The sequence below is a fragment of the Schistocerca nitens genome, chromosome 6 (genome assembly GCF_023898315.1).
Source record: "Schistocerca nitens isolate TAMUIC-IGC-003100 chromosome 6, iqSchNite1.1, whole genome shotgun sequence".
NCBI lineage: Eukaryota > Metazoa > Arthropoda > Insecta > Orthoptera > Acrididae > Schistocerca > Schistocerca nitens.
In genome coordinates this window covers 172,274,889-172,563,246 of record NC_064619.1, presented here as the reverse complement: position 1 = coordinate 172,563,246, position 288,358 = coordinate 172,274,889, and the positions used below count along the sequence as shown (strand labels likewise).

Below are 288,358 nucleotides of genomic sequence, written 5' to 3'. Positions count from 1 at the left end.
GCGCTGCTGCTACGGTCGCAGGTTCGAATCCTGCCTCGGGCATGTATGAGTGTGATGTTCTTAGGTTAGTTAGGTTTACGTAGTTCTAAGTCTAGGGGACTGATGACCTCAGATGTTAAGTCCCATAGTGCTTAGAGCCATTTGAACCATATGAACAAATTTCCAGCGGAATTACAAATTTCTGGATATAACTACTGTGGACATGGAACAAAACTTCAAGAAAGCTTGGCACAAGGTGATAATGGGATTAATCTGCTTGACGAAGAGTGTATGGAACACTGTATTGCATATGCCTCAAATAAAGATCTCTCAAGTCGTCGTATTGCAGACAAGATTTTCGCTGACAAGGCTAAGGAGATATGCAGAAGGAAGTATATTGGTATAGAACAACGTATTGCAGCAATCGCAGTTGGTAAAACCATGCATGGAAAAATGAAGTTGGGTTTAGGAGAGATGAATTTCAAGTGAGTTATGAAGGCTGCACGTTGCGCACTAAGGAAGAAGCAGCAGAAGATGGGTGGGAAGCAAAGCCGTTTGAAGAACAGTATCCTGACAACGATGTATGTAGCTAAAAACGCTATGAAGCAGAAGGGTGCAGGAAGATGAAGAGGATTGGTTAAAGCACCTCGAGTTCTTCCACTACCCAAGACGTTTCCATTCCTCATCCCAACCTTCTCCGCTCTCTCAGCTGTAGGTGTCTCACTGGTGGAGCCGCAACTATTGCTCGAACATTCAAGAACGCGCAAATCTCACAAGTGGAGTTAGAAGAAGAAAGAAGGCATAACCACATGATGGAAGCTGCAGCCATCAGAAAAGAACTATTCCTGAAACCGCACAGGAAATGACTTGGTCTAATCATTTTAAAAAAATCGTTAGCAGTCCTACCAGATCGGCCGCTCACAAATACTGATCCTCTTAAGTTTGCTAGCAAAAAATTCTAGATTCTACAATTCTGTGGTGTGTTTATGAGGGATACATTACCGAAGACTATGTGAAAAACTGATGAATGTGGTGTTGTGAATTTAGATGTTGCTGGAGGTCCAGGCACCCACTAGCTGTCACATGAAAAATGCAAATACCGGCTACTGTTTCGACCCATTTGGTGACCTGCTAGCGCCAGAAGAATTACAACGATACTTCACTTGCAGAAGACGACGCTTCTACAATTTTTGGCGCTTTCAGGACTTTAATAATCACCTTTTCGGACATCTATGCGTCATATTTCTCTTGACATTAACGAAGAAGAAGAAGAAGAAGAAGAAGAATATGTAACGAAGAGCTTTAAACATTCCTTCATCAGTTGAGGTTCAGGTTGTGAGCGTACAAGCTGTGGTGGGAGTTTAGAGCGGCAGTTTCCCGCCGCAGAACACGTGGCCGGCGGTTGTTATGGGGCCGTGGCAAGTGGCTAGCGTTTACACGGCCTTGGAAAAATCCCAGCGGACGCTTGGCAGGAGCGCACATGACCGTGTTAGTGCGCTTGGAGAAATTTATATGCCAGAGAAAATTGATAAAAACCGAACTAAGTGTGACACGGGGGTGCGAGTTGGCAAACATGGACAGAAAAATATGTGAAATTAAATTATCTAGACATGCCACAAAAATAGTTAATAGTTTAAAAGTTATTGTCGTCTTAAAAATTGTAAATTTATGAAAGTTCAAAATCTAATATCTCGCCAATGCTTTGGCCAATTAATATAAACAAAGTGTCCACGGATGCGGCTAGTGGAACTGCATCGAGCAATCATAGACGATTTAGCAAAACATCTACCATTTTTGAACAGAAGGTCGGAATATGGGATTCGACTGAGAGAAACGGATTTTTGGTAATAAATAAATTTAAAGAGACGAAACTAGCGGCGGCATTCTAAAGTTTAAAGAGGTAGATGAGTAGTTAAGTATGTGTTTTTATTTGTTTTTTATGTTTAGTATCAAAAATCAGGGAAAAGGAATATCACGCCACAAGAGCATTATTTGTGAAAAAACCGTGGCAGATACAGGAAACTGAACCTTAATTTGTTATTGCCCGGGAAGTTTCCATATTTTTCAATGTATCGTATGTGTTTTTGTGTTGTTTTAGAATACTAGTAATTTTTGTAAAACATTGTTTTGAGTTATGCAGTCGCTTCGAGGGTGGATAGGGTGGCCATCTTTGAGGGCAGTTGGTTTTGAGCGACGCTAAGAACCGGATGTGCCACCCACCTGAGTGTAGTAGTGGGTTGGTAGCCACATTCAGGGACAAGTATATATGTAGCGACGTTCGAAAGCGGAGAGCAATACAGCGGTTTAGGACAGCAGACAAGAGTCTATTTTGTGAATTGTGAACAGACTGTCAAGTTCCATGATGGCGATATGTGATTTTTATAGTGAAGTGGTGTAGCGTCACTTATTAACGGCCGCCCTTACGTAAAAGCCCCTCAGACTGAATTTTAAGTGTTTACTCAATATATTCAAGAAAAATAAACTACTTGTTCAAATTATAAATCAACGTGAGTGACTCAATATTTTAAATTTCACCACAATTCACGTCTGCAATATTTTGATATATTTTATTTCAGCTTAATATGCCGCGCAGGGTAGCCGTGCTGTCTAGGGTGAGTTGCCACGGTTCACGCTGCTCCCCCTGTCGGAGGTTCGAGTCCTCCCTAGAGCATGGGTGTGTGTGTTGTCCTTGGCGTACGTTAGTTGAAGCTAGATTAAGAACTGTGTAAGCCTAGGGACCGATGACCTCAGCAGTTTGGTCCCATAGAACTTACCACAAATTCCAATTTTTTTTCAGCTTAAAAATTGAGCATACGGCAGTTGTGAGCTGGCACCCTATGACGAAAAACGAAGCCAAACATTGAGACCAGCCACATCTCAGGGCAACTCAATTAAGCTGAGTGTAACAATTATATATTTTTTCGTACCATAGCTCGTGAGGGCTCGAGTCGAACTATTCAAACTTCAGTGTGTAGTGCCCAGTACAGTTGTAAGATGCAATGTCGTCAACTTTGACTTTAAAAGAACTGTTATCTGTATTACAAACAAATTATTTCCAACGAATTGATTTGAGCATTGGTGAATGGAGTATTGCACTGATTGGACTGCAGACGTACAACATCCCAAATATCACCGAGGCTAACATCAAACTGCATCTCTATATTAATGGTGATAAAAACATTGTGGGACTAGAACGTAATGCATACGACATCGAAGACTTCAACGAAGTCTTTAAACAGTTCGGAAAAGGTATTGAGCTACGTGCAAACATCAGTACACTTAAATCTGAACTCAGGACTGTGAATGCAACAACTGACTTTAACCAGAAAGGTTCAATAGGGCGCCTATTGGGTTTAACAAATGGATAGATTTTGAAAAAGGATGATAGTAAATTATACAAGTCAGATCAGACTATGGACATACTGACTGTTAGCACAATCCGAGTCGAGTATAACGTTGCAACGAACTCATATCTCAACGAAAGTCAGATTCATACTATTTAATGATTCTCCCCCTCAGTTGCAATGGGGTGTAAGATTGTTGAGATCCCACCAATGCAATATATCTTCCAGTGACAGTTCGGACAATGGAGTATTCAGAGTTGTGTACTGTGGAAAAGAATAATCAACTTGTTGAGTTTCGTGGCTAGGAAACCACTGTACGGTTACATATAAGACAGAATGGACGTACTGTGTAAAACCAGTGCGTGCAATCCATACCACGTCACTTTGCTTCCAAACCGCAAAGTGGTAACACGAGCGAACTACAAGTTTCTTAAACCAGTTGCGTCGGGTCGGGGTTTAATTTCTCGTCTCTATTCGTCGTTGTCACTGTGCAGGCTGCAAATTAAAATTCACCTACCTCAGAACGGCGTCTGTTCAATGTCCCTTCAATCGACAATGCAGATACTTACAAGATGATGTAAAAGCAGCATTGATAAAAACACCACGTAATGTCTACATTTACTGAGGCCACGCAACTCTAGTTATGAAAAAAAGTTCTGTAGAAATACTGTCATCCAATTTTATCGGGCAGTAAAAAAATGGATTCGCTTCTGGAAAATACTGTCCGAGATTTCCACACAGTAATGTTTATTTTGTCCTTGATAACCAAAGAAAAGATACTATCAGTCCACATTTAAACTATTGACTATTTCCTTCCAGTTCACGATTCATACACACATTTCACATGCACAGCAGCCAGAAATCTGTCCAAATCCGACTCAAATTAAACAACGTTTTCACCGTCATTAATTTCACCACTGATATGAGTTATTGCATTCGGTCCTTCTTATGGATTTCTAAAAAAGAAACTGCTCACCAAAATTGCTCAGTAGTCGAATACTGAAACGTACCACGTGGATACTATGGAGGAAAATATTTCACATGCAAATATCTGTCCAAAAGATTTAGTCAAAACCTCTGAAATTTTGCCAAGCAGTCCTCAACAAAAATCGATTTGGCTCACCAATAACTCAAACACTAAGTAATTCTTCATCTTACACATTATTTTTACTGGCACCAGTAACATGACCATTCCCGTTCAAAGCTAGCGAGCGACTCCCTTCTTCAAGACTCCCAGTATAACTATCAGGTAACGAGCGGGAACTGTCTCAATTCTGATTGGGTGATCATACTGACGGCCAATCAGAATACTCGCTCATGATCATACTCGCGCCAAAACTGGCCAGCACCAATCCTTATTCAAAGTCGCATTTGCGTCAATCTGACATACATATATTAAAGTAATGTTTAATAAACGAAAACGAAAAGACAATAATTCTGGAAATATTTTTTAGATACAGATTTTACTCCAGCTGACTTTCTGGCTGCTCCGTTACAATAGCAATCACACCTAGACATACGTCATTAGTAGAAGTGGGTAAATCCCCTAGGATCATTTTTCAACGACAGGCTTGTGTAACTTTTGCAGGTTACTTAAGACGGTATATAATACAATATTGAAATTTGACGAATGTCCCACATACACACTCACATTTCCTTACAGACTCACATAACACATAATAAATAAATACTGATTTTTATTAGTTATTTCTGAAGTTATTCTAGATTTTATACTATGAAATTTGTAAGGTATTTGAAATTTTTTAAATTAAATTTCAGTTAAATAACTCTATACCCTGATACTTCAGGTGAGTATTTCAATTGACAACTAAAAACAATTCATAAATGTTCCCAGGTGAATTTCCTTTCTTAAGTGTAGTTTTTCTAACTTTAAAGTAAATTTTTCTATCTCCGAAAATATGCCTGCTAGAAAGCTGAGATTTCCACATCACCTTTCCATTAATAACGGCAGGCAGTGACAGATGCATGTGTGTCTCCCGGGTAGGCCGCTAGATGTCAGCCCCCGAAGTTACATACAGCAAGCTATGATAAACCAATTATATGTCAGGAATACTTCTCACATAAACCTCATGCTTCAACCACAGTTAACAAGAATGATGAAATTAGGATTGTCGTTCAGCACCAAGAAGCTCTGACAGTTCCACGCTAGAATTTCATACATTTGGAGGTGTCATTCAGGAAAGCCGACGGCAACGCTACAGTGGGATCAAAGCTTACAGGTAAGGCTTAAGCATTCTTGTTCCAAGAGATACGCTATGAACTCAATGGCTGTGTGGTCGACCGCACCCGCGATATCTGCATAGCATCAACCCTTAAAACATACGTCTCTCCATCACACACGGATTTGAATGGTTTAGAAAATGCGGGATGGTTCAGAGCGATCCGGTGGATAGAACAGTTGCAGACTACAAACGATTTACTGCATGCATACCTCTAAAAATGCATAAGGGCTACTTTGAAGACATGAAGCAGATTATTACGAATGCTAAATAGGAACTCATTCTGGTATGGTGTGCGACAGATAACAATTCATAATCCAAGGAGCTCAAGAGGAAAATACGAACACAGTCAGTAAGATAATATGGAAAATGCCTCACATCAGTGTATCAGACGAGGACCAATTGAAACTTTGAAAATTTCTGCTTTCCGGTACATATCTACCACTAATTTTCCGCTTTTGAGAGGTTTTCGAGTGCCCAATGCTACCGACTGCAAACAGACAAAGCCCTTTTCACAGCTAGAGACGCCTAGATTCATCCTATTTGCGTTTCAGACTGATATAAGAGGGAATCTAGCAAATTATCCCATTGTATTCGAAAATTGCAGGTCAACTAATGCTAGAATGTACCTGAATCCATAATTCTAACCATATGACGATTTACACCTGCAGTAGGATGAAAATGTGTACAGTCTAGCAAATGACATGTATTTGAGGTTTCGTACATCTTACTATGAAAGAGCTGAAGAAGAATGAGGTTGTCTACTCAGTCCACGGAAATTAGAGAAGCTATTACCGATCATCATAATAGACTGCTCAAAACTGAACGAGGTAATTAAGCCTTGAACTTGAATCTTCAGCAAATTCCCAGAACACACTGCAGCATATGGTCTAGTTCTACATGACCGTGTGATTAACCACTGCCCGCTCAACGGCGTTGTGCAAAGAGCTGTGTAAATGAACAGCTGCTGCGTCATACCCAGAGAATTCCACAATGGCATCTCAAGGTATGAATGTCATTGAAGACGCTCAGGGTTTCTATGATCATGCGCATAGACAGTTCATACTTAATAAAGACATTCTCAGCGAAAATCGCATCACCGAGATCGTTCAAGGATGTAAAGTGGGATAAAACACGGAAGAGTGAAAAATCGTTAACACATTCCTACCACGGAATTCGCTGGGACTATCCTGGCATACCCTGTAAAGATATCTTTCTCACTGTTTCTTTGATTACAGTGGGATAATACTGCCTTCAAGTAACACGCTGTTTGCGTGAAGCAATCTAAAGAAAACGACCACAATTGTGGCAAATCCACTCGTTGAAAGTGTATCACGTTAATGCTCCCACTCGCACCTCAATACTTGTTCGTTATCTTTTTTTGCAAAAAACAAAACCGTCTCCTTTGCCTCAGCCACAGTGTTCGCCGAACATGGCCCCCTGCGACTTCTTTCTATTCCTGAGGCTGATGATAACCATATAAGGTCGTCGTTTCGCCACCACTGATGAGATAAAAACAGAATTGCTAACAGGGCTGAACACCATAACGAAAAATTAGTTCCAGAAATGCTTCCAAGATTGCAATACGCGTTGGCATAAGTATGTTCTATCTGAGGGGTATTACTCTGAAGGGGCAAAGCTTATGTTGGAGAATAAATAAAGATACTTAAATAAAAACAAAAATACCCGTTACTTTTTTATCATATCTCATACGGTGTGCATAAATAGGCAGAATGGACCATGATTGTCTGATCATACACTCCTGGAAATGGAAAAAAGAACACATTGACACCGGTGTGTCAGACCCACCATACTTGCTCCGGACACTGCGAGAGAGCTGTACAAGCAATGATCACACGCACGGCACAGCGGACACACCAGGAACCGCGGTGTTGGCCGTCGAATGGCGCTAGCTGCGCAGCATTTGTGCACCGCCGCCGTCAGTGTCAGCCAGTTTGCCGTGGCATACGGAGCTCCATCGCAGTCTTTAACACTGGTAGCATGCCGCGACAGCGTGGACGTGAACCGTATGTGCAGTTGACGGACTTTGAGCGAGGGCGTATAGTGGGCATGCGGGAGGCCGGGTGGACGTACCGCCGAATTGCTCAACACGTGGGGCGTGAGGTCTCCACAGTACATCGATGTTGTCGCCAGTGGTCGGCGGAAGGTGCACGTGCCCGTCGACCTGGGACCGGACCGCAGCGACGCACGGATGCACGCCAAGACCGTAGGATCCTACGCAGTGCCGTAGGGGACCGCACCGCCACTTCCCAGCAAATTAGGGACACTGTTGCTCCTGGGGTATCGGCGAGGACCATTCGCAACCGTCTCCATGAAGCTGGGCTACGGTCCCGCACACCGTTAGGCCGTCTTCCGCTCACGCCCCAACATCGTGCAGCCCGCCTCCAGTGGTGTCGCGACAGGCGTGAATGGAGGGACGAATGGAGACGTGTCGTCTTCAGCGATGAGAGTCGCTTCTGCCTTGGTGCCAATGATGGTCGTATGCGTGTTTGGCGCCGTGCAGGTGAGCGCCACAATCAGGACTGCATACGACCGAGGCACACAGGGCCAACACCCGGCATCACGGTGTGGGGAGCGATCTCCTACACTGGCCGTACACCACTGGTGATCGTAGAGGGGACACTGAATAGTGCACGGTACATCCAAACCGTCATCGAACCCATCGTTCTACCATTCCTAGACCGGCAAGGGAACTTGCTGTTCCAACAGGACAATGCACGTCCGCATGTATCCCGTGCCACCCAACGTGCTCTAGAAGGTGTAAGTCAACTACCCTGGCCAGCAAGATCCCCGGATCTGTCCCCCATTGAGCATGTTTGGGACTGGATGAAGCGTCGTCTCACGCGGTCTGCACGTCCAGCACGAACGCTGGTCCAACTGAGGCGCCAGGTGGAAATGGCATGGCAAGCCGTTCCACAGGACTACATCCAGCATCTCTACGATCGTCTCCATGGGAGAATAGCAGCCTGCATTGCTGCGAAAGGTGGATATACACTGTATTAGTGCCGACATTGTGCATGCTCTGTTGCCTGTGTCTATGTGCCTGTGGTTCTGTCAGTGTGATCATGTGATGTATCTGACCCCAGGAATGTGTCAATAAAGTTTCCCCTTCCTGGGACAATGAATTCACGGTGTTCTTATTTCAATTTCCAGGAGTGTAATTGTCGAAAAGTCACTGGAAGCAGTCATATCCATTAAATATATGGGACTTATGTTGGGTCCACCACATAAAACCAATGGTAGGACAAACAGATGACAGACAGACTGTGATTTATCGGAAGAATCCTCAGGAAATGCAGTTGGAAATGGGTTAACTTAAGAATCCTCATTCGACTGGTACTTGAGTATAGGTCGTCTGGCTGTGACACTTAACAGGTTGGACTATACGTGAAACAAGAAAGATCGCCAGAAGCTGTAACGTTACGAGTATGTAGGCGAGATAAACGGCCGCCTAAAGCTGGTATGGGGTCTTGTGGAGTTGTGCGGCAGAACGCTAGCGGGTCCAGGTCTGAGGGCGCGCCACGGCAGTTCCGGCTTCCGCCTAGGTGACCGCCCAGGTGGGCTCAGGTGCAGAGCCAATGAGCGAGACGCTGCGAACAGGTAAATCCCAGAGCTCGGACTTTGGACGCCTGATGCTCGCATTGCCGTTGTGCAGAATATGCTCCAGGAAATGGCGTGTCAGACACCCTTAAAGATGACCGAGTTACAGTTATTTGAGACTCGATAATAACTCACATCAAATATTACTGCAAACCTGAATACATGTGCGATCTCAGAAAAATGAGGCGCAGCCAGTGCCATAACAACATTCCAGTATCTGTAAAACTATAGAAGTTTGTCACAGCGAAGAAACATTTTCACACTGACCCTCTCTGAATTAACAGCTTTTAATCACTTCATCCGATTTTCAACAAACATAATCTCAGAAGATTGTATTGCACTATAGCTATCACGCCTGAAAGCTACATATCTATATCTATTTTATTTATTGATTCACGACGTCTTTTATATTTTTTTCATTGTGCAAATGTTTGTCAGAACATTATACTCTCCAGATTTAAACAGCTAATGAATACAGCATCAGTACCTCGTTGTCATGCTTTTGTTTTATGTAATGAGTAGTTTACTGTTTTGTCAGTAACTTTATTTAAATGTTGATTGCAAGTGCTATTAAAAAACTGTTCTATTTTAAAAGTGGTCAATCGGTTGTCTTAGCTGACATCAGTATTGTAAAGAGTGGCAAACGACGCTTCTGTCAAGCAGGCATAAATAATTGTTTAAACAATACTTAAAGATAATCTGTTATCGTTTATCGTGAGCACACCTGCGCAAGAATGCTGGCTTATTTATTTATGAACCAACTATTACTTATATTTATTGTAAATGATCTGAGGCTGACATTTCGTTACTTAAAAATTGTCATAATACATGAGTTTATTCCGGGAAGTGGTCATCTTGAATCAAATCATGTCTGTAGGGCTTAAGAACGATGTATTTTTTGAGGGGACAGCCTTCAGCCAATTGAGAACGGAGGTGGCGGAACACTGCTGGACTCAAGTGAAAGCTGGAAATTTTCAAGTGAAGAGCTCTAGGGAGCTATTCTGGACACTTCATGTCGACTTCTTGAAGAAGGTAGACCTGCCTGATATAACGTGCATGATTCGGTCGCATAGGTGTTTGATTCTGTACGTGGACGGCCGCTGTCGTACTCTAACTTCTGAAGAGACTTTATATTTCGAGAGATCTGAATGTGCCCCAGTGTAGGAGTCTACCTTTTTCTGCTTGAACTGAGGACAGACGGAGTATGGATGACTATTCTTTGTAACGTGTATACCAATTTGCAAATAACCTTGTTGAATTCTGAACTCTGAACTTCGAACAGGTGAATATTTCGTGTATTGTGATTACGAAATGGACTTAGTTTTCAAGTATCTTCGATGAATTTTTGGTTTGAGGGTTTTGTTTCCATTCTCCTAACACTCTAATCTTAACTTAACTGCATTTGGTAAGGGTATTTTCTGCCTGTATTTTAACTGAATATCGAAAGACCAATTCCCGTTTATTTGAGGTGTCCTTTCTTGAATAAACATTATTCAAAATTATTGTCTGTCGACATCTTCAATTACAGACATTAGAACAGAACCGTTTTTATTGAACTATTCGTCTATCTTTTATTTTATATTTTTGTGTATTTTATTAACTAGCAATTCTTGCCAATGCATAGACTGTTTGACTGAGGGATCACAGCTACTGGTTATTATTTGCAGCGAATTTGCTGTGGGATATGAAAGCAGAAGTGTACGGTCGACCTCATGACTGCATCGATCTATTCTCTTTAAGCATAGCCGTGCCTAGTCGCAGTGCTTAAGTAATAGTTGGTTCATAAATAAATAAGCCAGCATTCTTGCGCAAGTGTGCTCACGATAAACGAAAACAGATTATCTTTAAGTATTGTTTAAACAATTATTTTTGCCTGCTTGACAGAAGCGTCGTTTGCCACTCTTTACAATACTGATGTCAGTTAAGACAACCGATTGACCATTTTTAAAATAGAACAGTTTTTTAATAGCACTTGCAATCAAGGAGGGGAAGAAATGCAGTGTGCACTCCGTGTGCATTCCGGGTGGAGTCATTCCTGATGTGGAAAGGGTCCTTCCAGATGCCATGAAGAGCACAGGGTGCAGCCAGCTGCAGGTGGTGGCACATGTCGGCACTAATGACGTGTGTCGCTTTGGATCTGAGGAAATCCTCTCTGGATTCCAGCGGCTATCTGATTTGGTGAAGGTTGCCGGTCTTGCTTACGAGATGAAGGCAGAGCTCACCATCTGCAGCATCGTTGACAGAACCGACTGCGGACCTTTGGTGCAGAGCCGGGTGGAGGGTCTGAATCAGAGGCTCAGACGGTTTTGCGACCGTGTTGGCTGCAGATTCCTTGACTTGCGCCATAGGGTGGTGGGGTTTCGGGTTCCTCTGAATAGGTCAGGAGTTCACTACACTCAGCTGGCGGCTACACGGGTAGCGGAGGCTGTGTGGCGTTGACTGGGCGGTTTTTTAGGTTAGAAGGCCTCGGGAAAGTACGGGATGGGCTGCAATCTCAAAGGGTGCATGGCAAATACAGGACGTGCTTGGATCAAGGAACAGTCGGAATTGTAATTGTAAATTGTTGTAGTTGTGCTGGGAAAGTCCCTGAGCTTCAAGCGCTAATAGAAAGCACAGAAGCTGAAATCGTTATAGGTACAGAAAGCTGGCTAAAGCCTGAAATAAGTTCTACAGAAATTTTTACGAAGTCTCAGACGGTGTTCAGGAAAGATAGATTAGGCAGAATTGGTGGTGGAGTGTTTGTGTCTGTCAGTAGTGGTTTATCTTGTAGTGAAGTCGAAGTAGATACTCCGAGCGAATTGGTATGGGTGGAGGTTATACTTAACAGCCGAACTAAGTTAATAATTGGCTCCTTCTACCAACCCCCAGACTCCGATGATATAGTTGCTGAACAGTTCAGAGAAAATTTGAGTCTCGTAACAAATAAATACCCCACTCATACGGTTATAGTTGGTGGGGACTTCAACCTTCCCTCGATATGTTGGCAAAAATACTTGTTCAAAACCGGTGGTAGGCAGAAAACATTTTCCAAGATTGTCCTAAATGTTTTCTCCGAAAATTATTTCGAGCAGTTAGTACACGAACCCACGCGAATTGTAAATGGTTGCGAAAACACACTTGACCTCTTAGCCACAAACAATCCAGGGCTGATAGAGAGCATCATGACTGATACAGGGATTAGTGATCACAAGGTCGTTGTAGCTAGGCTCAATACCGTTTCTTCCAAATCCACCAGAAACAAAGGCAAAATAATTTTATTTAAAAAAGCGGATAAAGTGTCACTAGAAGCCTTCCTAAGAGACAATCTCCATTCCTTCCGAACTGACTATGCAAATGTAGACGAGATGTGGCCCAAATTCAAAGATATAGTAGCAACAGCAATTGAGAGATTCATACCTCATAAATTGGTAAGAGATGGAACTGATCCCCCATGTTACACAAAACAGGTCCGAACGCTGTTGCAGAGGCAACGGAAAAAGCATGCGAAGTTCAGAAGAACGCGAAATCCCGAAGACTGGCTAAAATTTACAGACGCGCGAAATTTGGCACGGACTTCAATGCGAGATACCTTTAATAGGTTCCACAACGAAACATTGTCTCGAAATTTGGTAGAAAATCCGAAAAAATTCTGGTCGTATGTAAAGTACACAAGCGGCAAGACGCAGTCAATACCTTCGCTGCGCAGTGCTGATGGTACTATTACCGACGACTGTGCCGCTAAAGCGGAGTTATTGAACGCAGTTTTCCGAAATTCCTTCACCAGGGAAGACGAATGGAATATTCCAGAATTTGAAACACGAACAGCTGCTAGCATGAGTTTCTTAGAAGTAGATACCTTAGGGGTTGCGAAGCAACTCAAATCGCTTGATACGGGCAAGTCTTCAGGTCCAGATTGTATACCAATTAGGTTCCTTTCAGAATACGCTGATACAATAGCTCCCTACTTAGCAATCATATACAACCGCTCGCTCACCGATAGATCTGTGCCTAAAGAGTGGAAAATTCCGCAGGTCGCACCAGTGTTTAAGAAGGGTAGTAGGAGTAATCCATCGAACTACAGACCTATATCATTGACGTCGGTTTGCAGTAGGGTTTTGGAGGATATACTGTATTCAAACATTATGAATCACCTCGAAAGGAACGATCTACTGATACGTAATCAGCATGGTTTCAGAAAACATCGTTCTTGTGCAACGCAGCTAGCTCTTTATTCGCACGAAGTAATGGCCGCTATCGACAGGTTGATTCCGTATTTCTGGATTTCCGGAAAGCTTTTGACACCGTTCCTCACAAGCGACTTCTAATCAAACTGCGGGCCTGTAGGGTATCGTCTCAGTTGTGCGACTGGATTCCTGATTTCCTGTCAGGAAGGTCGCAGTTCGTAGTAATAGACGGCAAATCATCGAGTAAAACTCAAGTGATATCAGGTGTTCCCCAGGGAAGCGTCCTGGGACCTCTGCTGTTCCTGATCTATATAAATGACCTGGGTGACAATCTGAGCAGTTCTCTTAGGTTGTTCGCAGATGATGCTGTAATTTACCGTCTAGTAAGGTCATCCGAAGACCAGTATCAGTTGCAAATCGATTTAGAAAAGATTGCTGTATGGTGCGGCAGGTGTCAGTTGACGCTAAATAACGAAAAGTGTGAGGTGATCCACATGAGTTCCAAAAGAATTCCGCTGGAATTCGATTACTCGATAAATAGTACAATTCTCAAGGTTGTCAATTCAACTAAGTACCTGGGTGTTAAAATTACGAACAACTTCAGTTGGAAAGACCACATAGATAATATTGTGGGGAAGGCGAGCCAAAGGTTGCGTTTCATTGGCAGGACACTTAGAAGATGCAACAAGTCCACTAAAGAGACAGCTTACACTACACTCGTTCGTCCTCTGTTAGAATATTGCTGCGCGGTGTGGGATCCTTACCAGGTGGGATTGACGGAGGACATCGAAAGGGTGCAAAAAAGGGCAGCTCGTTTTGTATTATCACGTAATAGGGGATAGAGTGTGGCAGATATGATACGCGAGTTGGGATGGAAGTCATTAAAGCAAAGACGTTTTTCGTCGCGGCGAGATCTACGAGGGCAGTTCAATAAGTAATGCAACACATTTTTTTTCTGAAACAGGGGTTGTTTTATTCAGCATTGAAATACACCAGGTTATTCCCCAATCTTTTAGCTACACAACACTATTTTTCAATGTAATCTCCATTCAATGCTACGGCCTTACGCCACCTTGAAATGAGGGCCTGTATGCCTGCACGGTACCATTCCACTGGTCGATGTCGGAGCCACCGTCGTACTGCATCAATAACTTCTTCATCATCCGCGTAGTGCGTCCCACGGATTGCGTCCTTCATTGGGCCAAACATATGGAAATCCGACGGTGCGAGATCGGGGCTGTAGGGTGCATGAGGAAGAACAGTCCACTGAAGTTTTGTGAGCTCCTCTCGGGTGCGAAGACTTGTGTGAGGTCTTGCGTTGTCATGAAGAAGGAGAAGTTCGTTCTGATTTTTGTGCCTACGAACACGCTGAAGTCGTTTCTTCAATTTCTGAAGAGTAGCACAATACACTTCAGAGTTGATCGTTTGACCATGGGGAAGGACATCGAACAGAATAACCCCTTCAGCGTCCCAGAAGACTGTAACCATGACTTTACCGGCTGAGGGTATGGCTTTAAACTTTTTCTTGGTAGGGGAGTGGGTGTGGCGCCACTCCATTGATTGCCGTTTTGTTTCAGGTTCGAAGTGATGAACCCATGTTTCATCGCCTGTAACAATCTTTGACAAGAAATTGTCACCCTCAGCCACATGACGAGCAAGCAATTCCGCACAGATGGTTCTCCTTTGCTCTTTATGGTGTTCGGTTAGACAACGAGGGACCCAGCGGGAACAAATCTTTGAATATCCCAACTGGTGAACAATTGTGACAGCACTACCAACAGAGATGTCAAGTTGAGCACTGTTTGATGGTGATCCGTCGATCATCTCGAACGAGTGCGTTCGCACGCTCCGACATTGCAGGAGTCACAGCTGTGCATGGCCGGCCCGCACGCGGGAGATCAGACAGTCTTGCTTGACCTTGCGGCGATGATGACACACTCTTTGCCCAACGACTCACCGTGCTTTTGTCCACTGCCAGGTCACCGTAGACATTCTGCAAGCGCCTATGAATATCTGAGATGCCCTGGTTTTCCGCCAAAAGAAACTCGATCACTGCCCGTTGTTTGCAACGCACATCCGTTACAGACGCCATTTTAACAGCTCCGTACAGCGCTGCTACCTGTCGGAAGTCAATGAAACTATACGAGACGAAGCGGGAATGTTTGAAAATATTCCACAAGAAATTTCCGGTTTTTTCAACCAAAATTGGCCGAGAAAAAAAATGTGTTGCATTACTTATTGAACTGCCCTCGTATTTACGAAATTTCAGTCACCAACTTTCTTTTCCGAATGCGAAAATATTTTGTTGAGCCCAACCTACATAGGTAGGAATGATCATCAAAATAAAATAAGAGAAATCAGAGATTGAACAGAAAGGTTTAGGTGTTCGTTTTTCCCGCGCGCTGTTCGGGAGTGGAATGGTAGAGAGATAGTATGATTGTGGTTCGATGAACCCTCTGCCAAGCACTTAAATGTGAATTGCAGAGTAGTCATGTAGATGTAGAGTAACCGCAGGTAAAGACGCAACTGATTTGCTAGCATGGCCCGCTGTTTGGAAGAGCACCTGCATACAGCAGTGACCGTTGGGTACACTCGCAAAGCGCTGTGCATTTTGTTTACTAAACGCGGAAACGTCACGGTGATGCTCAGCCAACTTCACTGTCAGACGCTGTAAAAGAGGCGGTCTACATCACGCTGTGGTTTACTGTTAAAATTCAGAGAGCGTACTTTCCTACAGGAATCAACCACTATATTGTTGCCTCCTACATGTACCCCAAGAAAAAGCCACACAAGTAAAATCAGACATTCGTTCTCACCCGAGATCTTTCTTTCTCCACACCATTTGCGACTGGACAGGAAAGAAGTGAAATGGCAGTAGCAGACAAAATATTCTCTGTTACACACCATAAATTGGCTCTTGGCGTTCTTATATAGGTATAGACGTAGATATAGTAAATGAACTACTTAGAAGTGAACTTCATGAGAAGTGTAAAATCTTCAGATGTGAATCATAAGATGGATGGAGCACTGTAGTACAAGTCGTCAATTAAATTCAAGCTGTTACAAATTGTGGAAGCTAGTCCTAATAATTAGTACTGAAGTCTTCAAAATGTTTAGCTATATGTACTTCCACAACATTATTTTGTACAAAATAGAACTATGATGAAGTTCATCAAATGCAAAGAATAAAGCATGTATAATGCACAAAGCGAACAACCAAACAAGTTCCAAATTTTAAACATGAATACTGCACATGTATAGAATATTAGTTTCATAAACGTGAAACTTTTCGTATACAGAAAATTATTAAAGATTTTCTTACAATATGACGCACCTTGAGTGAGACTCTAGAAAGTTAAAGGCCTGGGTGGACATTGATGGAGCCTGGTAGGGCACTAAAAGCATGAGGTATTTTTATTGTTCTTAGCTCGTAGAAACGTCATGTTGGGAGTTGAAAGCAATTGGCGGCGAGCCCATCCCTTAGCAAATCTTGCCAGACAGATCCACAGCTGTACAGGGCAGACAGGGCAGCCCCTCGTCGAGAAAGGTCTCCAGCAGAACAATGCCGAGCTACCTGCCATGGCGCCAGCAGAGGCCTGAGCTGGGGGTGGCAGTCTCAAGGAACGCATCTACGGAGTGAAGTCGTAAACTGGACATTGTGTGCAGAGCCACGTGTAATAAAAATTCACCTGTTTTCATGTTCGCTGATACTGCAAATAGGCCAGTGAACCACTTCCATCGGCCGCCTCGGTTGTATAAGAAACCTCTAGCATCTGAGAAACGTTTGGAGATAGAATCTTAACTACACATAGCTAGGACTAACAAGCTCCAAATCACAGGCGATTTAGACAAAGATCTTTAAGACTGTATCTGTTCACTTGTTGCCATGGGAAGTGACATGACTTCAGAAAAATCTTCTTCTTCTTCTTCTGTGAAAACTTAAAAAAAAGCCAGTAATTGGCGGTTTCTTGTTTTTCAGAGATGTAGGTTTCATAACTCTTGCCCTTGTTCGACATGAGTTTGTGCCGTTGTGTGTGAGAGGAGATTTAGCGCCTCTAGAGCCCTGTGATTGGCTCAAGATGGCGTGAAGGCAGTGTCGTTCGTACACTTTGCAGGAAAATGGAATTTTTTTTTCTGGAGAGGTGCGAAGCACTCGGGTGTGGGACTTTGGTCTGGTAAGCACTTCTGGTCAAAGCTCTGGCATGTACGGTTGTTACTTGGGACCTGTCCTGGGACTGACTTCGCTTGCCCATAGTTAAGACTGGGGAGCCTGTGGTGAAGTTCTTACTGCACCGACAGTGTGACTTCAAACGTCTCAGACCACTCGTTTGCCGAGGACACACATATTTGTTTTTGGTTTCCCAGACTTGACGTTTGATATCCTTGTGCACACTGTCGTATAAGTGAGCCAAACTGGTCCTTGGTACGACCAGCGAACGGGTGTGTCACACACTGAAATATACAGTGATTTCAGGGCTCTGAAAGAGAGTAAATTGCGATCCGTCTGCCTGACCGCTAGACCGTGAGAGTTTTGCATTTCTTTCGAGGCCGCGATCGATTCACAGGTGCAACCTCACGTCTCACCTCCACTGCACACATGTCGCCAGCTGCAAGTTACATCGCCACTCGAAGCAGAGAAACTACAGTAGATTCGACCAATCAAAGTCTGCTCAGCGTCAGATCAGTTCCGATTGCGTTATCCACATTTTTATGGCCAGAGCACTTGACTCACTCTGCTAGTCATACTGTCCGTTTCACCCACTGTCCTTCTCCAGTATAGTCATGGATCACCTGTTAGTTGTTTACGGTATTCAAGCAATAAAAACCTTACAAGGTGCATCAACATAATATTGGAAACTTAGAGGAATACAACACAGGGCTAGGTGCTATGAGAAAAGTCTAGCATATCTAGGGTTAAGCCTATAGAGTTGTCTTCCAAATGTCTTCATCCAGCTATAAAACTTCAGTACTTTGAAGAAGAATATTAAATAAATACTGCAGAAAATTTCATTTTATTCGTTGTTGTTGTTCTGATCTTCAGTGCGAAAATTGGTCTGATGCAGCTCGTTGATTCAAGACCGTTTGTTTTCTTCTTGGGTCTACTTCCTTACATTTGCAGACTTCTTTCTTTCCTGAAATCTGTCTTTCGTGTTGCTTTCCTAAAAAGTATTCTATTATATCCTGTGTACATCCTCATTCCAGTTTTTCACACCTTCGTCAATTTCAGTGAACCATGTGGTTTTGGATTTGTAGCTGTTTAAGAAGATCGGCCTGATTAATGTGTTACTATCTATTAGATATGTGTGTCCTTGAAATTGTAATCATATTTTGCTCGTTACATCAGTCAGTTTTTCCATTTTCAAATAGAGCCCTCCGTTTAAACTTAATTTGTACTGAGCATTACTATTGCTTTTAGATCCCAGTATTTTCCTTAGAACCCATCTTTTATCTTTTTGCAGTTTTTTTTACATCCCAAAATCTTGTTAGATCAAATATTTCTGCTCCATACCGTGTAAAAATTACAGTCGATGGTGATTTTATTTAGGTTCTTCATAGTTGAACACCTTTAATATTGATGGATTTCCTCCATGCCCCACTACCTTCACTAAAGCGCAGTTGTAGAGATGACAAACCATCTCTTTTTGTCTTACTCCTGACTTTATTTCAAATAGGTTTGGTAGTACGCTCTACATTTTACCTTCTATGTTGTGCTCGTTTAAGTTCCTTTAGTTATTTCTGTTGTTTTATTACCTAGTCCATTTAGTGCATTTTTATCAATTGAGTCGTAGACCTTTTTAAAATCTAGAAAAGTTATATATTTAGAGTTTCTGATTTTCCTCACTTCCATTACGTTCTTTAGATTTAATATTTGCTGTGCACAAGACCTTCCCTTTTCAACTCCTGCTTGATATTCTTCTAGTTGTGGGTCGCGTATTCCTTCAGCCCTCTTCAAAAGTGCTGTGGGTAGCTTTTATACGTCACCAACAAGAGGGAGATTCCACCATATTTGTTAGGATCTCTTTCCTTTCTTTTTTATGTAGTGGATGTATTAATGTCGATATCCATTCTGATGGTAAGAAGTTTGCTGTCCAGATTTCATTAATGATTCTTTTAGACATGGAATAAAGTTATCACTAGTTCGTTTCCATAAAGCAAAAACTGTATTGTCTTCTCCAGATACCTTTGTTATTTCTAAGTTGTTTTATGATTTCTTTGGTTTCCTCTATTGTTGGTGGCTTTGAGTCTGGTCGTATTTCGATTATGTTATCAAAATTATATTCTTCTTTTGGCTGATCGCAGTTGTCTAGTTCTTTGAAGCAGTCCGCAAGCATTACTTCTTTAAATTATTATTGTGTTGTTCTGCTTAAAATATGACCCAACTGGCGTTAGTTGATCTTCCGTATGTTCTACTCTGATCTTTTTGAGACCTTCTGATGCAAGTTTCCTGGCATATGTAAAATCGTCCCCGCTCTTGTCATTTTTATTTGCGTTCCAGATACTCCAAACTCGTTGTCTCTTTATCGTTAACCCATCACATTCATCACACTGGTGTTATAATGTAGGACCCATGATATATACTAAAAAAGTCACCTATCTATAACGCCGCATTTTATTGTTCATACACTAATTAACTTTTAAAGTACTCTAAATAGACCAAAAATGAAACTCCAAATATTGCCGCGATGGAGAGTGTTATTGATGTATGGTTTTCACGGAATGAATTGCTACTCAGGGGCTCGTATTGATAGCCAATCAACAGATTGTAATAATACTAAGAAAGTGTACTTTTTTGTGCAAACATACACTTTTTAAATGGAACAGTGTGGTTTGTTGCAGGATTCTAGTGCGCCCGTTTACGAGATATACACTCCTGGAAATGGAAAAAAGAACACATTGACACCGGTGTGTCAGACCCACCATACTTGCTCCGGACACTGCGAGAGGGCTGTACAAGCAATGATCACACGCACGGCACAGCGGACACATCAGGAACCGCGGTGTTGGCCGTCGAATGGCGCTAGCTGCGCAGCATTTGTGCACCGCCGCCGTCAGTGTCAGCCAGTTTGCCGTGGCATACGGAGCTCCATCGCAGTCTTTAACACTGGTAGCATGCCGCGACAGCGTGGACGTGAACCGTATGTGCAGTTGACGGACTCTGAGCGAGGGCGTATAGTGGGCATGCGGGAGGCCGGGTGGACGTACCGCCGAATTGCTCAACACGTGGGGCGTGAGGTCTCCACAGTACATCGATGTTGTCGCCAGTGGTCGGCGGAAGGTGCACGTGCCCGTCGACCTGGGACCGGACCGCAGCGACGCACGGATGCACGCCAAGACCGTAGGATCCTACGCAGTGCCGTAGGGGACCGCACCGCCACTTCCCAGCAAATTAGGGACACTGTTGCTCCTGGGGTATCGGCGAGGACCATTCGCAACCGTCTCCATGAAGCTGGGCTACGGTCCCGCACACCGTTAGGCCGTCTTCCGCTCACGCCCCAACATCGTGCAGCCCGCCTCCAGTGGTGTCGCGACAGGCGTGAATGGAGGGACGAATGGAGACGTGTCGTCTTCAGCGATGAGAGTCGCTTCTGCCTTGGTGCCAATGATGGTCGTATGCGTGTTTGGCGCCGTGCAGGTGAGCGCCACAATCAGGATTGCATACGACCGAGGCACACAGGGCCAACACCCGGCATCATGGTGTGGGGAGCGATCTCCTACACTGGCCGTACACCACTGGTGATCGTCGAGGGGACACTGAATAGTGCACGGTACATCCAAACCGTCATCGAACCCATCGTTCTACCATTCCTAGACCGGCAAGGGAACTTGCTGTTCCAACAGGACAATGCACGTCCGCATGTATCCCGTGCCACCCAACGTGCTCTAGAAGGTGGAAGTCAACTACCCTGGCCAGCAAGATCTCCGGATCTGTCCCCCATTGAGCATGTTTGGGACTGGATGAAGCGTCGTCTCACGCGGTCTGCACGTCCAGCACGCACGCTGGTCCAACTGAGGCGCCAGGTGGAAATGGCATGGCAAGCCGTTCCACAGGACTACATCCAGCATCTCTACGATCGTCTCCATGGGAGAATAGCAGCCTGCATTGCTGCGAAAGGTGGATATACACTGTACTAGTGCCGACATTGTGCATGCTCTGTTGCCTGTGTCTATGTGCCTGTGGTTCTGTCAGTGTGATCATGTGATGTATCTGACCCCAGGAATGTGTCAATAAAGTTTCCCCTTCCTGGGACAATGAATTCACGGTGTTCTTATTTCAATTTCCAGGAGTGTATTTTGAAAACTTCCCGCTTCGACACTTGTTTGTGCCATTTCCCCTTCTTCGTTGTGAGGTATGATTTTGTTACGTTTGCTTATTGTGTGCTTGTGTGTTCCTTGAGAACACTGTGACTTGCTAGCCAGTTAGTGTGTGACATTCCAAGCAGTAGGTCGTTAGTGGACGATAGGATTTACGGGTGCGGAAAAAAGTGGTCATGCTCATGGTGCATGGGAGAGTCTAGGAAGAATTCATTTAGTTCTTGTATGGTGTATGCGGCAAGATATCCCAATAGATATCAACCATCTCGGCATTTATGTATCGACCTCTTCAACCAGCTAAACGGAAGTGGTAGCATAACACCTAGACAATGTAACAGGTGGAAAAAAGTGACGAATGAAGAAGTGAAAATTAATGTACGTGCTGATGTTGCAGGTGATCCGTGCATTAGCTCCCTCACAATCGCACGAGGAAGGGGCATGAGATGGGCAAGTGTCTTCTTCTGTACTTCTGTACACGATCATTGAGACAGTATACTCGAGATGTATCATGTATCTTCTTTAGTGATGAAGTCACATTTACCAATGATAGCCAGGTAAACCGCCAGAACATGCACTATTGGTCTGTAGACAATTCCTATTGGCTTCTTCAGTTGGGACGTCAGCGTCCGTGGAGTGTAAACATGCAATGTGGCGTAGTGAACCATCAACTCACAGGCCAGTTTTTCATAGACGGGAAAATGAACGCAAGTATCGCAGGCTTCTAACAGACCATTTTCAACGGACTCTAGACGACGTCCCTCTGCAGATTAGGAGGAATGTAGGGTACCAACATGACGGCCGTCCAGCCCATAGTGCACGGAGTACTACAGCATGTCTTCACGAATTGTTTCCAAATCGTTGGATTCCACACAGAAGACCTATACCTTCATTACCCTGTTGCCTGGACGTGATGTCTGAGACTTTTTTATTTGGGGAAAGCTGAAAGAAGTTGTCTATAAGGATAATTAACTACACCCGATGATATTCAACGCCGCATTACTATAGCCTGCTCAGACATCTCCGTTGAAATGCTAGCACTTATGCAGTAGTCATTCCATACCAGATTGGAAGCATGTACTGCCGCAGCCGGTGATAATTTTGAATACCACCTGTGATGCTCAATTATCTCGTTACCGGTCAGAATCCACGTACCTAGTGTAAGTGATGTGTTGTTGTTGTTGTTGTTCTTTAGTGTATGGTACCACAGATACTGTAAATGTGTAAGTGATCGAACTTTTCAAAGTGCGGTATCTCGTAATTGACTCGCATTGGAATCCTGCAACACACGCCAATGACATTCTAAATCACCCTGCTTCTAGTCTGTTCCATTTAAAAAAGTGTATATTTGTACAAAAATACACTTTCTAAGCAATTTTACAACATGTTGATTGGCTAACAATGCAAGCCCCTGACTACCAATCTCTTCAGTGAAAATCGAACGTTGGTAGCACTTTCCATTCGCGCAATGTTTGCGGTGCAAGTTTTAGATTGGGTGTTCCAGGCTTACACCGACAACCGACAAAATTCGGCTGGATCTAGAAGCTGTGTTGAGGAACAAAATGAGGATAGGAACCTGTGTCCAGAAACGTTATCCTACTACGTTGTAGAGCGTCTCCGTCATAGACGCCCGATCTTATATACGTATGTAGCATCAGCCAGAACGCCTACCTACTATCGTTATAAACCCGTCCAGGCGGCAGCAGCGTCATCTGGCGGGGAATGACTGTTAATCACTCACACACACACACACACACACACACACACACACACACACACAGCTAGTGCGCTGTCCGTGTGTAGAATGGGAAAGGCGCGCGATCCGTCTGAGTTCGACCGAAAGCAGATTGTGATGGCCCGGAGGTCTGGCACGAGCATTTTGGTAACTGTACGACTTGTCAGGAGATCGAGAGTGCTGTGGTGAGCGTCTTCAAAAATGGTTCAAATGGTTCTGAGCACTATGGGACTTAACATCTGAGGTCATCAGTCCCCTAGAACTTAGAACTACTTAAACCTAACTAACCTAAGGACATCACACACATCCATGCCCGAGGCAGGATTCGAACCTGCGACCGTAGCAGTCACGCGGTTCCGGAGTGAAGCGCCCTAACCGCACGGCCACCGCGGCCGGCGAGCGTCTTCAACATGGGGCGTGTGAAACCACGGCCTGACGTAGTGGGGTTGGGCTGCCACCCCTCATTACAGATGTTAAACGTCGTAGGGTTGACAGACCGGTAAAACAGGACAGGTGGCGACCTGTAGAGGAAGTAACATGAGACTTTAATGCTGGGCAGAGTACAAGTGTGTCCGAACATACAGTGCACCGAACGCCACTAACGACGACCTCCACAGCTGACGACTCATGAATGTGCCAGTGTTAACACCACGACATCGGCAACTACGACTGAAGTGGGCACGTGACCGTCGGCGCTGGACGTTGGCGCAATGTCAGGGCATTTCATGGTCTGATGGGTCCCCTGATGGAAGGCCACGAATCCGTCGTCTTCCAAGGGAACAGCTCCTTGACACAAGTACTGCGGGAGGGAGAGAAGCTGGCGGCGGCCCCGTTATACGGCGTCACTGACGCAGGTACAGATGGGCATGTGGTCAATGGTGGTGGTTAGTGTTTAACGTCCCGTCGACAACGAGGTCATTAGAGACGGAGTGCAAGCTCGGGTTAGGGAAGGATTGGGAAGGAAATCGGCCGTGCCCTTTCAAAGGAACCATCCCGGCATTTGCCTGAAACGATATAGGGAAATCACGGAAAACCTAAATCAGGATGGCTGGAGACGGGATTGAACCGTCGTCCTCCCGAATGCGAGTTCAGTGTGCTAACCACTGCACCACCTCGCTCGGTGCATGTGGTCAATACACCACTCTTCCGGACGTTGTCACTTTTCTTGAACGGTGTCGCAAATTCTCAGTCAGGTAGCTCCTTAATTGGCCTCACATGGGCTGAGTGCACCCAGCTTGGCGACAGCACGCGGCAGACCCGGACGGTCACCCATCCAAGTGCTAGCCAAGCCCGACGGTGCTTAACTTTCATGATCTGGTGGGAACCTGTGTAACCACTGCGGCAAGGCCGTTTCCCGCTCCATTATGCTCTGAAGAACAGCCACGTAAGCATCCATGGGTCCAGTGGAGCTCGTGCAAGGCAACATGACGACCAAGGAGTATCATACACTGGTTGCAGATCACGTACAGCAGTTCATGACGATCATGTCTCCCGACGGCAGTGATATTTTTCGACAAGATAATTCGCCATGTCACAAGACCATGAATATGGTAGAGTGGTTCGAGGAACACAGTGATGAATTCCAATTCATGTGCTGGTCCCCGACTTGCGAGATCTAAACCCGATGGAACACATCTGCAATGTTATTTAACGTGGCCTCAGAGCTCATCGCGCCCCTCCCTGGAATTTCAGGGAATTCGGTGGCTTGTGGGTGCAGATTTAGTGCAAACTCATTCCAGCCTCACTGCTTCCATGTCGCCACGCTTCGCCATTATTATCCAAGCCACCGGCTATTAGGTAGGTGCTTATAATGTTCTGGTTGATCAGTGTATACATATGGGGTGATTGTGTGATGATATTACAAACTTTCAAGGATGATGGAGAATGATAAATGTATAAATTTAGGCTAAGAGACCCTGGACGGGAAATGAAAGAGTCGAAAAATATAATTAAAAATCGTTCTGATACCTCTGACAGCGGAATACATGTAGCGATACTCCTGTTGCTCAGATTGTAGGGTACGCATCTTTCAGAGACCGAACCAAAAAAAAAAAAAAATCCCATAAACATGGGCTCAAAATGCGTGCCTGAAGACCTATCAGCAGTTGCTCATCTTCGCTATTGTGAAACACATCTCTTTACTGAAAAAGTGCTCGTAGATCTTAGATATCCATTTTAGAGCTCACTATCACTGGACTTTTTTTTTATTTGGTTCATATTACCACCTCGAAAGTCGCCTACACTACAATCTGAGCAACAACAGTACCGGTACATGTATTGCATCGTCAAATATATCAGACCGATTTTCGCTTATAAATTTCGACTCATTTGTTTCCGGACCATGGTCTCTTACCTCAAATTGATATATTTATCCTTCTCCATCACCCCTCAAAGTTTGTTACGCCATCACGGAATCCCCCTTGTATATACACCCGGACACCGGTTCCTATCCTCATTGTGTTCCTTAAGACACCTTCTACATCCCCTCAAAGTTTGTCACCGTAATTTTGAAACAGCCTATATATAGCATACGTGCTAGCATTTCACCGGAGATGACCGAACTCGCTGCAGCAATGTGACGTTACATATCATCGGATGTAGTTAGTACGTTCTTGTAGACAACGCCTTTCACCTTTCCGCAAAGAAAAAAAACCTACAGCCGTCAGATCCAGGGAATGGGCCAGCCAAGGTACAGGTTCGCTATTTCGAATCCAAAAATTTGGAAACAATTCGTGGAGACTTGCTGCAGCACTCAGTTCACTATAGGCTAGACAGCCGTCATGTTGGTATCACAGGTTCCCACAAGTCTGCCGAGAAAAGTCTTGTACCAGCCGTGGATATGGCCTGCTGCAAGACTTGTGCGCGTTCAGTGTTCCGTCTGTGATTCATTTAACCTTAAAACTTAATCTGTACGTGTGTGTGTGTGTGTTTGTGTGTGTGTGTGTGTGTGTGTGTGTGTGTGTGTGTGTGTGTTTGTGCGTACGTGCGTACGTGGGCATAGAATTACATGAATTTGCTACTGAATAAGTAAGCAAATAAAATCAGTGACGAAATGCACGCAAATTTCCTTTCGTTCCACTAACAGTTGTTCAATGCTAACCGGTTTTCGTTTTATTAGTCCATCTTCAGGTGACAATTTCCTTGTGCCCACAAAGACTATACTGCGAATTCTAAAGAAATTTACAACTGCATCGAACCCTTGCTCTCGACATTAGCAGGAAATACCATATCAAGTATTCACAACTCTTGTAACGTGCCAAATATGCTACAACGATTTGGTGGGGTTTACTTACAACATTGTGGTACAAAGGAAGAGTGAGTTAACTCTGACGCACAGGTCTCCCGAGAACTCTCTAGTTAAACAGGAAGAGCTTCTGCATGCCAGGAAAATTGATCCTAGGATTACGCTATTGTGAACGCGAGTGGAAGGGTTATTTCTCTTTGGCGCAACATGGGCTACTGAGGGCTATCATGATAGAGTAGAACTGTAAGACATCAGCATCAAAGAAAACGGTGCTCACTGTTCCAGATAGATGAGGTGGCACATGATTGTGCCCAGTGAGGCGGGAGGAGGGGAGCAAGAACAAAAAATCTTCCCAAAACTAAACTCGCATCTTGCTGCGCCACACAGACATACATATCAATTCAACAGTAGACCGAAGAAAGATGGAACATATAATAAGTGTTGAGTAGTTGCAAGTGTGCCCAGAATAACTTGTCGTGAAATCTCAGAACTATTTCGCGATGCACCGCACCACGAAACTAAATCAGATGCTCCCCCACCCCTCCCCCTCCTCCTCCTCCATGCTAGTAATCTGAATACACTCTTGCACCAACGGATTTCATACTTTCCGTCCGTCTCTTCGGTGAAAACAGCGGTTCCAATTACAATCACGCCATCCTGGTATATATGCGACGTGGTGTCCTTAAACTGCTGAAAGGAAATGCCGGGACGGTTGCTTTGAAAAGGGTGAGGACGAATTCATCTTTATCCATCCCCAGTTCTCAGCTTGCGCTGCGCCTGTAATGATCTCGTTGATGTTGAGGAAGTTAAACTCTCATCTTTCCTCCACCCTTGTTTTTTGAAAATTCTATGTCAAAAATTTTTCTTCATCAAGGATAACGGAAAACTTTTTATGTATGTGTTCTATAGGATGAAAATCAAATAATATTGCCCATTCGTAGAATGCATACACAACCGCAAAGTGTAATGCACTCTAAGACGAAAAAACGACTCCTCTTTTTACCTACAATTCGCAATTAATCAGCGTGAAATCAGCGATTTCTCAGTGCATATGAGCGCTTAATGGACAGACGAAAGAGGCTACCTGAGTTAAAAAGCTTCAACCAAATATTCATACTTTTGGTGATTTTTCTTTTGTTTCTAGCATCCTTTCATAATTCGGTCAAAGTGATGGAAGCAAAAAAGGAAAATCTGCTGATTTACGTAACACAATCAGCAAATCGGAAGAGTCGTTGGTTAGTCAAATGCGCGTTTGTTCTTCTGCTGCGTCTAATGCTGCCAGTGTTGTCAACCAAAAAATCACTACAAAGTCACCATCGAGAGCTATAAATACAAAGCAGCGTTAAAATTATCAGAAACCTCCCCAATCACTAAAGTATCTGCTGATGAGGCATTGTCCGACGATGTCGTTGAAGGAAAGTTATCTAAATGTAAGTACATTTTATTAGAAATTTGATGAGAAAATACAATGCTCTTATCTATACCACTTCAGAAAAAACAGTAGAAGCTGAAGTCAGTGTAGAAGCTGAAGTCAGTGTACAAGCACTCTCAAATCAGACATCAGAGAGAATTTTACATGTTCAAAAGGCTTGTATTAAAACGTTATCTCCAGAAACTTTAAAAAACGCGAGTTTTAAATTAAAATGGGGATTCGATGGTACTTTGGGGCGCGGCGAGTGCAAGAAAAAGTTTACTAATGGAAGTGATTTGGATCTAATATGTCTTTCATTGGTTCCATTGCAACTAGTATCCCAGAAGAATCTGTTACAAAAAGAAGTAATAATATGGGAAAACCCTGCACCTTCCTCACCTCGGTTTTGTTTACCTGTAAGGCTATAATTTTTACATGACACTGTAGGGTCTACATTAATGAAAAAAATATCTTGACGATCAAACTACGTCTCTACTTCCTTATAATACATTATCAAATGGTTTTCACATTGATTCATGGAAAGGTCTACCGCATCACCTACGCACTGATACTTGTGCGGAGCAACGTTAAAACATTTTAAGAATCTCGATTTTGTGAAAATATAATGATTCATGTTTACGGTTTACGTTAGGCATTATCATCTTTAGACGAGTTGATTCATTACTTTAAGTAGTTACTTCACCTTGGAAATGAACTTGAAAGTAAAAAATGGCAGTCGCGACCGGCGGAAGACAAAAAGCGTTTTGAGATTCGGAAAAATAAATCGGAAGGTATTTCAAACGCAGCTAGGGCTTCTTGTCGACCACCCAGAAGTTGGATGCGAGAAGTCTAATGATGGCAATACCACTCCCCCCCCCCCCCCCCACCCCGGCTTTTTTTTTTTTTCGAGGAAATAGCGTCTGCTCAGATCCTGAGGCTGGACGAAGATTTCATTCATCGATTTCACGTTATTTGGAAGGTTATGTCATGTGACAATAACAATGAAAAATTTCAAAAATAATGTTATGATACTACAGAAGCGTGCGTAGACATGTTTCCTTGGTATTACAAGTCTACGATAGTTCATAAATCCATAATGCAGAACGGTCAGATAGTGGAATCAGCTATATTGGCAACAGGTCAATTACCTGACGATGCCGAGGAAGCCAAAAATAAATATATCAAAAAATATCAAGAAGGGATTTCCAGGACAAAGGTAACGTATACAGGTACAATGAAAGATGTTTCATTGGCTCCTGGTATCTCCGTATCCACTTATTTCGAGCCTGAGGAAAATCATAACCAGAAAACGTAAAAATTTATCAACTGAGGCCGCAGAGTTTTCACTTTTTCCTGATGCTGAGTCTGAAAACCTTCTAGAAATTTCTGAGAAGCATGATGCTGCTGACTTTGATTTCGAAGATGATAATGATCCCCACAGTGAAAACTAGTGATTTTTATGATGTTTTCTTATTGCATGTTTTTAAGTGGTACTTCAACAAGTTTCGGAATAAAAGTCAAAGAAAAACAAACTTTTCTTTAATTTCGCGGTTTTATTATTATAATCATTTGCCATTTTGAATTTTGAAATTATAATATGAAATTCGTAATCAACAACTCTAAAACATTTATATACCAATTTACTTTTAGATCTAAACCTTTCTCTATTTTTTAGCCAATTTTTCTCAGATCCTGACCTGTGCGCAACGGTTTAAATCTCCGTCCAGCCGTCCTGATATCTGTGATTTTCCTAAATCATCCTAGGTAAATGCTGGAATGGTTTCTTTGAAATGGGCACAGTCGATTTCCTTTCCCATCCTTCCCTAATCTGATCTTTTGCTTCGTCTCTAATGACCTCGTTGTCAACAGGACGTTGAACTCTTTCCTTTCTAGGTAGTATATGGAAGTTCGGTTCAGTGTTCGTGAAAATAAATCCTAACGAAATAGTCAAGTAATTTATAAACACCCTGTTCTTCCGCTTCCTCTCAACTTCGCCAGTCAGACAGAAGTATGAGGGGAGTAGAATAATTTTTAATACAAATCTCTTTATCACAAGAACTGTCGCTGTTCGGAACAAAAATTGTTTGTCTTTACCACTTCTTAGAAACTCTCTGATTATTACTTCATTCCCGGAAAATATTTACAATATCTGTCGCGGAATAACTGCACTGACTTAAGATCACTCTGAAAAACATATATTTCACCAGCTCAGGACAATTTCTGGATTGGAAACTGGTAAATCACGCACAGATTTGAGCCTCTCTCCCTTCCTGTGCTCCAAGTCCTCGACACTTCGCTCTAAGTTAACAGAAACCGAATAAGCCGACTTGTTTGCGCGTTGACTCTTACATTAACGTCATAATTAAGGTCGGCTGTTTTCGGCAGGAGATCCGCTGCTGAGGCAGATTTACGAGAGCGACGACCCGCGTAAAGTTCGCAGATGCTAATTCCACTGATACCAGAAGTTATTTCTGCAGCGCTCTTTCAAAGCTCAAATGAGCAAAATATTTCCTCCTAAGACATAGAGGGGATCCTGTTTGTCTGAACATCCTAACGTTACCTGTAACACTCGAACGAAGTTTTCTCACCATCTAGATTCTTTTCTTTAAAAAAAAAAAAATCAGAGAAATATTGCACTTTGCTGTTAGCAAGGAAAGCTGTAAACCAGGATTTTGATTTGATTTTTCCCATTATTGTTATTTGGTTCCCGTCACTACGAGGATGGGCTGACAGCAGTATGCAGGGTGATTCAAAAAGAATACCACAACTTTAAAAATGTGTATTTAATGAAAGAAACATAATATAACCTTCTGTTATACCTCATTACAAAGAGTATTTAAAACGATTTTTTTTTCACTCAAAAACAAGTTCAGAGATGTTCAATATGGCCCCCTCCAAACACGAGCAATATCAACCCGATACTCCAACTCGTTCCATATTCTCTGTAGCATATCAGGCGTAACAGTTTGGATAGCTGCTGTTATTTCTCGTTTCAAATCATCAATGGTGGCTGGGAGAGGTGGCCGAAACACCATATCCTTAACATACCCCCATAAGAAAAAATCGCAGGGGGTAAGATCAGGGCTTCTTGGAGGCCAGTGATGAAGTGCTCTGTCACGGGCTGAATGGCGGCCGATCCATCGCCTCGGGTAGCTGACGTTCAGGTAGTTACGGACAGATGCCAATGTGGTGGCGCTCCATCCTGCTGAAATATGAATTGTTGTGCTTCTTGTTCGAGCTGAGGGAACAGCCAATTCTCTAACATCTCCAGATACTGTAGTCCAGTTACAGTAGCACCTTCGAAGAAAAAGGGACCAAAAACTTTATTGGCTGAAATGGCACACAAAACGTTCACCTTAGGCGAGTCACGTTCATACTGAGTTGTTTCCCGCGGATTCTCAGTGCCCCATATACAGACATTGTGACGATTGACTTTCCCATTAGTGTGGAAAGTTGCTTCATCACTAAACACAATCTTTGAAACGAAAGATTCATCTGTTTCCATTTGAGCAAGGATAAAATCACAGAAATCGATTCTTTTAATCTTATCAGCTGCAGACAGAGCTTGAACCAATTTCAGACGATAAGGTTTCATAACTAACCTTTTTCGTAGGACTCTCCATACAGTTGATTGTGGAATTTGCAGCTCTCTGCTAGCTCTGCGAGTCGATTTTCCTGGGCTGCGAACAAATGCTTGCTGGATGCGAGCTACATTTTCATCACTCGTTCTCGGCCGTCCAGAACTTTTCCCTTTGCACAAACACCCACTCTCTGTAAACTGTTTGTACCAACGTTTAATACACCACCTATCAGGAGGTTTAACACCATACTTCGTTCGAAATGCACGCTGAACAACTGTCGTCGATTCACTTCTGCCGTACTCAATAACACAAAAAGCTTTCTGTTGAGCGGTCGCCATCTTAGCATCAACTGACGCTGACGCCTAGTCAACAGCGCCTCAAGCGAACAAATGTACAACTAAATGAAACTTTATAGCTCCCTTAATTCGCCGACAGATAGTGCTTAGCTCTGCCTTTTGTCGTTGCAGAGTTTTAAATTCCTAAAGTTGTGGTATTCATTTTGAATCACCCTGTATTTTCGCTCTTTGGTCGAAAGCAGTAATAAAATATAAAACACAGTTCATTAAAAATATATGTACATACTTTAATATTTCCCCCCATGAACCATGGACCTTGCCGTTGGTGGGGCGGCTTGCGTGCCTCAACGATACAGATAGCCGTACCGTAGGTGCAACCACAACGGAGGGGTATCTGTTGAGAGGCCAGACACACGTGTGATTCCTGAAGAGGGGCAGCAGCCTTTTCAGCAGTTGCAAGGGCAACAGTCTGGATGATTGACTGATCTGGCCTTGTAACACTAACCAAAACGGCCTTGCTGTGCTGGTACTGCGAACGGCTGAAAGCAATGGGAAACTACGGCCGTAATTTTTCCCAAGGGCATGCAACTTTACTGTGTGGTTAAATGATGATGGTGTCCCCTTGGGTAATATATTCCGGAGATAAGATAGTCCCTCATTCGGATCTCTGGGCGGGGACTACTCAGGAGGATGTCGTTATCAGGAGAAAGAAAACTGGCGTTCTACGGATCGGAGCGTGGAATGTCAGATCCCTTAATCGGGCAGGTAGGTTAGAAAATTTAAAAAGGGAAATGGTTAGGTTAAAGTTAGATATAGTGGGAATTAGAGAAGTTCGGTGGAAGGAGAAACAAGACTTCTGGTTAGGTGACTACAGGGTTATAAACACAAAATCAAATAGGGGTAATGCAGGAGTAGGTTTAATAATGAATAGGAAAATAGGAATGCGGGTAGGCTACTACAAACAGCGTAGTGAACGCATTATTGTGGCCAAGATAGATACGGAGCCCACGGCTACTACAGTAGTACAAGTTTATATGCCAACTAGCTTTGCAGATGATGAAGAAATTGAAGAAATGTATGATGAAATAAAAGAAATTATTCAGATTGTGAAGCGAGACGAAAATTTAATAGTCATTGGTGACTGGAATTCAGCAGTAGGAAAAGGGAGAGCAGGAAACGTAGTAGGTGAATATGGATTGGGAGTAAGAAATGAAAGAGGAAGCCGCCTGGTAGAATTTTGCACAGACCATAACTTAATCATAGCTAACACTTGGTTCAAGAATCATAAAAGTTGTATACATGGAAGAAGCCTGGAGATACTAGAAGGTATAATGGTAAGACAGAGATTTAGGAACCAGGTTTTTAATTGTAAGACATTTCCAGGGGCAGATGTGGATTCTGACCACAAACTATAGGTTATGAACTGTAGATTAATACTGAAGAAACTTCAAAAAGGTGGGAATTTGGGATGGGACCTGGATAAACTGACTAAACCAGAGGTTGTACGGAGTTCCAGGGAGAGCATAAGGGAACAATTGACAGGAATGGGGGAAAGAAATACAGTAGAAGAAGAATGGGTAGCGTTGAGGGATGAAGTAGTGAAGGCAGCAGAGGATCAAGTAGGTAAAATGACGGGGGCTCGTAGAAATCCTTGGGTAACAGAAGATACATTGAGTTTAATTGATTAAAGGAGATAATATAAAAATGCAGTAAATGAAACAGGCAAAAAGGAATACAAACGTCTCAAAAATGAGATCGACACGAAGTGCAAAATGGCTAAGCATGGATGGCTAGAGGACAAATGTAAAGATGTAGAGGCTTGTCTCACTAGGGGTAAGATAGATACTGCCTACAGGAAAATTAAAGAGACCTTCAGAGAAAAGAGAACCACTTGTATGAATATCAAAAGCTCAGATGGAAACCCAGTTCTAAGCAAAGAAGGGAAAGCAGAAAGGTGGAAGGAGTATATATGGGACATATAATACTGCGTGAAGAGTTTGACAGAGCACTGAAAGACCTGAGTCGAAACAAGGCCCCGGGAGTAGACAACATTCCATTAGAACTACTGACAGTCTTGGGAGAGCCAGCCCTGACAAAACTCTACCATCTGGTCAGCAAGATGTGTGAAACAGGCGAAATACCCTCAGACTTCATGAATAATATAATAATTCCAATCCCAAAGAAAGCAGGTGTTGACAAATGTGAAAATTACCGAACTATCAGTTTAATAAGTCACGGCTGCAAAATACTAACGCGGATTCTTTACAGACGAATGGAAAAACTAGTAGAAGCGGACCTCGGGGAAGATCAGTTTGGGTTCCGTAGAAATGGAACACGTGAGGCAATACTGACCCTACGACTTATCTTAGAAGCTAGATTAAGGAAAGGCAAACCTACGTTTCTAGCATTTGTACACTTAGAGAAAGCTTTTGACAATGTTGACTGGAATATCCTCTTTCAAATTCTGAAGGAGCAGGGGTAAAATACAGGGAGCGAAAGGCTATTTACAATTTGTACAGAAACCAGATGGCAGTTATAAGAGTCGAGGGACATGAAAGGGAAGCAGCGGCTGGGAAAGGAGTGAGACAGGGTTGTAGCCTCTCCTCGATGTTATTCAATCTGTATATTGAGCAAGCAATGAAGGAAACAAAAGAAAAATTCGGAGTAGGTATTAAAATCCATGGAGAAGAAATAAAAACTTTGAGGTTCGCCGATGACATTGTAATTCTGTCAGAAACAGCAAAGGACTTGGAAGAGCAGTTGAACGGAATGAACAGTGTCTTGAAAGGAGGGTATAAGATGAACATCAACAAAAACAAAACGAGGATAATGGAATGTAGTCGAATTAAGTCGGGTAATGCTGAGGGAATTAGATTAGAAAATGAGACACTTAAAGTAGTAAAGGAGTTTTACTATTTGGGGAGCAAAATAACTGATGATGGTCGAAGTAGAGAGGATATAAAATGTAGACTGGCAATGGCAAGGAAAGCGTTTCTGAAGAAGAGAAATTTGTTAACATCGAGTATAGATTTAAGTGTCAGGAAGTCATTTCTGAAAGTATTTGTATGGAGTGTAGCCATGTATGGAAGTGAAACATGGACAATAAATATTTTGGACAAAAAGAGAATAGAAGCTTTTGAAATGTCGTGCTACAGAAGAATACTAAAGATTAGATGGGTAGATCACATAACTAATGAGGAAGTATTGAATAGGATTGGGGAGAAGATAAGTTTGTGGCACAACTTGACTAGAAGAAGGAATCGGTTGGTAGGACATGTGTTGAGGCATCAAGGGATCACCAATTTAGTATTGGAGGGCAGCGTGGAGGGTAAAAATCGTAGAGGGAGACCAATACATGAATACATTAAGCAGATTCAGAAGGATATAGGTTGCAGTAGGTACTGGGAGATGAAGAAGCTTGCACAGGATAGAGTAGCATGGAGAGCTGCATCAAACCAGTCTCAGGACTGAAGACCACAACAACAACAACTTTAAAATTAATATAACAGGTGATTGTACATTGAGATTCTAAAATAAAATATTGTTGTATTTTACTACATTCAACCGACAATAGTCTAAATAAGAGCACAGTATATCTCTTTAGTGAACTGACTTACTGTAAAAGAGCAGTAGTTGAGTAGGGTCGTGGAGGGTTAGTGTTTTGGAAAAATATGTAGGACAGAAGAGTTTGGGAGGAGGGCCCTGAACCAAGCATTTGGAAGAGGACGGAGGAACGTGGAAGGGGGATGGCTACGATAGTTAGATGTTGTTGTGGTCTTCAGTCCAAAGACTTTTTCTTCTGTAGTGGCCAATCCAAGAATTTGTTTGCAACAGCTACAATGGCAGCTTGTCTCCATTCTGTGCGTCTTTCAGCTTTTCTCTTCATTTCTTTATAGGTGTTACATCCCACATCTTTCACGATTTGATCCATGTACCTCAGTCGTTGGTCTTCCTCTTGGTCTTTTTCCCTCTATGATTGTGTTCAGGAGTCCTTTATGTCTTAATAGATGGCCTGTAAATTGCACTCTTCTTTTAACAATGAAACTCCAGAAGCTTCTCTTCTCACCTGCTCTTTCCAGAACCACTTCGTTTGTGATCTTGTCGATACATTTTATTTTGAGCATGCGTCTATAGCACCACATTTCAAAAGAATTTAGCTTCTGGTCTTCCTCTGTCCCGAGAGTTCATGTTTCACACCCATAGCATGCCACACTCCACACATATTATTTCAAAAATCTTTTCCTGAGTTCAAGGCTGATGCTCTTAGATGTTAATATGTTTTTCTTCTTCTTAAAAGCAGCCTTTGCTTGAGCTATTCTACTTCTCACTTCTGCCTTGCTCCTTCCATCCCTGGTAATATTACTGCCCAGATAAGTAAATTTATCAAGTTGTTCAAGCAGTTCATTGCTTACATGAACTTGGACTTTCACTTGATCTTCTTTGTCGCATGCCATTACTTTTGTTTTGCTTTATTAATCCTCATATTATATTCTTCACCCATAACTTTATCCATTCTATTCAGTAGGACTACAAAATCTTCTTCACTTTCAGCTATATCATCGGCATATCTTATCATATCTATTCGTTGGCCATGAATTACTACACCTGTCTGTGAATTTTCCCTTACTTTTTTCAGCGCCTCTTCAATGTATACGTTAAAGATAACAGGGGATAGTGCGCAACCTTGTCGGACACCTTTCCGTATCTGCACCTCTTCTTGTTTTGTTTTGTCCGTCCACGGATAACTGCTGTCTCGTTTTTGTACAGGTTCCATATCATTTTTCTAATTTTATGGTCTATTCCTACTTTTTTGAGTACCTCAAACATCTTATCCCATTTAACATTATCAAAGGCTTTCTCTGCATCTACGAAAGCTATGTATGTTTTCAGGTTCTTATCTAGTCGCTTCTCTATTATTAGTTTTAGAGCAAATATTGCTTCTCTGGTTCCTCTATCTTTCCGGAATCCAAACTGGTCTTCGGAAAGTGTAGCTTCGACTTTTTGTTCTATGCGTTTTAGGATAATTGAGGTTAATATTTTGGAGGCGTGCGTAACTAGGCTGAGCGTCCTATAATTTTCACATCTTGTAGCATTTGCCTTCTTTGGAATGGGGATCATAATGTTTTTCTCAAAGCCTGTAGGAATTTTACCCTGCTCGTACATGTTGAAAACAAGATTATACAACTCCTGATTCAGTTTTGCTCCTCCAGATCTCAGAAGTTCGGCTGGGATATTGTCTATACCAGGCGATTTGTTGTTTTTCAATTTTTTCAGAGCTGGTTCAAACTCTTCCTTTAATATAGGTTCACCTATGTTGTGTGCGTCTACTTCTGTTTCTTCTTCCATGATGTTTTCAGGCAGGTCTGGTCCGCTGTACAGTTTTCGTATATATTGTTTCCATCTTCTTGCAACTTCATCATCGTCATCCAACATATTGCCATTTTCATCCATCACAACCCTGCACTTGTTTCTTCTGTCTCCAAAGCAATCTCACTCATTTATGGGCCTTGTCGATATTTCCCTTGCTCATGTTGTCCTCAACTGAAATACAAAGATCATCAAGGTATTTTTCTCTTGCTTCTTTTGCCTCTCTGTTGATTCTGTTTTTCAGACTCTTGTATTTCTCTTGGTCTTCCTTCTTCACAGAATATTTAATTTCCTTCTTTCTTCCATCATATTTAGTAGGTCATTAGTGATCCATTCCTTCCTTTTCTCTGTCCTTTCTTTTCCTATTACTTCTTCTGCTGCTTCTAAAATACCAGTTTTTATTTTTTCCCAGCTGCTTTCGATGTCATTGCAGCCCTGTGTATTTGTTTTCTTGTCTGTTTCTAGTTGATAGTGCTTCAGTGTATTTTCGTTTTTCAGGTTTGTCAAATCCCATTTACATGTACTTCTTTTTTTAATGTTCTTGAATTTTAGTTGAGTCGTCATCATAACGAGTATGTGGTCACTTTCCACATCACAGCCTGGATATGATCTGCTGTCCTTAACTTGGTTTTCAAATCTTTGCTTCACTAATATGAAGTCAATTTGATATCTGTTAATGTCACCAGGCATTTTCGAAGTATATCTTCTACTTGGATGATGATTAAAGAAGGTATTTGTAATGCAAAGTTTATTTCTTTGGCAGAATTCTACAAGTTTATCCCCTCTTTCATTTCTTAATCCTAATCCAAAATTCCCTGCCACATACTCTTCTTTACCTTCCCCAACAACGGCATTCATATCTCCCATGATGACAAGGTTTTCAGCTCCTTTAATTCTGCCAATTACGTCTTCAAGGTGGTCATACATCATGTCGATTTCATCATTCTCGTGCCTCGTAGTTGGCATGTATACTTGGATTATGATTGTGTCTCTTGGTTTAGTTTCCAATCGGACATAAATTATCCTCTCACTATGTTGGACAAATCCTTTTACTCTTAACCCCATCTCTTTACTGAGGATAATTCCCACTCCTGCAATCCCGGGATTGTCTTGTGCTGTTCCAGTGTGTATGATTCTGTAATCCCCTGACCAAAAGTCGCCAGCGTTTGGCCATCTCATTTCTGAGACTCCCAGTACATCAATATCCATTCGTTTCATTTCCATTTGCAAGTTTTCCAGTTTACCCCATTTAAGAAGTGAGTTGACGTTCCATGTTTCTATCCTTCTTACATTAATGTCTTTGGATTTTGGTATCTCTTTAGTTGTCCCCGCCCGGAGATCCGAACGGGGGACTATTTTACCTCCGGAGAATTTAACCAAAGAGCTTTCCATCATAAGCTGTTGATACTTGGGATACCCACCCGGGTCTTTAATGGAGTGGTTTCCCGTTGCCTTCTCCATTCTATGCCGTTGGCCACCTTGTGGCTCCTCCGCCTTTAGGAGCAGTTTCCCACCCCAAGGGCAAGAGAGTGCCCTTCCTTCTAGCCGCTCATCCGCCCTCCTAGAAGGCCGTTGGCAATTGATAGAAGGTAATCTCCTTATCCCGGGAGATATTCGGCTCAGTAGAAGTATAGGTTGGAAATGGAAGACCCCTAGCCCTCGAAACCTAATAGCGTCAGGGTCGGAAAAGAACAAGAGCTGGCCGAGGGTGGCCAGATAGGAAAGATAAAAGTGAGGAGCCTGGCATAAGTAAGTGGAAGCAATGCCAGGACTCAGCTCGGGACCCCGTGGTCGCCAGCCACGTACTCACTAGGTGTGAGTCCCTGGGTTACCAAAGACTTCATCTCCATGTAAGTACTGCAACGTACAGCATTCTGAATCTCCCCGCTTCCCTCCAGTACTAAATTCGTGATCCCCTGATCCCTCAAAAAGTGTGGTACCAACCAAACCCTTCTTCTAGTCAGGTTGTACCACAAATTTCTCTTCTCCCCAATTGAATTCAGAATCTCTTCATTAGTTACATGATCTACCAGTCTAATCTCCAGCATTCTTCTGTAGCAACACATCTCGAAAACACCTGTTCTCTTTTTGTCCAGATTGCTTATTGTCCATGTTTCACTTCCATATATGGCTACACTTTTCAGAAAAAAAACTTCCTGCCTCTTAAATATATACTCGATGTTAACAAATTTCTGTTCTTCAGAAATGCTTTTCTTGCCATTGCCAGTCTACATTTTGCTTCGTCCATTGTCGGTTGTTGTTTCCCAAATAGCCAAACTCATATACTACTTTAAGTGTCTTATTTCCTAATCTAATTTCCTCAGCATCACCCGATTTAATCTGACTACATTCCATTATCCTCGTTTTGCTTACCTCAAAGTTTTTGTTTCCTCTCCATGGATTTTAATTCCTACTCCAAATTTTTCCTTTACTGCTTGCTCAACGTACAGATTGAATAATATCGGGGAAATGCTTCAACCCTGCCTCACTCCCTTCCCAAGCACTGCTTCCCATTCTTGCCCCTCGACTCTTATAACTGCCATCTGGGTTCTGCACAAGCTGTAAATAGCCTTTCGTTAACTGTGTTTTACCACTACCACCTTTAGGATTTGAAAGAAAGTATTTCAGTCAACATTGTAAAAGTCTTTCTCTGAGTTTACAAATGCTAATAAATGTAGGTTTATCTTCTCTTAACAAAGCTTTTATGATAAGTCGTAGGGTCAATATTGCCTTGCGTGTTCCTACGGAATTTCTGCGGAATCCAAACTGCTCTTCTCCCACATCGGCTTCTACCAGCTTTTCCATTCTTCTGTAAAGGATTCGTGCTAGTATTTTGCAACCGCGACTTATTAAGCTGATAGTTCGGCAATTTTCACACCTGTCAACACCTTTTGGAATCGTAATTAGTATATACTTCTTGAAGTCTGTGGGTATTTCACGTATGTCATAAATTTTTCTCACCAGATGGAAGAGTTTTGTCATGGCTGGCTCTCCCAAGGTTATCAGTAGCTCTAACGTAATGTTGTCTACTCCCAGGGCCTTGTTCCGACTTAGTCTTTCAGTGCTTCGTCAAATTCTTCATGCAGTATTACATCTACCTTCTTATCTTCATACATGTCCTCTTCCATTTCCATAACGTCCCCCTGAAGTACATCTAGCTTGTATAGACCCTCTATATACTCTTTCCACCTTTCTGCTTTCCATTCTTTGCTTAGGACTGGCTTTCCATCTGTGCCCTTGATATTCATACAGGTAGTTCTCTTTTTTCCAAAGGTCTACTGTATGCAACACTTATCATATCACTAGTGACATATGCTTCTACATCCTTACATTTGTCCTCTGATGATTCCTACTTAACCATTTCGCACTTTCTCTCAATCTCATTTTTTGGACGTCTTTATTCCCTTTCAGCTACCTCATTAACTGCATTTTTATATTTTCTCCTTTAATCGATTAAATTCAATATCTCTTGTGTTACCCAAGGATTACTACAGTCCCTCGCCTTTTTACCTACTTGATCCTTTGCTGCCTTCACTATTTCATCCCTCAAAGCTACCCGTTTTTCTTCTACCGTATTCCTCTCCCTTGTTGTTGTCAGTCGTCCCCTAATGTTACCTCTGAAACTCTCTACAACCTCCAGTTCTTTCAGTTTATCCAGGTCCCATCGGCGTAAATTCCTGCCTTTTCGCAGTTTCTTCAGTTTTAATCTGTAGTCCATAACCAACAAATTGTGTTCAGAGTCCACATCTGCCTCTGGAAATGTTTTAAAATTTAAAACCTGGTTCCGAAGTCTCTGTTTTCCCACTATACAGTGTGGTCCATTGATAGTGGCCGGGCCAAATATTTCATGAAATAAGCATCAAACGAAAAAACTACAGTGAACGAAACCGTTCTATTTCTTTGCGTACTACACGAATATGTAATAAAAATGGGGGTTCCTATTAAAAAAAACGCAGTTGATATCCGTTTGACCTATGGCAGCGCCATCTTGCGGGCCAACCATAGCGCCATCTGGTTTCCCTCTTCAAGCTATACAAGTTTCGTTCTTTGTAGTTTTTTCGTTTGACGCTTATTTCCTGAGATATTTGGCCTGGTCACGATCAATGGACCACACTGTATAATCAGTGTGAAAGCTTCCGGTGTCTCCAGTCGTCTTCCACATATACAACCTTCTTTCATGATTCTTAAACCAAGTGTTAGCTATGATTAAATTATGCTCTGTGCAAAATTCTACCAGATGTCTTCTTCTTTCGTTCCTTTGCCACAGTCCATATTCACCAACTACTTTTCCCTTTCTTCCTTTTCCCATTATCGAATTCCAATCCCTTAACTATCTGAATAATTTCTTTTATCTCATCACACATTTCTTCAATCTCCTCTTTATCTGTGGAGCTAGTTGTCATATAAACTTCTACTAATGTGGTGAGTGTGGGATTCGCGTCTAACTTGGTTACAATAATGCGTTCACCATGCTGTTCATAGTAGCTTACCCGTGTTTTTTGTATACATACTCAAATTCTCTTTACCATGTTCATATTGTATATTTCTAGTAGAGTGTTTAGAGAAGGTGTAACAAGAAATACTGTAAACATCTGTAGATCAGTTTGCAATTAGAGTTACGTTAGACCTTTATGTGGGTGCTACATACTTTGGCAACAGTTTAAACAGGTTCCACTGTATAGAAAATATGAATGGGATCAAAGACTTAAAATTTACAATCTCTGTGACTGTGGCTGGGAGAGGGCATGCTCCTATGTGGCTACTGAAGGTGTTATTCTGGAGAAATGACTGCAATGACTAATTTGCTTAACAATAAATTCATACCGCAGATTAGTTTACGACACATTGTGCCTCAGCATGGTTGCGTGAGCAGAATAATTATTCAGTCAATGTGTTAAATATTTGACTTCAACCCTGTAAGCGAGAAAAATTTTAGGAAAGATTTGAAATTATGCTTAAAGTTTTTTTGGAAATCGCTAAGCGCTCTCATTATGAAAAGCGGAATGATTACAGCCTGGTTAATTTGCGCTCCTTTTTAAGTGAAAGCTATTTTTCAGGCATCTCAATGTTTATGACGTCATGTCTTATGAACTATGAGTCGTACAGCGATATAATTTTGCAAGTCATTCAGTGATATTATTTTCAAAATATTTTGCGAATAGAATTAGTAGTAAAAAAGTAATAAAACGTGATGCATGATGTCGAAGTTCTCTGCCCGTCATTTTAAGCAAAAGCTTGTTTTTTGCGCATCTAAATGTTTATAACGACGTATTTCCTAACATGGTGTCGCACAATGATATTATTTCTCATATACGTTCATTGCCGTATATGGCTACTGCCATCAAACTTTGTTCGAATAAAGAAGAAATAAATGAGGATGTCATATCTGACGCTGAAGTTCGAATGCATGAACAGCCAGAATATAGTAAGTGATAAGCTTTCTTCGTTTCATTATTTTGTGAGGAATGTCAGCGAGAAAAAGTATCGCAAAGGTTTGAAATTATATGTAAAGTTTGGTGAAACTTGCTAAGTTTTCTCATTCCCAAATATTGTATGAACATAGTCTATATAACTGCGCAGTGCCTGTTACGCTGCCTCAAGCAAACACACGGTTTCTCACTGAAATAACTGACCTACTGTGTTAAACTTCTGACAGAAGATTATAACTTTTAATGAGTAGATTATGGCAGCATTTTAATTTTTTAAATTCGGTCAATATTTACTCAAAATGTTGAAAATTTGATTTTTGTTCCTCCTGGGAGCCGTTATATAGGCAATCTGCAGCTGTAACTGTTTTCCGGGATAACGATTTAGTAATACAGATAGTTGTAGATAACAGGCACCTCTGCTTCCTCGCCGGCCGCGGTGGTCTAGCGGTTCTAGGCGCTCATTCCGGAGCCGCGCGACTGCTACGGTCGCAGGTTCGAATCGTGCCTCGGGCATGGATGTGTGTGATGTCCTTAGGTTAGTTAGGTTTAAGTAGTTCTAAGTTCTAGGGTACTTATGACCTCAGCAGTTGAGTCCCATAGTGCTCAGAGCCATTTGAACCATTTTTCTGCTTCCTCTTGTACGACATTAAGCGGACCACCGAACACAGCAGTGCCTCCGATAGACGATTCACTACCCTCTCTTCATGACTCTGAGGAAGAGTTCGCATTTTCACCTATTTCAGTCCGGTATACAGGAAATCTACACCAACATCTCTCCTACCTCTCCGGCCAAAACTTATTCCACTGTGAGAACTCGAACGGATGGTCACTGAGTCGAGAGCCAGAGCGTCAATACAGTTCGTCGACTTCACAGGTTGCGGATGCCCATATCACAAAACGTAAGTTTCAATGCAGAAACGTCATGCGTATGACAGCAATATTTCAAAACATTTGTATTTTAAGTTTGAATCGTAAAACAGGATCATTAAAGACTACCTTTCATTCCTTCAGCATAAACTTTACTGGTCCTGATCCCAATCACAACTTCCTGACATCCAGCCAAGTATCTGATTTACTTTATACTTGGTGGGGAAGTACAGGTTAGCACACTTGCTATACTTTTCCTTACGAGTAAGATTATTATTGCACCTCACATAAGCCTAAGAGTTAACCTACATTGGTGTGCAAAACTTAGGGACGAAAGTACCTTTTGCATGATGTATCATTTCCAAGTAACAGAGATCGATGAAATTTGGACCATATGTAGGAAGAACTGCTACAATATAGTACAGAAAGTGACTGAAAGAAATACGCAATGAGGCGAAACAAGGCTGGTAAGGAGTTCTTGTGGTAGGGCGTTCCATTACTCCACCAATGCAGTTGAGTACTGCTGGAGGGTCGTTGGTGCATGTGGACATGCGGCATACTTCTCCCCAATGCGTCCCACATGTGCTCGAAAGGATGTAAGTCGGTGGAACTGGCAGGCCAGTTCCATTCGCCGAATATTCTCTCGCTGCAAAAACTCCTCCACTTGCACTGTTCGTGCAGGTGCACACTGTTATCCATGAAAATGAAGTCAGAGTCGAATTCGTCCCTGAAAAGACACGCCTGAGGAAGAAGTACCTTGTCACAATGACGTTGACCCGTGAAAGTGCCATGTTCAAAGATTTAGTCTGTACTCCCATGTAATATTACGCCTACCCACTCTATAACACCTGAACCGAGTGTTCCTGGGTGCGTTACTTGTACCCACCTCTCGCCATTTGAGGCTACATTCAGAATTACTACTCAGCCTGAACCTGCTGTCATCCGGTAAGACCAATTTGTCTGACGCCTCGTTGGCCCAGTGCCTGTGTCTTGGCACCGCCGATGTGCAGGTGTCAATCAAACACAACGTGTTGATCGTCGGCCTATGCAGTTGCCTTACCACTGTGGACTGTGAGATTACATGCCTTGCAGTTCTCTTAAATGTGGCTACAATAGCACCCACTTTTTGAATGAGTCCCTTGTTGTCTGTTCTATGTATGCTCGACCACTTCCTGTCATTAGGCTAGCAGGGCCTGTAGTTCAGAATGCTCTCCACGCGCTTGAAATAATGCTGTGAGTAATACCACCTCCTGGGATATACTTCTCTCGCTTTGTCCTTCTCCCAGTTTGCCAGAGATTCTTCCCTGTGTGAAGTCATCCAAATGTTATCTCTGGGCCATGTAGGAATGACGAACACCACCACAGTGCACCACAACTGCTCGCTGATTGACACACACTGTCTTTACCCATTCCTTCAACTACTCCTTTTTGAATTCAGTAGGGTCCCCTTTGGTTTAGCGACGGTGGAACTGAATTGTGTCTTCTGTTGGACTCTGTCCTGGGGGATATGACATTCAGATTTGTATATAACTATCCGGACGATGTGTTTGTATAGAATACTAGTTTTGATGAGCATTTGGACCATCTAAGCCAAGTTTCGAGGCATCTGAGAGAGGCTGGGCTGATGTTTAAGCCCTCGGAGGTTGCTTTGGCCCCTATTTACAGTTTCCTTTTGGGACACATTGTGTCTGCCAAACTGATTGATCAATTTGGCAGTTTGCTCCGGATAAGAAGGGCATTGCCCGATTTATCGGGATGGTCACTTTCTTTAGGATATTTAACCTTAACTTTGCTCAATTGGCGGCTCCTCGGTACCAGCTAGAGAGCGAAAAATGGAAGGTTTTTTTTTCTTTTTTTTGGTGACTCCCAGCACGCTGCTTTTGATGCTTTAAGGCAAGCACTGAACAATGCTCCCGTATTGGTCATTCCTAACTTTAATTTTACCTTTATTCAGCAGACCCGCTCGTCCAATTCAGGCGTTGTGACGATTCTCCTCCAGGAATGTGATGAAGAGTGGCAGCCTTTGGCTTATGCACGCTGGACATTGTCTCCTGCTCATGACAAAAACTCAATATATGAGTTGGAAGCACAGGCAGTTCTCTTTGCGCTGGAAGATTTAAGTTTTGGTTAGAGACCGACAATCAGGCAGCGAGTTGGGTACTGGCTCGGCCCCATAGAACTAGCCGAATTGCACGCTGGGCGATGGGGACATCGGCTTTCCAGTTCAAAGTGGTTCATATCAGAGGGAAGTCAGAATCAGGTGGCTGATACATTGAGTTCAATGTTTCAGGAGCGTATAGTAGATCGCAGTCAGGACAAGGAAGCTGAGCTTCTGACGGACTCAGCAGTTCTGTCTGGGTTACCATCATTGTATGTGGATCTCAAGGAAAGGCAACAGGAAGGTCCGAAATAGTGTGATATTCAATTTAAGCTGTAACAGGGCCATATACTGGAGGACTTCTCTTTGGAAAGGGGAATCTTGTTTTTTAAATCACACCACGATCACTCACATCTGTCTGTCTGCCAGAGAGTCTGGTGTCTGCTGTTTCTAGTATTTCTAACATTCGTTGTGTGGAGCGCATCTTGATTTCCACAAAATGAAATTTAAGATTAAGGAAAAAATAACGTGGAAAGGAATGGACGCTAGCCTCGTGGCACTTTGTGAGGAATGCAAGTACTAATGACAGTACTAGAACCAAGCAGGGTCTGTTCCAATTGACCAGCAAATGAAGAAGATATTTATTGATTATTTACGCCATTACCATAGACTAAGAGTGGTAATTGTTCTTGTGGTGGTCGACGCATTTACTTCAAAAATGGTTCAAATGGCTCTGAGCACTATGGGACTTAACATCTATGGTCATCAGTCCCCTAGAACTTAGAACTACTTAAACCTAACTAACCTAAGGACATCACACAACACCCAGTCATCACGAGGCAGAGAAAATCCCTGACCCCGCCGGGAATCGAACTCGGGAACCCGGGCGTGGGAAGCGAGAACGCTACCGCACGACTACGAGCTTCGGACGACGCATTTACTAAGTTTTATTTGACTGATACTTAGTGACGGGATGACCACGGCTGCCAGTATTCAGCATCTCCAGGAGATATTTGCTAGTTTCGGTCCCACAAAAACCTTGGAGAGAGTGTTCCCGCCTTTACGTCAAGAGTTTAAGGGATTATGCTTCAATCATGGCATCTCTCATATAACCACTACACTGTACTATCCGCAACTCTCCTTGGCCTTGATAATCTAACACACTGTCATAGATGTTGGGATAAGTCTATGAGTTGGCTTTCATTTATTTTCAGTACTGCCACCCATGGAGTACATAAGACCACGCCAGCGAAACTCATGTTTTTCTTCCAGTTTAATTCTTCCTAGCCCAACGTGTGGCCAATAAACGTTTTATTGCTGGAATGCATTGATCCTGGAGACATTAAGAGGAAGTGGAAAGCTGTGAGGAACAACATCAGTCTTGCACATCAGACAAAAAAAGCGGAGGTACAATCGGGGCAGTAGGGCCGTTTCAATGGCGGTTGGTGTTCGTGTATATGTTAAGAACTTCAGACGGCAAAGTAAAGGGGCGCTGTAATAGGCAAGATTTTGCCCCGATTTCACGGACCATGTGTGCATGTAAAGAAGTTGTCATCCGCCTCGTCAGCCTGCTCCATGACTTAAATATTAGAAGAATGATCAGGGCACATTTGAGTAAAATAAAATGTAGTAACGTTGTAGGTAAAACCGAGCTTATGAAGGAGCAAGGAACTGGGCTTCTTTCCCAGGTTCAGGGGAAAGATATCCGCGGCCAGAGTACGTCTTTACAGGGCGTGGCATTCCTGCTTCAGAAACGGAAGGGCGTCTTTGGCAGTCGAGAGAAGTGAAATTTTGGCACATGCCTGTCAACTAGGAGAGTGCTGTCACAGATGAGGACACAAATGGACGGTTGGTCATGGAAAAACGCTGAGTGCAGTACAGAGTGAGGAATGGAAGAGCTGGTCGCTGTTCTCTGTACTGGCAAGTGAGATAGAGAATCACACGAAGGTGGTCACATACGATCGTTCCTCTTTCTGTGCGATTAAGCTGTGCTGGTGAGGCTGCCTGACTCCTTCGTGTGGCTCATCGACTGGTCGGCTGCATCCGTACAGATGTCAGTTTCAAAAAAGTGAGCCCGCGTGGGATCTTTGAGGATCATTTGTACAGTAATATCCGTTTACTGATTACCTGTGATAATGATCCATCGTACTAAAGGGTACCCGACGTCATTCAGTCCCTGCCTAAAGTTAAAATTGTGTTCAGCAAGGGTTAGTAGGCACCACAGATGAGCCGTTATTCTGGTTTATAAAAGTGGTACCGTTACAACGTCCGCTGATTAGTGCTTGAGGACGTTAGTAAATTTAACTGTGCAGCATCTCTCACCGGTGCACTTAATAAGTCTTCTTTAATTCAAGGTTGTGTTCTATTAAAAGACAAAGTGTTTGCCGTAAGTAAATTTAATTATACAGCAACTATCACCCTTGCACTGCTTAATTACAGGCCACGTTGTTTTAAAGCCAAAGTGTTGTTGGTAATGTGTATTTAGTTGTGTCAAGCACTTTCTCAGTGTTGCCACGAGCTTAAAACTGACATTTCTCTGTTTTAGAGAGACAGTACTTTGCTCTTGTTATGCGCCCTATTTTGTGGCACGACTGGCTGTATATACAATGAACGCCGAGTGGAAGGGTAAGGCGACGGTTGTGGACTACCATCGATGGGCCGGTATATGTCTCGTATTATTTATATGGTTTCGAAATTTGCTTGGATGGATTTATCTTCTTAAGAGGTTCCTTGCTTATGAAATGTTAATTGATTCGGAGACGATGCAGTTGTTTTGGGGATTTTATAATGATTCGTGATTTTTCTTGTATTTTTAAAAGGATTCTTAAAAAATTTTAAAGTTTTAGGGAATTTTTAAAAATTGTATTTGTTAAAATATTTTAAATGGTTTCCGTAATTGACCCTTTTAAATAAATTCTGATTACAGGCTCCATTTAAAAATATTAAAGAAGAATATTGAGTTGTAAAACAGATTGGTTTTTGTTCATTCATTTGAGACATGTACTGTCGATAATATTAATTGTCAAGCGTAATTATCACTGGCATATATGGGATGCATGTTGTGTGAAAGATTAATTTTTTTCTGCAGGGTCTGTAGATATCACACACATTTCACTTACATTGAAACTAGATTATGTTTCCTCTGGTTTAATACCTTTTTCTATGTTGTTTAGTGTTATTTTGTTTATTATTATAAGAGTGTCCGACTTTGCCGTCTTTTTTTTTTTTTTTTTCAAACTTGCTAAAGTCAGTGTTTTTGAAAATGATCATCTTATAATAACTTTTCATTATATTTTCTAAGCTCAAAATGTTAACGGTGTACAACATTATGAAGTAAGTGTTACATGCTTTTAAAACACATTTTTTCTATTTTCTTTTCTTTAATGAAAACAAGTTGGTGGTTCAGTTTCGGCACTTTCCACTAACGATAGCCAGTACTTTGTCCTGCAGGGGAAAGGGGACCTACAGTTTAACGTGATGGTCTAGCGGTGAAGGCAAACTGAAAAACCTGAAAGTCTGACCAAGATTCGAATCATCAATATTTCACTTTCCAGGCGTGTATGTATGTACATTAACGACCGGCCGTACAGCGTGAGCAGCATTCTGCGACTGTTTGCTAATGACACTGTGGCATGTGGGATAGTGTCGTCGTTGAGTGAGGGTAGGAAGATAGAGGACGGCTTCGACAGTCTTTCTTTTTGGTGTGACGAGAAGCAGCTTGCTGTCAATGTGAAAAAAAAAGTCTGTGCGGGTGATTAGGAAAAACAATCCTGAAATGTTCGAATACAGTGTTAGCGGTGTGCTGGCTGACGCAGTCATGTCGATCAAAGATCTAGGTGCAACGCTGCAGAACGACATGAAATGGAACGAGCTTGTGAGATCGGTTGTAGAGGTGTCGAACGGCCGACTTCTGTTCATTGGGAGCATTTGGGAAAGTGTAATTCATCTGAAAATGACAGCGTGTGCAGAGCACATGGGTGGCCCATTCTTGAGTGCTGCTCGAGTGTTTGGGATGTGCGCCAGATCGCATTAAAGGAAGACATCGAAGCAGTTCAGAGGCGCGCTGCAAGATTTGTCACCCGCAGGTTAGATCAACACACGAATACTGCGGAGATGCTTCGTGAACTCAAACGGGAATCCCTGGAAGGGTGACTTTATTCCTCGAAATATTGAAAAGGTTACAGAACTGGCATTTGCGACTGACTGCAGAGGACTCTGCTGCCACCAATTACATCTCGCTGAACGATCCTGAAGACAAGTGAAATAAGGGCTCATACGGAATCATACAGATCGTCGTCTTCTTTTTTTTTTTTTTTTGTTTTTTTTTTTTCCTCTCACCTGTTGCGAGTGGAACAGGAGAAGAAATAACTAGCGGAGATACAAGACATCCTCCGCCATGGTGGCCTGCGGGTTACAGAGATGTGGAAAAGCACCAACCGACCTACCACATATAGTGTCCCTATCCGACAGATGGGCTATCATCAGCTGTGTAAGATGTTCTCACATCTCTTACTTGCATGTTGAATTTGATCTCTTGATTGTGTAATTGCTCTTTATCAGAGAAAAGAGGGTTTGTGGAATCCAGTGCTGTCAGATAGACCGTACCCATCCAAAAGCCCTGATTGGTGTATCTCCACTCACAGTGTCTCAAGCTCCGCACAGTGGATACAGGCTGAGTTTGATATGGCGATTGTGTTGATGTCGAGTGTTAGAAAGAAGAGGGGTGGGGGGAGGTTGAAGTACAGTGGTCCGCAGCTCGTGGTCGTGCGGTAGCGTTCTCGCTTCCCACGCCCGGGTTCCCGGGTTCGATTCCCGGCGGGGTCAGGGATTTTCTCTGCCTCGTGATGACTGGGTGTTGTGTGACGTCCTTAGGTTAGTTAGGTTTAAGTAGTTCTAAGTTCTAGGGGACTGATGACCATAGATGTTAAGTCCCATAGTGCTCAGGGCCCTTTGAACCATTTTTGAAGTACAGTGCCAGTACTAATAAGCCAGCCAAAGTTGCCGTCTACGTCGAACAAATAAATCACCATTAACTCTATTACAACCCGTCACTTTCGTTTCCTCGAACACTGCATCGAAATTTGAAATTTGTGCCAGCATACTGATGCGTTCTGTGGTCATCAGGAACGTTACCATCACCTCTTCTTTGCTTGCTCACTTAATCCTGGCGATGAGAGTTTCTTCTATCAGCAGAATTCGAACTGGCTTCTTCTAGTGCGAGAGTTAGTACAAAAGCTTGTCTCAGCGGCCTTAGCCTCGCACACAGGTGCCCCTGGAGGACAGCCCATCAACAGATCCGTATAGTAGAGAAGGGAAATGTGTGAAGAAGGACGTGACCTAGCAGCGCGACAGAGATTCTATACGACTATGCTGTGAGGTTTTGCAGAAGCACGTTTCCGAGTAATCTTACCTCAAGGTGGTAGATTTCTAAGTGCGCTCTAATCTGTAAAATACCCTCAGACAACTCCGGGAACGGAATTGCCTGTGTTTGTACTCTGGCAGAATCATACTTCAGGCTTACAAATTTCTTGCCATTCTGGTACAAAATCTATTGCTTTACGCTCGCTTTATTCGATGTTGCATGATACAAAAATGCAAACTAAGTACTGAATACAGCATGTACGTCCCAGCCACAATAATACTAGTCAGCGACAGTAGTCAAATAGCTCCATTATGTGAACGTCATTCGTGTTTAGCGGCATATCACTCTGTAGTGATCAGCATCGATTTAGTACGACCACGGTATTAGGCATATCCAGGACGAGCATTATCGTTTATCATAGCCCGGCAGACTAATGTGCTGTTATATACGAGCCCAAGCAGGCCCTGCTGCCGACAACCAGAGCTACGCGAGATGATTTGCTTTCCCATATACTGAATTCGATGGGTACTGAAGGCGTATGTGTGTGTGTTTGAGAGAGAGAGCGAGAGAGAGGGTGAGAGAGAGTGTGTGAGAGAGAGTGTGAGAGCCCATGATGCAAATTTAGGTATCTACAATGCCTTTTCTAGTACTTTCAATTATCTCCGACTTCACTAATTGAGATAAGATTCAAACCGACAGGAGTAACTCATTTAACTACATTGTAATAGTAATACTGAACCAGAATGTTGCTATAATTGATACTGTTTTATTGCTGTAAACTATACAGTAGCAATAGGTCTGTCTCAGCTGTATGGAAATTTTCAGATTTTGCTAACAGTTGCAAAATTATAACTAATAACAACTTTGTTTGACTGTGTGTTGGTACTTATATCCATATTGCATCGTGGCGCTGTCACTATGTTAAAATCCTACCTGTGCCTAACGGTCTTCAATAGCAGCCTAATTTTATTTTGTTAACCATTTAACGTAATTTTCGTTTATTATTATAGTTGTTGGGAAACGTCAGCTTAGCCCTTTTATGGATGGTATATACTGCTGTATTCTTTTACAGTTACGACTGACAGTTAATCCAGCGACGCTGTGTGGTTAAAATTTGATTATTTATTTGTTTACGTACTGTAATTATCTATGGTGTGATAGTATCTTTGTTATGTTTTCGTAGTGCGTATATATTCGTTTTATTTTGTTTCCATTATCCAGAATCGAGCTGTATGACTTCAGTAAAGTTATATACATAATTTTTATGTTCCAGGACCGTTTGTTCATTTAATAATTTATCAGGGGGTCTGTCAGTAAGTGTGTACAAATTTCGTGTAGCGTTTTTGCCTGCAGATAGCCTGAAGATGCCCATAGAGCTAAAACAGGCCTATTGCTACTGTACGGTCTACAGCAATGAAACATCAGTTATCGCAGCATTCTGGTTCAATAACATTATTAAAATATCATTCTAAGAAATTTATTACGCTGTTTCCCGAGAGAAAATAAATTAATTAATTTAAGCTTGTAACGCTACGATACAAAGGAGCTTATGGAAAGTAAATTTTGAGACATTCATCTACGCTTGTTCACTGACTCTTCTAGTATGCGAAACAGGTCCCCCCTTACCTCTTACAAACTAGTTGGCTCTGTATTAGCCTCACCATGATACTTAGTGCTCGTTTATAACACCTATACCGATTATTGTTATTCTAGGGCACGATTTAGTTCGAGAAATCTTTATGGCAAATGCAGGGCGTTAGAGGTATAAGTGCATATATTTTAAATGGCGACTGAGGATAGTGTACTGTACAACATTACATCATCATTTACTTCATTTGCAGACAAATAATTATATTTCTTAGGATAGTATGTTTTTAGGTTGGTTAGTACCTCCAAGTACACGAGGCAAGAGCAAGTACTTAATGCTTATTTTTCCGTGGGCAGCAGGTCGGGTGTTGACGTGTGGACACATGGACCGAAAACGATTAGTGTATACTGATCGTTGTAGTCCACTTACTGGTACAGTTAAGACTATGTGGAAAATGTCAGGTAGTAAATTATGTGACGTGTCTGCGGTAAGACTGTTAGACGCGGAGAAAATGCAACTAAAACTTCAAAGTGGGTCCCAATGATTAAATATCTCCACTTACATCCCTAACTCCCTGTTTAGTCAGTGGCCAGCTCTCGACGAGTCAACATCTAGTTTGATAGACGAGGCAAAGACATCTCTAAAAATGGACTAATTGTGCCTCGGATGTGGATTACAATTAGTTGATGTATTATGTATTTCTTGGGTTGCTCTGAAATTTTCATTCATGAGGCGAAGAAGATATTTTACAGAGCATATTGCATCAAGAGCCATGATAGCGACGTATGAGTTTGTTCTACTGTCGCTGCATCCATCTTCAAACAGAGAAACGCTTAATTTTGTAAACGTCTGCACGGACCTCTATTCGCCGAAGTTTTCAAAAGATAAGTGCATATGATTGACTTTCTTTTACAAACTGTGTTTCTCCTTAAGTCATTCACCTTGATAAGATCCTGCCCCTACAACAAAAATTTTCTCAGTTTTTCTTTAATGAGAAAGTGAAAGTGATTACATGATTAATTAAAGTAATTAAAAGAACTGTGAACTTTGTGGAGTAATAGAATTAGGTTTTACGAATAGTCTTTCCAGTGTAGTACTCCAAGTAGTAGTTAAAGTTCTTAAATTCAGTCTACTGTGAAAGCATTTTCAGTTACAATTTCATTCTGAAGTGAAACTTTTAAAGATACTTACGAATCATTTCTCTGAAAAAAAATGTACTAGAAAACTATCGTGGCAGAAATAGTCTAGGCCATAATAGTTAAAAGGCCTACAACAGTCATGATGGTGCAACAGATTTTGAAACAACGGTTTTGTTGGCATATACTCGTATTCCTCCGTGTATGTTACTATTATTGTTTATTATTGGAAGGGTAATCAGGAATTGTATTATGAGACAGAGCAGTTTCAGGGTCCCACCCCATATTATAGTCAGTCAGTCATCAAGTCACAGTGAAAGTTCACGAAAACTTAATTGATTATTATTGACTACTAGTGCTATTAAAAGTGTTTCTCGGTTTGAAGATGGATGCAGCGGCAGTAGAACAAACTTATACGTCGCTACCATGTCTCTTGATGCAATATGCTCTGTAAAATACCTTCTTCGCCTCATAAATTCAAATTTCAGATCAACCCAAGAAATACATAATACATCAACTAATTGTAATCCACACCCGAGACACAATTATTCCACTTTTCAAGAAGTCTTTGCCTCTTCTATCAAACTGGATGTTGAATCGTCGAGAGCTAGCCAATGATATAAGTGCAGATATTAGGACCTTAATATGTATCCACTTCAATGCGTTGGTTGCATTTTCTCTGCGTCTAACAATCTTACCGCAGACACGTCACATAATTTACTACTTGACATTTTCGTGTGGAATTTCTGGGTAACAAAAGTAGATGAAAAGCTCAGAAAAATGGGCTACCACAAGGCAGCGTGCTTGCGCCACTATTATTCAATATCTATACCAACGATCAACCTATCCCTGAAGGAACTCGCTGATGACTGGGCTATCACTACCCAGGATGACTGTTTTGAGACTGTAAAAGATACTCTATCAATATCTCTGGAAGAATTCATTGCTTACTATCATAGGAATTACTTGAAACCTAATCCTGCCAAGACTCATACCTTCGCTTTCCACCTGAAGAATAAACAGGCAAATAGATTAATAAATACATTCATACAAGGCAAATACATCTTTAAACATATCCTGGGGAGGCATCGTACTCGAACATAATCCTACTCCCAAATATCTTGAAGTAGCTTTGGATTGCGCGCTAACATATAAAAAGCATTCCTAAACACCAAACAAAGTGGCAGCCGGAAATAACATAGCGTGAAAAGTGACAGATACATCATGGGGTGCTAATCCGTGCACTGTGCGCTCAAGCTCGTTTGCTCTATGTTATTCCACTCCTGAATATGCATGTTCGGTATGGTACAAGTCCAGTCATGCCAGGAACGTAGATGTGGCTCTAAATGAGTCTTGTCGGATTATCAAGGGTTGCTTAGACCTACTCCTGTGGACAAACTCCATTGCCTCGCTGGCATAGCTCCTCCTGGAACCAGACGTGAGGTAGCTGCGAGATATGAGAAAAGTAAGGCCACAACGAAGGAAGCCCATCCACCATATTGGTCGTCAGCCCGCACATCCTTCTCTAAAATCAAGAGAAAGCTTCTTGACAACTACTTAGGCTCTCATCGAGAATCTACATGCGGCAATGATCTCGCGGTGGCAGGAGAAATGTCGGTATTTGCGAGAATGGATGGCTCCAAAGGAATAATTTGCCCCTGGTCATTCGGAGAAGTGGTCAATAGATTATGATTAAACACAACTAGATGCAAGACCAGTCTGCGGACTTGGGGTTTCTCTGTGGATTCAATTCTTTGCCAGTGTTGCGTTGAGCAGACTAACAGCCAATTCCTTCAGTGTTCCTCATCACCAACCACATTCACTATGCAAGACCTTATGAAAGCTACACCAAATGCACTTGAAGTGTCCAATTTTTGGTCTTATTTTGTGTAAAATCATGTCAACAGTTATATTTTTTTATATTTCTGTACTTTTGACACGATAAATAAATAACCAGTAAGTGGACTATACCTGTCAGTATACACTAACCGTTTTGAGACCATGTGTCCACACTTCAACACCTGACTGCTGCCCAGGGAAAAATAAGCGTTAAGTACTTGCTCTTGCCTCGTGTACTTGGAGGTACTAACCAGCCTAAAAACATACTACACTTAGAAATATAATTATTAGTCTGCAAATGAAGTAAATGATGATGTAATGTTGTACATTGACTTATCAGATTCAGGCCCCCCTACAAATAACGTAGGTTCTGTGCAATGAAAAAGCATGTACACATTCTATGAAAATAAATAGTGTCTATGTTAGAAGCATAGCTTGACACATATATTTCATTAGTGAAGTTTCACAGGGACCTGTGCTTTTCCCCTGTTGAGTGGTGCATTACAATCAACATTATTCTTAACACGGAAAAGTAAGTAGTAAACGTTAGTGTGAAATAGTTTGCTTCCTGTGCTTAAACAATAGCAGTTTTACGCATGCCTGGTTACTTTTCTAATGTATGTTAGTGTTTTTCTTATCCAATTTACAAACAAATTTTTCGGTGAAGTTTAATACAGTAATTATTTTACTTTGTTTTGTAGACTTTTACTTGAATTACTTTTGCCTAATTAAGCTGGTGACTGTATTTATTTGTATGATCATAGCTATTACTTTTCGAATAATACACTGTAGATTTGATTCCCGCTCGAATAAAGTTGTATCCTTTCAATATATAACTCTTCAGGTGAAAAATTATAGTCCTGCTATTTTAATTTGGCATACACGATTATGGTCAAACTTTAAATCTTCGTAAAGGGGTAGCATTATGTGTTGCACGTCAGTGTTGCATATTTCAGGCACATATACAATGTTTAATTGATCACTCATCACCTTAAATAAGCTTAATTCTGTGTACCTGTAACCCAAGTGTTTACCGCAGGCACATCCATAGATAATTTCATCCGTCTCTTTAGAGTCAATGCTCCGATAAGTAATGTTCGCCTTGGATTTGGAAACACTTCTCTGAAACTATACATGTGGAGAGTAACAATGTATGAAAGTCGAAGAAACTGGAGCCTTTTGAAACGAAATGTTGCAGCTTAAAAATCAGTTGAACATACAAAATACTGAATGAAGATATATTTTACAGCTTGGGCAAGGAGTAAGGCAAGCGGAAAATCCTTACCATTGCAACAGAGATGTTACTTAGAGGAATGCACTACCTTTTGTGCTGCTTAACCTGACACTAAGAAAAAAAAGTGAAATAGAACAACAAATACCAAACTGTAAATACAGAATGGTAATAACGTATGGTGTAGCAAGGGATACACAAATAAAGTAGATAGTACGTGACAGATGATCAAACAAGTGAAAAAGTTAATGCCAGCTAAAAGCTGAAATACCGTATTTTGTGATTAATACATCAAAACAGCACAATGACATTACGTAATTCTTCTCTTCTTGTCATTCGGAAAGGTATGTTCCAACTCTCAAGTTCTAGTAATATTACGTGCCACTGGTACTACCATTTTTGTAAATCGATTCAGTTCATATACAGGGTGAGTCACTAACTATTGCCATCTAGAATAACTCCGAAAATATGATAGTAGCTGAAAGGTTTGTGGGACAAATGTTGCATGGGACAACGGGAGCCATAATATGACGTTGGTTTTTTGTTGTTAGGTGGGGTCGCGTCAGAGATATGAAAGTCGACTTTATTTTATTTTTTTTAATGGGATGCTGTAGTTTGGTACTTATTTTCTGACAGCGGCTATCGAAGCGAATTCAGAAACGTCTGACAGTAAGGTCTTTGAAGGTCAACGGTCAAAAACGTGGCATAAACGTCAATTTACAGTAGGTGTTCGAAGTGATGAGCATTGGTATCTATGCAGTGCTGCAATCTTCTTATCATGGCTTGAGTGGTATTTTTTATCACTTCGGCGCTTATCGAAGCACATGCTCTGGCAGTTCTCTCTCGAGCCGGCCGCTGTGGCCGAGCGGTTCTAGACGCTTCAATCCGGAGCCGCGCTGCTGCTACGGTCGAAAGTTCGAATCCTGCCTCGGGCATGGATGTATGTGATGTCCTTAGTTAGATTTAAGTAGATCTAAGTCTAGGGGACTGATGACCTCTGATGTTAAGTCCCATAGTGCTTAGAGCCATTTGAGCCAGTTGTCTCTCGTATATCGTGCAAATAGTAAATATTCGACGAATACGGCGTATACATCTAACGTGTCATTCACATGTAAACACCATTCGACAGTTTCACAATACAACACTAATAGGAACGGTAAGACTGATATCGTCGAATCAAGCGAATGTTAATGATGTGTTCCTTCGAAGAACAAGTCGATATGCTTCTCATTGATGGAGAATGCCAACGAAATTCAGTGAGAGCTAGAGACTTATTCGCCGAAAGACTTCCTCACCGTACTCTCCCTACACGTCGTACATTTAAATATGTGTATGATAAATTGAGAACAACTGGATCTTTAAAGCACCAGAAATATATCCGGCAAAGGAAAGTTACTAACGAGGAAACGGAAATTGGTACTCTTGCCACTGTGGTTAGAGGTCCTTGTATTAGTTCGCGTCAAATGGCAAGGAAATCTGACAAGAGCCAGAGTAGTGTTTTCCGTGTTCTGCATCGCCATAAATATCATCCTTACCATATCAGTCTCCACCAAGAGTTAACTGGTACGGATTGTGTGCGTCGCATTGAATTCTGCCGTTGGGCTCAGCTTCATATTCAGAGGGATGACACTTTTATTAATTTGATTTTATGTCCTGACGAGGCTATATTCACGAACCATGGAAATGTTAATTTGCATAACATGCTTTATTTGGCAACTGAAAATCCATGTTTGCTGCGGCAAGTTGGGCATTTGGAGCCCAACCATGCATTCACCATGCATTTGGTGGATGTATGGTGTGGGATTATGGAGGACAGAATTATAGGCCCCTATTTCATCGAAGGAAATCTTAATGGTAGGAAGTACACCACATTCCTGAGAGAAACATTAGGTCTGTTATTGGAAGAAATACCATTAGGAAAAAGGAACAGAATATGGTGTCAACACGATGGTGTCCGGCACATTTTTCGCTGATGGCTGGAAATGAGTTGCAGAGACAATTCCCAAATCGTTGGATTGGACGCGGAGGACATGAGTCGTGGCTGGCTCGTTCGCCACACTTGACGCCTCTGGATTTTTTTCTTGAGGGGATTCGTAAAAGACATTGTCTATTATGATGTTCCAACTACACCTGAAGATATACGAGAGAGTATTGGCAGAGCATGTGCTTCGATAAGTGCCGATGTGATAAGGAATACCACTCAATCCACAATAAGAAGACTGCAGCACTGCATTGATACCAATGGTCATCACTTCTAACAGCTTCTGTAAATGGACGCTCATTCCACCTTTGTGACCTTCGTTGACCTTCAAAGACCTTACAGTTGCACATCATTGGATTCGTCTCGATAGACGCTATCAAAAAGTAAATACCAAACTGTAGCATCCCATTTCAAAAGAAAAAAAAAAGTTGACCTTCATATCTCTGAAGCGGTCCCACCCAGAAACAAAAACCCAACGTCATATTATGGCCCCGGTGGCCCCGGTTGTACCATGCAACTTCTGTCCCACAAACTTGTCAGTTCCTACCATACTTTCGGAGTTATTCTTGGTGGCAATAGTTAGTGACTCACCATCCCTTAAGATTTACGCACGTCAATGTGATGATTGGTTTCTCCCTGCGTCGAATAGTCTTCCCATAAACATGTCACATCATTAACCATCTGATATTTTCTGCGTGGTCATAACTACACCACTGAGTGGATTACGCTTGCCAGTATAGACCAACCTTTTTGAGGCCATGGGTTCACACTTCAGCAACTGACCAGGCCCCCGGAGAAAATACGCATTAATGCTACACATACTTGGGGGTACTGTCCAACCTAAAAACGTATGACTTATAATAGTTAAGCCAATGGCCTTGCTGCAGTGGTAACAACGGTTCCCTCCAGATCACCGAAGTCAAGCACTGTCGGGCTGGGCTAGCACTTGGATGCGTGACCATCCGGTCTGCCGAGTGCTGTTGGCAAGCGGGGTGCACTTAGCCCTTGTGGGGCAAACTGAGGAGCTACTTGATTGAGAAGTACCGGCTCCGGTCTCGGAAAATGACATACGGCCGGGAGAGTGGTGTACTGACCACATGCCCCTCCATATCCGCTTCCAGTGACACCTATGAGCCGAGGATGACACGGCGGCCGGTCAGTACCGTTGGACCTTCATGGTCTGTTTTTAGTTAGTATAATAGCTATAATTATTAGTCTGCAAATGACGTAAATGCTGATGTGATGTTGTTCAGTACATCGTCCTCATTCACCAATATAAATATCTGCGCTAATACTCATTAGACGCTGTTCATACACACACACACACACACTGTCCACTCACGTTAATATGACCACCTGACGCAAGCCTCAATAACCACCTTTTGCAGAGTGTACTGCTGTGAGACGTACAGGCAGAGTCAGCATTGTCCTGGAAGATACCGACAGGATGTGGAGTCATGCCGACCCCAATGCCGTGGTGAGCTGCACTAGATTTCTCGGCTGAGGATCCACGGCGCTAACAGCCCGATCGAGGTGTTCCCACAGATTCTCGACTGGGTTTAAATACGGAGAGTTTCGTGGGAAGGGGAGTAGTGTAGACTCATCCTATTGTTCTTCTAAACACGCACATACACTGCGAATAGTATGACACGTTTCATTGTCCTTCATGCCAAGAAACAACAGACTGCATGTAGTGGCCTACACTATCCCATAGGAAAGATGCCTACTTGTGTTGATCCATGGCGTCTTCCAAAATGACGAGATCGCGTAGGGGATGCCACGAATACATTCCCCAGACCATAATGCTCCCTCCTTGTTTGCTTCCAGGCTTACCACGCTTTACACGCCAACGGCCAGTTGTCCAGTGGAGCATAAAACGTGATTCATATGAAAAGATCACATGTCGCCACTCAATGGGCATCCAGTTGCTGTACAGTGCGCAGATTCCACCCTTCGTAGCCGACGAACTGCAGTCAGCATTGGTGCATGTACCAGACAGCTGCTGAGGAGGCCCATATAGGGCTGAACGCTCATTGAGGAGTCATTGCTGGTAGCCCTTGGTTCCTCTAGGTATTCGACTGTTAAACTTCTATTTGCCCATATATATCTCCACAACCTCTACATCTACATCTACATCCATACTCCGCAAGCCACCTGACGGTGTGTGGCGGAGGGTACCTTGAGTACCTCTATCGGTTCTCCCTTCTATTCCAGTCTCGTATTGTTCGCGGAAAGAAGGATTGTCGGTATGCCTCTGTGTGGGGTCTAATCTCTCTGCTTTTATCTTCATGGTCTCTTCGCGAGATATATGTAGGAGGGAGCAATATACTGCTTGACTCCTCGGTGAAGGTATGTTCTCGAATATCCACAAAAGCCTGTACCGAGCTACTGAGCGTCTCTCCTGTAGAGTCTTCCACTGGAGTTTATCTATCATCTCCGTAACGCTTTCGCGATTACTAAATGATCCTGTAACGAAGCGCGCTACTCTCCGTTGGCTCTTCTCTATCTCTTCTCTCAACCCTATCTGGTATGGATCCCACACTGCTGAGCAGTATTCAAGCAGTGGGCGAACAAGCGTACTGTAATCTACTTCCTTTGTTTTCGGACTCCATTTCCTTAGGATTCTTCCAATGAATCTCGGTCTGGCATGTGCTTTCCCGACGATCAACTTTATATGATCACTCCATTTTAAATCACTCCTAATGGGTACTCCCATCGTGCACCCCTCTAATTTATGGCCTATGGTGCACCACAGTTGGCTCGGCGACGGTTGTGGATAGGGCCTGTGCTGGTACTGCGAACGGCTGAAAGCAAGGGGAAATTACAGCCGTAATTTTTCCCGAGGGCATGCAGCTTTACTGTATGGTTAAATGATGATGGCGTCCTCTTGGTTAAAATATTCCGGAGGCTAAATAGTCCCCCATTGGGATATCCGGGGGGGGGGGGGGGGAGACTACTGAGGAGGATGTAGTTATCAGGAGAAGCAAACCTAGCGTTCTACGGGTCGGAGCATGGGATGTCAGGTCCCTTAATCGGGCAGGTAGGTTAGAAAATTTAAAAAGGGAAATGGATAGGTTGAAGTTAGATATAGTGGGAATTAGTGAAGTTCCGTGGCAGAAAGAACAAGAATTCTGGTCAGGTGAATACAGGGTTATAAATAAAAAATCAAATAAGGGTAATGCAGGAGTAGGTTTAATAATGAATAAAACAATTGGAGCGCAGGTAAGCTACTATGAACAGCATAGTGAATGCATTATTGTAGCCAAGATAGACATGAATACCACGCCTACCACGGTAGTACTTGTTTATATGCCAACTAAACTCCGCGGACAACGAAGAGATTGAAGAAATGTATGATGAGATAAAAGAAATTGTTCAGATAGTGAAGGGAGACGAAAATTTAATAGTTATTGGGTACTGGAATTCCATTGTAGGAAAGGGAAGAGAAGGGTTGGGTTTTTGGGGGAGGAGACCAGACATCGCGGTCATCGGTCTCATCGGATTAGGGAAGGACGGGGAAGGAAGTCGGCCGTGCCCTTTCAAAAGAACTATCCCGGGATTTGCCTGGAGCGATTTAGGGAAATTACGGAAAACCTAAACCAGGATGGCCGGACGCAGGATTGAACCGTCGTCCTCGCGAATGCGAGTCCAGTGTGGGAAGAGAAGGAAAAGTAGTAGATGAATAAGGAATGGGGCAAGGAATGAAAGAGGAAACATCCTGGTAGAATTTTGCACAGAGCATAACTTAATCATAGCTAAGATTTGGTTTAAGAACCATAAAAGACAGTTGTATACGTGGAAGAGGCCTGGAGGCACTGGAAGGTTTCAGATAGATTATATAATGGTAAGACAGAGATTTAGGAACCAGATTTTAAATGGTAAGACATTTCCAGTGGCAGATGTGGATGTTGACCACATTCTTTTGGTTATGAACTGTAGATTAAAACTGAAGAAACTGCAAAAAGTTGGGAATTTAAGGAGATGGAACCTGGAAAAACTGAAAGGACCAGAGGTTGTAGAGAGTTTCAAAGAGAGCATTAGGAAATGATTGACAAGAGCAGAGGAAATCAATACAGTAGAAGAAGAATGAGTCGATTTGAGAGATGAAATATTGAAGGCATCAGAGGATCAAGTAGGTAAAAAGACGAAAGCTAGTAGAAATCCTTGGATAACAGAAGAGATATTGAATTTAATTGATGAAAGGAGAAAATATAAAAATGAACTAAATGAAGCAGCAAAAAGGAATACAAACGTCTCAAAAATGAGATCGGCAGGAAGTGCAAAATGTCTAAGCAGGGATGGCTAGAGGACAAATGTAAAGATGTGGAGGCGTACATCACTAGGGAGTAAAATAGGTACTGCATACAGGAAAATTAAAGAGACTTTTGGAGAAAAGGGAACCACTTGTATGAATATAGAACTACTGATAGCCTTGGGAGAGCCAGCCCTGACGAAACTCCACCTTCTCGTGAGCAAGACGTTTGAGACTGGCGAAAAGCCGGCCGTGGTGGCCGAGCGGTACTAGGCGCTACAGTCCGAAACCGCGTGACTGCTACGCTCGCAGGTTCGAATCCTGCCTCGGGCATGGATGTGTGTGATGTCCTTAGGTTAGTTAGGTTTAAGTAGTTGTAAGTTCTAGGGGACTGATGACCTCAGATGTTAAGTCCCATAGTGCTCAGAGCCATTTGAACCATTTTTAGACTGGCGAAATACCCTCAGACTTCAAGAAGAATATGATAATTCAAATCCCAAAGAAAGCAGATGTAGCAGGTGTTTAATAATTCACGGCTGCAAAATACTGACACGAATTCCTTGCAGACGAATGTAAAAACTGGTAGAAGTCGACCTTGGGGAAGATCAGTTTGGATTCCTTAGAAATGTTGGAACACGTGAGGCAATACTGACCCTACAACTTATCTTAGAACATAATGTAATTAAAAGCAAACCTTTGTTTCTAGCATTTGTAGACTTAGAGGAAGCTTTTACAATGTTGACTGGAATGCCCTTTCAAATTCTAGAGGTGGGAAGGGTCAAATACAGGGAGCGAAATGCTATTTACAATTTGTACGGAAACCAGATGGCAGTTATAAAAGTTGAGGGACATGAAAGGGAAGCAGTGGTTGGGAGGCGAGTGAGACAGGGTTGTAGCCTATCCCCGATGTTATTCAATCTGTACGTTGAGCAAGCAGTAAAGCAAAAATTTGGGGTAGAAAAAATTTGGAGTAGGAATTAAAATCCATAGAGAAGAAATAAAAACTTTGACGTTTGCCGGTGACATTGCAATTCTGTCAGAGACAGCAAAGGACCTGGAAGAGCAGTTGAACAGAATGGACTGTGTCTTGAAAGGGGGCTATAAGATGAACATCAACCAAGGCAAAACAAGGCTAATGGAATGTAGTATAACTAAATCAAGTGATGCTGAGGAAATTAGATAAGAAAATGAGACACTTAAAGTAGTAAATGAGTTTGCTATTTGGAGAGCAAAATAACTGATGATGGTCGAAGTAGGGAGAATATAAAATGTAGACTGTCAATGGCAAGAGAAGCGTTTCTAAAGAAGAGAAATTTTTTAACATCAAGTATAGATTTAAGTGTAAGAAAGTCTTTTCTCAAACTATTTGGAGTGTAGCCATGTATGGATGTGAAACGTGGATGACAAATAGTTTAGATAAGAAGAGAATAGAAGCTTTCGAAATGTGGTGCTACAGAGGACTGTTGAAGATTGGATGGGTAGAGGAGGTAGTGAATAGAATTGGAGAGAAGATGAATTTGTGGCACAACTTGTCTAAAAGAAGGGATCGGTTGGTAGGACATGTTCTGAGACATCAAGGGATCACCAATTTACTATTGGAGGGCAGTGTGGAGGGTAAAAATCGTAGAGGGAGACCAAGAGATAAATACACCAAGCAGATTCAGAAGGATGTAGGGTGCAGTAGTTACTTGGACGTGAAGAAGCTTCCACAGGATAGAGTAGCATGGAGAGCTGCATCAAACCAGCCTCTGGACTGAAGATCACAGCAACAACAACATATATAAGTCATCCAAATCATTCTGCCTCTTCTGAGAGTTCTTTTTGCTCTTACACGATTCTCTCATTTTTCCCCAATGGAGCCTTTACCTTCAGTTCACTTTGTCCCTGATTTATTTGGGAATGCATTTTCTGACCTAACAATCCAGCTGTGTACCTTGTCTCTGTATATATACAGAGACAAGGTACACAAGTGGATTGTTAGGTCAGAAAATGCAGTCCCAAATAAATCAGGGACAAAGTGGACTGAAGGTAAAGGCTCTATTGGGGAAAAAAATGAGAGAATCGTGGAAGAGCAAAAAGAACTCTCAGAAGAGGCAGAATGCTTTGGATGACATTACAGATCAAGACGCGCATATATATACATATATGTGTGTGTTTTTAGAATGGCTACTCCGCAGCAGAAATCATTTACTGTTCTCGAGTTTGCGAGGTGCAATTCCGTGATAACAGTGCAAATACGTTGCAGGTTGAGGTACCAAATTGATCCTCCGAATGGGTGGAATATTCGCAGATGGTATCGACAGTTTCTAGATACAGGATGTGTATGTAAAGGAAAGAGTCCTTGCCGCCCTCGTGTTTCTGAAGAAAATGTTGCACGAATTCAAACTGCTTTCCAACGTGATCCTTCAAAATCAACTCGTCGTGCCAGTCTGAAGTTACAACTGTCTACAACAATAATTTGGCGTGTTTTGAGACGTCGTTTGGTTACGAAGCCGTACAAGTTACAGCTGTTACAAGCTCTGCGTCTTGATGACAAATGCAAACGTGCAGCATTTTGTAACGAGATTCTTGGTGCTGTTGACAATGATAACACTTTCGCACAATGCATCGTGTTCAGTGATGAAGCGACTTTCCATGTTAATGGTCAGGTAAACAAACACAATGTTCAAATTTGGGGCCTACAGAACCCACATGCAGCCACTGAACATATATGATATTTGCCCAAAATTGCTGTGTTTCATACGATATCCCAATCATCTGTTTACAGCCCATTCTTCTTTGATGGAAACACGGTTAACGGTCATCAGTATCTCGCTGTGTTACAAAACGGTGTTTCCGAGGCTGCACGAAGACAACTTCATTTTCCAACAAGACGGGGCACCCGCTCACTGGAGTCGCCAAGTGAGTGAATATCTGAATGAAACTCTACCGAACCGTGGGATCGGTCGTCAAGGAGCTGGCAACTTAGCATGTGTCAGCTGGGCTCCATGGTCACCGGATTTGACAGCTTCTGACTTCTTCCTGTGGGGTTTCGTTAAAGACAACGTTTATGTACCACCATCCCCAAGGAACCTGGGAGAGTTGAAGAACCTTATCCGTACTGCCATAACATCGTATACGAAGAACATGCTTCCCCGAGCATGGGAGGAATTTAAGTATCGATGTGACATTGTTCGTGTCGCTGACGGAGGACATATTGAACACCTGTAATCTGCACTTGAGCGGGTCGTAAATATGTGTGTAAAGTTTCATATTCATATGTCTTAACGTTTAATAAATATATGCATTCGAAATACGCATATTCTTTTTGAAACACCCAGTATGTGTGTGTGTGTATGTGTGTGTGTGTGTGTGTGTGTGTGTGTGTGTGTGTGTGAAGAAAATTAGTGGAGGCGTCTAGTCTATTTCTCTCTGATAGCACCGAGAGCCCTGCCGAGCATAATACCTTATCTCCTACTGGGGGATCTTTAGTGTCTTTGGCATTCACCTTATAAAACAGCATAAGCGTCTGAATGTTAAGCAACAACACATCATCGAAACCTCTACTCAAGTTCCTCCATTTTCTCTCACAACCAATTTCCAACGGTGAAAATAGCTTACACTTCTGAGATTCGAATCTTCTACAGTTATGTCCAATTCCACCACTTAACACCGTTTTTGACCAGAGCCGCAGAAACTAAACAAATTACTTAGTTTAATGTTATTCTTAATTATTTATTAATTAATTTTAGTTTATTTTTTATTCTGTAAAGCAACTGTGATATTGTCACAGGATCATACAATATGTCACTACATCAATTGAATAAGTATATTCAGTAGTAATATGTTTCCATAAAACGTTAATTTAAAATTATTATTAAAGTACAGCAAATATTGCAGGTAAGGGTCGTGGACTATAATTTAAAGCTATGTAGGGAGATGTAAATGTAGGCCATTGTCAAAGATAATAAAATTTTTCTGCGTTTGTGACCGCATTGTCAATATGTAAAACTACCGATGTTTCGGTCACTGTTATAAGTGACCTTTTTGTTTTTGTTGTAAATAAGAAGTTTATTTACAACAAAAACTTCCTGAAGAAGATCACCTGTAACAGTGACTGAAACGTAGGTAGTTTTACATATTGATAATACGGTCACAAACCCAGAAGAAATTTATGGGCTCTATAGGGAGGCGCTGAAATGAAACGACTTGAAAAACCATGAGAAACCTAAATTAGGAAGGTTAGACCTGAAATTTTCCAAATTTAATTCATTTTACTAAGTGAAAACAACCACAATCATCTTTGTAGCACGTTTCTCCAAAGGTTCTGTCAATTTGACACTGATTACATTGTTGCGCCAATGGCCTATGAATGATGTACTCCACTCAGTCGTCACAGAAATTCCTACCCCTCACAAAAAAAATATTTTTTTCAGCGGCTGAAGCTGGATTAAATGAGTGTGTCCCATATCTTGTGCAAATGTTGAGCAGTTCGTAACTTTTCAGCTTAAGTTTTTACGTTCTCTCAAGGAAACCTGCGTGATCCGGATGCCATGCTGGAGAAGTAACAAGTAATGACATTCAGCAAATGTAATGTACCACTCTGTATTCAAGAAAACGAAGTTTAGTTGTTCAAGATACAGAAGCAAAGGCGTACGCAAGAATAACTGTCTTCAGGTATAGCATTGCGAAACTTTTCACTATACTTGCAATTTTCTGTGTTCTGAACTAGTAATAAGGTTAAAACTATAACTTTTGATATGGAGTTCAACACAGGTAACATTTCGGATTCTCTAGTAAAAAGTTAATGGCCTAGATTTTTGCAGCTTATCCAAAGGTCGTAATGATTGAAAAGGCCGTTCGACGGTTTCTGTGGGAAAAAGGAACACAAGAAACGTCGAAAACCCAAAAATAGAGATTGTTTGTTTATCCTAATTATATGGAATATCACGTTGTGGATGGAGGAATGACAGATGTTACTGAGTTACCTGATTCGTCAGGGGTGAAGGAGAAGTCACATTTTGTAATAACTAAAAATATTTATTTATATTTTATTTCTTACAATGAATACAAAAATTCCTCCAGTGTTAAACTAAGGAAATAATTTACACATGTAACACTTATATACATGAGCTTAAATTGTGACGTATTTACAGGCTTCGTTACAGAACAGGTACGAATAAGTACAACATAATAAAGGCACAGCGAGTTCTAACAAGTAACTGAGAAAAGAAATACATCATCTTCGAAAAATAACACCGAAATATATCGGATTTCTTGATGAGAGGATCTTTTCAAAAATAGTTAATGTATATCATACAAAAGTACCTCTGGCTTGCAAAAGCACCACCAGTAACACGGCAGCAGTCGGTCATCTTTCATGAAGACGCGTCCTTAAACAGTCTTGAGTACTTGCTCTTCTCCATGCAGCACACAACGCTTTACGTTCCCTTGTAGAATCGTTCAATGACGTCAGCATACTTTTCTGCAACTACATTTCGTTTCACTTTCATGGTTGGTCCTGAAATTGAAAATGAAACCCCTTAGAAAAAAAAGATACACAGTAACAACATAACTTACAAGTATCTGGGGCTTTACATCTACAAGGTGATTCCGTGATGATGATACAGACTTTCAGGGCCGATGGAGAAGAGTAAATGTATCAATTTGAGGTAAGGAGGCCACGGTATAGGAATGACACACTCCCAATGTTCTTCGAAATCAGAAAGGAAAACCCTTAAGTAGGGTTTGTTTATTGCAGTTGCACAGCCTTGTTAGAATGCTATGTTAGGAATGAAGCAACGACTGCAGCAACTCAATTATCTTATTTGTCGTTAAGAAGGGGAAGTTATCTGTACATAAGATAAGAATTCCCCAACGAGTCAAATACTTTTAATACTCTACCGCAGCAAAGTTTTTTAATCATAATGAATTCTATAGCGGTAGTGATGATCTGCGGATTTACGAATTTGAAGCTGAATGAATGTTACCGTTATTGTAACGATATTTTTTATTACTTCCTCAGCTGTCTTCCTCAGGTGTGACGAGTGCAGACGTCAGATGCTCGCTACTGTTGATTTCAATGACATTGTTAACTAGATAGCAAAGACAGCTTAACTGTCGTAAATAATTGGTTACTGAGTACTGAGAACTCACACACCTGTATTAAGCAGTAACCTAGTGGCCAAAACTGCGTACCTTAACTTCACGCTGGAGTGCACTCTGACCGTACTTCAAAGGAAATAGCCGCTTTTTTCCTCACAGTTCCAAATGCTGGATTCCACTATACTTATATCGGTGGTAATAACGGTCGTCGAGATGGGAGTAAGACTACTATAGCATATGGTTCACAAATAATTTCTATCTACACTGAATTAACTCCATAGAGGCAAAAATACTGAATTAATTTGTTGATTGTCATTTTATATTTCTGCACAAATAACTGAAGCGTGAATGCTCCAGAGTTCTCATTTTAGTTCTGCAAGCTGTTGCTCTAGCATTTGGAAAATTTCTGATTAGATGTATTGTTTCACTGTCATACATAACGAGATTGTGACGGCGTAAGCTGTCACTGCACACCTGTCAGCAAAGACGAAACGCGAAGATCGATAAGTAGGTGCAGGATCAAGGGCACCTATCACAAGAGAGGCCAGAGACACACCCGCAAGCGAAAAGCCACCAATGCCATGTCAACAGCAATGTATTTAGGCCGCCGCTGATGGAGGGCTTCCCCCTCCTGGATGATGCCCTCTCTCCCTCCATTTATCCCTCCTATCAACTCTGATCCTCACCTCCCCCTCTCTCCCTCTGCCCTTTCCCAGGCTCCCTCTCCGCCCTTCCATCTTGTTTTTACCCCACCAACCATCTCTTTGACTCCATTCTCTCCCCCCAGTCCTTTTGCTTTCCGCTCCACTGCCTTCCGCACTCCTTCTTGCTTCTGCCCAACCCCCCCCCCCCTTTTCTATGTCCACTCCCTCCAATCGGCTCCCTCCCTGTCTTGCTTTTCCTCTCCTCCCCCCCTTTTTCCCCCTCATCTGTTCGTCCCCCCCCCCCCAAGCCTTTATGTCTACTCCATAGTGCAGTGTTTACGTGAGCATTGTCACTGAGTATTTTAATTGTGTCTGTCTAGTCACTATTCGCGACTTTTCACCATGTTCCAGTTGTAAACAGACACCGTTTTATCACCTGTTTTTATTGTTTTGATATCTCCTCATTATGTTTTTCACTCTACTGTAGCCTGCAGAGTGGCATATTGTGCTGCTGCCAGGCCCCCTCCTCCCCTCTGTGGGGTGGGGTGGGGGGTTTGGTGGGGGGGAGATCGAAATTCAACAAAGAAAAGAAAAGTTAGGCCTAACTGACTCACTCAGGACTATAAGAGGACTAGCAGTGTGAGACTGAAGCTTCTATAGCAAGATTACAGATATTGTCTGGAAGAGGACTATTACTGATGATGAGCTTGTACCACAGAACATGGACTCTATTCCAGTTAAGTAAATGTTCATGTAAATAAAGTACTGTATTGATCCACGTGTGTCCTGGTGTTGTAGAAAGAGGATACCAGCCACCCATAACAACATCCTATCCCTTGCTTCTTTATGGTGCAAAACTCTACAGAGATCATGTAACACTATTTCTCTCAAAAAAAAGTCTGTTTTTTCTTAATTTCTGTTATGAGTACTAGCAGTTTATTAATGACTTTCGTGAGAAAATAACAGAGCCTATCTACTGTCCCATAATTACTCTCATATTCACATTTTGTAGTAGTTTTCTCTCAACAAACGCTTTTGAAAACATTTGCACTGGAATCTAAGACACCAAGGTGTTTCAAAAGCTTCTGTAAGATGTGAATCTTCTCATGGCGTAGTATCTGATAATCGAATTACGGGAATTTAGCCTTAATCAAACCTTGTCTGTGCTAACATTTGGGCTGTAATTCAAGCCATCTTCGGAGCGAGAGAGACAGATTTTGATTTCGGCTAAAAACGAAAACTAAAATCCGTCCGAACGAGCCTTGAAGGCCCAATGGTACCGACCGATCTCCGCGTCGTGATCAGCCCATAGGCGTCACGGGCTGCGGATATGGAGGGGCGGGCATGTGACCAGCACACCATCCTCCCAGCCTTTATCAATTTTCGTGGCGGGAGCAGCTGTCTCTCAGTCAAGTAGCTCCACACTTTTCTTGACAAGGGCTGAGTGCACTTCGGTTGCCAGCAGTGCTCGGGAGACTGGAAGGTCACCCATCCAACAGCTTGCCAAGCCGGACGGCGCTTAACTTCGGTGATTTGACGGGAACCGGTGTTACCACTGTGGCAAGGCCGTTGGCTGATTCCAGCAATTTTATGGATCTTCTGTAAGATGTTCCATAGGGAGAGCGTCTGACGAAACAGGATGACAAGTGTAGGGCACAGAAAATTGTGGATATTTATCCAACTTACTTGGACATTAAAACTGTTGTCACCGTTGATGCATTTTGTTAAATGTAGGAATTTTCGGGGTGTACGCATCCCTCGTTAACGTTATTCACAACCACTAGCGTGACACAGTATTAAGCGCACGACATATATCTCAGTATGTCTATTTCAGATGCAAAGTTCGAGGTGCAAATATTGTTGGTAGTATGCTGGAAAATAATTCAGGATACTTTAAACTTCATACGTATATTTAAGCGAAATGGTGTTCCACGGAGTATTTGCAACTGAAACAATTAAGAAAAAAGCAGTAGAATTTGAACTCATTGCATGATTTACAATATAATATTACTCGATATGTTCAACCACTGGCAACATGTAAAAGAATTTTAAATAACGTCTGTAACACTGTGGTGTACTAGAAAAATGTAATACATGCAGGAATAATTATTTTTCGTTATGAGATATGATATTCAGCCGTCAGTAAACGAAATCTAACAGTTTAATTTCATTTAAAATTTTAATAGAGAACTTACAGCTTTTCTCAAACGGAATATCATGTAGAGGAGTAAATGAATCTGCTACGACGTTGTCTCAATTATTTGTGTGGTATTTCACACAGCTATGAGTTTTGCAGCGTATAAACAGCAGCAGAAATTAAGTTTGAAATTTAGCCTACTGTAACTGGGCCGTATGTTAATTCATACTCACAAAATTAATGCGATAACTTTTTGTTTACTGGTGGCACATTCCTTAACGTTTCCGTACAAAACACATGCGTTTTTGAGTGAACTTCTGTGTGCCACTCATTCAAAACAGTATATTTTCGTACCACATCAGTGCGCACACTAAAGCCATCAAATACGGCACTTTAGTTTCATTGCTATGTAATCCAATATGACGTTTGCTCGATTTTTCTTCTATCAGCCGGTCACAGCTCAGATAACTGACACTTATTAGTAATTGTTAAAATTAATTGCTGTCGATGGATAAATAACTGTAATTTGGATAACTGATGTCGCAAAGTAACCGTTTAGCCCACCTCTACAGTGAAATTTGCATCTAATCTATTCTAATCTAATCTAATCAGCGTTTTATGATAGTGATTGTTTCCAGAGAAAAAATTGCTGTTCCGTTCCAGGTAGATTTCCAACGTGTTGTCTTTTTCACATTAATATGATTTTCGATGACACCTAAGAAAAACGAAGTGCTACATCCCACTCTATACTTACATCAACGTCTTGGTCTCTGTTGGTTAAGTGATCCTGCTTTCTAATCCCAACCGCCGCCTTTATTTTAAGGCCCCTCTTCAGCATCTGCCCCAAAATGCTGCTAACTAAATCAGCGATAACCGGGCATTTCCTCACCCGCGAGTACGAAACAAAGATCGTGGCACAGGCGTCAAACTTCTGGGTAGAGTGAAAAAGGAGACGACTGAGGTTTCACCTTTCGGTTCAGGCGCAAAAAGCAAGCACAGAGACCTGAGGAAGCCAGGTGGGGAAGCTGTTGAAATATGATGAGAAAGTAACATTCATTCTGCTCGAAATCCTGTAAATCTGGAGATTAGGAATTCCGTTGTTCCTTTGAGAATTCTCTCCTTTTTTCCGAAAGATGACACTCCCCTACATCCAGAGGACATACTGCACGCAGGTACTCAGAACACATACATATTTCGTCATGGATATCATATCAACGAACTCGACACGTTGTCAGTTCATGACAGAGCACCACAAACTTGTAGAAATAAGGAATACCAACAACAGTACTTTTCAAAAAATATTTTAACTATGCGACCAGTTTTGACATTGCTTTGATGTCATCTTCAGACCCCTATGCAAACTGAATGATACCCAAGCATCGGTGCATAACGATAGTTGCGAATAATATCCACTGGTCTCATAGATTTCTATTTAGACGATGTGTGGATTCCAGCCATCTAACAACTATCTAGTTGTTGTTATATGGCTGGATTGCACACATACTGTACATAGGTATGCAAGAGACCAGTGGATATACATGGTACCTGTCTTAATGCATCCATGGTTGGATATCAACATTCAGCTTGCATAGGAGCCCGAAGGTGACATTAATACAGTGTCGAAACTGGTCGTATAATTAATATATTTTATAAAACGTACGGCGGTTGGTGTTCCTTATTTCCACAAGTTTATGACCAGCTACAGTCCCATGTTCGATTCAATGATGGATCATCCAGAGTATCGCTAAGTCGGTGCAGACATATTATCAAAGCGGGTACTGTTAGAAGAGTAGGTTTCCAGTTGACAGTTTTCTAGAGACCATTATGACAACAACTATCCTCAAAATATCTAACTGAACTTACCCAGTTCACCTCCTTGTAGCGAGAAGTCTTTCTCCAGAATAGCAAATTTCTGTATCCTTTGTGCATTGGAGATTGCTTTTTCATTTGCCCTGTCTATACCTTTTTGAATTCCTTCCATTACCTGGAAAGAAAAGAAGAAATTAAAGATAAATTTGAAGAATTTTGTCACAAAGTCATACGTTGCTGTATTGTAAACATCCAGTATCTAAAAATGGTTCAAATGGCTCTGAGCACTATAGGACTCAACTTCTCAGGTCATTAGTCCCCTAGAACTTAGAACTAGTTAAACCTAACTAACCTAAGGACATCACAAACATCCATGCCCGAGGCAGGATTCGAACCTGCGACCGTAGCGGTCTTGCGGTTCCAGACTGCAGCGCCTTTAACCGCACGGCTACTTCGGCCGGCCATCCAGTATCTGTGAGGGATAATTTGCTTGTGCAGAGCTCAATATTGCCTTCAATATGGAGGAACGCTAAATCAGTTTGTCTAAGAAGCAAACAGGAAGGATCCATGATGTGATTAAAAACGGGAAGTGGCCACTGTGACGCTCACATAAAATTCAATGCTCAGTCTTCAGTGGCTGAGAGTTTATAATCAGAAGAAAAAGTAAGACAAGTTTGTGTCACAAAATCTGCAAAGCAGGGTTAGGCTACTGATGATTGCCACTGCATTTTTTACAATGGTTCAAATGGCTTTGAGCACTATGGGACTTAACATCTATGGTCATCAGTCCCCTAGAACTTAGAACTACTTAAACCTAACTAACCTAAGGACAACACATAACACCCAGTCACAACGTTTTTACAATGGAACTGCAACGTACACAGATACCAACATTGTTCAGATGATCTGTTCAATAGAATGAACAGCACACTTAGTGCGACACATGACTTACAGATAAATTTAACATGAACGTAACGAAAGGCAGAAAAAGGGGAACAGCAAATTGCTTAGTTAAGAAGGTGAAAACAAAGCAGTAGAAGAGAGAGAATTCTCCTACGGGAAGCAAGATAATACAACACGACTGAACCAAGAAAGTTATTATAAGTAAACCACTGCAGGTGAATCCTAAAAAAAGAATAATACTGATGTCAATTTTTAAATGCAAATTACTCAGAAGTTACTGAAAAAAACGAAATGTGAAACGTGCGCAAATTAAAGATGAAACTGGAGGTATCTGAAATCCGATATTATAGAAAGTTGTAGAGAGAGAAAAGAACAGAAATTAAATATTCCGGATGGAGAAGTAAATCTATAGGATACCTTTAGTGGTATGAAGAGATTTGTTAGTGGCATGCCGCGCGGGATTAGCCGAGCGGTCTAGGACGCTGCAGTCATGGACTGTGCGGCTGATCCCGGCGGAGGTTCGAGTCCTCCCTCGGGCATGGGTGTGTGTGTTTGTCCTTAGGATAATTTAGGTTAAGTAGTGTGTAAGCTTAGGGACTGATGACCTTAGCTAATAGTGCCATAAGATTTCACACGTTTTTTTTTTTTTGTTTTTTTTTTTTTTAGTGGCACATCTGCGACTTATTACATGATAATTTGCCGCTAGAGCAGTAAGGAGGAGAAAAATCTCGGATATCGGTGCAGATAAACATACTAACCGCGTTATTGGGAAAGTGAGCTGCCGTATGTATGTAGCAGTGTGCGATTTGCAGGAGGGGATGGGGGGATTTCCCCCTCTCCGTATCAGACCATCCCCTCCTCTGGTTTTAGTTTATGCATCCCAACCTGGGATGTTTGTTTCCCACGCACTGGAGTAAAACTTTACATATAATTTAAATTTGTGGAGCCGAACACTGAAAGTTTTTAATACAGTCTTACTATTAATATGTTTGCTTATTAATTTTGAAAAAGTGTTATCTAGTAGTTTTTGTTGTTGTCTTCAGTCCAGAGACTGATTTGATGCAGCTATCCATGCATGTAGTAGTTAAGCATTTCAAAACGTTTAGAACTAAATCATCATTAAGATGTTGTCATTGTTGCTTTCGTCTAAGGTGCGTCATCCGTTTACTTGCGAGCTTGTATCATGATGGACGAAAGTATAACGGTTTCCAATAAAACTTGTTTAATAATATATATACGTTTGTCCTTTGAGGGAGTTGCTTGCGATTATTTTTTTGGCATTGTTGAATGAGAAAGTGGGACAGGAGAATGCATTTTCAGCACACTGTTAGCAGCTCTTGAAAAGTATGGCATTACAAATGATGAACTAAAAAACCACCTTGTAGGTGTCGCAACAGATGGTGGCTCAATAATGCTTGCACCTTACAAAGGCGTAGCCGCTCTACTGCGTAGTCATTTACATAAGGATTTAACTGTCGTTCATTGTATGAACCACAAAATGAAATTAGCCGTCCACGATGTTATGAATGATGTAGCAGATGTATACCGTATAAAGGTTTTTTTTTAGATTCCTTACATTCTGTGTTTTTTCAAAGTCCCAAAAATTAGACTACTACAAAGTGTTTCACAAGAATTATCCTCGCAGCTATTAAAACTAGGCCATATTTTTCGCGTACGTTGGGTTGCTTCCTCATTTAATGCTTTTCGAGCTTTTCTTGAAAGTCACAGTTCTCTTGTCCGTCTCTTTAAAAAACTGAGACATGATGGTTCCTGATCAACTCAGGAGAGATCTAAATTTGAAGGTTTACTAAAACATCTCACAAAGTGGCTTTTCTGATAGTGCATACGCTTGAATAGTGAGTTTCGGCATTAACATCTATTTATAAATAACTGTTTATCCATGGGTAACGCCACGGTCCAAGCTAGTAACATATATAATTATACTAACCCCCTAATACATCCCCCCCACCCCACTGGTAAAAGCACAAATTGCACATTGGTATGTAGAGATGAAAAGATTGTCACAAGATAGAAAGAAACGGAGGCCTGGTTAAATCCAGTCAAAGTAGTCATTACTTTTACATACAGACAAAAGGTATGGCGTACTAGTGCTTCCAATAGCCTACCACAGAAACAGATGCATTTACCAAGATCGAGTCTATGACTGGCACATTAAGTGCTCTCTACAACACTACTGTACTTTTGATGTTAATTTAAGCAAAGTTTGATGATAATGGAGAACGAATTTTCCCGCGCTTTAGTGAAAGGAAATTTCAAGACAGGGACCTCTAGTCAACTGCGGAAATCACAGGAAACGTAATTTTGGGTGACCAAATGTGGATTAATATTTTGTTCCTCCCTAACGTAAATCAAGGTTATGGCATTCTCACTCAAAATAGCCTGGTACGGTGGGTGGTGAAGGGCAGACCAGATACAGTGCTGTGATACAGCATTGTGTTACAAAATACAATGCAGGTAAACTAATAGAGAAAATTTAATGCAAATTTGTGCATTCCTGATAAGAGCTATGCGTGAAGCCTACAGTAATTTAAGCAGTCGGGTCTGGGTAAGATCTGTCAGAAAAGCTCTGGCCGTGTATAAAGACAATGAACGAATTCAAACCTTCCATCCAGTCTCTCATCGATCAGTCGCTACTAAAAATTGAAAAAGAAGAGATATAGCTGAAATGGTACATTCAACGTTTAAAAATTCATTCTGACAGCAGACAGATAAGTGAAACATTAAATTCCCAATTTTAAAATGCATGAAAGCACATCATACCATTGTCTGACTGCTGCACATACTCACAAACAGTAATGAAATATGCACTCCCAGTACTAAAAACAGCGAAGATTACTCCAGGTGAAGCAGGCGTCAGTACCTGACGAAGTTACTATTAGATTTTTCATTGAATAAGCTATGGAATTAACCGCTCTCCTCGATCATATTTAAAGAGGCCTCTAGCACAATGCATACCCTCGCGTAACTGGAAAAGAACACAGTTCACTGCTGTTTATAAGAGGACGGATCCACTGAATCAGTGACCGGTAACGCTGCGTCAGTCTGTTGCAGGATCCTAGAGCATACTTCGTGCTCTAAGATTATGACGTTTCAGGGGGAAAAGCTTCTCTGAGGATCAGCAGGTATTCAGGAAAAACCTCTCGTGTGAAACACTAATTGCTTTTGACAAAAGTTTTCTGAGTGTCGTACCGCGGCATTATGTAAAAAACTATACTGGAGAAATGAACATTTCGGCCACGGTTACAGCGGCCATCCTCTGGGTGCAGACACCGTGGCAGCCACTACAACCGTCCGACCAACGGCACGTAGCGATCACAGCGCCGTGCTGCTCGGCGTTCGTGTTAAGTTCGTTTAAGTCACGTTGCTCGAGATGTCACTTGGTATAACAGAGACACACAAACTGGGATTTGCCTTGGTCTATTGGAACTGACAAATCCAGTAACAGGTAAGAAAAACTATGGTCATAGAAATGGCTTCTTCAGAAGGAGAAATTCTCCAATGCTTTATTACTATAGGGGCTGGAATGATCTCCGAAATTATTTAAGAATGGCAAGAAACGTTTTTTTCTGAGCTGCTAAGGTAGTCAAGTCACATTTGACGAAAAATAATAACGGTACTGCGATGAGAAAAGCCGTGAGCTACATTAAGGGTTTTAGCCACTGACAGACCACATCAAGATCTCAAATGCCGGGAGTTGTATGTCCACAGTTACTATATAAAACTACTCCTGAAACCGGCAATGTCATCTATATGTAAAGTCACACAAATGATGTTCGTGTAAACTTTATGTATAAACTTAGCACAAAAGATGTTCCATATAAATGTAAGAAACCCATTTCCAATTAGAAGCAGAAAGGCATGAACGATTGTGGCACACATCATGGTTTACAAATACCGCAATCGACGCGCAAGAAACCAGGCATTTAGACACCGTTATAATTGGAAAAGAAGTTTCAAAAAAAAAATGGCTCTAAGCACTATGGGACTCAACTGCTGAGGTCATTAGTCCCCTAGAACTTAGAACTAGTTAAACCTAACTAACCTAAGGACATCACAAACAGCCATGCCCGAGGCAGGATTCGAACCTGCGACCGTAGCGGTCTTGCGGCTCCAGACTGCAGCGCCTTTAACCGCACGGCCACTTCGGCCGGCAAAGAAGTTTCAGTCACATGCTTTGTTCTTTATAACAGATTACGTGGCATCAGCTGGAATGCTTTTTAAAAGTTGCAGCGACGAAGCCGCCGGGGTGGGCGATCGGTTCTAGGCGCTACAGTCTGGAACCGCGCGACCGCTACGGTCACAGGTTCGAATCCTGCCTCGGGCATGGATGTGTGTGATGTCCTTAGGTTAGTTAGGTTTAACTAGCTCTAAGTTCTATGGGACTGATGACCACAGATGTTAAGTCCCATAGTGCTCAGAGCCATTTGAACCATTTTTTGCAGCGACGAAGCAAGTATATTATATGCATGAAAGTTCCTCTTCTGCCACCATTTCGGCTTTTAGATCTTGTTGTCGATACATACCAGGATTAAATGTAAAAATCGCAGTACAGACAGCTGAAGGAATTTTATTCATAAAATATGTACATTTCACTGTCCCTGTGTGCCAAGAGACTTTTCGAAGAATATGTTCAGAACTACTTCACAAGACTGTCTGTCCGTGCCACAAGCATTGAATCCGTATACGTCACAGTCTTTACTTGGTACCCTAAAGTTGCCTCCACCTAATATTGCATGATTGGAGTACTTCCGCACTACCGGGCGTAAACCATCTTTGAATGACTCTAGAACTTTACAGCGAAAAGGGTGTCCTAAAAAGAATCCAATAATTTACTTGAGTTCACAGAGGCCAGTTAATTGCCTCCAGTTAACTTCACAGTCAGGCTCAATTTCGACCTCAATGGACGTAATGTTTTTGTCGACTGCAATGAGCACCTTCTATGACATCTAACCTGTCTTTTCTACAAATATTCCATGCCTCGTTAAATATTTAGGAGCTTTCTACTTCGTGTTAATATGAGCACAACAGTTTTCTAGGAAGGAGGTGAATTCATGGAGTTTTTACGAATTCTTCTGCAATTTACTGTTAAAATGTTGACATTTAAAATGTCTTTACTTTGTACGCTATCTCATTTCGCTCTCTGCGCATTGGTTGCCGCACATTCTTCAGAGGACCCCAGACTACCACCTAGCCTAAAAAAATGCACTGCTACCCGAGTAGCTGCCTCCTCTGTGTAATACACCCCTGATCCATCAAAGGGAATCCTACAGTTCTCCACCCCATAACGTAGACGCAGAAATCTGCAGCCAGGACAGTCACAGAATCAACGTAGTCTCTGACTGAGATCCTTTACTCGGCTCCAAACCAGAGGACCCCTGGGTAGGATGCCGCAACCTGCGAGCTCTGCGTGTATCTTGTATGCATGGCCAGCAGTATTGACCACGTCCGCTATGCGAACCGAAGACGGTCTCATAGCACAAGGAACAGGCGTCATTGGCCTTGACACGAAGACAAGATTACACTAATTACAGCACTCACAGAGGCTTTTAAACACCCACTCATCTCGCAATCCATATTTGACTGGAATTGGAAAAGCCTTTGACACACCCTGGCAGACATTCCGAGTGCACACTGGGCTTCTTTCCAGCCCTAGACGCTATTTCCCTGAGGGGTTCATAACATTTCTAACATCGGAGCTCCCGATAACTAGCAAACTGTCCCGCCGAGTGACTGCTCGGACCTGGCTCTACGTCCACTCGCAAGGTGAATGGGCGAGGCCAGACGTGCAGTCCCATGCGACACTCCAGTTCCTCACCGCGGCTATACCCCAACGGCAGCAACCTGCAGATACACCGGACCGTAGGTAATGTGTCTTCAACAGCTCGCGAACTGCGGCCAGCAACTCCCGTATTTTGCCCAGAGCAAACACAAAAAAAAATGGTTCAAATGGATCTGAGCACTATGGGACTTAACTGCTGCGGTCATCAGCCCCCTAGAACTTAGAACTACTTAAACCTAACTAAACTAAGGATATCACACACGTCCATGCCCGAGGCAGGATTCGAACCTGCGACCGTAGCGGTCGCGCGGCTCCAGACTGTAGCGCCTAGAACCGCTCGGCCACTCCGGCCGGCAGAGCAAAAACAGTCCCTGTCCATCCCAACACGGAAGTTCGAAAGCAAACAGAAAAAAGAAGCCCTAATGCCTTTTAGACAAGTACTTGCACTCCCAAAAAAATTCTTAGGATTTCAAACGCGAGCGACTAGGAAACAACGAACCTATCACTTCTCCAGAAAGCGCAGGGCAGGTGGCAAGGTGTTGCCCGTCAAGTTTCGTCTGCCTCACACACTATTATTTTGTCCGCATTTTTACAGTATTTATTCCCGCATAGAGTGACAGAAAATGAACTTCTGTCGGACGGTTCGAGCGACTAGTAGAATTGTGTACTGTCTGAACAAGATAAATGATTTAAATTTATCTTTCGCAAGAAGATCACTGTGTATCTTTTCGTGACTATCATTTAAATTCTCAGACATCCAGTCACACTTACGTATTACTGAGGTACAGCTGGAGCAGCACCACTGTCAAAGGTCTCACCATCTACGTTAATTTTGTACTGCAAGCAAGAATACGGCGTGTGGCGTAGAGTATTATTACTACTACTTCAGTAAAGCACTAATATCTCTAAATTTTCTCGTCTTACGTGGTATATATGTACGATGAAACATTTCTGTATGACTCTCGTGTTGACAAATATTATAAACGACTTGCTTCATGGATGAATTATTCTTCCCTAAGATTCCTCCAGAGAATTTAATTCTGGTTCTCCCTTTACTAGCCGGCCGCGGTGGTCTCGCGGTTCTAGGCGCTCAGTCCGGAACCGCGCGACTGCTACGGTCGCAGGTTCGAATCCTGCCACGGGCATGGATGTGTGTGATGTCCTTAGGTTAGTTAGGTTTAATTAGTTCTGAGTTCTAGGGGACTGATGTCCACAGATGTTAAGTCCCATAGTGCTCAGAGCCATTTGAGCCATTCTCCCTTTACCACAAGTATTTTCCAAACATCTTTACGACCACTTCTAGCATATTCATCAATTACACACCTCGGATGAATAATTTAAATTTATGATTCCTTTTTACCTTATGTCACTCTGCACTGATACCTGCCGAAAGTGTGATTCCTTTGCCGCTAACTCTTTATGATGGAGCAATAAAATAATACTAACACTGTGTGCTGCTACAGACTGTGTCGTTGTAACTATTGCACAGAGCAAAACAATGCACCTTTAGTTTCGTACTGTCTCTAAAGGCCTCGACCACGAGACAACAGTGAGCTCTACCTTTTATTTTGTAGCCAAGTCCTGAAACTTCCTGAGACGATGTGAGCAAGTTAGTAGTACCCGATGACCTCCACTTATGTTCTTCGGTGTTCAGGGAAAGAGCTATTGACATTTTTGTTCTGTAATATTCCATTTTTTGATATTTCACTAAAATTATTCTAATAAATCTGACGTGGTCGTGCAAATCTACGTTCCTGTATGTAACAGAATTTTAATTACAAAAATTTTAATCTTTAATGCGAAATTCCCTAAAGGTATTCGCAGATTTGAATAAGAATTATTTAATTAAATGATACCTGAGTTTTGTGATTGTGAATTCCAAGCGTCATACAAATATGATGATGTAAATGTTTTGCAGTTTAGACAATGCAATTATAATGCAACTATTTTCAAAATTGACATGGTGAGTCTGCATCTATGTAAAAATACAGTCCACGGTAAATCTTACAAAAAGCAGTGTTAGACATTATTGTTTTTGGTTTTTACAGATTTGTCTGTTTCTTCGTACAGTCAATTTTCGACAAGTTAGCAGTGAGCTTACTTTGGCAGGTACTGAGAAACAGTTTACGCTCTGAGAAAATTTAACATTAACCCAACTTAACAGTATCTGGTTGCTGGTTTTTTTAATGTAACAATTAACTGTTAGTGCTGGAACTGTATGGTTCAAAGTATGATCCCAGACTCAGTATCACATTGCATACATTTCATGAACATGTTTCTGGATTGTCGAGCTGACTTTTAAGGATTTATTCCTCTCAACATTAACAATTATTTTTATGAAGCAAGCTTTTGGAAACAGTCTGCTGTGTCTGAGGAGATACGCGTGTAACACAAAATAAACGACTTCTATTTTAAGATATTCATTGACCACCGCCTTTGAATTGTACATTTCAGCTGAGTACTGCACCAAGATTATATATTAAGAGATCATAGTAAACAGAAATGTATTGTGAAGCTTGCGAATCTATCAGAAGTGTTTGCCAGGCTATTGTTGTAGTAAGTTGGAGATGGTCTGTTGGCGTTTGTCTGTCTTGATCGTTGCAAACAGATGGTACGCAGTAAAAAAAAAAATAGCGTATGGCTATGATTTTTTTCCCTACCTTTATTTGGGATTTGGTACTTGGAACATTACCTGTCACCCGTGGTACAAATGAAACAATGTTACGATGCTGCTGCACACAATATTGTTTTATGGGTTTGGTTGGCAGCAAACACGTACGGTACGTAACACTACCCTTCTAGTTTTTTCTAATTTTTATCGATCTAGAACAACTGTGGCTAGGCACTTAACTTGCATCAGGATAAAGGCCTGGCACAGTAATTTCAATACTTCTTCCTGAAGCAATATGACGCGTCCTCAGTAAATATTGTTATATTGTTTACGGTGCGTTGATGTGTTTTTCCTTGTATCATTAACTGCTTTGACAGGAAATTTTTTTTAATAAGAAGTTATGTTTTCAGTTACGTTGCGTAACTTTTCCCTTAGCTTATCTCAGACCTTCACAAGCGTGTGATTTTTTGTTTGTTTTATTTAATCTTAGCCCCTCACTATCTTACTTTCCGCCAATTTTGGGTGCTTTCATCATGGACGGTCGCACTGGTTGGGGAAATGAGCGTGTCAGTTTTGTGAAGTGTCATGCCATAAGAACTATATTTAATTGGTGACACAAAAAACATATTATATCGCAGGGAAATTGGTGGTTATTCATTGCATATGAGAATTCCGTGACGAATAGTTCTCTATATTCCATATTGTAGAGGGGAGGAGGCAAGTACCCACTCTTGCCTGTGCCCCCCCCCCCCCTCTTGTGGATAGCTATGAGTGACATCCAGTGATTATACTTATGTACTTGTCTGCTGTTACTAGCTATTCTCATATTTTAAATGGTGCTTGATGTGTACTTGATATTCCTCTGTGCTGTTGCTAGTGGTACCAAAGAGTGTTTTGCGAGCTGTGGCGGAGACTTGCACTCACCTCCATAGCTTCTAAGGTGTGTCCACTCAGTAGTCGTACAGAGCAAGAAAGTTGCAGGAAATTATGGAATTTCTACAGTGGACCAGACTATTTAGCCATTGGTAAGATATAGCCCATGCCCAGCAGCACTCGTCAACATATGTGATACCTTGATGAAGTGAAAACTTGCTCTCACTGGACAGAAAAGGGTGCTTTGCTGTGCTGTGGACTGCACAAAATTTTAAATGTGGTTTTGCAGAAAAAACTGTCTCTCAATCTTGTCATTACAACTTGCACAAATCAACCAGTTGCTGGTAGCCTATAAAATAATGTTCCAAATGAAATCTTTAGCAACTGCTCATCGTTAACATGACTTGAAAAGACACACCTTGCTTGTCATGCATCCCAATGCAGCCATCCCAATTTAAAATATTGTAATCTCAAGTGACTGATTCTGCTTTATTTAATTACAATATCCCCAAACAACTGCACCTGCTCTAGCTGCAAGATCCCTTGCATTCAGTCCTTTCAGTCACTTTTCTGCTGACTATGGTGAGGAAGACACTGTTTCATTCAGATGATACAAAGGAATATTTTGTCTAATTAGAACATACCTGTATTACAATTTGTCTGTGGATAACAGTTGGTATCTCAGTACCAGCTCTGTAGGCTAATCCAGCAACATTATGAACATAAATTAATGAGTAGCTGTTGCATTAGATTTCAATGTGAAGCAGTTCCTCCTTCTGTATTTTTCTTTATAGAATGAAAAAATAACTGACACCAATAATCTGTAGCAAGTTTTTTCCCATACAAAATCGAATTCTCTCTCTCTCTCTCTCTCTCTATCTATCTATCTATCTATCTATCTATCTATCTCTTTGAAAACTGGAGAGTTCCTAGAACCCTCTATATGGATGAATTATGTGCTGTGATTCCTGGGTGTGGTGATTAAGCCCCCCTAATTTTGTTTGGTGTCTTTTATATGTGGTGCTCTGTTCAAAATCTAATTTTTGCGCTGCATATTCTATGCTTACTGTAACTTTTTTATTAATTTTGTCTCTTCATAATTACGAATGAAAATTGTATAGAATTTGTAACATCTGACTCTTCCAAAGAAAAGTGTTTAATAATACAGCTTTACATTTCCATCTGGTTTATTTCTCTGCCCACTTCAAGAGTTATGAGGACCAAAACCAGTGAGATACCAGTATTGACAGTAATGAAAATCAATTGTAAGTTGGTCTAATTATGTAGATGTACTGACATGATTATATTATTATTTCACTTGAACAGTGGCATTCAGGTGAGACAGCACTTTTTAAACTGGAGTATATTGTAGAACAAAAACAAACTTTGTACCAACCTTCTGATCAGGACCCTTCAAAATTTCTGACACAGTCTTGGCAGTGCTTCCATGTGTCTTACACCAGCGCCTGGCAATTGCATCCAGCTCATCTAGTGGTTCTCCAGTCTCTTTTTCAATTTCAGTCTGAAAATAAAAAAAATGTACCATTTGAAGTTATTCCCTCACTTGTGTGTAAAATCTCACAAACTCTCTTATGATTCACAGAGAAAATAGAAAGATAGCTGGTGAAACTGTGGCGGCGGCACCGTCCAACGCACGAAGGGCTGAACTACGGCACTGCCGACACAAGTAGGGGCAGCTGTACCGTTGCGCAGAATTTCGGCAAGGCGGTGCGTCGCACACCGGACCGCACGGGAACAAAGCAGTCGGCCAGTGCGATAGAGATGGGTCGAACTCGTTCATTCCCGTGAAGTACTTCATTCATTTCACTCTTTGCCGTGAAGCGTTCAAATGAAGTAGTTCATTCATGAAGTACGGAAGCCTGGCGAAGTTGCCCAGTTCGCCGTTCAGCCGCGGCTACGCTCGCTTCGCCTCGCTCGTACAATAAAGCTTCGTAATAATTCATATTTTTACCAACAGATGGCCGAACTATGCAGTAACGTGCACGCAACGTTTTGCGTCTTACAGCGTCTGAGTTAACTTAAATACAGGATGGTCGAAGGGGACAAAGGAAAGATAAACAGAGAAGCCTGTCACATATAAAGAAGGTATTACGTTTAATCTTGCTCGACATTTTCTCATGAAGCGCCAAAAAGAGTCTTCATCTGCCAAGTGAAACCTTATTTGTTGTATTTATGGACTGAAAACTAGGGCTACCAACGAAATGCAGTCCAAGTTTATGTTCCTTTTAAAATTTAATCCAAAATAGAATGAGTATGTTTACCACTGTCACAAAGTCTATATACCTACGCTAAGTAATTATTCAGAAGTTTTCCTGGAGATTTTATTTTTATTGAGAATAATAACCCTCTAAATTCAAAACGTAAACTGTCACCTGTAGTCATTGGTACGATTTCAGGTAAAATCCCTCTTATACAATGGCTAGCAACACGCGATCGCGTAAAAGTAATGAAATTTGGGGTTTCTTCGCCGATTTAGGTTATGTGAAAGCAAAGTGCAACTGTTGTTCTAAGTGTATTTCACCGCGCGATTCGTCGACAGGCAGTACAGGGAGGATTGAAGTAAAGGGAGAATGAGTGACGTAGCGCCAATGTAGTGAGAGAGGGAGAGGGGAAGAGAGTGAGTGAACGAACTAGAAAAAAAGTGGGGAGTGTACTATCTGTGGAGAGTTTGAAGTACCAGTTCACTGAAATTGAGTGGTTAGTTCACACTTCACTGGAGTGAAGCGTTCATTTAAACGACTCATTCACGAACTCCCCATCTCTACAGTGCGAGCTAGTCGACGCGACGCGACACACGTCTCCCAGTTCTTCCGCCGCGGACCACGTGCGTCGAGTCAACGTGACTCCGCCGTAAATGCGTACGCGCGGTCGTAAACGCAGTCGCCGTTAAAGTGTCTTTCGCTTCTTCGCGGACGTTACGGCGCCTCCGGTCGCGCCAGGAGCAGAACATTCCGTGACGCGGCCTTCGTCTCGCTCGGTCCACGCGGTCGCGCCGCGGCTCGTCACTGGAGTGTATACCCTCCGGGATCGGTGATCGGGCCGTGCCGCTAGGGCAACGCACCTGTATGGACGGACATTAGCGAAGAATGTTATTTGTCATTTATTGTAACGGTAGGAAAAATAAATGTGTCCTGTCCCGAAACCGCTTTAGTCGTTTATTGCCACAAAGCCTCTCCCTTGAGCATAGTGCGTGGGCGCGGCGATAAAGCCGGTTCACTGCACATGAGTGACTGTAAGCGGAGATACAACACGCTCTCGCTTCAAAACTAAATGGACAAAATTAATATGATTTGATGGAATAACAGTTCATTAAAAAAAAACCTGAAAGTCAATTTAAATTAAGAGAAACAGTCAAATTACCAGAGGATTGGATCATCTTATGAAACACTGTAAAGAAACAAAAAGAAGAATCAAAAGAAAAGGAACTGGGCTGAGATAGTCCTACTGGTTGCTTTTTTAGCTAATGAAGTGATCATTGAATTTCATCTTTGATTGTTTACTACTGCAAAGGATCCACATATGCACCAAAGAGTGTGACAGCAATCTGAAACCTATTGAAACATCTTACTGAATACTTCTCCAGAGCAATTTGCTTCTTTGAAATGAAGAGTGTCCAACATGATTGCCGCACAATGTGACTTCTCTCTGTATGGCAAGTAAATTTTTCAGCAGAAGAATACATAAAAAGAATATATAATATCAGTCTTCCAGACTTTTCATTCGTGTGTCCCATCTGCTTAATCCTTACTGGGGATATGAAAGAATAACTAGCTTCCTAAAACCATAATTTGTAAAGACTAGGTATGTTTGTAGTGTATATTAACTTTAAGTGTCTACATCAATATTCTGCTAACTACTATGAAGTGCATGGTGGAGAGTACATTCCATTCTACCAGTTATTAGGACTTACTCTCTTTCCAGTCACAAATGGACTGTGGGAAGAATTATTGCCTTAGGCCTAATGCCTTTGTGTGTGCTGTAATTAGTTTGATCATGTTTGCACAACAGTTTTTGGAGCAATAGGCCCTATTTTGGGGTTTGTAACCTATTCCTAGATCCATCCACTTGAAGTTTGTTCTGGGAATTTTCTAAGTGGGTTTTCACAGAATAGTTTGCGTCTATCAGTTCAGTTCTTTCGGAATCTTCAAGACATTCTCCCACCTGTTGAACAAATGTGTGACTGTTCAAGCTGTCCGTCTTTGTATCTATTCAATTTTGCTTGTTACTGCTATTTGGTATGTGTCCCACACCTTGAGCAATATTCTAGGATGGGTCACATGGATGTTTTGTATGCAGTCTCCTTTGTAGACTGACTGCATTTCCCTACTATTCTACCAATGAATCACATTCTGCCCAACTGCTTTACCCACAACTGAGGCTATGTGATTGTTCTATTTCATATCACCACAAATTCAACCCCTCTATTGCTCATGCACGTGAGCACCATCTTCATGTGGATCACACAATTTTCAACTTGTACGGCTCCCCTTGCTGATGAGCCACCACAGCTTTCAAATATTCACAGCCACAATAGCTCACCATGTGTGCACTGCCACAATTCCTGCACATGGGTGTGTGCATCATTGGCAGCAAGCATTGTTTGGTGGTATAGTTGCCCACACATGTCACGAATGTGTCAGTGAAGAAGCAGTGGTGAGCCACTTGCCCTGCCCCTGGCAGCACAAGCACTGGACCACTTCTCTCTTCTACCTCAATGGTTTGACAGTGACTGCCCTGTGGGCAACTCTCGTCAGCTGAAAGAGCCTCCAGTTCTCCAGTTTGTCAACAGCTGTAACCAGGAGTGACGGCGACCCTCTCTGCGATTGCAGGCCCTTGATATGTGAGACAGTGCACACAGAAAAAAAAAACCAGGGACTTGCACTCCTTTTTCAGGAAGTCATGAGTTGCCAGTTGCGGAAACCCCTTGAAAACTACCTTGATGAATTTTTCTGGCACAGTGGCACTTTTGCAGAAGGGCATCAGAAGGTTCAATACCTCCTTCATCACCCACCAGAAATATTTGCTCTCGGACAGCTGAATCCGTATGGTGTACAGCCTGCCCATCTTCAGTGTGAAATCTGCTGTTGTCCATATGGAGCAATGTTGTAGCAGCTGTGGAAACATGAGATGCTCTCTCCACAGCTGATTTTAAGTAACCAATGACTTAACTGAAGCAGATGATGCATTTTATAGCCATGAATTTAAAGTCGTATCCTAGCATAATCACAACTTCATGATGTCCAATGTATAACAAAAAAAATGGCAGTCAACAATCTGTGGCAGAAATAAAGTCTCGGTCGCTTTGTACACAGCGATTGAAGCTAACGTCTATGAGCAAACTCAAGGCAAAAAAAATCTTTTTCTGCACTAAAAGCAAACTGTGTTTTCTCATTATTGCTGGTTGCAAAGGAGCAGTGTTAGTTGGCACTCCGTTGCAGATTACAAGCAACACAGGCAGATTTCAAATTAAAAAAAAAAAAAGAATGATTAGAAGAATAATAATCGCAAATGAAAGAGTCAATATGGTAATGAAAATGACATTGAAAAGTATTAGAAAAAATGTATAAATCAACTAACTGAATAAAAATAATAATTAAAGTCCTTTTATTAGGTTCAGAAATAAAATAAATTTGCTACTTTTGACAGGATTTGAAGCTACGAAAATCTGCACATCAGGTTAATGTGGTGGTTAGTTGTATAGAATTTATAACACCTGACTATTCCAGAGAAAAGTATTTAGTGATACAGCTTTATATTTCCATCTGATTTATTTCTCTGCCAAATTTAAGTGTTGTGTGGACCAAAATCAGTGAGATACCAGTATTGACAGTAATGAAGATCAATTGTAAGTAGGTCTAATTATGTAGATGTACTGACATGATTATATTACTATTTCACTGGAACAGTGGCATTCAGGTGAGGCTGCACTTTTTAAGCTGGAGTATATTATAGAACAAAAATACACTTTGTACCAACCTTCTGATCAGGAACCTTCAAAATTTCTGAGACAGCCTTGATAGTGCTTCCATGTGTTTTACACCAACCACTGCACTATGCCACTACACTGCTTTAGGCTGTTATATTTATGACTGGTCGGAAGGATGAATTGCAGCCTTCAAAAATTCGGCAATGTGCAATGCTGTGGGAAGCTTATGTAATGTCTAATGTAAGACAATCTCTGTGATTATAATAACTGTGTATATGTGACACTTAATTGCATTTGGTGTGGGAGGATCCAGTAGCATTTGGTTAGTGCTGTGTATGAAATGTGTGTATGTCATTAGCATTGATTTTTTCTTTGTGTGTGTGTGTGTGTGTGTGTGTGTGTGTGTGTGTGTGTGTGTGTGTGTGTGTATGGGTGTATGATGAAATGCAAAATGAAAGGGCCATACCCAGGATTTTGGACACCAATACATCAAGAAAGAAAGCTGGACAAGGAATTGGAAGTGAGTTGACCAATAATTGTTGTGATAGTTTGGCAATGGCAAATGGTTCAGACATGACACTGAGTGTGCTGATTGAAGGAAACTGGCTTCAATGCGTGAAGTGTCAACTATCAAGTAAGTTTAATCAGACTTGTGCAGAGTCGCCACAGAGACCTGATTTCATGCTATTTATTTCTGGTTAGATGTATAAAGTATACCTCTAATTTTAAATGGCATCTGATTAAGGATCCCATTGTCAACCAACAAGAAAATGTGTTCCTAATAGACATCCAACTAAATTTGTTTCTGACCAGAGGATTGTAGAAGGCAGGTAGCTTGTTCTGAATGGAGAGCGACAGATGCAGAAATGATCTAGAACTGACAGACAGATATTTAATTTTTATGCTGTATATCATTTGGTCATGTGTGTCACTAACTGAGGCTATCAATACAGACCCTAGTCATACAATTATAAAAAATGCACTGTATTGTAAAGGATTTTAAGCAGTAGTACACTTGATGGCCAGATATCCTATAGATCTGCTAAAGGAAACAAAATATCACTGGTTAGAAAGAGAAGGCTCCTGTTTTACAAGTACAAATCCAAGAATAAAAAACATAAATGGTTCCAAATTGGTATCCATGAACATTCTGTCACTAGTATGTACAAATACACAGGGATCTTACTTGTGGTATGTCAGGTAAATGTAACCTGGTAAATTTGCAGCAAAGTGGGTGCTTTGAAAAAGCTCAGCTGCTTCTTCAGTTATATAAAATACATGTTTTTTACCTTCTACTGATATCATGCCATGCAGAATGTGGCACAATATCCAAACTAGTGCGAGGAGCATTCTTGGTAATGTGCTTGATGACATACTCAATTGCACAATTGAGATTGTGTCCAGGGTGTTACCTGAACCCATGTTATTGATATATGTTCTTCTTTACTAAGATCCTTCCTCAAAGAACCTAAATACAGGTGACATAGCTAAGATGAACTTGAATTAGAAATGCTAGTTAATTGGTAATCATCACGTGAAGAGGTCTTTACTTTTTTGAGATTTCCCCCCCCCCCCCCCCCATCCCCGCCTCTCTCCCATGACTATTTCCTCTCAATACTGTCTTCTTGATCTTCTCAGCTCTTTCCTTTCTTGTATTATCTGGCACTTTATGCCCTCTACTGACAGACAACTTATGATTTTTTGAGTTGTGTGTATACTAAATGAAAAATGCTGGTTTGCTTTTGTTCTTTGCTTTTGTTTATGTGTATACTTTTGTCCACCATCTCTAAAGAATGAGGTTCCGAGACTGAACCTATTAGACTTGGACTCTATCCTGAATTTTTGATTGGTTCAGAAGAGTTAACTGCAGTCCAATCTTCTGATCCACCCCTAACATTACTACTGGCAAACAAGTTCTTTTTGTAGCATTGTGTAGCAATAGTCACAATTCGCCCTCTGCGCATGTAATCTACATCCTTCCCCATGTACATTGCAGTTCAATATCCCACTAGGAAATAACACTAACATTCCTTCTTCTGACCATTCTGCAATAGTCTCACAATTATCCATTTTGATAATAGTATTTTGTATTATGTATTCAGCTCATTGTAACTTGAAAGTACAAATACTCATGAGTAATTAAATTCATTAACAAGATCAAATGAAAAGTAGTTATGAAAGATAATATACACAGAATCTGGAACATGATTTATTTTATCTATGTAATGACACCACCTTATGTCACTGTGGAAACTGAGTGGCTGATGCAACATTACTGTCTTTTTGTTACTTGACTTTGATTGCAATAATTACTTAAAATAGTTTGCACTGCTCAAGAAATGCTCTTTAATGATCTCAAACTGTCAAATAAATTGGAGCAAGTCTGTTTGTGTGTATCTCACCTATCTAAAAAATCTTAAGAGTTAATTAATGCATATTATTTGATAGATGAAACATATGTTAATACATAAATGGAGGTTTGTTTAGTTCACAACCACAATAAATTAAGGTAAGTCATAACAATTTACCATATTATATACAACTAATAACTATGCGAAAACTGAAGTGAGTAAATATACTAGGTTAATGTTTTCATAAACTAAAAACTAGAACAGCCTTTGTTGGTTTAGATTGCTGAAAACACACTATAACATATATTACCTCTGAAGCACAAGTTGAAAATAGGTTACTTGCTTTTATACCACTTCTACCATAAGTACACATCTAATTAATATACTGTATGTAATGTGAAATATCAGTGTTCTTTTAAAAGTTGTATCTATCTGATTTTTGGTATTTGAAGTCTAATTTATATGAAGCTGATGACAATGATATAAGTATTCTGTAAAAAAGTATTTTATTTAAGGTAGTATTCAAAATTTAAATTTCCATAAAACTATTTCTCTCAAAATTTGACTCTCCTAAGAAGTGTTTGTTTCAGGATTGACTTGCCTTGTTTTAAAGCCCACATTTTCTGGTAACTAAAAATATGTTATCTTCTTTCAAAATTTTTGTAATTCAAGAAATATTACTACTCAAAAATGGTGTCATTGTAAGAAACAGAGATTGTCCAAATTTTAGGAAACATTCCAAAGATGTCTTATTACTACTTTGTAGCCCTAATTTTTCTGTATCTAAAAACATGTGCCATTAGTGGGACAATATGTTAGTGCTCAGTATTAAAGCCATTTGAAGGTTATTCAGTCAGTAGTTCATCAAAAAACTTAATTTCTGAATATACACACATATTTTTCTTTGTAATTAAATATGTAATTTATCTATGTTATACCAATGTAATGTCAGTGAATATTTCACCTGCCTTTTTTTGTGTTTAATCAACACTCAAGCATTGCAACAGAAAGTGAAATTGTTTGACTATATCTAGTAAATTAATAATTTTTTTATCTGTGGTTTCATTTACTACTTATATATGTGTCTGCTGTAAATTGTAATTTGCCCTGTAACTGTACATTGTAAATATACATTGACATATCTAATATAACTCAAAAATGATCAAAGTATGAACGAATAAATAAAGAAATAGTAAGAAAATCCTGCAAGTATCTTCAGAACAAGAAGGTTTCATTATCAGTACAAAAGTTGTGGGATATATCTTGGTGAAATGTGATTCTTGAATCATGGCGTGTAGAAATGATAAATTAAATCGATGGGGAATAAAATATTTTTAGTAATTTTCATTATTCTTATTCCGGAATATGTTATAGTTTTCCCGTAAATTTAATACTTACTAAAATATAATCCTTTCAAAGATATATTCTACATTACTGTTACTTCCTCTTGTGAATATCTTGCAATTATTGTACTGCAGATATCATCAGCCATTCAGCATCCACTGCTGGATAAAAGTGTCTGCTAAACTTTCTCATGCTTTGTGGTCTTCAGCTATACACATCCATGGTATACTTTCTAATACCAGCCCATTAGGTCATTGTCTTTGTCTTTTCTTATCTCCTGGAATAAGCAAATAATGTTTTTCTACCATATACCAGCCATTTATCTGGTGATAAGCCCATATTTTCCATTTCAGTGTCATTGAGGTATAATGTCTTCCACTTCAGGATTTGCTCCAGTACATTTGCTTCTTTGCTATCTCTCTTTGTATTTCCTGACATGCATCTTCATTGCTCACTGAGTGATCCTTAGTTGTAAAATGATTTTCACATTAAAAATTTGTAGAATTCCTGTTGTGGTGTTACCCTAAGTGTGAATGATAAAATGTTATATGATAAAATATAACTGCAGCTTACTGAAAAAATACACTTTGGAAAAGACACCAGTAAAATAAGCACATCAAAAATGTAAAAGACATCAGAAAGGCAAAGATTTCACTTTGCACCACACTGCACAATGCACTTTGATCAGTCAATCTCATGGTCACCACAGTAGCTCACCCCACCCCCATATGAATACCATTATTAGATAACTGCCTCTTTCATCCATGTATACTCCTCATTTTGTAAGGTGCTGAATTTGATGATTCATTTATCCTGCTTTACTTCCTTATTCTTAATGCAGTAGTTTTGCTATATGATTGTAATTGTTTTTGTTGCATATTTGTGCTTTTTCCCACAGAAAATTTTGTACACATTGTGACAACATTCCTCCAATGTGTTATATAATCAGAAATAATCACACTTTGTTCAGTAGTGTATGATACACCATGAACTACTTGTCCATGTTCTTGTTGTTGTGGTCTTCAGTCCTGAGACTGGTTTGATGCAGCTCTCCATGCTACTCTATCCTGTGCAAGCTTCTTCATCTCCCAGTACTTACTGCAACCTACATCCTTCTGAATCGCTTAGTGTATTCATCTCTTGGACTCCCTCTACGATTTTTACCCTCCACACTGTCCTCCAATACTAAATTGGTGATCCCTTGATGCCTCAGAACATATCCTACCAACCGATCCCTTCTTCTAGTCAAGTTGTGACACAAACCCCTTTTCTCACCAATTCTATTCAATACCTCCTCATTAATTATGTGATTGACCCATCTAATCTTCAGCATTCTTCTGTAGCACCACATTTCAAAAGCTTCTATTCCCTTCTTGTCCAAACTATTCATTGTCCATGTTTCACTTCCATACATCACTACACTACATACAAATACTTTTAAAAACGACTTCCTGATACTTAAATCTATACTCGATGTTAACAAATTTCTCTTCTTCAGAAACGCTTTCCTTGCCATTGCCAGCCTACATTTTATATCCCCTCTACTTTGACCCATCATCAGTTACTTTGCTCCCAAAATAGAAAAACTCCTTTTCTACTTTAAGTGTCTCATTTCCTAACCTAATTCCCTCAGCATCATCCGACTTAATTTGACTACATTCCAGTATCCTCATTTTGCTTTTGTTGATGTTCATCTTATATCCTCTTTCAAGACACTGTCCATTCCGTTCAAATGCTCTTCCAAGTCCTTTGCTGTCTCTGACAGAATTATAATGTCATTGGTGAACCTCAAAGTTTTTAATTCTTCTCCATGGATTTTAATACCTACTCCAAATTTTTCTTTTGTTTCCTTTAATGCTTGCTCAATACACAGATTGAATAACATCGGGGAGAAGCTACAACCCTGCCTCACTCCCTTCCCAACCTTTGCTTCCCTTTCTTGTCCCCCGACTCTTATAACTGCCATCTGATTTCTGTACAAATTGTAAATAGCCTTTCACTCCCTGTATTTTACCCCTGCCACCTTCAGAATTTGAAAGAGAGTATTCCAGTCAACGTTGTCAAAAGCTTTCTCTAAGTCCACAAATGCTAGAAACGTAGGTTTGCCTTTCCTTAATCTAGCTTCTAAGATAAGTCGTAGGGTCAGTATTGCCTCAAGTGTTCCAACATTTCTACGGAATCCAAACTGATCTTCCCCAAGGTCAGCTTCAACCAGTTTTTCCATTCATCTGTAAAGAATTCGTGTTAGTATTTTGCAGTCATGACTTATTAAACTGATAGTTTGGTAATTTTCACATCTGACAACACCTGCTTTCTTTGGGATTGAAATTATTATATTCTTCTTGAAGTCTGAGGGTATTTTGCCTGTCTCATGCATTTTGCTCACCAGATGGTAGAGTTTTGTCAGGAGTGGCTCTCCCAAGGCTGTCAGTAGTCCTAATAGAATGTTGTCTACTCTGGGGGCCTTTTTTCGACTCGATCTTTCAATGCTCTGTCAAACTCTTCATGCAGTATCATATCTCCCATTTCATCTTCATCCTCTTCCATTTCCATAATATTGTCCTCAAGTACATCGCCCTTGTATAGACCCTCTATATACTCCTTCCACCTTTCTGCTTTCCCTTCCTTGCTTAGAACTGGGTTTCCATCTGAGCTCTTGATATTCATACAAGTGGTTCTCCTTTCTCCGAAGGTCTCTTTAATTTTCCTGTAGGCAGTATCTATCTTACCCCTAGTGAGATAAGCCTATACATCCTTACATTTGTCCTCTAGCCATCCCTGCTTAGCCATTTTGCCCTTGCTGTCGATGTCATTTTTGAGACGTTTGTATTCCTTTTTGCCTGCTTCATTTACTGCATTTTTATATTTTCTCCTTTCATCAATTAAATTCAATATTTCTTCTGTTACCCAAGGAATTCTACTAGCCCTTGTCTTTTTACCTACTTGATCCTCTACGGCCTTCACTACTACATCCCTCAAAGCTACCCATTCTTCTTCTACTGTGTTTCTTTCCCCCATTCCTGTCAATTGTTCCCTTATGCTCTCCCTGAAACTCTGTACAACCTCTGGTTCTTTCAGTTTATCCAGGTCCCATCTCCTTAAATTCCCACCTTTTTGCAGTTTCTTCATAACCAATAGATTGTGGTGAGAGTTCACATCTGACCCTGGAAATGACTTACGATTTAAAACCCGGTTCCTAAATCTTGGTCTTACCAGCATATAATCCATGTGATACCTTCTAGTATCTCCAGGCTTCTTCCATGTATACAACCTTCTTTCATGATTCTTGAACCAAGTGTTAGCTATGATTAAGTTATGCTCTGTGCAAAATTCTACCATGTGGCTTCCTCTTTCATTTCTTACCCCCAATCCATATTCACCTACTAGGTTTCCTTCTCTCCCTTTTCCTACTATCGAATTCCAGTCACCCATGACTATTAAATTTTTATATCCCTTCACTATCTGAATAATTTCTTTTATCTCATCATACATTTCATCAATTTCTTCGTCATCTGCAGAGCTAGTTGGCATATAAACTTGTACTACTGTAGTGGGTGTGGGCTTCTTGTCTATCTTGGCCACAATTATGCGTTCACTATGCTGTTTGTAGTAGCTTACCCACACTCCTATATTTTTATTCATTATTAAACCTACTCCTGCATTACCCCTATTTGATTTTGTATTTATAACCCTGTATTCACCGGACAAAAAGTCTTGTCCATATTAAGGGCAAATTTAGATGTGTTGCATCAAAAACAGAATTTTCAATGTTGACCTCCTTTGTATAAGATCTTACATCTGCTGGAGGCATCAGATTTTTTCTCAGTTGGTGCTGTTTTTACTGGAGAATGTCTCCAGTTCTTAACTTGAATAGGTGAGTTTTCTGCTTTGCTTGTCTACATTGGTTATCAAGTAGAGCAATATTCTTAAGTTTTGTGAACTTAATTTTTTCTGCTCCTGAATTTATTTATTTTTTATTTATTTATTTATTTATTGTTCCGTGGGACCACATTTAGGAGAAGTCTCCATGGTCATGGAATGAGTCAATACATGAAATTATAACACGATTGTAGAAAGAGATAAAATGAAATATAAGAAACATATTCAGGCGACAAGTCGTTAGTTTAAATAAAGAAAATCAAGAATGTAACACTGGAATTTGCTTAATTTTTTAGCTCTTCCAGGAGCTCCTCGACAGAATAGAAGGAGTGAGCCATGAGGAAACTCTTCAGTTTAAACTTAAAAGTGTTTGGGCTACTGCTAAGATTTTTGAGTTCTTGTGGTAGCTTATTGAAAATGGATGCAGCAGAATACTGCACTCCTTTCTGCACAAGAGTCAAGGAAGTGCATTCCACATGCAGATTTGATTTCTGCCTAGTAGTAACTGCGTGAAAGCTGCTAACTCTTGGGAACACGCTAATATTGCTAACAACAAATGACATTAAAGAAAATACATACTGTGAGGGCAATGTCAAAATTCCCAGACTATTGAATAGGGGTTGACAAGAGGTTTTCAAACTTACACCATACATAGCTCAAACAGCCCGTTTTTGAGCCAAAAATACCCTTTTTGAATCAGAAGAATTACCCCAAAAAATAATACCATATGACATAAGCGTATGAAAATATGCGAAGTATACTACTTTTCGTGTTGAAATGTCACTTATTTCAGATACTGTTCTAATGGTAAATAAAGCGGCATTTAGTTTCTGAACAAGATCCTGAACATGGGCTTTCCACAACAGCTTACTATCTATCCGTACGCCTAGGAACTTGAACTGTTCCGTCTCGCTTATAACATGCCCATTCTGTCTCATTAAAATGTCAGTTCTTGTTGAATTGTGAGTTAGAAACTGTAAAAACTGAGTCTTACTGTGATTTAGCATCAAATTATTTTCCACAAGCCACGAACTTATATCATGAACTACATTATTTGATAATGTTTCAATATTACACACAAGATCCTTCACTACCAAGGTGGTGTCATCAGCAAACAGAAATATTTTTGAATCACCTGTAATACTAGAAGGCATATCATTTATATAAACAAGAAACAGCAGTGGCCCCAGCACCGACCCCTGGGGAATGCCCCATTTAACAGTGCCCCATTGGGACTGAACATCATTACCACTCTCAATATTGTGGAGGATTACCTTCTGCTTTCTGTTCTTAAAGTAGGAGGTGAACCAATTGTAAGCTACTCCCCTTACTCCATAATGTTCCAACTTCTGCAGTAATATTTTGTGGTCAACACAGTCAAAAGCCTTCGTTAAATCAAAGAAAACACCTAACGTTCGCAACCTTTTATTTAATCCGTCCAAAACCTCACAGAGAAAAGAGACTATAGCATTTTCAGTTGTTAAGCCATTTCTAAAACCAAACTGTACATTTGACAGCAAATTATGTGAATTTAAATGCTGCAGTAACCTTGTATATGCAACCCTCTCGATAACTTTAGCAAACACCGATGGCATAGAAATAGGTCTATAATTGTCAACATTATCCCTGTCTCCCTTTTTATAAAGTGGCTTCACTACCGAGTACTTTAATCGGTCAGGAAACCGACCACTCCTAAAGGAAAAGTTACAGATATGGCTAAGTACTGAGCTAACATACGTGGAACAATACTTCAGTATTCTGCTAGATACCCCGTCATATCCATAAGAGTTCTTGGTCTTTAGTGATTTAATTATTAACTCAATCTCCCTCTTGTCAGTATCATGGAGGAGCATTTCAGGTAACAGTCTCAGAACACTTTTTTCTAAGAGCGCTATATGATTCCCTGTTGGGACTAGGTTTCTATTTAGTTCACCTGCTATATTCAGAAAGTGATTATTAAGTACTGTACATATATGCGACTTATCAGTAACACGGACATCCCCACTACGCACTGATTCTATATTCTCGACCTGTCTCTGCAGACCAGCCACTTCCTTTACGACTGACCATATGGTTTTAATTTTATCCTGAGACTTAGCTATTCTATCTGCATACCACATACTTTTTGCCTTCCTAATAACTTTTTTAAGCACCTTACAATACTGTTTGTAATGGGCTGCTGCATTTAGATTTTGACTGTTTCTAACGTTTTGATATAATTGCCACTTTGTTCTACAAGATATTCTTATCCCATTAGTCAGCCACCCAGGCTGCCTGTTTGTGCTAGTACCCTGTTTTGAATGTTCTAACGGAAAGCAACTTTCAAAGAGCACGAGAAAAGTCTTGAGGAAAGCATTATATTTATCGTCTACTGTATCAGCACTATAAACATCTTGCCACTCTTGTTCCTTGATAAGGTTTACAAAAGTCTGTACAGCAACTGGATCAGCTTTCCTAAAAAGTTGGTAACTATATTTAATATGTGTTGCAGCACAAAAATCTTTTAGACTTAAAATTTGTGCATCATGATCTGAAAGGCCATTCACCTTTTTGCTAACAGAATGCCCTTCTAATAATGACGAATGAACAAAAATATTGTCTATGGTTGTTCTACTGTTCCCTTGCACTCTCGTTGGAAAGAATACGGTTTGCATAAGATTAAATGAATTAAGGAGGTCTACCAGCATCCTTTTCCTTGCACAATCACTTATGCAATTAATATTGAAGTCACCACATATAACTAACTTTTTGTATTTCCTATAAAGTGAACCAAGAACCTCCTCTAGCTTTAGCAAAAATGTTGTGAAATCGCAGTCTGGGGATCTATAAATAACAACAGTAAGAAGTTTAGCTCCACTAAATTTAACCACACCTGCACAACATTCAAACACCTTTTCAGTGCAGTACTTTGAAACATCAATTGACTCAAATGGGATACCGTTTTTCACATACATGGCTACTCCCCCACACCGCAAAGAGCTCCTAGAAAAGCTGCCAGCCAACCTGTATCCTGGTAAAGGAAGCCTCTGAATTATCTCCTTATTTAAGAAGTGTTCAGATATACCAATAATTTCAGAGTCAACATCTATAAGCAGTTCACTAACTTTATCTCTAATACCTTGTATATTTTGATGAAATATACTAATTCCCTCATTAATCGGATACCCAAGCTTTGTAGAAAGTGGTTTCTTTGTTAGAGAGACTTCCCTTAAGAAGGAATACCTATCAGCTGACTTCAGTCTAAAAAAGGTACAGCTCTAACACCCACAACTACCGGAATTTTCCCATGAGTGATCCCACCACCCCCACCTATGCTGTCACCTATAAGTTTTGCCGACCTCCCCTTCCCATACCTGTTGAGGTGCAGGCCATGTCTAGTGAAACCCGTCCTGCTGATAGACTCCACCGACACCACTGAAATGTGACTCGTGCCTTCTGTCATCAGCGCACCCCCAAGTCTCATGTTATTACGCCTGACGGCTGTATTAAGATGAGGCCGATCGTGACGCTGAAACAGTTCCACGAAATGCACATTCGTGTTGCCAGTCTGAGTGGATATCTTTTCCAGGTCACCATCTATGTCATACTCCCCATCCCTATCAATACTATTACCAGCCCCACCCACAATCACTACCTGATCCTCTTTAGTAAAATCCCTACATAACCCCCCTATGTTAAAAGTCACCTGAGCCAATCCTGCATTAGGCTTCACAATGCTGGTGACCTGGTACTCACTCCCCAAAACTTCCTGCAACTGCTGGCCTACACCTCTACCATGAGAACTACCTAACAGCAGAACCTTCTTCTTTCTCTTAGACTTTGCAACTGTCCTAGCCACCGTAACTGCTGAGGTCTGCTGCATACCTCCTACATCTACAGCTACTAGAGATTCCTCTCCACTAGACTCTGACAGTTGGTCATATCTATTACAAACACCAATAGTAAAACTATCTGAAAATCTCCTTCTCCTAGCAGATCTCTTGCCAACAGCCAGCTCCCATTCCCCAACCCCCTTCTCCCTCCTCATCCTATCTAGCTCCTCCTGTGCGTTTTTCAACTGCACCTGAAGGGCACAGATCTTACGCTCCTGCTCCTCTATCAACTTACTCTTGCTACATAACCTGCAGTTCCAGGAGAGGATCTCACCAGAATGCCCACTGGCTTCCCCACTGCATTCCCCCCAGTGAAAAAACTTCGAACAAGTCTCACACCGCAATCCACTACTCACGAACCTACGGCAAAGCCCACACTTCTCACTCATGGTAAAATTTTACAATTATTGAAACAAGAAAACAACTTTATCTAAGTTCCGCTACTACAATAAAAAGATGTTAAAAACTGACTACAATAATCACAAACTTGCTCTACAAGGGAAGTAACTACTATTATTGTCAACAACAAATGAGAATATAACAAAATACTAACACAGAAAGAAAATCAAACGTCTAATGACAGTAACGAAACTGAAAGCAGTTCGCAAAAATTTCTTCTGAAGTTATTTCACCGGAAAACACCAAGAACACCGGTTGAAGACTACTAAAGTTCCTAAATAAACTACTATACACAAACAATTAATTAGTACTTAGCTTTCGATGCGCCGCTACAGCTGCAACTGGTCAGCACGGAATGTAAACACGGGTAAGAGGTTAAGTTGCTCGATACGAAACACTCACAAATATCAGGCCACAACACAAGAAATGCAGAGGTGAATGAAGAAACCACTAATAAGTCACTTATATAGTAAATATTATCACAAAAACAGATAAAATATATATCTGAAACCTAAAAATAGATGAAAACTTAGAGAGCGATCTCACACGCAGTCACGCGCTTATGACGTCACACCAAAGACCCATGTTATGTGTGGATTGCTATTTCTAGAAGGCAAAAATAAATCTTCTCACATCCATTGATATATTTTCTTATATAAGTGAATATGAAGACAAATGCTGATTGTGTGAGTGAACTCTATTCGTTCCTTGATTATAATCTATGCAATTATTAGGTCTGAACTTTGTTTCTCCACTTTGTCTAGACCCAAACTTTTCTTTTGATCAGCCAATTTCACAATAAGAATGTTACTGGTTAATTTAAATGTAAGTTCTTTTGCCAAGACAGCTGCATTGAATTCGAGTGGCCCATTTTTCTTTGTTAGTCATAGAACCAAGTATGTTGATCTAGAAGAGGCTGAAGAAGTTGTAACATCATCTGTGTACATAGTTCTTCATTTCTCACACAGAGCCTCATACATTTTCAACACAATCTCTTGACTTGTCAGAAATTTGATGATCTCCACATTATTTTTTTCTCTTTCCAACTTACATTTTCACCTCATTGCAGTGCCCATTATCTGAAGCATACAGTTTATGTACCATATCTGGAAGTCACTGCCAGGTTCTGTTAGCCTTTTCCTCAACTTAATCAGACTTTCATCAATGCAAATATTTTTGCCTTGAAAGTATTCTCGAAAACTATCACGTGATAATTGGGATTATGCCTCTGGTTTATTCTTTTGTGTTTCTGGGGAATAAGTCGGAAAGTGTGAATATGTGGAGATAGATGTGATTTACTTAATGGCATTGTTTCAGCAAAAACGGGTGGCTCAATTATTTTTCTTTTTAACCAGTTACCTTGAATGGAACTTTTTCTTGCATGTGACTTGAGAATACAGAGAACCAAGTCCAGCTTCATATCATCAATTGTTACATAAAAAAATTATATTTTTTAACATTATTTTAATGAGCAGCTGAATCTTCTGGTATTTTGCCTGCATAATAATTCATTTCCTTTGTAATGGAGTTGAAACAGAATGCTGCAAGAAATTATTAGACACTTGGAGCTTTGAAGTATTCTGTCCAATGTAATATAGAAATATGGAATCCATTCTGGATCTGAAACTTCTGGTATGTGTATATGCTGTTAGCTAGGTTTCCCCAGTTTCAGTCACTAATTATTGCACTGTCAAACCTGTTTTGTTGCAGTAGTGGCAAATATTTGTCTCACTTTAATCCTAATATGCCTGAAAAGATGAATGAAATAAGTATTAGTGTCAGTGGTGTTGAGAAACAGCTGAAAATGTTAAAACTGAACAAAGCTCCAAGGCACAATGGAATCCCTGTCAGATTGTATACTGAATTTGCAGCTGAGTTAGCCCCCTTCTAACCGTAATCCATTGTAGGTCCCTCGAACAACAAACCGTGCCCAGATTTCGGAAAAAATCACCGGTCTCATCAATCTACAAGAAGGGTACTAGAAGTGATCCACAAAACTACCATCCAATATCCTCGACATCAATTTGTTGTAGAATCTTGGAACATATTCTGTGCTCAAACATAATGAGATATCTTGGACAGAATGGTCTCCTCATTGTCACCCAGCATGGATTTCAAAAACATCAATCATGTGAAATGCAACTTCCATTGTTGAAAAGTTTTGGATCAAGGCAGTCAGGTAGATTCCGTATTTCTTGATTTCTGAAAAGCATTTGACTCAGTACCACATCTACGCTTATTGCCAAAAGTATGATCATGTGGGTAACAAGTAAATTTATGACTGGATTGAGGACTTATTGGTAGGGAGGATGGAGAGTCATTCTCAGATGTAGGAGTAACTTCGGGTGTGCCCCAGAGAAGTGTGTTGGGATCCATGCTGTTCATATTTATATCAATGATCTTGTATACAATATTAATAGTAATGTCAGGCTTTTTGCAGATGGTGTAGTTACCAGGAATGAAGTACTTTCTGAAAGGAGCTGTGTAAATCTCCAGTAAGATCTTAAGTGGTGCAGAGGTTCACAACTTGCTTTAAATGTTCAGAAATGTAAAATTTTGCACTTCATAAAATGAAACAACATAGTATCCTATGATTGTAACATCACTGAGTCAGTATTGGAATCAGCCAACTCATACAAAATAACAGGGTGTAACAATTTGAAGGAATATGAAATGGAATGATCACATAGATTCATTTGTGGATAAAACAGGTAGTAGACTTCATTTTTTTGGTGTAATGCTGGGGAAGTGCAATGAGACTGCAAAGAAAATTGCTTAAAAATTACTCATGCAACCAGTTCTAGAATTTTGCTTAAGTATTTGGGACCCATACCATATATGACTAACAGGGGATATTGAATGTATACAGAGAAGGGCAGCACAAATGGTCACAGGTTTGTTTGATCCATCCAATCAATCACAGAGATACTGAAGGAACTACACTGGAAGACTTTTGAAGATAGATGTAAGCTATCCAGAGAAAGTCTATTAGCAAATTTTCAAGAACCAGCTTTAAGTGATTACTCTAGGCATATACCACAATCCCCTATGTACCACTCACATGGGAATTGTGAAGATAAGATTAAAATAATTACTCCATGCACAGAGGCAAAACAATAATTCTTCCTGTGCTCCATATGTCAATGGAACAGGAAGAAACCGTAATAACTGGTACAGTGGAATGGACACTCTACCATGCACCTCACAGTTGTTTGCAGAGTATAGATGGAGATTGTTTGCACTTCTTGATCATCAGCTGAGTCACTGTAATTATTTTAATTATTTTCTTATGTCCACTGGAGCTACAAATTACAAACTAAAACTGCTTACTTGCATTTCACAAAGACACATAGAGTGCCAAGTATTGACACAACTTGAGTACTACTATGAAGACTGTTAGTAAGGCAATTAGCTACAAAAAACTATATCTCTCTTTAAGTACTGTGATGGCTGCAACTGTCACTGCATCTTAATAAATAGAAATTTGGAAACCATCATTGTATCCAGATTGCTTGAATGAAGTCTCATAATCCAGATTTGTGATTTCCTGCTTGACAAATCTTTCTTTCTTTCTTTTTCTTTTTTTCCCACTGGGATCACATCCAAAGATTACCAATAATAGCTTTCCACAGTTTGTATCCTACTAATACATTAAAACTTCCAGTTGACCTCTTTTAGTGGGGATTTGTTGTCATTTATAACCTTCTGTAGGTAGTCATTCAGATAATATTTTCTTCATTGATAAGTGAGCATATGGGTGCAGGAACTTGAATGATTTCCATGCAGTGACATTTGTTTATTTTTACAAGTCTTACTATTCTGCCTGAGGATTCTTCAATACCTGAAATACAGTTTTAGATTTTCATGTTCGCAATAAAGCTCATGTCTTAAATTCCTACATGCCCTGTCACTCTGTAATACAGTATATGTCTTGATTTTAATTGTGTTTGCTCTTCAGTGTTTCCCCTAACCACCTGACCTTACTTAAGTCTTCTCCTAACTCCACTAACCTGTCTGCATGTTCAAGAGTTCTGCTATTGTCCTTAAATGTGAAGTACTAGAAGCAGCAGAGCTTCTAATGCCCATTTTATTATGTATTAGTCAAGATGTGGGTACAAAAGATGCTGGGCATGTTCTATGGCCAGAAGCCATTGCCTGAGTTCCTTCAGTTCATTACTCTGAATACTCTTTCTCTTGGGCTACAAACTGACATCCAACAACATGCACATATAAGTTGGGACTCTGACAACCATACCTATGATATACTAGCCTGCCATGGTCTAAAGAGTTTGGTGAGACATGTATATAGTGCTTAATGTTGGCATGCTCATTGCAGTTTTGGCCCTGGCCTGGGTGCTTCTGAATTTTGAAGCCTGGGATCAATTTGCATATAAATCATGAGTCAACAGAGCTTATCAGAGGATATTGTCATCTGACAGTCAGGCTGTCTTTGTACCACGTGTAATATATTTAGTCCAAAAGGTAGCGGACTGACTAAACATACTGCCTGTGCAGTGTGCACTGATGAGCAGTCCCTCATGAATTAGTCCATTGACATTTCCATCTTATGGGCACTAAAAGCTACACAGTGTGAATGACTGGACTGAAAATTGGGATCTGCTTTTGTTGGTTCATTGATGTACAGTTTTGATCCCTGCTAACAATTCTTAATGTTCATCTTTTCTGCTGTAGGGAACGATATCACTTACTAAATATTTCCTCTATCCTGATGTAAAAATAACTATTTTATGTACATCAGAATACACACATACCTTCATAGTAATTAATACACTCAGAAATTTTCTCCTCTCTCCAATGATAACAGCATGACTAATGCAAGGAAGTTCTGTTTTGAGTGTCTGTTCAAGCAGCACTGGAGGCACATTTTCTCCACCTGCAGTGATGATAAGTTCCTGCAAGGAAAAGAAAATCCAGGTTTTTGCATCATCAAATTCCTGTAAATTCAAAGTGCATAATGAAAAGTATTCTCAGAACCAAAAAGAAAAATCCATCACATAATCTTTTCTTTAATCTCAAGATTTGTAACACAGATGTACTGTGTGAAAAGTTAACCAGAGAATAAAGCAGAATCTTTCCTTGTGAGTAACTAAATTTTATGCCATTTAGTAGAAGAAATAGCCACCTCTGTAGCCCAGTGATCAGCCTGTATGACTGCTGTGCGGAGAGGCCAGGTTTGATTTTGAGACTGCTAAGAATTATTCCTTGATGGTAGGGCTGAAACAGGGTGCACTCAGTCTCGTGATGCCAACCGAGGAGCTACTTGAGTGAGAAGTACCAGCTGGGAGGTCTGGGAAATAGCCACCAGCTGGCTGGGAGAGCAGTGTGCTGACCCCATACTCCTCCCTCCCACATCCAAATGATGCCATTGGCAGAGTATGATACAGTACTGTTTGGCCCAGTGGGGACTGTAAATTGAGCTTTACCTCCAGTTTGAAGTAGTAAAAGAAGTTACTTTTTTCAGTTATTCGTTTTATTTCTGTTACATAAAATTTAATCTCATCTTCTCTTTCCTCATCCTGTTTTATGATTTTCCTTGGTTTCCTTAAATTAATTCAGGTAAATGCTGCAAAAGTTCCTGCATTAAGGCCACTGTCCCATCCTTGACAAACTAGGCCTATAGGTAGATGTGAATCATGTTGTTTTCATTTTTCTTCAATTTTAATACCACAACATGTCCCGTACCTTTGTAAATGTGATGTACAGATGAATACCATTACTACTACTACTACTACTACTACTACTACTACTACATACTAAATATAAATGAAGGTCAGTAACTTATTTTCACTGCTGGTCTGCCATTTCAATCATCTTTATTATTATTTTGATTTTGTTAGAAGCTAACATTTTACTAAAAATAAAACCAATAGAAAGTGCAAACAACTTGAAATGAATGTTTTATGAGGTTGCATCACAGATAGAGAAATACATATACACTCCTGGAAATGGAAAAAAGAACACATTGACACCGGTGTGTCAGACCCACCATACTTGCTCCGGACACTGCGAGAGGGCTGTACAAGCAATGATCACACGCACGGCACAGCGGACACACCAGGAACCACGGTGTTGGCCGTCGAATGCCGCTAGCTGCGCAGCATTTGTGCACCGCCGCCGTCAGTGTCAGCCAGTTTGCCGTGGCATACGGAGCTCCATCGCAGTCTTTAACACTGGTAGCATGCCGCAACAGCGTGGACGTGAACCGTATGTGCAGTTGACGGACTTTGAGCGAGGGCGTATAGTGGGCATGCGGGAGGCCGGGTGGACGTACCGCCGAATTGCTCAACACGTGGGGCGTGAGGTCTCCACAGTACATCGATGTTGTCGCCAGTGGTCGGCGGAAGGTGCACGTGCCCGTCGGCCTGGGACCGGACCGCAGCGACGCACGGATGCACGCCAAGACCGTAGGATCCTACGCAGTGCCGTAGGGGACCGCACCGCCACTTCCCAGCAAATTAGGGACACTGTTGCTCCTGGGGTATCGGCGAGGACCATTCGCAACCGTCTCCATGAAGCTGGGCTACGGTCCCGCACACCGTTAGGCCGTCTTCCGCTCACGCCCCAACATCGTGCAGCCCGCCTCCAGTGGTGTCGCGACAGGCGTGAATGGAGGGACGAATGGAGACGTGTCGTCTTCAGCGATGAGATTCGCTTCTGCCTTGGTGCCAATGATGGTCGTATGCGTGTTTGGCGCCGTGCAGGTGAGCGCCACAATCAGGACTGCATACGACCGAGGCACACAGGGCCAACACCCGGCATCATGGTGTGGGGAGCGATCTCCTACACTGGCCGTACGCCACTGGTGATCGTCGAGGGGACACTGAATAGTGCACGGTACATCCAAACCGTCATCGAACCCATCGTTCTACCATTCCTAGACCGGCAAGGGAACTTGCTGTTCCAACAGGACAATGCACGTCCGCATGTATCCCGTGCCACCCAACGTGCTCTAGAAGGTGTAAGTCAACTACCCTGGCCAGCAAGATCTCCGGATCTGTCCCCCATTGAGCATGTTTGGGACTGGATGAAGCGTCGTCTCACGCGGTCTGCACGTCCAGCACGAACGCTGGTCCAACTGAGGCGCCAGGTGGAAATGGCATGGCAAGCCGTTCCACAGGACTACATCCAGCATCTCTACGATCGTCTCCATGGGAGAATAGCAGCCTGCATTGCTGCGAAAGGTGGATATACACTGTACTAGTGCCGACATTGTGCATGCTCTGTTGCCTGTGTCTATGTGCCTGTGGTTCTGTCAGTGTGATCATGTGATGTATCTGACCCCAGGAATGTGTCAATAAAGTTTCCCCTTCCTGGGACAATGAATTCACTGTGTTCTTATTTCAATTTCCAGGAGTGTACATACTCACCCAGTTCATTTGACATGTACAGGTTTTGAGACAACAGACTGAAATATAGTGGTACTTGGAACATTGATCAATAAGTAAGATAAAAAAAAGTATGGAGATGGAATAGTTAGTATGCATTTACTGTGAATCTTTTATTTTGAGTACATACGATATGTGCATGCCAGGGAGAAATGCAGATATGAGAGAGCAAAGGAGTAATGAGTCTAAATTAAATAGACAGACTATCTTTAAAGAGCACAGCTCAGAAATAGTAATGTGAACGAAAGGAATTTATCCAACTAAGACAAAAAAGATAGAATCACAGTGCTTGTAATTACTAAAGTACAGACATGAAAATCAGCATTGGCAGCATGTATTCATATGCAGTCATATTTTTCTTCTTTGAGTAAATATTTTATCAATTTCAACTCCATTATTTTACAAAATAAATGTTTATGACAACAAGGAAAAAATACACACCCCAGTAATTTATTAAAAAACATTAGGTTGATGAGTTTTTTATCATTTGTTGAATACTCAACAAAGTCATAGGTCAATAAGCTCCATCTTGTAACACTCACACAATGGAATTATGGCAGCTGGAAGTCTGAAAAGATACAATCAGCCAATAATGTCAATGAAAATTCATGAAACACACCTTTTCCTTCTCATCAGCAGCTTTCCTTCTTTCATTTTCCAGTTTATATTCTGTATTTTCATGGCAGAGCCTCTTATTGATATTTCCTGCCATTTCAATTCCTCTCCCTATGCTCTTTTTCATTGTCAAGTATCTACTGAGTTAAGCTCTTATCTTTGATCCATCCATTCCAGCAGCCCAATATTATACTTTATTAGCACATTGTTCCATTGTGCCCCTTCACATCACCACCTACTTCTTCTAAGCCAGGCTTGGTTATATTTCTGTTTTCCTCCAGCACTTTTATGTGTTACCCCCAGTTTCACATATTTCCTAAGGAAGAAGTTTCAAAATCCCCAATATTAAGATTCAGCATTCTTCCTTGATTTTAATAAATACATAAAATAAAATATATGTCTGTCTTTACTACACCAGATTCAGTAAATTTTGTCCCACAATGTTCCCATTATTCATTCCGATTCAGACAGGAAATACTTGTTTATGTATGAGACATCTCACTTACAGGATCAGAAGCAGTCCTAGTATGCAGTTTTAAGAAGTAATTGGATTAAATGCCAACAAATACATTCATGGAATGTGACGTTGTTTATAACACACTTATACAAAAGCAGTGAATATGTTATACGAACACCATATTAACCTTTCCTCCCAAGCTATGATTTACTACAAAGATGTATCTGTAAGCAACAATAGTCTATCAAGCTCTCATATATTAATAAATTAAAATAAAATCCATTATTTACCTTGAGACGTCCTGTAATATAAACAAATCCACTTTCATCAATGGTTCCCAAATCACCAGAATGTAACCAACCTTCTTCATCAATAGCTTCACTAGTCTTTTCTGGATCAGATAGGTACCCCATACACACATGCCGTCCCCACAAGCATATCTGCAACCATAAAAAGGTTTCATCAGTGTGTTGTCCAGTACAATCATATTTTAAATTTTTTTCGGGGTGACGATTATGAAATTTTCACTGAGTTACATTACCTCCCCCTCTCCTTCCTCGTCTTCATTATGCAATTTGGTTTCCAGGCCAGGTAGTGCTTTTCCAACACTTTCTAGGCGGAAGTTCCTACTCATAGCCAAAGTATGAGGGCCTGAGCACTCTGACATGCCAAAAACCTTGATTGATGAAAATGAATAGAGTTATTAAGTGCAGTTATGGAGATGTTTATCCATCTTGCCTGCATAACCTATTTCTTTGATTAAGTTAGCTTTCTCTTTACTGTTACGCTAGCTGTTATTAGGAATTTTGAAAACACTTACCTCCATCACAGGTATGTCAAGGCTCATCAAATATTTCTTAACATCATTGGAAAGTGGTGCAGCTGCTGAAAAGAAATTCTGGCATCTGTCAAATCCCAGAAGACGTTTCACTTTCTTAAACACAAGCATGCTGGCCATCATATACCAGATTGAGTTATAGTGAACCCTGCAAGGATGAAACTTACTGAAAAATATGTTTATCTCTAGTATAGTGTCTTAAAAATCAGTGTTAAACTAAAAACTATGCACTATTTATGATAAATATAATGCAGAGCTGATGGTGTCAATCACAAGTAGTACAGCTAGTTGCATGCTGTCCTGAGTTGTCCAGAGTTGGTGGTCATTTGTGCCTGAGGTGTGCTAGCTTGTTTGTATGAATGGCATGTGTCTCTCTGTTTCTCTTTAGCTGATGAAGACTGTGTCCAAAATCTTTGCATAAGTGTCTTTTAATTGTGCTTGTCTGCAACTTAGTGTCTTCTTTACGGTTAGTAGCAATCTGTCTTATCCTACATAGTGGAGTACAGTTTCATAGATTTAACACTCAGTTCTGAACATAAATGAATGAATGTTCTAACAAAATATTGTGATTATAGTAAAATTGACAAAAACAACAAATAGTACAACCATAAAACTAAGTTTATGTACATACAATATAACAATGTATCATGATGGGCAAGAAGAAAAGACAAGATCAGGGTGATTTTTCTAAATGAAGACAAACTGTAGGAAATAATCCCTGAGGGGCGAATATAGGCTATATGGCTAGAAATGCATGGAGTGTATACTACAGGTGTTTATTAATTCATCATGCCTGTAAAGTACAACACAGTCCACACCATGCTGTGATGAGAATGCTGTTAGAAAAGGAGTTCGAAGTGGCCTCCACAGGACTCGAAGCATGCTGCAGTGACAGAAGTAAACATTCAAATATGCAATCCTGTGACCAAATGGTGTCACAGGCACCATGAATGTATTGTTCCATTGTCTGCATATCTGGAAGGGACTCTACATATGTGATCTTTTTCAGGTACCTCAAAGAAAGAACTCTAAACGATTGAGGTCCTATGACTTGGTACACCATGTGACCAGACTAACTATTACAGTTACCTTGAGATCCTTTCCCATACATTCTGAGCAGAAAAGTTTTATTTTAAACCTTCTTTCTATAAAGAAGTGTATTTCTTGAGACATTCTTCTGTAAAAATCAAAATTAGATGTTCATTTGTCCAGCAGTTACACTAATTTCAAATATGACTAAAAACTGGCCATTCAGAAATGTGTCATGGTTTATTTTCTTATTTTCAAGAATTCTTCTATGAAGCTAGAACAGTTATAGAGAAAACAGCTTCAGTGTTGTTTTAAGCATATTTCTATTTCCTGCCATACACTTTATTTCGCTAGACATATTATGAGTGAATATTGTGTTGAGGGGAATTATGGCTTCCCTGCTTTCTTTGCCAAATGAAGAAATAAGCCTTTTGATACAGTGGGACATATTGTAAAAAAGGAACATTTCCTAATGACTGTGTATGTCCACACTTTCAGCTGCCTCAGCACTGTTGTTCAGGACTGCTTGGAATGTCAGAAGCACATGTCTTGGGCAAAAGAATAAATTAATAACTGTGGAATACGGCTAGGTGAATGGCATGTGTTTAACTTCGAAGGTATCAGTGCACTATGTGTAGCACCTCTTTAAGACTGTGTAGTAAAGGAGATCAACAAAATCAGAACCAATGATTTTCTTGTAGTGACTAGAGTGGTGCAAGAGCTATTACTGGTGGCAATATGTGACATTTGCATCTCTCAGCGAGATATGCACTTGAATGCAGAAAGGAACAAGACACAACACCCGGACTTGGGGTGTACCCTCATCCCACTGTATTACATTACACTTGCAAACGTAATAGTGAGAGTGGGACAAACTGCTCAGTTGTGATGGTTTTATGAGGAGGAACCAGATATCATCCTGACATTTCACTTAAATATGATGGAGTGAATTTCATTGAAATGAGTTCCTCGGAATGCTGTCAAGTATGCTTGTCATGCTACAGTTTTGTGTGCCTCATGTTTTGTACTCTTTTAGCTGAATGTAACATATCAATGAACTTTGTGACTGATGGCATTGCAGTAGAACCATTATTTACTGTACACCAATATTCCTTCGCAAATACAAACTATTTCCACTGAGATCCAATATTGTCACTGTTATGTTAATACCGTTTTATTACCTGTAAGAGCTAAATATACTGTAAATTTTTTCATTTTTTTCTCTAAATCACTTGGCAAGTGCAAGTATAAAAGCAAGAGTCTTTGAAAATACACCATTAGCAGAACAAGAAGCATTTACCCATTCATTAAGTCAAGATTGTGTTGTATTCCTTGGCTCTTGGCCCATGATGCTATTGTTTTTCTTATTCCCGTTGTCTCTGCTCCAACTTTTGTCATCTGCTCACTAATTTTTTCCCAGACTCGAGGCACGCCCACAAATTGCGTGGGCCGAACTTCTTTCAGAGTTTGTATCAGACTCCCCTACAGACAAAGAAATAAATTAAGAAAATAGAATTTGTTTCAGGCTATATAAGCAGCAAATAAGAAAGCCTTTGCAATACCTACCTTGAGAGCATCTTTATCTGCAAAATAAACTGCAACTGCATATGACATGCTGACATAAATATCCACAATCTGCAACAAAAAAGGATCAGACTTCCAAACTTTGTGTTCACAATGAGAATGAGGGCATGTCTCATTCATTCATTCTGTCATTTATTCACATGTTCTGAAAATCCCACCATTCTGGGGAAACTTCAGGGGTCTTCTACAACTCTACTCACTTCACCTATACTCTTGAAATAAATAGCAATTGCTGTAACTTACACAGTAAAGCAATAAATTTACCTGTGCTGCAATGTGGCTGAGAGGTAGATAGCTGACCAAAGAGTCTTCACCATTAGCCAGATCCAGTCTGGAACCTGTGCAATGTGCTGTCCACGTCAAATTGTCATGACTGAGCATCACTCCTTTTGGATTTCCCACAGTTCCTGACTGGTGATAAGAAACATTTTTTATTAATTTATGAGAAGATAGTGGTGTCAGTTAACTTTTATGACATATGAATGGAAAAAAATAATTGCGCTAATTTAAACATAAAATAATTGAGAGTCTTTTCTTATAAAACAGCCTCCTAAATTCATTTTTATACAATATTCATTCATGCACCATGTTGTGTAGATGGGATCCTTGAAGAGAACTTCCAAAGGTATAGAATGAGTCCAGATACATATGTACATAGATACATAGCCATCAGAGACTAATCCTGATGGCTAAAGCAGCTATTATTAAATATCTAATACAGACTAGAGAACAACATGATATAATTAACATAAATGGTGCTGTTTGTTAGTTATTTTGAATAGCTGCTGTGGATTTATACTATTACTACTACTACTTATTGTCCACAGTTCGTGGCTAGGGGTTAGCATTGCTGCCTCTAGATCGCAGAGTCCTGAGTTCCATTTCCTGGCAAGGTTTGAGACTTTCTTAACTTGAGAATTGTATGTTTGTTTTATCCTAATCATTTCCTCTCTTATTCATTGACTCACAAGTCAGTGAAGTCATGTTATATAGAAAGACTTGCATCAGGCAGCTGAACAACCTCAGGTCTCTTGGCTAATAATACCTTATAATCCTTTCATTTTACTTCTTTTTAATATTTGTGTGACTGCACTTACAATTCTCAAAAGTATAGCATTACCTAATAATTGTACTTTTAGAAGCCTGTCAGGTATGTTACTACAAATACCTATTTCTTATGCCAGTAGGTAATTTTTATTAATTGGAATTGAACTGGATGGAGGAATGCAATGGCCACCAACTAGTTTAAACTTTGAAAGTTATTGTAGTTTGTATCCATCAGACTCAGACTGAGTGAAGTGATGCAGTGGTTAGCACAGTGGACTCGTATTTTGGAGGAAAATAGTTCAAATCCACTTTCGGCCATCCTGATTTAGGTTGTATGTGATTATCCCAAGTTGCTCTGTAGAAATGCCGGGATGGTCTCTTTGAAAGGACATGGTCAGTTTCCTTCCCCATCCTTGAAACAATCAGAGCTTGCCCTTCACCTCTAATAATCATGATTGCGACAGGATATTAAACCCTAATCTTCCTCCTTTTCTACCAAACTCAAAAATCACTTCTTCTGTTTCATCTTATTTCATTATTCTTACTGGTTCTGCTTGTGCTAAAGTTATTGCTTGTTATGGTGATATTCCACCTGAATTGGTAATAATAATGTTGTAAGAACAAGTAGTACTGGTTTAATAACCTTTGTTCTCAAATAGATGCCTCTCTTTTAAGTTTAGAATGAACAGGCTGGTTCATCCAGATCAAGGCAGATTTTGCTTTAAAAATATCTACTAGACTACACTTCTTATGAGTAAGACATTCATTGTAGCTTTCAGTTAATGTTCCTAGAGGCCACTACTTGTTTCGTCATTCCTCTTCATTCACTAGTTCATTGTTGATGTGGGAAGAAGTGTGTTATGGGCCTGAGAGCCTCAGTCCAGCCACTTACTTTAGCTTTTTCTGCTTATGCACTTGTCTTGTTGTAGCAACTGTGAGCAATGAAACTGCTAAAAAATGGCTTGGCAGCACGCACTAAGTGAGGAAGAAATTGAAGAACTGTTATTAGAATGATAATAACAACCATTTGGATGTAGATCCTAATTTTGTCTGTGAAAGTGATAACTACACAATAAATGAAATGAGTGACAAACAGCTTGACAGCAAAGATAATGTTTTTATTGCCATCAGAAATGTGAGTACACTCACTAACATTAATTAAGAATCCCTACCAACTAGTGTGGCTGGTTCCAATCCCTCTACTAGTGAATCATCCCCTGTTGGTTTTCAAGAGACAGATAAATGACTTGGCTGAAAGATGTTCCCAACCAAAATATCCTTAACAGATCTCACAATATAATTACACATTTGCCTGGAGTCAGTGGGGAAGCCAGAATGGTAACACCATTGCTGAGGTCCGGAAACTGTTCGTTGATGATGATTTGCTGAGTTTGATAATGGAGAGCACTAATATTTACATAGATCATCAAAAACCTCTTTATAAGACCCAGAGGCAAAATGAATATGGAAGACTTTTGGGACACATGTGGCACAGTGACAGATATCTTCTCTTCAGTACATCACTTTGAAGATTTTCTTTTCTTTTGGGATTTGTCAGACTGGATAATATTCATACAGGTGAGTAATGTGAAAAAAGGGATAAGTTGGTCCCTTTACATGATGTTATGGAGAGATTCACAAAAAACTATGTAAGGCAATACACAACTTGTGATTATTTAACAGTGGATGAAATGTTGCTATCATTTTTGGGGCATTGTTGTTTCAGAATGTACATTTCTTCAAAGTGTGGGATCAAAACATTTATCATGGCAGATGCAAAAACATGCTATGTGTAAAATTTGGAAGTGTATGTGGGACTACAACCTGCAAGTTTCTTCAAAGTTGGTGAAGCAGCTGATGATGATGTGCTCAGACTTGTAGAGCCAGTGAAGAATACAGGAAGGAATATTACCCTTGACAGTTGGTTCACAAGCTACACTCTTGCTAGAATACTTTTAGATTAGATTAGATTTGCTGTCATTCCAATTGTTCTGAAGTGAGGAGGTCCTCCAGGATATAAAACATGTCAGAAAAACAATAACACATGACTAATATTTACAACTGAAACAAATAAGCTAATGTACCTTCCACAGGTCCCAAGTGGAATGATTGTCATTTTTTTTAATGAGCACTATATGAAAGAATCATTTTAAAAACACTCATTTACTAAGATTGTATTAATGCACTGAATTTAAAATTTAAAAAATGCATTTTTTTAATTTATAAAGTAATAAACATATAATAGAACTACTGCAATACTTATTTACAGTGAACTGCACTGATATGGTGAAAAATTTAGATTGTACTAATACAAACACACACACACACACACACACACACATACACACACACTTATTTACAATGAACACATTACTGCACTGAAATGATGCAGAAGTTAGATATATATAATAACGGGAAACATTCCACGTGGGAAAAATATATCTAAAAACAAGGATGCTGTAACTTACCAAACAAAAGCGTTGGTATGTTGATAGAGACAATAACAAACACAAACACACACACAAATTTCAAGCTTTCACACCCCACGGTTGCTTCATCAGAAAAAAGGGAAGGAGAGGGAAAGACGAAAGGATGTGGGTTTTAAGGGAGAGGGTAAGGAGTCATTCCAGTCCCGGGAGTGGAAAGACTTACCTTAGGGGGGAAAAGGGACTGGTATACACTCGCGTGCGTACGCGCGCACACACACACACACACATATCCTTCCGCACATATACAGACACAAGCAGACAAGCAGTATATGTCTGCTTGTGTCTGTATATGTGCGGATGGATATGAGTGTGTGTGCGAGTGTATACCTGTCCCTTTTTCCCCCTAAGGTAAGTCTTTCCGCTCCCGGGACTGGAATGACTCCTTACCCCCCTCCCTTAAAACCCACATCCTTTCATCTTTCCCTCACCTTCCCTCTTTCCTGATGAAGCAACCTTGGGTTGCGAAAGCTTGAAATTTGTGTGTGTGTTTGTGTTTGTTATTGTCTCTATCAACATACCAGTGCTTTAGTTTGGTAAGTTACAGCATCCTTGTTTATATATAACCAAATCAGTTGGTTCTACTGAGAAATTCATCAATGGAGTAGAAGGAAATGGCCACCAATAAATCCTTTAGGCTTCTCTCAAACTGATTTTCATTGGTTGTTAAGCTTTTTATGGCTGCTGGCAAGTTATTGAAAATGTGTGTTCCTGAATAATGTACACCTTTTTGTACAAGAGCAAGTGACTTTAAATGCTTGTGAAGATTATTCTTATTTCTAGTACTGATTCCTTGAATTGAGCTGTTGGTTTGAAAAAGTGATATTTTTTAATGACAAATTTCATTAAGGAATAATTATATTGGGAAGCAGTAGTTAGTATCCCTAGTTCCCTAAACAGGTTTCTGCAGAATGTTCTTGAGTTCACACCACATATAATTCTTATTGCACGTTTTTGTGCTCAGAAAACTTTAGCTTGGCTTGATGAATTACCCCAAAAAATAATCCCGTTTGTTATTATGGAATGAAAGTAAGAATAGTATGCCAACTTTTTCATTTCTGTATATCCCCTGTGTCTGACACAATTTGCAGTGCAAATAGAGATTTGTTAAGACGCTTCAGTAGTTCTGTGGTGTGCTCGTCCCAGTTGAATTTATTATCAAGCTGTAACTCCAAGAATTTACCACTGTCCACTTCTTCTATCTGCTTGTCATCATATGTTAGGCATATACTCGTGGGAAACCCCTTACAAGTTCTGAACTGCATATAGTGTGTTTTTTCAAAGTTTAGTGGCAAAGCATTGTCTAGGAACCAGTGATTAATGTCCACAAATATTTTATTAGCCGATCTTTCTGAGACTACACTTAATTTGCTATTTATTGTAATGTTTGTATCATTGGCAAATAAAACAAACTTGGCATCTGGTAATGTTACTGATGGAAGGTCATTGATATACACAAGAAAAAGTAAGGGCCCTAAGATGGAACCTTGTGGGACCCCATATGTAATTGGTTCCCAGTTGGATGATGCCTGATGGCTTAATACATGTCTCTTTCTTAATAATACCATTTGTTTGCTGCCAGGGATATAAAACTTGAACCATTTTGCAGCATTTCCTGATACACCATAATATTTACTTAAAAGGATATTGTGATTTACACAGTTAAATGCCTTTGACAGATCAGAAAATGTATCAGTTGTCTGCAATTTTCTGCCTAATGAATTAAGTACATCTTCACTGTAAGTTTAGATAACCTTCTCAATATCAGAACCCTTTAGAAATCCGAACTGTGACTTTGACAGTATGTTATTTGTGATAAAATGGTTATAAAGCCAATTGTACATTACCTTTTCTAAAATTTTTGAGAATGCTGGCAAAAGTGAAATTGGATGGAAATTTGATGCTATTTCTTTATCTCCCTTCTTAAACAGTGGCTTAACTTCAGCATATTTCAACCATTCAGGAAATATTCCACTCTCTCTATTCTCAGATTACACTCTTTTGAATAGTGCACAGAAATAAAAATCCTTTGCATTTGTCACCACACATGAAAAGGGAAATACATTGATCAGTATTCAGATTTAGCGACAATTTCGCACTGGTGCCATTTGTGCCAAAGGTGTAATTTTGCTGTCATCAATGCATATACTCAATAAAATCGATAAAGCAACAGGTACTTTGAAGAAGCCAGAGATTATATGTTCTGTAACTCAACAAAGAATGCAGTGAATGTGGTTGATGAAATGTGTTCATAATATAATGTTGAAAAGCAAACAACATGCTGGTCATTGCACACGTTTTACGCCATTTTGAACATTGCTGGTAAAAATGCATTTGTAGCATACAAAGCAAACACAGTGCACAGAGAGCTAGCCAGGAGCATTTCCCAAGGAACAACCACCAGCTGGCAGCACATCTATCTGGGATTACCATTGAGAAGGGAATAACAAGTGTCAATTACTTTTTATGAGAGCATACTGTGCACTAAATTGTATAATACTATGTGTGACAATCCTAAATTCATAACATGTAAGAATGTGAACTTTTAGAATTCCAATAAAATGGTTTTAAATGTTCAAGTATGTTTTATACACTGAATAATTTGATTTTCAGAGGAATATGACCTCATTCTTAAAGAAATGTATGGTAAATTTAAATACTAATAAACAATATAAGAAGTATATTTGACACTGATGTTGAAAATTTTTGTCTTGATTGTTCTGGAACGTAAATGAAACATTAGGACTGTCGGACCTATCACATCTCTTTTTGTTACTTTATGTATTTATTTTTGCCCATTCATCTAAGGTTAAAGAAACCGGAAATAGGAAACAATCAAGTGCTGCTAATTATAGTGTTTGGAATTTTGCCGTAGTTACACCTGTTTAATGAAATATTTGTCTGGAGAGTAGCCTTGAATGGGTTGATTGAGTAACTAATGAGGAGTTACTGAATCACATTGGGGAAAATTGAAATTTATGGCACAACTAGACTAAAAGAAGGGATTTGTTGGTAAGACATATCCAGAGGCATCAATAAATCATCAATTTAATAAGGGAGGGAAGTGTGGGGGGTAAAAATTATAGAGGGAAACCAAGGGATGAATACATTAAGCAGGTTGAAATGGATGTGGGTTGCACTAGTTATACAGAGATGAAGAGGCTTGCATATGATAGATTAGCGTAGAGAACTTCATCTAACCAGGTTTCAAACTGAAGAGCCCAATGACAACAATGACAATAACATGAATTAATAATTAACTCAACTTTATTAGCTGTTTCTATTTGTTAATGTTTAACTTCACTTCCTTTGATGATTAGATTAAAAACACCAACAGCAGTGAATTGTCTTACAAATTCATATCAAAATTAACTGACAAATGTAGGTTCTGATAGAAGATCTGTTTATATTGTGCTGATGTTTGATATCAGCTTCACATTGTGTGAGTAGGGTGGAAGGATAGACAGACATGTGGCACCTGCATACCTGAGGGACTGTTAATGTCATGTGTTTTGTCAAGAAAAGTTAACAGCTTTCTTCCTAGAGACCAACCACTGCCACTACCAGTTTACATTTGTGGTTGTAATGTCATGTGGTGGATGATATTGGGAGACGTTTGCTCCAAATATTTGGTGATATCAGCCCCCGCCCATAAAGCATTGTCATTGTAAGAGATGAAGGCTCACTTCACTTGGAGGGTAGCGATTTGCTTTATTAGCACAGCTATCTGCACTTACATGGCAACAGTGGCCTTTTGCAGAAACAGCAGCTGTACCTGTAAAAGGATTCATTTCTATAATATATTCTGCTGTCTTTGCTAGGGTTTAAAATAATTTTCTGTGAATTATGCAGTCAGATGTTTTTCAGGATGTGACTGATTATTGCATTATCTACAAGTACTTAAACAGCTGCAGCTACACACATGTACTTAAAAAAACATAGAACACTGAAAATACTCATACACATACATTAACTGTTTGATGCAGTGATATTTTTTGAATAGAGAGACTCAAAATAACACACAGAGCATTAACTTTAAATTACTTCAGTAGCCTATAACATCTGTTAAACTGGTATATTGTATTTGTTCCTGCATATGTTATTTGTAAGCATAATGAAAGTAGTAACACAGTCACTATTCCAAAAGAAAAATGTTGCTATTTTCCTCCCATTTGTGGTAAATAGCTGACTTTTTAGTATGGTTTGCTTGATATTTATATCAGAGTTCTGTCAAAAAAGTAACAGTTTGCTACATGCATTAAGAATAACGGCACATTTTTTAATATTTAATTGAGACCCACGAGGGAACAGAAGTATTTTTTTGTTGTATAATGTTTCAGTGCAGTTTAAACTTCCTACAAACTATACGGATTTTGTTGTAATTTGAATTATTTGATAAGCAGTGTTCATTGTTCACAAATAATTAGAGGCCCAGTGTCCATTGTTGCATAGCACCAGAGTGCCAATTGCCTTAATTAGTTGCCTCTTTATTAAGAACATTCTGTTGCTTGTGTTTTTGCTATCTAATATACAATTTGTTCACTGGTGTACTGTATTTTTTAAAATTTGAGGGTTGCATAAGAGACAGAATGTATTTGGTCAGTAATGTTTTCTACTTCTCCTTGTAGAAATATTACTTCTAAAGGCCTGGTTATTGATAGGTTTTACTTACAATTCTTTCAAGAATAAGACATAAGTGATGAATTATAATTGCACTTACCGTGTATATCAAGGTACAGCATTCATTAACAGCCAAAGTCGATAAAATTTTGTCTAACTCAACATCATCTTCTGCATTGCCTAGTGTGATAACATCATCCCACTGAAAAGAAATATAATATTTGCTGATAAACATAAACGAGAGATGAACTGGTTAAGTGTCACAGTTATGATAATAAAAATGAGCCTGTTGTAGCATTTTATTGTGCTACAATATAAAGGATGTAATAATAATAATAATAATATGTAATGGGGATACTGAGAATAAAGAGAGAACTTCACAGCTTGGTATAGATATGGTATGTTGTTTTTATTGTGTTGCTGTATGTTGTACAATGGAAGTCAAGTGTTAACTTGATATTTATTTCTGCAACTTTTTAAAGCAGCCAAGTTGTGGGTTTTTTGTTCAAGTGAATTAACTGCAATAGCATGCTGCCATTAAATTCTGCATTGCGAGTTGTTCTCACCAATGAAAGGACATCCAAAGTTGATGGAGGTTTATACAGAGGTTTATTGTCATTTTCATGTCATTCTTCTCCAGAGCATGATTCACATCTGGTAACTTCAACCAAAGATGAAAATAATGAGAGGTATTAGATAATTAGTGATTACATGCTTATGAACTAGATAACACACGTAGCCCTTTCCATAAGAAAGGGTATGGTTCATATTACATGTAGAATTAATTACAAGAAATTTTTTTTTCGAGATGCTGTCAAAACATTATGATGAAAACAAATTTCTCAGTAGTGTTGTGCCAGTTTAAAAAGAATTCAATAGATTTTGTGCATTGATTTGTTATTGTGGATCGGTTGTGAGTCCATTACTTCAGGAGAGAAATGAAACAACACCACAGAAACCAAAGCAGTAGCTGGAATGAAGTTGATTCAGATTGCTGGAAAGATTGTGGCATGTTCTCAAAAACAAAATTTTCACTCTGCACCAGAGTGTGCACTGATATGAAACTTCCTGGCAGATTAAAATGTGAACCAGACTGAGACTCAAACTCAGGACCTTTGCCTTTTGCAGGCAAGTTCTCTACCATCTGAGCTACCCAAGAGTGACTTATGACACATCCTCACAGCTTTACTTCTGCCAGTACCTCGTCTCCTACCTTTCAAACCTCACAAAAGTTCTGCAAAACGTACAGGACTAGCACTTCTGGAAGAAAGGATATTGTGGAAACATAGCTTAACCATAGCTTGGGGGATGTTTCCAGAATGAAATTTCCATTCTGCAGTGGAGCTGCGCAATGATATGAAACTTCATGGCAGATTAAAACTGCGTGCCAGACTGAAACTCACGTTGGACCTTTGCATAGTGTGGGCAAGTGTTCTACCAGCTGAGCTACCCAAGCATGACTCACGACCCATCCTCACAGCTTTACTTCTGCCATTACGCCATTACCTCATCTCCTACTTTCCAAATTTTACAAAAGTTCTCCTGCAAAGCTAGCTGGTCATAAGTCATGTATGGGTGGCTCAGTTGGTTCCCAAGTTCAAGTCTCAGTCTGACACACAGTTTTAACCTGCCAGGAAGTTTCATTATGGTTTGTGTTTTCTGGGATGCATGAGGGATTCTTCTTATTGATTACCTTCTAAAGGTAAAATGGTAACTGCTGTGTACGTCTACTGCACAAGTCATCTAGAACCACAGAAAGAGAAGATCTGTGAGAAGAGGCCACTCTTCCAAAAAATAAAAAAAATAAAAATATCAGCTTTCATCAGGACAATATATTTGCACTCAAAGGTGCTTTGGCTTGAGGAAAACTGGATAATTTTAAGTACAAATTATTGAAAGAACAGTTGCAATTACCAGGATGGCACCCACCGGCTTACATCTGTATCTACATGTAAAGATATTTGTGGATGCAAATTTATTTGTCACACACACCAAGACAGTGTTTGTTGATCTATATTGGAACTACTGTATGCTGAAAACAACTACGCCATAAAATCAAGAATGTTACATCATTCATTCATTCATTCTGTTAGGCAAAAGTACCACAGCAGCCCAAATATAAAGCTGCACTTTTTCACCATTATTTCGCCAAAATTACGGTGTGATTTATTTGGATGATCCTACAAATCCCATATATTTTCCCACCATAGAAATGTTAACTACCTGTTGCACTAGTTTGTCAGTTTGGAATGAAGCAACAATATCACAGGTACCTGATGTTGTGATATACATGTATCTGAAAGTACTATTTTCACAGACTTACAGAAAGATATCATAAAGCCATCAGCTGGCCTTATGTGTGAGTGAATTTTCTCTTCATTGTGCTTTGTGTCCAATGCCCTGGATGGTAATGAGGACCCTTTAGGAAGAGAGTAATAAAAATTCTGACTCTGGCAAGTATTTGCCAGTAAAGAAATTAACAGTGACATCAGTGAGGACAGTGATTAGAAGGTTGGTATTTCTGTGCAATTTACCTACAATACAGCATAAAATTGTGATTAATAGTGATTGTATCACAGTTTTCATAAATGAGTAATGAATTTGACATAAAGTTTTCTTCACTGATTTTCTCTCTATTTTTCCCCAATCAGAATTAAGGTTGCAGCTTATATTGAGGACAATATGGTTGTTTTGTTGTATAATAGTTGTTTACTTTGTTGTATTACATAAACTTACACTTAGCACTCCCTCCTCCTCTGGCTTTCCTTCATACTGCACAATAGCTTTCAGGTGTGGTATTTGGGACCGTATCTGCAGCACTTTGTCAAGTTGTTTCTTGTCCTGTACTACAAATATATTTGCCCGGCTATTGATGGCACAATGCAGGCAAGCTTCTGGTGAGTTGGTTGTGTAAATTCCAGCAGCAATTCCCCTGTAACAACAAATACAAATAGTTTTATTTTAGATACTTAAGTTCCTGTTAATCAGACATAAAAAGCATTCCAGTTACTAGAGGCAATACAAGTAGATCAAACTCATTTGAAGAAATGGGTAGAAGTAAATGCACATCTGTTTATGGAGCAATAAGACCCATATTTGGTTTAATGCAGTTTTATTAGGACTTAATACCATAACTTCAAGGCACATCCAAGATCCACATCAACAAAAATATCCTTACTAAGGGCCTGTAGTATGAGAACTGTAACTAACATACTTGAGAGAAGATTTTTCAAGTTATTTTGAGTTTTACTGGTATACGAACATGAAGTGTCATGCAGTATCTCTTCTGTTGGTGAGTTAAATAAGGCAATTTGCAATAGTGCATTATATGCTGCAAAATGTATAATCATGATCATGAAACTCAAGGTGTTACTCTTGAGAGTGCTACTTGCTATCCAACCAGAACTACAAAAGAACTGTAGCAGCAAGAAGTTCCAATATACATAATACAGAAACTTTCAATATCCTATCATCAGGAGAAAGGTGGGAAGAAGTCTTACAATTAGATGAGCCAACAAAAAGTTCAAGAAATTCTCTAGCATCTTCAGTGATTACTTTGGTATTGCATTCCCTCTCAAAACACAAGTAATATGAGGCACAATTTCGAAATCAATTAGGTGGATAACAACAGGTACCAAAATCTCAAGTCAAGGAAAAGAGACTTACTCAAACAAAGGAAAAAATAGTAACATACCCCAACTTCTGAACAGTTACATTCAGAAGTATATTCCAATCTACAAATGAGTGATATGTCAGGAAAAAAATGGCCAATAAGTTCATAACAGAATCAACAAATAAAAGCCAATCAGTATGGATCAGCAAATAAAAGCCAACCAGTATGGAAAGTAAGAAAGAAGGAAGCAAATAAAGTGTCCCCAAAAATGAGAACAGGAGTCTAACTAATTCCCAACACATCACAAATCTTTTCAGCTATTGCTATGTAAATATCAAAAATAATTTAATAGTCAGTGGTAGAACACATACCAGAAAGAAACAGAAAAAAGTGCAGTCATGTCCCTCTTCAATCTATGTTTATGGAACAATTTCAGATGTAATCATCCATGTTGCATCAATACTTAAGAAAAATATTTTCAGGAATTTATGGTATTCTGATTGCATAATAAAGCAATGTAATATAAACATTTCACTACAACTTGCAGACATAGTCCAATCATCTTTTCTGACAGTCATATTTCCAGACTGTTCAAAAATTGCTAATTTTGTCCTGGTTTATAAGAAAATGCCTTGTTATCAGGCTTTAGTAAAATCATAGGAAAGATAATGTATAATAGGTTAATGAAAGGTTTAGAGGAAAACAAAATGGTTACTGACACTCATCTTGAAATCAGAAAAAATAAATCAACAACTAGTGCCATCTATAATTTTATACACAATGCCCTGCAAACAATGGACAAAAAACAAATTGCCACTGGCATTTCTCTAGACTCAAGTAAAGCCTTCAACATACTGGACTGCAATGTACTGTTGGACAAGCTCTAAGCATATGGAAGTAAAGGCACTGCACTAAAATACTTTTTTTTTTTTTTTTTTTGCAAATGACACAAGCATCCTTATTACAGGAAACACCTCAAGTCAACTACAAGCAACTGTAAATAAATCTACAGCACAGCTAAATCTATAAATCTATATCTACATCTACTATGCAAACCACCATAAGGACATGGCAGAGGGTACATACCATTGTACCAGTTATTAGGGTTTCCTCATGTTCCATTCACATATTGAGAGCAGGAAGAATGACTGTCTCATTGCCTCTGTGCATGCAGTAATTACTCTAGTATTATCCTCACAATACTAATGTGAGTGATATGTAGGTGGTTGTAGTGTATTCCTAGAATAATCATTTAAAGTTGGTTCTTGAAACTTTGTCAATAGACTTTCTCAGGATACTTTACGTCTATCTTCAAGAGTCTTCTGGTTCAGTTCCTTCAGTATTTCTGTAACACTCTCCCACAGATTAAACAAACCTGTGACCATTTGTGCTGCCCTTCCCTTGGGGCCTAGAGCTTTGTTCAATTTTAATGATTTCAGCTGTTTTTCAACACCACTGTGACATTAATACTTACTTCATTCATCTTTTCAGTAGTATGAGGATTAAATTGGGGCAATTCTCCCAGATGATCTTTTGTAAAGGAACATTTGAAAATGGAGTTAAGCATTTAAGCTTTTGCTTTCCTATTTTGCTATGCCCAATTTCAGTTTCTGTCTCTCTCACTAGAGAGTGGATGCTAACTTTGCTGCAGTAATCTCTGTTTCTTTAGAAGTTTCTTTACAGCAACTGCACACCATGGATGTTCCCCTCATTATGAACTGTTCTACTAGATACATATCTGTCCAGTGTAAGGTCAGCTATTATTTTAAACTTGAGCCAGAGTTCCTCTGCATGCCCCTGTGCTGTGCTGAAAGTTTAGAGTTCCTCATTGAGATATGACACTACTGATCTTTTATCTTTACATATGACCAGAACTTCTTTGGGTTCTATGAAACATTACTTGACAACATTCTGCTACAGTAGTCATTGAAGGCATTACACAATGCTCTCTTGACAGCCAAACTCGTTTCATTCAGCATCTCTCTATCTGCTGCCCTACGCATTGTTTTACACCTATGATGCAGTAATCTCTGTTTCTTTAGAAGTTTGTTTACAGTGACTGTATACCATGGATATTACCCTCAATATGAAATGTTCTACTGGATACATATCTCTCCAGCTATTATTTTAAACTTGAGCCAGAGTTCCTCTGCATGCTTCTGCGGTGTGCTGAAAGTTTCAAGTTCCTCATTGAGATATGACACTACTGATCATTTATCTAGTTTACTGAACATTGGATGCTTGAAGTACACAGAAAGGTCATCTGGACTGACGAGTTACACAAGTAGGTAGGCATCAATGGCAAGTTACAAGTACTTCAAAAGTCCCTTGAGGCAATGCATCCCACTTTCCAACTGAGCACCAGTCAAGCAGATGAAGGTATTCTTGTGCTGTAGATATTCACATTGGATGAAATGGGGTCCGTGGTATGTCTGCCATCATGTATTATTCAGGAACAATACAGCTACTTACTATCCATTCATGTACATCCATTTGTTTTCTTTCAACACGACACGGCTGATCTTTAGCTTCAGCAAGACAGTGCCATACCCATAAGTCCAAAATAGTGTCAAAATGGTTTGAGGAGCACTCCATATGTGCACACCTTGGGTCCAGCTCTGATCAATCTCCACAAGTTGTGGACAATGGTTGTGCAGTCATTGATCAGGATAGCTCTCCAATACATTTAAGGTGTTGCTGAGTCCATGCCACATTACATCACTGTGAAAGCAGGTGCTGCACATTACTAGTTGGATGTTGTTGTTCTTGTGGTCTTCAGTCCTGAGACTGGTTTGATGCAGCTCTCCATGCTACTCTATCCTGTGCAAGCTTCTTCATCTCCCAGTACCTACTGCAACCTACATCCTTCTGAATCTGCTTAGTGTATTCCTCTCTTGGTCTCCCTCTACGATTTTTACCCTCCACGCTGCCCTCAAATACTAAATTGGTGATCCCTTGATGCCTCAGAACATGAACTACCAACCGATCCCGTCTTCTGGTCAAGTTGTGCCACAAACTTCTCTTCTCCCCAATCCTATTCAGTACTTCCTCATTAGTTATGTGATCTACCCATCTAATCTTCAGCATTCTTCTGTAGCACCACATTTCGAAAGCTTCTATTCTCTTCTTGTCCAAACTATTTATCGTCCATGTTTCACTTCCATACATGGGTACACTCCATACAAATACTTTCAGAAATGACTTCCTGACACTTAAATCTATACTCGATGTTAACAAATTTCTCTTCTTCAGAAACGCTTTCCTTGCCATTGCCAGCCTACATTTTATATCCTCTCTACTTCGACCATCATCAGTTATTTTGCTCCCCAAATAGCAAAACTCCTTTACTACTTTAAGTGTCTCATTTCCTAATCTAATTCCATCAGCATCACCCGACTTAATTCGACTACATTCCATTATCCTCGTTTTGCTTTTGTTGATGTTCATCTTATATCCTCCTTTCAAGACACTGTCCATTCCATTCAACTGCTCTTCCAAGTCCTTTGCTGTCTCTGACAGAATTACAATGTCATCGGCAAACCTCAAAGTTTTTATTTCTTCTCCATGGATTTTAATACCTACTCCGAATTTTTGTTTCCTTTACTGCTTGCTCAATATACAGATTGAATAACATCGGGGAGAGGCTACAACCCTGTCTTACTCCCTTCCCAACCACTGCTTCCCTTTCATGTCCCTCGACTCTTATAACTGCCATCTGGTTTCTGTACAAATTGTAAATAGCCTTTCGCTCCCTGTATTTTACCCCTGCCACCTTTAGAATTTGAAAGAGAGTATTCCAGTCAACATTGTCAAAAGCTTTCTCTAAGTCTACAAATGCTAGAAACGTAGGTTTGCCTTTCCTTAATCTTTCTTCTAAGATAAGTCGTAAGGTCAGTATTGCCTCACGTGTTCCAGTGTTTCTACGGAATCCAAACTGATCTTCCCCGAGGTTGGCTTCTATTAGTTTTTCCATTCGTCTGTAAAGAATTCGTGTTAGTATTTTGCAGCTGTGACTTATTAAACTGATGGTTCGGTAATTTTCACATCTGTCAACACCTGCTTTCTTTGGGATTGGAATTATTATATTCTTCTTGAAGTCTGAGGGTATTTCGCCTGTTTCATACATCTTGCTTACCAGATGGTAGAGTTTTGTCAGGACTGGCTCTCCCAAGGCCGTCAGTAGTTCCAATGGAATGTTGTCTACTCCGGGGGCCTTGTTTCGACTCAGGTCTTTCAGTGCTCTGTCAAACTCTTCACGCAGTATCGTATCTCCCATTTCATCTCATCTACATCCTCTTCCATTTCCATAATAATGTCCTCAAGTACATTGCCCTTGTATAGACCCTCTATATACTCCTTCCACCTTTCTGCTTTCCCTTCCTTGCTTAGAACTGGGTTTCCATCTGAGCTCTTGATATTCATACAAGTCGTTCTCTTATCTGCAAAGGTCTCTTTAATTTTCCTGTAGGCAGTATCTATCTTACCCCTAGTGAGATAAGCCTCTACATCCTTACATTTGTCCTCTAGCCATCCCTGCTCAGCCATTTTGCACTTCCTGTCGATCTTATTTTTGAGACGTTTGTATTCCTTTTTGCCTGCTTCATTTACTGCATTTTTATATTTTCTCCTTTCATCAATTAAATTCAATATTTCTTCTGTTACCCAAGAATTTCTACTAGACCTCGTCTTTTTACCTACTTGATCCTCTGCTGCCTTCACTACTTCATCCCTCAAAGCTACCCATTCTTCTTCTACTGTATTTCTTTCCCCCATTCCTGTCAATTGTTCCCTTATGCTCTCCCTGAAACTCTGTACAACCTCTGGTTCTTTCAGTTTATCCAGGTCCCATCTCATTAAATTCCCACCTTTTTGCAGTTTCTTCAGTTTTAATCTACAGGTCATAACCAATAGATTGTGGTCAGAGTCCACATCTGCCCCTGGAAATGTCTTACAATTTAAAACCTGGTTCCTAAATCTCTGTCTTACCATTATATAATCTATCTGATACCTTTTAGTATCTCCAGGGTTCTTCCATGTATACAACCTTCTTTCATGATTCTTAAACAAAGTGTTAGCTATGATTAAGTTATGCTCTGTGCAAAATTCTACCAGGCGTCTTCCTCTTTCATTTCTTAGCCCCGATCCATATTCACCTACTATGTTTCCTTCTCTCCCTTTTCCTACACTCAAATTCCAGTCACCCATGACTATTAAATTTTCGTCTCCCTTCACTATCTGAATAATTTCTTTTATTTCATCATACATTTCTTCAATTTCTTCGTCATCTGCAGAGCTAGTTGGCATATAAACTTGTACTACTGTAGTAGGTGTGGGCTTCATATCTATCTTGGCCACAATAATGCGTTCACTATGCTGTTTGTAGTAGCTTACCTGCATTACTATGTTCCTATTCATTATTAAACCTACTCCTGCATTACCCCTATTTGATTTTGTGTTTATAACCCTGTAGTTACCTGACCAGAAGTCTTGTTCCTCCTGCCACCGAACTTCACTAATTCCCACTATATCTAACTTTAACCTATCCATTTCCCTTTTTAAATTTTCTAACCTACCTGCCCGATTAAGGGATCTGACATTCCACGCTCCGACCCGTAGAACGCCAGTTTTCTTTCTCCTGATAACGACATCCTCTTGAGTAGTCCCCGCCCAGAGATCCGAATGGGGGACTATTTTACCTCCGGAATATTTTACCCAAGAGGACGCCATCATCATTTAATCATACAGTAAAGGTGGATGCCCTCGGGAAAAATTACGGCTGTAGTTTCCCCTTGCTTCCAGCTGTTCGCAGTACCAGCACAGCAAGGCCGTTTTGGTTATTGTTACAAGGCCAGATAAGTCAATCATCCAGACTGTTGCCCTTGCAACTACTGAAAAGGCTGCTGCCCCTCTTCAGGAACCACACGTTTGTCTGGCCTCTCAACAGATACCCCTCCGTTGTGGTTGCACCTACGGTACGGCTATCTGTATCGCTGAGGCACGCAAGCCTCCCCACCAACAGCAAGGTCCATGGTTCATGGGGGGGGGGGGGGGGGGGGGATGTGGTGTCTAGTTCAATTGCTCATGAGTGTTGTAGTGCGCAGGTAATTATCCGGGAATTAGTATGCTAAGTCTACAGTAAAGTTCTTGTTTGTAATGATGCAGTTCACTCTCTTGTTATCAAATTAATGTGATAATTGATAATACAATCATACCTGTATAATAAAAATTTGTGTGAAAAGTAACAACTATTTGCAACTTAGAGGAAATGCTGAGCAGTAGCCAGGATACTATGAGTAACATTAAAACTACATCTACTTCTTTGTGTGGTTATCGACTGCCCGACTATTTTAAAAACTATATTTATGACAGTTTGCAACTCACTTACTCTGCCCTTTCAACCACTACTAAAAACTACACACACAGTATATTGAAACAGTAACTAAGCTACAGCAAAAGCATTTATTCTCTTTAAAATGTCTGTAAGAAATTAAGCACTACACGCTAATTAATGAGAATATTATAGGGATGCTGCAACAAAGATTTTCTGTAAACTCTGTGTTATGCCTATATATACTCACAAGTGAAATATGGAGCTATTTTCTGGGGTAACTCTTCTCTTAGCCAAAAGCTCTGTAGGCTACAAAAAAGAATTATAAGAATAATGGGAGGTGTAAAATGGAACAAAACCTGTAGACCACTCTTTAAAAAGCTAGAAATCCTCCCACTTCCATGTATATTTGTGTGTGAGAGAGACAACCGCATTTGTGAAAAGATACTCAATGTAAAATCCCACTCTCTTCCAGAAAAATGAAATTTTGACTCCTATAACACCAGACATGAAGGAAACTTTCATTTAGACCCACCAACACCACCCTAAATAGAAAAGGAACACTGTATTATGGGGAAGTTATTTATAATAAACCTATCCCACAAATTAAAGCAATCAATGACCTGGCTAATTTCAAGTCAATTGCTAAGTCATGTTTGACTTATCATTGCTTCTATAGCCACCATGAGTTCCTTCAGGAAGTTCACTAATGATTTGTGTCTTTCCCTTAGTGATGTATCATGTAAATGTTACTAGAACTTTAATGATTGACCATGTAAATGTTGCTGTAATACAAATATTAATCTGCCAGCACAGATCTGCTTTAAAATATCTTCTCTTTATTTTTGTACAATATTTGCTCTGCATATTGTAACTCAGTGATCATTTAATGTAGAAATAATGAAGTTAATGCCAATTCAATATTATACTTTTTTATACATTGACTTGTCCTACATCAGAATGTAATATTTGTGTACTATATTATTACCAGGACCAATAAAACTCTACTCTATTCTACTGTACTATACTGTACATACCCAGCATATATTGCAGCCAAATCAGCAATGAACCATTCTGGTGAATTGAATCCAAGAATACAAACAGAATGATGCCTTTCTAGACCAAGTTTGATGAATGCTTTGGCACAAGACCGTACATAAAATTCGTAGTCTCTGTAACAGAAAATAAAATCATTTGTAAAACAAACCTATTCATTTTCAAAATGACAAGCAAACTTTTAATTGGAAGCTCATGCATCTTTTTCAGAGAGCTCTCCAAACACATGTGACAGAGTACGGTTACTTTATTTTTACTGCTCTCAACTAAATCTACTGTATTTTGCTCAGTTCAAGATCAAAATTGCTTTTTGCTTTACTCATATACTAATTATTTAATGGCTCATTTTTTATTCCTCATGATTTCATGTAAAGGGCATCAGTAAATGTCAATCAGACATAATGCAAAAATTGAGAAGATACAGTACTAAAAGAATATTAAAAATATATTTTCTTAGCACGCCTACAAATTATCTAACTATTCAGATTAAAGAGGTGAGGATTCCTCTTATTGTGGGACAGTAACAATGTTCATTGTAAGCCTGCCTTTGTTCTCATGGCAAAAAGATAAATGTTGTTATACGATAAATATCAATGTGGTCATGTAGGTATTTAGCTAGGAATAAGAGATAGAAAGCAGACATTTAATGTCACTGAGGAAGCTGCAATATTTTTCTCCCAAAATAGTAGTTTTATTGCTGATTTTATTATGTTAAACTTCACTTAACAGAATCTGTTTATGGCAGTTGACCAAAGTTCGTTATTAATACACTAACAAAACAGCTGTTTCACTTTGTTAAGTGTATCTTTACTTGTTCTACATTCTTGAATGTATTTTGTGGTTCTGTTGGACAGAGTGAATAAATTAATTAATTAATCAATATTGGTACATTTTTTGTGTGTGTGCAAACAAATCTAACTTCAGTAGTACACAATTATGCTAGGGGAGTGTTTCGGAAGCCAACAACTGTGCAAGATTTCTTGCATGACATGGGACATCTTCACTGTTAACTGGAATTTGTGTGAGGGATAAGAATTAACTAATACTCAGGACACATCCATGAAACCCTTATGGAGATTTATATTGTGGCAAACCTGATAACAACACAGTTTGTATTTTTATTTATTTATTGAAAAGAAAACAGGTAACATGTGGATGCCTGGTTTGTTGTAGAATGTCATTAGTGAATGTTCAGTAGAAATGAAAGTATGTTTGGCTGTGCTAGAACAAAGATATGGTTCATTAATATTGTCAGTATATAGGAATAATTTATGTGACAATCTAAGTATCATTCAGAGGTTATTTGCCATGCTCTTGACTATTATGAGATTAATATCACAGTATTACTGTGAGAAACTGCAGATTTACTTAGAAAGAATTCCTATGTATTATATTACATGCCAGTTCTTTTAAATGAAATTAAATCAATATAATGCATACAAAAGATTAAGAAGCTAGATTTCAGTAATATTCACTTACTTACAGTGTTCTGTAGAACCCATATGAGAGAACATTCATGGATTTGGTACAAGCACAGGTATTAAAATACAACACAATACTACTTATTATACAGTTTTGTAATTGTTAATTATCTTGCAGCTGACATGAGTTTTTGATGCAGACTGAAAGTATATTGTGCTTGATTTTGGTTATTTTTCTGTTAAACATGTATTTGAAGCAGATGTCTTGCTACTGCCAACATTAGAACCCACAACCATTTCTGTATATCACTCTCCTGATACAGATGACACTGAATTATTTATTGACTGATTTTAAAATTTAATTATCAATGCAGAAAATAATTCCAAGTTTAAAATATTAATTTCTGTGATTTACCTGTGGATTAAGAAAGAAGGGGACCAGCAATGTTCATTTGCTTATCACACCCAGATCACATAATGTCTTCTCTGTCAGTTAGTCTTCCTGCCTTGATAATTTGATTACAAATATATATATATATACATTTGACTTTGAACTAGGGTTACTTAATGTTAACTATGTGTCTGAACACATAGCTATTTGTGTAAAACTAGAAAAGACCCAGAGGAAGACTAGAAAAAGAAATCTGTGTGTTAGGTTGCTAAATGACGAGAGTACTAGCAGATTTAGGGATAAACTGGAATAATGGTATATACATGTGGGAATGATGACCTGAAAAGATCCATGTTGCATTTTAAATCAGACTAAGTAACAAAATGTTTGTTTTTAAGTTGTTTGTTCAGTCTGTTCCCTGAAATTTTTAATGCCACCTGCCCAGTGACTATAATATTGACAAAATTAAAATAAGCAGACATGGGCACAAAACTATGTGTACATAGTTAATAGCTCATTTGCAGAAACTAAGATGGTTAGTTATGATCTGCCATAATAGGATCAAAAATGGTAGTCCAGATGAAGCAGCTTACACTAGCCTCAAAAAACAGTACAAATCAAAAATTAGACAAGACAGACAGATATTAGGTGATGACTACATCGAAAACTCTCATTATAAATAGAAGACTGCTAGGAGTATCTTTTATGCTTAATTAGGTAGATGTAACTGTTGCAGAAATAATTGCAATGGATATTTATACTGCAAGCAAATATAATTTCCTTATTCATTAACACTACAAGAGCTAATTTCCAATTCCTGGTAATCTTAAAGTTCAGACCTGGTTCTAATGCTGTTTGTGCTAATGAGAAGAACGTGATGTTATAAATTAAGTGGCAAAATTAGGCTGTTCCAAGTCTGAATACATTTATTATTTATCGTATTTTCTGATTAAACAATGGAAAACATGGGGTGGAATAACAGAAATATGAACTAAGATAGATTGCCACCTACCACATAGAGGAGGCATTGAGCAGCAGACAAGCAAATTTTAAAGAAGACTCTTTCCCTACCCATAGCCAGAACCCAGTCCCACATATTGTTCCTGCAATTTTGCCTAGCTTATAAATACTCCTTTCATCTGCATAAATACAGAACAGGTTCCCTAATCCTACCCAGAATACAGTCTCACATACTGTTCCTGTGGTGTTGCCTACCTCCTCAAATATTCCTTCTGTTGGCACCAATACAAAAACATTTTGCTGTTCCCAGTCAGAATCCAATCATAAATACTGTATATGCTGTGGTAACCTGATGTTACCACTTGTATCATACTGGCATCTCAGATTCCATTACCATAATAGGACACAAAGTGCTGGCATGAACCACCAACACTCAACTCACCCACCCCTGTACCCAGTGTCACAAGACCAGCCATCATATGGCAGCATGATCAAACATTAAGGACAGCATTGCATCAGGTCGGTACATGCAGCCGATGAGCAGTGCCACCTCAAGAGACTGACAAGCAAACTACCTGATATAATCCCAGAGCAAAGTGCACTCGGCCTTACTGTATTATTATTTTTTTGTATGCTAACTTGACTCCTCTCTGCACTGTATTGAATCCGTTCTGGCCTTGTGCTTGGATTGTGTATGAAACTTCAGAACTCTTTCTGCATTAAAGTGATTTACACTTTAGGTGTGCCCTTATTTGTGTGTGTAGTTGCTGTAATGCAGTTTTGTCTAGCTCAACAAATATGACTTAGTCCAGTAGCTTAATAATATGAACAGTTTATTTTTAAATCTGCCTGTCTGTCATTCAAATTATGTAATTTAAAATACAAGGGCCATTTGAAAAGTCTTGCACTCTGCTCATGGGTGACCATTACGGTGGCATGATGAAGTTGAAATTCATGTCAGATGTGAGCGAGACATTAGGTGTGATGGTCATATATATGTTTGCTGGTTAGTGTGACTGTCACGAGTAATTTAGTTTTAAAATGGAAGGTGAAACTGAGTCATATCAGATTACATGTAGTGACCAGCATTCTTACATAAAAATTGAATCCCTACATCGAAAGAACCCAATGGAAATTTACAACAGATTGAGAGAGTGAATGGGAATAGTGTAGTGGTTTGTAGTGCATTATCATTGTGGCCTGCTCGATTTTGTGAAGATCAGGTAAGGACTGGGGACAATCTAAGAAGTGGAAGGTCATCAACTGCTTCAGACTATATCTCTCAGGTCATTGTTAATGACTTTTCAAGAGAGAATTGGTGGAAAATGTAACAGGAAACTTTATATGAGGCCAGAATGTCCTTCACTTCAGTTTACAGAATCATACCTGAAAAGTTAAATATGAGAAAAGTTGTTGCCAGATGAGTTCTGTATAATCTGATTGAAGAGCAGAAAGAAGGTCGCAGAAGGATCACAGAAGAACATCTGTGTTATTGAACTGAAGGAAAACATTTTGTGAAAAGGATTATTGCACCTGATGAAACCTGTATACGAGATTTTGAGCCAGAACTGAAGTCTCAGTCATCATAATGGAAAAGTTCTGACTCTCCATGCCCAAAAAAATTCTACCACCAGCTACCAAAGGTGAAACTGATGATGATCTATGCATGTGACTTGAATGGAGTCATAGCTACAAGTAGAGCACCATTGGGTAAGTCTGTAACAGGCATCTAACAAGCTGTTTCTGCAAACTATTTTGTGCCAGAAGATTTGTCAAAGAATGTCCGTCATGCTTGCAGGTCGTGTTCTTGTTTTCCTTGATAATACAAGACAACATATTGCCCTACAAGTGCGAGAAACACTCGACAAATATGAATGAGAAACACTATCACATTCCCCCCTCCCCCCCCCCCCCCTCGCCGCCACCACCACCACCATACAGTCCTGATATTAGCCCACCAGACTTTAATTTGTTTCTCATATTGAAGGAGCAACTCTATGGAAAAAGTTTTGATACAATATATAAAGCTTACAGTGAGGTGACCCAAGCAATGAGACAGCTCTGCAATGAAGATGCCCTTTCCAGAATACAGAATTTTCCAAAACATTGGAAAGCTGTTATAAGCAAGAATGGAGATTATATTGGAGGCCTGTAAAGGTGTTTTATAAAATAGATTATATTTTCTTCAGTTCTGTCTTACAGTGTGCAGAACTTTTGAAATACCCTCATACAATGGGTTAATATCACTTCATCTTTGCATTTTAATGAATAGGATTTTTTGTCAGTGGTTGTTTCCCAGAATGTCTAAAACTGGCAGTTGTTATTCCCATACTAAAAAAGAGTTACAAATCCTATACTTATAATTGTTGTCTAATTTTCTGGTTTGTATTTTTTCCGAAAGCATTTAATATTTCTGTCAAATAATAATATCTTTACCAAGTCTCAGTATGTTACAGTTCTGAAATGTCATGGTCAAAGCCACTGAAAATGTTATTTCTTTTTCGCAATCCTCTTTTGCATCAAATGTATCTTGAAGGTGCACTAGCTGATGCAGGTAAGGCATTTGATTGTTTAAACTATGAAACATTATCAGGTAAAGAGTGGTGTTATGGCACTAGAAACTTGCCAGTAACAGAAAACAAATTGTAAACTGCAGCAATGAAAAGTTGCAGTTGCTGAATGATATTCATACTGTTCCCTTTGGATCATTACATGGATCTTTGTGTGGATTCAGTTGCTGAGATTGAAGTCATATGGGTGTGTGTGTGTGTGTGTGTGTGTGTGAGAGAGAGAGAGAGAGTTGTGTGTGTGTGTGTGTGTGTGTGTGTGTGTGTGTGTGTGTGTGTGTGTGTGTGTGTGCAAAGGGTGTGTGATCTGTTGTTGAAGAAGGCCAAACTTTTGCACAGACATAACAGCAGTAAACACATGTACCAAGAACACATAGCTGTAAGTATCAGGAAAATTGTATTTAATAATCTTAGAGTTAGAATTATGCATTTATATACATGTAAATAAGTATAAGAGTATCATTGCTGCAAATAACCATAAGTAATTGTAAACTTTAAATGTATATAATCAATATGTATATGTACGTAATTGAGATACACTTGTAATTAAGCATTTGTGTGTGTGTGTGTGTGTGTGTGTGTGTGTGTGTGTGTGTGTGTGTGTGTGTGTGTGTGTGTGTTACACTGAAGTGCCAAAAGAAACTATTATAGGCAAGCACATTTAAATACAGAGATATGTAGACAGACAGAATACAACACTGTGGTTGGCAATGCCTATACAGGGTGTTACAAAAAGGTACGGCCAAACTTTCAGGAAACATTCCTCATACACAAATAAAGAAAAGATGTTATGTGGACATGTGTCTGGAAATGCTTAATTTCCATGTTAGAGCTCATTTTAGTTTCGTCAGTATGTACTGTACTTCCTCGATTCACCGCGAGTTGGCCCAATTGAAGGAAGGTTATGTTGACTTCGGTGCTTGTGTTGACATGCGACTCATTGCTCTACAGTACTAGTATCAAGCACATCAGTACGTAGCATCAACAGGTTAGTGTTCATCACGAACGTAGTTTGCAGTCAGTGCAATGTTTACAAATGCGGAGTTGGCAGATGCCCATTTGATGTATGGATTAGCACGGGGCAATAGCCGTGGTGCGGTACATTTGTATCGAGACAGATTTCCAGAACGAAGGTGTCCCAACAGGAAGACGTTTGAAGCAATTGATCGGCGTCTTAGGGAGCACGGAACATTCCAGCCTATGACTCGCAACTGGGGAAGACCTAGAACGACGAGGACACCTGCAATGGACGAGGCAATTCTTCGTGCAGTTGATGATAACCCTAATGTCAGCGTCAGAGAAGTTGCTGCTGTACAAGGTAATGTTGACCACGTCACTGTGTGGAGAGTGCTACGGGAGAAACAGTTGTTTCCGTACCATGTACAGTGTGTGCAGGCACTATCAGCAGCTGATTGGCCTCCAAGGGTACACTTCTGCAAATGGTTCATCCAACAATGTGTCAATCCTCATTTCAGTGCAAATGTTCTCTTTACAGATGAGGCTTCATTCCAACGTGATCAAATTGTAAGTTTTCACAATCAACATGTGTGGGCTGACGAGAATCCGCACGCAATTGTGCAATCACGTCATCAACACAGATGCATGATGGAGCTCCTGCACATTTCAGTCGAAGTGTTCGTACGCTTCTCAACAACAGATTCGGTAACCGATGGATTGGTAGAGGCGGACCAATTCCATGGCCTCCAAGCTCTCCTGGCCTCAACCCTCTTGACTTTCATTTATGGGGGCATTTGAAAGCTCTTGTCTACGCAACCCCGGTACCAAATGTAGAGACTCTTCGTGCTCGTATTGTAGATGGCTGTGATACAATACGCCATTCTCCAGGGCTGCATCAGCGCATCAGGGATTCCATGCGATGGTGTGTGGATGCATGTATCTTTGCTAACGGAGGACATTTTGAACATTTCCTTTAACAAAGTGTTTGAAGTCACGCTGGTACGTTCTGTTGCTGTGTGTTTCCATTCCATGATTAATGTGATTTGAAGATAAGTAATAAAATGAGCTCTAACATGGAAAGTAAGCATTTCCGGACACATGTCCACATAACATATTTTCTTTCTTTGTGTGTGAGGAATGTTTCCTGAAAGTTTGGCTGTACCTTTTTGTAACACCCTGTATAATACAACAAGTGTCTGGTGCAGTTGTTAGATCAGTTACTTCCTCTACAATGGCAGGTTATCAAACATTTAAGTGAGTTTGAATGTGGTGTTATAGTCAGTGCAACAGTGATGGGACACAGCATCTCTAAGCTAGTGATGAAGTGTGGATTTTCCCATATGACGTTTTCATATCAGGAATCTGGTAAAACATCAAATCTCCAACATTGCTGCTGCTGGAAAAAGATCCTGCAAGAACAGGACCAACAACAACTGAAGAGAATCATTCAACATGGCAGAAGCGCAACCCTTCTGCTAAAGTGCTGCAGATTTCAATGCTGGGCCATCAACAACTGTCAGTGTGCAAACCATCCAATAGTGTTTGTTAACAAAGAGACCTGTGGTTATGAGGTTGAAGTAACAGATACTGGTTTCTCTGACCACATGGCAATCAAGCTCTTACTAAAAAAATATGGCTAGGAAAAAACATGGCAGTGGAAGCTATATAGAAACAAGATATATTAATGAAAGTAGCCTTTGGAATTTTCATAGCATGTTGTGTAGTGTTAAATGGGACAGAGACCAAAACAGAACTGTAGACAATAAATATGAGTCATTTTTCTCTTATTATAAATACTGCTTTGATATTGCTTTCCCCCCCTATAAAAGTAAAAATCTCTCTCAAATCGAATTCATGGTTAACTGCAGAAATATGTGCAGGTACTCTTAGAACTCTGGGTTGGCATTCAAACCATAATGCAGCATTGAAGCCATAGCTTAGCTGCTACAGAAAAGTTATTTGTGCATAAAAAAACAATGATTTAACTATCAGAAAAGGCAACAATAAAACCAAATCAGTTTGGAAGGTCATAAACCATAATATTGGTAAATCCAAAGTGACAAACAATAATCTTATCATAAAAAAGGGAGGAAAAGTTGTTGAAGACCCTCAATGTGTTGCAGATATGTTCAGTGACTACTACATTAACAGTGCACAAAATCTTATCGAGAACCTGGGGAACTCAAAAGGTAGTAAGTCAAAAGTTCCCACAAATGAAAAGACAATATTTTTGTACCCAGTTATGCATTCAGAAGTAAGAAATGCAGTTAATAACCTGAAAAATAAAATGTCCTATGGATGTGATGGTATTCCTGATAAGGTCATAAAACATAGGGCAAACACAATAATATCTGAACTAGTCGATATTACTAATACACTTAAAAAATCAATAATAAAGCCACTTTATAAAAAAAAGACTGTCCATGTACCATACAAAATTATAGACCATTGTCACAACTGTCAGGTGTTGCTAATGTAAGTGAGAGGATTATGTATGAGAGGCTGTTGAGTTTCCTAAACAAATGCAAAATTCTAACCAATACACAGAATGGGTTCAGGAAAAACAGGTCTACAGAAACAGCTGTATATCACTTCTTGGAACAGGTTTTAACTTCTGTGGATAATGAGGACTTAAACTGTGGAATATTTTTAGATCTATCCAAGGCATTTGGCCTCATCAGCCATGATATTTTACTAGAGAAACTGTATTGGTATGGAGTATGTGGAAAAGCATACAACTGGTTTCAATTGAATCTGTGCAACAGATATCAAAGTGTTGAAATAATACATAATGCCACAAAATATTACTCAGCGTATCTGAAAGTCAACTGTGGTGTACCCCAGGGTTCTGTTCTAGGCCCTCAGCTCTTCTTAATTTTTATTAATGATTTTCCTAACTGTCTAACAAGAGCAGAATCAGTACTTTTTGCAGATGATGTGAGCCTTTTTATCAAAGGAGTTAAAGAAGCTGACCTACAAGAAAAAATAACTTCAACAATGAATGAGACAGCTGAATGGTTCAAGGAAAATTACTTAATTATAAATGACAAAAAAAACTTGGACGAATTTTAAGCATGTAAGGAACAAATAAAAAATAGCATAAGAGTAGAGATTGGGAAATGTCTGATAAAACAAACTTCTCTTACAAAATGTTTGGGTGTATGGCTGAACAATAACTTAAGATGGAAAAACATGTTGAACTATTGAATAAAAACTTAGTAAATATTGTTATATATTAGGAAAACATAAAGAAAACTGCAATTTTGAAACAGTACTACATTCCTACTACTCGTGCATACATAGTAATCTAAGGTATGGTATTATATTTTGAGGGAATACAGGTTTCACAAAAAGTTGTTTTAAGCTCCAAAAGAGAGCTATTCATATTCTGAAGGTTGTTACCTACAGAGATCCATGTAGAGGACTCTTTAAGGAGTTGAAAATTTTGACCCTCCCTAGTTTATTCATTTGTGAATCAGTATGTTTCTTGAAGTCAAATCAAGAATTAGGGAACTGTTCAAGCTGGTACAGGCTCTGTAATGATATGGGGAATTTGCAGTTGGAGCAATATGGTACCCCTGATACATCCATATACAACTCTGACAGGTGACATATACGTAAGCAACCTGTCTAATCACCTGCATCCATTCATGTCCATTGTGCATTCCGACAGACTTGGCCCACGTGACACCCCATACATCCAGAATTGCTACAGAGTGGCTCCAGGAACACTATTCCCAGTTTAAACACTTCCACTGCCCACTAAACTCCCCAGACATGAGCATTATTGAGCATATCTGGAATGCCTTGCAATGTGCTGTTCGGAAGAGATCTCCATCCCTCATACTCTTACAGATTTATGGACAGCCCTGCAGGATTCTTAGTGTCAGTTCCCTCCAGCACTACTTCAGAAAATAGTTGAGTCCATGCCACATCATGTTGCAGCACTTCTGTGTGCTCATGAGTGCCCTACATGTTATTAGGCAGGTGTACCAGTTTCTTTGGCTTTTCAGTGCATATATTGGTGTTATTAAGTGTAGTAGTAACTGGCATTGTACTCTTCCTAATATATTCTTTTATTTACTCATAAGGCTGATTTATTAATTGTATTAAGGCCAATTGTATCAAAATATAGTCCTACTGCATGGTTGATAATAAACATTCTAAACAATTAGTGTTTCTCCCTGCACTGTGTTTCTTATTAACGTTGTGCATTTCCATATTTATCAGATTTTTTATAATTATAAAACCATTATGTGTTTATTGTTGTTTATCCTTTTTTATCTGATAAGAATATCTGAGTTAATAGAGTGTGGTATTATGCAGTATGAATCCATGTTTTTCTAATATGTCAAGCCTACTCTGTTAGCCGTTTTAAATTATTCAAGCTGACATCAAAGTGCATTTAAGTGCTTAAAGATGAGTGAATGCATGAATAAACTGTTTTTGAAGCTTGATATTCAGGTAATTTGTAATAGTGGCTGTAAGGTATCTGAGAGACCTACTTGGGTAAGTGAACCTAATGACTGCACACTTAGGATCATCTTGGAACTGAACTGAATAGGTATTAGAAGAAATAAAACGCAACTACAGGCTAAAGCAAATACTATTTTCTGATTCTATTGGTCACTGTTCCAGTCAACAGCATGTTAGGAATATATAGAGGAGTAGATGTCTGGTAGACATTAGCAGTTGTTTTCAAATGTGTGACAAATAATAGTACTTAGAGAAATGGCAGTGAGGGATAAGAAGGATCACTTTGTGCATTTCGTATATATACTTCGCAGGAGATGTTGAAGAGGTATTCTGGTAGCCATTGATTGGTCAGAGTGAAACCAACTGCAAGTTTTAGTATAACTAGAACAAATTATGCCCATCTTCTGGGCTCAGAAGATGGATCATTACAGTGACTGGCAGAGAAGGTTCAGAAGACTAGTCTTGTTCATAGAATTTCAGTGATGATCACAATATGCAGCATTGCCCCATGGCTGATAATGGCCCCACATTCTAAGTCATGTGTCAGACTTCAACCAGAGATTTAGAAGATTCAATGCCAAGCCAGGCTGTGACTTACTAGATTTGTACAACAGTATTGATAACTGTAGGGTCTCTCAAAATGGGTCAGGATTGTATCCTACATTGAAGGCTGTTATCCATGTAGCTGATGTGTGTTGGGTGCAAGCAAGGTTTTTTTGTAGATTAAGTGAGTCCAGATTATTATCAGAAGTATCATCATATGGCATTTCAAGTGAAATTTGTAACTGGACTGAGGATCTTTTGGTGGGAAGGATGCAACAAGCTACCTTGAATGGAGAGTTATCAGATGTAGAATTAAGCTTGGATGTGCCCCAAGGAAGTGTCTTGGGGCCCCGTTGTTCATCTTATATATTAATGGTCATGCAGACAATATTAGTAGTAACCTCAGATTTTTGCCGATGATGCAGTTATCTACAACAAAGGAAGCTGTGTAATTATTCAGTCAGATCTTAATAAGATTTCAAAGTGATGCAAAGAGTGGCAACTTGCTTTAAATTTTGGGAGATGTAAAATTGTGCATTTCACAAAATGAAAAAAAAGCAGTAACCTATTGCTATAATATTAGTGAATCACACTTGGAACTGATCAACTCCTAATAACAAATGGGTGTAACAATTTGTAGGGATATAAAATGGAATGATCACATAATCTCAGTGAGAGATAAAGCAGGTGGCAGATCGCAATTCATTGGTAGAGTACTTGGGAAATGCAATCAGTCTGCAAAGGAGACAGCATACAAAACACTCATGAAGCCCACCCTAGAATATTGTTGAAGTATGTTGGACCCATATCAAAAAGGGCTAACTAGGGATATTGAACAGAAACAAAGAAGGGCAGCACAAATGGTCACAGGTTTGTTCAAACCATGAGAGTGTCACAAAGATGCTGAAAGAACAGAACTGGCAGACACTTAAAGACACGTGCAAACTATTCCATGAAAATATGTATAGAAAGTTTCTGGTACGAATCTAGGAATATATTGCAATCCCATACCTATCACTCCCACAGTGATCACAAAAATAAGATTAGACTAATTACAGCTTCTACAGATGCATTTAAGCCATCATTCTTCCCATGATCCTACCTGAAGAAATGGGAGAAAGCACAAATAATTGGAAACTGGGGTGTACCTGCTGCCATGCTCTTCACAGTGGTTTGTGTTGTATAGATGTACATGTAGATAATGATAGTTGTAGGAGACCCCAGAGTACTAGTACAAGGTCCAAAGTAATCTCCCTCCCACAGGTGAGATTATTAAATTACTCAAAGTACTCACAAAAAATTACAAGAATTCAAGACACACTTTTAAAAAAAAGAGTTGCTTGCATTGTACTGGTTACAAAAAGCTAAAGAGAAATGGAGTTGGTGCATTCAGTAAAACAAGAAACTCAGTTCCCCAACCCCAAGACAAATACTGAAGCTGCATGTGAGACTTTTTTGGGCAAGAATCATTATCAAGGGTGAGTATAAACTAATAATTGGATCCTTCTATTGACCACAAGATACACCCCTAGAATTAACAAAAAACTTAAGAAAAAACCTTGGCTAACTCGTATATATGTTTCCCAGTCACACTTTCATCACTGGAGGAGACCTGAATCAGCCAATAAACATTTAGAAAAATTAAAATGGTTGGTGAAAGACAGTGCTAATTCTGGGTTTAGTAAAGATTAGTCTGATGATCTAATGTGTTGTGTTTTCTAATGCATCCACTGAATCAGGTGATGCAGTGGTTAGCATGCTGGACTCGCATTCAGGAGGATGATCATTCCAATCCCCATTCGTCTGTTCAAAATTAAGTTTTCTGTAATTTTCCTAACTTGCTTATGGCAAATTCTGAGATGGTTCCTATGAAAGGGCATGGTCGATTTCCTTCCCCATCCCTCGTTAATTCGAGTTTGTGCTCTGTCTCTAATGACTTCAATGTACAGGGAGTGTTAAACACTAATATTCCTTTGAATGTACCACATACTGGTAATGAGTAGTTTCCTGTGTATCAATAGAATGGACTATCTACTCTACTATTTGAATTAACTCAAAATAAGATCTTGTGGGTTAGTGCTGTTCCCCCCTCCCCCCCCCCTCCCCCTGCTGGCCCTCTCATGGGTAGCTGTGTAAGTGGTGTGCATGACAAGCCATCATGTAAAACAACATTAAATGTTTCCTTTGATTATTAATAGAGTGCAGAATTCAGCTCATGATAGAGATATGTTAAATTTAATGGCAACATATAGACCTGAGCTTTGTGAGAATTTGTACGTCAGTGACCATTAGGCATTTGTAGCACACACACACACACACACACACACACACACACACACACCCACACACACAGGCACTCTCTCTCTCTCTCTCTCTCTCTCTCTCTCTCTCTCTCTCTCTGTGTGTGTGTGTGTGTGTGTGTGTGAAACAGTTCATGATGGGAGAAAACCTCCATGGTATACAGTTTCTGTAAAGAAACTGCACAATACATGCAAAATAGAACTTAGGGCTATAGGCAGAAAGATGATAACTGAAAGTGTTTGGCGGTCAAAAGTTAAATGTTTGAAGCCTTCGATGACAACTGTAGCAGAATCTCATCAGAAGGCCTCTCCTGAAAAGCAATTAAATTCTGGTAATATGTAAAGGCTGTCAGTAGCAGGAAAGTTTGTGATGACCGATCAGACACTCTTGGGTGAAACAGGAACTGAAATTTGTGGGAGCAAAGCAGAAATACTGAACTCCACATATCAGTGTTCCCTTACAAACAAGAACCAACTGTACTGTCCCAGTTTAACTTCCACACCACTGAAGGTATGTATTAACCACTGATGAAACAAAGTATTATGACCACTGCCCACCATGAGATTAATGCCACCCCGTGGTTTTGCATAAGAATATACATAAGCAAAGATGAATTCAGAATCATTCTAACAATGATATGGGCAACAAACAGGATAGTTTACTGACTTAAGCAACTTTGACACAGGGCAGGTTGTTAAGGCCCTGTATATGGGAATGAGCATTTCAGAAATGGTGACATTGGTTGGCCCTTTGTTTGCTACTGTCATGAGCAAATATGAAAGGTTGTTGGAGGATGATGAAACCATGGTAGGTGCCAAGGTGTTGGACATCCATGCATTTTATTAGGCTTCCCCAGTCTGTGAATCAGGATAGGCATTGATCTGTGGCAAAGCTGATGACAGAACACAGTGTTGGTCGAGGCACCTGTGCTTCAGAGCAAACAGATCAGTGCACGTTGTTGAACATGGGGTCCTGCAACAGATGACTGCAACATTTGCCCTAGTGACAACATCAGTTATAACTGCAGTGGGGATAGAATCATTAAGATTGAATCGTGGATTAATGGAAAGGTATCACCTGGTCAGATAAATAACATGTCATGGTACATCAGGTCAACGGTCATGTTCAGATACACCATCATCCATGACAAGCAGCTGCTTGGAACATATACGACACCACTGACACTGGCCAGTAGGGGCAGTACTATGCTACAAGTGGGATATTCACCTGAGTATCCATGGGTGGCCTACATGGACTTCATTGTGGACTACATACATTCCTTCATGCTTGTTGTCTTCCTTTACATTGATGGAATCTTCCAACAGGGTAACTTATCAGTGTCACTAGGACAGAATGATGCTACAGTGGTTTGATGTGCAAGACAGTAACTCACATTGATGTCTTGGCCACCATATTTGCTTGATCAAAATCCAATGGGAGACATCTGGGATACTATCAGGCATCAGCTCTACCCCCACAAATCATTGGACCTTCATTTACTGATATTACAGGACTTGTGCATAGATGCTACATACCTTTGGAATATTATGAATGGCTTGTCAAATCCACATTACACAGAATCGATATGCTATTGCATTTCAAATGTGCTATTAAACAGATGGTCATAATGGTTTGGCTCTCAAGTATACATATCAGTGGCGCTCAGAAACAGGTTTTAAAAAAAACTGAAATGGATCAAAACTCCAGGGTCCAACAGAATTCCTGTTAAGTTTTGTTCAGAATATACAGCTGAGTTAGTCTCCCTCTAGAGCACTAGGGGTCGGGAATGTGGTGAGTAGTTGGAAGGTAGAACAGGTCACGTTAGTTAATAGCAATGACGAAAAATGACCCACAAAATTCATCCAATGTTAGACTTTTTGCAAATGCTATGGATATCTGTAATGAAATACTATACAAAAAAGCTACAGAAATATTTAATCAGATCTCGATAAGATTTTAAAATGTTTCAAAGATTGGCAGAAATGTAAAATTGTGCACTTCATGTAGTATAGAAACATACTATTTTATGACCTCCACATGAGTCACAACTGCAATCAGCTAACATGACAAATGCTTGGGAGCATCTGTTCATGGGGATATGAAACAGAATGATAAAAAACGCTCAGCTGTAGATAGGTCAGGTGACAGATCAGGTTCATTGATAGGATACAGGAAAAAGTGCTTCAGTCTGCAATGGAGATTGCTTACAAAATTCATGCATGATCTGTCCAGGAATATTGCTGAGGTATGTGGGACCCATATCATATATGACTAATGAGGGATATTGGACAGGTACAAAGAAGGACAGCGTGAATAGGCACAGGTCTTTCTGACCGATGGGAGCATCAAAACCAGTATAGGTTGATGTTTGGAGATAGATGCTAACTGTCCTGCAAAAGCAAACTTGACAAAGTCCAAGAATCAGAATTAAGCAGAGAATCTAGACATACTGCAGTCTCCTATGTATCATTCCCAGTATCCACAAAGATAAGCTTAGACTACTTGCAGCATACATAGAGGCTTTTAAGCAATCATTCTTCCCTAACTTTGTACACTACTAAACTGCAAAGGAACCCTATAACATTGTACTATGAAAAGTATTTTCTGCCATGCACTTCATAAAGTTTTCATAAAATGGATGTAGATGTAGATATGTAGCTCAAAGTAGCCACTATAAGGTGATTACCTGTCTTTACTTTTTTTGTTAACTGATAAATTAGTAGGTTAAAGGTATATTTGCTACATTTTAATAGTGTTGACACCTTTTATGGATGATAAGCATGAACGTTAACCATATATACATACTCATATGTAATAGTATTCCATGTGCCATCATCATTTCTTGTGGCCATTGCTGTGAGTTCTGGAAACAGCTCCACAGCCCTGTGCAGTAAACCAGGTACTGATATAGGTTCTCTTGCAGCTATTCCAGTTGCTTTGTATCTCAGCTTTACCCTACAGTCTGGCCTTGTTGTTGTATATGAATCTGCTGGAAGAACCTGATTTGGTCCTGGGAAGAAATAAAAATATTGTCAGCAACAGCTACAATAAAATACGGGTAGAATGTGGTTAGAAAAAATATAAGCAAATAACACTTTCATGAATTAGCATTAGTTCACTACACCATGTTTATAATGATTTACACTGATTTATAGATGCATGGTTTCATGGCAGAATGAATTCATAATATCTTGAACTTCTAGTCATGCCAGTTAGTACCTGCCACACTATGCAGCTGGAAACTTGAAAAGGTTTTAATAGTAACATTGATTGCCTAAATAGGCAATAATGTTGTGAACAGAATGGTTTTCAGCACACAAACTAACTAGTCATACAAAATTGCATTATTTAGTTCATGTTACCAGAACTTCCTCCACTTAAGTTTGATGATGGCACACTGTCTCATCTGGACATCCTATAACCTTACACAAGGAAAGTTTGCTAGTAGTCGGTGCCTAAATGTACAAGGAATGAAGTATCCATTATAATTTCAAAGAATTCCAATGAGTGCTTTATGGAAATGATACTGTTACTGGAAAACAACTAAACACATATTATCCAGTAATTTATTCAAGTACAGTCTGATTAAAACATTCATCATGTTAGCTCTGTTTTACATGACAGTATTCTAATTACATTTTAACTATGATTTATTTGTTCATTCTCCATATATGTAAGAGGCATTACCATTGTGGAATTCTTGATCAGCTTGGTCTCTTGCGTCTGGTGGTTGAGCGACTGGTTTCTCTTCGGAAATCTGCACTGTTTTTGGTTCCCTTATGCCATTTAGCTTCCCCTGAAGTGACAAAAGTTGAATCAGTAAATTCATGGAGAAATACTGCAGATACTTAACTGATTACTGTAGCACATATGCATGATCATGATGAACCTTCATTAGTTTAAGAATAATGCTCTTATATACATTTGTTTCAATACATATACATATTTTAGTGTGTCTGTGGTGTTCAATGATGAAGCTAGCAACTTCCTCAATTAATACAGCTGCTTACTTTGTCATATTGATACTGATTTACATTGTACTGTAGCTAATGCTTGAATAAGCCAATAGATGGCAGATAATTCAAAATTTTCAATGAAACAGATCACTGGAAATTTAAGTTACATCAGTTTATGAAGTTTTTCTTGATCTACTTTAAAAGTTTATAATTGATTCCTTAGTTTGTCTTCTGGTTAACACATTTATGTATGTAAAGTAAGTACTGTCAGTGACTTACTCACAGTATTATTTTCACATGTTCATTGAAATATTTGAGTTGGTGTTTGCAGAAAAATTGGAGTAACAGGGTGCAATAATCCAGTAAATACTGTATTAAATGATCAATGAAAAATATGCTTCTTTAGTTATGTTTTATAGGAAATGGAACATTATTGTAAATTCAACAACAGGTAGGTCACTCCACGCCAGCTGATTTACAACTGTATAATAGTTTAGCAAAGTGTACAGTTCTGGCATTTTCTTCCATAAGCAGGCAGACTCTACATTGGCTGAGTGCCTCATTTGAGTGAAATGCTGTTCTTTTGTATTAAAAATAACATTTTTTCACTATTGGCACAGAATTAGTATATTAATTCAGAAAGCCACACTTGGCTGTATATTTTGCAAAATATATGTAAGGTGCATGTCCAAACTGTAATTAATCTGAGCTTCTTTCTGTGACACTTTCAGGAGAATATATGGGGCACTGAACAATATTCTGCACTGTAAACTGTGTCTGATATTTTATGTTTTTATTAGATTTTTTTTTTCAAATCTACTAAGTGTAGATTTTTCAGTCTATAAGAAATTCTCTGAGGTAATGCTATTTTGTCAAATTGCTACAGACCAGCCATTTAAATAATTAAAGAGCCTAGTGTTGCCACATGTTGATAAAGTGATAAACATACTGACTAGTAATGGTGGATAATAAGTCTTAGCTAATTCCTTGTGGATAATAATGTAAATGCATAAATATGGGAAATTCAAATTTGCAACATCATTAGAATACAGCTATGTTTTTGATAATACATACATATGCTTGATCATATTAAGAATAGACCCTGATAATGTTACTAACAATGTTTGAAATAGAACTAGAACACAGTTAAAAATTCTGCTATCCTTATATTGTTAGGTGACTGGGTTCTTTATATTGAATGGAATCACCTGCTCTACTGAACAACTATTACCAAGCAAAAGTGAGAGTACAGATGAAAACTTCAGCTATTTTGTCTGGGCAGAAAAAATAAATGTGAACTCTTCAGACTTTCACATACTGTAACAGAAAAGGGAATGAGAAAATGGTCAGTGACATGGAAAAAATCAGATGATTTACTGAGACAGAGCTCTAATGGAAAAAAGTACATAAAAGAAGAAAATTAACACTAGTGAACTTAAATGTACTGGTACTTCTAATGATCTCAGTCCTCTAATTCACATTTTAATCCATCAGTATCAGGATTTGAAGGAAACATCATTGAGTCTAATTCAGGTACAGGGTTTTTTGCAGCTTTGCACTTTCTGACTCATTTTTGATATACATAGGTTCGTTGGTTTGAGGGGGTTGAAAGGACCAGACTACAAAGGCCATCGGTCCCTTGATTCACATATCCTAAGAATGTACTGGTAATAAATTTCATAGATGCATTTATCAAAATACTCTAACATCCAAGCTCAGTTGTTTGTGTTGCATGCTGTATGTCTTCCCAAGTCAAGTGAATGGAAACTAAAAATTTACAATTACTGGTCTAATGATCCACTTTTATGAACAATTGTCTCTGCTGATACTGTGTCTTGAGCCACACATACATACATGAGTTTGGATACTTAGGAGATTAATTGTACAACATTATTGATTATTTGTGACATTTATATAATGCACATATATAATAAATGTGAACTTCAAATAAATAAGGGAGAGTGTCATACCAGGAGGATGTGTACCTAGGAACAAATGACATTTTCTGGTCATGTTTCATTCTAGTGACTGATTTTATCATGGAACCACATGAAGGAATGCACACTTGAAACCACCACAATAAATTTCCAACATTTGCTACTGTTTTTGTTGTGAGACATGAGAATGTGTTTTGTGCAGTGTTTGGGAATATTAGGATTTCTATAAATTTAAGTGCTGTGTAATATAGTATGTTAAAGCTTTTGGAGGATATGGTTAACCTTCAGTCATAGCGTTTCTATGTCTACAGTCCACAAGCCACCTTGCGGTGTGTGGTGAGGTTATGTTTTGTACAACTATCACTCCCTCCCTTTCTTGTTCCATTTGTGGGTAGTTGAAAGGGAGAACAATTGCTGGTAATCCTCCATGTGGGCTCAGATCTCTCTAATTTTATCTTCATGGTCTTTTTCAGAGATATACATAGGAAGAAACATTATATTGGGTGGCTCTACTAGGAATGCATGCTTTCAGAACCTTACATCATAGTGTGGTGCAGAATGCCTCTCTTGCACCATCTGCCACTGGAGTTGACTGAGCATCTCCATGACACTGTCGTACTTTCTGAATGAACATGTAATGAAATGTGCTGCTCTTCTTTGGATCTTCTCTATTTCTTCTATTAGTCCTATGTGGTACAGGTCCCATACTGGCAAGCAGTACTCAAGTATTGGTCGATTGAGTGTTTTATAAGCTATAAGCTACTCCCTTTATTGATGGATTACATGTACTGAGAATTCTTTTAATTTCAATCTGTAATTTTTCTTACTCTCAATTAATTTTATGTGTTCTTTCCATTTCAAATTGCTCCATATAAATACTTCAACATATTTTATGGAAATAGCTGCTTCCATTGGTTGTTCTGCAATAGTGAAACCATGTAATAAAGGGTCTTTTTGTCTATGTATTTGCAATACTTTACATTTGTTTATACTGCAGGTCAATTGCCACTGCCTGCACCAAGTGTCGATCCACTGCAGGTCTTCCTGCACTTCGTAACAATTTTCTTGCATTGCAACTTCTCTGTATACATGAGCATCATCCACAAAAACCCTCATGGAACTTCCTATAATATCTATTAGTTAGTCTATCCGTGTTGGATCTTGTGAGCTCTGTGGTCGTTAACTCTTCAACCCAGTCACACAGTTTTGTGACAGGGGTGGATTAGTGATGGTGATGATGATGATGATGTTTGGTTTGTGGGGTACTCAACTACGCAGTCATCAGTGGCCTTACAAAGTCCCAGTTTTTCCCAGTCCAATTTTTTTCACAGTCCAATCTAGCCACTGTCATGAATGATAAGGATAATGATGAAACGATGAGGACAACACAAACACCCAGTCCATGGGCAGGGAAAATCCCCAACCCAGCCGGGAATTGAACTTGGGATGGATTAATGAAGTTTTGTGGGTGGGGGTGGTTGCCTAGAAGAGAAAGAAGTCCTAGGAGTCATCTCCTTGAAAGTGAAGGAAAAACCTTCAAAAACTACTATGTTAAGCTGCTTTGATGCTTAAAAACGTCAAACAATTGCAAAAATCTGTTTTATTTTATAGAAAAAAGTTTTAAATTTCTTGAAATGTGTAGCATTCACAACCTTTTCCTGAGTAACTTCTTTCATATAATTGTTAACACACAGCAACAAGCTCATAAACCTTTTGTTAAACTGGAATTAGAATAAAATACTTTTAAAGCTGTAGTTTTTAATTTCTTGATAGTTACATTTTTGCCAGTTCATAAGAACATGTATACTTATATTTTGAAAATTATAATTGAAAAGTGTGCTGCTGTGGCAGATCATGACACCTTACTAAAATTTTGCTCCCCAATTTATGACGAGAGGGAGCACACATCACTGGTGCAGGCAGTACATTCTCTTTGGCACACAAAATAAGATGGCTTGGGGAATACTGAATTAAATTACTAATTCCACTGACCAAGGCTCTAAATTCGCATGCTTAACTTTGGCGCAGATTGCAAAAATTACCATTTGATTTTAATTTAGTTTCAAATCTCAGACAGGGTGATCATTCCCTCTGCCCCCCTGCCCACGCCCCTTTCATCTACATCTACATCTACATGACTACTCTGCAATTCACATTTAAGTGCTTGGCAGAGGGTTCGTCGAACCACAATCATACTATCTCTCTATCATTCCACTCCCGAACAGCGCGCGGGAAAAACGAACACCTAAACCTTTCTGTCCGAGCTCTGATTTCTCTTATTTTATTTTGATGATCATTCCTACCTATGTAGGTTGGGCTCAACAAAATAATTTCGCATTCGGAAGAGCAAGTTGATGACTGAAATTTCGTAAATAGATCTCGCCGCGACGAAAAACGTCTTTGCTGTAATGACTTCCATCCCAATTCGCGTATCATATCTGCCACACTCTCTCCCCTATTACGTGATAATACAAAACGAGCTGCCCTTTTTTGCACCCTTTCGATGTCCTCCGTCAATCCCACCTGGTAAGGATCCCACACCGCGCAGCAATATTCTAACAGAGGACGAACGAGTCTAGTGTAAGCTGTCTCTTTAGTGGACTTGTTGCACCTTCTAAGTGTCCTGCCAATGAAAGCAACCTTTGGCTCGCCTTCCCCACAATATTATCTATGTGGCCTTTCCAACTGAAGTTGTTCGTAATTTTAACACCCAGGTACTTAGTTGAATTGACAGCCTTGAGAATTGTACTATTTATCGAGTAATCGAATTCCAACGGATTTCTTTTGGAACTCATGTGGATCACCTCACACTTTTCGTTATTTAGCGTCAACTGCCACCTGCCACACCATACAGCAATCTTTTCTGAATCGCTTTGCAACTGATACTGGTCTTCGGATGACCTTACTAGACGGTAAATTACAGCATCATCTGCGAACAACCTAAGAGAACTGCTCAGATTGTCACCCAGGTCATTTATATAGATTAGGAACAGCAGAGGTCCCAGGACGCTTCCCTGGGGAACACCTGATATCACTTCAGTTTTACTCGATGATTTGCCGTCTATTACTACGAACTGCGACCTTCCTCACAGGAAATCACGAATCCAGTCGCACAACTGAGACGATACCCCATAGACCCGCAGCTTGATTAGAAGTCGCTTGTGAGGAACGGTGTCAAAAGCTTTCCGGAAATCTAGAAATACGGAATCAACTTGAGATCCCCTGTCGATAGCGCCCATTACTTCGTGCGAATAAAGAGCTAGCTGCGTTGCACAAGAACGATGTTTTCTGAAACCATGCTGATTGTGTTGTTGTTGTGGTCTTCAGTCCTGAGACTGGTTTGATGCAGCTCTCCATGCTACTCTATCCTGTGCAAGCTTCTTCATCTCCCAGTACCTACTGCAACCTACATCCTTCTGAATCTGCTTAGTGTATTCATCTCTTGGTCTCCCTCTACGATTTTTACCCTCCACGCTGCCCTCCAATGCTAAATTTGTGATCCCTTGATGCCTCAAAACATGTCCTACCAACCGATCCCTTCTTCTAGTCAAGTTGTGCCACAAACTTCTCTTCTCCCCAATCCTATTCAATACCTCCTCATTAGTTACGTGATCTACCCACCTTATCTTCAGCATTCTTCTGTAGCACCACATTTCGAAAGCTTCTATTCTCTTCTTGTCCAAACTAGTTATCGTCCATGTTTCACTTCCATACATGGCTACACTCCATACAAATACTTTCAGAAACGACTTCCTGACACTTAAATCTATACTCGATGTTAACAAATTTCTCTTCTTCAGAAACGCTTTCCTTCCCATTGCCAGTCTACATTTTATATCCTCTCTACTTTGACCATCATCAGTTATTTTACTCCCTAAATAGCAAAACTCCTTTACTACTTTAAGTGTCTCATTTCCTAATCTAATTCCCTCAGCATCACCCGATTTAATTTGACTACATTCCATTATCCTCATTTTGCTTTTGTTGATGTTCATCTTATATCCTCCTTTCAAGACACTGTCCATTCCGTTCAACTGCTCTTCCAAGTCCTTTGCTGTCTCTGACAGAATTACAATGTCATCGGCGAACCTCAAAGTTTTTACTTCTTCTCCATGAATTTTAATACCTACTCCGAATTTTTCTTTTGTTTCCTTTACTGCTTGCTCAATATACAGATTGAATAACATCGGGGAGAGGCTACAACCCTGTCTCACTCCTTTCCCAACCACTGCTTCCCTTTCATGCCCCTCGACTCTTATAACTGCCATCTGGTTTCTGTACAAATTGTAAATAGCCTGTAAATAGCATGTAAATAGCATGCTGATTACGTATCAATAAATCGTTCCCTTCGAGGTGATTCATAATGTTTGAATACAGTATATCCTCCAAAACCCTACTGTAAACCGACGTCAATGATATAGGTCTGTAGTTCTATGGATTACTCCTACTACCCTTCTTAAACACTGGTGCGACCTGCGCAATTTTCCAATCTTTAGGCACAGATCTATCGGTGAGCGAGTGGTTGTATATGATTGCTAAGTAGGGAGCTATTGTATCAGCGTAATCTGAAAGGAACCTAATCGGTATACAATCTGGACCTGAAGACTTGCCCGTATCAAGCGATTTGAGTTGGTTCGCAACCCCTAAGGTATCTACTTCTAAGAAACTCATGCTAGCAGCTGTTCATGTTTCAAATTCTGGAATATTTCATTCGTCTTCCCTGGTGAAGGAATTTCGGAAAACTGCGTTCAATAACTCCGCTTTAGCGGCACAGTCGTCGGTAACAGTACCATCGGCACTGCGCAGTGAAGGTATTGACTGCGTCTTGCCGCTTGTGTACTTTACATACGACCAGAATTTCTTCGGATTTTCTACCAAATTTCGAGGCAATGTTTCGTTGTGGAACCTATTAAAGGCATCTCTCGCATTGAAGTCCGTGGCAAATTTCGCGCGTCTGTAAATTTTAGCCAATCTTCGGGATTTCGCGTTCTTCTGAATTTCGCATGCTTTTTCCGTTGCCTCTGCAACAGAGTTCGGACCTGTTTTGTGTACCACGGGGGATCAGTTCCATCTCTTACCAATTTATGAGGTATGAATCTCTCAATTGCTGTTGCTACTATATCTTTGAATTTGAGCCACATCTCGTCTACATTTAATCCGTCCTTGTTTTCTAGTGAGTAAAATGCAGCATATTTTTAAAACTAATTACCTAACGTATGTACAGTTAAGCCATACTTTGTCATAATGTGCCGTAGCCTACTGTACTTTGAAATGTAAGGTCTTTTTACAATTGAATATGTGCGATTTGAAAATGAACTGAGTTTCTCAAAAATTTTCCCTGTCTCGAAACTAGAAATTTGTGTTAGCTGCTACTGGCTCGTATTTCAGTCTTCTTTTAACATGTAACTGGTTGTCGATGATACTTCGTCCTAATTTGATAACATTTAGTGATATTGGTGTGTAGCGGATTAATAATGTAGCTTATAGACTATTAAATGCAGTACGGTATTGGCAATATCTTATCAACTGCAGCACTTCCAAATTATTGAATAGAATATTTTGTTGCTAGATACATGACCATGTCATACCTTGGAACAGTCTTTCATAATTAGAAAAACCTAATTTTGCCGTTTAATTATTGTAGTTTCAGGAATAGTCCACAAATACTGAAAGCTGTCATTTCAAAACGGAATAAAAGAAATACATTTAACTTGCATTAAGAAGTATAGAAGGTGAAGCCTGATAACTGTCCCCAGGTACAGCACTATGCCCTATATTACATTTCAAGACAAGCAATAACACCTGGAAGCAAGCAGAAAAGGTATTGAAAACGGCTAAAATATCGTCTGCATGCGGCCCTGGCAGCATGTGGCGAGCACAAGCATTCTGTACTCGCTGCACTAAGCAAATATCAGTGAAAAAAATATAAAGGTAAAGTGAACCCATGGCGCATGTACGTCACCAGGCTTCAGGCTTCTGGCCTGACTGCAGACAGAGTGCCGCCTTTTTCGCAGCGGCGCTACCATGGAAAAGAGGGGGGGGGGGGGGGGGGTTGAGCTCATGGGCACTGAAGAGATGGGCAAAGTCGTTCAGCCTTGGGAACTAGTTCGCTGGTGATCGCTCTTTTTTTGGGAACCGTTCATTTTTACTCGTTCACCGTTCACTGTTATTACGAAAAATTGAAAATTAGTAGCATAGGTGACTGAAGACGGAAAGCGCCAACAGGGGGCACTTGCCTCCTCCCTGGAGTACACAGTTTTTCTTCATAACAGAATTCTCACACACTTGTAATTTTCCTGATTCTGCAAAACAACTCGTTTAGCCAACTGTAGCGTTATGTGGCTGATCGCAGTGAAATAATGTAAGGAAGCGCACGAAAAACCAGCTCCGAGTACAGACTGCTCGCTAATTACGAACGATTTGTTGGCCGCTACGAGCAGAATAGATAAACATGTAATAATTAGGCAGAGAAGAAATAACAAGCTAATGCAAACAACTTCGAAACAATAGATGACTACTGGTAAGCGATAATGAGCAGCTAGAACTCGGGGCCGATTTTTCGTGCGCCACCCTGTACCACTGAAATAATATTGTAGGAGTTATCATATTCTCTTTACAAAATGTGACACCATACACTCGATTCCGAAGCGCGGGCTTCATTCGGTTGTAAGTCGGTCTTCCTTCAATAACAATGAACATGCTCTTTTGCCTTGGATTAAAAAAAAAGACGGAAAATGGGCACTAGTGTGTGCCGTGCCGGCGTCCTTTGCATGTGTAATAACAAAAAATCTTGCCTTTTTACAAGTATTTCTTCTGCTGTTCATCGAAATAGTGAAGTAAGCTGATACACCGTTTTGTTACCTGAAAAGATGTTTGTATTACATACTACGTAATTTTTATGTGATTTACGTAATTATAAAATACATTTTAATTACCGGTCGGGGACGCTGAATAGAATACGAAAAGAACCAGAAGTTCAGAGTTCAAGAAAGGTTTGAAACAGATCTAGAATGTGCGTGCGAAGCGAACGGAACGAACAACAGAAACTCGATACTGAACTATGAGCAGTCGGCAGTGGAACTGCGACGAGTGGCCACGCGAAGGAGGACGAGTCCGGCCGATCGAGATCGAGACGACGGGAACGAGACCGACGCTGGAACGAGACCGGCTGACGTGCCGTTGAGGGAACGAGACCAACAGTTTCCCGTTCCCGGGTACTATAAGTAGAAAGCCGCGACCGAGACCGAGATAGACGGGAACGGGACCAAGGCTGGAACGAGACCGGCTGACGTGCCGTTGAGGGAACGAGACCAACAGTTTCCCGTTCCCGGGTACTATAAGTAGAAAGCCGCGACCGAGACCGAGATAGACGGGAACGGGACCAAGGCTGGAACGAGACCGGCTGACGTGCCGTTGAGGGAACGAGACCAACAGTTTCCCGTTCCCGGGTACTACGAGGGCGGTTCAGAAAGTAACCTCCGATTGGTCACAGTGCGGGTTGTGGGGGGAGTAGCGACGCCATCTGTGCGTTCACGCACTCAACAGGTCAGTCGGCATCAAGCCGTGGTCGAGTGAACGTCGTACCTGCGCTAGTTTAGTTTTTGTGGCAGTTTGAAATGTGTGCTGCAATAGAAAACCCCGCCAAATGTGAAGTGCGTGCTGTCATAAGGTTTTTTACAGCCAAAGGATGTTCTGCAGCAGCTATTCATCGTGAGCTTTGTGCTGTGTACGGACCAAGAGTTATGAGTGAAGGAGTTGTCCGTGAATGGGTACGTTTATTTAAAAGTGGACGAGAAAACGTTCATGATGAAGAGAGGAGTGGTAGACCATCATTGGTGACTGACGAACTCGTTCAGACAGTTGATGCAAAAGTTCGTGAAAATCGACGTTTCTCAATGTCGGAGTTGTCTACTGGTTTTCCACAGATTTCTAAGACTCTCTTGTACGAGATAGTGACAGCAAGATTGGGTTACCGTAAGTTCTGTGCACGATGGGTGCCCAAAATTCTTACCGACCACCACAAAACTCAAAGAATGGCCTCTGCATTAGACTTTCTGTCACGTTATGAGGACGAAGGAGAACCATTGTTAAACAGAATCGTGACCGGTGACGAAACCTGGATTAAGTACGTGAACCCTGACATAAAAGAACAATCAAAGATGTGGGCACATTCAAATTCGCCTACCAAACCAAGAAAAGCCTCGCAAGATTTTTCTGCCAGAAAACTGATGGCAACGGTGTTTTGGGATGCCAAAGGGGTGTTGTTGGTTGAATTCATGGAACGTGGTACGACCATTAATCAAGACGTGTACTGTGAAACAATAAAAAAGTTACGACGGGCTATACAGAACAAACGCCGTGGTATGCTGACTTCCGGTATCGTTTTTTTGCACGATAACGCCCGTCCTCACTCTGCTCACAGAACAACGGCCCTTCTTGAGTCCTTCAAGTGGGACGTTATCAACCATCCACCTTACAGCCCAGACCTGGCGACAAGTGATTATCACCTCTTCATGCATTTGAAGAAATGGCTCGGGTCACAGCGGTTTGATGACGACGAAGAGCTCAAAGATGCGGTCACAGGCTGGCTCCAGGCACAAGCCGGTGATTTTTATGCAGAAGGAATTTCAAAGCTTGTGAAGAGATACGATAAGTGTCTCAATCGCTATGGAGACTATGTAGAAAAATAGTGCAAAGATGTAGTTGTAAGATGTATATATTAAAATATTTTTATTTAACTTGGTGTATTTTTTTAAATCAACCGGAGGTTACTTTCTGAATGGCCCTCGTATAAGTAGAAAGCCGCGACCGAGACCGAGATAGACGGGAACGGGACCAAGGCTGGAACGAGACCGGCTGACGTGCCGTTGAGGGAACGAGACTGATGGTCTCCCATTCCCAGGAACTATAAGTAGAATGCCGTGACCGAAATGAACTATGAAAGACCGTTCCTTAGAATTCGTTCCTCGCTCGTTCCGTTCATCTTGGTGAACTGTTCGTTTGGACCCGTTAGTTTGTGAATGACCCATCTCTATCACTGACCCACTCGAATAGCCACTTCAAGGCCTGGGATGTGCACTGGCCCTGTATCGAACCCACCCGACGGTTGAACGACGAATCGGTGTGTCGGCTAGCCTGGATGTTGCTTTTAGGCAGTTCCCACACTCCACTTGGTGATGCTAGGCTGGTATTAAAGTCACAACTCAGTTACAGGATTTGTAAACATTAAGAACACTGTCGCTCACTGTCACATGAATAACATTATACGCAGACAAATTGGGTACGCATATTCCGTCTGCACATGGGTGTTAATGGAGTGGCTACAGGAGGGGCATCCAGCCACCACTTAACCATGCCACATCCGTTAATAATCATCCCAACTCTGCGAAGGTGTGGGAGGAAGGCACAAGAAAAAGAACAAGAAAACTCACGATAGCAGAATGAGGGACCTGGAGTGGTCCTGGAGACACTGGAACGATGAAAAATCGCTTCTCCTACCAAGGATTGAAGCTGATAGTCCAGGGTACAAGGCGCTTTGACTGCTAGATCACCACTGTCAGAAGATCCGAATAATAGTCGTAAAATAAATTTCCCTGTCTTGTAATATCTTCATTTCATAGAACATGTGTAAAATTATACACCCCTAGATTAGCTGTATCATTCCATATGCCTTTTTCTAGCAGACAGGGACAGAGATTTCTCCCGCACTTTGTAAGATCGCACAAGTTTGAAGGTCTATGTCTTTAATGGCTCAACAATGTCGGTAGGCAATTCCATCTGCTTGGAAGCTTATCTGGTTGCGTATCATCTTCACAAAGCACTATGTTGTCCCAGTGCGGTGTCACAACGAGGACAACGGAACAAAGTTTGTTCAAGTTGCATGGAGAACCAATGTCTATTACAGCTGGGGGCAAAGAAGGATGCACACTTCTGAGCAATGTAACCATTGATTGCGTTAGAGAGAGACAGCTCCTGGAGCCAAGGCGAATGTAAATTGAGCGTGTGACGTGACCAGGAAGCCGACAAGCCTCGTATTGACCATTCTCGTGATAGTTGAGAACAGGTTGGGCAGTATGCACGATATCAGCCCATTTGATCACAGTCAGATCTTGAATGCCCGACACATGGGACACTAAGCTTTGAAGTCATAGAGCCTATACTCGGCTTCTCATGTGCCAATACTTCTAGTTTATATCGTGAAGAATACCGAGTTGCACTCTGTTTCGAAGTCCACTTTAAACAGTTGATTCTCCTATAAGTGGCTGGGTAAGTCAGTTCGAAGGTTGGAGGAAGAGAACGGCATACCACCTCCAATAGGACCATACCCAGGAAGCAGTGCAATGTTCAGACCAACCTTCAAAGACATGCCGCAATACTGTACATCAGTCGCCAATTTAAAGATTGACAACTACAGCTGGTGAGCTGCTATACAATCGAGAAAAGCCTCCAAAGAAGTATAGAGGCTAATACGGTCCAGTATATCTACTCAGTGCACGTCTTCAGGTATGATTATCAGCAGGGGCGTATTAACATTTGACGTTCATGGCATGGAAATACAGGGTGATTCAAAAATGACCGGTATATTTGAAACGGCAATAAAAACTAAACGAGCAGCGATAGAAATACACCGTTTGTTGCAATATGCTTGGGACAACAGTACATTTTCAGGCGGACAAACTTTCGAAATTACAGTAGTTACAATTTTCAACAACAGATGGCGCTGCAAGTGATGTGAAAGAAAGAGAAGACAACGCAGTCTGTGGGTGCGCCATTCTGTACGTCGTCTTTCTTCTGTAAGCGTGTGCTGTTCACAACGTGCAAGTGTGCTGTAGACAACATGGTTTATTCCTTAGAACAGAGGATTTTTCTGGTGTTGGAATTCCACCGCCTAGAACACAGTGTTGTTGCAACAAGACGAAGTTTTCAACGGAGGTTTAATGTAACCAAAGGACCGAAAAGCGATACAATAAAGGATCTGTTTGAAAAATTTCAACGGACTGGGAATGTGGCGGATGAACGTGCTGGAAAGGTAGGGCGACCGCGTACGGCAACCACAGAGGGCAACGCGCAGCTAGTGCAGCAGGTGATCCAACAGCGGCCTCGGGTTTCCGTTCGCCGTGTTGCAGCTGCGGTCCAAATGACGCCAACATCCACGTATCGTCTCATGCGCCAGAGTTTACACCTCTATCCATACAAAATTCAAACGCGGCAACCCCTCAGCGCCGCTACCATTGCTGCACGAGAGACATTCGCTAACGATATAGTGCACAGGATTGATGACGGCGATATACATGTGGGTAGCATTTGGTTTACTGACGAAGCTTATTTTTACCTGGACGGCTTCGTCAATAAACAGAACTGGCGCATATGGGGAACCGAAAAGCCCCCTGTTGCAGTCCCATCGTCCCTGCATCCTCAAAAAGTACTGGTCTGGGCCGCCATTTCTTCCAAAGGAATCATTGGCCCATTTTTCAGATCCGAATCGATTACTGCATCACGCTATCTGGACATTCTTCGTGAATTTGTGGCGGTACAAACTGCCTTAGACGACACTGCGAACACCTCGTGGTTTATGCAAGATGGTGCCCGGCCACATCGCACGGCCGACGTCTTTAATTTCCTGAATGAATATTTCGATGATCGTGTGATTGCTTTGGGCTATCCGAAACATACAGGAGGCGGCGTGGATTGGCCTCCCTATTCGCCAGACATGAACCCCTGTGACTTCTTTCTGTGGGGACACTTGAAAGACCAGGTGTACCGCCAGAATCTAGAAACAATTGAACAGCTGAAGCAGTACATCTCATCTGCATGTGAAGCCATTCCGCCAGACACGTTGTCAAAGGTTTCGGGTAATTTCATTCAGAGACTACGCCATATTATTGCTACGCATGGTGGATATGTGGAAAATATCATACTATAGAGTTTCCCAGACCGCAGCGCCATCTGTTGTTGAAAATTGTAACTACTGTAATTTCGAATGTTTGTCTGCCTGAAAATGTACTGTTGTCCCAAGCATATTGCAACAAACGGTGTATTTCTATCGCTGCTCGTTTAGTTTTTATTGCCGCTTCAAATATACCGGTCATTTTTGAAACACCCTGTATGTAGCCTGGAGTGAAGTGCCGCTGTACGCACCTATAGAAGAATTCAAGTACACTGAAAACGACAAGAGGAGATAAACCCCACTTGCCAATAGGGCACCATTCAAGTATATGATGGAAGTATTGTGCTGTGGAGGATGTCCACAGTGGATGAAATGAGGTGACTGAAAATTTGCCATCATTCATCAGTGAACGTTGTAGAAAATCTACTGTCCGTTCCTGTATTTCCTTTTGTTGGCCCACTGATCTGCACCCTGCAGGTGACCCATGCCTTCTGAAAGGAGCTGCGACACCTCATCAGCTCAAATAGGGTCAGAGCAATTTGAGGACACTCTGTGGTCATGAAGTGCTTGTGTTGTTCCCTAGAACTGCTGAACTCAATCCACTGAGCACATCTGAGAGAGAATCGAGCTACATGTGTGCACCTTGGACCCCGATCTGACCAATCTCCACGAGTTGTGGGCAGCGGTTGTGCGGACACGGATCAGAAGAAATCACCAAAATCTTCAGTGTCTTATAGAGCCCATAATATGACGAGCTTCTGCTGTTATCTGAGCGAAAGGGGTTGCTGCATACTCCTAGGTAGATGCCTCCAATTGGACTGCTCATGAGTGCTTGGAACATGTCCATTGAAAAAATGTGTATGTACCCCACGGTCTGTCTTGTGTTCCTGAGACAGTTATACGAGTTAATTATTTCTTGGCATATAAAGTCAGTCACTTCGAGATTTGCGAGAGAGAAAAGTTGGTCTTTCGGAAGAGAGTAGAGAAAGGGAGTGGCAGTGGTCACTTCAAGAAACCAAGTCCTGGTTCTCCAGTACCGACTTTTTGATTCAATGTAAAACTAGGGAACGGAAGTGCGTTCGGAAGTACTCAGAAGCATAGTGGTGGTCTGGGTGTACGAAGTGAACTGGACAAAAAATTGAAGGTTTTACATCCCCCACCCTGCGAATCCATAGGAGATTGCTATTTTGGAAGTTTGACTGCATGTAAACCTATCATGTCGTAGTAGATTTCGTGCTGTTGGAGCCTTGCGGAGTATTTCTTCTGGCATACATTTAGTGTGACCGTTGTTAGATAATATTTCTCTAGGATAACCTCTTATGTATGTTATTTATTTAAATATTATAGCTGTGTGAATCATTTACAGCGGTGTTCGTTTTCAGTTGAAGTTTCTGTAGGACCAGAAATGAAATCAAAATAGGGAACATTTAAAGCTGAAGAGAATAATCCGACTGGAATAGAAAGCAGAGAATTTAAAAACCTGCGCTGTACTGAGCGCGGAAAAGATTTAGTATGAGAGAGGTTGTCTGAGAGAAATGATTAGAACTAGAATACTGACTATGAGATTTTTGTCTTAGTGTCTGCTCAGCTTTGATGTTACAAGGGTACGAAACTAATCTGTAAGCCTAGAAGTGAAAAAAATGGTTTTTAGTTTAAACATATTGCATTTCGTGATTCTCTTTTAAATCAATGAATTTTGTCTAGCTTTTCCCAGAGAGTTGCTTCCATTCCTGAACTGCACTTCTAGTCGATCTGCCATATTCTGGATGCAAAACCGTTTACACCCACAAAATTAACAAGTGTGGTAGATGGAAGTAACAGGGTGATAAATATGATGAATAAGGTGAATGTTCCAACAACTCGAAATTCAAACTCCTCAGTTTCCCCACTGCCAAAAGGACTTCTGCAAACATACGCATTGTCCTGATGAAACATATTGTTTTTCATCGCAGGCTTCTAAGCATTTTTTCATCCAAACAAATTCCATAATATACGCCAGCTACTGTTTTGCTGTTTTGCAACCCAGAAAACACAAACGATAGTCTTTTTTAGGAGATGGGACTTAACTTCGTGGTTTGTTTTTGTTGTCTGTTTTGCAGATCCCCCGGCTTTGTCTCACTACTGTTGTTTCTTTTCTAGCCTGTCACGTTGGACTCTCAACTAATCCACAATAACAAACTGGTGGAAAAAACAGTTGGGGTTTTCTTAGAACGATTCGAACATGGGTGAGTAACATTTTATATTTGCTTTTGGGCTTACGTTTCACAAAGCGCTTTCATATTTTATTCTTCGTATGAAGTGTACTGAATCCTTTCTTCTGATGTGTCTATAGCGTTAGAGACTCCATACGACTCCAATCACCAAGCTTCCAATATTATCATAATCTGGACTTTCTCGAATTTTTTATCTGTGATTGAAGTTTTGAGAAGCTCTTCGTGTGCATCATCTTCAAGATAAATACAACCAAGTTTGAATTCGACAGTTGATTATTTAATCCATGAAAATGAAGTTATGGACCGCGCATAGACCTTCAAGGAATTATGAGCTCTTTCGATCGGCAATAAACCTTCCAAAACAAAAACGTTGATGATGAGATGGTATTCGTGTTTATCTACTGGAAGATGGTACAAACACTGCACTGATCCTTTAGAAAGCTGTGTAAATACCGCAGATCAAGTTGACACTTGACTTAACGTTATTGCAAGATATGTACTGATTGTGGGCCGGCCGGGGTGGCCGAGCGGTTCTAGGCACTACAGTCTGGAACCGCGCGACCGCTACGGTCGCAGGTTCGAATCCTGCCTCGGACATGGATGTGTGTTATGTCCTTAGGTTAGTTAGGTTTAATTAGTTCTAAGTTCTAGGGGACTGATAACCTTAGAAGTTAAGTCCCATAGTGTTCAGAGCCATTTGAACCATTTTTGTACTGACTGTGAACATGCCATAATCAAAAGTTAATTGATCGCAACGTCATCTGTGTGTCAGGCAGAGAATTTTGCTCTTCGATCTCGTACAAGCCAGTAATTAGAAGACACACTGATGATAGTATAATTGAGCACGGACGTCATTTTGAAATAAAGTGCGTAGACTTTGCCGAAAGTTTCTTGCGCAGGCACATATGAAAATATTTTTCATATGCATTTGCGCATTAAAAGGAAGGGAGATGAGCGTTCAACGGCCCGTCGAGGACATCTACACTAGAGACGGAGTACAAGCCTGGAACCATCCCAGCATTCGCCTTAGGCGATGTAAGGAAATCACAGTAAAGTAAGTCTGAATGGCGGAATAGGCATCTGCACCGCTGTCCTGCCGTCCAGTGTTTCTCTACTGCACCACCTCATTTGGTATACCTTTATGCCTTATTTGTTTTATGATGATGATGATGTTTGATTCGTGGGGTGCCCAACTGCGTGGTTATCAGTGCCTGTACAAATTCCCAATCTTTACTCAGTCCAATCTCGCACGTTCATGAATGATGATGAAATCATGAAGACAAGACAAACACCCAGTCCCCGGGAGGAGAAAATCCCCGCCGCGGCCGGGAATCGAACCCGGGACCCCGTGATCCAGAGGTAGCAACGCAAGCCACTAGACTACGAGCTGCGGACTATGGGTTTTATGCTGAAGGAGTGAACAAAATTTCTTGTGGCCGTACTCACCCGGCTGAGCTGCGAGCGCAGGACGGTGGTGGAGGCCGTGACGATGCTGGAGCTGCTGGAGCAGGTGCGGTGCTCCGACACCACCGTGTGGCTGCGGCTGTGGCCGTTCATCTTGCTGGCCGCCTCCTCCACCAAGCGCGAGCTCTCCGCCGCAGAAATCCCGCCACTCGTCGTGATCACGTTTACCTCCATGGTGCTGCGCCTCTAGTCCTGCAACACGCACCACAGGACACGCGTCAGCATAGACTGCTGCACTCTACCGACTTCCCTTCTCTTATCTCTATTACTAATGTATTCTAGAGCCCGCCCAGTTAGCCGTTCAGCCTAACGCACTGCTCTCCGGGTGGGAAGGGGTGCCGGTCCCCGACACGAATCTGCCCGGTGGATTAGTGTCAAGGTCCGGTGTGACAGCCAGTCTGTGGATGGTTTTTAAGGCGGTTTTCCACCTGCCTCGGCGAATGCGGGCTGGTTCCCCTTATATCGCCTCAGTTACACTATATCGGCGATTGCTGCGCAAACTCTGTCCCCACGTACGCGTACACCATAATTACTCCACCACGCAAACTTTGGGGTTACACTCGTCTGGTGTGAGACGTTCCGGAGGGGAGAGGGGGGGGGGGAGGGGCGGGGGGAGGTCCACTGGGGGCCGAACGGCAGAATAACCCTGGGTTCGGTGTGGGGCGATGGTGGGGTGAGTGGGCTTCTGTAGCCTGTTGTGGGGTTGTGTACCGCTGCAGGCTACAACGGGGACGAAGCCTCTCCGTCGTTTCTAGGTCCCCAGTTCAACACAACACAATACAATACAATACTGTATTCTAGAACAGTATCTCAGTAATACCCTCAGCAAATCACAGTTTGGATTTCAGAAGAGTTTTTCTACTGAGAATGCCATTTACATGTTCACTCACCAAATTTTGCAAGCATTAAAATAATAAAATACTGCTGACTGTGACTCCAATATTCTTCTAGATAAATTGACGTTTTATGGAATGCAGGAAGCTGTACTTAGCAGTTCAACCATTGTAGTTCAGGAATGTAATTCTGACTGGTGAGAAATCACGTATGCGGTTCCCTAAGCCTCAGTCTTAGGTCCACTGCTATTTCTCATGTATATATAAAAGATCTTCCGTCTAATACACAACAAGCAGTATTAGTTCTTTTTGCAGATAACACTAATATTGTATTCAATCCAAGCGTACATACAGAAACGCAAGAAATAGTAAACAATGTTCTTAAAAGTATTATGGATCGGTTTTCTGTGAATGGCATCACCCTCAATTCTGTAACATATTCAGTTATGCACATCTGGGGTTACTACTATAACAATGATAAGTGTAACACATTGCGAGGAAGTAATAAATAGGATTCAAATTTCTTAGTTGTTCATATTGACGAGAATTTAAATTGCAAAAAGCGTATTTTGGAACTCCTAGACCAACTTAGTTCAGCCTTATTTTGACTTAGAATCATTGCAAATCGACAAACCAGTAATCTGACATATTTTGTACATTTTCATTCAGTAATGTCATCCAGAATAATGTTTTGGGGTAACTCAACTTTAAGAAAGAAAGTCTTAAATGCTCAGAAACGTATTCTAAGCGTAATATGTCGGGCACACCCACTGGCATATTCCAGATCTCTGTTTAAAGAGCTCAGCTATCTGGCTACTGCTTCAGAGTATATTTATTCCCTCATGAATTTTGATGTAAATAATCCACTACAGATCAAAAGAAACGATGATGAACATAGTTACGACACCAGAATGATATTCCGCGATTAAGGTTGTCTTTAGCACAAAAAGTATGCACAACGCAGCAACAAAAAATTTTATAACATACCCAGGGATATAAAATGTCTATCGAGCATCTATGGAATGAGCGTTCACGTGGGCAGAACAGATTTTTTGTCGGGAGCACACAATGCCTCCAAAGTGACGTGCCTCTGGTGTGGTATTTGAGAGTTGTAGCATCGCGCTTTAGTACCTGAATAGTGTAAATTCGCATAGTCGTCTGTCTTCTGCTTTTGTTTTGAACGGCCAGTGTCAGTTGGTCACAGCCAGTGTGCTCCCTGCCGCTGTTGGATAAGGAGCTGCCAGCAGAAAGTCGTATACTCCTAGCTCACTCATTTGTTACATAGTTTAATTCTTAATTTCTTTGCGTGTTTTTGGTAGTTGCATTGTTTAAATTCATAAATTTCTGGCGTATTATAGTATTTGAGAGTTGTAGCATCGCGTTTTAGTACCTGTATAGTGTAAAATCGCGTAGTCTCCTTCCGCCGCCAAGCAGTGTGTCAGCAGTGCGCAAGTAGCAGCATTACTGCATTTACCAGGCAATCTTGTATTTTAATAACTGTTTAAATTTTGTGTCGATTTGTTTGTGCTCTCTGTAGATTAGTTCAGACGTTCTTTGCACAACAGTTTTTAGCATGGATAGGGACTGCAACTGCTGTGTTCGGATGCAGGCTGAGTTGGCATCCCTTCGCTCCCAGCTTCAGGCAGTGTTGGCTTCGGTCACACAGCTTGAGGCTGTTACCAATGGGCATCACTGTGGGGGTCCGGATGGGGGTTTGTCGGGGACGGCCAGCTCGTCCCACACATCCCCCGATCGGAATACGACTGTGGCTGCCCGGGATACTGCCCACATTGAGGCTGATCCCTCACCTGTGGTAGAGTGGGAGGTCATCTCGAGGTGTGGCAGGGGGCGAAAGACATTCCGGAGGGCTGAACGGAAGGCCTCTCCAGTTTGTCTGACGAACCGGTTTCAGGCTCTGTCTCCGGCTGATACTGATGTTCGGCCGGAGATGGCTGCTTGTCCTGTTCCAGAGGTTGCCCCTCAGTCTGCAAGGTCCGGGCAGTCGCAGAGGGTGGGCTTACTGATAGTTGGGAGCTCCAACGTCAGGCGCGTAATGGGGCCCCTTACGGAAATGGCAGCAAGAGAGGGGAAGAAAACCAATGTGCACTCCGTGTGCATACCGGGGGGAGTCATTCCAGATGTGGAAAGGGTCCTTCCGGCTGCCAAGAAGGGTACAGGGTGCACCCATCTGCAGGTGGTCGCTCATGTCGGCACCAATGATGTGTGTCGCTATGGATCGGAGCAAATCCTCTCTGGCTTCCGGCGGCTATCTGATTTGGTGAAGACTGCCAGTCTCGCTAGCGGAATGAAAGCACAGCTCACCATCTGCAGCATCGTCGACAGGACTGACTGCGGACCTTTGGTACAGAGCCGAGTCGAGGGTCTGAATCAGAGGCTGAGACGGTTCTGCGACCGTGTGGGCTGCAGATTCCTCGACTTGCGCCATAGGGTGGTCGGGTTTCGGGTTCCGCTGGATAGGTCGGGAGTCCACTACACGCAGCAAGCGGCTACACGGGTAGCAGGGGTTGTGTGGCGTGGACTGGGCGGTTTTTTAGGTTAGATGGCCTCAGGCAAGTACAGAAAGGGCAACAGCCTCAAAGGGTGCGGGGCAAAGTCAGGACATGCGGGGACCAAGCAGCAAACGGTATTGTAATTGTAAACTGTCGAAGCTGCATTGGTAAAGTTCCGGAACTTCAAGCGCTGATAGAAAGCACCGAAGCTGAAATCGTTATAGGTACAGAAAGCTGGCTGAAGCCAGAGATAAATTCAGCTGAAATTTTTACAAAGGCACAGACGGTGTTCAGAAAGGATAGAGTGCATGCATGCAACTGGTGGTGGCGTGTTTGTCGCTGTTAGTAGTAGTTTATCCTGTAGTGTAGTAGAAGTGGATAGTTCCTGTGAAATATTATGGGTGGAGGTTACACTCAACAACCGAGCTAGGTTAATAATTGGCTCCTTTTACCGACCTCCCGACTCAGCAGCATTAGTTGCAGAACAACTGAGAGAAAATTTGGAATACATTGCACATAAATTTTCTCAGCATATTATAGTCTTAGGTGGAGATTTCAATTTACCAGATATAGACTGGGACACTCAGATGTTTAAGACGGGTGGTAGGGACAGAGCATCGAGTGACATTATACTGAGTGCACTGTCCGAAAATTACCTCGAGCAATTAAACAGAGAACCGACTCGTGGAGATAACATCTTGGACCTACTGATAACAAACAGACCCGAACTTTTCGACTCTGTAAGCGCAGAACAGGGAATCAGTGATCATATGGTCGTTGCAGCATCCCTGAATATGGAAGTTAATAGGAATATAAAAAAAGGGAGGAAGGTTTATCTGTTTAGCAAGAGTAATAGAAGGCAGATTTCAGACTACCTAACAGATCAAAACGAAAATTTCTGTTCCGACACTGACAATGTTGAGTGTTTATGGAAAAAGTTTAAGGCAATTGTAAAATGCGTTTTAGGCAGGTACGTGCCGAGTAAGACTGTAAGGGACGGGAAAAACCCACCGTGGTTCAACAACAAAGTTAGGAAGCTACTGCAAAAGCAAAGAGAGCTTCAATCCATGTTTAAACGCAGCGAAAACCTCTCAGACAAACAGAACCTAAACAATGTCAAAGTTAGCGTAAGGAGGGCTATGCGTGAAGCGTTCAGTGAATTCGAAAGTAAAATTCTATGTACCGACTTGACAGAAAATCCTAGGAAGTTCTGGTCTTACGTTAAATCAGTAAGTGGCTCGAAACAGCATATCCAGACACTCCGGGATGATGATGGCATTGAAACAGAGGATGACACGCGTAAAGCTGAAATACTAAACACCTTTTTCCAAAGCTGTTTCACAGAGGAAGACCGCACTGCAGTTCCTTGTCTAAATCCTCGCACAAACGAAAAACTGGCTGACATCGAAATAAGTGTCCAAGGAATAGAAAAGCAACTGGAATCACTCAACAGAGGAAAGTCCACTGGACCTGACGGGATACCAATTCGTTTCTACACAGAGTACGTGAAAGAACTTGCCCCCCTTCTGACAGCCGTGTACCTTAAGTCTCTAGAGCAGGGCCGGCCAAACGCTGCACAGTGTGCAGACGTGCGGAACTGCTGCACATGTGCGCACGTGTGCGACAGCGAGCGACAGCGACATCTGTTACGAGACATGTGTCCTAAATGAACGGCGGCGGCTCCACTTCCCTGTTTATGTGGTACAAGCAAGAGCGCAACATACCCAGTCTCGTTTACTCCTGGTAACCGTAACATTAACAGAGAAGTACTGAGAAATGGCAGGTACTATGAAAAAGCAAAGGACGGGAGATCTATGTTCTCAGTCGTTTAAAAATGACTGGGAACTGCAATTCTTTTTTGTAGCCGTTGGTGAAAACTGTGTTTGCTATGCCGCTGAATAATAGGCGGCCAGCGTAAGTTTTCAATTGAAATACACTACAATATATATCACAAAGACGAGTGTAGTGTACTCAAGAGTGAAGAACGGAGCCGGCCGCGGTGGTCTAGCGGTTCTGGCGCTGCACTCCGGAACCGCGGGACTGCTACGGTCGCAGGTTCGAATCCTGCCTCGGGCATGGGTGTGTGTGATGTCCTTCGGTTAGTTAGGTTTAAGTAGTTCTAAGTTCTAGGGGACTTATGACCTAAGATGTTGAGTCCCATAGTGCTCAGAGCCATTTGAACCAGTGAAGAGCGGCAAGCAAAATTAACTGTCCTTAAGAAAATGGATGAGACACATCAACTCGATTAGCCGGCCGAAGTGGCCGTGCGGTTAAAGGCGCTGCAGTCTGGAACCGCAAGACCGCTACGGTCGCAGGTTCGAATCCTGCCTCGGGCATGGATGTTTGTGATGTCCTTAGGTTAGTTAGGTTTAACTAGTTCTAAGTTCTAGGGGACTAATGACCTCAGCAGTTGAGTCCCATAGTGCTCAGAGTCATTTTTTCAACTCGATTATCATTTCTCATGACCAGTGATAAACGTGTTTGGATTTATTCCTTTCATAATTAAAAATTATTGTTTACTAACTGTGCATTAGTGCCTCATTCTGCTCCATGTTACATTATTATCAGGAAAGTTGGTCATTAAACCGATTGTTCCAATGTATACTTACATTTAGGGTTTTTTTAATGTGTGAAGGGCTACGCTCAGCTGGAGTCGATAAAACGCGACATTCATCTAACTGTCGGTTATTATGCAGATTTCAGACGGAGTTGATGAAAGATGTAGCAATAATGGTATTGAAATAACAGGTGATCGTCGAGAGGTCTGCGGTTATCATCCTGTTCAGAGGTCAGTGAGACAGAAATTATGTGGGTGTAACTGAGGGCACCGAGAATTAGTTATGGGATACCTTGCATTAGTTTAATGTTATTTGAAATCATGAATAAGATTCGTTGGAAGTCGCTATTTTTTTTCCTTTATTGTAATTTTAAACACCTATACAGGCGGGCTGTCAGCAGCATAGTACGCTGCTCTTCAGCCTTAAGTGGAACAATAACATGACATAGAGGTGATACAGACAATACAAAAAACGGCGGGCAAAAAATGGAGATACAAAAAACAATAAACAAGAAGCCGTTCACGTTGGACGATAAAAACACTAACACTGGTAGACACGGCGCACAAAACACGGAGAACGGCGACGGCACATGTGAACAGTTGAGTTGTAACTGCACAAAACACAAAACGATGCACACACACTAGACACTGATGGCGACGATCTCCGGCGCGCGAATGTTCACTGAGCGTGTACGAGTCCGGGGACCTGCCAAGAGAGGAGGTGGAGGAGGAGGAAGGGGAAGGGGAATGGGAGAGGGGAGAGCAGAGATGCCATGGGCAAAGGAGAGAGGGGGAGGGAGGAAGGGGGAGGGGAAGCCTGGGGGAGAGGGTAGGAGGGAGGGGGTAAAGGAAAGAGAAGGGAAGGGAAAGGGGGGGAGGGAGGGTGCCTAAAGGAAAGGACACAGGAGGTCAGGGGGGAGCATCAAAGTTGATAGGAGGGGTAGATGCAGGGGAGGAGGACATCATCAGGGAGGGGGAGCTGGCGGAAGCCACCTTGGGAGAGGGTAAGGAGGGTTGAGAGATGGAGACCGGGTGGGACGTGGAAGTCGCTAAGTGCTCTCTATCTTAAATATTAGATCAAAAACATTACTCGTATTTACGTGCCGTCAGTCAAGCTGCCTTAATAAAAACCCACGGTTGTTAACTGTATTACTTGTCTTACTGGGTTAAACTGTTAACATAAAAGTACACGTCTCAATGAGTAGACTGTGACAGTATTTTAAATGTTTAATACGCGAAATACCTTCCCATGGTTGGCTTGCAAGCTGTGGAAAGAGCACTAGAATGCGCCGGTACAGAGTATCTGAGCAAGTGGATAAAGCGACATCTGTGGGTAGAAACATGCACAACATGAACGCTGACGGCTGCGGCGTGCACGCTGTGACCCGCAAGTTGCACATGTGCAGGAGCACCGCACGCGTGCAGAATTTCTGGCCGGCCCTGCTCTAGAGGAGCGGAAGGTTCCAAATGATTGGAAAAGAGCACAGGTAGTCCCAGTCTTCAAGAAGGGTCGTCGAGCAGATGCGCAAAACTATAGACCTATATCTCTGACGTCTATCTGTTGTAGAATTTTAGAACAAGTTTTTTGCTCGAGTATCATGTCGTTTTTGGAAACCCAGAATCAACTCTGTAGGAATCAACATGGATTCCGGAAACAGCGATCGTGTGAGACCCAACTCGCTTTATTTGTTCATGAGACCCAGAAAATATTAGATACAGGCTCCCAGGTAGATGCTATTGTCCTTGACTTCCGGAAGGTGTTCGATACAGTTCCGCACTGTCGCCTGATAAACAAAGAGCCTACGGAATATCAGACCAGCTGTGTGGTTGTATTGAAGAGTTTTTAGCAAACAGAACACAGCATGTTGTTATCAATGGAGAGACGTCTACAGACGTTAAAGTAACCTCTGGCGTGCCACAGGGGAGTGTTATGGGACCACTGCTTTTCACAATATATATAAATGACCTAGTAGATAGTGTCGGAAGTTCCGTGCGGCTTTTCGCGGATGATGCTGTAGTATACAGAGAAGTTGCAGCATTAGAAAATTGTAGCGAAATGCAGGAAGATCTGCAGCGGATAGGCACTTGGTGCAGGGAGTGGCAACTGACCCTTAACATAGACAAATGTAATGTATTGCGAATACATAGAAAGAAGGATCCTTTATTGTATGATTATATGATACCGGAACAAACACTGGTAGCAGTTACTTCTGTAAAATATCTGGGAGTATGCGTGCGGAACGATTTGAAGTGGAATGATCATATAAAGTTAATTGTTGGTAAGGCGGGTGCCAGGTTGAGATTCATTGGGAGAGTCCTTAGAAAATGTAGTCCATCAACAAAGGAGGTGGCTTACAAAACACTCGTTCGACCTATACTTGAGTATTGCTCAACAGTGTGGGATCCGTACCAGATCTGGTTGACGGAGGAGATAGAGAAGATCCAAAGAAGAGCGGCGCGTTTCGTCACAGGGTTATTTGGTAACCGTGATAGCGTTACGGAGATATTTAGGACACTCAAGTGGCAGACTCTGCAAGAGAGGCGCTCTGCATCGCGGTGTAGCTTGCTGTCCAGGTTTCGAGAGGGTGTGTTTCTGGATGAGGTATCGAATATACCTCCCGAGGAGATCTCGATATTTTTCAACGCATAAAGCGCCTCTTATCATTATAATACGCATAATTAGACCTTTGTGATATTTATCTATGAAAAGTAACATGGTCTCCTTCAAAATATTTCGGTCTGTATCCTTAGTAACAATTGTTTACTTTTTCCGTTACTACAAATGGCTCTGAGCACTATGGGACTCAACTTCTGAGGTCATCAGTCCCCTAGAACTTAGAACTACTTAAACCTAACTAACCTAAGGACAACATACACATCCATGCCCGAGGCAGGATTCGAACCTGCGATCGTAGCGGTCTCGCGGCTCCAGACTGTAGCGCCTAGAACCGCACGGCCACTCCGGCCGGCCCGTTACTACAAATAAAAGTGTAAATGTAAGGCAAAGACGCATAATGTTAGAGTTTCGGCCATAGTGCAAAATGTAAACAGTGTTACTGTAAAGACATTTCCAAACGTCTCCAAAATAATGTTAAAAAATGTTTTTTTTTAATGAATAAAATTTCTTCGGGGTTCCTTTATTAGGCCGCTTTATACAGATAATGCGGTCTTGAAGAAAATTGATTCAGTTTTTTGAAAAATTGAAGGATTTTTTTTAAGATTATTTCCGAGTTTATTTGGAATTTTCTTTAAATATCAATGTATAGTCTGAACTGTGGTTGCCCTAACTTCAAAATAGTCCATATCTAAACGGCATTACATGAAAGTCACTTGACAATCCTAGATCGGCGTTGGCATCATGCTTAGTCCACAGATATTTTTCCTATCCTATTTGGCTTTTTGTTCAGTATTCGTTATGGGGTCTAAAATAGAGCTGCTCAGCCGGTGAGCGATTCTGAGTTTCTGAGTAGTGCTTCCCCTCCAGTTATCGCCGGCGGTGCCTGAGGAACAGACAAGCGACTCGAAACTCGGCCGCCGCCTGGTGCAGTCGTTTAACTCGAGTGTAGCTAGATAGCCGATCCAGTTAGCTGATGAGAAGTCCACATTTGCGACTAGTGCGCTCACCTGGTGCTCATACAGGGTGTTTCAAAAATGACCGGTATATTTGAAACGGTAATAAAAACTAAACGAGCAGCAATAGAAATACACCGTTTGTTGCAATATGCTTGGGACAACAGTACATTTTCAGGCAGACAAACTTTCGAAATTACAGTAGTTACAATTGTCAACAACAGATGGCGCTGCGGTCTGGGAAACTCTATAGTACGATATTTTCCACATATCCACCATGCGTAGCAATAATATGGCGTAGTCTCTGAATGAAATTACCCGAAACCTTTGACAACGTGTCTGGCGGAATGGCTTCACATGCAGCTGTTCAATTGTTTCTGGATTCTGGCGGTACACCTGGTCTTTCAAGTGTCCCCACAGAAAGAAGTCACAGGAGTTCATGTCTGGCGAATAGGGAGGCCAATCCACGCCGCCTCCTGTATGTTTCGGATAGCCCAAAACAATCACACGATCATCGAAATATTCATTCAGGAAATTAAAGACGTCGGCCGTGCGATGTGGCCGGGCACCATCTTGCATAAACCACGAGGTGTTCGCAGTGTCGTCTAAGGCAGTTTGTACCGCCACAAATTCACGAAGAATGTCCAGATAGCGTGATGCAGTAATCGTTTCGGATCTGAAAAATGGACCAGTGATTCCTTTGGAAGAAATGGCGGCCCAGACCAGTACTTTTTGAGGATGCAGGGACGATGGGACTGCAACATGGGGCTTTTCGGTTCCCCATATGCGCCAGTTCTGTTTATTGACGAAGCCGTCCAGGTAAAAATAAGCTTCGTCAGTAAACCAAATGCTGCCCACATGCATATCGCCGTCATCAATCCTGTGCACTATATCGTTAGCGAATGTCTCTCGTGCAGCAATGGTAGCGGCGCTGAGGGGTTGCCGCGTTTGAATTTTGTATGGATAGAGGTATAAACTCTGGCACATGAGACGATACGTGGACGTTGGCGTCATTTGGACCGCAGCTGCAACACGGCGAATGGAAACCCGAGGCCGCTGTTGGATCACCTGCTGCACTAGCTGCGCGTTGCCCTCTGTGGTTGCCGTACGCGGTCGCCCTACCTTTCCAGCTTGTTCATCCGTCACGTTCCCAGTCCGTTGAAATTTTTCAAACAGATCCTTTATTGTATCGCTTTTCGGTCCTTTGGTTACATTAAACCTCCGTTGAAAACTTCGTCTTGTTGCAACAACACTGTGTTCTAGGTGGTGGGATTCCAACACCAGAAAAATCCCCTGTTCTAAGGAATAAACCATGTTGTCTACAGCACACTTGCACGTTGTGAACAGCACACGGTTACAGCAGAAAGACGACGTACAGAATGGCGCACCCACAGACTGCGTTGTCTTCTATATCTTTCACATCACTTGCAGCGCCATCTGTTGTTGAAAATTGTAACTAGTGTAATTTCGAAAGTTTGTCCGCCTGAAAATGTACTGTTGTCCCAAGCATATTGCAACAAACGGTGTATTTCTATCGCTGCTCGTTTAGTTTTTATTGCCGTTTCAAATATACCGGTCATTTTTGAAACACCCTGTAGGAGGCACGGATGAGGCTGCCATTTGACGAAGAAAAGCGGGCGGGAACTGACACTGTGTGTTCTAATATACTTTATGTATCATACAGAGATGCAGGTAACGTTCAAGTTTATATACAACGGCGAATTCTGTTTCCAAATGTGCTTTATTATTACGTTTGTGATCCACTCCGCAATCATGGTCGTCGAAGTGCGCTTTTGTGGTGGCGCTCTACTCGAAGATACATCGACACGAATCCCGATTGTGCAGCATTTTAACTGCGAATATTTGGTTTGCAAAGAGAGGAGATGTACTGGCGAGAAGCTCCTGATCAGACCTTGGGCCAATGTCCTGGATTAAATTCCAAACATTTCCGCAGTGTCTCATGAAGTGAAGGCACGTGGTGGTGACCGGTCCATTTGATGGGGACATTAAGCTCTGCGGCCCCGTTGGTGCTATTCGAGAGAAATAGGGTATGAGCTGGCACCTGGTTTCATCATTTCCTCCTTTTCGTCCATACCAACACAAACCCAACACTACACTGTACAAACACGTGAAACAGTCGTCCACACGACAAAGATACACGCTTGACACTTCAAAACAGGTGCGAGGGGGACAGTGGCAGACCACCCCCAGCACCTTACTGGAAAAGTCATGCGATTCCAGCATCTGCCCCTTAGGATCATTCCCTCAGTATGGGACTACTTTGATTTTTGATTGATCTGACAATAAATATTCCTTCGATATGTCAAAATGGAGTGTTTTGAAAGACTGGAGAACAAAAAGCTACATTTAGCTTGTGTAAGCAGCCGTTTGCCAAAGGTTGAGGGACGTCAGCGAGGAACCAAACTAGGGAAGTCTGAGGAGGCGTCCTGAAGTCTTCCTTCACGTGAACGACGTCCATGTGGAACACTTATTATGCGTCTACCCTCAAGTGCGTATCTGCAGTTTGTATCCTCGGAGACAATGTTATAATGGGTTCACGTATTCAGTCGGAATAGATCGTATCGGGGAAAGCACTGGTTTCCGGACCTATGGTTATTTGGATTATTTGCTTGTTTCAGTGTCGTTTACTCGCCCCCTTTCTTTTGTATCTACAATAGTCAAATACCTGCATATATCTATATGTAAATATGTAATTTAGTGATATCATAAATAATGCACAGGTTGTTATTACTGTAAATTGTTTAATGCAACAACAATGAAAATTACTTAGATGTAGTTGGGAGCTTGAGGAAGAAGCGCGTGTTTTTCTTTTTTAGCTGCGTTTGCTGACAGAAAATTGGTGATAGCTAGAAATTGACCCTGCGGGGGTCTTGCGTACTGTGACTGTTGAAGGCCAGTGGTCGTTCATCAAGATCGAAACTTTACGCAGCAAAAATCCGACAGACATCCACACTGCGTTAAGTGAAGTTTTTGGTGAGTATACATTGGACCGTACGCAGTTCCACGTTGGGTTAATCATTGTGGTGATCGTATGAGCATAGACGATAATCCAAGACTCGCAAGGCCAAAAGCCTCAACAGATTATCGAAGTGTGAAACTTGTGGCAGATGCCCTTGAAGAACATCGCATTACGACTTGTGAGAAACTCTCTGAAGCCACGGGAATTCCTCCATCATCAGATTCCGTATTTTGACAAGTGATTTGAAGAAGAGAAAAATTTCTGCGCGATGGGTCCCACACTGTTTGATTGCTGAAGAGAAGCAGAAAAGCTTCGACATTGCAGCCTTGTTCAAACAATGATTCGCTAGTGAAGAACAAGAATTCTTGTGTCGAATTGTCGCTATTGATGAAACGTGGATTAGAGACTTTGAACAGGAGCTGAAATCACAATCCGATGAGTGGAGAGCTTCAGATTCTTCTCGTCCAAAAAACTTTCGACGCTCTCAGTCAAAGCTCAAGCAGATGATGATTTTTGCTTATGATCACCAAGGAATCACCATGACAGACAGACTATCATTTGGTATGTCATAGCAGTGTATTATCCTAACTTCATGCAGAACCTGCGAAAAAAAAAAAAAATGCACAAAACCCGACTTCCGTTGCTCGAGTCTTCTGGGCCGTTCATTCCCCACGCAATCCTCGCCCGCCTATCGGCTGTATTCTGGCGCAAAAACTGCGCGAATACGGATGGGAAGTGTTGTCGCATTCTCCACACAGCCCGGACATGACTCCACCAACTTCGACTTGGAGTGTACTGAAGGACTGTAAAGAGATATTGAAAAAAAAAAACATGTAAATGAACAAAGAGTGTGCATTATTTACGAAATGTCCCTCGTAATACTTTCGTAAGCCTGAGAAGAAACTGCGTAGTTAAGATTTTCTTGAGATTCTTGTAGTGGGCTGGATACACACCGCTCGGAATTTTATTCTTCGCTCAGCAATGAAATGCTTCGTCGAGACAGGTTCAAATGGTTCAAATGGCTCTGAGCCCTATGGGACTTAACATCTGAGGTCATCAGTCCCCTAGAACTTAGAACTACTTAAACGTAACTAACCTAAGGACACCACACGCATCCATGCCCGAGGCAGGATTCGAACCTGCGACCGTAGCGGTCGCGCGGTTCCAGACTGCAGCGCGTGGCCACCGCCACCGCGGCCGGCTTCGTCGAGACAGGTTTAATTGTAAAGTGCCCTTCCGGAAATGTGAATGAAGTACATTGGAATCTAAATATTGGTGGAACAAGCATATTGGGACATATAACGAGATGCATTTAATTATGAATGGTTTTAGTAATGAAGAATTAATTGGAAATACAGTGAATTATCGGAAGTGCATAAAGATCAGCGGATCTTATCGAGAACAACTACTCTGTAACAAAAGAAAACCTTAAGTTTCATTTGACTGTAAACAGAAATTTGATACACACATCTTCGTGTGTAATAAGGTTACGGAGAGTAACAAGCTGTTCACTTTTTTATGATGCGATAGTGACTATTCATCCAAGTGTAAATAGATTAACACTGTCTTCAGCTATTAAAAAAGTGTCACCTATATGCGGAATTCGAGGAAGCGACGCTATACTGAGGCCAAACAGGTCGGCTGTTTAAAATTCCCTCGATCCCTGTTCAACCTCAGCAACTCGCAGGCTCCCACTGCAACGACTCAAAGTATTCAGAAACTACCTGGATCCGTCTGTGTGGCATACCATTACATGTCTGCTGCCGGAGATCAAGCGTTCTTTCCCATTCAGATTCACTGACAAATTAATATTATGCTGTTTGATACGGACAAGTCATACTGGTACTTGCTTACACGTATCCTCTTCATTTTACAGCTTGGTGAAACACAGACTTTCATAGTCTCACAATATGGGGCGCCTTACATTACACTAGGCTGCAAATGTATAGACCGCAGTTTTTCATTTGGCTTGCACCACACCGTAATTCAACTGTCTCTTGGAAATACGTATAATTTTCTTTCATCCACAACTATAAAGACATTCTGACCCCGTGGTTCACTGGTCCCTTTTGCCCGGTACATTTTGTTCCCGTATGGCTTTCTCCTCGACATTCTTCCATTGTACCCCTTTCAAAAACCCTGCGAACAGTTGATTCACTCACTTGCTTACCACACTATTGCAGCTGCCGTACCGCAATTTCAGATGCACCTAGTCGAGGATTAAGCTTCGTCTGTCTTATGATTAATCGGCTGCGTCTTTCATTTACATAGCTTCCTTGGGTGCTCTTTTGGAGAGTCACATTTAAAGCGATGTTCCTTTTAAAATTGACTTACAATATCCCCAACCGTATTCCTGTGTGTATTCACCAGACAAGCAACATCTCTACGAGTGCGACCATTCATACGCTTATAGATGGCAAGTTGTTGTTCGAACGTCGTGTTAGTCCCATTGCTACCTTGTAGCCCGGGCGAGACGGCGGAACTATAACAAGTGAGCCAACGGAAAGAAACAGGTCGTATCGTAGTACGCATAACAAGCTTTTATGCGAGGGAATTCAAGTTATCCTCTTACTTGACCGAATATTAACGATTCATTCATTTAAGACCCTTCCAAATTAACAATTAAAAAACATATTTTTATTAAAATTTAACAGCGATCCCGTGATGTTTTGTTATTTAACTGCGGAACATTTTTGTGTGCATTTGATACATAATCACTCAATTGACATCGAAAAACATTACAAACAATGCATGGCCGAAAATTATTTCATATGGCTCTGAGCATTATGGGGCTTAACTTCGGAGGTCATCAGTCCCCTAGAACTTAGAACTACTTAAACCTAACTAACCTAAGGACATCACACACATCCACGTCCGAGGCAGGATTCGAACCTTCGACCGTAGCGGTCGCGCGGTTCCAGACTGTAGCGCCTAGAACTACTCGGCCACCCCGGCCGGCGGCCGAAAGTTAATGAGGGCTCTTTGTATCTGCTGGAGGCTTTATGCTGCGCTAGCGGTTTTTCTCGGTCGTCGCGCCGACTGAATAAATGCAGACCTACTAACGTTTCGAACTTGGCCCGGTTAGTATGGAACCCATCTGGGAGGAATACGTGCGACAGCCTTGGCAGACGAGTTGCTTAACAGGGCAGCGTCGCGACGGCGACGGCATCTGGTGACCGTGGCGAGGGCAGCCGAACTTTCAGCTTTGGACACGCCGGGGTCAGCCGCGGCCGGGGCGACCAGCGCCTATCGCAGGGCAGCGCGTATCGGCAGGCCGGTCGCGGATCAACGCACGCGCTTTCACTCTAGCGTTCTTCCCGACGCCAGCATCCGCTTGGTCGTCTGCTGTATCACGTCGGAGAAAAAGTCCGATAGCTTAGGCTATATTTTCAGACGGACTGAAAATAGTTGCTCGATATGTCCCCTTCAGAAATCCTTCACAACCTTACTCCAAGCTGGCGGCGTATTTGCGATAAGAAGAAACATTGCATAAAGCCAGATATCTAAGCGCCATTCGTGTCCGCTTATAGCAACGGTTTGTACAGCCAATCCTGCCTAGCACCGAATCGGCGAATAAGCAAACGCAGCCGTGACAAGATGACGTAGCGCCAAGTCTAAAGCGCACACAAGCGAATTTTCAACACTTAAGCATACCAAAAACTACTCATATCAATAATATTTTTGAATAACTTGCAGTCCTTTCCGCCAGCTGAACTGCTGTAATGTTCAATGTTCAAATGTGTGTGAATTCCTAAGGGACCAAACTGCTAAAGTCACCGGTCCCTAGACTTACACACTAATTAAATTAACTTAAACTAACTTACACTAATAACAACACACACACACCCATACCCGAGGAAGGACTCGAAATTCCGACTGAAGGGGCCGCGCAGTTCGTGACATGACGCCTCAAACCGCGCGGCGAACTGTTGTAGAAAATTTAGGAAATTTTTGATAAGTTCCTATGGGACCAAGCTGCGGAGGTCATCGATCCCTAGGCTTACACACTACTTAATCCAACTTAAACTAACTTACGCTAAGGACAACACACACACACACACATTCCCGAGGGAGGACTCGAACCTACGACGGGGGCAGCCGCGCAAACCGTGGCAAGAGTCTTCACACCGCGCAGCTACCCCGCGCGGCTTGTAGAAATATAATTGTTACCCAAGTGACTATCAGACGAAATAAAAACAAGGCAGAATATGATATTACATTACACATGATTACCATCAGTCAGGACTTCCTTTTGTTGACTTTAAATATTTTATAACAATTCCTGTAGCACAGTTCATATAATAATTTTCGGATAATGTATATTTTCCTAATAGTGCAACTGTTCCGTATTTATTCCCTTTAGTCGACACAAAAATGAGAAGTGTCTGTTAGATGACGAAAACAAACATCTCAAAAAAGAATAATTCATGCATTCAGGCACATCACAGTAATTACTAGCTCTACTTGGACAGAGCTGGAATAGCGTAAGAAATGGTCGTGGCGACTGTTTTCCGTATCGTGCTGCATACTTGATCAAATTCGTAAGATGTGGTGATGCAAACTGACAATGAATAAAGAACTGAAGATTAACAATACTGTTCCGATAATGAACATGAAATGACAAACGCCTAACGGAAATTATATTGCCCGATAATTTCCTGAAAAATGCTTTAGACTGTCGAAAAATTTTTTATCGAGAGGCTGAATCACAATATTAGTTGTGGGTGGAATCCGAATTATATAAATAATCTTTTCGTCGTCAAGGCCATGTCAAGAGAGGAACAAAAGCAATGAATTATTTTCTGCAAATGGAAAGAAGACGTTGAAAATTATTCTCTCCCATTCTGACAGATTTTGCTACGTCGATTACAAGATTTTCGCAACTAAACAGTCCTTTTTTAAAATTTTGGTCCCAATTTGCCTTGATGTTCCACAAGACATATGTAAAGCTGCGGAAACAGAAATCCACTGATACTCGTCACTGACATTCTTCTATACGAATGTCTCACAACATTCATCGATTGCACAAGCGACTGTTTTTTTTCCTCGAAATTATAAAGTGCGGTTTGCGTGAAACCTGACAGACTGGCTTTATATGCAGTATTATAGGGGTAACGCGAAGCTTCGTCTTCGAGTCAGTGACGAATTTCTCTGTAGTATTATCTATTAATGTCATCTCCTCTAGACGTTTGCTTGAGGTAATCTTCGTAATTTTGTGACTTTCTTTTTCGGATAATTTCCTAAACTCGTTTATCCAGGTGAAAGAAACCTGGAAATCAATAATGTTTATCCCACTTGCAATTCAGGGCGCCCAGTCTGGCAGATAGAATTCGGTAACGGTGCATTGACTCTCACGAGTAGTTCTAAAGCTTTCGAATAATTTTTTTGCACACTTTAGCGAGTTTCATTTTGGCGCCTTTTTGTTACTTCGTGTAAATTTTCTTCCGTTTATACAATTCGTGCTCAGATTTTACGAAACGAAACAGGCTTTGCATACTTCTTATGTGGAAGCGGTTTACTCGCTCCTTCGTGTAACTAAAAACAATTATTGCCTTTTCTTTCTCAATGAAAGCTGTTACTGTACATGGTTTTGTTTTGAGTTTGGAAAGTAGTCTATTTTTGTTCTGGACTTTAATTACCCCAATAATAGTGGTTTAAGCCACAATTCACATAACCGTCCGAGTTATTTCCTGTGTCCTCTATTGTTTCCACAATTTCTTACGAAATGTCGACATCATTTAGAATGAATGTCTAAGAAATTTAGTAATAAATAACACGGATGTAGGTCTGCAGGAGAAGCAGGTGATTCCAGTACTTAATATTTCATCTTTACAATGTTAAAAACATTAATTGGATTCTACATTACTGTGAAACTCTGGAAACTCCACAAAGACAGATGCTATTAGTAAGTATATAGAAGATACTACAAAGCAAATTAATTCAGTTTTATCTCCATTGTTAACACTTAGCGATCCCGCAATGGCAGCTGCTAATTATTATGGATATTAAATGAGTTGCAAATTCGAGCGAATAGTGGCTGAACAGTTTTGTCAGAAATGCTATTAACAGAAACAGAGATTCGCTTCACAAATTACGTTCGCATTGTGCCGTGTTACCCGTTTACCAATGCGCCAGCATCCAAGGATACGTGCGAGCCGTGTTGCGCGTGTAGTCTGCTATAGGTACTGCAGGGGTACACATTTCAACAGCTGCCTAGCGAACTACGAATGTGGCACACTTCAACATTTAAAAAAAAAAAAAAAACTTGCTGTGTGTCTTATCAGATAAAATTTAGACATTGTGTTTTTTTCGGCGTATTCTTTCTGCAGAAAAAAATTCAGGGTAAGTTTCGACGTCGTATTCGATTGTTCCCTTGTAGGTACTCAAATTTCGGAGGCTAGGTGCGGCATATGCGCCAGTGTAGACACGATATCTGAACAGTCTGCTACAGGCAGGGGTGTACTAAAGACTGTAGCACGTCAAAGTTACCGTTTTTGACCGTGGGGTGATAATCAGTGCACGATGCGTGGGTCATATAGCATAGCTGCGATTACTCAGGACTTGGATTTCCTAGATCACTAGTGTCTAGGACAGATTTTCTATATCGCAGAGTGAATGTTTCCACAATCATAAAGAGCTGCACAGTTCGATGACAGGTGTATAGGGACCGGACGTCACGTCGCCTGCGCAGAGCCATACGGGGGCGATCGGCGGTCACTGTCCATTAGATCGCCGCCGATTTGAATGTGGAGCGTCATAACCCCCTTCCGAGTTAGAATATAGGGAGGCACATACACCGCATAGGCTCCAGTAGTCGACGACCGAACAGTGTCTTCCCATGACTTATGGACCCTCAATATACTTGATAGATTTCCTGACAGACATACATCAGGTTTACTTGCAACACAACTAGTGGAAGACGAAAACTGAATTTCAAAAACCATCTTAGCTGTCATGTTTACAAGTTGGGTCTGTATATACTTTTCTATCCCCATCAACTATATGTTTTCAGAATGTTGGTTGTTTCAGCTGTCCGATTTCGATTGTGAACTGAAGCGAAATTCTTCTTACGTTTCAACGATCAGGTTGGTTAGATGCAACTCGCCGTGATTTTATGACTTTGGCCTTCCTCTTGAGAGCCGTATAGGTGGGGCAGCTGTTATCCTCCATGATCTGGTTGATGTATTTCTGTCTCGGTCGGCTTGTATTCTTCCCTTCGGTTGTCTCCTCAATGATATTTTTAATAACACCATCACGTCTCAGTATACGTAAGCCGCTTCTCTGTTGGATAGGCTTACGCTTCAAGAGGTACAGCTTTTCTTCCTCCAACCTGTGCAGCACATCATCATTTGATAATCTGTCTGTCCAGGAAATCTTTAGCTTTCTGCGGTAGCACCACATCTCGCAAGCTATGATTATGTGATTTTGCGCTTCTGCGAGTGTCCATGTTTCATTCCCACACAGCACACTCCAAACAAACGTATTTCTGAGGTCATTACTGAGATGTCTCTTTCTTAACTGGATGTGAAAATGTACCCTTCTTTGGTTCCCGGGTTCGATTCCCGGCGGGTTCAGGGATTTTCTCTGCCTCGTGATGGCTGGGTGTTGTGTGATGTCCTTAGGTTAGTTAGGTTTAAGTAGTTCTAAGTTCTAGGGGACTGATGACCATAGATGTTAAGTCCTATAGTGCTCAGAGCCATTTTTTTACCCTTCTTTAATGTTCCATGTGATGTAATTTTATTCCCTAGGCAGGCGAAGAATTCGACGGTCTTCAGTCACTCATTGTTAAGTGAGCATTGGGCAACAGTATTTTGTCTGCTCACTATTAGGATTTTTGTTTTAGCTAAGAATTGAGGGTGTTTCCCATCTGGGCCAACATCGCTTCTAATTGTTCCGCCTCTTCACTTAACATTGCGCTTTCAACAGCAAATTTCAACATGTCTATTTTATTTCCATGAATTTTAATTCCTCGTATATCACCTAGTTTCTCCCTAACTTCATCTATTGCCCTCTGAATATATCCATTCAACAAGAAAGCACAGAGTAAGTAGCCCTGTCGTACACCCGCCTTAATGGTAGCTGCTTCTTGATGTTCTCCACACCTTACCACGACCATCTCTTCTCTATACTGTCGCTGCACTACTCTCTCTACGCAGTCATATGCTTTTTGTAAGTCGACGAAGGCTATATATATATATATATATATATATATATATATATATATATATATATATATATATCGAGCCTTTTTTAGTATTTTCTCAAGAATTAATTGGAAGCATTGTTTCTAGTGTGTCGACAGCTCTTCTAAAGCGAACGTAGTTGTACGTGATGACAGCGTCTGTCCTGCCTCATCCTCCTTTGTCTGATAGAAGTCAAGATTTAGGAGGTATGTGTTACAAAACTACATTGTTCAGATCTGTTTGCAGATGCTTTCTTTGGTACTGGCACTGTAACACATATTTTAAAGTTGCTGGAAGCTCCCTGGTTTCGTTACAAACTTTCGCAATATTTCTAATCAGAGAGAGTACGACTTTTTATGAATGCCAGTCAACTCTTAAGAAGAAGGAAGAGGGAGGGATTGCCGACAAAGGATGTTTAAAACTCGTATCAACGAAGATTAATGCTGTCTAAATTGTTCTATTAAGCCACCTAAATTATACACGTTTTGTAAAAAAATACGAAGTAGCAGTGGTGGAAGGTTATTCTAATCCAACGTTTTGGAGGTGTGAAACAGACAGAAAACACCCGAATGAGTAAGGACACATTCAATTAAAGCATAAAGAACTGGCGAATGTTTTCTCACTATCTATTGATTGTATACGAAAGCCTTTGCCACTAAAACAGAACACGGGTACAACAGTTTATAAATTGGCCATCGATGTAGAATATGGGGTTGTCGCCAATAGTTCAAGTTTTCTAATGGAGCAAATTTATCCTCCTTTATGTATAGCTTTTAAACTAACAAAAAATGTGCTTCTTTTCATTTAAGTAAAGGGGATGTATAACTTCCTATTCAGTCGAACATTCCGTTTCTACACTTCTGGCCATTAAAATTGCTACACCAAGAAGAAATGCAGATGATAAACGTGTATTCATTGGACAAATATATTGTACTAGAACTGATATGTGATTATATTTTCACGCAATTTGGGTGCAGAGATCCTGAGAAATCAGCACTCACAACAACCACCTCTGGCCGTAATAACGGCCTTGATACGCCTGGGCATTGAGTCAAACAGAGCGTGGATGGCATGTACAGGTACAGCTGCCCATGTAGCTTCAACACGATACCACAGTTCATCAAGAGTAGTGACTGGCGTATTGCGACGAGCCAGTTGCTCGGCCACCATTGACAAGACATTTACAATTGGTGAGAAATGTGGAGAATGTGCTGGCCAGGGAAGCAGTCGAACATTTTCTGTATCCAGAAAGGCCCGTACAGGACCTGCAACATGCGGTCGTGCATTATCCTGCTGAAATGTAGGGTTTCGCAGGGATCGAATGAAAGGTAGAGCCACGGGTCGTAACACATCTGAAATGTAACGTCCACTGTTCAAAGTGGGGTCAATGCGAACAAGAGGTGACCGAGACGTGTAACCAATGGCACCCTAATCCATCACGCCGGGTGATACGCCAGTATGGTGAGGACGAATACACGCTTCCAATGTGCGTTCACCGCGATGTCGCCAAACATGGATGCGACCATAATGATGCTGTAAACAGAACCTGGATTCATCCGAAAAAATGACGTTTTGCCATTCGTGCACCCAGGTTCGTCGATGAGTACACCATCGCAGGCGCTCCTGTCTGTGATACAGCGTCAGGGGTAACCGCAGCCATGGTCTCCGAGCTGATAGTCCATGCTGCTGCAAACGTCGTCGAACTGTTCGTGCAGATGGTTGTTGTCTTGCAAACGTCCCCATCTGTTGACTCAGGGATCGAGACGTGGCTACACGATGCGTTACAGCCATGCGGATAAGATGCCTGTCATCTCGACTGATAGTGATACGAGGTCGTTGGCATCCAGCACGGCGTTCCGTATTATCCTCCTGAACCCGCCGATTCCATATTCTGCTAACAGTCATTGGATCTCGACCAACGCGAGCAGCAATGTCGCGATACGATAAACCGCAATCGCGATAGGCTACAATCCGATCTTTATCAAAGTCGGAAACGTGATGGTACGCATTTCTTCTCCTTACACGGGGCATCACAACAACGCTTCACCATGCAACGCTGGTCAACTGCTGTGTGTGTATGAGGAATCGGTTGGAAACTTTCCTATGTCAGCACGTTGTAGATGTCGCCACCGGCGCCAACCTTGTGTGAATGCTCTGAAAAGCTAATCATTTATCACAGCATGTTCTTCCTGTCGGTTAAATTTCATATCTGTCACATGTCTTCTTCGTGGCGTAACAATTTTAATGGCCAGTAGTGTATATTTAGCAGATTGTGTATAATTACGCAGTCATTACCAATGCACCTTTGTATACGCATCTGTTAAGTGGTCGTGTATATTTTATATACTCGTGACGACATCTAAGATTATGCTTAAAAACGGATGTATACATAAATTTCCTTCCCTTCACATAGAACTGATTTGAACTACCGAACAGACCTCACTATTTGCATTTTTTCTTGTTTGCTTGTAGTTCGTGCATCACTCAGGACTATCAGGTAACTATTATAACTCGAATTCATTACTTTCACCTGGACAGAGTATATAGTACCTCTCACTATTAAGCAGAATAAAGTTATATCTCATGAAAGCTGTTTAAACAGAACTAGTGCTATCAGTTGGATCCTTAAATAAGTTACTAAGTGTCTTCAGGCTTAACCCGTGCTGTCTGCCTCCGTGACTGAGTAGTCAGGACGGCTGAATGCCATGTGGAGGAATCCGGTTCGATTCGCAATGCTGCCAGGGATTTCTCCTTGGCGGGAGAGCTGGCACAGGGTATACATAGCCTCATGATGCCCATTGGGGGGCATGCTCACTGATTAGTGGCGGATTCAGACCACGAAAACTGACAACGGCCGGAAGAGCGGTGTGCTGACACACGCCCGTCCATACCGCATCCTGTGAAGCCATTGGCAAAGGATGACATGGTGGTCGATCGGTACCTCTGGATCCGCCAGTGCTTGCGGATGGAGTTTACGTTATTTTTACGTAAGTACGGCTACACGACGAGATTCACGAACTTGCTGCGAAATACATGAGCAAGTCATTGTCCGAGTACTCAACATTCCTAGATTCAAACTGGCAAAGAATGCTTCGAGAGTTCCTCTTCGAACGCAGCACCTGCGACCATGTGCAGTGCATTGACCAACCATTTCTACGTAATGATCATGGCGAGAGGTATCAGAATTTTATCATCCATACTATCAGATAAAGCATAATGCATCAAATACTATCCGCGTTAAATGACGGCCATATCATTTACATATTTATGGGTAAAACTGAGAAGCGTTATGAAATGGAATAAATACGTATAACTAGCGCCAGAGAAGGTGATCGGGCGTCATAGATATTTTGGAAGGGCACTGAAATGAAATGATCGTATGGCATTTATTGGCCGGGATATCCCCTTCGGGGTTCGGCCGCCGTATTGCAAGTCTTTTTAGTTGACGCCGCTTCGGCGACATTTATGTCAATGATGATGAAATACACACAACACCCAGTCCCCTGCCGGGAATCGAATCCGGGTGGTAGACGGTAACGCTACCACTGAGCTATGGAGGCGGACGTAAGGGCACTGAGAATGTGCATTACATCTGTTAATGAAGATCGTGCCAGGTTGGTGTAGCCCGAGCGAAAATGTAAATGAGACGCTCAGTAAGCTTAAATAGGAATAAAAATAATATATTTTTCACGAAATACTGTGAAGTGAACATAGCAAACTGATATCAAGGAAAACTGCGGCAATTCTGCTGCCACCATCATATACCTCTTGCAACGATCGTAAGAATAAAATAAGAGATGAAGGGGCATATAGAAGAACCCGCCAGGGTTTCCGAGAGTGCTAACTCGCTGCTTCCTGGACTCTGGTAGGCGGGCCGGCCCCGGATCGAATCCGCCCGGCGGACTAACGACGAGGGCCGGTGTGCCGGCCAGCCAGGATGTGGTTTTTAGGCGGTTTTCCACATCCCGCTAAGTCAATACTGGGCTGGTGCCCATGTTCCGCCTCAGTTACATGTCTCGCAAACATCGGAAACACTTTCGCACTATTCCTGGATTACACTAGATGCAGACAGTTAGGGTACACACCTTCCGTCCCAGTCCCGGGGGTTGGGGTGGGGGGGCTACGTCGTGGCGACAGGAAGGGCATCTGGCCACCCCTTAAAATTAACACGCCAGATTTGGTTAATCATAACAGCAGACCTTGCAAGTTGGGACCGATATTGTTCCAAAGAACCTTCTGCCTTGCTCTGTATAGGAAACTGTATAAGCGAAGCAGAGACGATTGGAGAATCGTTCTAGCGACAATACGGGTCGCAAATGGAGAAATCCACTGATATAAGAGACTTTAATAAACGGCAGTTTGTTATGGACCGGCGCCTGAGAACGAACGTTTCGTAAATGGCGAAGATGGTTAGCTGTTCGCTTGTATCGTTGTGAGCATCTATGGAAAGCAGCTGAAAGACGTTGAAACCACGAGCAGGCGACAACGTGTTGTACGTCCACGCCTCACCACAGATTGTGGAGGACGCAGGTGTGGCCGGCCGCTGTGGGCGAGTGCTTCTAGGTGCTTCAGTCCGGAACCGCGCTGTTGCTACGGTCGCAGGTTCGAACCTTGCCTCGGGCATGGATGTGAGTGATGTCCTTAGAGTAGTTAGGTTTAAGTAGTTCTAAGTATAGGGGGCTGATGACCTCAGATGTTAAGTCCCATAGTGCCTAGAGCCATTTGAACCATTTGAACGAAGGTGTGATCGCTCTTTAAAGCAGGACAGGCGACGAGGTGTGCCAGATCTGACGACAGAGTACAGTGCTGGTGAGAGCACTGGTGTTTCGGAGCACTCTGTTCAGCGCACATTGTTCAACATGGGCCTCCGCCACACGCGACCGCTAGGTGTTACTATTTATATTTACGACATCGGCGGACACAAGATAATCGAGTTTGGACTGTGGATCAATGGAAATATGTTGCCTGATCGGATGAATGACGTTTCTTGTTTCACAAGGTCGATGACAGGGTCCGGATACACCGTTACGTGGGAGAACAGCTGCTAGAAACATGCACTGCGCCACAGACGCAGCCCTGTGAGTACACTATTATGCTATGGGTGACATTCGACTCGGCTCCCATGGAACCTGTGGTAGTATTCGAAGGCACAGTGAGTATTACACTGGGACGACAAAATACCTCCCAATATTGTGTTGGACCTTCTTTTGCCCGGCGTAGTGCACCAACTCGGCGCGGCATGGACTCAAAAAGTCGTTGGAAGTCCCCTGCAGAAATATTCAACCACGCTGCCTCTGTAGCCGTCCATAATTGGGATGTGTTGGCGGTGCAGTATTTTCAGCAATAACTGACCTCTCGACTATGGCCCATAAACGTTTGATGAGGTTCGTGTCAGGCGATCTGGGTGGCCAAATCATTCGCTCGAATTGTCCAGAATATCCTCGAGACCTATTGCGAACAACTGTGGCCCAATAGGGTGACGCACTGTCATCCATGAAAATTCCATTGTTGTTTGGGAACATGAAGTCCAAGTTTGTATGCAAATGGTCTCCAAGTAGCTGAACATAACCATTTCCAGTTAATGATCGATTCATTCAATGTAAACACAGCCCACACCATTTTTGTGCCACCACCAGCTTATACAGTGCCTCGTTGACAACTTTGATCCATGGCTTTATGGGATCTGCGCCGCACTCGAATCCTACCATCAGCTCTTGCCAACTGAAATCGGGACTCATCTGACCATGCCATGGTTTTCCAGTCGTCTAGGGTCCAACCGATATGGTCACGAGCCCAGGAGAGGCGCTGCAGGCGATGTTGTGTTGTTAGCAAAGGCACTCGCGTCGGTCGTCTGCTGCTACAGCCAATAAACGTCAAATTTAGCCGCACTGTCGTAACGGACAGGTTTTCCGTGCTCTAAGTCGTTAAGTTCAGGCCGTCGGCTACTGCGTGGCCTGTGGCGAGAGGTGATGTCTGAAATTTCATATTTCGGCACACTCTTGACACTGTTGATCTCGGAATATTGAATTCCCTAACTATTTCCGAAATAGAATTTCCCGTGCGTCTAGTTTCAACTACCACGCGTTTCAAGTCTGTTAACTCCAGCCAGCGGCCATATTCACGTCAGAAACCGTTTCAAATGAATTGCCTGAGTACAAATGACAAATGGTTCAAATGGCTCTGAGCACTATGCGACTCAACTTCTGAGGTCATCAGTCGCCTAGAACTTAGAACTAATTAAACCTAACTAACCTAAGGACATCACACACATCCATGCCCGAGGCAGGATTCGAACCTGCGACCGTAGCGGTCACGCGGTTCCAGACTGAAGCGCCTTTAACCGCACGGCCACACCGGCCGGCGTACAAATGGCAGTTGAGCCAATACGATGCCCTTTTTATATCTTGTGTATGCGATACCGCCGCCATCATGTTTTCATGTCGCTATGCCATTACTTTTGTCATCTCAGGCCACCTGCCGCTCTTCATGCTTGATGCCTTCCTCGATGACGATTGCATTTTTCAGCAGAATAACTGCCCGTGTCACAAGGTCGGAATCGTGCTACAGTAGTCTGAAGAGCATGATAGCGAACTCCTGTGTTTATCACCAAACTCATCTGATCTGAACCCGACGTAACACGTCTGGAACGCTATCGAGCTGCATCTCCGCCCTCACAAACTACTGCCCAGTAATTTACGAGTAATTGTGTGACCTGTGCATAGACATCTGGTGCCACGCGTCTCCAGAGAGCCAACAAGGACTTACTGAATCCGTTCCACACTGAATCGCTATTGCATTGCATTCCAAAGGAGGACCAGCACGCTATTAAGCAACAGGTCATAATGTTTTGGCTTGTCAGTGTACTTACGAGGTGCGACAATAAAGTAATGAGACTGATTTTTTTTGCAAGATGTGGCAACCCTGCAGGCTCGCGTAGGCAGAATATCTTTGACCTTGGTCTATAAGTTGCTCCTAGTCCAAGCGGCACATCGATGCAACTGCTCAGTCGTGAGATTTGCTGTAATACGTTAACACGTGTTTGTGTCTCTCGTGACCGAAATGCAACTGCATAATATTGTGCAACTGTATGCCATTTCTTTTTGCGTTAACCGGCCGCGGTGGTCTCGCGGTTCTAGGCGCGCAGTCCGGAACCGCGCGACTGCTACGGTCGCAGGTTCGAATCCTGCCTCGGGCATGGATGTGTGTGATGTCCTTAGGTTGGTTAGGTTTAAGTAGTTCTAAGTTCTAGGGGACTGATGACCACAGCTGTTAAGTCCCATGGTGCTCAGAGCCATTTGAATTTTTTTGCGTTAAATTGGGTGAAAACGCGACGACAACTTACGGTAAGCTTCAGAAGGCTTTTCGAGAGGAGGTTATGTCAAGAGCTCAAGTTGTTCATTGGCATAAAATGTTAAGTGAAGGCAGAACGAATGTTGAAGATGACCGCAGTGGAAGACCATCAAACTCACGGACGGGTGTCAACTTGGCCAGGGTGCGTGAACTCGTACGATCTGATCGAAGATTATCTGTGAAAATGATTGTAGAGGAACTGATCATCAATCGAGAAACGGTCCGTCTAATAATAACTGAAGATCTTGGTATGAGAAATATCTGTGCAAAAATAGTCCTCAAAAATCTCACATGACAACAGCGAGAAACACGCAAAATGTGGCAGCCGATCTGTTAGAGCAAACGGAAATCAATCCAGAATTGTTGAGCCGTGTTATCACTGGTGATGAAAATTGCTTATTTTTTCAGAACGATCCAGAGACAAAACGCCAAAGTTCGCAATGGTGCTCAAAGGGGTCACCCAGACAAAAAAAAGCTCGCATGTCAGTCAAAAGTGAAATGCATGCTTGTGTGCTTCTTTGATTCCAAGGAAATTGTTGATAAAGAGTGGGTGCCTTCTGGACAAACAGTTAATCAATATTACTACAAAGAAATTTTGGAAAGACTTCGTAAAAGAGTTCTTTGTGTCCGTGCCAACTTCGCTCATAATTGGATTCTGCGTCACGATAATGCGCCATCCCATACTGCTCTGTCAGTACAGCAATTTTTAACCTCAAAACAAATTTCAGTACTACCACAGCCACTTTATTCACCAGATATCGCTCCGTGCAACTTTTTTCTATTTCCAAGAGTCGAAACGGCGGTCAAGGGACACCATTTTCAAACAGCACAAGATGTCCAAAAAGCTGTGACGAGGATCTTGGAGGATATTACAGAAGGTGAGTTCCAAAAATGTTACCATCAATGGCAGAAGCACTGGAAAAAGTGTGAGAAATCAGAAGGGGCTACTTTGAAGGAGACGACACTAAACTTGACTAAAACGGTAAGCAACATTTTTTTTTCACATGAGTCTCATTACTTTATTGTCGTATCTTGTATATGTAGAGGCAGGGTCAAAGTAAAGAAATGTCGATGAGGTGAGGACAGTGAAAGCTTATGCTGATGCGAAAGACACATGTAGCAGCCCTTACTAACTGCAGGCCTTTGAAGCCACCACATTCCTTGAGGAAGCGAACAAATTCATTGTGATCTGGACTGTCAACGCCTGGGGAACAATAGCTTTGTTCGAAGCATCTGATTTCACTTGGCTTAGAAGTGACAAAAGAACAGCCCGAAATCATTACCACCAGTTACCAACAAGGCAGAATGAAATGTGGCCACACCTCTTAATGGTATATGGGCGTTTTTCTACATCTTTGCGTTCTCTGTTGCAAATGCTCCAACCTTTTAATTAAAATCGCTATGTTCAACTGCTTACAACACAGCAATATCCTTTTCAAGATAACAACGCGCCTTGCGACTAGAGTCAGGCTCGTTTGATGAACAACCTGAACAGTTTCAGTAGCTGAGAAACACACCTAAAGCCGGATTCATGAACCCAGCTGAACAAGTTTTGGACATGAATCAAGTGTGTAGGCGCTTCAGTCTGGAACCGTGCTACCGCTACGGTCGCAGGTTCGAATCCTGCCTCGGACATGGATGTGTGTGCTGTCCTTAGGTTAGTTAGGTTTGAGTAGTTCTAAGTTCTAGGGGACCGATGACCTCAGATGTTGAGTCCCATAGTGCTCAGAGCCATTTGAACCATTTTTTAAGTGTGTAGTCCTTGATTTTCAGGGCACAAATATGATGCGAGAATCGCTGGGTATGGATCTTTAAACCCTCAGTGGGCGGGGCTGCGCCAACGCGCAAACCATAACGAGAGTGTATGTAGAAAGACAGCACACACAGTAAACAACTAGAGCAACCACACAAAGATGAGCAGTGCCATCCTGTCAACAGTGAGACATTAACCAGTGAGCCGGTAGCACTAACCCAATCCTCAGGGATTTAACTAAGGAGAGAGTCGGATTCGAAGCCGAATCAAGGCAAAAGCCGTTATCTCTGTGGAGTCACTTGCTAGTTTAATCTCTGCAGCTTCCTTAATCACAGTGTCCCAGTAACTGAAAATGCTCACCAGAATCTTTGTGTTTTATACTCTACAGGATAAGCGGTACCGAGGCAGTGTGCTGAGAATAATGAGACCAGCCCACCGAAAATCTGAAGTGCCATACAAGCTTTCATTCGATGCATTTGTGCGTCGAAAATGCCGCAGTGTTCACATGTCGAAATATCGGCAGGTCTCCAGTACGTTACCGGCTGCGTTCCTATAATTTATTTAAACATTCGATACTCCGAGAGAGGCTGAAGTTTTACAGTCTATTCCTGCCCAACCCCTTCGACTACAGCACGCTATCTGTTAAGGGCGAAAAGCAGCTCCTGACATTTTAAGCCCCTTTTTGGTTCCTACATACGAATTTCGCGAACGAAACTTGTTAATATGTACGTACTTTGTCTGATGTGATAGAAGAAGAAACAGGAGTCGATTTAGAAGAGATAGGGGATCCAGTATTAGAATCGGAATTTAAAAGAGCTTTGGAGGACTTACGGTCAAATAAGGCAGAAGGGATAGATAACATTCCATCAGAAATTCTAAAATCATTGGGGGAAGTTGCAACAAAACGACTATTCACGTTGGTGTGTAGAATATATGAGTCTGGCGATATACCATCTGACTTTCGGAAAAGCATCATCCACACAATTCCGAAGATGGCAAGAGCTGACAAGTGCGAGAATTATCGCACAATCAGCTTAACAGCTCATGCGTCGAAGCTGCTTACAAGAATAATATACAGAAGGATGGAAAAGAAAATTGAGAATGCGCTAGGTGACGATCAGTTTGGCTTTAGGAAAAGTAAAGGGACGAGACATGCAATTCTGACGTTACGGCTAATAATGGAAGCAAGGCTAAAGAAAAATCAAGACACTTTCATAGGATTTGTCGACCTGGAAAAAGCGTTCGACAATATAAAATGGTGCAAGCTGTTCGAGATTCTGAAAAAAGTAGGGGTAAGCTATAGGGAGAGACGGGTCATATACAATATGTACAACAACCAAGAGGGAACAACAAGAGTGGACGATCAAGAACGAAGTGCTCGTATTAAGAAGGGTGTAAGACAAGGCTGTAGCCTTTCGCCCCTACTCTTCAATCAGTACATCGAGAAAGCAATGATGAAAATAAAAGAAAGGTTCAGGAGTGGAATTAAAATACAAGGTGAAAGGATATCAGTGATACGATTCGCTGATGACATTGCTATCCTGAGTGAAAGTGAAGAAGAATTAAATGATCTGCTGAACGGAATGAACAGTCTAATGAGTACACAGTATGGTTTGAGAGTAAATCGGAGAAAAACGAAGGTAATGAGTAGTAGTAGAAATGAGAACAGAGAGAAACTTAACATCAGGATTGATGGTCACGAAGTCAGTGAAGTTAAGAAATTCTGCTACCTAGGCAGTAAAATAACCAATGACGGACGGAGCAAAGAGGACGTCAAAAGCAGACTCGCTATGGCAAAAAGGCATTTCTGGCCAAGAGAAGTCTACTAATATCAAATACCGGCCTTAATTTGAGGAAGAAATTTATGAGGATGTACGTCTGGAGTACAGCATTGTATGGTAGTGAAACATGGACTGTGGGAAAACCGGAACAGAAGAGAATCGAAGCATTTGAGATGTGGTACTATAGACGAATGTTGAAAATTAGGTGGACTGATAAGGTAAGGAATGAGGAGGTTCTACGCAGAATCGGAGAGGAAAGGAATATGTGGAAAACACTGATAAGGAGAAGGGACAGGATGATAGGACATCTGCTAAGACATGAGGGAATGACTTCCATGGTACTAGAGGGAGCTGTAGGGGGCAAAAACTCAAGAGGAAGACAGAGATTGGAATACGTCAAGCAAATAATTGAGGACGTAGGTTGCAAGTGCTACTCTGAGATGAAGAGGTTAGCACAGGAAAGGAATTCGTGGCGGGCCGCATCAAACCAGTCAGTAGACTGATGACCAAAAAAAAAAAAAAAACTTTAAAAAGCATATACTTAATTTTTATCTCACAGTCTCACTGTTTTCAAATTAGTTAACGGATAAATGTTTAAAGCGTAAAGCAAGTTGTGTGTGATGTTTAGTGTGTGCGAGACTGCACAAATGGACCATAAGAAAACTTAAAGTCAACGAAATGAAGCAGACTCTCACACATCGACAACATCACATAGAAATACCATAACAAACGCAAAAAAAAAACGCACTTGAAAATTGGAATCATTTCCCGAAACGCTTGTTGCGTGAAAAGTAAAATAAAGAAAATCGTGACTGGTAGCAGAAGAATTATTTATAAACAAACCTATTTGCTTATAACGTTTTCCCTTCCGAATTGTTCATACTGAGATCTCGTGTCGTTTGATAAACTCGTGGCACGTAATCTTTTAGCTGTTAACCGGACAAAAAAAGTTCTGTAGGTGATCAAACACGTGTTCCACGGTGTGTATAGCTACTGAGACGCCCTCCAGTCACAAAACGCGTACAACAGCTGTTTAGTCAAGTCGCAAGTGATAGATGAACGTAAATTCATTTTTTAGTAAATACACGCCATAACCACCATGTTAAGTCTCCTGGCAGATGCTTACCTTAAGGCAGTGGAGAGCGTGAGTTCTAGCGCGGTTGGTCTAAGGGCAGCATTGAGGCAGCGTCTGTGGGCACTCCTGTAAACCCATCTTCTTATACCCTGACTACTGGCGGGCCACGATAGCGTGCGTGCGTTCTGCAGTAGCTGTTCGGAATTGTGTAACTTCGAGGTACAATAGAATGCGAACGCAGTGATGCCTTTGACGGTAGTAATTACATGTACGTAGCCAGGCCGCGTGAGAATGACTTAATAACTATGTTGAAGTTGAGTATAGGCTCCACACGCGACGTTGGCAGAGGGACCTCATCCTGTAAACGTCGTTGGTTCCGTCGTGGTGTTCGGCGCTGCGCGGATAGTATTTTCTGATACCAGACCACTAGGAGATATTTCTATGTTTTCAAGAAAAATACCGTTGTCTGAGGGGCAGTAACATCTCAGGATCTCTTCCACTAATTATTTCTGACCTTAAGCGTAATTGTAAACAAAGAGCTGTCAATAACGCAAAATTACGTAACGCAAGGCACTGGACGAAAGCATGGTCAAAAATGTGTTTAGTGAAGAATGCTGTTACGTTTCTGTGAAGCCTGTAAAGACGCTCAGGCTATATTATTGGGAGCTTTTCCCCTAGATTGACGAATAATGGTGATTAAAGAAGAAGCTGAATCAATGAAATATTTTGGAGGAAGTTCCATAAATTCTAAAAGGGGATAACGAGCATGTAATGAGAAGGTTAAATCAATGCGCGCAGGTTTGTGTGAGACCTGGAAATGAGACTTAAAACTTTAGTAAACCCTAAATTTGAAGTTGTTATGAGAAATAATAGAATATCTCAAATAAAAAAAAACTTAAAGAATTTAAACAACTAAGTTTCCATTCAGGATCTAGCAGTACCGAGATAACGCGTTAGATATAGCTAGCTTGTAGAGAGACGTACGTGGGTAACGAGAAAAGTTCCCGATCTGGCAGAGAGATGGGGTTGACGTCATTGTATCCTTTTCTGTTATGCTCAGTTTGTACCGCTGTTGAAAACTAACCAAGGTCGAATATGGAAACGAGCTATTCAGTAATGTTTGGACCGTTTTCAAACGAATCAAGCATGTTTTGTGTATCAGTTTTTTTACTGTGGATGAGGTGCTAGAATGGATTCAACAATAAAATTAGGGGTTAGGGGGTGTTAACGAATAGCCCAGCTCCAAGAAAGGTGATGTCAACATCATCTGACGGAACGATGAACGCCAGAGTCCCCTGGGAACTAGCAAATACTACACAAGTCTCCTGGACTAACTGGATGAACAAGGTCTCCATCGCAAGAGAAAAAAAAAAATCATCAAGCCAGTTCATCTTAAGTGCGCTGCCAGTGGGAAAACTGAGGTATTTTCAAGTAAGAATTATTGAAATGTGCTCGCCCTTCACCTGATTTGGCATTATCTGACTTTTATCTACTTCTGCAAAGAAACTTGCTTCTTTAATTTCTCAGGCAGGTGAATAATTTGCCATTCTTTCAGATTTGCCTCTCGACAACAGAATCCACTCGGTGGAATGTGGGACGCAATGACCGTAAGCGGGCTACATCGAATGTTCTCGGTTTTGAGAAACACAAGCGCAGTAATTTTCTCTTGCTCTTTTATAACTATCCACGTTTCCAAAGCCTGACGTTAGTCGCGACTGACATTTTGGTGCAGTTAGAGAGGTGTAGGCTATGTGCTGGCGTCAAGTTGCACCCTCTCTTTTCGCAATAGCATCTACAGCAACAACATAAACACGGCACGACACTACACATGCATCATCACGGTCAACTACATGAAACATGACTCCACACGTAATACACACAAGGGGCATAAAGTAGAAACGTTCGAACCATGTCGTGAGTCACACGTCTCGCAATAAAAACAAGTTCCTTACTCGAATGGGACGAGAAGAAGCCTTAATTTCTGTTGCAATGAAAAGTCTCTTTAGTCTACAAATGGCACTGATTTGTGGCATACAAGACTGCAGGTTAGGACGTGATCAGACAGGGTGAGCTCAGCGCGGACTGCAGCGCCGGCTGGTGACGTCGGCAGGTGACTGGTGACGTCACGGAGCACGCCACTCGCGCCGTTTCCTGCACGGGGTCTGCCACCGGCTTCCTCTGGGCGTGACTCTCCGTGCCGATGTCACGTCAGCACGCAGGGCACGGAGGTCGTTGTAGGATGCCAGTAAGCTATACATAGAAGTTATTAATTCTTTCAAAATAGTTGCTGTGGCCCAAATGCACCTCGCGTGATTCTCTGCATTTTGCATCGCCACGCCAATTCGCTGCCCGATAGGGTCGATCGCGTTTGTCGTGCTATAAGGATTTAGTAATGCATTAATAGCCTACGAGCAGACAGATTTGTTATGCCAACTTTCTCGTTCCATTATGTAACTCTTCGACATAAACACTCAATACATTTGAAAATGAGCTATGTTTGACTCGAAGCCAAACGTGTCAAAAAGATTCCAACCTTAATTAGCAGGTGGAATATTTGATTTAAATAAAAATCGAAATTAATCGCTAAGTTTAAAAATAACACAGCGAAACATGCGCAAGAGACACAACAGCAGAATGGCAGGATTTGCTGTCATGTCACATGTAATATAACAATGAAGGACGAGGGTAAATTTCTTAAATTTATTGTATAGGTCTCAGATTCACTCGTTCATTGTACATTGTTTATGGTCTATATGGTTCAAATGGCTCTGAGCACTATGGGACTTGACTTCTGAGGTCATCAGTCCCCTAGAACTTAGAACTACTTAAACCTAACTAACCTAAGGACATCACACACATCCATCATCCATGCCCGAGGCAAGATTCGAACCTGCAACCGTATATGATCTGTATTATATTTCTGATACATTGCAATATATATATATATATATATATATATATATATATATATATATATATATATATATATATATATATTCGTGAAGAAATTTTGGGGGTAACCTGTGCCGAGCGTTATTTGATTCACCCTTTGTCGATCTTGGTAATCTGAAGTTTGATCGAGAGCAGTAAACATTAATTAATAGGCCTATTCCAATGGCGAGGTCGACAGATACATAACAGTCTGTTCCAAATAGATCTTTACAACTTTGTCACGTATATTTCAGAAGTTGGGATAGGTAGAAAACTGCGGTTTGCGGCATAACGTTCACACACTTGCGGTATGTTTTTTTTTATTTTTTATTTGTTTTTTCCGTTAGTTATTATCGAAAATGGTTCTCGCTAAGCATCCCCCTCCTCCCCCCGCGCACGTTGTTTAGAGTGGTTTATAGAGAACGAATCTGACATCCAGCCCCAGCAGAATTTCTGGACACGTTGCACACAACCGAACCACCATCACGTCTGACCATCAGGCTGTGGTACACGAAGATCATGGACCCTGGTAGTGCCATGAAGAGGAGTGATGCAGATGTGGAATGGGTGGAACAGGCATTTATCTGGAGACCGACCAAATCAGTTCGTCAAGTGTCTCGACAATTGCAATTACCACCAGTCACGAGCAAATGGTCTACACAGGAGACTGAAGGTACATGCTTTCAAGGTGCAGCTGCTGCATGCGCTTCGTCTTGGTGACATACCAAAGCGTGAAGCATCTGTGACTGATATTCTGCGTCGCATCGACGATGGCGTAGAATACCTAAATTGCGTCCGGGAAGGTAAACCGACAGAATGTGAGGAAGATGTGGAGCTGTGACCCCCCCCCCTCCTCCCACATTTGTGAGCGACAGTCCAAACGTAAGTGTGTGCTGTGGTCTTCTTCATGAGTGTGTGGTGGGACCTTTTTCCATTAGAGAGGCTTCACAACAACGACTGTTTGTCTAGTCGTATCGGAACAGTTTGCATTTCACAGGTCGAGCAACTGCAGCTTGCAAGTTGCAGCAGCATGGTGCTGCTCCTCACTGGCTCTCAAACTTTTGGGAAGGTTTCGACAACACATTTCCAGGTCAGAATGAGATTTTCACTCTGCAGCGGAGTGTGCGCTGATATGAAACTTTCTGGCAGATTAAAACTGTGTGCCGGACCGAGACTCGAACTCGGGACCTTTGCCTTTCGCGGGCAAGTGCTCTACCAACCGAGCTACCCAAGCACAACTCACGCCCCGTCCTCACAGCTTTACTTCTGGCAGTAGAGCACTTTCTCGCGAAAGGCAAAGGTGCCGAGTTCGAGTCTCGGTCCGGCACACAGTTTTATCTGCCAGGTAGTTTCACATTTCCAGGTCACTGGACTGACAGAGTACGAGCCATTAGGTGTCCAATCCATGGTCAACGGACATAGCCCCGTTAGATTTTTTTTTTTTTTTCCCTTTGGGGTTTTATGAACGACGTTGCTATCAGACGCCGGTGCGGGACCTGCTGGAATTGCGAACTCGCTTCAGAGCAGCAACTGCACTCCTTAATGCTGCTAGGCAGGATACGGGGGGAACTGGAACATCGCATAGATATGCTGCGTGCTACACATGGCGGACACAATGAATTCTGTTAAACGTCTGCAAAAACTTTAGGTGTGTCTGAACATTATAACGCAGATCGCGCCTTTCTCCTATCTCCATTTCTAAAATATACATGCAGCACAGCGGCAGCAGCACTCCGTCTTCACACCACAAGTGGCCCATAGGGACCATCCGACCGCCGTGTCATCCTCAGCTGAGGATGCGGATAGGAGGGGCGTGTGGTCAGCACACCGCTCGCCCGGTCGTTATGATAGTTTTCTTTGACCGGAGCCGCTACTATTCCGTCCAGTAGCTCCTCAGTTGGCATCACGAGGCTGAGTGCACCCCGAAAAGTGGCAACAGCTCATGGCGGCCCGGATGGTCACCCATCCAAGTGCCGGCCACGTCCGACAGCGCTTAACTTCGGTGATCTGACGGGAACCAGTGTACCCACTGCGGCAAGGTCATTGCCTGAAATATACATGATCAAAGTTGTAAAGATCATTTTGGAACATTCTGTGTGTATGCTTTGTAATTGTACTCAAAATAGAGACGCTCGTAATGGCAAAGATTCGTGATTAGCTGAATCTTACATGAGGCGTGTGCTGAATATTAACCAGCAGGGCAATTCAGTGGATTAGAGAAGGACTGCATTGCATTACGTCGAGATACTCCTCCGTTTGATAATAGGTATCTCTCCACCACCAGCCTTGGCAGAGGGAAAGGACTCCAACAGGTGGTCGTAATAATGGGACTCAACCGTGTATGTTGTGCTAGCGTTTGTACAAATGGCTTATGTAGAACAGCGAGATATTACGGCGCACAATTTTACTCCCCGTCAGATTCCCTCGGTGTAGTAGCGCATGCATAGTAGCGCAGCCGCTTGGTATCGTCCAGCCACCCCTCTCTCTGGGCTGAGAGCGGCCCGCGTCCCGCTAATCGCGCAACCGGCGGTTAGTCGCGTGACCGCCCAGCTCCGTGACTCGGAAGCGGCCATCCGGCCAGGACAGCGACCGCCGCATGGCGCTGCGGCTATTAGGCGCCCCAGTCACGCACCACAAACTCTGCACGGTTTTGTACCTGCGCAGGCTTTTGAGGTCTAGTTAACTTTCAATAACCCTGTCAGATCTTCCTCCCTTCCGCCACGATTAACATGAAACTGTAAGGGTATAAGACACGGATTCAGGGTTCGGCAATGAGTCTGTGAATATTGGGAGGGGGCGGGGAGGGGAGGGGGCAGTGTCACCGTTTGTTAGTGCCTCCCCTCTCCCTCGTACCTAAATACAGGGTTTACCTAAATTCCCTTTACAGACGCCGAGGACTTACATTGGGGACCAAGGCGGTTAAGTTTAATATACGCTGCTGGCCATTAAAATTGCTACACCACGAAGACGACGTGCTACAGACGCGAAATTTAACCGACAGGAAGAAGATGCTGTGATATGCAAATGATTAGCTTTACAGAGCATTCACACAAGGTTGGCGCCGATGGCGACACCTACAACGTGCTGACATGAGGAAAGTTTCCAACCGACTTCTCATACACAAACAGCAGTTGACCGCCGTTGCCTGGTGAAACGTTGTTGTGATGCCTCGTGTAAGGAGAAGAAATGCGTACCATCACGTTTCCGACTTTGATAAAGGTCGGATTGTAGCCTATCGCGATTGCGGTTTATCGTATCGCGACATTGCTGCTCGCGTTGGTCGAGATCCAATGACTGTTAGCAGAATATGGAATCGGTGGGTTCAGGAGGGTAATACGGAACGCCGTGCTGGATCCCAAAGGCCTCGTATCACCAGCAGTCGAGATGACAGGCATCTTATCCGCATGGCTGTAACGGATCGTGCAGCCACGTCTCGATCCCTGAGTCAACAGGTGGGGACGTTTGCAAGACAACAACCGTCTGCACGAACAGTTCGACGGTTTGCAGCAGCATGGACTATCAGCTCGGAGATCATGGCTGCGGTTACCCTTGACGCTGCATCACAGACAGGAGCGCCTGCGATGGTGTACTCATCGACGAACCTGGATGCTAGAATGGCAAAACGTCATTTTTTCGGATGAATCCAGGTTTACAGCATCATGATGGTCGCATCCGTGTTTGGCGACATCGCGGTGAACGCACATTGGAAGCGTGTATTCGTCATCGCCATACTGGCGTATCACCCGGCGTGATGGCATGGGGTAGCATTGGTTACACGTCTCGGTTACCTCTTGTTCACATTGACCCCACTTTGAACAGTGGACGTTACATTTCAGATGTGTTACGACCCGTGGCTCTACCCTTCATTCGATCCCTGTGAAACCCTGCATTTCAGCAGGATAATGCACGACCGCAGGTTGCAGGTCCTGTACGGGCCTTTCTGGATATAGAAAATGTTCGACTGCTGCCCTGGCCAGCAGATTCTCCAGATCTCTCACCAACTGAAAACGTCTGGTCAATGGTAGCCGAGCAACTGGCTCGTCACAATACGCCAGTCACTACTCTTGATGAACTGTGGTATCGTGTTGAAGCTGCATGGGCAGCTGTACCTGTACACGGCATCCAAGCTTTGTTTGACTCAATGCCCAGGCGTATCAAGGCCGTTATTACGGCCAGAGGTGGTTTTTCTGGGTACTGATTTCTCAGGATCTATGCACCCAAACTGCGTGAAAATGTAATCATATGTCAGTTCTAGTATAATATATTTGTTCAATGAATACCCCTTTATCATCTGCATTTCTTCTTGGTGTAGCTGTTTTAATGGCCAGTAGTGTAGTAATTCATATGCGTTTTTCCACTACATGCAAAATATCACAACGCAAGTTCAGATCTCCCGCATTTTCGGCGTCACTAACTAGGGTGTTAGTACGTTATACACCGATCACCTAACGTCCCATGACCACTACAGGTGTGTTTACATCTTACCCAGTTTGAGGTTTGTAACTGTGGTGGTTTCTGTTCATTCTGTACAACTGTCCCCGCCCAGAGAGGTTTGTATCTGCTGTTATACTTGTGGTTTTTGTTCGTACTGCAGTAGTGTATAGCAGTAATTATCCACTACAGTACAGAATGCAAGCTATACGTACATTTCATTTTTAGTGTGTTGCTGTCGAACACAGTGAACTACACATTTACTAAATGATATTATTGTACGTTGAAGCTCGGTGCAGTGGGAGGGCCAGTCGTAGTTGTATACGGAGCATTTTCCATACCGCTAGACACCTTCGCACTTCCTCTTTTCTACGGTATACCAGCGGGCCTCGGAGACACGTACATTCACCATTAGCAAGGCCGGATGCTTGTGCTCCACGGCGGCGCCGCACTCCCGAGTTTGAGGCGACTGTACGCCCTGCAGTGGAAGAAGACGCGACGAAGAGTACCAGAAACATAGCAAGTAGACTGAATGTGTACGACCAACCTGTCTGGCGTGTTCTGCGTGAGCAGCAGGTGCACATGTACCACCTCCAGAAGGTACAGGCAGTGCAGCCACAGAATTTTGCTACATGAGCCTACTTCTGCAGGTGGTTCTTGCACCTTTGTGTGGACAAGCCTGACTTCCCAAGGCAGATCCTTTTCACAGATGAAGCTAGGTTCACCAGGGAAGTATTCTCAGTTTCCACAACAGCCGTGTGCGAGCAAATGAAAACCCACATACTGCGTGTGCCCATTAGTTTCACGAACGATACAGTCTCAACATTTGGCCGGGGGTTACTGAATGGATGAGTGACTGGGTCATACTTCCACATCTCACGGGTGCCCCGTACTTGCGATTCGTTCACGGCATACTGCATGGGCACTTGGAAGATGTGCCATTGCATGTGCTTCAAAACTTGTGGTTCAGCATGATGCCGCACTACCTAATTTTTCGCATTTGGTCAGAGATCATCTGGACCAACGATTTGGGCAACAGTGGTTAGTTCGTAGTGGCCCGGTTGCTCGGCCTGCCGTTTCTCCCGACTTGAAAAAAAAAAATGGTTCAAATGGTTCTGAGCACTATGGGACTTAATATCTGTGGTCATCAGTCCCCTAGAACTTAGAACTACTTAAACCTAAGTAACCTAAGGCCATCACACACATCCATGCCCGAGGCAGGATTCGAACCTGCGACCGTAGCGGTCACGCGGTTCCAGACTGAAGCGCCTAGAACCGCACGGCCACACCGGCCGGCCCCGACTTGAACCCAATGGACTACTAACTGTGGAGTCACCTGAAATCCTTCATTAACAATACCTCTGCAGTATCCGAAAAGACCTACTGGTCTGGGTTAGGACTGTGGCGGAAGCTGTAGAACCAGGGACTGGGGATTGAGCGTACTCTAATATCATACAGAGGTAGTGCATTTGTATTGACGTCGGTGGTCGTCACATAGAGCCGTATTTGTAAGTGGACCCAGATGACTAGTAGCAGGAGTCAGAGAGAAATATGTGACGTGGTGTTTTCCGTATAGTGGGAAAAAGTTTCCAGACATGAGTTGCTATGCTAAACTTGACCGTCTTGGTCTCCACTACAAGTCCTCAAAGTCTGTAAAGGAAATTCAGTTACACCATGTACAACTTGTTGTCACCCTCACTTTTAGCATGCTGCACGTCACGCCCCCCCCCCCCCCACACACACACACACACGCGCACACGCACACACACACACACACACACACAGTGAGCTACTGATTATCCGGGTTCAGCAGACCTGAGATTCCACAGATAACTGAAAACATAAATAAATCAATACGGACATCTTATAACCGGTGAAGTGCTATTTACTGTATTTACAAGATATGCTACATGTAACATTTCAAAGTCCACTAGACTACTTACGGGTTACGCACTGGTAACCAACCGAAAGAGGTGGCGCAGTGGTGAACACATTGGACTTGCATTGGGAGGACGACGGTTCAAATCGGCGTCTGCCCCTCCACGTTTAGGTTTTCCGTGGCGCCCCTCAATCGCTTCAGGCAAATGCAGACCCGGTTTCTTTGAAAGGGCACGGCCGATTTCCTTCACCATCATTGACCTATTACAACGGTGTGCTCCGTATCTAACGACCTCGCTGTTCTTCCTTTTTTGTCTTTGAAAGCATTGGGTTGGAAATTATCAGACTTTAGCTCCTAAAGACAGGGCTACGCAAAAATGTAGGCGGGAAATCGTCCGCGAACATTTCAAATGGGTAGATTTCCCACATTTATTTGTAGATTAAATGGAAAACAACGCACAAAAATTTCAGCCGTGCTTCATAATGGGACTGGTGTCCGCATTGTCTTCCATCTGTAAAAAAAATTGTCACATGCGTAAGTGTATTCTAAATGAAAATATCCACTCTAATTATAACGGAATACTTCTAGGTTCTACTTTGTTTCCTTTTTTCTAAAATCGACGAACTATACCCGGATAATCTGAAAACTAGATAACAATTCTTATTTGTTTAGATTAGTGCTTAGTAATTCATTTTAACATGAACACTAAGAAATTTCTGTTATGTCTGTCGGTGTAATGGGGTGGATGAACACTCTAGAACACATCAAATACAAAAGGATGATTAAAACGTTGGCGTCGACGAAGACACTGTCGTTACCGCAGTTTATATTCAGAGAGATAAATAATTTGGAAACAGTCGTCCGAAAACATGAAATTTTCTGTTGATTTAAGGGCTATAATAGCAAGAAACTCACACAAATTTGGCAACGTTGTAATATAAATAAGACATAAAATTCAAGTGAGCAGTCACCTTTGTCAGTATGTCACTTAGTGCTACGACTGTGAAGGCAAGTCAGCAGAATACGACTGTGTGAGCGCGTAAAAGGTAGGGAATCCCGTGTCTTTCAGTAATTCCTGCCTACGTTCGGAAAGTCAGTCCATGTCGATGTGGGCCAGTCCTCAACCACGCTGTTGGACAGTGTCTTGTGTTAAACATAATTTGTAATCTTTTTTTAATCCTTGCCATTTTCAACTCTCTTTGTTTCATGCTATTTTATTTCCTGTAAGTTATCTGAGAAATTTGAAAATTGGTCTATGTAAAAACGTACTTTTATTAAAATGACCTGGGGGTGGGGGGGCGTCATGACTCCCATGTTCCCCCTTAGACCCATTGTACTGACTGTAGATAAGTAGTGTGTGTCCCCACCGTCTATAAGACCATTTCAAGTAGTGGTTGAATCACCCTTCGATGCGGTAGCGTACACAGAAGAATGCTACCGAAACAGGAAATGTTGTCAACACTATGTCAAGGAACTCTTGCATAAACATTCAGTTCTCAAACACGACATTTCCCTATTCCAGTGAATGAACCACTGCATATGTGTCAGTGAGCGAAGAGCTTCGATAAAAAAAAAAGGCCATTAAAAACGATGCCATTAGATATGGAACAGACCCTGGGTAAGACGTGGATGGGACACTAAACTGACCGTGTAATTTTCGAAGGAGATGTTCACATTGATTGCTTCAGAGAACTGTGGAAATCTCATATCTCGATGGCTGGACGGAAATTTGATAACCTCTCCCACAAGAAGCGATTTAACTGCCTTGATCACAGAGCAAACCCGCTGGGTAAGAATTTTGAGCGCAGGTACTGGTAGAGAATAACACGAACCGTCATGCGAGCCACCCTGATATCAACAACAGACACTTTTGCTAAATGTGAACAGCACAGCAATCTAATGCCAAAAGCAAACTGAAAGTGTTTGCTTCCATGGGACATCACTATTCTAACAGCACAGCTGACACACCGCATGGACTCCGACATGCTTACTAGCAGCTGGAAGGTGCGACCATCATATTATTGGATCCCTGAAGCGATCACAAAATAAACAACCACTGGACCACATACAAGGAATTCGATGCTTCGGGTAACGCAGGTCGTCATGTAGTAATGCTCCACGCCGGTTTCGACAACTCGCTCTCGCCAAGGGGTACATCTCTTGAAACACTGGGCCCAGAAATGACAGAATGCATACAGAGACCGCTATTACAAAAAGGATTTGCTACATAGAAAAAGAAGACAATAACAGAAAATCTCATCCTAACGCCCTGACTGCAATGTGCACTCAACCTAGGTACAATGGGCTTTTAGAGTTTCTTTATTTATTGTCTTCATTGTTCGTTTCAATCCTCTACGTGGGGAGAGGTTGTCGAGCAGACATTTCGGCGCTCTTGAGCCTAAATTACTCTTTTTTAGAACTTCACATGTTTGAGTTATCGAACGTGTTTGGTTTATTTCTGATTGAGTTGCAGTCACTTTGCGGCAGGATGTAAGGTATTTGTGGCACGTGTAGGTCTTCCATGGGTTTCTACGAAGTCGTAGTTTCATGCAGAATTCGAGCTGGAGAGAATGACTTTCAAGGCCTTTCCGATATTGTTACAATTTGAGGAAAGAATGGTATATATATAAATTATTACAAGTAGTTTTATTTTTCAGTTATTTAAAGTCGAGCAACTGCCCGTCTGCTGCTCTTCAGGCGTTTAAAAGATAATTTACAGACATATGCAAGCATTTATGTGTTAACGTATGATAGTGAAATACCTATCATAATGATAACGAGGGGTGTGTATATATAATCAACGGGGACGATTGTGATGAGAACTCCTGGTAACTGTAGAGCACGTATTCGGGTCGAGACGAGATTAAAAAGAATGTTATAAAAGAAAGTTACATGTGTAAGCTGAAATGAACTAATACATGGAACATAGGTGATAAATGGTGACTAGCATTCTAGTTAGACAAAGGTGATTTAGAGGCTTCATCCGGTAAGAAACAGTCCGGGTAGGTTATGGTTTACGTGATAGGCAGATACCAGAATGACCTGGAGGGGAAAGCGATTTGAATTATCGTGGGAAAGAATATGCGATGTCTGCAGATAGGGAGAAGGTGAAAAGTGCTGGTTTAGGAGCAGCAGATGTCCAGGGTTTACAAAGATGAGTGGTACAATGGGTTGATAGATTTCGAGTTTAGGAGTATTTAGGACAGGCAAAATAGTATTACTCTATTACAGGCTTTTTTTGGATGGCTAGTAAGAAGGGTTTCCAACTTAGTTCTTTTCGAGTGTTAACTTCGGGATCTTAGTGTTGTAGTGTTGGTTGTGTACGATTAGAGGTGCTAAAAGCTTATTTTGCTTTTCCTATAATTATTACCTGAGTTTTGATGGAGAGGTACCAATAGTTAAGCCAAGCGCTGAGGTTCTTACAGTGGAGTCTGTAAGGTACTCCTTATTTGCAGATAAGAGCGCATTTTACTTTATTTCTAGTTTTGCTCCTTTACATACGTCAAGTGAATGTATCAGCGCTGCAGTACGTATGGAGTAAGGAGTGAGCGGTAGGTTTCCAAGCTGGTCAGCAGTTGGCTATCTGGTGCTTTCAGAGCCAGTGGGATGAGGTGCCGAGGCAGAATATTGGAAATTTGTGGGAAGATCTTTTGGAACCAAACTGCTGAGGTCATCGGTCCCTAAGTTTACACACTACTTAACCTAATTTAAACTAGCTTACGCTAAGGACAACACATACACACCCATGCGCGAGGGAGGACTCGAACCTTCGAGGCAGAAATCGCTCGTGACGTCAGTAAAGAGGTAAGTAGGGAAATTACATGTATTCTGGCTCGAACCAAGTAATTGTTACTAACAAATATTTGCTAACAATAGTTGCATTTTGCCACTCAGACAATAGGAGGAGTCTATGAGTCATAAATACTATCTTCCAGTAATTTTACAGTGGCAGGAAACGTCGACATTAATAAATAAATGAATAACTTTGGCATCACCGAAGATGTATGATCTTATACGAACTATACCGATTGCACGCTCAAGTTACAGATTGCGCGTCATAGTCGGCAGCTGTCGATAGGATACATTTCCATCTAGTCATGCGGTAGACCATGCTCTCGTACTGTTAATAGTTAGTTTATAAATATTGTGTACAAATTGATTTTACGGTGTTTCTTAAATAATGGCATACCGTGTAAAAATTATTTGCAAACAATAAAAAAATAAAAGAAATAATTCTTCCCGTTTCATTGCGTAAAATATAGACAGTGGTATTGTACTTTCAGAATCCGACGGTGTTGTTACGGTTCTACAAGGTGACATAAAACTACGAGAGTTTCTCCACATAAGAGATAATAAGAATTCCTACGCTGCGGCGCACGAACTCAGTTCAAGGACGGACTGGCTTAATTATCGCAAACCTCGGGTTGAAAGCATGGACAGTTATACAGTACGCCCCTTATACCGCTATGTACGGACTCACTGGCTAGGTTGAGACATTTCTGGAGGTTTAGTACGGGTAGGGGTTTGTTGCAAGTCTAAGACACAGGCTAAAGGCAGTTCATAGTCCTATTACCAACGTGAATGCCAGTGTGCTATCTATTCTGACAGCCGCCCATGTGTGTGTGTGTGTGTGTGTGTGTGTGTGTGTGTGTGTGTGTGTGCGTGTGTATGTGTTTCCGCTGGCGTTGAGAAGACGCTGCTGACGTCCCGGAAGCGGCGTCTGCAACATTCCAGGGTCGAGGTCAGTCAGCGCGTTGCCTCACTTGTTGTGCACCATCAGCGCCCCCCTATCTGGCGTCAGCAAAAGTTGCCGGCTGTCGCGTCGTGCGTCAACCGCTCCAAAACGATTCTTTCCACGGACTTTTTCCGTCTCCGCACGGGCGAACTTCGCTCTCAGCGTGTGCTGCAGTCTGCGTGGACTGTGTCCCTGCAAACCACGCGGTTTAAAAGCAAACGGTTGCAGCCTTTTGGCTTCAGTGCCACTATGATGTTGCGAGATCAGTAGCACGGTGTCCGATACGATGTTTACATCCAGTAACGGCGTTACAAATCTGCGGCAGGAAATATTTTGCCTAATATGCCTCTCCATAATTTTTGCCAAAACCATGGAAAACGTAGATCCGAATGACCAGTCGGAGATTTAAACCCTACCCTTACCAAATTGGAGTTCAGTGCGTCAACCTTTGGTTGTTTTAGATTGTCTAAAGCGCTGCATGGAAGCGTAACGCAAACCATCTGAAATTTTGAGCTGGAAGCATTACATCTGTGATGCTATCGGAGACATAAACAGTTAATGGATAGAAAAAGGTTCGAAAAGAAGAAATACCGAATAGAAATGGTGAGGAAAGTAACATGTATGTTGGTACTTCTTTGTGGTAAGTTCCTATGGGACCATACTGCTGAGGTCATCGGTCCCTAGGCTTACACACTACGTAATCTAACTTAAACTAACTTACGCTAAGGACAACAAACACACACACACACACACACACCCTTGCCCGAGGGAGGACTCGAACCTCCGGCCAAGTGAGCCGCGCGAACCGTGGCAAGGCGCCTGAGACAGCGCAACTTCCCCGCACGGCAGCATGTACGGAAGTCCAAAGAAGGGACAGGCTATCACGAGAGACACTACAGCATTCAGGAATAGTTAACTTGGTGGTGGAAAGATCTATAGACGGAAGATAGACTAGAATAAACGGCCGGCCGGAATGGCCGAGCGGTTCTAGGCGCTACGGTCTGGAACCGCGCGACCGCTGCGGTGGCAGGTTCGAATCCTGCCTCGGGCATGGATGTATGTGATGTCCTTCGGTTAGTTAGGTTTAAGTAGTTCTAAGTTCTAGGGGACTGATGACCTCAGAAGTTAAGTCCCATAGTGCTCAGAGCCATTTGAACCAATAAGCAAAACAGATTATCACTGGAGACCCTGAATACTAGTTACGTGTAGTTTCAACAGCAACTGCACATTAGCGAACGTGAACTCTTCAGTGCCTCTATAGAAATGTCTTAAAGTGGTATTTGCAAACACAAGGAAGTTGTGCGAGACAGACGCTGCTTTCTCTGTCTCTGCCAGATACCTGAATTGTTGTTCTCTGACCAACTGTGACACTTCATTTGTCTCGACCGAAAAGTCAGATCGTCCAGAGCCCCATACAGTTGAATTTTTAAAACTCAGTTGGAAGATCTTTGGATGACTTTTTCGCTCAAATAATTAGTACCTATTTGACTGAATATTGATCAAACAAAGGTTCTCGCCCAGAAAATGGTGGAGATCTCTAATACCCACGGCCATGTGATACTGATTTACTGCTGTGTACATTCATCAATTGTCTCATTGCAGGTTGATATGCTATGGTCATAGGCCATATTTTGAAATCGAGTTTCTTTAGAGCTTAGTTCCAGATTTACGTTCGTCTCGGGTACATGACTTTATAAACATTTCTGTAATATTCCTTGGCATACAACGTCTAATCTTAAATATATCATTCACGTATCATTTACTGCCCAGGTAGATTAGAACTGCAGCCTTCTAGACAAGCTAAGCATACCGATGACACAGGAGAGATTCAACTAAAAGCACTTGTTCCAACTCGAATACTGCAACATTGTCGCTAACAGTTTTTATGTCTCTGTCTTTTTTGAGCCGACGGCCGGCAATACGCGTAGGTGGAGATGAAGGAATCGTTGTTACGAGTGATTTGTTGATTCTGTACTAAAGGGAACGAAGTGTACACTGCTAGAGAAACAGCCTCGTTGGTTTGTGGAAGCTGTACCCCTCGGACAAGTTGAGGGACCAGTTGGAGGTGTTAGCCTGCTTCCTCCGCACACAGCGCACGGCACTCAGGCACTGCCGCCAAGTGCCCGCCGCATCATACGCGACCTCGCGGGTCACGGTCCCCTGGCGCGAGGCGCCTCTGCAACGGCGCACAGTACAAGCAGTCCTCGTGTTGACCAGCGTGTTTGCATCTTCTAGCGCAGTGGTTTTATGGTGACGGCACCTCGGGCAGCATATGTATCTGTCTTATGAATTGGTAACCTAGTATATTACGAGCTTCCAATACACTAGCTATAGTAACGGTTCGATAAGCCGACTGCCGGCCACAAAGTGCTGACAGCTGAAAGGCGACATCAGTCGGAACACTTCGTGTCGACTAGTTTCTGTTTCAGATTTCTGCCACTCTCAGCAGCTCCGAAGTTATGACACTTTCATTTCGTGACAAAATGATGTGTTGTCTGTGTGAATCTACAGGGTATTACAAAAAGGTACGGCCAAACTTTCAGGAAACATTCCTCACACACAAAGAAAGAGAATATGTTATGTGGGCATGTGTCCGGAAACGCTTACTTTCCATGTCAGAGTTCATTTTATTACTTCTCTTCAAATCACATTAATCATGGAATGGAAACACACAGCAACAGAACGTACCAGCGTGACTTCAAACACTTTGTTACAGGAAATGTTCAAAATGTCCTCCGTTAGCGAGGATTCATGCATCCACCCTCCGTCGCATGGAATCCCTGATGCGCTTATGCAGCCCTGGAGAGTGGCGTATTGTATCACAGCCGTCCACAATACGAGCACGAAGAGTCTCTACATTTGGTACCGGGGTTGCGTAGACAAGAGCTTTCAAATGCCCCCATAAATGAAAGTCAAGAGGGTTGAGGTCAGGAGAGCGTGGAGGCCATGGAATTGGTCCGCCTCTACCAATCCATCGGTCACCGAATCTGTTGTTGAGAAGCGTACGAACACTTCGACTGAAATGTGCAGGAGCTCCATCGTGCATGAACCACATGTTGTATCGTACTTGTAAAGGCACATGTTCTAGCAGCACAGGTAGAGTATCCAGTATGAAATCATGATAACGTGCTCCATTGAGCGTAGGTGGAAGAACATGGGGTCCAATAAAGACGTCACCAACAATACCTGCCCAAACGTTCACAGAAAATCTGTGTTGATGACGTGATTGCACAATTGCGTGCGGAATCTCGTCAGCCCACACATGTTGATTGTGAAAATTTACAATTTGATCACGTTGGAATGAAGCCTCATCCGTAAAGAGAACATTTGCACTGAAATGAGGATTGACACATTGTTGGATGAACCATTCGCAGAAGTGTACCCGTGGAGGCCAATCAGCTGCTGATAGTCCTGCACACGTTGTACATGGTACGAAAACAACCGTTTCTCCCGTAGCGTTCTCCATACAGTGACGTGGTCAACGTTACCTTGTACAGCAGCAACTTCTCTGACGCTGACATTAGGGTTATCGTCAACTGCACGAAGAATTGCCTTGTCCATTGCAGGTGTCCTCGTCGTTCTAGGACTTCCCCAGTCGCAAGTCATAGGCTGGAATGTTCCGTGCTCCCTAAGACGCCGATCAATTGCTTCGAACGTCTTCCTGTCGGGACACCTTCGTTCTGGAAATCTGTCTCGATAAAAACGTACCGCGCCACGGCTATTGCCCCGTGCTAATCCATACATCAAATGGGCATCTGCCAACTCCGCATTTGTAAACATTGCACTGACTGCAAAACCACGTTCGTGATGAACACTAACCTGTTGATGCTACGTACTGATGTGCTTGATGCTAGTACTGTAGAGCAATGAGTCGCATGTCAACACAAGCACCGAAGTCAACATTAACTTCCTTCAATTGGGCCAACTGACGGTGAATCGAGGAAGAAACTAAAATCAGCTCTAACATGGAAATTAAGCGTTTCCGGACACATGTCCACATAACATCTTTTCTTTATTTGTATGTCAGGAATGTTTCCTGAAAGTTTGGCCGTACCTTTTTGTAACACCCTGTATAATTGACTAATAACAGTAATTGCACTATATTTTAATTTATGCAATATGAGACACGGTCACAGAACTTTACTAATGTTTTAATGTCATTTTAACTACTCATTGCGTTGCATTACCACAGCCTTAATTACGTTTCATATTCCTTGCTACAGATATATACCGCATGCACATTGAGACATCCCCTTAGAAAAATTAAGAATGACAGTGCTGGTAAACCTCTTACGTTATTTGATTTTCAAACAGCTGAGCAAAACTGAACGTACTTAGGCATTTTTCTCTTTACTTATTCTGATCATAACTAAACTGACACACAATATTTTTAGCGCAATGCAATCTGACTTTCAATAATCCCTACAAAAGAATGGCCCTACTAACAATAACCTAAACCTTTCATGAATGACTTACCTCACAAAAATCTTCGTTACTCAAACTACTGCAATACAGCGAGCGCCAATACTGCCAGCTAAATAAAAGATTCTAACTACTGAAGGCACTAACTACTGATAGGCATAGTTAGTAAAAGAAAGATTTTGATATATTAGTTCATGACATCCAGTCTTACAAATTTCGTTTTTCTGACGGACACACGTCCAGATCGTCCGCTCTCAAAACTCTGCCATCTCTCTCCGGACATCCACCACTACTGGCAGCTCACCTCCAACTGCGCAACGCTACGCGCTATTCACATCCAACTGCCCAACACTACAATAGCAAATATTCCAACAATGCCAACCCGCCACAGACTGCACACAGCACAGTCAGTGATTTTCATACAGAGCGCTAGGTGGCGTTAGCAACATAAAACCTGAACAGCCTACTTCCAACATCCACGAATCCATGTTACTTCCGTTTGATGTTTGTACCATAGCAGCTGATCGACACGAGTCGCGCACGCCCGTCAGTTCCCAGTACGGGAAGACAAACACGTAGTTGCGGATATGAATTACCATCAGCTGTATAATGGAATGACGACAAAGAAAATAGTGCCGGCCAGACCAAAACGTCCATTTGTCGTCAACTAAGTGTCTACAGCCTGTACTCTTACATCCGTCATGTACATTCAAGTACATGGAGACATTTTACTTCCAAGTCACTTGCTGGTGTTGGCGGATAAATACGATATTACAGTGGCTACATTATTACGATCGAAAGAGCCTTACGATATGCATGCATATCCATAATTCGGAATAATATAGGCACTGCAATATCGTAAATGTCAATAAATTTTAAGCACATTAGTATCTCTGTATACTGAGCAGAAAAATTACACTCCTAAGAAACTCGTAATATTATTTGACGTTTTTGGATTTGGCTATATTTTACAAAATACAGCTGAGAACCGCGGGACGTACGAATACTTGATCAGTCGAATGTGGCTTCAGTTTGACGAGCATCGTTCTGGGAGCTGCATGCCTAGTGAGGCGTAGTCCAGACAGTAATAAATAAAACAGTTACCTCTGTCAGTGGCACAATCTTTAAGACGCACTGTCGGCATAAAAGGAGCTGCTCCGAGAAGGACAAGGTGGATTGCGATCATTGTTGTCAGGTAGCTAGATGATACCAACAATACGAAATGATTCGACTTTCAGCTTTGAATAACCAACGTTTATGGCGCTACATGGCCACAAAACGCGCATGTTACTACTCGTCGGGTCCCCATGCTTCTGAATGCAAGCGTCCAGAAGTCGCGGCAAGGCATTGTACTGGTCACGGATGTAATCCTGAGATACTTCATCCCATGCTGCTTGCATCCGAGAGCGCAGCTCCCGCAGATTGGTGGATGGAGATGTAATCCAGATTTCCAGCTCCACGGCGATCAGGTGACGCGACTAGCAGTGCCAGAGTATCCACAGTTACAAAGCACGCTTGAGCGTTGTCCTGTTAAAATAGGCCACGGGCTTGGGTCTTCGGTTTCAGGATCTCCTCCAAGTACGGAGCGGCCAACAAGGAGCCCGTTAAAAGCTGTCAGCGTGCTCCATCGGACACCGCTGCCCACGCCACCAGACCAGTCTGGCGCGACGCCTGTTGGGGGGAGACCACAAATCGCTTTTCGTGGCACTCTGCACTGTGTCTCCAGATACAGACCAGGTGGCCATCGCCTCCAAGACAGAAATGGGACGCGTTATAAAAGATGTCCGTCATCAGGCGACGCTGCGTAGGTACGAGTGGCAGGCCTCGTAACGGTCGGCGTGTGCCCAACCCTCCGCCGTGCAGCGGCCCGTCAATTGTACTAGCACTTAACGAGATATTGCATAGAAGGCAGGATAGCCTGCTGAATTGCTCCTATTGTTGTTGTTGGATCTATTCGCTCATGGAGGACATTCCATCGGTTCTTCCCCCCATGTTATGCGTATCAGACGTCCGGATCCTACATGTCTTTCATGCGTGCTTTTCTGCATCCATTGTCTCCAGTAACGGGCAGTAGTGTGGTGCACAATATAATGACAGGAACATTTAGCCTTTCGCAGTCTCACGATGCGGCCCCTTTCGAGCTGGTCTAACGGAGCACCCTGCTGTTGAGGGTGTCGCCTAGGCACAGCGCTAGGTTAGTTGATGCTCTAATAGCACTATCCGCTGTCGTACAGTGTACTTCCTACAGTTCATGTAGAAAAACGCTGTTGTGACTATTTCGGCTAGTCTGCGTTTTTCTCTCTGCAGCAGCAGACACTTCTTGCCTGTATGCTTTGAGCTACAACCAACGCGATAAAAAATTATCTATTGGGGAGAGATCCGGAACAGCAATCCGGTCTTGCAAGATCTCTGTGACAGATCAGATGCTCAAGAAAGGTTTCGTTGAAACTTTGTATCATTGGCCTCGAGGAGTGTGCAGGAGTTCCAAGCTAGCGCCAGTAAATTCCGATTCATATTGCCAAATGTTTATCCTCCAAGAAATCCAGCAACAGATTCAGACGTAACTCAAGATATCGTGCGTCGTTACGTTGGCTACCTACAATAACTAGACCAGTCATTTCCTTATCAATGATAGCGCACCGCTCAGCTTTCACCTAACAGACAAATTCTACGCAACTCTTCCCTGCTGCTTTCTATGGACCTTCCCAGTTTTGTTAGTCATTCTGGTTTCATGACTATCTTAAACACTCGAACGAACTAAAGCATACCTCAGCTGAGAATTCTGTAAGCAACATCCTTTGCAGGAAAGACACCGTTCCTATTGCTTCTTCAAATCCGGAGAAGTCCGTTATAAATGTTTCACCTAATTTCTTCATATTACATGATCGGTAAATAGAGGTGTTTAGCGATGTTGTCGGGTTCAAATTTTGTTTATGGTTTCATAATAAAGCAACCTTGCACGCTTCCCTGGATCATGTTTCCTTTCTATTTTTAATATCTCATCTTTTCTTTCAATTATCATCATTTGTCTTTACATACAGTATATTACATTAACAGAATACGAAAATTGTAATTACTCTTTCTTAAGTTGATAAAATCAAGGAATGTGACAAGACTTTTCCTCAGTTAGTATGTTCGTTGAGTAAGAAATTAACGTCTGAAACGGGAGCAGAAAGGGAATTAAAATAGATTGAGACCATTTCGTATCATTTGCCGATAATAGTATCTTAGATTTAGGAAAGAATGTGCATACAGTGCTGAAAGTGCGGAAGTTGCAATCAAAGAGAAGAAACTGAAGGTAAAGACTGATAAAAGAGCTCTGTTGCTAGTAGGTACAGCTGGTCACAAAATCATTGCAAGCGCCACACGTGAAGCATCCAGTATTGAACAAGTGAGACATTTCTGAAGAAAATAGGTGTGCTGCATAAATTATGAAGCTAATACCTCTTCTTAAACTTGTGTTCTAGGACAAGAGATGTATTTTAATGACAAAATCTATGAATAGGAAATGAAAGACAATCCGCAGGATATTTTGTCTGGAGTGTGCTGTTCTCTAGAAGTAAAAATTGGACAGCGACGACAATGATAACACGTTAGAAGCGACGAAAATGTGGATGTGGAGATGGGTTATCAGAAAAAGCTATATCCACAGGAGAAGAGAAACCAGGAAGAAACGACCGTAAATAAACGCAACTACTCGAGTAAATAGGGAGAGAAAGATAAAACGTATCGATGACAGACATCAGGTAGCAGGGGCCGACATATAACCAGCAAATAATTTTTCGAACATCTGAAGGCTACACTGGGATAAAAAAACTGTCAATTAATGAGAGTCGCGATACAAGGACCCAGTACAAAATGTGATGTAATGGATTGGAGCAGGCTAAGAAAGCTTTCTGTGAAAATTGAAAGGTACAGTTTACATAAAACTGAGGAGGAAAATTCGGAAAGTATATAAATTTGGACAGTGGAAAAACTACTGAAGAAGAAAATGAAATCAATTAAAACGTGATACTAAAGCTGGATGTTAACTGGACAGATAAAGTACGGAACAGAGGTTGTTCAGAAAGAACAGTGAATTATTAAATGTAGACCCTATGATAACCGTTACCAGAAGAATGAACACATTGGTGGTTTGCTAATAAGGCATCCAGACACAGATAACTCGACACTGAAAACAACAACTCATGAGAAAATCTTTATTGATTTTCGGGATATTTCTCAAATACTTCCGATTTCGGCTCCATACGCAGAGCATAAAATTGTGTTATTTCACCCCAACAATGCGCTATGTTGTGTTCAGACTACGGGTCCGGTTTCCTAAAGCCAAGTCAAAGGTAAAAGTGTACTACACCTAACAGTTCTATTATTTTAAGAACAGCAACTAGCTGACCATAGGTGACGCACCCAAGTATAGACGCAACATAAACGACAGCAGATCTGCTTTTGTGATAGTAACGCGACGTCAGTGTGGTTCCAGTCCAGAGCGCTTTTGTGAATGAAGGTTACGTAGACTACGGCAGTAACACTAAAATGACTGAGGCGTACTTGGTTCCGAGCTCAAGTAATTTACATCGCACTCTTGTACTTTTTTTTCCAAGTGTGGCGCCTTCTGCACGGAGATAATGGGCGCAGAGGTCAGCAAAAATCTATGCAGTGGCTGATACTTGGACTTGAAACGGGGCTACGCGATTACGCCAATTCAGCAATCTTATGTAATGGTGTTTAAAGTTGGATTGCGTGTTGCGCAACTCTATCGGACGATCCATACTGGCCATGGCGGACGCTCGTCTGACTTGAATCACCTCTCTGCGCAGTATGATTTGTGTCTTCACAACAGCGGGAAAGTAAGGTACAAAGCAGCTTACAGTCGGTAGCGCTAACGAAAAATTCTGCTGCGCTGTTTAGGCTACACTGTCAGTCAAAGAAGTTCTGAGACTATTTTATTCCTGGCGTACAAGCGACGTCAGCGCTGTTCCTATGGTAGCAGCTTGAACTAACAGCTGGGAACAACAAATGTGCTTATGAGCAGCCAGTGTTAAGTCGTAGACACGTGGCCGCAGTGTGCTATTGCTGTGTCACAGCTCTAAATCAAGAGTTCAATCTCCAGAATGCTTTCAAGAAGAGAAGAGTGCGTGCAACGTTTGCCCCACACACGTTGACTCCCTAACGACAACAACGTGTGGACACCGGGTCCAGCTTGACTGAAGTGCGAAACGCAGCCAGTTCTTTCCTGAGGAAAATCATTGCAGGCGTCGAGACTTGTATTACCTACACGAACCTACCACAAAACGACACAGTGCCGGCCGAAGTGGCCGTGCGGTTAAAGGCGCTGCAGTCTGGAACCGCAAGACCGCTACGGTCGCAGGTTCGAATCCTGCCTCGGGCATGGATGTTTGTGATGTCCTTCGGTTAGTTAGGTTTAACTAGTTCTAAGTTCTAGGGGACTAATGACCTCAGCTGTTGAGTCCCATAGTGCTCAGAGCCTAAAACGACACAGTGCGGAAATGCCTGAAACGTCAACCCTTTGTCGATATAGTGATAAGCGCACTGGACACCCGTTCGGGAGGTCGACGGTTTAAATCCGCGTTTGGTCATCCAGATATATTGTAGATTTTCCGAGATTTCGTTAAATCATTCCAGGTAAATGCCCAGATGGTTCCTTCGAAAGGGCGCGGCCGATTTCCTTCCCCATCCTTCCCTAATTCCAACTTATTAATCTCTTCTAATAACCTAGTCGTTGACGGGATGTTAACCCCTATTCTTTGTTTTTTTTTCTGTTGCGTGAACAGCCGTTTCCATTGTGTAGTGCACGTCTGTTTTCCAATTTAGGTGAGTGCTAAAACTGATTAACTTTATCCATTACGGATGTTTCAGAACCCGTGGCTGTTTATTCAACGTAAATACATAAAACTGCAACCAGTTACTGTCTTGAAATAGTTATTTATTATTCCATGACCCGGCTTTCGAACGTTTTGAGGCTCATCTTCAGACGGTTTTGCCGGAAGTTATACATCTGTTTGAAGCTTAACGCTGGGTGTTGACTCTCTGACAAGAAGCATGTTCCACATTTTTGTGACAGAGACAGCACCCAGCATTTTGGTTGAAATAGTTATGTAACTTCTGGGAAACCATCTGAAGATGAACCTGAAAAAGTTCGAAAATCGGTTCATGGAATAATAAATAACTATTTCAAAAAAGTGACAGGTTGCAGTTTTATGTATTTACAGCGCTAAAACTATCTAACCGATAGCGTACGTCAAGAAATCCACGACCGAGATAGTCGCAAGATCGTCTTGAGTGTGCGGTTTAGCCCTTCCGCTCGGCACCAAGCTATTCCGAGCTTATGCTCCATCTGTAATGACCTCAGTGTCGACGGGACGTTAATCCCTAATCTTCCTTCGATATAACTGACATTCAAGTCAGTGCGACGAGTGAGATACACATCATTCCAAAATAAGGACTTTTCTGACAGTTTCACATGTCGTATGAACCTTCTGTGCGTTGTACTCAAGTGAAGGGAGACTATGTACAACACCCGAAGCACTGAAACCACCATATTAGTTTTTTTCTGTTTTTTATTTATTCAATTTCAAAACTTTTTGGACTGACGGAGTAGTAGCGGCCTCCGGGTAACTTCTGTTTATTAAATGCAATAAGTGTACACTTTCTTAAAATTACGGAGTGTGGCTAAGTGCACACTGTGTTGAAACTTACTAACAACTGACGCGAGCTTTTCGTTAACTGTGGAGTGGGAGCGGGTGGGAAAGCTTCTCGGCACCTGTTTAGCGCCGAGACGCAACTCAATTCATTTTTCGTTCCTGAATCCGACTTAATCAATAAAATCCCTTTCTATGCCAATTCTAGACTCAATAGATACAAACTGCTTATAATATCTATCAGTTTTTAGTTCGTCATACAGTAATCTTAGTTTTACGTTCATGACAGCTCGATTCTATCAGTTTAGTTAACCATTTATGTACCTTGTGTTACAAATGTGATGACCACTATTAATATTATTATTGAAAATAATACTCGCACCTGCATCTTCAAACATCATGAGACGATAGAGGGAATAATAATCAAGTAGTCAAGTCCTTTAAAATCATCGCCACCACCGTCATAGTTAGGCAGGTTCTTTTTTATAGAGGTAACCAGACCAGACCTCTCCTTCAGCCTGCCAGCGTCGCTTAAGCTTTTCAAACTCAACTTCAAAGAGGCTCTCCTGCATATCTTCTAGCTTGGCACAAAACACCCATCATCATTATCCTCTCCCGCAGAATTTAGATCAGCACCACACATCAGAAACCATTATTCGTTTCGAAAGTAGGAGAGCAACGATGGCACAATTAGGCTCTGAGGTAGGCCAGTGGGAGTTCCTGGATACTTAAGTCGATAAAAGACAATGATTCGGATTCTAGGTCTAGATCAGCCTATAATGTGTAGTATTCTTCCAATTCCTTGATATTAATTACGACGGTTTTCCTTAGCAATTGTACTATTAGGAAAATTGTCTTCACTGTCTAAGATACGCAGAGCAAACAGCAAATAGGCAATTAATGCACAGAAAAATAGGTACAGGACGAAATTTTGTACAACTATGGCAGCTGTCAGACAATTGTTTGGGTTACAGACAATGGAGGGAAGAGAGGATTCAAGAGACGTAAACTGAATTTCGGACAGTGATAAAAGGAGTAGTGGATTTAAAAATACTGTCATTAAAAATATAAGGGTACTTTGATATGACACGACCTGAAACATCAAGAAATTTGGCAATGAAAGGAAGTGTGGTGGGTAAAAATTGTAGTGAGAAATCAAAGGTTGACTACAATAAACTGGTTCGAACGAACGTAAGCTACAGAAGTTATACAGAGACGAAGAGACTTGCAGAGGACAGATTAACGTGGAGAGCTGAATCAGATCAATCTCTGGAGTGAATACCACTACATTACAAGACGTCAAATTCAGCATAACACAGGAAACTGTTATGGTAAAAGAATAGTTATGGTAGCAAATCTACCAGAATTAAAAATTGTGATAGAAATAAGTACAACGCTAGCTACATTTCTTCGAGATTGCATTAACACATCCAAGACCATCGCTACTGCAAATAAAGAATACAAGTGGTCAGTCAACGAAATAAGATATCAGAATACGAGGAATCGTCAACTTGACTGACAGAAACTGTTGTGAATGTTGCGTCCGCGTGGTGGCGACCAAATTTCAGTAGGTAATGGTCATTGGTACCCGAAAGGTCACAGAATAGGACTGCTGATATTAATTTTTTTTAAAAAAGCCCTGAATCTGATATATCGATATTTAAAAAAATATCGTTATCGGCCTTCATTAAATCAAAGAACATGGCCGATGTATCGACGGAAAAAATATCGACGTACCGGAAAAAAAAGTAAAATAAAATAAAATAAAAGTAGCGGCTGCCCATTGTAAATATACTATCAGTTTTAGAGCTGTATATTTAAATATTGCTTATTATTAGATATTCTGTACATCAACAAGCTAGCAGCCTGCTTATACCCCTTAGAGCAAGAACTAAAAGGAAAGCGATGCACGTTCACCCTTGGCGATAACCACTTTGTTATCAATGGTAGCTGCAGGTAAGTGGCACAATAAAAGGTGTGCGATAGGTCCGTCGTTCGGTTTCGTCACATATCGGATTTGACTGGAACACTTCGTGTCGACTTCCATGTTTTTTCGACTCCGTGTCGACCTAGCAGTGGTAATGTCAAAATTACGTGGTTAAGTTAGACGTTGCAGTTTCTGTCGGTAGCACCGAGCGCCGGTTACGTCAGCATTTGCCATCATACGTCTCCGCCCATTGCAAAGGCCGGTCTAGTCATTTAGATTTTTGTTCATCAGTTTCAGCAACTGTTTTTGAATAATCCCCATTTGAAGAAATAGCACATTATTTGTGTTAAAAATTGTTTTTTAACGTAACTGGTGCGTTGTTTCTTCACATCGAATATATTTCATTCACACAGACACCCCCCACCCTAGTGCAATCTACATCTACATGGTTACTCTGCAGTTAACACTTAAGTGCCTGGCAGAGGGTTCATCTAATTTCACACTACTTCTCTACTACTCCACTCTCGAATGGCGCTTGGGAAAAAGAAACACCTAAAGCTTTCCGTTCGAGCTCTCATTTCTCTTATTTTATGATGATCACTTCTCCCTACGTGGGTGGGTGTCAACAAAATATTTTCGCATTCGGAAGAGAAAGTTTTCAACTCGCGTATCATATCAGTGACACTCTCACCCCTATTGCGCAATAACACGAAACGGGCTGCCCTTCTTGCACTTTCTCGATGTTCTCCGTCAATTCTACCTGGTAAGGATCCCACACCGCGCAGCAATATTCCAGCAGAGGACGGACAAGTGTAATTTAGGCTGTCTCTTAAGTGGGTTTGTCGCATCTTCTAGGTGTTCTACCAACAAAGCGCAGTCTTTGTTTCGCCTTCCCCACAACATTATCTATGTGGTCTTTCTAATTTAAGAAATTCCTAGGTATTTAGTCGAATTGACAGCCCTTAGATTTGTGCGATTTATCGTATACCCAAAATTTATCGGATTTCTTTTAGTACCCATGTGGATGACCTCGCACGTTTCTTTGTTTAGTGCCAATTGCCACTTTTAGTACCATACATAAATTCCCTCTAGATCGTTTTGTAATTGGAATTGATCGTCTGATGACTTTCTAGACGGTAAATTACAGCATCATCTGCAAACAATCTAAGGGGGCTGCTCAGATTATCACCTAGATCATTTATGTAAATCAGGAACAGCAGAGGGCCTATGACACTACCTTGCGGAACGCCAGATATCACTTCTGTTCTACTCGATGATTTACCGTCTGTCACTAAGAACTGTGACCTCTCTAAGAGTAAACCACGAATCCAGTAACACAAATGAGGCGAAACTCCATATGCACGCACGTTTGATTGATAGTCGCTTGTGAGGAACGGTATCAAAAACCTTCTGGAAATCTAGGAATATGGAATCGATCTGAGATCCCTTGTCGTCAGCACTCATTACTTCATGGGAATAAAGAGTTAGCTGTGTTACACAAGAACGATATTTTCTGAATCCGTGTTGGTTATGTATCTTTTGTTTTAGCAGAAGAGCCAACACCGTGTTACGAGTGGAGGCCGAAATGCACGCGTTTTAGCTCACGCAGGCTGGCGTGAGAAGGGAAGAACTATACTGACGTGAGGTCTGGAACATGACAAGGAATGAGAATTCAGAAAGTGGACGTAATTAGTTTGATACCAAACTTTAATGCATTAATGATGAACGTTGCTATTGACGGTACATGATTCACAATATTATCTGTTCAGAATACATTCTTGAAGATAGTAATTATAATAACTGAATATGGCGCCTTGATAGGTCGTAGCAAATGACGTAGCTGAATGCTATGCTAAACTGTAGTCTCAGCAAATGAGAGCGTATGTAGACAGTGAACCATCGCTAGCAAAGTCGGCTGTACAACTGGGGCGAGTGCTAGTGAGTCTCTCTAGACTATACCTGCCGTGTGGCGGCGCTCGGTCTGCAATCACTGATAGTGGCGACACGCGGGTCCGACGTATACTAACGGACCGCGGCCGATTTAAAGGCTACCACCTAGCAAGTGTGGTGTCTGCCGGTGACACGACAGTATCAATAAGTCATTTTCGTCAATGTGATGGGTTACTCCTATTTCTTTTCTTGAATATTAGTGTGACCTGTGCTACTTTCCAGCCTTTAGGAACAGACCTTTGGTCAAGTGAGCGGTTGTATATGATGGCTAAGAAAGGCGCTATTGTGCCTGCATACTCTGAAAGGAACCTGATTGGTATACCATCTGTACTTCCTCTTTGTGCCATCTATACTGGCTTCACATAAAGAGAAAGACTGAATGTGATGAAAGCTCAAAGATTAGTAAGACACCTTCACACAGTGAACGTAAAATGATGTTCTACTACAATTTCAAAAGAACAACTTCAAATATTTGTCGAAAAATGTGAAAAAGGGTAATATGTAATAAAAGTATCGGTACTCGATATTACCATTTAGATATAGTATATCGATATATCCGTTAATAAATATCGCCCGCGTATATCAGTACCTTTTTGGTAAGAATATCGATATATCTAAATATAGCTATTTTATGAATAGCCGTATCACAGAACGATAGAAGAGAATGGAAACGAGCTGACAGCACCTGCAGCTCAGTGCTTGGTGGCCCTCGCTGCATGTCGACCAGCCGGTGTGATGAGGCGACTCTGAACACTCCGTAGGAGCCCCGCAGCACGCAAACACCACCTTGACCCTGAGCTAGCGTCATCGACCAGTGGACAGCGCGGTACGCTGCCGGTCGCGCTTATTCTCATTGCTTCAGCGTCGTTCGCCAGCGGCCGTGCTCACGAGAGCACGGACGCGGATACCCAAATACCGTTTGCTAACGTCAAGTGTGCCACGAGGTGACGCGTTTTCTAAACGAAATTGTTTGCTTTTGACACTGTTACCCTCAGTGCGACGTTACGCCTTGTGCGCCTCTGCCAGCCCCCGTTAAGCGACATCTGAACATTTAAGTAGCGTGCCGCTCTTGTAATTTGATTTGAGACGTTGCGCCGGAGCTGGTCATATCGCCAGCACGAGGCAGCAAGCATAGGTCGGGACACGCATGAGTATCGAGAGATAGACAGTGCCGTGTCGGAATATGTAAATAGCGTTATCCAGAATGTGGCAATGTTTCTACTCACGGCTTGTTACAGTGTGACTTGAGTATTATTAATAACCGGAAAAAAGTATTTTTATAGAATTGTACTGTTTTCACAAATAAATTGAAAGTGTTGTTGCCTGCAATGCTTATATACACGCGAAGATGAATTATTATCAAGATATTAGTGACTGTATCACCGAAAAACTTCACTAACGTTATTAAACTGAACTATGCTTCTTGTGTATAAACGTGTTTACCGGCAGTATAAAGCAAATACGTATAAACTAGGTCACAATGTATTCAGAACTTATTGGTACAAGCATGAATGGCTCAAATGGCTCTGAGCACTATGGGACTCAACATCTTAGGTCATAAGTCCCCTAGAACTTAGAACTACTTAAACCTAACTAACCTAAGGACATCACACACACCCATGCCCGAGGCAGGATTCGAACCTGCGACCGTAGCAGTCCCGCGGTTCCGGACTGCAGCGCCAGAACCGCTAGACCACCGCGGCCGGCCCAAGTATGAACAGTCAATAATTAATTGTAGCCACGTACATGCGGATAAAAAGCAAGAAAGAAAGAATTTTAAACATCTGAGCCGGAGAACAAGCCGAATTCGACAAGGACAGGAAAGAAAACTATAGCGTCCTTGTTGAGGCCGTGTTTCGACGTCCTGATGCAGGGGTATAAAATGACAGCAGAAAACCTCAGGCCGAACGGGAATGTGAGCGCCGGCCCTCCTCCAGTGACTTTACCAATGAGCCGTCTCGCTGGATAGAACGAATGCGATTCTCTCGGTTGTGAGCCGTGGGTGCCTAGTGTTCGTGCCATATCTCATTTGACACCCTGTTTTTACAGTATTACCACCTCGTTATGTTAATTTCAATTACTGGTGTCACTGAGTTGCCGCCTTGCCTGCCCGTGAGTGGCAGCAGCTGCTCTTATCGATATAAGCCCTGGCGTATTATCTTTCCTGACTGCTATTACTTCCCGGTTGTCGTGTTTTCGGAGTTAGTTCGGATCTGCCAGCTTGTTGGGATGCGCTAGCAGTGCAGTTCGGACCTGGCAGTGTTTGACTTAGGACGCGGCAGAAGTCCAGTCGGGTCGCGGCTACAGTGAGGTCCAGACAGCCATGACTCACTCGACGGTTGCCGCTACATATCACTTGAATGTGGACGACCTTGGTTGGTCGTCGGTCGGTCGTCTTGTCGGACGACGTGTTTGATGGCCGGCGATCGCTTATGGGTTGCCTTCGCGTGCCGACTCGTGATTCGTTCTTGTTATTGCACAGTCGCTGCCGTTAGTATTGTCTAGTCCTTCGTGCAAGTGTTCGTGAAACTGTGTGTAGCTTGTGATGTCGACTGCTCAGTTATTTTAGTGCTGACTCCGTGCTGATGTGTGGGAGTCGGTCGGTTGGCATGGAGCAGCGAGGAAATCTCCGCAGGGTGTCGTTGGGCCGAGCCCGCTGGCGGTCTCCACGCAGTGTCGGAGTGTGTGGGGCAATTCCCATTGCTACGAGGTCTGTGGCTCACCAACTCTGGATACGAAAGTTGAGTTTGGATTTAATTTACCACCAAGTCAAGACTGTTCACATTGTGCCGTTTGGTTCTCGTTGTTGGCTGTTGGGACATTCCCACGGGCAACAACGTGTGTTCGAGTTGGCGAAGGCTTAGCCACCGTCTGGTGGAGTCTTACAGTATTTCGTTATTTGCAATTGAAGGGTATCAGCGGAATTTTCTGCCTTGTGGCCGTTAATGTTCCGGTTACCTGCCCTGGCCGTTGACGTAAATACAGGCAGAGTCCTTTCCTCACAGTGTTGTCGCTGTCCAGCACGGTGTGTAGTTTGACAGCTTAATGTATGCTTCGCTGTGGGCATCCATGCCTTTTTACGTTTTTCATTGAACTCCCGGGCAGTTGAGTCCCATAGTGCTCAGAGCCATTTGAACGATTTTTAACTCCCGGGTGTGCGTGCTGGTCGAGTGGAGCACAAGCTACCTTGTCGGTGGATCCGTTGACTGTCTGTTGGTTGGGTTGTCGTCGGATCGAGAATGGTTGGGCCGACTGCCTCTCTCACCTAAGTGATTGCTAGTATTTCAAGTGCTGGCCGCACCTTTAGCTGCACTGCCTTTTGTTATTTTCTGTTTTTTGTATTTGTATGGCTCATAGCCGATGGTTTTGAATTAAAGTTGAATTGTCTATAGTGGTGTTTTAAGTCATGGGCCTTCAGCCACTTTAAAATTAAAGTTCCTTGGTTTTCAAGAAGTTATATTGTTTGGGCCTTCAGCCTGATTAAAATATTGTTTAAAGATAAAGCCTTGGGCCTTCTGCCGACTAAAAATTATTTTAGTTGTGTTTTAAGTCATGGGCCTTCAGCCATTTTAAAATTAAAATTCCTTGCTTGTCAAGTGTTAGATTGTTTGGGCCCTTCAGCCTAATTTAAGATAAGGCTTTGTTGTTTAAATTTATTTTACCTTGAGTTTTAAGTCATGGGGCCCTCAGCCGTTTTTAAATTAAGGATCTTTGTCTTTCGGGCATCAGACTGTTTGGGGCCTTCAGCCTAACTGAAGATAAGGCTTTCTCCGTGTGTTTTTTTTATTTAATTTTACCTTGACTCTTAAATCATGGACCTTCAGCCGTTTTTAAATTAAGGTTGTTGCTTTTCAGGTGTTAGATTTTTGCGCCTTCAGCCAAATTATAGAACTTACTTAACGTGAGGCCTTCTGCCTTCTAAATATTCTCTTTGGCGTCTGAATTCTGAGTTAATGGCTTTTAGCCGTTTTTTTTTTTAAATTAAAGTGGTTGTGCCCTTAAGGCATAAGATAGTGTGGCGTATTCAGCCGATAACTAAGTTCAAGAATTTGTACTGTAATGTTTGGTCAAATAAATAAAGTTATATGTGTTCGAGTGTAACTGACAGCCGCTCATTTTGACCCCTTTCCACAATTCCAAGTACCTGTCTTGTCCTGTCCTGTCCTGCGGGTTTAGTAGGGCGTCTCAGGGTGCATTGTTTTCAAAAGTATTGTGACGTGATAAGGCCTAAAATGCAACACTTATTAGAGTTTGATCATGATGTTGTAGGTGGAGTGACATGTCAGGGACATTTTATTTGTAAGATGTTCTGGTTTACAACACCTGTCGGTCCATATTGTGAAGAAAGTACTGAAAGCAGCACCTAACAGTAATGACTGTGGTCAATAACATCAGAGTATTCCTTTCTCATAGATAAAAAGCGCGGTGGCAAATAACAAGGGTGACGCGCGTCCGACTTGTGGTTGTCGTCGATACAGTGAAAGAAGGCGTTGATGTATGTAGCACCAGAAGACAGCTCGTCATCAGTGCCATTCTTTCTCATAGGAGTGAGAAAATAATGAACACAAGATAACTGGAAATACATCACTTGATACGATGATCGAAGATGTGATTTAGTACGAGGTTATGGTAGAAGTCGCTTGTGGCACGGAAAGTATTTCGAGATCGCAGTCATCACCATATTGTGCGATGTGGTGATGGCTCATCAGTGGGATAAGGTATACATCACGTTCATGAAGTAGTTTGACCTTCAGAAAAAAGCGATTTTTAAGTGTAAATCACAACGTGACAGCGTACCGAACAGTCTTAGCTTTACAGGACCACGTGAATAATGCGTATTGGTTCTGGGAGAAAACAAAGGACTGAACTTGTTGAGCAGCTGAAAACTAAATGTCGCGAGAGGCGAGCGGGTCCTCTAAACGAGAAAACAGCCACAACTCGAAAGTTGAAACAGTTTACATAGTATATATTATTATGCATTTCGTTAATGGAAACAGGAGTTAGAGTTCCCGAGTGATGAATAGATTTATTAATGAGTTTCGAGCCTACGACTAGATGGACGAAGATCGTTATTAAGTTGTGATAAAGGCTTAACTTTGAAATGCAAGCCAGAAAATTTTCGATTAGTACGCAGTAATGTACAAGTAATTTACGGGAACGAATTATGACAATGCACTCGATATCCCGTTAGTCTGGCTGTTATGTGAAGGGAATGATACATATTAACAACGTTTGTAGCTCTGGCACAGGCTAAGGAATCTTCATCAAAATATGTATGCACTGTTCATCAGAACTGAGTCTTTTTATTGCATGTGTATTGCACCCTGTTTGTTATACAAATAACTGCAAGCGATCATTGCGGCCATTACGGGGAGCATATTGACAAACTACCCAGCTATGTGGAACAATACTTAGGGACAGCGTTAAAAGCACAGATTGTCCATATACTTGTGAGTGTATCCACCCGCTGGAGCGTAAACAGGGGCAGTGCCCAATAACTATACCTGAGGAGGTTGCGAATCTTTCCATCGACTGCGCACATGTTGACAACCACTACTGTGGCACGAAGGACTCCATAAATTTCAGGTACGCTACCAATCATGGCGTTTTCCCACAATGAAAACACTCCAGTTCTTTCAGAATTGGTCGGAGTGCATTTGTAGATGAACCCACTCAAACAAATTCGAGATACGATCAAGCGATCCCGTCACGTCATGGTACCCTAGGCCATTATCGAGAGGGCATGTGTAAACATTGACTGCAGCGATCCACTGAGTCCACGCCAATTTTTTTTGGTACGTCTAGACGGCGCGTAGCAAGACCTGCACGGCTAAGGTATTCCAGGTGGATAAGGGTGTGTATGGAGGCGAAGGATCATAGTATCTATAGGGGTCGACAGAAGCGTCCGATCCCACGCGTCGACTTTGATCCGTGACGTAAGGGTGTTGTCGTGTGTGACGTCATGACGGCGCGGAGTTTGGTTTGAGTGTGGCTGTCTCCAGTTCTGTTTTATCTTATTTTATTTACTTTTCTGATCTGTTCGTTCTATCTCGTGAGATTTTTTTTTAATTTAAAAACATTTATTACTTATTTTAATTATCTGTTTCCTCCAATTTCTGTTTTAGTTTATTATATTTATCTTTCTGATCTGTTCGTTCTATCCCGTGAGATTTTTTTTTAAAAGACAAAAAACACTTATCAGCTACTGAAGCATCTTTATCTTCTATGGGTGGCAGGGGTTACGACCCCTGGGGAGGTGGGTGGATATTCATGCATGGCTGTCTTCACTTACACGTTGTAGCTACGCAAGGCGTCTAAATTTGTTTATATTTAGTTTGCCCCCCACCCAAAACACCCCATTTCCCGCGATTGTCCCGTTAGTGTCATTAGGCTTCTTGTGGAAAGTGTGTGTGTTTGTTTTTGTTCCCGCCATATTTGTGACGTCATGGGTCAAAGCAGACGGGCGGGATCGGACGCTTCCGTATTTCCTATCTATGGTCATTCAGACATCCAAGCATCTCAAACAGCGAGATCAAAGGGCGTCGCAGAATACTAGGAATCCCTCGTGAGACAAGGCGAAAGCAATAGGGTGAACCTGACGTGAGAACTTGGTCATTCAGATTTCGCTGGTGATGGGCTAACCAGAACAGTTGCAACGGCCCTATTTGTTCGACTGGAACCAGTCCTATAACCAAGATGATGATAAAATCTAAACTACGTGGCTGGATCAGAAAGCAGAATGTATAACTAAGAGCCAGAAACAGAAATATGGCAAGCTAATGACACCGAAACCATGTTAAAAGAGAAGTTCTGCAATCCTTGACCAGGAGGCAGATTAACCTCGTAGTAAGTTTAATGACTAACAGTGGGGATAAAAAATGGTTGAAATGGCTCTGACAAGGGAACCTCCCCATCGCACCCCCCTCAGATTTAATTATAAGTTGGTAGAGTGGATAGGCCTTGAAAAACTGAACACAGATCAATCGAGAAAAAAGGAAGAAGTTGTGTGGAACTATGAAAAAAATCAGCAAAATATACGAAATGAGTAGTTCACGTGCAACATATGCAACTTCAAGGGTGCTGTGCAATCAGGAGCGCCGTGGTCCTGTGGTTAGCGTGAGCAGCTGCGGAGCTAGAGGTCCTTGGATCAAGTCCTCCCCCGAGCAAAAAATTTATTCTCTTTATTTTCCCAAGTTATGATCTGTCCGTTCGTTCATTGACGTCTCTGTTCACTGTAATAAGTTTAGTGTCTGTGTTTTGCGACCGCACCGCAAAACCGTGCGATTAGTAGACGAAAGGACGTGCCTCTCCAATGGGAACCGAAAACATTTCATCGCAAGGTCATAGGTCAACCGATTCCTCCACAGGAAAACACGTCTGATATATTCTATACGATACTGTTGACGGCATGTGCGTCACATGACAGTAATATGTTGTCGACCCACCTAACTTGTACACTTGGCGAATGGGTAAAAAGATTCTTCTACCTTGCCCGATTTAGTTTTTCTTGTGGATGTGATTATCACTCCCAAAAAAGTGATCGCATCGGACGGACAGACGGACAGATAATAATTGTCTGAATACAAAAAATTAAAATTTTCAGTCGAGGGAAGACTTGAACCAAGTACCTCTCACTCCACAGCTTCTCACGCTAACCACAGGACCACGGCGCTCCTGACTGCACAGTACCTATGAAGTTCCATATATTGCACGTGGACTACTCAGTTCGTATATTTTGCTAATTTTTTTCATAGTTCCACACAACTTCTTCCTGTTTTCTCGATTGATCTGTGTTCAGTTTTTCAAGGCCTATCCACTCTACCAACTTATAATTAAATCTGAGGGGGGTGCGATGGGGAGGTTCCCTTGTGAGCACTATGGGACAACATCTGAGGTCATCAGTCCCCTAGAACTTAGAACTACTTAAACCTAACTAACCTAAGGACATCACACACATCCATGCCCGAAGCAGGTGTACAGGATGGCAGCCAGTCAAGGAATAGTTTAGGCGAATTGGTTTAAGAAATTTATTTCAAAGGCCCAGTGGAATCTTTACAAGTTTTCTCCCAGAGTAATTCACGCCGTGTCTACGTGACACAAGTCGCTTGCCTTTCAAAACCGAGGCGGTTCTGCCCAGTTAAAGCTGCTGACAGGAGACGCCCTGAACCCTCTGCTGAAACTGCTAGCGAATTCACACCATTGATTTTAGCCAATAGCGTGCCCCCGATCACGTGTTTGGACGCCGGAGCGTCCTGCGGATCAGAGCGCACTTGCTTCTCTCTCTTGTAATCCAGACCTCGAGCAGAACAGGCTCTGCCTATCGCGACCGACCACCAATGTAAGTTAACATGAACCACTTCCTCTTCTGTTGCCCATTTTAATTAATTATTCGACCTCCTATACTGGCCTAAACCTGCTAACTTCCGACCCTAGGCGCGCCCTCTGTACTCCGTATATTGAAATATATCCTGTTCATTGTACTTAATTTCCTGTTGTGTCATTTAACGGCAGCCGTGGATGCCCACTATCAAATCCTGACCGCTCGACCTCCTGCACACTGCCGCCACGAGGCATATTTAACGGCCTTCTTCCCCCTTCCCTGCCGAGCTATACATTAACATCGGTTGCAGAAGTCCCTCGTAAACTTCCCCTAACTTTACACAGTATTCGAACCTGCGACCGTAGCGGTCGCGCGATTCCAGATTGAAGCACCTAGAACCGCTTGCCACACCGGCCGGCACAGTGGGGATCGAGAAACATCTGTACACTACTGGAATAAGGAAAGAAGCAACTAAGTGTAGATTATGCGATGAGGGGGATGAAACTGCAAACCATTTAACCTTTCATTGAGATGCACTGGAAGCCTTTTAAGTCACAAAATATTTGGGTCACTAATTCCTAAAGGGACTATGTCTAACCTGTCAAAGGGACTTCTCCTCTTCAAAGGGCGCTGGCTGGCATTAGTAGAATGATAAGGAGAGATGGTGCATAATAAACTTAGTTTCGGTGGGGGCATCAGGGGGTAAGACCACTGTTGTTTCACCTTCCTGATTAAACCAAATCAAGCCGTACACTGTACTGGATTGGTATATTGTACGTTTTAGCTGTTTAGTGCGAGTCCACGGTCTGGCCTATGAGAGTGACCTTAGAGATCCAGAAGATGAGATATTTCCATAAGGCAGGTGGGTGACATGTCGTCTCGCTGGCATTTTTCTCCATCTTTTTGGGGCCGCGTTCCAACACTTGCTTCCCTTTCCCGGACGCCCACTGCGCTGCAGACGTGAGGTGGCGGTCCTCGTGCCGGAGGGCCCGGCCCGGCCTCGCCTGGCGCGCGGAGTGGGCGGCATCCGCCGGGCGCAGACAGCCGCCTTCCTCTCATCAATCAGGCCGGCCGGCACCCCACGCCTTACGGTCGCCGCGGCCGCATAACTCTCAGCCGCGACCGTCCGGACAGCCGTAGCAGACCTGACCGCTACACCACCACACACTGTCTGGGCTTCTACTGACCAGTCAGGGAGCTAAGAGCAATACAAAGTCCTAAAGACTGGGAAGTTGCACAGATCGCACCTTACGCAGGAAAGGAAACAGGAGTATTCCGCATAGTAAACTACAAGCGCACGAACTGGATTCTGTTCGAGGAAACGCTTGATAGTCGTATCCCAGACGCACGCGAAATTACGCACACATCAAATTTATGTAGCTGCCGAAACACTTACCACTCCTGTCCAACACACAACGGCCAGCGGGATTAGCCGAGCGGTCTTAGGTGCTGCAGTCATGGATTGTGCAGTTGCTCCCGGCGGAGGTTCGAGTCCTCCCTCGGGCATGGGTGTGAGTGTTTGTCCTTAGGATAATTTAGGTTAAGTAGTGTGTAAGCTTAGGGACTGATGACCTTAGCAGTTAAGTCCCATAAGATTTCACATACATTTGAACATTTTTGAACACAACGGCCCAGCCCCAGAAAATCCTGGGCTTCACCTCAATGAGAAACCACCTCAGGAGACACAATTGAAAGAAAACAGCCATCGGCCACTAATTTTTAACGAATTAACCGGGTTTCAACACTGCTAGGAGTGTCTTCCTCAGAATTTGCTAGCAGTGTTGAAACCCGGTTAATTCGTTAAAAATTAGTGACCGAGGGCTGTTTTCTTTCAATTGTGTCTCCTGAGATGGTTTCTCATTGAGGTGAAGCCTGGGTTTCAACACTCAGAATTTAAATTCTGAGGAAGACACTCCTAGCAGTGTTGAAAGCCGGTTAATTCGTTAAAAATTAGTGACCGAGAGCTGTTTTCTTTGAATTGTAACTTTCACGGACACTGAACGTACAGCCGTGTACAAAATTTTGCACCTCAGGAGATACTGGCCCTGCACCAAGTCCCCGTTGCACAAACCGCACGTTAATAAGCTCCAGGGTGTTATACGGGAGAAAATACAAACATTTAAAGCCATAGAGTGGGACGAAAAACTCGCCGGGCAGAATGCCACTCGACCTCGCGTGTGGAAACATGCTCGACACTTCAAGGAGAAACACTACACGCTGATTCTACAAGGGCCAGACGGCAGTGGAGAAGCCAGGGCACATGGCCAGGACACTAGCAGATTCGCGCCGAACCTGAATCCATCAGACCCAATACTCACACTGTAAACGGATCATGAGGTTACACGTCTTGTAATCCTACACTGGCGCGGCGAAATTAGACGTGCTAGCACACACGAAATCACATTCACGATTAAGCAAACTACGGGTATGAAAGCTCCTGGTCCCGATGGCATTCAGAACCGTGTCCTCCAAGAGTTCTCGGACAAAGCAACAGAATACCTAACATACGCATCACGAGTGCTTTTCCAAGACAACAAAACTTTCCTGCCTTTTGGAAGGTGGCCAGATTCCTGATGTTTAGGAAGCCAGGGGAAGACCACTCCCTCCCATAAAATTAGCGACACATCGGCTTGCTGCGCTCCCTCAGCAAGATTGTCGTGAAGGTAATCCTTATAAGACTCACTAAGCACTGCATCACCAACAACGTTCTGAGACTGGAGCGATTCGGCTTGAGGAATCACCACTCCATAACACAACAACTTGTTCGCACAGCTGAACATATAACAGGTGGCTACAATACCAACAAAGCCACAGGGGCTGTGTTGCCCAAACTCAGCGGCGCTGGATTTCTCGACCGACTCGTACAGCTCATAAGCTCATACCTCACCAACACAAGCTTCAGCACTTACGTTCGAGGCGAAAAATCAGCACGACATGGTATTCAGGCTGGAGTACCCGAAGACAGCTTCCTGGGGCCCCTCTTTTTTAACCTCTACATTAATGATATCCCGAGTACACAAAACACGATGGTTGCTACCTGTGCTTATGGCACCGCCACCCTAGCGCAAGATTCGAAGCCATCGAACATCAGCCCACGATTACAGACAGCACTCAGAACTGCCGAACCTTGATTGGAACGGTGGTGTGCTAAAGTAAATATCGACAAGTGTGAAGCAGTTCTGTTCAGCCGTAGACCGAAACAACTGCACGAAAATCAAGATTGCAGACAAATAATAGTACACACGCGCCCAATATGTTTCCTTGAGAAAATCTGTTACCTCGATATCTGGCTGGACCGGGAACTAACGTGGGGGGACCACATACAATATGTTGCCCAACGAGCACGCGCAAGCTCAAACAAATTTACCCAGTGCTTTACAGGCAAAGTACAATGAATAGGAGGGTGCCGTGGCCCATGTACATGACAGTGATTAGACATCTGATGATGTTCGCAGCTGCAGTCTGGGGTTATGCGCCTGCAGGTGGTAGAGAACAAGGTGCTACGCATCGCAAGCAATGCTCCACGATACACACGCCGCGGACCTTTATAATGAATACCGCCTCAAGACTCTCGGAGGTATTAAAAAAAACCGGCACACTACTGAACAACCCCTTCGTCCTAAATCTGGGGAACTACGACCGCAGCCATAGGTGGAAGCACAATCGCCCAAAGACGCTCTCTACAAGGGACGTATAATCACCTATGGTACGCTGAAGGTACAGAAACAACGCAGATATCAGCGAACTTCTGCATCTCAGCAAACCTGGCCGGCACTTCCAACTAAGTGAACGCACACGGCCGCCCACCCGGCAACAGCAGGGAAGTCAATTTGCTCATTAAACGTAAACAAAAGCCCCATAGCCTTCACAGTGTGCGATCGATTTATGACCAACTGACCACTCAGATGACAACCATGACGTGTTATGAATACACAGACGCCGCAGAGGTGTAAACTAGTTCGCGTCCGCAGTGGAATACTACACGTGCACCACGGGTAACGCTAAATGAGCTAGAACGAATACCCAGCCAGATCAGATATTGGATTTCCTGGCTACAAATGTCCAGACAAATCAAAATCAAAAAGCTTAAAAAATGGACGTTTTCAGGACCAACAGATTAATGGACTTGGCCCTTCAATCCGAGTATGCCATCGGAATATAGAAGGTATTAGCCGAGCTAAAAGCGAGTACCTATCTAAACTCCTTGTAGATAATGATACTGACATAGTTCTTATCCAGAAAACACATGCTCCAACCATGGAAGACCTACGTAGCAGAGGTAGGATCCGTGGCTACGATGTTGTGGGTGCTACATGTCACAGTGTGTATGGTGTTGCCACCTACGCAAGGAGCAATATCGAGCATGCTCGTCTCATTTCAACAAATACAGAAAATGAGATCCATGACGTCTCTACGCAAATGGAGGAGACCATTATAAATAATATTTACAAGCCACCAAATCTGCCATAGCCGCTGGATGTTCTGCCAATTACTGCCCACTCATCGATTTATGCTGGAGATTTTAGTAGTCACCGCGGTCACCGGAACTGATGCGCGTGACAATGAGTGTGGTATTGCACTCAATGACTCGGTTGAAAATGAAAATCTATACCTGGTTTACGATTTTGGAATTTTCAGATCGGCCGCTTGGCGAAAAGCTTACAACCCGGATCTCTGCTTTGTGTCTGCAGAGGGCACCCTGTGCCTATATGAGGTCATACCTAATTTCCCACATAGCCGGCACAGGCCAGTAATCCTCGATATGGGGTCCTCTGTCCCAATAGCGAGACATGTACCACGACCCAGATGGAATTTCCGCAGGGGTAATTGTCGTAGTTTTGCTGACCATCTAGATAAATATATCCGTTCTATTCCACCAGAACCCTCGATTCGTCGGGGTTGTTCTCACTGTTGTTCTCACTGCTGCTAAGAAGTTTATTTCCCCGTGGGTACAGAAAGGAATATATACAATTGGAGTGAACATTGTGGACAACTTTATGAACAGACAGCGAAACTGACGACAGCGATACTGCAGACGACCTCCTCCAAAGTCTTGACGCTGCTGTGACGTTGGTCTGAGATGGTAGAAAAAGTAAACTTCAGACATTCCAGTAGAAAGGCATAGAGCCTTCTGCGTAAACTTGGCGGAGCCTCGAATAAATCTGGGCAGAAACCTGGTATTTCAGGTAACCAAATCGCTAACCATATAGTTGAAACATCTAGATCATCCCGTGCCAAACAACATACTTCTAAAGTAAAACAAGAACTCACCTCTCTAAAAGCTCAGTGCCCAAACGAATCCAATTTCTTTTCACTGTTTACACTTACTGAATTGGAGGACATGAAACAAGCGAAACATGCTGAAGCACCTGGTCTGGATAATTTACATCCTGAATTTCTGATAAATATGGGTAATGGTGGAAAGATGGCTGGTCCGCTTCTTCTCCATCATCCTAGATAGTGGATCACTGGCCAACGAGCTAAAGAGAACAAAAATAGTAGCGATTTTGCAACCAGGTAAACCAGCTGACCACCCTCAAAGTTTCAGACCAATTTTCCTTTGTACTTATAAACTCCTGGAGAGGCTCATCTATAATAGAATTAGCGGCTTCACTCCGGAACATATCCCAGCTGAACAAGTGGGCTTCAGGCCACAGGGAAGTTGCCGCGACCAAGTACTGGCCCTAACAACTTTCATAGAGGCTGGTTTCCAAGGAAACGTGAAGACATCTGTCGCTTTCGTAGACCTAACCGCGGCATATGTTACTGTCTGGTGAGAAGGGATGGTATACAAACTACTGAAAACAAGCCGATGCCGAAAAACTGTAACTCTCATCAACACTATGAACAACAATAGATATATCCGTGTTTACTTGGGAGAAAATGTGAGCAAGGAGAGGAAATTAAGTAATGATCTACCACAGGGCTCCGTCTTAGCCCCTCCCCCCCCCCCCCCCCTATTATTCAACCTATATATCTCCGGTCTCCCCAATACCAGGTCAACAAAATTCTGCTACGCGACGATATTGCTCTTGCTTGTAGAACCAAGGATCTCGGACGAGTGGAGACAGTTCTCACAGAAGATCCAGCCGTTATGAGTGCCTATTTTAGAAAGTGGCGACTTAAACTCAGTACAAGTAAAACTAAAGTATGTACATTCCATCTGACCAAGAAACAAGCAAATGCGAAACTCAGAGCGAAACTTAAGGGAAACACTCTTTGCCAGGGGACTGATGACCATAGATGTTAAGTCCCATAGTGCTCAGAGCCATTTGAACTCTTTGCCATAACAAGAGCCCTAAGTACCTTGGTGTCACCCTTGACGGAACCCTTTCATATAGAAAATATCTTGAAAATACTGCTACCAAGACAAGACCTCATAACAACATTATTCAGAAATTGGATGTAATGACATGGGAAACTTCAGCATATACTTTGCGCACATCATCCATTGCAGTGGTCTTCTCAGCAGCTGAGTATTGTGCCCTGGTGTGGCTACGCAGCTGCCACCCCAAACTGATCGACATCCAGTTTAACCACACTACGCGTTTAGTAACTGGGGCAATCCGACCAACACCGATTTATTGGTTTCCTCTACTGAGCAACATCTCGATCCACTCGCAATCTGCAGAAGCGAGCCCCGAGCTTAGGGAATACCGCAAGCTACAGAAGAACCTGGAATTACCCATACAGAAAGACATATATAGTTTACGAAGAAATCACCATTATGGCAAGCAGAAGAGTTGGACGCCAGTAATAATGGGGTGAGATACCTGTGAAACCACAGCTGTCAACTTATTGAAAATCCTGACGAGTGTGAGTGGTTTCGAAAGTCTAATTGTGATGCTGTTGGTACAGAACTCGTCAGGAAAACTCTGGGTCAAATGGAACAGAGCTCGCACTGGGCTTGGACGATGCGCAGCCTCTCTTTACAAATGGAGTGCTACAGGGCCTCTAGTTTGTGGCTGTGGGGTTCCGTGACAGACAATCAAGCACATTAGAAATGAATGCCCCTTGCGTTCCTACCAGGGGAGTTGGAGCGATCTCATGAAAGCTGATGCCGGCCGCGGTCGTCTAGCGGTTCTAGGCGCTCAGTCCGGAGCCGCGCGACTGCTATGGTCGCAGGTTCGAATCCTGCCTCGGGCATGGATGTGTGTGATGTCCTTAGGTTAGTTAGGTTTAAGTAGTTCTAAGTTCTAGGGGACTGATGACCATAGATGTTAAGTCCCATAGTGCTCAGAGCCATTTGAACCATTTTGAAAGCTGATGATACTGCTCTTATATAGATTAGAAACCTAGATATTGACATTTAGTTAGGTTTTTATGTAGTTTTGTCATTTCATATTCCTGTTATATATAGTATTACTAATGTTATATACCTGTAATTTTAAACTGCATGTGAGCCATACGAATAAATAAATAAAAACAGACGCTGCAGCTGGCCCAGCCTAGCAGTACCTTTCATCGGTTCGGATTGATAATTTTTAAGACGAATCTAAACTATGACATTGGTACCGAACATTAGATGGTACTCAATAACTAAACATAATATTACACTTGTATTATCTGTCGCAGAAAGCAAGAAAACATGCTACTGCTGTTACTAAATGTCCAGACTGACGCAAAGGTTTATTCCTCTAGACGCTTGCCTTGGCATTATTTTCCCCTCTGTCCTTAAACCCGCATCTCTTCAATCGCTTTCGTCCACTTTCTTTCAACTGGATGGTTCCGTGTTAGTGGATAATCCCACCCAAACACACGGACAACATCACAGACAAGCATCCTGAGAACTCCTCGAATAAAACTAAAAAACACACAGGTGACAGTATACCTTTTGTCATGGTCACCATGCCGGCGCGGGCGTAGAGAGGCTCCACCCTTTTTTTTTCTTTTTTTTCTTTAAAAAAAAAGGAAAGAGTAATCCGCTGACCGCTGAATTACAAACCCATATCACTGACGCCAATTTGCAGTAGGGTTTTGGAACGTCTACTGTGTTCGAGCATTATGAATTAGATCGAAGGAAACTACCGACACGTAACACAAGTTCAGAAAATATTGTTCTTCTTAATTCTCATAAAGGTACGTCTCCTAACGTCAGGGATCACAAATACATTCCATATTTCTAGATTTCCAGAAGACTTTTGAAACAGTTCCCCGTAAGTGGCACCTAACTAAATTATATGCCTATGGAATACCGTCTCAGTTGTTCAACTGGATTCGTGATTTCCTCAGAACGGTCACAGTTCGACGTAATTGAGGAAAGTCATCGAGTAAGACAGGAGTGATATCTGCTGCTCAAAACGGTTCAAATGGCTCTGCGCACTATGGGACTTAACATCTGAGGTCATCAGTCCCCTAGAACTTAGAACTACTTAAACCTAACTAACCTAAGGACATCACACACATCCATGCCCGAGGCAGGATTCGAACCTGCGACCGTAGCAGCACCGCTGTTCCGGAATGAAGCGCCTAAGCCGCTCGGCCACTGCGGCCGGCGTATCTGGTGCTCCCAAGGAATTGTTATAGGCCGTCTACTGTTTATACTCCATATAAACGATTTAGGACATAATCTGAACAGATGTCTTAGATTGTCTGCAGATGGTGCCGTCATTTAGCGTGTATTAAAGTCATCAGAAGATGAAAACCAATTGCAAAATGATTTAGACAAAGTATCTGATTGATACGAAAAGTGGCGGTTGACCTTAAAATAATAAAAAGTGTGAAGTCCTCCACATCATTTCTTTAAATTTCGATTCAACTCAATTCCTACGGATTACATTTACGAACGACTTCAACTGGAAGTATAAAATAGAAAATGTTGTGGGAGGCGACGAAACGAAGACAGTGTTTCACTGGTATAACGCTTAGAAGATGCAGTGAATCTACTAAAGAGACTCCTTATACTACACTTGTACGTGCACTTCTGGAGTTTTTCCACGTATGATGTCATTATCAGGTAGAATAAGCGAAAACAGTTCAAAGAAGAGCTGCCCCTTTTTTAGTTATCGTGTAGTAGGGGAGAGGGTGTCACGGACATGATAAGCATGTTGGAGTGGCAATCGTTAAAACGAAGGTGTTTCTCTTTGTGACGAGATCTTTTCACGAAATTTAAATCACCAACTTTTTCCTCCGAATGCCAAAGTAGTTTGTTGACTCACACCTGCATAGGGAGAAATGAAAGTCGTAATAAAATAAGAGAAATCAGAGCTCGCACGGAGAGATTGATGGGTTTCTTTTTCCCACGTACTATTCGAGAATGGAACGGTCAAGGAATAGTCTGAAATTGGTTTCGTAAACACTCTGACAAATATTTAAATCTAAACTGCGGAGTAATCTTGTAGATGTAGATGATGCCTGAATATTCAATGATGAGCTACAAAACATGCGTATTCATGTGCAGATCCTATTTAAATGTTTTTAAAAATTGAAAATTCCGTATTTGCTTTTATGTCAGTGATGACGAGACATATTTTTATGCGGACGTTGCACTCCGTCGCACACAATCACACAATGGAAAACCGGCAAGGAGCCAGAGAACTCACGCAAATGATGGAATCCCGATATCGACGAGAGCGCTGGAAATAACCGTGATAGAGTAACAAACATTTTCGGGGTGCACTCAGCCTCATGAAGCCAACTGAGGAGCTACTCGACCGAATAGTAGCGGCTCCGGTCAAAGAAAACCATCACAACGACCGGGAGTGCGGTGTGCTGACCACATGCCCCTCCTGTCCGCGTTCTCAGCTGAGGATGACACGGCGGTCGGATGGTCCCGATGGGCCACTTGTGGCCTGAAGACGGAGTGCCTTTAGAGTAACAAACATTAAAACGATGAAGTACACTGCTTCTCCTTTCCATCTCAGAGTGATTTGCAACAAAATTGTTCATAAAATTTCTTTATGTGAACGAAAAGTTAACTCCTAGAGGAGTGTTTCATAATTCCCTGAGATTTCCCAAATTTTTCGAGTAAATTCTTTGTTTCCCTAAGAATTTCAAATTTTCAGGTTCTTTAGACACCCTGTCATTACTGAATTCTAAGCACCTGTCTAACAGAAGCATAACAGAAAAATTGAAAGAAGTGATAGATAGCCTATCGAAGTCCCGCCCCATTTTGTGCACCTCACTTGCACTATGCATGGATATCCTCAATCCTGTTAAAAGTTGCATGAGTCCAACCTAAAATATCGTAGAGCTTCCTCTATCCAGTCGAAGTTTACCTTCTAAAAATAAACTGCACTGCTCCACTCAGCGAAACATATGCTTTTGTGTTACTGTCAAGATAGCCGCTTATAACTTTATCAATAATGTAATGTTTTTTTGATACGACTTCCTCTCTCGAAAATGGTCAAATATGTTCAACAGGATTTATCTGTACTGTTCCATATGTACAACTCACTTGGAATTGTCACAGAACTGCTCAAACCAGTCGCCACTTTTCTTCGTACGAAGTTCCTTATTACTACCCTCGACATAATCAAATGTAATGTTGTGTAAGATACAATCTTCTTTAACTACGCTATCTTCAGTTATTTAAATCAGTCACACCGTCTTTAGGATCAAAAAAGTAAAAATCCATCTGTATTTGTTCCCCATATGCAGCAGGGTCTATAGAATTGCTACTACACAAATATGGTTGATTTGTATGGATGATAAACTCTTCTACAAAGTGTCGGTTAGGCTCACTCAACGCTGTAATAGACATTCGCCTCGGATTGGTTGGTTGGTTGGTTTAAAAGAGGGGGGGAAGGGACCAAACTACGAGGTCATCGGTCCCTTCGCCTCAGACATCAGTGACACATGCAGTACCAGAATTTCCAAGATAGCTCTTCACACCATGGCATTTATTCCCCACGATATACACCTGTCGTAGAGGTATGCAAACAGGTAACAAACCTCTGCGCTTCAGGTAGACACTCATGACTGAGGAACTTCATTTCTGATGATTAAAGGTCAACATCGGTTGCATAAGATTTATTTTTAAAAGCTATGCTGTCGGCAGTCGTGCATTTGGCAACAGTTTGTTTTTAATAACATGAGTGTGCCGATGATAATCGGCATGTGACCCGAGTAACATAATCAAATTTCCAGAGTGATGTAGTAGATTTTAGTTATAGAAAATGAAGCTCCTGATTTTCTTGTGAGCTGTAGAACACGGTGTGTGTAAAACATACCCAGCAATTGAACGAGCTGGTACGCCCGCCAGAGAAAGAGAGAGAGAGAGAGAGTGTGTGAGAGAGAGCGGGAAAGGCGAGGGGGGGGGGGGGGGCGGGGAGAGGGCGGGCTCCTATCACCATGGTGAATGAACTACTTCGTCACTTCACGTGACTGGGATGTCATTAGACGTACTACTGCCCATCGGAGTGACAGTAAAGTTCAGGAGGGATGAGATGCTGCGTTCTAGTATCTTTGGTTCTGGCGCATGAGACACTTATTCTCCGAGGTCGAGCAGGTATTACGCTTTTCACGTGCCACTGTCTCAAGTGTTTACTGTAAGTGACTAGATTCGGGAAAACACGTGTCCACACCTTCTGGCCGCGCGGGATTAGCCTAGCGGTCTGATGCGCTGCAGTCATGGACTCTGCGGCTGGTCCCGGCGGAGGTTCGAGTCCTCCCTTGGCAATGAGTGTGTGTGGTTGTCTTTAGGATGATTTAGGTTAAGTAGTGTGTAAGCTTAGGGACTGATGACCTTAGTAGTTAAGTCCCATAAGATTTCACACACATCTGAACATTTTTTTGAACACCTTCCGACCAAACTGCCGTACGGAGCAAACATATCGACGTTACGAGGGCCACCGATTGCCGCACATTTAATCTTGGATCGACGACCATAGAAACTCACTAGCCACTGAAGCGCTGGATAATAAAAACTGGAAATCAGCCATACCATTGAAAACCATCTCTTCGCTAAAGCTTACAGAAGACATCATATCACACGTCTAACTCTGTTCAGCACACAACACTGCGTTTAGAGGTTAGCATGGGAGGAGGAACAGCGCTGTTTGACTGGAAGCATGGAAAGCATCGTTTAGGCTGATGACTGGCAGTGCACGTAGGCAAACGCAGATATCGGGCCAACGCCATGAGGCAGTGCGTCCCGACAGCCAACAGCACACCACTGAAGCAGGTCTTAGAGGTATTTTCGCACAGCGGATGTTTAAAGGGGATTAAAAGGGGCTTCCGCACCTCCGCCATCGTCTCTCAATGGTGAACACTAAGGGGAACTATCAAGTACATCCCTTTGTTATCTTACAGCACGCCCCAGGCGAACAATACCTTAAGACAATGCGTCACTCAACCGCTCCCAGACAGATTGATTTTAGGAACACTTTACACACATTAGGATCGTGTCCCGAGCCATCTGAGCTCAGTGTTATTTAGCACATGCCAGGCGCACCCAAGTGAGATGTACGCGGCTTGGATCCAGTACAGATGAATTTCCGTGATTTTCGGGTGACAGTTGATTGGTCATTGGTCAGGATCGCTCTGCCAGTGCCACGATATGTCACCATCTTCATCTGGGCATAAGAGGGTGCTACTGGCTGTTACATTGGTGTTTCTACTTTAGTTGCACACGACTGCACTGGCCACTGGCCAGAAAATGCGATGTGCATGTCTATTTGCTTCTTCAAGCGCTTTTCTTTTTATGTGACAGGTTATGCAACACAGTTAAGCTACATTTTTTATCTGTGGCTGGTAAACGAGTACTGACTTCTGTCCTCTTACATACACACTTGTCCAACACTTATCACTTGGCATTCATCTTCAGCTACGCACTGTAAACATTATATCTAGGTGATAGTGATCATGTGAGTGAACAGTGTAGATGGTGTCTGCAGCATGGCATACGTATCATTTCGTCATCGCGTTTCAGTTTTAACGAGAAATATAAGACGTACAAAATTGCATAAAAGCATTTCAGGTCTCCTACCCCTAATACCTGGAATTTCTTTCGGTTTAAAAGGCGCGAGGGTGCTCTGAACTTGTTTCTATAGAACTGATTCTGTAATCACTATTCGATCAGGCCGAATAAAGTTTGCATGATTTTCTCTGATTTACTTAAAATGAATGATACTTCTTTTCCGGTGACTTCTGTCGGTTTCCTGTCGCACTCTTGAGCAGCAGTTCCAGCCGTGGCAGACTCGATGTGGGTAAGATCAGCTGTAACACTTGTCGCCCTCCCGTTAGCGTGACCGAGAGGACGCTGCACATTTCTTTGAGGGCGCCCTGCAGGATTCTTGGCACGTGTGTGTCTAGGTCTGTCGCCAAACAGGGCGCACGTGACGCAGCAGTTAACGTACGGCCTGTTCCTCCAGGGACAGTAGCTAGGCGACGTTTGCATTAGCGCTCCACTAAATGTCGTCGGAGCACGTGTATTCAGTCGTTCTTTGCACATTACCGATCAGTTCCGTGCAGTCTGTGTCAGCATAATAATTTACCTTCATACCTCGTGCTTCTGACGAATGCAATAAGAGTCAGGGGAAAAAGGGAGGAAATGGAAAAATAGAAAAGGAAGAATACCTCATCTGTTACCACAGCGCTGCTCTTCTTCGTTAGTAATATCGTACAGTCTACGTTTTTATTCAGCAACTTAACAGTTACTGACCCCCTCCGTTGCCAGACAGTCATCTGTAAAATATTAGCGAAAAGTTTCTTTAATTTATTCCACATCTATCTGTAGTATTTCAGTTAGGCTCTGTGGAACGGACATCAGTATATCATCTCTTTTTTCTGAATGTGTTTTATGTATTCTTGTTGTGGTGTCACTGCCAGACACCACACTTGCTAGGTGGTAGACTTTAAATCGGCCGCGGTCCGCTAGTATACGTCGGACCCGCGTGTCGCCACTATCAGTGATTGCCGACCGAGCGCCGCCACACGGCAGGTCTAGAGAGACTTCCTAGCACTCGGCCCCAGTTGTGCAGCCGACTTCGCTAGAGATGGTTCACTGACAAATTACGCTCACATTTGCCGAGACAATAGTTAGCATAGCCTTCAGCTACGTCATTTGCTACGACCTAGCAAGGCGCCATTATCAATTGCTATCTTGTGATGCATGTACCGTCAGACCGATGTTCACCAATTATAGATTAAAGTTAAGTATTCCAGCAGCTACGTACTTTTCTTGATAGTATAATTACTTTACCTGTTCGAGACCTCACGCCAGCCTGCGTGAGCTTAAACGCGTGCCTTTCGGCTACCTCCTAGTGGCTTGGCTGTCTTGCCAAGTCACAACACTTGTTTTCTGGCATGTTCTACGTCCTTGAGGATCTACTCACTATGTCTGCATGGAATGAAAAGTGTGTCTAATCTAATGATTCTTATCTCGGAGTCTTGTAAACATCAATACCTAATTTGTCAGTCGGTCGGTAAAGATTATGACACCTAAACGATGATAAGTTTTTCTTGTGACTGACACTATCGAGTCTCGCGAAGGGTCAGTTTTTTGTATTTCCAAACCGAGGGACACAGTTCAGCCGAAATTTTTCGATGTATGAGCAAAGTGAGTGGTGAAATGTTCATGAGTTACAGGAAAGAGCGCCAGTTGTACAGAAATTTTACAGGCAGGCCATTCTGGCGCTCAAGATGCCAACGATCAAGGAGAGGTGTCTGTAACAGCACGAGTGATGTGCGGATGACGTTTGTTCAGAATTTCCCAACCAATTACCGACTTTTCTGAAATTTTGTTGGCACTACTATACATGTAGTTTGCTACTCAGTCTCCCAATAGCTTGCAGAACAATCACAGAACACAGTCGCTGGATGCAGTGTCAGTATTTCTGGTTTTCTACCTAGAGGAAAGCTGCTTAACAACATTAAGGCCGAAGAAGAGATACGAGATTTCTTCGACAATGAGTAAGTCATCCATCTTACTGTCTGGACTTCTCTCTTGGTGTTTCCATCTGCTTTATACCCTGTCATATCAAGGTGGCATTGCACCGCAAAACTTGCAGACAACTAAGAAAGAGGGAAGGGCGGGGGTAGGGGCGACAACTACCAAGTTATGATGATAGTAAAGGGAAACTAGAGCTGCCGCAGGACAGAATAATCGCGCTGGCAATTATGTGCAGGTTTATAATTAAAGTGCACACGGTATGTTTACTTTGTCATGAGTAAATTCATTTTACAGCCTGTGGAATCTTCAAACAAACAAACAGATTAAATAAAGCTCGCGTAATTTTTACTGTCAGTAGTATTTAATGGACAGCTGTTTATATTGTTTAGTCTTGTAGCTGTAACTGATACTGGAGGGAGACCATAAGGCAGTGCAGAACTTACACAACATTCAGAAGCAACAACGCGACGTACATATAGCCTTCATCATTTATGATTTGCTAGCTGCGGTTGTAGAGAGCCGGAAATTGCACAGCAGGAAGCATTGTGGGATCAGGCATCGGGTTTCAGTAAGCGAATAAGAATGGGCGCGCCCGGATTTGAACTTGGGTTTAAACTATCCAGTCCAATGAAAAACTGCAAAAACTTTCCTGCTGGCTGAGCTAGCGGTGCTACGTGATGACAGGTTTGTTTGGCGAGCGGCATTGTGGTCTTCAGCGCCAAAGTAGCTACGGGCACCCTCCTGGAATCCTTGGATGATCATTAAGCTCCGATTCAGGAATATGTTCTCTGTTACCAAGAGGGGGTCGTCTCTTCGTAAGACGTACAGTAGAAGAGTTTACAATTCTCACGTCATACATATTGAACACAGTCAAAGTAGGATTTTCAGCAGGCCTGTAGGTCGAGAGACGCGCTGAGAACTAGACATGAATCGTTCATATATCCAACGTATAGACAACAAATACCGATCGATGTAATACGATTGCGATGATAAGATGGGTTCCAGACAGATATGTAAACCATACACCCAGAAAATCGAGCCGCGCGGAGTGGCCGCGCGGTTAAAGGCGCCATGTCACTAATCGTGCGGCCCCTCCCGCTGGAGGTTCGAGTCCTCCCTCGGGCATGGATGTGTGTGTTGTTCTTAGCGTAATTTAGGTTAAGAAGTGTGTAAGTCTAGGGACCGATGACCTCAGCAGTTTGGTACCTTAGGAATTCGCACACATTTGGACATTTTTTGAACAGAAAATCGAAGGAAACAGTGACACCCGCTGAGAACAAACGAGCTTCCCTTTTCAAGAGTGCTGACAGACGCACAAGTACTGACTGGCTGAAACGTCGCTGTCACTGTTCGCTGGGATTGCGCCACATACTTTTAGATGGTGTAGCCACCTGTGCTGGAATAGGAGATGCCGTAGTTTTTCACCGATCCTCGCCCCAGCCATTCTAAATACGGTACCCAGACTATGGTGGTCACGTGGAACCCCTATACAAGTACGCTACACATCACAGTTTGTTGACCGATGCCCGATTTTCACGTACCTGTGGAGCCCGACGGGGGCGTTTCATCGTGTCACTTTTCCTCTCCTGCTTTCATAGTGTTCACCAGCAGCTGGCTAATATAAACTGGTCTCGGTTCGCCCGTCAAATGATTGTTACTACGTTCTGGTAAATACTGCTCACATATTTTGAGAGCGAGATATAGTATTCTCACTGCACTGTTCACAGTTTAAGAGTCTTCACTCGGAACGGCAAGATATTGCGAGTTCAACAATGTCGTCGCGAATCAGCAGTTGTCAACTTTACCACTATCTTCCATAAAATTCTCCTGAATTGCGGATCACGTCATGTTGTAACATGTACTGACTTTTCCGCTAATGCTACAAGTGACCTTCGTCAGGAAGCGTAGTAGGTTTGCATATTTTACAAGAAGGCGCTGTGTGCAACCCGAAAGGATTGTATAGAAATAGCGTCTGACCGCGAATGACTAATGTTGTTACCTCACTTAGGACGTAGTCTCAGTGATTCGGAATATTACTTCGCTGTCGCAGATCGTAATTCAGTTTATGCAGTGTCATTAATAACGTCCATTACTGAGCCTCATGCAAATATTCACGCGATGCGGCCGACTAAATTTGAAACATTACTCGCACTTAACGTTCGCTCATCACTCAAAGAACAGATTATACCGAGTTACTCTTGACAGAATTCCAACGCTCGTACATCTTTTATACTGAGTACGTTCAAATTAAACGCTATTACACTTCGCGCCGTTATACGAGTACACACGTACTGTATTTGTTGCGCCGGCCGCGGTGGTCTCGCGGTTGTAGGCGCGCAGTCCGGAACCGTGCGACTGCTACGGTCGCAGGTTCGAATCCTGCCTCGGGCATGGATGTGTGTAATGTCCTCAGGTTAGTTAGGTTTAAGTAGTTCTAAGTTCTAGGGGACTGATAACCACAGCAGTTGAGTCCCATAGTGCTCAGAGCCATTTTTTTTTTTTTTTATTTGTTGCTCCACCAGTTCTCATCCGTCCGAACTACGAGCAGCTGCAAATTTCCTAAATCCGAAAATTTGCGGCGTCTGATTACTCGTGCTGCATCAATAATGCTGTCGATATAGCAGCGGTACTACAAATTGCTTACAACAGGAGTAATTCCTGCGAATATATATTGAAGCAGCAGCCAGGCACTGTGTTAAAAGGAAGAACAGAGATGCAAATTAAGACTCCAAAATGAGCGTGTATAACCGATCCGGACTTGTAGTAGAGGCAAATTAGTACGCAGTGTATCCGCTCTTGTTCGAAAGTATTGTACAGTCGAAGATGGCCATTGCAATAGCTGTTTCCGCAATCCGAATGCTTTTCAAGGACTAAATAGTGTCTGTCAAGATAAGCGAGAGCCATATCCGTTCTGTGTTGAGCTGTTGAGGCCATCGGGATGAGGCGCTATCGGTGGCGTGGTCCATGACAAACAACGTGACGCAGCAACAGCTTACTGGTCATACGACCACTCCGTCACTTCCTCTGACGTCTTTTTCATCGCTGTACGAAGCGGAGCACTTATGCTGCTCAGTGCTACCCAACCTCTAAATATATCGTTACTCTGATTACGAGCTAGCAAGCTATTCGCCGTAATTAAACACACAATCGGATGAACCTTTGCTCATACAATGGAGCTTCAGTTACAACTACATTGCACTTAATTGGCAGTGCTCTGGCATCACGCACATTTTCTACCATTGTAGCTGTCATTTTCATGAAGCAAGAAAAAATTACAAAAATAAGGACAGCACAAACACTTAAAAATATACGAAACTGGTGCGCCGGATTATTATACAGCTCACATAAATATACAGTTTACTGCAAGCAGCAATGAACCGTACATATAAGATTTTCATGATGACGTTTCACATGATTTGAATGTCATTCTACCAGCAAAGCTGCTCTAAGCGCGCAAGGACCACAGCGAACAGCGACGTGCCTCCCTAAAAGACCTGCGACATTCTCCATTGGCTTGAGGTCAAGAATTCGTGTTCGTCGCTTCATTCGCTAGTTGTCTGCTGCTAAATATATTCTTCACGAGACGAGTCCCGTGTCCTGACCGCTGTGACATAATCGTCCATTGCAGCGGTTTGAGGATGCCTTATTCTGACTTGTGCAGTCACATTCCCAGTTGTAAAGACAGGAAGCTCTGTGTACACGACTAACGATCAAGCAACCCACGCAATGACACTGCCTTGACCGAAGTCATCCCTTTCATGGATCGACGATGACAGGCTCTGGCTTCTCCCCAAATCAAAACACATCTGTTGTCACTGTGAAAGTCAAACCAGGACTCATATGTAAAGGCAACAGTACTCCAGTATACATGTTGTCTCTCTTTTGTGATGATTATTCTGAGGTACTATAATGAACTAATAGTTGTAAATGAATTTTTGTCTTTATTAACATAAACATTTTACGCATTATAACAACTTAAGCTCTTAGCAGCTGTTGAAAGTGACGATCGTCGTTACAATATACATGACAGACAGAAGTGTACGTTAAAATCATTTCGCCCTAACGCTTGAGGAAAATATTTATGACATTGGTCTAAGTGTTGCTCAACCAGTACTCTCAAGACAGCGTTATTTGACTTCCACATTTCATAGACAATTTGAGGGTGATTATTTATGGATTTTCTCCCATTTGAATGAACATCATCTCGAATTCTGCTGTGCAAAAAAAAAATCTTTGTCGCCAACCAAGTCCAGCTCCCCGTGATACGAACAACTCAGTTTTCTCGTAATATCACTTCCACAATGATAAATTCCTTTCCAATTAGGATGATGCCTTTTGTCAAATTTTTCGCAGATTCTGTGTCGGTACACCACATGCTAAACGCATATCTTAAGTTCCGCTAACGAGTAATGCTCATCTTACACAACCAGTCATGAACTGTAAACGTTGGTAATCAGCAGTGTGAGTACATTTAATGCATGATTTATAAGGCACCGCCACCAATGTCGGTGCGACAAGTATTGACTCTTATGAAAGATACGCCTTTTGCAAATGCGTAGACAGTTCAGACGCCGCGTTAAGGATCTTCTACAGTCTGTAAATCATGAGATTCTGCTAGACAAGCTCAAGTATTGTGGCATGAGTGGGACAGTGCACAAATGGTTTAATTCGTACCTAACTGGAAGAGTGCAGAAAGTAGAAATAAGTAGTTCTCGTAACATGCAAAGATCAGAACATTCCTCAAACTGGGGAACTATCAAGAATGGGGTTCCACAAGGGTCAGTCTTGGGTCCTTTGTTGTTCTTATTATACACTCCTGGAAATGGAAAAAAGAACATATTGACACCGGTGTGTCAGACCCACCATACTTACTCCGGACACTGCGAGACACTGTACAGCGGACACACCAGGAACCGCGGTGTTGGTCGTCGAATGGCGCTAGCTGCGCAGCATTTGTGCACCGCCGCCGTCAGTGTCAGCCAGTTTGCCGTGGCATACGGAGCTCCATCGCAGTCTTTAACACTGGTAGCATGCCGCGACAGCGTGGACGTGAACCGTATGTGCAGTTGACGGACTTTGAGCGAGGGCGTATAGTGGGCATGCGGGAGGCCGGGTGGACGTACCGCCGAATTGCTCAACACGTGGGGCGTGAGGTCTCCACAGTACATCGATGTTGTCGCCAGTGGTCGGCGGAAGGTGCACGTGCCCGTCGACCTGGGGCCGGACCGCAGCGACGCACGGATGCACGCCAAGACCGTAGGATCCTACGCAGTGCCGTAGGGGACCGCACCGCCACTTCCCAGCAAATTAGGGACACTGTTGCTCCTGGGGTATCGGCGAGGACCATTCACAACCGTCTCCATGAAGCTGGGCTACGGTCCCGCACACCGTTAGGCCGTCTTCCGCTCACGCCCCAACATCGTGCAGCCCGCCTCCAGTGGTGTTGCGACAGGCGTGAATGGAGGGACGAATGGAGACGTGTCGTCTTCAGCGATGAGAGTCGCTTCTGCCTTGGTGCCAATGATGGTCGTATGCGTGTTTGGCGCCGTGCAGGTGAGCGCCACAATCAGGACTGCATACGACTGAGGCACACAGGGCCAACACCCGGCATCATGGTGTGGGGAGCGATCTCCTACACTGGCCGTACACCACTGGTGATCGTCGAGGGGACACTGAATAGTGCACGGTACACCCAAACCGTCATCGAACCCATCGTTCTACCATTCCTAGACCGGCAAGGGAACTTGCTGTTCCAACAGGACAATGCACGTCCGCATGTATCCCGTGCCACCCAACGTGCTCTAGAAGGTGTAAGTCAACTACCCTGGCCAGCAAGATCTCCGGATCTGTCCCCCATTGAGCATGTTTGGCACTGGATGAAGCGTCGTCTCACGCGGTCTGCACGTCCAGCACGAACGCTGGTCCAACTGAGGCGCCAGGTGGAAATGGCATGGCAAGCCGTTCCACAGGACTACATCCAGCATCTCTACGATCGTCTCCATGGGAGAATAGCAGCCTGCATTGCTGCGAAAGGTGGATATACACTGTACTAGTGCCGACATTGTGCATGCTCTGTTGCCTGTGTCTATGTGCCTGTGGTTCTGTCAGTGTGATCATGTGATGTATCTGACCCCAGGAATGTGTCAATAAAGTTTCCCCTTCCTGGAACAATGAATTCACGGTGTTCTTATTTCAATTTCCAGGAGTGTATATTAATGACTTGCCATTCTATATTCATGAAGAGGCAAAGTTAGTTCTCTTTGCTGATGATACAAGTATAGTAATCACACCTGACAAACAAGAATTAACTGATGAAATTGTCAATACTGTCTTTCAGAAAATTACTAAGTGGTTCCTTGTAAACGGACTCTCACTGAATTTTGATAAGACACAGTACATACAGTTCCGTACAGTGAATGGTATGACGCCATTAATAAATATAGACCTTAATCAGAAGCATATAGCTAAGGTAGAATATTGCAAATTTTTAGGTGTGTCCATTGATGAGAGATTAAATTGGAAGAAACACATTGATGATCTGCTGAAACGTTTGAGTTCAGCTACTTATGCAATAAGGGTCATTGCAAATTTTGGTGATAAACATCTTAGTAAATTAGCTTACTACGCCTATTTTCACTCATTGCTTTCATATGGCATCATATTTTGGGGTAATTCATCACTGAGGAATAAAGTATTTATTGCACAAAAGCGTGTAATCAGAATAATAGCTGGAGTCCACCCAAGATCATCCTGCAGACATTTATTTAAGGATCTAGGGATATTCACAGTAGCTTCTCAGTATATATACTCTCTTATGAAATTTGTTATTAACAACCAAACCCAATTCAAAAGTAATAGCAGTGTGCATAACTACAATACTAGGAGAAAGGATGATCTCCACTATTCAAGATTAAATCTAACTTTGGCACAGAAAGGGGTGAATTATACTGGCACTAAAGTCTTTGGTCACTTACCAAATAGTATCAAAAGTCTGACAGATAACCAACAAGTATTTAAGAAGAAATTAAAAGAATTTCTGAATGACAACTCCTTCTACTCCATAGAGGAATTTTTAGATATAAATTAAGAAAAAAAAAACAAAAAAATATTTAAAAAAAATTTAAAAAATAAAAATAAAAAATAAAGAAAAACAAAAAACACAATAAAATAAAGTTGTTATATTAACTTAAGTATGTTGTTAAATTAACCTAATTATGTCATGTATTGGAAAATTCGACTCGTTCCACATCATTACGAAATATCGTATTCATGATCCATGGAACTAGTATTAATCTAATCTAATCTAATCTGACGCTGAAGAACTGGCACACTGTATGGACAGAATTTTATAGCGTTTAGAGGAGATGAAACACGTTTTCAATGTGACATACGCTGATACTATCGATATAAACCCGTCCAAGTGATAGCAGCGTCACCCGGAGAGGGATGACTGTTAGTCAGACACACGGACTGTGCATGTAGTACCAGTGAGCGTGCTGTCCGAGTGTAGAATGGGGAAGGTTCGCGATCTACCAGAGAGTGACCGAGGGCAGATTGGGGTGGTCCAGAGGCTCGGCGCGAGCATATCGGAAACTGCACAGCCTATCGTGTGTTCGAGAAGTGCTGTGGTGAGTGTCTTCAACACGTGGCGAAACCAAGATGAAACCACGTCCGGACGTCGTGGGGTTGGGCGGCCACCCTCATTACATATGGCGGACGTCGTAGGCTGGGCAGAGGTGGTAAAACAAGACAGGCGGCCAACTGTGGCGGAGCTAACATCAGACTTTAAGGGGCTCCGTAACGCCCTATACTTGCAATGTTAAAATAACGCTTATAAATTACATCTTTCCTCACAAAGTATTTGAGGTAGGAAGTTGAACTTTTTACAGATTATTTATTGGAATATGGGCTACAACTTAACACAGGGATTTTACAAAATTTTAGTTCAGTGATTAAAGATGATTTTTTTTTCAATTGTAATGAAAATTCACAACATTTTTTTGCAATTTTTTATTTATATATTCAAAAATATACAGTTTTTTGGAAAAAGGCTGTGTTAAATTATGCAGAAGGTACTGTGTAACATTTACTGAAAGTTTGAAACAAATATGTTTGGAAGATCCTTAGAAAACATGTAATTAGTATGAGAAAATAAAAGTTTTGGGAATCGAGCGACAAAGATTGGATTAACCTTTTAGTGCATTCCAGGTCCATAGGACGGATTATCTTCATCCTCTGCAAACTCCTCCTCCAGCTTCCTCTTGTTCCTCCTCCTGTTTACTCTTGCTTGTATTTCTAGACTCTTTACAGCCCTGTCTGCAGCCCGAAGGCGTTCCTTGTCTAAAGCAAGCATCGCTCGTACCATGTTAGAACCTATCTTCATTCCCATATTTCTAAATACCTTTGGCTTTCCAACATTTCTCCTTTTCTTAAAAGCCTTCAGAGGATTTCTAATAACTTTACCTTTACTCACTATTATACTTCAACAAAACAGAGACTCAAGAAACAGAATTAATTACGAATATTTTCGAGATAACGACAGAGTAAATAAACATGAAACAATCGACAATCACACCAGCGATATATATTGAACCATCACAGGTTAGCCACAACACATACTGTATCTCACATCACTAAAATGTACCTGATGAACACGGACGTTAATAATAACACCATTTGACAGCAGTTTAACAGCGCCACAGTGGGTCACGCCCATGTAGAACACATTTCAAAAAAAATTTGAAAATAGTTGTAGTCTTCGGAATTGAATAAATTATATATCTATTAAAAGGTAATAGTCTGCAGATTCAGAAAACGCAAAAAAGTAAAAATTGAACTTTTCATGATTTTGAGCCTTTCCGGAGCCCCTTAATGCTGGGGAGAGTACAAGCGTATCTGAACACACAGTGCACCGAACACTCCTAACGATGGGAGTCCGCAGCCGACGACCCGTCCATGTGCCAATGTTGACATCACGGCATCGGACCCGTCCATGTGCCAATGTTAACATCACGGCATCGGCAGCTACGACTGAAATGGGCACGTGACCATCGGCACTAGAAATTGGTGCAGTGGTAAATCGTTGCGTGTTCTGATTAATCATGATACCTTCTTCATGATGCTGATAGGAGGGCGCGAATCCGTCGTCTTTCAGGGACTCTAGATGTGAACCCGACCGAACACATCTGGAACGTGGCTGAACGTGGCGTCAGAGCTCATGGCCCCTCCACGGACTTCAAGCGAATTAGGTGACGTGTGCTTGTAGATGTGGTGCCATCTCCCACCAGCGATTTACCAAGGCCTCGTTACTCCCTTCGTTATCCGTGCCGAAGGTGGACGTACTGGCTATGAGGTAGGTGGTCATAATGTTCTGCCCGATCACTGTAGGGTGTCACGGGTGGACCGTTAGCCCGTTTGAAGTCCATGAAGATTTGGACGCTAGTGATGCCGTGTGATGAATATTATTTTAGAGATGTTACTGAAAATGTCGTTCGTTTACATTGATGCACAACTGGCTTCTGATTAGCACTTGGATTCCTCCAGATACTTGTAGAGACACAAAACGATGTAGCCACCTGTGCTGCAATAGGAGACGCCGTAGTTTTCCACCGTTCCTCGCGACAGCCGTTTAAATACGGGGCCCAGACTGTGGTGGTCACTTGAAATCCCCTATACAACTACGCTACACATCACAGTTTGTTGACTGGTGCCCATATTTCACGCACATGTGGAGCGCGACGTGGGTGTTACATCGTGTTACTTTTCCGCCCCTGTGTTCACAGTGTTCACCAGCACCTGCGAGCGGTTCACTCGGCAGTTGACTATTACTACGTTCTGGTAAATACTGCTCACTTATTTTGAGAGCGCTGGCCGCTGTGACCGAGCGGTTCTAGGCGCTTCAGTCTGGAACCGCGCGACCGCTACGGTCGAAGGCTCGAATCCTGCCTCGGGCATGGACGTGTGTGATGTCCTTAGGTTGGTTAGGTTTAAGTAGTTCTAAGCTCTAGGGCATTGATGACCTCAGATGTTAAGTCCCACATTGCTCAGAGCCATTTGAACCATTTTATTTTGAGAGCGAGGTACAAGGTTCTACATCCACTGTTCACAGTTTAAGAATCTTCACACGGAACGGCCAGATACTGCTGATGACTGTCTAACACCCTCAAAACAAACAAGTTTTCAATTAATAATGAGTGCAGCTTCAGCCAAAAAGATAACCAGCTCTTCTGGGGGGCCGGCCGTGGTGGCCGAGTGGTTCTAGGCGCTACAGTCTAGCACTGCGCGACCGCTGCGGTCGCAGGTTCGAATCCTGCATCGGGTATGGATGTGTGTGATGTCCTTAGGTTAGTTAGGTTTAAGTAGTTCTAAGTTCTGTGGGACTGATGACCTTAGAAGTTACGTCCCATAGTGCTCAGAGCCATTTGAACCATTTTTTCTTCTGGTGGGCCAATTGATGTTTCGTAAACCAAACACTTCACCTCCCTCCACAAATAGGAATTCATACGACATCAGCAACATGTATAAAACAATATTACTCTAACCGTCACTAGCGTCGAAGCCTTCATGGAGCGGGAAAACGGTGCACCTTGACATTTTTGTCACAAAAAAGTGTAACTTTTTATCTCTTCTAAACACTCTAATATTTTGTATAAGTAGTTCTTTTATACCCTACACATATCGCTCCTATAAAACCTTGGTTGTGACAGCTACAGGCAATTACTGAGAGATCGTAACACCAAATGCCGGCCTCTGACGAGCTTTTTAGTCCTTGGTTGAACCTCACAGCAGTTAAGTCTGCTGTTATAAACGGGTACTAAAATCTGCGAATAACAGAGAACAAACATATGAAGATCTCACCATCTCTAAGCGAGGCTCATGAGCTTCTGAAAGGTCTCTCGTCACAATTTCTCTCATTACAATTCGTACTCTAAAAGATATCTCCACGTCCTTTTATCAAGTAGTCTATCTCACTGTTTTTTATTACTCTCGTACTATGACCTACCGTCCATAAGCACGCACTTGTCTGCTAAGTGAAAAAGACGAAATTGCATTGCAACGCCGCTAATCCACACGTGGTAATTTTATGAAACACTAGTGTGACAGCAGTGTACTTTAGTGTCTCGACTTTATATTTTCCCGAGTTCTTCCAGGTTCCGATTAGAAACCCATGAAAACCATTGCATATTTTTAGCGTTAGGAGACGTTAACGAGGAATTCCCAGCATCGTAATAGTTTATTACAGTTCGACAAATAATGCAGGAGAATGGCTACGGTTGAAAGTTTAAATATTGCTGTTGCGAGCGCATTAGTATGATGGCTACATGCAGCGGATATCCTTGCGGCACGTAAGGAAATACCACATCCGCCTAGCGTGCTGTTCCGTCCTGGCACAGATGAGGAATAAAAAAATATCCGCTTTATATTACTATTACCAGTAGCTCTACTGTGCTGGAACCACTGTCGTCTGGATGCGTCACCGTCGGCGTCTAAATGGTTGAACTCTGCATAGTCTTAGGGGAGTTGTTGTGTTTCGCGTGTTTTGCTTTCTACGTAGTTCATTTACGTGCCGCTGTTCTGTGAAATGTCCATAAGAATCCTGTGAATGAAACGTCGTTGAATTTTTCACGAAAAATTCACTTTCTTTAACCGTTTATATTTATTAAAATAAATGTACCTCGGGTATAAATTCCTTTATCTGCGACTTCTTTTGCACTTAGGAGACAAGTGCGTGTTTATGGACGGTATGTGATAGTTCGAGAGTAAGAAAAGACAGTGAGATGGACAACTTGATAAAAGGACGTCGAGATATCTTTTAGAGTACGAATTGTGATGAGAGAAATTGTGACGAGAGACCTTTCAGAAGCTGGTGAGCCTCGCTTAGAGATGGTGAGACCGTCATGTGCATTTTCTTTGTTATTCGCAGATTTTAGTACCCGTTTACAACAACAACTTAACTGCTATGAGGTTCAACCCAGGACTGAAAAGCTCGTCAGAGGCCGGCATCTCTCAGTAATTGCCTACAGCTGTCACAACCAGAGAATGTCTTTATAGGAGCGGTATGTATTGGGTATATTAGAGTGTTTAGAAGAAATAAAAATATACACTTTTTTTTGACAAAAACGTCAAGGTGCACCGTTTCCCCGCTCCATGAAGGCTTGTTTGCTTGCGAAAGACGTTTCGCTTCTTTTAAGTCGAAATCATTTCCCCTTTTTGGCTATTTTTAAGTTCACTCTTAAGTTTTAACGATTTTTATTTCACTTATGATTTCCTGTGGTTTTCACGAACCTGCCGCAATGAAATTGTGTTTGGTTTCTGTATACAGTCCAGGATGTCCTAATCTTGGCATTGGCGTGCCAAGTCTCACATTTATGCTTCGAGATTCTAACCAGTGTGTGTCTAAAACTTTTACTTATTCTGTTCGTTTATCTGTAATGTTACCAACTTCCACGATGCGTTTTTCTCTTGGCTTACTTGTGTTGCGATGGCTGTATGCAGTATCGACTTGTTGTTGATGTCTGTATGTGTGTAGAAAAATGTGTTTTGTTTGATCATGGGGAAGTTGTAACAGTTATAGTTTCGTATCGATACTCTGTGTTTATTGGTTTGTTAGAGTTTCTTTGATTAGTATGATCAATTAGTTGTTAGTTATCTTGGTTTGGTTGTTATTTTCTTGTTCATTGTAAGCCCATCTTGTATATGGAAATTCTCATGTAAGGCTAACAGTTTTAGGTTGTGGTTTTTCGTTCTAATAACTTTCTTCTCTTGTTCCATGCTTGGGCGTAATCTAATGCTCAACAAGTGCTGAATGGCTGTTTTCATACTTCCAGCTTCTTTCCCGTTCTTTGTACCGCCTTTTGAAGTTTCTTCATTATAGTTCCTATCATGAGTGTCAGTTTTTGTGTGTATGTCAGCGTATACCATATATTTTCGTTTGTCTTGTGATCAGTCTTTCTGATCCCTGTGATTGTATGTACTGTAATGCATAATACGTTGCTTGTCAAATTTTGTAGACTTTCTCATTTCGTTTGTTTTCTTTATTCAGTGTGGAACATATTTGAAAATGACCACATGAAATCGTGGCTGGAATGACAAACTCTTAAAACCTGGTGTATATCGTGAGTGAAATGAAAAACTGTTAAAAACCTAGTACATCTTATACACCAAAAAGTTGTTTGTAGCCTAAAAATACCCAAAATGCTGTAATGCAGAAACAAATTCAGAGTTATTTTCATGATATATGTAATACATAAATATGCTGTGAGATTAAAAAACAATGACCCACCACGAAGGAATTCTCCGAATGGGACGGAAATCTATAGAAGTGCTGTACATGTACAGACAACAAATGATTATAATTTCGGATACACTGGATGATTATAAAAGAGAAAGAGCTCCACAAATTGAAGAAGTCAATAGCGTGTTGGTCCACCTCTGGCCCTTATGCACCCCGGATAATGACTCCTGGCTGCGGAGCCATAAGGCGCGTGGCAGTCTCACTGGTATCCGACTGCTGTCCGGGGTGACTCCACAGACGTCTGCGCTGCTGATCGGGACTCAGTTCTAAGCGGAACTCATCACTGAAAACTGTTTCATCCAGTCAATGAGATTCGAGACCGAAGACGTGTCTGGAGAAGCCCCCGTCAGCGGTCGGATACCAACCTCACTGTCTGGGTTGTCATTTCTTTTCGTAGCAGGACGAGTCGAGGGACATGAAAGGGAAGCAGTGGTTGGGAAGGGAGTGAGACAGGGTTGTAGCCTCTCCCCGATGTTATTCAATCTGTATATTGAGCAAGCAGTAAAGGAAACAATAGAAAAATTCGGAATAGGTATTAAAATCCATGGAGAAGAAGTAAAAACTTTGAGGTTCGCCGATGACATTGTAGTTCTGTCAGAGACAGCAAAGGACTTGGAAGAGCAGTTGAATGGAATGGACAGTGTCTTGAAAGGAGGATATAAGATGAACATCAACAAAAGCAAAACGAGGATAATGGAATGTAGTCGAGTTAACTCGGGTAATGCTGAGGGAATTAGATTAGGGAATGAGACACTTAAAGTAGTAAATGAGTTTTGCTATTTAGGGAGTAAAATAACTGATGATGGTCGAAGTAGAGAGGATATAAAATGTAGACTGGCAATGGCAAGGAAAGCGTTTCTGAAGAAGAGAAATTTGTTAACTTCGAGTATAGATTTAAGTGTCAGGAAGTTGTTTCTAAAAGTATTTGTATGGAGTGTAGCCATGTGTGGAAGTGAAACATGGACGATAAATAGTTTGGACAAGAAGAGAATAGAAGCTTTCGAAATGTGGTGCTCAGAAGAATGCTGAAGATTAGATGGGTAGATCACATACCTAATGAGGAGGTATTGAATAGAATTGGGGAGAAGAGGAGCTTGTGGCACAACTTGACTAGAAGAAGGGACCGGTTGGTAGGACATGTTCTGAGACATCAAGGGATCACCAGTTTAGTATTGGAGGGCAGCGTCGAGGGTAAAAATCGTAGAGGGAGACCAAGAGATGAATACACTAAGCAGATTCAGAAGGATGTAGGTTGCAGTAGGTATTGGGAGATGAAGCAGCTTGCACAGGATAGAGTAGCATGGAGAGCTGCATCAAACCAGTCTTACGACTGAAACTGAAGACCACAACAACAACAACCTCTTAGGTTGTCATTCGCAGCACCCCCACAACACAGCGGTTCGTCGACGATATTCTGCGTCCCGTTTCGTTACCCTTCACGTCAAACCACCCTGGAGTTACAATTCAGCAAGGTAATTCCCATCCGGACACAGAGAGAGTTTCTGTTGATTGTCTCCATGCTTGCCAAACCCTGCCTTGGCCAGCAAGACCGCCGGGTCTCTCCCCAGTTGAGAACGTATGGAGAATTATGGGCAGAGTCGTCCAATCAGCTCGAGATTCTGAAGTTCCAACACGCCAGTTGGGCTGAACTTGATATCCCTAACGAGGCCATTCAGCAAATCTGACCATCAAGGCTTGCATACGGGCCGGATGTGGACCAACGCGTTACTGACTTGCTCAGTTTGTGAAGCTCTTTCTCTTGAATAAATCATCTAATTCTTCCGAGTTGCAATAATTTGTTTGTCTACACATCACAGCTGCTGATTTCAGTTCCATTCGGATAATTCCTTCGTGCTGCGTCGTTGTTTTGTCTCAGAATGTATAAAAAGAAAAAAAATATGTATTGTGGGCCACTGAACACGTTTCAGAAATAAAAGAAACGAAACGTATCTGCCGTACTTGTTGCATATTAATAACCTGACAGACAGTATGAACAGATTTTTTGGAAATTATGCTGTTAACTACAATGAAGTACTTTCTGGAAAAAGCTGAACGAGTGTTTCATTGCCGAACAAAGACTAACTATTGTACTGCAATGTAAAATTGTGCACTTTACATGCCGCATGAATATGATATGAATGAGTCACAGTAGAAATCAGTGGACTCACACAAATTACTCAGTTGTGTGGGACCCACACCAATTACAACCAACAGGGGATAGTGAACGTATACAAAGAAGCACGGCACACATGTTCACGGGTTTACTTTGACTCCTGAGAGAACGCCACGTGTTGAAAAACCTGAATTGGCGGACGCTTGAAAACAGGCGCCAATTATCTGCTCCTGTAAGCCGCGAAGACAAGATTAGACTAACTGCAGCATTCACAGGCACTTAAGCTGTTATCCTTCCCTCGCTCGATACGCCACTACAACGAGAAGAAACTCTGACGTGTGCTACAATGCTAAGTACCCTCTGCCATGTACTTCGAAGTTGTTTCCAGAGAATTTGTGCAGATAGCCTTTCACGTAGTCGCAGAGACGGAATTTATTCCCCATTAAGATACCAATATTATATTCCATGACTAAGGGACGACAGAAGATACATAAGATGATTTTTTTTTGTTTTAGGAAAGACTGTCACTATTTATTTGTCTGAAATTAAGTACTGTGTGACTTAAAAAGGTACGTTAATCAGTGAGAATTTTGTTCACAAATCTAACCACGTTTTATATTCATTGCCAAACTTTTTTGCCATTCTGCGTTTCGCTGCCTTCTTCAAATGTTCTCATGTTTGTCGTGCCTTCTTCTGTGTGTTGGACACTTATGTGAAACTTAATGCTTCGTGCCCGTTGCTTTACAAAAGCTATGTGGCGAAATATAGTTACATGCTTAGTGATACTGTACAATTTGTTTAACACTGAACAGAAAAACAAAAAATATTGGTTCAATTTATTATACTGCAAAGATCACTATACTATCTAACTGGGACACCGAGCAAAATCCACGCAGCACACACTTTTTAATAATTCTGTAGCTCATAGCACAAAGTAAGAAGAATATTCGGTAACCAGTCTCCGTTAGAGTATAAACAAAATATTGGAACTGTTACATGAAATTTACTAGATTTTTGTTAAATTTGTGCCTTTGTGTCACTTTTCTACATAATCACCTTACACGTTTAAGTACTTATTATGTCTCACATTTAGCTGACAGCTTCCCCCTTCAATGTTCGGCCAGAACGTGTACGGAACTGTTGCAGCAACTGACGTTCCTGGACATCCACCCTGCAAGTGATTTCCATTTATCAGAGCGCCTGGAAAAATGACTTAGCTTTCAAATCTTCACATGGGAGAAATCTGTGAAACAATTACAGAATTTGATGCAGAAAGAATTTTCCCCCCTTGTTAGCAAATACGATAAATGCTCAAACGTGAATCACGATTATGTAAAAAGTAATAGAAAGGTGTCTTTTCAAGTCTTTCTAATATATTTGCTAAGTTAGTGTTTAATTCATAATCCAACAGGTAATACATTTTCTGCAACTATTTTAATATTTTATTCGTAATCCAACAGAGGTTACTTTTGTAATATCGCGTATTATGAATATGTGGACAGCTGAGGACGGAGACGTGCGTCCGAGACGCGCTGAGCAAAACAAATCTTGTTTTTAAAAAGCAGTGTATGAAGCAGGAAACTTGTGTACTACTTTTGAAAATTTCGCAAGACAGTCGCATACCTCAACTGGGCATGGATAAGTTTAAAAGATGTTCGCCGTGGCCTGTCAAACTGATCGTAGAACCACACTGGTGTACAGTGAACGGGAGACATTGGACGTGAAGAGCTTAGGTTACTGGACCTCTGTAATCCAAACAGGCGCCTGCACCTGTCAGAACAGTTAAGTAGCTGCGGCTGTAGTAAGCCCCGCCTACTGTACTCTGACGTAAGCGGTGCACCGTGCTCTGTGCTACGTTGCCGGGCAACGAGCCAGTAGATAATTACGTTAGGGCGTTGTATCACCACCAACCCGACAACTCTGTAAACATATCCTTTCTTTCGATTCATTAGGATGATGATGGAACTCCGACATTGGGAAGATGATATTAGTTTCTGGTAAAAAAAAATTTAATAAATAAGCTTTAAGTCAGCTATACCTGTAAAAGGTTGAACTTCTTCCAATTGCCCTCTTTTTCTCGATCCTTTCTTTGGCCAATACCAAGGACACAGATTCTTGTAGTGTTTCTATAAGGTTTTATTTATTTATTTAACTTAAAGTTGGGTAGGAAAATATTTGTTGGAATGTAAATAGCCTTAAAACTTTCTGCCAAATTGAAAATGTGTATCGAACTAGAACTCGAATCCTCATCCTTGCTTTTCGCGAACCGCAGAGAAATAAATCCGGACGCTACGCAGAAACATGCGCCCTGAACTTGCCGAACATGAATCGATTGGCGTATCAACTGTATCAGTCCGTTTGCTTGGAAGGCAGACGTATGGCCTACAGTATATTGTAGAAAGTGATCAGTTAATATTGAAATAATGTACTAGTTAAATCTAGGTTAAGGCAAAATCGTGTTCTGCAAAAATGTAGCTCATCTCTTCACCTTCCCGAGATCATTACAGCATTGCATTGTACGTTTCACCATAATCAGGCGCATATAGTCGCCTCGCTCAGTCACAAGCATAGCCGAATTTTGTCATAATTCATTATTGTAAGTGATGATCTGGAATCAGGAAGGATGTCGTTGTCATCATCCTGATGTCTCTCGACGGATCGAAGGGCTCGTTGTATAGCCGTAAATTCGGCTCTGCTAACGATTACTTCTTTGGAAGTCTTGAATTTGTTTGACTGTAACAGTATTCATCTCAGTATCAATAGCTTCACTGAGACATCAAAATATAAGGTGTTTGGAAATTATACCGAAAACACTTCGAAGTTTTGTAGAGGATGCCTGACGAACAAATTAAGAATGGGAGTCCACGTTTGGAATCCTCACTTTGCAACACTGCAGGGTATCAAATATTACATTTCTTATCGTCATCTTCACCACTGGACATATCACGGTCACTATAGGTTCATAAGCGACTATCCAGGTTTGTTGAATAAATAAATTACATCTGTTCCAGGTAAAACACACGAAATACGACTAAGTTGGTGCTATCATGCACGATCATGCTGACGGAAAAGTGCATCTACAAGAATTGTTGTAAATGCCTGTCTCCATCATTGCACTGTCAAACAACCAGTAGATGAGCTTTGGGTGTCTTTTTAGAGAGATACTCTCTCTGATTCTCAAAGATCAAACGATACTTAACCTAACGAGTTCTATCACTATTTGCAGTTCTGTCGCAATTGTGTGAGCAGACTGTACCGAGTTGCAGCACACCGAGACAAAGTGAAACACGCTCGGCATCGCACAGTCGTGTCAATGTCAATGACTTTTCGCTGTTGTATTGGTATAACATTCTGAAAAGTCTAACCTAAATCTCAACTTGACCTGAAAATTATCTTTGTTTCTCAAAACAGAGAGGCTGGCGAACGTTTACGTGGAGTACGCTCCATCACTTTCAGCACTTAAGAGATGAGTAGTAATTTACAAACGTAGCTCTATTTCTCTTTCAAGGTGCTCGACAAAAGAACGTCCCAAAACTTATAAAAACTGTACAATTTGGTGTAGCACGATCGGCATTTAGGGCGTATCAGAAGAAAAAATACTTCACATTTCAAATAAAGAACTCATTATGTAAAAGGGTTAGCTCAATGATAAAAAAATTAAATCTTAAGAAATTTTTTCTGCGATGTTTGACAATATTAGGATTGAAGAACCTGATTTGGCGCGCCAACTGCTTGTTGTGCAACAACGTAGGTCTAGTACTCCAAGACAGAAAACAAACCTCAGTAGAGTTGTAGAAGAAGACCGTTGGCGACGTTGAAAAAAGAGGCGTAGGCGGTTTCATCAGTCGGGAAGCTAATTTGAAGAAGATAGACCAATAAAAGGGCCGGCCGCGGTGGTCTCGCGGTTCTAGGCGCGCAGTCCGGAACCGCGCGACTGCTACGGTCGCAGGTTCGAATCCTGCCTCGGGCATGGATGTGTGTGATGTCCTTAGGTTAGTTAGGTTTAACTAGTTCTAAGTTCTAGAGGACTGATGACCTAAGATGCTAAGTCCCATAGTGCTCAGAGCCATTTGAACCATTTGAACCAATAAAAGGCGAATGGTATGCTTCTAGATCAATTGGTGGGAAAAAAAGTACATGAGCAGAGGGCAGTACACCAAAAGAAAAAAAAATCTCTCATCAGTACAATTAAAAGTTAGGAAACTGAGTGACTTTATGGACAAACTGTTGGACAATCGACTCTATTAATTATACATTACATCCTCTTACTTTCATTTATACCCACATCTAAAGAAATACGTGGCTGGAGAACGTTTTGAGTCCAAGGGAAAAGTCATAGAAACCCGGTGGGTATTTCACAGATCTTCCAAAATCACACTACTGGTAAGAACTCTGCTTACTGGAAAAATACTGAACATAAAATACTAGGACCTAAAAGGGTACGACGAAGAAAAACGAGTAAAGTTTTCGTCATAATCTACATCCATATCGACATCTACGTACATACCCCGCAAGCCACCGTATGGGGCATGGCGGAGGGTAACTTTTGCCACTAATAGTCATTTCCTTTCCTGTTCCTCTCCTAAATAGAGCGAGCCCTAATTTCTCCTATCTTATCTTCCTGGTCCGTAAGCGAAATGTACATCGTAGAATCGTTCTCTAGCCAGCTTTAAATGCCGGTACTCTAAATTTTTTAAATAGTGTATAGCGGAAAGAAAGTCACCTTCACTCCAGGGATTCCCATTTCAGTTCTCGAGGCACCTCTGTAACACTCACGTGATGATCGAACCTTCAGGTAAAAAATCAAGGGGCACACTTCTGAACTTCTGCGATGACTTCATTTAATCCGACCTGATGGGGATACCAAACACTCGAGCAATACTCAAGGATGGGTCACACCATTGTTCTGTACGCGGTCTCCTTTACAGATGAACCACACTTTCCAAAAATTCTCCCAATAAACCTAAGGCGATCTTTCGCCTTTTCTACTACGGGCCGGCCGGTGTGGCCGAGCGATTCCAGGCGCTTCAGTCTGGAACCGCGCGGCCCCTACGGTCGCAGGTTCGAATCCTGCCTCGGGCATGGATGTGTGTGATGTCCTTAGGTTAGTTAGATTTAAGTAGTTCTAAGTTCTAGGGGACTGATGACCTCAGATGTTAAGTCCCATAGTGGTCAGAGCCATTTTTTTTCTTACTACGGTCCTTACGTGCTCTTTCGATTTCATATCACTCTGCAACGTTACACATAGGTATTTCTATCGACGTGGCTGTGTCAGCCAGCACACTACTGAAGCTGTATTCAACATTACACGATTGTTTTTCCTACTCATCTACGTTTACTTCTACATTTAGAGCAAGCTTCCATTCATCACACCAAGTAGAATTTTTTCTAAGTTATCTTGTATTCTCCTACAGTCACTCATAAACAGTGCGAGAAGCACCACTGCGGGCAATAATAATTCTGATAAAGATTCTGTCCAATGACAATGACTCACCAATGGTAGGCACAGGAGTTATAGCCAATAATCCCACTGCTTCATCATAAGCACGGGAAAAATCTCTTTCTATACAATGACGGTGGGCCACCAATGCTAACCTCTGGAAATGTAGCCAGTAACCAAAGGCGGGACAACTCCCTTCTATAAGGAACGCGGCACTGGTCTATGACAGTGTTCAGTAAACCGTGGACACAACAAGATCCTGAAGAAGATCCCAGCAGAAGAAATATTATGCAGCCTAGCAACCCAGAGGAGATTTTACCTTCAGTTGCAACGGCCGAGAATGCCTGCAAACGTACATACATCTGACATTGTCTTTCACCAGTGAACGAAACAGGAAAGTACTGCTTGATAACGTGCACTGCAGTAACCACAAAGGTGACGTGTACTTTCAGCCGGAGGTGCACTCCAAGGATACGATGATGTTTTCGTGAAGCCCTCGGTTAACTGACCTCCGTGCCATCGATCACGTCTGGCACGCCACCAGGCAGTGACTGCGCGCCTTGGACCGTACTCCAAACAAATGGACTGAATTTGAGGGGTCGTGGATCAATGTGTCTCGTCAACATTTCTGATATCTTCTGAGTCCAAATGATAAAGTATCACCGACATCATGAAGGCGAGAGGACGCTACACGTTACTTGGTAGATGCGTAAATAAATTACTCATGAGTCTAGCCGCACCCGTAAGAGATTTTTGGACAAAGGGGAAGGGCGAGGGACTGTAGGGAGATACAGGGTAATAATATTCAATATCGCAAGAAATTGGAATGTGGAGACGAGTATTGTGTCAAGGGCGAGTTGCTGAAAACCATGGGTGTTACGGTAGTTCAGTGGAGCCAGCCATAGTTGTGCAGTGTGCACGGCAGCACCTAGATGATTCACCCGAGAAAACTGCGACACTTCTGCGAATCTCGGAATTAGCTCCGCTAAATGGAAACCTCGCGCGGCAGATATGTGGGTCGTGTGACAGTGATGAACCTGGCATTGAGACACTTCCGCGAACTCCGCTGCACTTCTGACTTCATTGCACGCCAGACACACGGTATCCACTAATCTAATAACTATAGTCTGGAACAATAATCTCTCGTAGTAAGAACCGAAAGTATAGCTTCCATATTCGTCTATTTCATTCATACGATATCTTGTGAAAATCAACCCAGAGAAACACGTTCTTTGGATAGATATTCAGAAGTGACTTGTCTGGGTAGCTCAGACGTTGAGTACGTTTCCATAACTTGTGCCGTTGACAGCAAATAGTGAAGTTAATTTTTTCTGTTTTGGATTCACGTCTTCTCGACAACGAGATCGTAAAAGGCAGACAAAGCTCTTCACACTGTCATAACGCTAGAAGCTAAAGCCAGATACGAGGAAACACAAACAGTTCAATGCACAAAATAAACCCTGTTGAACCAGAAGGGTAATTTTAATTTTTTCACCATTTTTCTGTGAAGCCTCTGCTCTGCGAATGACTTTCCTGTGAGACCCTTTATCACCATTCCCTTGACACACCGCAGTAGAAAATGTTGAAACTTAAAAGATTCATAATGATGACACTGGCTACCATTTTGTACCTTCTGAGTATCTCGCTGGCTACAAATGTTTACAACTCGAAACAGAACAGCAGCGAAGGTAACAGCATCTAACAATGAGAGAGCAATTTGCATCATTGAAAATCGCTAGTATTGCAGTGGTAAGTTTGTTCATCATCGCAACGTAAGTTATGTCTATATATCAATTAGCTATTAAAGACTCAACCTGAAATTAAAGTCTTAATGTGGACACAGCATTGCTAAAGACAGTAAGTGAAAGGCCGTGATGTATTGTAATAACATTCACGAAGCATTGGCTGCTGCAAATGAAACTATAAAAAACATGAAGTTAGTTGCTTATTTCAGCGTAGTGAGCTCGGCTTTAGATTTTCTTTAACACGGTTTCTTACTATCGTACCATGCAGACATTAAGATCCAACAATCATATCGGTTATTCCAACTTTTTGTTCGACGACTATCCTTTACAGGCTTATTTGTTGGTGCGAAAATGTTAATCCGTGACTTCATAAAATAACCTAAGGCAAACGTGTGGATGGTTTCCTGGCAAGAGCACGGCCGATAACCCTCCCAATCGTTCACCTATCTGAGGTTGTTCTCCGTCTCTAATGACCTCGTCGACGAAGAGTCGTTAAGCCCTAATCTTTCTTCCTTTGTTTTTACCATACAGAGACAAGTCTGAGAAAAACAATACAACGAGCAATTGCTTCGCGGTCATACTGACAAGATAGAAATTGAAGCGCACGTCTGATCTTCGACTTCCGACCACTTGAGCAGAAAAAACTAGAAAATCACAGTACAGGCAAAATTAACTAACGCTCACTGAAAATATCTTGTACGTGACAGACAAAAGGCGCCAAGGGCAATGTATGTGAACGACGTATCATGCGTCTGGTGTATCTTTATAAACGAATATTTATACAGTTGCTGCAGAAAATGGCTACTGACAAACTACTTTTAAGTCATTTTTAACTGTCTTAGACACTGAAGAAAACATGTCTTTTATTGCAATCTTAATGGAATCCACATTCTTGAAAAGAGCCGTACAGTGACTAACCGGTCGTTTTTTATCTTGGGAGTTAAATGTTTCGCAAAAATAGCTGCAAAATGTACTAAAAGCAAAGACAAAGGTTGGTGGCACAACACATTGTGAGTCTTACCACGCGATGTTTACATGGTAGTGGACTATATCAACAACACTCGTCCTCACTCCTATCACATTTATTAAATATCAACGTAATACAACCTTATTTATTGTTATGTATTAACAATACAGTCCAATAGAGTATTCTCCTTATAATGCCAGTAGCCGGGAACATAGTTGCATTATCTGGAACAATTCATGGAATACTAAGAATGGCCACACTAGTCTGAATGCCATGTATAAAGCGCTGGAGAGGACACTGAAGGAAATGCATCTTTGCTTGCCGTCGATAAAACCGCTGGAGAGGACGTTGAAGGAAATTCGTCTTTGCCTGCCAACGGTAAAAACCATGTGACGTATTGTGAATGATCGTGACTGGTCGGCTATCAATTTGACGTTTTACAAGGTTGTTACCCGCTACTGTTACATACAGTGTGTTTCAAAAATGACCGGTATATTTGAAACGGCAATACAAACTAAACGAGCAGCGATAGAAATACACCGTTTGTTGCAATATGCTTGGGACAACAGTACATTTTCAGGCAGACAAACTTTCGAAATTACAGTAGTTACAATTGTCAACAACAGATGGCGCTGCGGTCTGGGAAACTCTATAGTACGATATTTTCCACATATCCACCATGCGTAGCAATAATATGGCGTAGTCTCTGAATGAAATTACCCGAAACCTTTGACAACGTGTCTGGCGGAATGGCTTCAGATGCAGATGAGATGTACTGCTTCAGCTGTTCAATTGTTTCTGGATTCTGGCGGTACACCTGGTCTTTCAAGTGTCCCCACAGAAAGAAGTCACAGGGGTTCATGTCTGGCGAATAGGGAGGCCAATCCACGCCGCCTCCTGTATGTTTCGGATAGCCCAAAGCAATCACACGATCATCGAAACATTTATTCAGGAAATTAAAGACGTCAGCCGTGCGATGTGGCCGGGCACCATCTTGCATAAACCACGATGTGTTCGCAGTGTCGTCTAAGGCAGTTTGTACCGCCAAAAATTCACGAAGAATGTCCAGATAGCGTGATGCAGTAATCGTTTCGGATCTGAAAAATGGGCCAATGATTCCTTTGGAAGAAATGGCGGCCCAGACCAGTACTTTTTGAGGATGCAGGGACGATGGGACTGCAACATGGGGCTTTTCGGCTCCCCATATGCGCCAGTTCTGTTTATTGACGAAGCCGTCCAGGTAAAAATAAGCTTCGTCAGTAAACCAAATGCTGCCCACATGCATATCGCCGTCATCAATCCTGTGCACTATATCGTTAGCGAATGTCTCTCGTGCAGCAATGGTAGCGGCGCTGAGGGGTTGCCGCGTTTGAATTTTGTATGGATAGAGGTGTAAACTCTGGCGCATGAGACGATACGTGGACGTTGGCGTCATTTGGACCGCAGCTGCAACACGGCGAACGGAAACCCGAGGCCGCTGTTGGATCACCTGCTGCACTAGCTGCGCGTTGCCCTCTGTGGTTGCCGTACACGGTCGCCCTACCTTTCCAGCACGTTCATCCGTCACGTTCCCAGTCCGTTGAAATTTTGCAAACAGATCCTTTATTGTATCGCTTTTCGGTCCTTTGGTTACATTAAACCTCCGTTGAAAACTTCGTCTTGTTGCAACAACACTGTGTTCTAGGCGGTGGAATTCCAACACCAGAAAAATCCTCTGTTCTAAGGAATAAACCATGTTGTCCACAGCACACTTGCACGTTGTGAACAGCACACGCTTACAGCAGAAAGACGACGTACAGAATGGCGCACCCACAGACTGCGTTGTCGTCTATATCTTTCACATCACTTGCAGCGCTATCTGTTGTTGAACATTGTAACTACTGTAATTTCGAAAGTTTGTCCGCCTGAAAATGTACTGTTGTCCCAAGCATATTGCAACAAACGGTGTATTTCTATTGCTGCTCGTTTAGTTTTTATTGCCGTTTCAAATATACCGGTCATTTTTGAAACACCCTGTAATTATCTCGTTTTCTCAGATCACAACCTCGTGGGAAATGGCTTCCCGGTGTGTGCGATTATTCCAGGAGCTTCAACAAAATGTTAATCGTTTTGCCGGCCGGAGTGGCCGAGCGGTTAAAGGCGCTACAGTCCGGAACCGCACAACCGCTACGGTCGCAGGTTCGAATCCTGCCTCGGGCATGGATGTGAGTGATGTCCTTAGGTTAGTTAGGTTTAAGTAGTTCTAAGTTCTAGGGGACTTATGACCACAGCAGTTGAGTCCCATAGTGCTCAGATCATTTGAACCATTTTTTTTTTGTTAATCGTTTCTAAATATTTCCAATTTAGAAATTAAATTTGCAAAGTTCCGTTTCTTGATTTATTTCCAATGTCCTCCATCCACTAGGGGTGATTTATCTTCAAATACTCTTTTCTGGCCGGCCGTGGTGGCCAAGCGGTTAAAGGCGCTACAGTCTGGAACCGCGCGACCGCTACGGTCGCAGGTTCGAATCCTGCCTCGGGCATGGATGTGTGTGACGTCCTTAGTTTAGTTAGGTTTAAGTAGTTCTAAGTTCTAGGGGACTGATGACCTTAGAAGTTAAGTCCCATAGTGCTCAGAGCCATTTGAACCATATTCTTTTCTGAGTAGTAAGTCACATATGTACCAGGACTAGTTGAAACTACTCAAAGCTTTCGAGAGGTGTATTGGAACACACACACACACGCCAATTTTTATATACACATTACATTTAAAAGGTTTTGTTTCTTAATTAGTGCACGTCACACGCGGACTAAATTTAATCCATTTCTTCTGATTTGTTCTTTGTATAATATAGACAAATAGCGATATCAAGAATGAGTACTTCCGGAATATCTACATTTTCCAGACCACGGTGAAGTGAAGAGTACGGCGTACTTCCAGTTGTACCACATGTCAGGGTTTGTTCCCGATCCATTCGCACATAGAACGCGGCAAGAATAGCTGCTGTGAGGGCTGTAATTACATAGCCGGCCATGGTGTCCGAGCGGTTCTAGGCGCTTCAGTCCGGAACCGCGCGACTGCTTCGGTCGCAGGTTCGAATCCTGCCTCGGGCATGGATGTGTGTGATGTCCTTGGGTTGGTTAGGTTTAAGTAGCTCTAAGTTCTAGGGGACTGATGACCTCAGATGTTAAGTCCCATAATGCTTATAGCCATTTGAACCATTTGTAATTAAATCACATAATACTCGTTCTTCAAACTTCGCAAGCAGGCTTGGGCGACTATCTTCAGGAGTCTCCGATTTCAGGTTTCTCAGAATTTCTATGACGCTTCCCCGTGAGCCAAACAGAGCTGTGACCATTAATGTTGCCCATCTTTGTGTACTTTCAATAATCCCTGCTAGTCGTATTCGGTGCGGGTTCTACACACTGCGGTATTCCAGGATCACTACATCCAGGTATTTGTATGAGTCGGCTGGTTCCAGTTGAGACTGACTAATACTGTAGTCACAGGGTATTAAGTTTTTTCAATTTGTAAAGTCCACAGTTTTGCACTTTTGAGCATTTATGACAAGTTGCCAATGTTTGCAACAGTTTGAAACCTTATCAAGATCTGACTATAGACATCAGTGCAAATTTTTTTTCAGATTGTATATACTTAATAATAGCTAACTGAAATGTCTGCTTGAAGTCTAAGTTTACTGTTAATATTGCCTTCCGGTCATAAATACACAACGCGAATAGAAAAGGTCCCAGCAGACTTCCCTGAAGTGACTGGATAACACGTTGGATCATCTCTACCAAGAAGTTCCCAATTCAGTCACTAATTTCGCTTATTCTGGTACTGACTCACTTACTTTACAGGAGACAGTGAATACTACGTCTATTTGTTTACCTTGGTTCTTGGCTTTCAGGATGTCGTGTGACAAAAGCGCATTGGGTTTCGAACGACCGATGTTTTCGTAATTGACGCTGGCTGACATGGAGGACGCCGTTCTCTTAGAGATACGTCATTACTTTTAAGCTCAGAATACGTACTAAAATTAGACAGTTATTGAAGTCTGTCAGTGAGATTTCCATCTAACCAGTGCGCATCGTTTTTTATTTCAAGACTCTACGGTATTGTGTATATGACACAGTTTACTTCGCGGAGTGCACCAGAAATCACAGACGCATTGAATACATAAAATTTCATTGATACAAGTTCCATAGCTCGAATTTAGTTGTGGTAATAATGCAAACGCTAGCGAAATAGAACAATAACTAAAGCTGTGGGTTACATAACGAATGGTTTACGAACCGTGATCGAATAACAAACAGTTACGAAAAAAATTATCTGGTTAATTTGTGAGAAGCGTCCATGTGGTTCTCACGTCTCTCAGGAAATCTAAAGATAAAAGAGGAAAATCGCTTCACAGGCACGGAAAACTGAATTCATTTTACTATCCCGGATTCGCAAATCGAAATGAAGGCACAGTGAATAAATCCGTTTTTTGCAGTGATAATGTTTCAAGGATATTTCTTCATTAACGTCTGTGTAAATACTCCAAAATATAGATTACTGAAGACTGTATCGTCTGCTCACTCTTGTTACATTCTGTTATGTAATATCGCACATCCTTCATTTACGAGTACCCGCATTGAATTTGTCTCTGCTATCTACCTCATCAGAGTTTTATAATCCCGTAACGCTACCTTTGTCTGGTTCTGGTTTGATTTGCACAGTGCTGAACGAAAATGAGTTATTCTTCAAGATTTTATGTTGAGGGGTAAACAGAGTCAGCTCTACCGTATATGTGAACTTTGCAGAGATCCAGAACGCCGAAGTTTATGAGCTGCTAAATTTTGGCCGGAAATACAGAGCATTTCAACAAACAGGGTTTTACATGTGTTCACATTTGTTAGTGGTTAGTTAGTCAATGATTCACGACCATCAACAATACCTGAACAGCAAACGGTACAAAAATACTTATGCGCTGCTATGACAGTGGTAAATTTTCATTATGTCTAATACTAGCAATATTCGCGACACTTACAGCGAAGAAAGGAATAGCGTAGGTGAGAGAAGAAACAGCATCCAGACATTTCCCTTTACCCCTCCCTTCTAATGACGAACAAGAAACGTATTTCTTCCAGATGGTAATGTTATTACAGTTATATTTAGAGATACGAAAGTACGGGTGTATGACTTTCAATCGGAATGAGATATTTGTGAATTTCTTTATCTAATTAATGTAATTACAAATCATATAATTTAATATTGGTTTTGTTCTATGGTCTATTAAGACACAGTATCTTTTGTTAGCGGATTCTGGCGCGACAGTTTTATAGAGAGCGTGCTGTCTGCTAAACGACTCCAGTTTTAATGCAGCTAGGTGTGTAGGCGGACCGCTAGCGCGGTTTGTAGCTCAATGGTTAGAGCGCTGACCGCTACAGCACTTCCAGTCCAGCACACATTCTTAATCTCTCAGCAAGTTTCAGTCCACAGCTATTTCTGGACACGTAAAAAATGCTTGGGAAATGGAAGAAGCGCCAACCGCACTGTAAAGGTACCAGAACGGCGCCTGTCAGATATTTGATACTGAAACTGGATCACATCTTCCATGGGAAATTAAATATTCATGATATAACAAAACCTTTTCTTTTGTTTTTTAATGTGAGTAAATATTGAACGGAAGGTCGAAATGAATAGATTTTTCAACTTTTGAAAATATATTAATAATTGTGAGGAATATTTTAAATAAAATCTGTGTTTAATCAGACAAGCGTTAACATCGTTCTTGTGGGTGCCTATAATTTTACGAAGAAAACATGTAGTTTGTATGCCTTTTATGCCTTTCGCTCTAGAGTTAGCTTATATCGAAGAATGCCGGCTGTTGTTAATTCTGATGCTTTGTTGCTTTTCTGTTGTTCTGTGGCTACTGTTTCTTATAATTAAATCACGCAAATTGTTACTAAAGCAACCAGTGACAGATCGCAGTTGTATTATTGATCTAAACAACATAATATTTACTGACATGTTTCACAGGCAGTTGTTGGACTGACGCAGGTAGGAGGGGCGGGAAGAGCATTAAATACGTAACACGCTGAGGGCGCGAAGAACCTCGGAGCTGATACTAAAGGGAAATAATCATTACGAGGGTATGGAGAAAAATATTTAACAGTGTTGATGGTCCTGGACTATTAAATGAGTTGTTCACATATAAGTATCTGAGTAATGTAATTGTAGACGTCAGCGTCTCCCAATCTGGCTGAAGTGTTAGAGATTTCTTCTTGCATTAGCAGTGAAAGTTGCTTCAGGCGAATGGAGTTTTTGCAAACTCGAACATATATTTAAGAGCGCCATTGACTCCAGAGGGATTTAGTGGATTACGACTGTTGACTGTAGAGAAGGAACTGTGTAAAGGTTTGGAATTGTCGACTGTAATTGACTAATCGATAATAAAGGAATTATTAACGTCGAAATTTTAATTTTCTGGATACATACATGTAACCAAAAAACGGTTTTACGTGTAACGTTATTGTAAGTAAATTAAAAGACGCATTAGACGTCGTATATTGTATACAGGTATTGAAAATGTTATTGGCTCTGATACCTAGTCATTAAAATGAGCACCGCCCTCGCGACGTCAGCTAAATTAGGCATGTAATGGCACATTTCAAAAACTTATCCTCGATAACTGTTGACACCGGTGATGAAACATATGCGGCATGCATTTAATTCAGTAATCAAGATCATCCCAAAATTTGTTGCGAAATTTATTAAATGTGATCCTAACATCTACCGGTCCATCCTAGTCTTAGTTCCGTATTGTGATGTTTATAGGACGATGGTGGAGAAACTGCAATTTACCGACAGTCATCTTTTAAGGTTTCAGCACGCCCTGTGGCCGAGAGGTTATAGGCGCTTCAGTCCGGAACCGCGTGACTGCTACGGTCGCAGGTTCGAATCCTGCCTCGGGTATGGATGTGTGTGATGTCCTTAGGTTAGTTAGGTTTAAGTAGTCTTAAGTTCTGAGGACAGATAACCTCGGATGTTAAGTCCCATAGTGCTCAGAGCCATTTTTTTTCTTACTACGGTCCTTACGTGCTCTTTCGACTTCATATCACTCTGCAACGTTACACATAGATATTTCTATCGACGTGGCTGTGTCAGCCAGCACACTACTGAAGCTGTATTCAACATTATACGATTGTTTTTCCTACTCATCTACGTTTACTTCTACATTTAGAGCAAGCTTCCATTCATCACACCAAGTAGAATTTTTTCTAAGTTATCTTGTACTCTCCTACAGTCACTCACAAACATTGCGAGAAGCACCTCTGCGGGCAATAATAATTCTGATAAAGATTTGAACCATTGCAGCACGCCAAAGCAAGAAAGAAAATTCACTCGTTTGTTCTATTTGCTGCTGAAAACCTGGTTCTGTGTGTAAACCATTCGTATAATACTGCGCCGACTAGGTTACTTAGGGCACCTGTATACACACAGATTGTACACTACGATTTCTCCTCGATCCCCAAATACAGAGCTCATTGATTTAATCAGTTATTTTTTTTCTCTTTTTCTGGTAGGAACTAAACAAAAGGGAAAGGTAAAAAGTGAAAGGGAATCATGATTAACTGCACTATTCGTGGATCTAAAGTGGTGATCTCCACATCATGTCTCATCATAAGTTTTAAACTTTATGATACTTGTTATTATAGAAATGGAAACGGTGGAGACAAAACAGAAAAGGGAAGTGTAGATTGTATGAAGCACCACAGTGGCACCTGAGAGAGCTGTGTGAGGAGTGTGTGGGTATACCGCTCACCTGCTCTTCCTCGCGGCGACCCGCTCGCTGTCTGAACGATGTGCACCAGCTCGTCCGCAGCCGCGCGCGCTACTGACTGGGGGCCGGGTGCCAGCCAGCCAGCCACTGTGGCCGCCACACGGGCGCGCGCCCCTCCACGCCGCTCGCGCTAGAGCACGCACGCGCGCTCCTAGCTGAACGGGCGCCGATCCCGTTCCACAGACGAGGCGGTAGACCGCACGGCTGCGAGGACCTGAGGAAATACGCTGAGGCGCCAAACTGGTACGGGCATGCATATTCAAATACAGGGATACGTAAGCAGGCAGAATACGGCGCTGCGATCGGCAACGCCTATACAGGATGGTCCATTGATCGTGACTGGACCAAATATCTCACGAAATAAGTGTCAAACAAAAAAACTACAAGGAACGAAACTTGTCTAGCTTGAAGGGGAAAACCAGATGGCGCTATGGTTGGCCCGCTAGATGGCGCTGCCGTAGGTCAAACGTATATCAACTGCGTTTTTTAAATAGGAACCCCCATTTTTATTACACATTCGTGTAGTACGTAAAGAAACATGAATGTTTTAGTTGGACCACATTTTTCGCTTTGTGATAGATGGCGCTGTAATAGTATAAGGTGTCAGGCAAGCCGGCCGGAGTGGCCAAGCGGTTCTAGGCGCTACAGTCCGGAACCGCGCGACCGCTACGGTCGCGGGTTCGAATCCTGCCTCGGGCATAGAAACAAAACTAGACAGAAACATTAAAGAATGAACCAACCGATGTGTGTGATGTCCTTAGGTTAGTTAGGTTTAAGTAGTTCTAAGTTCTAGGGGACTTATGACCTCAGCAGTTGAGTCCCATAGTGCTCAGAGCCATTTGAACCATTTTTTTGTCAGGCAAATCCAACACCTTCCATGAAAACCCTGACATGATAAGCAAATCGAGTAGTATGTCACATAGCTCCCAATAAATCGTAACGAGTGAGCAAATGGAATACCGCAGACTAACACAAGAATGCCTAAATGCATGTCATACCTTCCCACCATGAGACAGACGCAGTTCCGAGGGGAGGAACGAGAACAGAAGCCGAGAGCAGAAACGTGTTAAGCTAGATGGCCCTACGACAAGGGACGGACACCCACGTCGCCAGCTAACCACCAGGACCACCCCCAGCCCATGTTAAAAGCTAGAGCCCTCCAGAAGAACAGTATAGATCTTACGATAACACTAAAAGGGCCACACCAGCTGCAAATTTTAGCGTGAGACTTTTTCGCGTCTCTGTTACGTTGCAAACTTTAAAAACATTGCCCCACCACGAAAAGTATAACGTTTCTCATTGGATAGACAGAATTTTTGTAGGCCGAGCTTAAGGTTAACATTGAGACCCTGATTGGTCAGATGAAAACACAGCCAGGTAGTTTTTTTTTAAACCAACTTCGGTAAATTGTAGTAAGGGGAAGTTAAGAGAGAGTTGCTTCCGAGACGGCCAGCTGTATGGAGCTGCGCCGGCCGCCGCCCCCTGACGAACACCGACGAGATAATGAACGCACGCGATGCCGCATTTTTGAGCGCATAAGGCTTCACTCAGAACCGCAGAAGTCTCATCTGGTACACCCCCGTTTTGCGTAATACTGGTGTCGATCGTCAATTAACGCTCATGGTATTCACATTTGCTATGTAAGTTAAAATCTGAAACGCGATGATTTTTCTGTTATATAATTATTGAGAAGCCACATCAGCCACTGTAATTTACGACAAGTTAGATAAGTAATTAAAGATAATTTAGGGGCACTGTAGACCATTTTGATAGTTTTCTCTTTTGTGAAACTAAATTTAAACCTAGACTATAGATTTGATATGGCATAGGTCCTCCTTCGATCCATTGTAGAACTTGGAAACCCATTCAGGGAATATTCGTTCACATTTTTGTTGAACGAATTTAAACCTAGATTATAGATTTGATATAGCATAGGTAATCCTTTGATCCACTGTAGAACTTGGAAACCCATTCAGGGAATATTCGTTCACATTTTTGTTGAACGCAGTTGGTTTTTATCATCCTGTATTAAAACATTTCCTTTTATCAATAGTGCAATTTATAAACAATGTTTTGTGAGTAGAATAAAATTTCCAATGGTAAACTTAACTGCTTTTTCGACGTTATTTTACCAGCTAACTAAAAATAGGAAAGCCTTGAACCCCTTCCACTAAATTTAGTTAGTATTAAGATTCTTTTACAGGGAGTGCAGTGGAGCTGACGCAGAAATCATTAAGTATTTGGTTATATCATCGCTAGTCTCACTGAACTCTTCTGAACTCTACATGTCATGTGTGGTCTGGCGTCTCCTTACCAGCAACAGGTCCCAGGTTCAAACTAGTCAATTCCCTAAAAAACACGCTCAGAGCGTCGTTGCGCGAAAGTGGTAGGGAGACACGACATAGAAAAACAGACACCACGCAGAATGTTAGAACAGTCACAAACATATGGCACACAATTTTAGACGAACAGTTGGTAACAGGTAGATTTTTTAAATTAAAATACAGAAGTAGGTACGTTTGAACATTCTATTTCGGTTGTTCAAATGTGATACATGTACCTTTGTGAACTTATCATTTCTGAGAACGTATGCAGTTACAGCGTGGTTACCTGTAAATACCGAATTAATGCAATAAATGCTCAAAATGATGTCCGTCAACCTCAATGCATTTGGCAATACGTGTAACGACGTTCCTCTGAACAGCGAGTAGTTCGCCTTCCGTAATGTTCGCACATGCACTGACAATGTGCTGACGCATGTTGTCAGGCGTTGTCGGTGGATCACGATAGCAAATATCCTTCAACTTTCCCCGCAGAAAGAAATCCGGGGACGTCAGATCCGGTGAACGTGCGGGCCATGGTATGGTGCTTCGACGACCAATCCACCTGTCATGAAATATGCTATTCAATACCGCTTCAATCGCACGCGAGCTATGTGCCGGACATCCATCATGTTGGGAGTACATCGCCCTTCTGTCATGCAGTGAAACATCTTGTAGTAACATCGGTAGAACATTACGTAGGAAATCTGCATCTATTGCACCATTTAGATTGCCATCGATAAAATGGGGGCCAATTATCCTTCCTCCCATAATGCCGCACCATACATTAACCCGCCAAGGTCGCTGATCTTCCACTTGCCGCAGCCATCTTGGATTTTCCGTTGCCCAATAGTGCATATTATGCTGGTTTCCGTTACCGCTGTTGGTGAATGACGCTTCGTCGCTAAATAGACGCGTGCAAAAAATCTGTCATCGTCCCGTAATTTCTCTTGTGCCCAGTGGCAGAACTGTACACGACGTTCAGAGTCGTAGCCATGCAATTCCTGGTGCATATAAATATGGTACGGGTGCAATCGATGTTGATGTAGCATTCTCAACACCGACGTTTTTGAGATTCCGATTCTCGCGCAATTTGTCTGCTACTGATGTGCGGATTAGCCGCGATAACAGCTAAAACACCTACTTGGGTATCATCATTTGTTGCAGGTCGTGGTTGACGTTTCACATGTGGCTGAACACTTCCTGTTTCCTTGAATAACGTAACTATCCGGCGAACGGTCCGGACACTTGGATGATGTCGTCCAGGATACCGGGCAGCATACATAGCACAGGCCCGTTGGGCATTTTGATCACAATAGCCATACATCAACACGATATCGACCTTTTCCGCAATTGGTAAACGGTCCATTTTAACACGGGTAATGTATCACAAAGCAAATACCGTCCGCACTGGCGGAATGTTACGTGATACCACGTACTTATACGTTTGTGACTATTACAGCGCCATCTATCACAAAGCGAAAAAAGTGGTCCAACTTAAACATTCGTATTTCTTTACGTACTGCACGAATATGTAATTAAAACTGAGAGTTCCTATTTTTAAAAAAACGCAGTTGATATCCGTTTGACCTATGGCAGCGCCATCTAGCGGGCCAACCACTGAACCATCTGGTTTCCCCCTTCAAGCTAGACAAGTTTCGTTCTTTGTAGTTTTTTCGTTTGATGCTTATGTCGTGAGATATTTGGTCCGGTCACTATCAATGGACCACCCTGTAGAAGACAAGTGTTTGGCTCAGTTGGTGATCGGTTACTGCTGCTACAATGGCAGGTTGTGAAGATTTAAGTGAGTTTGAACGTGGTATTATAGTGGGCGCACGAGCGATGGAACACAGCATCTCCGAGGTAGCGATGAAGTGGGGATTTTCCCTTAGGACCATTTCACGAGTGTACCGTGAATATCAGGAATCCGGTAAAACGTCAAATCTCCGACATGGATGCGGCCGGAAAAAAATCCCGCAAGCACGAGACCAACGGCGACTGAAGAGAATCGTTCAACTTGACACAAGTGCGACTCTTCCGCAAATTGCTGCAGATTTGAATGCTGGGCCATCAACAAGTGTCAGCGTGCGAACCATACAACGAAACATCAGG

General features: G+C 41.9%; 1 protein-coding gene and 1 pseudogene across 2 annotated transcripts; both read right to left on the bottom strand.

The window, feature by feature from the left end:
• Positions 1-68,126: 68,126 nt before the first annotated feature.
• Positions 68,127-284,021, bottom strand: LOC126262286 (very long-chain-fatty-acid--CoA ligase bubblegum). Of its 2 annotated transcripts, none has more exons than XM_049958805.1 (17): positions 283,908-284,021; positions 167,862-168,071; positions 150,110-150,218; positions 149,228-149,432; positions 132,788-132,922; positions 124,546-124,741; positions 121,910-122,011; positions 113,921-114,067; positions 113,639-113,707; positions 113,373-113,554; positions 111,026-111,191; positions 110,747-110,881; positions 110,496-110,645; positions 106,500-106,640; positions 85,332-85,457; positions 73,803-73,923; positions 68,127-68,574 (listed from the first exon to the last, which is right to left on the bottom strand). In XM_049958805.1, the coding sequence occupies exons 2-17, from the start codon at positions 168,051-168,053 to the stop codon at positions 68,495-68,497; spliced, it is 2,256 nt and encodes a 751-aa protein (XP_049814762.1). In that variant the 5' UTR covers positions 168,054-168,071; positions 283,908-284,021; the 3' UTR covers positions 68,127-68,494. The 2 variants fall into 2 exon arrangements, with proteins under 2 accessions (XP_049814762.1, XP_049814761.1); XM_049958804.1 differs by lacking the exon at positions 283,908-284,021 and adding an exon at positions 269,053-269,075.
• On the bottom strand, positions 205,333-205,450 carry LOC126191889 (5S ribosomal RNA; annotated as a pseudogene).
• Positions 284,022-288,358: the final 4,337 nt, after the last annotated feature.

Coding starts and splice junctions, on each gene's coding strand:
- LOC126262286 (XM_049958805.1), bottom strand. CDS start 168,053: ATGGAGGTAAACGTGATCACGACGAGTGGCGGGATTTCTGCGGCGGAG. Junction 124,742..132,787: donor TTGGCTGCAATATATGCTGG/GTATGTACAGTA, acceptor TTGTTGTTACAG/GGGAATTGCTGCTGGAATTT. Junction 68,575..73,802: donor GCTACAAGGAGGTGAACTGG/GTAAGTTCAGTT, acceptor TTTCAATTTCAG/GACCAACCATGAAAGTGAAA.